We start from the raw sequence: 288,358 nt of genomic DNA, 5'->3' as shown, positions 1-288,358 counted from the left end.
CCATCCAGCGTGGAGGGCAGTCAGACATAGCCTGTGCCCTGAAGAGTTTATCATCTAAATAGACAGTGGTGGAAAAAGAATCTGAGGTGGCGGAGCCAGAAAGAGAACCCCCATCTTCTTCATCCCACCCTACTAGCCCATGCTTCCTCCTGGGTAGCCATCAAGCAAGTACAGCCAGGGCAACAGTGTGGACACATCCACATGGGCCCACCAAAGGGCCTCAGAACTAGGACAGCTGAGCAAGAGGCCATGGCAGGAGCAAGAGCAGTCTGTCAGAAGTACCACGCAGCTGGGAGTATCCCCTACATGGTAGCAATGCTGAGCAGACTGGAGAGAGTACCTGCCTTGGGGTCTCCTGGTTAGACCCTTGCTTGTGGCTTGGCTGGACCCTCAGGACTCACAGGGAATTATCTCAGATGACTTCTCAGGCTCAGCCTCTAAGGGTGAGAGAGGAGTTCAGCCTCCATGGCTCATTGCATCCCTGGCCTCCCTGCCTGGACAGACAGCTGGGGAGGCAGGCCATGCTGATTGTCATGGACGGGGCTTAGACCACTGCTGTCTTCAGTAGCATCCCCATCAGATTTGTGACCAGCATCTCAAGACAGTGAAAGAGGAAGCCATTCTCCCTCCACAGCACAGATTCCTGTCATGGATTTATTCCAAGCCCAGTGCATGCTGGGGCAGGACTTTGTGAAGTTACGATTGTGCTGTGTGGATGCCCATGCAGCACAGACATGGAGATACAGCTCCAAGCTATGGACCACTCTATCAAGGCAAGGTCCCTTGATTTAGGGAACTCCCAGTCACATAGCAATCCAACAGTGCTTTTCATATAGGTAGCCAAGGAGTCATCAGATGCTAACAATTTTCAATCACTTCTGTATTCTGCCCTGTGATGTTGAAGTAAAGGCACCTGAGGCATCCATGCCCCCACCAGGAAGGAGTGTATGCTGCTGAAAATATAATCACCTGAGATTCAGAACTGTCTTTGCATGTGCTTAGTCTGGGAGAGCTTTAGTCAGCTGAGAAGCCTTCCATTTATTTGGGCTTCTAGCAAAATCATAGAATCATAGAATCATAGAATTCAAGATCAGAAGGGACCAACATGATCATCTAGTCTGACCTCCTGCAAGATGCAGGCCACATAAGCCGATCCCCCCACTCCTTTAGCAAGCGACCCCTGCCCCATGCTTCGGAGGAAGGCGAAAAACCTCCATGGCCACAGCCAATCTACCCTGGAGGAAAATTCCTTCCCGACCCCAAATATGGCGGTCAGCTGAACCCCGAGCATGCGGGCAAGACTCTCCAGCCATACCCTCTGGAAAAAGGTTAAGAATATCATATCATTGACCCATGTACTATTTACAAGTGCGGCACTTAATTAACCTATTGACTAAGCCCGGTATCCTATCATACCATCTCCTCCATAAACTTATCTAGCTTAATCTTAAAGTCATGGAGGTCCTTCGCCCCCACTGTTTCCCTCGGTAGGCTGTTCCAGTATTGCACTCCCCTGATAGTTAGAAACCTTCGTCTAATTTCAAGCCTAAATTTCCTGACTGACAATTTATATCCGTTTGTCCTCGTGTCCACATTAGCACTGAGCTGAAATAATTCCTCTCCTTCCCTGGTATTTATCCCTCTGATATATTTAAAGAGTGCAATCATATCTCCTCTTATCCTTCTTTTGGTTAGGGAAAACAAACCGAGCTCCTCAAGTCTCCTTTCATACGACAGGCCTTCCATTCCTCGGACCATTCTAGTGGCCCTTCTTTGTACCCGTTCCAGTTTGAATTCATCCTTCTTAAACATGGGAGACCAAAACTGCACACAATACTCCAGATGAGGTCTCACCAACGCCTTATATAACGGGACTAGCACCTCCTTATCCCTACTAGAAATACCTCGCCTAATGCATCCCAAGACCGCATTTGCTTTTTTAACGGCGACATCACATTGCCTGCTCATAGTCATCCTACGATCAACCAGGACTCCTAGGTCCTTCTCCTCCTCCGTTACTTGCAACTGGTGCGTCCCTAGCTTATAACTAAAATTCTTGTTAGTCATCCCTAAATGCATAACCTTACACTTCTCACTATTGAATTTCATCCTGTTACTAATACTCCAATTTACAAGGTCATCCAAATCTCCCTGGAGGATATCCCGATCCTTTTCCGAATTGGCAATACCTCCCAACTTGGTGTCGTCCGCAGACTTTATCAGCCCACTCCTACTCTTGGTTCCCAGGTCAGCAATAAATAGATTGAATAAAATCGGACCCAAAACCGAACCTTGAGGAACTCCACTGGTAACCCCCCTCCAACCCGACAGTTCCCCCTTCAATACTACCCTCTGCAGTCTCCCCTTTAACCAGCTCCTTATCCACCTCTGGATTTTCATTTCAATCCCCATCTTTTCCAATTTAACCAGTAATTCCTCATGCGGTACCGTATCAAACGCCTTACTGAAATCCAGATATATTAGATCCACCGCATTTCCCTTGTCTAAAAGATCTGTTACTTTCTCAAAGAAGGAGATCAGGTTGGTTTGGCACGATCTACCTTTCATAAATCCATGCTGTAAACTATCCCAGTTGCCATCGGCCTCCTGCTCCGTAACCACTCTCTCTTTTAAAAAATTTTCCATGACTTTGCATACTACAGATGTTAAACTAACAGGCCTGTAGTTACCCGGGTCACTTTTTTTCCCCTTCTTGAATATAGGAACTACATTAGCTAATCTCCAGTCTAACGGTACAATCCCCGAATTTAGAGATTTATTAAAAATCATCGCTAACGGGCTAGCAATATCACTCGCCAATTCCCTTAATATTCTAGGGTGAAGATTATCCGGACCCCCCGATTTACTTCCGTTAAGCTGTTCAAGTTTGGTTTCCACCTCCGATACCGTAATGTCTACCCCCATATCCTCATTCCCATCGGTCCCTCTATCACTATTCCTTAGCCCTTCATTAGCCTCATTGAAGACCGAGGCAAAATATTCGTTCAGATATTGTGCCATTCCAAGATTATCCCTAATCTCCACTCCGTTTAAAGTTTTAAGCGGTCCCACTTCTTCTTTCTTGGTTTTCTTCCTATTTATATGGCTAAAAAACCTTTTGCTATTGGTTTTAATCCCCTTCGCTAGGTCCATCTCCACCCATCGCTTTGCCTTTCTCACTGCTTCCCTACACCCTCTGACCTCAATAAGGTAGGTTTCTTTGCTGATCCCTCCCATTTTCCACTCCTGGTACGCTTTCTGTTTTTTCTTAATGACCCCTCTGAGACGCTTGCTCATCCAGCTCGGTCTAAAACTGCTACCTACGAGCCGTTTTCCCTTTCTCGGGATACATGCCTCTGACATCTCCTGCAACTTCAACCTGAAGTAACCCCAGGCGTCATCTGCCTTTAGATCCCTAAATATGTTATTCCAGTCCACTTCCCTAACTAGTCGCCTTAGTTTAGTAAAGTTAGCCCTTTTAAAATCGTAAACCCTAGTCTCAGATGCAATATTGATTATCCTCTCATTTATTTTGAAACGAATTAGCTCATGATCACTCGAGCCAAGGTTGTCCCCTACAACTATTTCCTCAACAAGGTCCTCGTTACTCACCAAAACCAGATCTAAAATGGCATCCCCCCTCGTCGGTTCAGCAACCACTTGATGAAGGAATTCATCAGCTATCACGTCTAGGAAAAGCTGAGCCCTGTTATTATTACTAGCATTTGTTTCCCAATCAATATCCGGGAAGTTAAAATCCCCCATGATCAAGCAGTTCCTATTAGTGTTTACCTCCTTAAAAACATTAAAGAGCTCTCTATCCGTCTCCAGGCTAGATCCCGGCGGTCTATAGCACACCCCAATCACTATCCCGGGTGAGGCTCTAGTAGTTTTCTTCCCCAATGTGACCATTGCCCAGACAGACTCCGTATTATCCATTGCATTGCTAGTTATTTCATTACATTTCACCTCATTATTAATATACAATGCTACTCCCCCACCTTTACCTTTGCATCGGTCTTTCCTAAACAGCACATACCCTTCCATACCTGTACTCCAGTCATGGCTACCGTTCCACCATGTTTCGGTTATTCCTACGATATCCGGTTTCAATTCTCGGACCAAGAGCTCCAGTTCCTCCATTTTATTACCTAAGCTTCTCGCATTGGTGAACAAACATCCTAATTTTTGCTGTTGGGCTCCTCTCACTCTTTTCACCCAACTCGATAGGGACACAGTACTACCAGCATGACCTGTAGATCTAGTATCCGTCCCCCCCCTCTTCCTTACACCTGCCTGTCCCCCTCTGGCTATATCTGTTGTTATCTTGTTGTTCTCACTCCCAATGTATAAATTTGGCGTGGAGAGCACCAGGACCTCTCCCAACCGTCTCCCCTCAGTGTCTAGTTTAAAGCTCTTTTAATCAGATGAGCCAGCCTCCCTCCTAGAAGTCTACTTCCTTCCCTACTTAGGTGGAGCCCATCCCGTGAGAACAGTTGTCTGTCCCCAAAAGCCTCCCAGTGCCCATACATCCCAAAGCCCTCCTTGTAACACCACTCCCTCAGCCAACTGTTAATTGTCACGATTCTCTCACCCCTTTGGCGCCCTTCCCTAGGGAAAGGTAGGATCCCACTGAAGATCACCTGAGCCTCAATTTCCTTGAGTGTCTTACCCAACCTGGCATAGTCTCCCTTGATCCTGTCTAGCGAGAATCTAGCAGTGTCATTCGTTCCCACATGAAGGATGACCAAAGGGTTCTTACCTGCTCCTCTTAGGATCCTTTTCAACCTCAGGTCCACATCCCGTATTTTAGCGCCCGGTAGACAGCACACCCTTCTGTTCTCCGGATCGGCCCTGGTCACAGGCCTGTCCAACCTTCTCAGTATGGAATCCCCAATCACGTAGACCTGCCTTTGCCTGGGGATAGTGCGGTCCTCTAACCTATCCCCCGTCCCCTCTCGTCGCACGCTCCTTCCATTCCTATCATCCCTTGTGGTTTCCCTTAAGCCATCCTGTAACCTCCCTGGGCCCAAACTTGGTGCTGTCTCCATAGACTCCTCCCCTCTTTCTATGGGACTGGCCGCTCGTCTCTTTTTCCTTGGCCTCCCACGGTCAACTACCACCTGCTGTACCCCTTCCTCATTCTCCAGACCTTCAAACCTGTTCCTTAGCTCTATTTCCCCCTCACTGGCTCTCCTTTTCCTCGGTCTGCTTCTCACGGTCACATGCTTCCACCGCCCATCGTCCTCATCTGGCGGTCCCCCCTCGTTGGCCTTAGCCCCTGCTTCCCCCTGTGCCCCTGGGCGTTCCCGTTCAGTTACTGCTTGCCATTGCTCCATCAGCTGCTCGAACCCCCTTCTATTCTCTATCAGGGTTTCTACCTGCAGCTCTAGGCCCTGGATCTTTTCCTCCAGCAGCTCTATTAGGCGGCACTTCATGCATATATAGTACTGCTCTGGGTCCCCCGCTAGAACCAGGTACATACCGCAGCTGCTGCATGCTCTCATCCTCGGTGTATCCTCCGTGGCTTGGCTCATGGCTGCTGCTGTCCCGGCCTCGCTTGGTGCTTGTACCTAGGGAAACAGAGGGGACACGGCGCGGCCCCCTTCCACCTCCCCCTGCAAACTCCCCTGTTAGCAGCCCTGTTTGCTGCCTCCTGTGCCGCTGCTCGCAGCTGTGCCGCTGCCTGGCTGGGCGGCCGCTTTTATAGGCCCCTCCTAGCCTGGCTCCACCCCCTAATCAGGGCTCAGCCAATCCAGGCTCGGCTGCCCCTTCAGCAGTCTGCCCCTCCGGGCCTCTACAGAGAGAGACAAACACTACACAAACAGACGCAAAGACACTCACCTGCTCCTCCAATGGGAACTCCCACTCAAACTCCCCTGTTAGCAGCCCTGTTTGCTGCCTCCTGTGCCGCTGCTCGCAGCTGTGCCGCTGCCCGGACACCTAGATTTGCACATCAAACACAGCAACCTAACCCCTGGAATCATATAGCAACTGAAGCCAGCAGGCAGCTTAATAACATATTTTGCAACTTTAGGAGTACAACTTATAAATTTTGGAAGAGCTGCTGCCGCCAGTGAAATAGATCAATGGCTTTAAGTAGCATTGTCAGACTGCAGACAAAATCAAGTTTGTCAGCAATTTGCAAACATTAGTCTGATGCTGCTGCACTTCCACCAGCCTCCAACTTAAGTCCACATGATTTCCCAGCTCAGCTCCACAACCCTGGTTGTTGGAGAGGGAGGTTAATAAATCAACTCTTGCAATATCTTTGACTGTGTGGTGTACAAGTCTACATATTTGCACACACTATGCTGCATCTACAATCAAGAGGATGATGGTCCCATCAATGATGATGACACCAGCTTGGACTTCCTTCCATTGCTAGCTGTTCTCTCGCCAAGCTTGTCGAATCTGCCTGTCGAATTGGCAACAGCAGGGAAGATGTTTGACAAGAGGATGTTCAAGCTTCTCAGTAACAATTAGTACTTATGATTAAACCTTGTGGGATCAAAGAGCCAGATCATGGCTCATCCAGCCTGCTGGCACATGGGAAAAAGGAGGGGTATGATAGAGTGCTGGGAACCAACAGCTGAGCCAGCACTCTGAGCACTTAAACACCAGTTAATTCCCCAACCCTGGGTGGTCCTGACTGTGCCTAATAAGCAGATTAGAATGGGCTGGGGAGGACTAAAGATCTAATAAGCCCATCACTGCAGAGGGTAGAAGAAGGCACCAGAAGGAAGTGCTGGGGGCAGAGATAGGCTTGTAGAGCCAGAACCAAGAAGGATCTCTGGGTGGAGGGATCTCTTCCCTCTCCTTGGCAGAGGGCTGAGGAGAAACCTGACGCTGTAAACCCCTGGTCCCCAAACTGTGGGGCTCCCCTTTAGGAGGGCACAGAGAAATGTTTGGGGTGGCCCAGTGGGGCCTGGGCAAATCTCTGTGGGGGGAGAGAAAGGACTGCCACCCAGCCAGCTCTGGCCCCAGTCACAGCTCCACTCCACCTCCAGCCCAGTTCTGGCTGCAGCTCCACTCCACCCCCTGCTCTGCCCCAGCCCAGCTCTGCACTCATTCCCTCTCTGCCCCCAGCCCAGCTACTCCTCAGTCCCCCATTCTGCCCCCAGCTCTGCCATCAGCCCAAGCTCTTCTGCTGAGCCAACTGCAGTAATGGAGAGAGGCACAGAGAGATTCCATTACCGGTAAGGGGGGGCATGACACCACTGCTGTAAACCATGTGGTGTATGGAGCAGGAAGGTGGTGGAAAGAGCAATGTAAATAAACTACGTGGTGGCATTTAACACCTGCAGGTCTCCAAATAGTCTGTAGACAGAGCAGAGGACAGGAGTGGCACCTCACCCTGTCACAATAGGCAAGTTGCCCTTTTGTTCCCAAGCACTGGCTACTCTTGCCAACTTCAGCATGAGAGGAGAAGCAGGCCTGGCAAAGTAAGCAGGCTGGACATGAGTGAAACCTTGGCTGCAAGGCATCACTCAGAGGAACTGCGCAAGCCCATTGGGTTACACACACTGTGCAGGGCAGTTTGCTCCCTCTCCAGAGCAGCAGGGTGCCTGGGAAAGAAACTGTGATTCTTGGTTTTCCCAGCAAAGCCAGGCCTGAGCCCAAAGAAGTTAGAGGGAGAGAGAACCTATGAGATCAGCTAGTCAATCCACCAGCCAGCACATGACTGGTCTCTACTGCCCACTACTGCTGCGTTCAGTCTAGTTTTAAATAGAGAAAATAACTACAATTATCTGTCTATATTGGAGCTGGGCAGAGGATGGACACTCCATTTTGTGAAGGAGTTTGAGATTTTGAAATCTGGCTTCATTCCAGATAGGAACAAAAGTCGGTCATTTCAAAAACTGTCCATGAATGAAAACTCCAGCAACAATTTCCTTTTGGGTGGTTCGAAACATTTCATTTGGATTTTGACTTTTTTAAAATGTTGCATTATGTTATTATATCATATAAGAAAAATATAATGTAAAATTAATACATTTGAAATGGAAAATGGAAAACCAAAATGTTGCATTCTGACAATGGGATGTTAGAACTTAGGTTTTTCCCCGGTTTTCTTTCAAAATGAAGTTTTGGCAAAACTGATCCAATTTCATGAAGTGTTTCAATTTTGATGGAACAGCATGTTCTGATGCAATATGGTTCCATCCAAATGTCTCTGACCAGCTCCAATCTATATATATCCCATCATCCAAAGATCTCCAAAGGCTTTGCAAACACTCATTCCGAGTGTTGTGCAAACACAATGTTCCGAAGATTCAGAGCAGGCTACACAGCGGGGACAGAAGGCCAGCGAGGATAATTGGCGGCATGTGACTTCCAGAAGAGGAAAGAGTACCAGAAATGTCCATGTATCAGAAACACAGATGCAGGTGAGCAACCGTTTTCATGTTCTCTCCGCAGGTACTAGTGCAGAGAGTGGAGTGGATGATACATCTGAGGGAACAGAGCAGAAGGAGACTCCACTGATTGGAAGGCATGAGATGCACCGTCCTAGGGATGGGGGTTCCACGACCACCACTCCCAAGAGGAGGAGGAGGAGGGTGGTGGTGGTCGGGGACTCTCTCCTCAGGGGGACTGAGTCATCTATCTGCCGCCATGACCAGGAAAACCGAGAGGTGTGCTGCTTGCCAGGGGCTAGGATTCATGATGTGACGGAGAGACTGCCGAGACTCATCAAGCCCTCAGATCGCTACCCCTTCCTGCTTCTCCATGTGGGCACCAATGATAATGCCAAGAATGACCTTGAGTGTATCACTGCAGACTACGTGGCTCTGGGAAGAAGGATAAAGGAGTTTGAGGCGCAAGTGGTGTTCTCGTCTATCCTCCCTGTGGCAGGAAAAGGCCAGGGTAGAGACCGTCGAATTGTGGAAATCAACGAATGGCTACGCAGATGGTGTTGGAGAGAAGGGTTTGGATTCTTTGACCATGGGATGGTCTTCCAAGAAGAAGGATTGCTAGGCAGAGACAGGCTCCACCTCACGAAGAGAGGGAAGAGCATCTTTGCAAGCAGGTTGGCTAACCTAGTGAGGAGGGCTTTAAACTAGGTTCACCGGGGGAAGGAGACCAAAGCCCCGAGGTAAGTGGAGAAGTGGGATATCGGGAGAAAGCACAAGTAGGTGAGTGCAAGAGGGGAGGGCTCCTGCCTCATACTGGGACAGCAGGACGATCAGTGAGTTATCTTACATGCCTATACACAAATGCAAGAAGCCTGGGGAACAAGCAGGGAGAACTAGAAGTCCTGGCATAGTCAAGGAATTATGATGTAATTGGAATAACAGAGACTTGGTGGGATAACTCACATGATTGGAGTACTGTCATGGATGGATATAAACTGTTCAGGAAGGATAGGCAGGGCAGAAAAGGTGGGGGAGTTGCGTTGTATGTAAGAGAGCAGTATGACTGCTCAGAGCTCCAGTATGAAACTGCAGAAAAACCTGAGAGTCTCTGGATTAAATTTAGAAGTATGAACAACAAGGGTAATGTCGTGGTGGGAGTCTGCTACAGACCACCAGACCAGGGGGATGAGATGGACGAACCTTTCTTCCAGCAACTAACAGAAGTTGCTAGATCACAGGCCCTGGTTCTCATGGGTGACTTTATTCACCCCGATATCTGCTGGGAGAGCAATACAGCAGTGCACAGACAATCCAGGAAGTTTCTGGAAAGTGTAGGGGACAATTTCCTGGTGCAAGTGCTAGAGGAACCAACTAGGGGAAAAGCTCTTCTTGACCTGCTGCTCACAAACAGGGAAGAAATAGTAGAGGAAGCAATAGTGGATGGGAACCTGGGAGGCAGTGACCATGAGATGGTCGAGTTCAGGATCCTGACACAAGGAAGAAAGGAAAGCAGTAGAACAGAGACCCTGGACTTCAGAAAAGCAGACTTCGACTCCCTCAGGGAACTGATGGGTAAGGTCCCCTGGGAGAATAACATGATGGGGAAAGGAGTTGAGGAAAGCTGGCTGTATTTTAAAGAATCCTTATTGAGGTTGCAGGAACAAACCATCCCGATGTGTAGGAAGAAAAGTAAATATGGCAGGCGACCAGCTTGGCTTAACAGTGAAATCCTTGTTCGTCTTAAACACAAAAAAACAGCTTACAAGAAGTGGAAGATTGGACAAATAACCAGGGAGGAGTATAAAAGTATTGTTCAGGCATGCAGGAGTGAAATTAGGAAGGCCAAATCACACTTGGAGTTGCAGCTAGCCGGAGATGTTAGGAGTAACAAGAAGGGTTTTTTCAGGTACGTTAGTAACAAGAAGAAAGTCAAGGAAAGTGTGGGCCCCTTGCTGAATGAGGGAGGGAACCTAGTGACAGAGGATGTGGAGAAAGCTAGTGTACTCAATGCTTTTTTTGCCTCTGTCTTCACAGACAAAGTCAGCTCCCAGAAGCTGCACTCTGCAGCACGGTATGGGGAGGAGGTGACCAGCTCTCTGTGGAGAAAGAAGTAGTTCGGGACTATTTAGAAAAGCTGGACAAGCACAAGTCCATGGGGCCGGATGCGCTGCATCCGAGGGTGCTAAAGGAGTTGGCCGATGAGATTGCAGAGCCATTGGCCATTATCTTTGAAAAATCATGGCGATCGGGGGAGGTCCCGGATGACTGGAAAAAAGCTAACGTAGTGCCCATCTTTAAAAAAGGGAAGAAAGAAGATCCAGGGAACTACAGGCCAGTCAGTCTCACCTCAGTCCCTGGAAAAATCATGGAACAGGTCCTCAAGGAATCAATTCTGAACCACTTAAAGGAAGGGAAAGTGATCAGGAACAGTCAGCATGGATTCACCAAGGGCAAATCATGCCTGACTAACCTGATTGCCTTCTATGATGAGATAACCGGCTCTGTGGATGAGGGGAAAGCAGTGGGTGTGCTATTTCTGGACTTTAGCAAAGCTGAAGGGTAAGTGACTGTCTGTAGTGTGTGTTTGTTTGTGTTTGGGGGTTACTTGCTGTGTGCTGAGCTTGTGTTTGTCAGTCTGTTTGTTTGTTTGGTTGTTTGAGGGACCGTGTGCTCTGGCTGGCAGTTGGAGGCAGGTTTGAAAGCTCGAAGCCTCTGGTAATTGGCTGAGCCTTAATCAGTGGGTGGGGCATTCACTCAGGCCAGGGCTTTATAAAGCCGTGCACAAGTGACCAGGGGCTGCTAACAGGGAGTTTCGCAAGGGACTTCTCCAGGTGAAGGAGGAGCTAAGACAGCATCTGTGGGGTAAGTGACTGTCTGTAGTGTGTGTTTGTTTGTGTTTGGGGGTTACTTGCTGTGTGCTGAGCTTGTGTTTGTCAGTCTGTTTGTTTGTTTGGTTGTTTGAGGGACCGTGTGCTCTGGCTGGCAGTTGGAGGCAGGTTTGAAAGCTCGAAGCCTCTGGTAATTGGCTGAGCCTTAATCAGTGGGCGGGGCATTCACTCAGGCCAGGGCTTTATAAAGCCGCGCACAAGCGACCAGGGAGCTTTGCGAACAGGGAGTTTCGCAAGGGAGTTCTCCAGGTGAAGGAGGAGCTAATACAGCATCTGTGGGGTAAGTGACTGTCTGTAGTGTGTGTTTGTTTGTGTTTGGGGGTTACTTGCTTTGTGTTTGGGGGTTACTTGCTTTATAAAGCCGCGCACAAGCAACCAGGGAGCTTTGTGACCAGGGGCTGCTAACAGGGAGTTTTGCAAGGGAGTTTAGAAGGGGAGTGGGAAGGGAGTGGGAGCCCCTCGCCAGCCCTAACCCCTTCCCCGTGGCCCCCCCTAAAACCTATAAACCGAACCACATTCCAAAACTACTTTCCGTAAACCACCCTTTCACTAACTAGGAGACAATGCAGGCAGAAGCCCAGCAGCAGAGTGGGGGCTATCCAGTTTATTGCTCTGACTGTCGCATGTATGATTACCTGCCCTGTGGGCGGGTGGCGTATGTGTGCAGTCGGTGCAAGGAGCTCCTGGCCCTCAGAGACCATGTACGGACTTTGGAGGCCAGGGTGGCGGAACTGGAGGAGCTGAGAGAGGCAGAGAGGTATGTTGATGAGGCTTTCCGGGACACTGTAGAATTGTCCCACCTCCGCTTAGACAGCTCCTGTGCTGTTGAGGAGGAAGAAGGGCCCAGGGAAGTAGAGCAGTCAATGGGAGCAGAGGGAAACCTTCCCGTAGTTGGGACCCTCCTTCCAGATGGTGCTGGGGTTGCTTCTCGCACTGAGGTTGCCTCTCCGGGGGAGGGAACTCCGGTTTCTAGGAAAAGGCAGGTGTTAGTAATGAGAGATTCGATTATTAGAAATGTAGATAGCTGGGTCTGTGATGACCGGGAGAACCGTATGGTGACTTGCCTGCCTGGTGCGAAGGTTGCGGATCTCTCGAGGCATCTAGATAGACTTATGTGTAGTGCTGGGGAGGGGCCAGTGGTCGTGGTACATGTAGGTACCAATGACATAGGGAAGGGTAGGAGAGATGTCCTGGAAGCCAAATTTAGGCTGCTAGGGAAGAGACTGAAATCCAGGACCTCTATGGTGGCATTTTCAGAAATGCTCCCAGTTCCACGCGCAGGGCCAGGTAGGCAGGCAGAGCTTCAGAGTCTCAATACGTGGATGAGACGATGGTGTAGAGAGGAGGGGTTCACGTTCATTAGGAACTGGGGAAACTTCTGGGATGGGAGGAGCCTATACAGGAGAGATGGGCTCCACCTAAACCAAAGTGGAACCAGACTGCTGGCACTAAACATTAAAAAGGTTGTAGAGCAGTTTTTAAACTAGGAGATGGGGGAAAGCCGACTGCTGCAGAGGAGCGTGTGGATCGGACACAGACTTCTCTTAGGGGAGAGTCTGATGATAGAGAATCTCCAGGTTATAGTCAGGAGCAGAGGAATGAGAAGTATAATGTAAGGGCCGGATCAGATGATAAACAGTCACATAAAAAAGAATCTGGCACATCAGAAAAAGGCAGGCTAATAAACAGGGACAAGTTTTTAAAGTGCTTGTACACAAATGCCAGAAGTCTAAATAATAAGATGGGTGAACTAGAGTGCCTTGTGATAAAGGAGGATATAGATACAATAGGCATCACAGAAACCTGGTGGACTGAGAGCAATCAATGGGACACAATCATTCCGGGGTACAAAATATATCGGAAAGACAGAACAGGCCGTGCAGGGGGAGGAGTGGCACTATATGTTAAAGAAAGTGTAGATTCAAATGAAGTAAAAATCTTAAGCGAATCCACAGGTTCCATAGAGTCTCTATGGATAGAAATTTCATGCTCTAGTAAAAATATAACAGTAGGGATCTATTATCGACCACCTGACCAGGACAGTAATAGTGATGATGAAATGCTAAGGGAAATTAGAGAGGCTATCAAAATTAAGAACCCAATAATAGTGGGGGATTTCAATTATCCCCATATTGACTGGGAACATTTCACTTCAGGACGAAATGCAGAGATAAAATTTCTCGATACTTTAAATGACTGCTTCATGGAGCAGCTGGTACGGGAACCCACAAGGGGAGAGGCGACTCTAGATTTAATCCTGAGTAGAGCGCAGGAGCTGGTCCAAGAGGTAACTATAGCAGGACCGCTTGGAAATAGTGACCATAATACAATAGCATTCAACATCCCTGTGGTGGGAAGAACATCTCAACTGCCCAACACTGTGGCCTTTAATTTCAAAAGGGGGAACTATACAAAAATGAGAGGGTTAGTTAGACAAAAGTTAAAAGGTACAGTGACTAAAGTGAAATCCCTGCAAGTTGCGTGGGCCCTTTTTAAAGGCACCATAATAGAGGCCCAACTTCAATGTATACCCCAAATTAAGAAACAGTAAAAGAACTAAAAAAGAGCCACTGTGGCTTAACAACCATGTAAAAGAAGCAGTGAGAGATAAAAAGACTTCCTTTAAAAAGTGGAAGTCAAATCCTAGTGAGGCAAATAGAAAGGAGCACAAACACTGCCAACTTAAGTGCAAGAGTGTAATAAGAAAAGCCAAAGAGGAGTTTGAAGAACGGCTAGCCAAAAACTCCAAAGGTAATAACAAAATGTTTTTTAAGTACATCAGAAGCAGGAAGCCTGCTAAACAACCAGTGGGGCCCCTTGACGATGAAAATACAAAAGGAGCGCTTAAAGATGATAGTCATTGCGGAGAAACTAAATGGGTTCTTTGCTTCAGTCTTCACGGCTGAGGATGTTAGGGAGATTGCCAAACCTGAGCTGGCTTTTGTAGGTGACAAATCTGAGGAACTGTCACAGATTGAAGTGTCACTAGAGGAGGTTTTGGAATTAATTGATAAACTCAACATTAACAAGTCACCGGGACCAGATGGCATTCACCCAAGAGTTCTGAAAGAACTCAAATGTGAAGTTGCGGAACTATTAACTAAGGTTTGTAACCTGTCCTTTAAATCGGCTTCGGGACCCAATGACTGGAAGTTAGCTAATGTAACGCCAATATTTAAAAAGGGCTCTAGGGGTGATCCCGGCAATTACAGACTGGTAAGTCTAACGTCGGTAGCGGGCAAATTAGTTGAAACAATAGTAAAGAATAAAATTGTCAGACACATTGAAAAACATAAACTCTTGAGCAATAGTCAACATGGTTTCTGTAAAGGGAAATCGTGTCTTACTAATCTATTAGAGTTCTTTGAAGGGGTCAACAAACATGTGGACAAGGGGGGATCCGGTGGACATAGTGTACTTAGATTTCCAGAAAGCCTTTGACAAGGTCCCTCACCAAAGGCTCTTACGTAAATTAAGCTGTCATGGGATAAAAGGAAAGGTCCTTTCATGGATTGAGAACTGGTTAAAGGACAGGGAACAAAGGGTAGGAATTAATGGTAAATTCTCAGAATGGAGAGGGGTAACTAGTGGTGTTCCCCAAGGGTCAGTCCTAGGACCAATCCTATTCAATTTATTCATAAATGATCTGGAGAAAGGGGTAAACAGTGAGGTGGCAAAGTTTGCAGATGATACTAAACTACTCAAGATAGTTAAGACCAAAGCAGATTGTGAAGAACTTCAAAAAGATCTCACAAAACTAAGCGATTGGGCAACAAAATGGCAAATGAAATTTAATGTGGATAAATGTAAAGTAATGCACATTGGAAAAAATAACCCCAACTATACATACAACATGATGGGGGCTAATTTAGCTACAACGAGTCAGGAAAAAGATCTTGGAGTCATCGTGGATAGTTCTCTGAAGATGTCCATGCAGTGTGCAGAGGCGGTCAAAAAAGCAAACAGGATGTTAGGAATCATTAAAAAGGGGATAGAGAATAAGACTGAGAATATATTATTGCCCTTATATAAATCCATGGTACGCCCACATCTCGAATACTGTGTACAGATGTGGTCTCCTCACCTCAAAAAAGATATTCTAGCACTAGAAAAGGTTCAGAAAAGAGCAACTAAAATGATTAGGGGTTTAGAGAGGGTCCCATATGAGGAAAGATTAAAGAGGCTAGGACTCTTCAGTTTGGAAAAGAGAAGACTAAGGGGGGACATGATAGAGGTATATAAAATCATGAGTGATGTTGAGAAAGTGGATAAGGAAAAGTTATTTACTTATTCCCATAATACAAGAACTAGGGGTCACCAAATGAAATTAATAGGCAGCAGGTTTAAAACAAATAAAAGGAAGTTCTTCTTCACGCAGCGCACAGTCAACTTGTGGAACTCCTTACCTGAGGAGGTTGTGAAGGCTAGGACTATACCAATGTTTAAAAGGGGACTGGATAAATTCATGGTGGCTAAGTCCATAAATGGCTATTAGCCAGGATGGGTAAGAATGGTGTCCCTAGCCTCTGTTTGTCAGATGGTGGAGATGGACGGCAGGAGAGAGATCACTTGATCATTGCCTGTTAGGTTCACTCCCTCAGGGGCACCTGGCATTGGCCACTGTCGGTAGACAGATACTGGGCTAGATGGACCTTTGGTCTGACCCGGTACGGCCTTTCTTATGTTCTTATGTTTTGATACAGTCTCCCACAGTATTCTTGCCAGCAAGTTAAAGAAGTATGGGCTGGATGAATGGACGGTAAGGTGGATAGAAAACTGGCTAGATGGTCGGGCTCAGCGGGTAGTGATCAATGTCTAGTTGGCAGCCGGTATCAAGTGGAGTGCCCCAAGGGTCGGTGCTGGGGCCGGTTTTGTTCAATATCTTCATTAACGATCTGGAGGATGGTGTGGACTGCACCCTTAGCAAGTTTGCAGATGACACTAAACTGGGAGGAGTGGTTGATACACTGGAGGGTAGGGATAGGATACAGAGGGACCTAGACAAATTAGAGGATTGGGCCAAAAGAAATATGATGAGGTTCAACAAGGACAAGTGTAGAGTCCTGCACTTAGGATGGAAGAATCCCATGCACTGCTACAGACTAGGGACCTAATGGCTGGGCAGCAGTTCTGCAGAAAAGGACCTAGGGGTTACAGTGGACGAAAAGCTGAATATGAGTCAACAGTGTGCCCTTGTTGCCAAGAAGGCTAATGGCATTTTGGGTTGTATAAGTAGGGGCACTTCCAGCAGATCGCGGGATGTGATCATTCCCCTCTATTCAGCACTGGTGAGGCCTCATTTGGAGTACTGTGTCCAGTTTTGGGCCCCACACTACAAGAAGGATGTGGATAAATTGGAGAGAGTCCAGCGGAGGGCAACAAAAATGATTAGGGGGCTGGAACACATGACTTATGAGGAGAGGCTGAGGGAACTGGGATTGTTTAGCCTGCAGAATAGAAGAATGAGGGGGGATTTGATAGCTGCTTTCAACTACCTGAAAGGGGGTTCCAAAGAGGATGGATCTAGACTGTTCTCAGTGGTAGAAGATGACAGAACAAGGAGTAATGGTCTCAAGTTGCAGACGGGGAGGTTTAGGTTGGACATTAGGAAAAACTTTTTCACTAGTAGGGTGGTGAAGAACTGGAATGGGTTACCTAGGGAGGTGGTGGAATCTCCTTCCTTAGAGGTTTTTAAGGTCAGGCTTGACAAAGCCCTGGCTGGGATGATTTAGTTGGGTTTGGTCCTGCTTTGAGCAGGGGGTTGGACTAGATGACCTCCTGAGGTCCCTTCCAACCCTGAGATTCTATGATTCTATGATTCAGTCTCCCAATGCCTTGTGAGCTTAGGTACCTGTAATCAGAACCATTTCACAGCAGGAGAAACAGAGGCCCATAGGAGTTAAAGGAATTGCCCTAGGTCACACAGTCCATCAATGGCTGAGCTGGGCATAGACCCCAGGAATCTTGATGCCAGACCCCTGTGTGACGTTGCACCCCATAATGCTTTATATAAAATATGCTTATGAGTGTAAATATGACATAACTGGAATATGTTTTATGCTAGATATGTCATGTAACATATCTTTGCAAAGGTTATGATCTACTGAATCTATTCATCCTATTTGTATGCATGTATCATTTTTATATCTGAAGTTATGAGCGTTGGCTCTATGCTTGTATTTAAAGTGTTTGCTGTAGGAAGCACATAAGGCGGATTTGGTCAACATAGTGTGAATGGGTTATTCAAGTAATTGGGAGTACTTTACTAACAATGGACTTTGGGAGATGCCAATCCACATCGGAGCTTTCCTGGGAATGTTCAAACTAACATGTAAACAATGGCATCGGCCTGCAAAAAGCGGAATCATTCATGGACATGTGACTTGCCCAGGTAGCTAGAGACCCCATCTTGTGGCTGTGATGTTACACAGAGAAAGACTATATAAGGCCCTGGAAACCCCTCCATTTTGTCTTCAGCTGGCTCAGAAGATAGCCTCTCCACTCCAAAGAGATACCTGAAAGAAACTGGAACAAAGGACAGTAACTACAGGGGTGTGACTGCTTGCTGGACCCAGACTAGGAAGGAGTCTAGTCTGTCAAAGAAGCTTATTGTAACATCTCTGAGGGTGAGATTTACCTACGTTTAGTTTCCTACTGTATTAGGCTTAGACTTGAGTGTTTATGTTTTATTTTGCTTGGTAATTCAATTTATTCTGTCTGTTATTACTTAGAACCACTTAAATCCTACTTTTTATATTTAATAAAATCACTTTTTGCTTATTAATTGACCCAGAGTACATAATTAATACCTGGGGGAGCAAACAGCTGTGCATATCTCTCTATCAGTGTTATAGAAGGCGAACAATTTATGAGTTTACCCTGTCTAGGCTTTATACAGTGTAAAATGGATTTATTTGAGGTTTGGATCCCATTGGGAACTGGGTAGCTGGGTGCTGGAGATGGGAGCACTCCTTAAGCTGTTTTCAGTCAAGCCTGCAGTTTTGTGGGGATGTGGTTCAGACCTGGGTCTGTATTTGTAGCAAGCTAGCGTGTCTGGCTCAACAAGGCATGGTACTGAAAGCCCAAGCTACCAGGGAAAACAGGCTCAGAGATAGTCCCAGCACATCAGGTGGCAGTCCCAAGGGGGTCTCTCTGACACAGCCAGTCACACCCTACTCTAACTAAATGGTTCAAGCAAGTGGATTTTCACCCCTTCCCTTCAGTAAGTAATGGATCTCACTGTTAGGGAATTTTCCTTTGTTTGATTTCACCCCCCCATTATTCCTATTTATACCTCAATGTACCATTGTGGTTCATCACAGTCCATTGCTCTCCTGTCATAAGGTCACTACACTGTTTCTAATACTTCTAGGATAATATCCACCATCTGTGCACCCAGTGTGGCTGTAGGCACTTGCCGTACCCTTTCCTTAATGGGGCCCAAGTAGCACAGCCTGTACTGATCCTGCACACAGCCATGCTCATTGCACCAGGGAGCCAGAGCTACAGAATGCTGGACACCTTCTTCTTACTATTTTTTAGTACTTGTATTACCATAGCACCTCGGAGCCTTGCTCATAGCCAGGATCCCATTGTGCTAGGCGTGGGCACCAGGTTTGTATAATTTTTGGTGGTGCCCAGAACAGGTCCAATCAGATCCGTCCTGTCCATAAGATGGACCAGGGCAACTGACCCAGGCCCTGTGCTTTGGGGGGCCCCATGCTTCAGAGGGACGCAGGGTCCAGAGTGGCCTGGGGAGTTAGTGGGGGCACTGGTGCTGGCAGCAGTGAGTGACCTGGCCCCAGCCCACCCCACTCTGCTCCGCCGGCTCCTGGTATCGCTCGGGGGAGGGGGCGGAAGCTGGAAAGAGATGGGGCGAGGGTTTGGGGAAAGGAGTAGAATGGGGGTGGAGCAGGGGTGGGAAGAGGCGGTGTGGGGACAGAGCAGTGGTGGGAAGAGGCCAGGCTTGGGGGAAGGGGTGGGGTGGGGCGGGGCAGAGCAGGGGTGGGAAGAGGTGGGGCAGAGGCTTGGGGGAAGGGGTGGAGTGGGGACGTGGGTGGAGCAGGGGCAGAAAGAGGTGGAGTGGGGCAGGCTGGGTCCACATTTCTCACTGCTGCCAGTGCCAGGCCCCCTGCTAACCCTCCTGGGTTGCCCTGGACCCCATGTCCCCTGAAGCATGAGGCCCACAAAAGCAGTGCTGTTTTTCTCTTACTTTTAACTTTTAGACACCCCGCCACCCACAGATCCCCCCCACTACCCAGCACCCCACACACAGCCCCACCCCAACTTCCCAGTGCCCCACACAGACCCCCCACTGCCCAGCACCCCTGTGGATGGGATGGCTCTGATTAAATATAAGCCCAAACACTGGTGGGGCCAGGCCCACATTCCTGAATATTGGTGGAACATGGGCACCACGGGCCCATTTAACTTGCCACCTGTGGTGCTAGGGGCTGTACAAACACAGAACACAGAGAAGGTCTAAGACCTCCCCTGGGGCAGAGAACTGCAATCTGGTGGGGGTGGAGCCCAGGGCAGCGCTGATTGGAATTGGTGGGTGGGGGGATTGCCCTTCCCTCTGTGCTTGTCAGCAGCTCCCAATCCCTACTCCCTGCAATCAACCTTGGATGCTCCTCCTCTGGCCGGACAGGCCAGTGGTTCCCTGCTCCTCTGCAGCTCCATCCTGAGGATGAGCATTCCACAGGCTCCCAGCCCAGCCAGCATCTCTGCTGTGGCTCTGAGAGGCTCCCAGAGGTGAGGTGAGGGCTGCTTATGGCTGGAGCCTGCAGTGCAGTCAGAGTAGGGATGACACCAGCTTGGCAGGGCTGTTGCAAGAAGGGCTGGCCCCACCCACTTGGGTGAAGAGCTGGGAGAGATGGGAACAAGGAGCAGAATGGAGCATCTGCTGATCCAATGAGAGTGGGCCTCTCCCTTTGCAGCCCAATGAGTTCCCTGAGCTCAGGTACATCTCCCTCCTTCTCAGAGTCCTGCAGCCAGGTGCCAATCCTCAGGGCATGACTGGCCACTGTTGGACCACTTGACACCAACATTTTGTGGGGGGATGGGTGACAGAAACCTTCCCTGCGCTTGAGAGCATCTACGGCCCTGCAAGAATTCAGGGTGCCTCTGCCAGGTTTGCCTCTCTGCACTGTCCTAGGGAAGTTGTGTCCCCTCTCCTTGCCACAGTTTCCCTAGCTGTAAAAATGAGGGACAGCAGTACAGCCCAACCTTGCAGAGGGGTCGCAGGGCTCATGGTGTGCAAAGCGCTCTGAGAGCTACAAGGCACACATCTCTGCGTGATACAAGGCTCTGCCGAGCCTTGGTGGGAGGGAGAAGGGAGAGGAGGGAAGTTTACAGCTCCAGTGGCCATAATGAAAAACAAACCTAAAACCGCACACGCCACTCCCCACCTGCAGCCCACCTCATTAATCTGCAGATCTGGCTTCTAAGCATGAGCTCCTGGCTGGCTGTGCTGCGGGGAGGGAGGGGGGAAGGCGGAAGCAGTCGTCTATGATGGCCTGATTTCCATCCCCTTAGCTTTGTTAGTGCTGTTTAAGCTCCTTGTGCTTACAAAACCCAATATTCTTTCCAGCCACGGAATACAAAGGCTCTTCCCTCCTCCCCCCGTTACCCTTGGCCTAATTAAATTCAAGACGATTTCTTTCTAGAAATAAAGAGGGGGAGGACGGGAGAGTGTTTGTGTTTTCCATTAATGCTGCCATGGAGCTGTTTGTTTTATGAATCCCTCTGCATCTGGCAGTCCCCGATAGCCACATTTGCATTGCACAGTGCTCATCCTGCTTACGAGCACCATTGCACCACTGTGTTCTGGGCTGATAGGGCGACGTGAGGGGGGGCATCCTTTCACAAAAGGAACGTGTGCGCCCAGCTTCCAAGTCAGCTATTAGGAGGCAGGAGCCAGCTAGGCCATCATGACATTTAGCGGAGCCCATAGTCGTTCCAGCGATGGACGCAGGGACAGTTTCATGGGCTTCAAAGGATAGACTCAACTACCAGAGAAATCACATGGGTTGGGGGCTGGGACTAGAACACTGCTCCCCCAACAAAGTCTTTACTACACCAAATGAGCTAAAGGAGAATCTGTTAGCAATAGTAGGTCAATGAGCCTGCATGGGCCAGCCACTAGAGGGCATGACACACAGACATAGGTACATACATAGTGTGATACAGCATGGCCAGAAGGCAGCAGGAGAGTGTTAGTAGGGAGCCTTATTCCCTGTAAGGGGAAGAAAGTTTGCTATAGATTAACTAGAGCACCTGAAGCCAATTAGAGCACCTGAAGCCAATTAGAGCACCAGCAGTCAGTCACACCATAAAAAACCCTGCTTCAATCAGACAGTGTGGGAGTTGGAGCAGAAAGGATTGGTATTGGAGCAGAGAACAGTTTGAAGAGAAAGCAGAGGAAAGTTTGGAGGAGTGCTGCGGTGGGCTAAGAAGTCCAAGACCCTAGGAAAGGGGCACCTAGCTTGTGCAGAGGGAGGGCAGGAAGCCCCCCCACAAGCTGAAGGGCAGGAGAGGGAAGTAGCCCAGGGGAAGGAACCGCCAGTTCAAGTGGTTCACCACTATCCTCAGGGCCCCTGGGCTGGGACCTGGAGTAGAGGGCGGGCCCAGGTCCCTCCCTCTCCACGTCCCTTCTCAAAGACACTAGTGGGGCAATTAATATTCCAATTCAGGGGGCAAGAAATGGTGCCCTGAACCCCCCCCCCAAAGAAGAGAGAGCGCGAGACCCATCATAATAGTGCCAGCAATTTGCCACAATAGTTGTAGTGGGGCTGTGTGGGGGTGCTGGGCAGTGGGGGGTCTGTGTGGGGCTCTGGGAAGTTGTGGTGAGGCTGTGTTGGGGGTGCTGGGTTGTGGGGGGGGTTTGTGGGTGGCAGGGTATCAAAAGTTAAGAGTAGGAGAAAAACAGCAGGTGTGTCCTTTGCAGATGTTCTGAGCAGGGCAGGGAGAAGAGCTGTTTGCTCTGGCGCATGAGGAGAATGCAGGATCATTACATTCAGAGGCAGCTCTGCCCTGTGGTCATATGAGCCCCATCTCCTTTCCTCCATCAATTATTCAGCCAGGTCTGAACAGTTCCTTCCAGCTGGAGAACCCTGACTGGTACTCACAAGTCAGTGTATATGGAGTGGGGGGCAGGTAAATACTCTGGGCAGACCCATGCTCTGGTGGAGTCCAGTGTTTCAGATTCTCTTTCCCTATGAATCCGGGGCTCAGATGAAGAATGAAGAATAGAGTTTGGTTTTCTATAGCCACCTCCAATGCTGCATGTATCTCTAAGCATCTGACAAAGCAGTGAGTCAGATACCGGGGCGTGACCACATTGAAAATACAGCAGAAAACCAGGTGCTCAGTGAATGCCCACAAGCAGCCCTGGGCACGTCAAACCTGTTTCTGTTGGAACTGGAAATATGTTGTTAGTAAGCAGGACTCTCCTTCTGCCTCTGAGACAATGCTGGGTTGACCCAAAGCCCCAGAATGATGCTAGGGGTGCTGGGCTGCTGGAGGAGCACTCACTGGGACTGAACATAAAATAGAGGACCTGAATAATAGAAATGTGGGGATGAAAGGGATCTCAAGAGGTCACCCAGTCCAGCCCCCTGCGCTGAGGCAGGTCCAAGTAAACCTAGACTGCCCCTGACAGGTGTTTGTCCAACCTGTTCTCAAACCTCCAATGACAGGGGTTTCACACCCTCCGTTGGGAGCCTGTTCCAGAGCTTAACTCACCTTTGAGTTAGAAAGGTTTTCCTAATGTCTAACCTAACTCTCCCTTGCTGCAGATTAAGCCCATTACTTCTTGCCCCACCTGACATGGGGAACAATTGATCACTGTCCCCTTTATAACAACCCCAAACACATTTGAAGACAGTTATCAGGTCCCCCTCAGTCTTATTATTTTCAAGACTAAACACGTCCAGTTTTTTCAACCTTTCCTCATAGGGCAAGTTTCCTAAACCTTTGTTCATTTTAGTTGCTCTGCTACAGACTCTCTTCCATTTGTCCACATATTTCCTTAGGGCGGTACTCAGAATTGGACACAATGCTCCAGCTGAGGCCTCTCCAGTACCAAGCAGAGCGGGACAATGACCTCCTGTATCTTCCTTACCCCACTCCTGTTCATACACCCATTAGACACAGTAGACATGTGCCTATGGATGCAGGCATTATAGGGGTGCCTAAAAATTCAAATTTTGCCGCTCCCTGGTCTTGGCAGGAAGCGGAGCCGGTTGAGGGGCAGATGGCCCCACACAGCCCTGCTGGAGTGCTCCATGCTCAGGCCGGCATATGGAGTCACCTCCCAGCAGGGCCAGTGAGTGCAGCTGGGGGGCAGTGCTTGGGAGAGTGGGTCTCTGGGCCGGTTTGTGGGGAGGCTCTGGGCAGTGAGGGGTGGGGGAGGTCTGTGTGTGTTGGGACACTGGGCATTGTGGGGTCTGTGTGGGACACGGGGAAGTTGTTTTGGGGCTGTGCGGGGGGTGCTGGGCAGTGGGGGGGTCTGTGTTGGGCACTAGGAACTTGTGGGGGGGTTGTGGGGGGGGTGCTGGGTAGTGGGGGTTCTGTGGGTGGTGGGGTGCCTAAAAGTTAAAAGTGGCGGGATAGGATAGGGTTAAGAGCTCCTGGCCACCAGAGGTGGTGAGTGTGTGTGTGTGGGGGGGGTCCTGAGCCTAGGGGCACCCAAGGTGTAAATCCAGCCCTATAAACACCCTGGAAGGATATTAGCCTTTTTTGCAACTGTTGAACAGATGGGGTCCCATTACAGGTCCCCTGGAGAGCTGGCATGTGGCTGGCAGACACCGCATGACATGGGGGGGATTCAGCTGGACAAACAGAGCATGTGACTTTTTCCTGTAAGGCCTCTGGTGATCCCATCTCTTCCCTGATGCTTTTTTCCTCCCAGCCTTTGTCAGTCTTGTCTATTTAGATTGTGAGCTCTGGAGCAGGAACTGTATCTGACTGCATGTATGTACATCACCTAGTGCAGTGGCTCCCATCACATGTAGGGCCTCTAGTGGCTACTGTAATCCTCCTCCTCCACTGCCAGAAGATGACCAGGACACCAGGTTTGGAAGCATTTTTGTCTCTGAGATCACAAAAGTACTTCAGAAATGCGCATACTGTTATGAGATGCATACAGGGCCGACTTTAGGCCGATTCGCCCAATTCCCCGGAATCAGGCCCCATGCCTAAGAGGGCCCCGCACCAGCGCCTTTTTAATTTTTACTCACCCAGTGGCGCTCCGGAGGGTCTTCAATGGCACTTCGGCGGCAGGCCCTTCACTCACTCTGTGTCTTCAGTGGTGGGTCCTTGAGTGCTGCCGAAGACCCGGAGCGAGTGAAGGACCCGCTGCTGAAGTGCCGCAGAAGACACGGAGCACCGCCGGGTGAGTACGAATAGGGCCCCGCACTTGCTAAAGCTGGCCCTGGATGCATAAAGAGAGGTATGTCAAACACGCCACTAAAAAGGTCTTTTCCTTTCAGCATCACCAACACTACACTCTGATGTCGCAGTACTGAGCCCTGTGCTGCTCTCACATGCAAAGCGAGCTGAAAGCAGCCAGATCTCCCATCCAGCCCTCTACAGACACACATTTTTACAAGCACATAAATGCAAGCACCCTTTGGAGCCCTCAAACAGCTGCAAAATCCCCACTCTCCACATTAAGTGGTTTTCTAATTAAAGCAGCATTTGAAAAAATTAAGAGCACTAAGAAAACTCTGCTTTCAGTATCCCATGTCCTGAAAGCAGCTTGAGCCATTAGCCATCTTCAAAATAAGCCACAGCAAAATGAAGCTTAATTTAACAGATTTTACCCCTCTGGCTTCCATGGATGCCAGATTGGAACAGTCCAAATATCTGAATGCAAAAGACCCTGTCAAGGCTGATTCCCCACTCTGGCACTTCGAGTGCAGAAGCTGGGGGCCCGCAAGGATTCTAAACATTAATACTGGCCACTCCAGGCTGGTATTAAACTTGCAAGGTCACAGCTTCTCTCTGACCTTGGATGGGTAGATGCAGCCACCACCCAAGTGCAAAACACTCCTTTGGACCCAGGAAGGTGCACTTGGGAATTCCTCCCTGTGGGGTACCCTCTCTCTCTCTCACACGTCCGTCCATCCAGGGAAGAGCTGAGAAAGAAAAACAAAGGAAATCAGCTGTTGTCACCAGCTAATTAAACAACATATGCACAAACCACTTAGAACACAAAAAAACCCAATTCTGTTCTTAAAAAAGGTAAATTTTATTAAAAACAAAAAGAAAGAAAATACATCTGGGACTTAGGTTATTGCTAGATTTAAAAAGAGCAAATATAATAATTAAGCATCAAGAATGGTTTTCTTGAAGTCCAGCTTAATGGTTACAAGCAAAACAAAAGCACCTGGGGTTAGCACAGAGGAGTCCACAAGCCAATAAGGGGAATAAAAAGCGATAAACCTAATCACATCTTCCTAGACATTCCTTGATCTACTTACATATCTGGGAGTTTCAAATAAGTAGTCTCTAGGTATGATCTGATGTTTTTTCATACCTGGCTTAAAGCTTCCTACAGTATAGTCCATCCCTGTTCCTGCTCTGCATCTCCTCTCTCCGGAGAACAACAGACAGACAGAAAAAGGGAAAGTTTTTTTCCCAATTTTAAACAGATCTAGTGCTCCCATTGGTTCTTTTGGTCAGGTGACCACTCCCTTCCTTTTACCTATGCCACTGCACACTTTGACCTTTGTGTCCACCCCATGTCCCATAGCACACACTGGTCCATGGGCCCCACATACATCCCATAGCAAACACTTCCCTATGGATCCCGTACACACCCCATATCACACACTGGTCTAATGGTCCTTCAATATATCCCATAGCACACATTAAACTGTGCGACCCCCCCCACAATCCCATAGCACACACTGACTTGTGGGACCCCCGCCACATCACATAGCACACCCTGCCCTGTGGGTACCCCAATACATCCCATACCACACATTGACCTGTGGGTGCCCACCAAATCCCATAACACACACTAACATATGGATCCCCCCACATCCCATAGCACATTCTGGCATATGGATCCCCTCCACACATTCCATAGCACACACCGGCCTTTGGGTCCCCCCAATATCCGCTAGCACACAATGACCTGTGGGTCTCCACCAAATCCTATAGCACAGATTGACCTGTGTGTGCCCCCACATCCCATAGCACACCCTGGCCTGTGGGTACCCCAATATATCCCACAGCACATATTGGCCCATATGTCCCCCCCCAACACACATCCATTAGCACACACTGACATATTGGTCCCCCTCATATCCTATAGCACACACTAGCCTATGAGTCCGTCCCCCCCCGTATCCCATAGCACACACTGGCCTCTGTGTCCCCCAGTACATCACTAAGGACACACTGGCTTATTGTTCCCGCAATACATCCCTTACCACACATTGACCTGTGGGTGATGCCCACATCCCATAGCACTCATAGGCCTGTGGGTCCCCAAATACATCCATAGCACACACAGGCCTATGGTCCCCCCTGCCCCCGCACATCCCATAGCGCACACTGACCTATGTGTCACCCACACATACCATAGCACATATTGGCTTATAGGTCCTCCCAACATCCCATAGTCCACACTGGCCTGTGGGTCCCCCAATAGGTTCCAGAGAACACACTGGAACTATGTGCCCGCCGACAGACACACACACACTGGCCTATGAGTCCCCCTCACATCCCATAGCACTCAATGACCTGTGGGTCCCCACCAAATCCCATAACACACACTGGCCTGTGGGTCCCCCAATACATCTCACAGCACACATTGGCCCTCGTGTTCCCCCCCCCGCCCACATCCCAGAGCACACATAGACCTGTGTGTCCCCGCAACATCTCATAGCACATTCTGGCCTGTGGGTCCCCCCACATCCCCCAATACATTCCATAGCACACACTGGCTTATGGATCCCCCCCACATCCCTAGCATACACTGCCCCATGGGTCCTTTCCACATACATAACAAACACTGGCCTATGGATCTTGCACACATCCCATATCACACACTGGGCTATGGGTCTCCCAATACATCCCATAGCACACATTGACATCTGTTTGCACCCCAAATCCCATAGGACACATTGGCATTTGGGTCCCCTAATATATCCCATACCACACACTGGCCCATGTGCCCCCCTCATCCCATAGCACACACTGATTTGTGGGTCCCCCAATACATCCCATAGCACACATTGACGTCTGTGTGCACCCCACATCCCATAGCACACACGAATATCCCATAGCACCTTCTGGCCTATGTGTGCCCTCCCCACATGACATAGCACACACTGGCCTATGGGTTCTTCCCACATCTCATAGAACACACTAGCTTATGGGCCCCCCAATACATCCCATAGCACACATTGACATCTGTGTGCACCCCACATCCCATAGCACACACTAATATCCCATAGCACTTCTGGACTATGTGTGCCCTCCCCACATCCCATAGCACACACTGGCCTATGGGTTCTTCCCACATCTCATAGAATACACTAGCTTATGGGCCCCCCAATACATCCCATAGCACACACTGGCCCATGTATTCCCCCACACATCCCATAGCATACGCTGACCAATGGGTCACCCACACATCCCATAGCACACATTGAGCTATGGGTCCCCAATACATCCCATAGCACACATTGACCTGTGGTTCCCCCGCAATAGCTCATAGCATACAGTGACCACCCAATATCCCATAACGAACACTGGCCTATGGTCTCCTCCCCATATACCATACCACACATGGCCTGTGGATCCCCCAATACATCACAATGCACACACTGGCTTATGGGTCCCTACCACATCCGATTGCAAACATTGGCCTGTGTGTCCCGCAATAGGTTCCAGAGAACACACTGGAACCATGAGTTCGTCCCCCCTCACCACACATACATCCCATAGCACATACTGGCCTATGAGTTCCCACCACATCTCATAGCACACACTGAAATGTGGGTGCCCTCCATATCCCATTCCAAACACTGGCTGATAGGTCCCCCCCACATCCCATAGCACTCAATGACCTGTGGGTCCCCACCAAATCCCATAACACACACTAACATATAGTTTCCCCCCACATCCCATAGCACACACTGGCCTGTGGGTCCCCCAATACATCACATAGCAGACACTGGCCTGTGGGTACCCCACATCCCACAACACACATTGGCCCATGTATTCTCTCCCACATCCCAGAGCACACATAGACTTGTGTGTCCCCGCAACATCCCATAGCACATTCTGGCCTGTGGGTCCCACCAGATCCGACAGCAACACTGGCCCATTGGTCCCTCCCATATCCAGTAGCACACACTGGCCTATGAGTCCCCAAAGACATCCCATAGCTCACACCGGCCTGTGTGTCCCCCACCACACTTCCCATAGCACAGATTGACCTGTGGGACCCCCCATATCCCATAGCAGACACTGACCTATGGGTCCCCACCATCCCATAGCACACACTGGTCTAATGGTCCCGCCCCCATCCACATGCTGACTTGTGGGTCCAACAATACACCCCATAGCACATACCATCCTATGGGTCTGCCCCACATCCCATAGAACACATTAACTTCTTCATTGCCCTCATGTCCCATAGTACACACTGACATATGGGTCCCCCCACCTCCCATAGCCGACACTGGCTCATTGGTCCCTCCCACATCCCATAGCACACACTGGCTTATGGGTCTAACCCACACCCCATAGCACACATTGACCTACAGGTCACCCACACATCGCATAGTACACACTGACGTATGAGTCCCCCATTACATTCAATAGCTCACACTGTCCTGTGGGTCCCCCCCGCCCACATCCCATAGTACACACTGGCCCATTGGTCTGTCCCATATCCCATAGCAAACACTGGCCTATGGGTCCTACACACATCCCTTGGGAAAACACTTGGGTCTATGGTCCCACACACACATCCCAGAGCACACATAGACCTGTGGATCCCCAGAACATTGACCTATGGGTCCCCCCAGATCCCATAGCACACACTGGCCTGTGGATCCCCCAAAAGATCCCTTAGCACACACTGGCCCATGTGTTCCCCACCACATCCAGTAGCACACATTAACCTGTGTGTTCCCCACCCACGTCCCATAGCACACATTGTCCTGTGGGTCCCCCAATACATCACATAGGACACACAGGTTTATGGGTCCCCCAATATATCCCATGGAACACAATGACCTGTGGGTGCCCCCCAGATCCAATAGCACACAATGACTTATGTGTTCCTCAAGACATCTCACAGTACACACTGACCAATAGGTCGCCAATATAGCCCATAGCACACATTGACCCTTAGGTCCCCCGCAATATCCCATAGCATACTGTGGCCTATCGGTCCCCCCAGATCCCATAGTACACACTGGCCTATGGATCCCCCCACCATATCCCACTGTGGTTCCTCCTCACATCCCATAGCACACTGACCTAAGTGTGACCCACACATCCCATTGCACACACTGATGTATGGGTTCTCCATTACATACTATACCAGGGGTCGGCAACCTTTCAGAAGTGGTGTGCCGAGTCTTTATTTATTCACTCTAACTTAAGGTTTCGCGTGCCAGTCATACATTTTAACCTTTTTTAGAAGGTCTCTTTCTAGAAGTCTATAATATATAACTAAACTATTGTTGTATGTAAAGTAAATAAGGTTTCAAAATGTTGAAGCTAAATTTAATTTTAAATAAAGCTTCAGCATTTAAAAAGCAAAGCCCCCTGGACCGGTGCCCAGGACCCAGGCACTGTGAGTGCCACTGAAAATCAGCTTGCGTGTCGCCTTCGGCACCTGTGTCATAGGTTGCCTACCCCTGTCCTATACCCTATACCACACACTTTCCTGTAGATCACAGATTCCATGGTACAAACAGACCTATGGGTCCCCCCCATCCCATAGTACACACTGACCTATGGGTTCCCCACACATCCCATACCACACACTGACCTAGGGGTTCCCCACACATCCCATAGTACACACTGGCCTATGTGTCATCCACACATCCCATAGCAGACACTGGCCTGTGGGTCACACACTCATGCCATGGCAGCTGAGATGTACTTTACATTAAGTTTCTCCTGTTCCCTGGGCTGACAATGTCACAATAAAGCCACTTTATACAGGGAAGACTCTGGTCAGAGGATTTCCCTCCAAGGGCCTCTTAATCTTGACAGCTTTGGGGCAGACTAAAGTGAGCAGCCTGACTGCATGATGGAGGACACGGATTGGTACTGAAGAGACTTCAGCTGGTTGGCTTCCGAGGTGACCACATGCAGCCAAACCAGCAACTTCTAGTCAATAGTTATAAAACTACTCAGATGAATGAATCATCGCTTTGTAAACACACACACACACACACACACACCCCTTAATGAGGACCCTTTTAAATAGCAGCCCCTTTTAAATAGCAGCAGCAGAGTGAGAATGGAAGGAATTCCTGAATGCATTAAAACACAAGCATGCATGGTAGCACTGCCCTGAGCTTGGTGCTGCTCTGTGCTGTGGGTTCCCACTGCTGAGTTGCTGCAGCAGCCGCCAGGGGCCAAAAGGCCAGCTTTGAAACAGACATTGAGTAATGACTTGTGTAAGGTCACACAAAAAGCATGCATTAGGATAGGGAACTGAAGCTGGATTTCCACACTCCTAAACTAGTGTCCAAAGTGCTGCGCCAGCCTTCAGCAGCAACTGGATTAGAAGTTCAGTTTTCACATTTTTAGAAAAGGAATTTTCTGGCCTCATGATTGCAGGGAAAGGTTGGAAAATCTAATTCCTAAAGTCTTAAAAGCCAAAGGTCGATTAAAAAACCCCAAGAGGTGTTATTTTTAAAATCTCATTATTTAAGCTAAATATATGATTTGTAAGAGGGGAAGCTGACTCATGATCTTTGCATGTTCAGAATTAGCAATGCTGCATTTTATATGCTCACTGCTCTTACACCATGCACAGAAGCAGCTGTTTTGACCTAGTGGATAGTGCGCTAGTGTGGGATATGGAAGACCTATGTTCTAATCTCAGCTCTCCTACTAGATGACCTAGGGCAAGTCAGTGCCTGTGTCTCAGATTCCCCTTATTCAAATGTAGCCCAAGGTCCTGTGTGCTTCAACAGCAGCCCTGGGAACACCAAGTGTGGACTACAAACTGAGGCATGTTGGGAGAACTTCCTGATTCCTGCCAGGATGTACCTTCTGCCCCACCCCCAGCAGGAGGTCTCAGCACTGACTGAGCTGGGAGCAGGTAGCAGGCAAGCAGAGAGGCAGCTGCTGGATTGTAATCCTGTTCTATGTTCTGTACAGAATAAAGCCTTGTTCCTAGTGGTTTGTTTGAGTGGGTCGGGTCTGAGGTGAACACACACTGACGCACAATGCAGAGCACACAAAGGAGCCTCAGGCCCTGTCTCCCAGAGCTCTCATGCAGGCTTCCCCTATCTTGAACAACCTCATACTGGGCCAGTGAACAGAAGAGGGGGTGACACAAATAATGATGCTGATCTCCTTCGTGAAGCACATTCAGGTATATCGGTGAAAGCCCTAGATAAGAGCTGAGTGTTAGTATTACTATATTTTATTCCATCAAACATAGAAGTCATTTTATAGACTTGGAAGAATTAGGTTTTTATTGATGAATGTTCATAAACGTTGATTTCACCATACACACACAAACCAATGAAGAAATAGTTCCATCAACAATACCAGACATGGGAGAGACAAGGTGGGTGAGGTAATATCTTTTATTTATTTATTCTGTTAGTGAGAGAGACAAACTTTTGAGCCACACAGAGCTCTTCTTTACCCACCTTGTCTCTCTCATATCCTGGGACGACTCAGCTACAACTACACTGCAATAACAGAAATATACATATAGGCAAAGTAAGAAAAATACTCCTGAGAACTTTAATTAGATTCAAAACTCACTGATATAAACTTTGGAATTAGTCTAGTTACAAATAGTACTGGGATTTTGTTCTCATTTTTGAACATGTTCAGATAATTTAAAAGTTTATTTTCCTGTTTAATTATTTTTACACAGATTTAAAGTTTATTCTGCAAATTTCCCTACATTTTATTGTTTGAACATTTGTATAATTATGGAATAATGGAGTACATGATTGCACTGAATTTCACAATGGTTTCAGTTGAGTTGACAAGATCGGTCTGGAAATATCATGGGAACAGACTCTTTCAGTTGCTTTATAAAACTTCCTGCTTCCAGGCCTGGAAATGAACAAGAATGGCTTTGCTGCTGAATTTTAGGCCATTGTGCTTCTGTTCCCAGCAGGAACCTGAAAATGCAAGAGGGCACCAAAAATATTAAAAAAAAAAAGTCACTGAGCATGTCTGAGCATCAAGAAAACAAAAGGTCGGGGGACGGTTTCAAGCTGAGTCGTGAGAAGAGTGACAAACAGAGTTTTGAGTTCCCTGGCCATTTTGAAATATATATTTTTAAAAATTGATCCGGTTTGGATCAAAATTAAAAATGTTCTGCAAATCAAAAACTCAGAATAAAAGTTGTTTCAAGGCTACATAGTTACATAGTTTGGGGAATTTAAAAATAAAATAAAATGAGCAAGTCAGTGAAATTTATACAAATTCACAAAACATTTTGGTGTTGCCGCAGCTGCATTTTTCACCAAAAAAACAGTTTTGTGTGGGAAATGTGACCCAGCTGCACTCTTGAGTGAGTCAGTGTGGTTCAAAGGGCAAGACATCAATGGAGGACCTAGCTGATCCGAATTCTAATCCCAGCTCAGGGACTGAGCTACTCTGTGGTCCTGGACAGCTCATATTGTCTCTATATCCTCTCCCACCTGTTTTCTGTCTTGTCTAAGGAAGCTCTTATGGGTAGGAACTATCTCTAGTGCTAGAGCCCAGTGCATAAGGGACTCCAGGTGCCACCATAACAATAAGGTCAGCGTGGGATTGAAAAAGACAGTAATAAAAATAGTATGAAAGATATGAGGTCGTAGACAGCAATCACAAATTAAATATGAAATAATAGCAAGTGCATTAATAATAACACCATAATAACAAGATATGGCAGCTGTCATCCCGACCCTTTTGCTGCTATGTTGTGCACCTCTCCTCCACTCGCACACCTTTCTAGGCCGCTATCCTGCAGTTGGGCTCCTGCACCCACCTGCAGGTGGATCCAATCACAGGATGGGGGCCCTAGAATGCCAGATCTTTGGGGCAGAGAACTGAGCCTTTTCTGCATGTCTGTACAGCACCTAGCACATGGCAGGCGCTGCTGCGAGCTAAAGAATACATTGAAGAAAAGAGAAGCTGTCTGTGCCAGAACACTCAAGCTGACACCTCAGCAGGGTTTGGTGCTGTATGACAGGCATGGACACACTATTAACTTACCCATGAGCGAATGTGTCTCCTGACTTCTGCAGAATGGGGCTGGATGAAGGCTATGGCATGAAACCCCAAACCAGCGTGTGAGGCCAAGCAGCACTGCCGACACACTTGCAGCTGACATGGAGACTTCAGGCCCAAACTGCTTCGGACATTGCCCTGCCAGTCTCACTCTGATCTGAAAGAGAACCTCTCTGGGGGACAGACACTGCGTGCTTACACTGTGGGCTATACGCAGGAAGGGGGTGGGGAGGAAGCTTCACATTGTACCGTGACACCTGCAACCTGAGTGGCATCTTTGGTCAGAGAAGGACCCTGGCCCCATCTAATTTGGTGGCAGCTTTGACACTGATTGCAGAGGGAGTGAGACCAGCCCAGTCACTAGGCAGGAGCTGTGTGAGTGCACTAGGACAGTGCCTAGAGGCACACCAGCTGTGATAAAAGGACTAAGGCTCAATAACCCCTACGTAACACCTGCACTGGGGGGCACAAACAACCCCCCTCCCATGCACCTAGCTGTGCAATGCTAGATTGTGGGTTTACCTCTCCCTCTTTGTAACCGCCTGATGTTGCATCGCACTCAAGCAGGAACAGAGCCCAAGCAGAGAGAGACAGCATGTGTGTGTATACATCCATCTTTATTCATTTCCCAGCATGCTCTTATATACAATATGGTAGACAATCAATTACTAATTGATTAATCAAATCAACACAGCTGCAGCTGTAACCCATAGGGTAATTATCCTACACACCTGTATCCTATTTACAATTAGCTGGCCAATGAGAACAAGCCCAAGGCCAGTCCTTCACACACAACTCCCAGCATAATCAGCTCAGTATCTCACATTCTAATCCCACAGCCTGATTCAATGGTGTGGAGGGAATGGGGGCTTGGGAAGGGAGTGAGGAAATCAGAGAGGCCCCAGGCCTGTGTGGTCTCTGCCGTCCCCACAGGGATGGGGGGCTTTGCCCTGCGTGCAGCTGCGGTCCACTTCTGGTCCCAGCTCTCCCTAAGAGTCAGCCCTGCTGCTGGTGAGAACAGGTATCCCCAACCCCGCTCCTACTGCTGGACTCTCAGCTAGGCAAGTGACCTCCATCCTGAAACAATGACACCAGCAGAGGCCAGGATGGGATCTGGGCTTAGCTGGGGGGCAGAAAGACTATCAATGGCAGGTGCAAAACCTGAGTGGCACTGTGACCTGGTGCATGATGTCACAACACCACTCATTGAAACTGGGCCCGGCCACCCCTCCAGGGGATGCTGGGCTAAATATCAGTGAGTGGCATCGCAACCCAGCACGCAGGTCACAGCTCCACTCAGGTGTGTCCTGACTTGGCACCCACACACCCCAGCTGAAGTCCTTGTGCTGGAACCTCTCCACAATGGGTTACTGGACTGGATGGAGCTTTCCCACTGCGGCAAATCCTACAGGGCAGGAATTTTTCAATGAAACATTTTTATCAGAAAATGCTGATTTGGTGAAATCGCAACTTTACATGGGGAAGGAAATAGAAAGTTCCATTTTCGAGTTCAAAATGAATTTTCATTTTGAAATTTAAGCTAATTTCTTTTGGCTTTTCAATTCATGAATATTTTTCAAGATTTTGACTTTTCTCACAATTCAGGCCAGGAAACATTTTTGAAATCCTGAGAATTCTCACAGGATGGTAAAACTGTTTCTGACCCAGCTCTAAATAGGAGAGTGATTTTTTGTTTTACAGTTATACAGTGAATCCTCTCTGCAAAATTTCTTGGGTAGATTTTCTGCACCATGCAAGAACTTCATGTTAACAATCACTTTCAAGAAAACTTTGATCATGTACCAAGGGGTGGAAGAATCAATGTCTGACATTACTCTGGAGGGTAAATCTCTTGGTGGTGTCAACAGCTTTTGCTTCTTAGGTTTTACGATCAGCAGGAATCATGACCTTCAGATTGAACTGACTAACAGAATCAGAAAAGCAGCTAAGAATTTTGGGATATTACAAAAAAGTGCATGGAATAACAACAAACTATCATTAAGATGAAGATGAAAATCTACAAGACTTGTATGCTGTCATCCCTTCTCTATGATTCAGAAACATGAACTCCATATGCTAGGCACATCAGGAGATTGAACAGCTTCCTCATGAGATGCCTGCATAAGATTCTGGAAATAAAGTGGGAAGACAAAATACTGAACACAGAAGTGCTGGAGCATGCAGGATTCACATATTTAGAAACCACTATGAAGAAGAGGAGGTTGTGATGGCTCAGCCATGTCAGGAGAATGGGAGGAGACAGTATTCCCAAGAATATTTAGTACAGGGAGAGTCGAGACGGCTCTTGAAAGCGGAGTTGCCTTTTATGGTGGTACCACAATATGCAAAAATGATATGAAGTTGTTCAACATCAATGTAGACAGCTGGGAGGAGCGCGCAGAATCCCGTCCAATCACTCAACATGAAGCGGCTGTGATCCAGAGGATGGAAGCAAAGCGAGAAAGAAGAAAGCAGTGTGCTGTAATCTTGAACTCCACTGCAGACAACACATGGATCTGTGAAACTGTTAACAAGCTGTGTTGCTGTGAAATTGGGCTTGTCAGCCATAAGGCATCTGACTAGACCTTTTACATGTGCACTGTGAGCCAGTGGATTGACTGTTTCTTATTATTATATAGGTCAAACCTCCTGTGTGAATTAAGCTATATTGGTATAAAGATGCCTTATCCTTATTCCTCTTCCCCTACAACCAGGGTAACTGCATCCACACTAGAGAGTTTGTATCACTTTGACCAGAGCAGCATAATTAAAGTGGTACAACTTTCGAATATAGACAAGTCCTCAGATAAAATCCTTTGACCTTTAGGCCTGGTCTACACTAGGACTTTAATTCGAATTTAGCCGCGTTAATTCGAATTAACCGCGCACCCGTCCACACCAGGAAGCCATTTAATTCGACATAGAGGGCTCTTTAGTTCGAATTCTGTACTCCTCCCCGACGAGGGGAGTAGCGCTAAATTCGACATGGCTATGTCGAATTAGGGTAGGTGTGGATGCAAATCAAACTTAGTAGCTCCGGGAGCTATCCCACACTGCACCACTCTGTTGACGCTCTGGAGAGCAGTCCGAGCTCGGATGCTCTGACCAGCCACACAGGAAAAGTCCCGGGAAAATTTGAATTCCTTTTCCTGTCTGGACAGTTAGAATCTCATTTCGTGGTTGGACATCGGGGCGAGCTCAGCAGCACCGGCAGCAATGCAGAGCTCTCCGGCAGAGGAGTTCATGTAATCTCTGAATAGAAAGAGGGACCCAGCATAGACTGACCGGGAAGTCTTGGATCTGATCAGTGTGTGGGGCGAGGAGTCTGTGCTTTCGGAGCTGCGCTCCAACAAACGGAATGCAAAGACCTATGGGAATGTCTCCAAAGCCATGAGAGACAGAGGATACAGGCGGGATGCAACGCAGCGCCGCGTGAAAATCAAGGACCCCAGACAAGGCTACCAAAAAATCAAAGCGGCAAACGGACGCTACGGAGCCTGCCACCACTGCCCCACCAGTGACCGTGGACTCTGACGATGGGACAGTGTCGACGGCCAGTTCCTCGGCGATGTTCGCGGATGGGGAAGATGAGGAAGGGTTTGTGGAGGACGAGGCAGGCGACAGCGCTTACAACGCTGGTTTCCCCGACAGCCAGGATCTCTTCAGCACCCTCACGGAGATCCCCCACCAACCCTCCCCGGCCGTTAACCTGGACCCTGAATCAGGGGAAGGAGCAGTCGGTAAGTGCTTTAAACATGTATATTTTTATTATTAATGGAACAGGAATCTGAAGTATGTGAAAAGGAGGTCTCTCTATATATGGGGATAGAACAGAAATCCTCCTGGGAGATCTCCACGAAGCTCTCCTGGAGGTAATCGAAAAGCCTCCGCAGGCGGTTCCTGGGGAGAGCTGCCTTATTGGGTGCTCCGTGGTAGCACACCTTTCCACGCCAGGCTTTCATGAGGTACTCAGGGAGCATTGCCTCCCCGAGCACGGCTGCATAGGCCCCTGGTTTGTGCTGGCTTTCACGCAGCATGCGCTCTCTATCTCCTTCAGTGACCCTCCTCATGGCGATCTCGCTCAGTGACTCCTGCATCTAATTAGGAAAATTACCGTAATGTTACACCTGGTCCAAAGTATTTTTAAAAAATCTCCGGACAGACGGCGTAGCAGAGAGTTGGCACGCTGCTGCGTGACAAGCGTAACGGAAAGCTAAAGAATCAAATGGACGCTCATGGGGGGGGGGAATGAGGACGCAAGCTATTCCACAGTTCCCGCTCTGTCCGAAAATCATTTGCATTCTTGGCTGAGCTCCAAATGCTTCTAGGGTCAAACACAGTGTCCGCGGTGGTTCAGGGCATAGCTCGTCAATGTACAGCCACCCCCCACCCCCAGAAGGAAAAGGGAAAGAAATCGTCTCTTGACTCTTGTAAATGTCACCTTATGTGTACTGAATGCTGCTGGTAGACGCGATGCTGCGGCACGCTACGGTAGCATCCTCGCCCCCCCTCCCCCGCCTCATGGGTGACTGACGGTGCAAAATGACTGGTACCTGTCCTCATCATCAGCCTTGCGGTAGATGGTGTAGTGCAATAGGACTGCTACCTGTCCTCGTCATCAGCCCATAAGTAGACGGCCTGCTAACTGTCTTCATCATAGCAACAAGGGGCTGAGCTCCAAGAAAAGATTCTGTACTGCCTTACCCTCATTTCATTTCCCTAACAAGTCACTGTTTCTTATTCCTGCATTCCTTATTACTTCAGCATACAAATGGGGGGACACTACAACGGTAGCCCAGGAAGGCTGGAGGAGGAGGGAAGCAACAGGTAGGGTTGTTGCAAGGGCACCCCCTGTGAATGGCACGCAGCTCGTCATTCCTGCGGGATCTGACACAGAGCGGCTGTGCTCTGTAGTTCTCTGATACACTGCAACCCTAGTACAGTTGCCCCATATTCTAGGCAGGACTGTTTCTATTTTTAGATACCATAAAGGAGGGATTGACTCGGGGAGTCATTCCCAGTTTTGTCTTTTGCGCCCCTGGCTGATCTCGGCCAGTGGCACCTATGACAGCAGCAGAAGGTGTAGTGCAATAGGACAGCTACCCATCATCACCTTGCCAATTTACATTGGCATGGTTGATGGTGCAATATGGCTGATAACCATCTCTGCTGTCATGCAAAAGCAAATGAATGCTGCTGTGTAGCACTGCTGAATCGCCTCTGTCCGCGGCATCTAGTACACATATGGTGACAGTGACAAGAGGCAAAACAGGCTCCATGGTTGCCACGCTATGGCGTATGCCAGGGCAATCCAGGGAAAATGGGCTCGAAATGATTGTCTGGCATTGCTTTCCCGGAGGAAGGAATGACTGACTACATTTACCCAAAACCACCCGCGACAATGAAATTTGCACCAACAGGCACTGGGATCTCAACCCAGAAGTGCAAGGGTTGGGGGACACTGTGATGAGGTGGAACAGGGGCAGAATTTATGCTTTCAGGATTGCCTGCTGCAGGAGTGCGGACGAGATAGGTGTTGTTCACAGACACAGACTAGACTGTGTTCATTGTTCGGAAAAATGTATCTTTGCAAGGAATTCACTACCTTTTTCCCATCACACAGCTTCGACTGTCTCCAGACCTGCCACAGCATCCCCCTCACAGAGGCTGGCAAAGATTAGGTGGCGAAAGAGAAAGACACGGGATGAGATGATCGCTGAAGTTATGGGGTGCTCCCGAGCCGAGGCGGACCAGCAGAGCCAGTGGAGGGAGACCCTCTCTCTGTACCAGCGCTCACACAGTGAACGGGAGGAGAGGTGGCGTGAGGAAGACAAGCAGGCAACTCAAACGCTGCTTGGACTAATGAGGGAGCAAACGGACACGCTCCGGCGCCTTGTGGATGTTCTGCAGGACCGCAGCCAGGAGGACAGAGCCCCCCTGCAGTGTATCTGCAACCGCCCTCCCCCGCCACAAAGTCCCATACCTCCCGTCACCCAAAGTAACCAGAAGGAGTGGCGCCAGGGGCCGTGAAAACTGTCACTGCACCCCAGCAGAGTGCTCAAGTACCCAAAAGCTCTCATACCCTAATTTTTGAGAATTCCTTCCCTTCCTGACTCACCCTAGCCCCAATCCCAGTTTCATCCCCTGACTATTTAATTATTTAATTATTAAAAATACTTTGCTGTTAATTACTGTTTCCGTCGTGGTTTTTTACACAACGCTGCGTTTGAAGGGGTGGGTGGGGAAGGGGGTAGGGTATTGCATAGGACAGTCACCTTTAGCAGGGTACAGAGACGGGGGCAGGATCAGCAGCAGGTCACACACAGTGCAGTCAGTAGGCACCCTGGTTGGTATGGGAGGTGGTTTGCAGGTTCTGTGTGGGTGGGGGGGTACGTGACTTTGTAGCGGAGGGTGGTTACAGATGTCATGCAACGGTCCCTGTCCTGGACCACAGAGCCATGCAGCAGAGGAATCTGTATCCGTCCTCCCCCGCCACAAGGCCACATAGCCCCCGCACACAGAGTCCCAAAAAGGAAGGATGGAAGGCTCTGTTGAAACAACCAGTCCGGCACTGCAGACCACTCTGGGAGCAGGAGCCTGTCATTCCTCGAGTTTAGAGGTGGTCTTTACATCACCGCACACCCTACCCAGCACAGTCTGCGTCCCAGTTTCAACCCTTTAAAACAAAGTCATCAATAAAGAAACCTTTGTAAAGTTACAGTGGAACATGTATTTTATTTTTAAACGTGTGTTGGAAGTGGGGGAAGCGGGGTGGACGGGGTATGTAACTGCAGATGCTAGTCAACAGTAACTTGGTAAAGAAACAGGGGCAGGTTCAGCTTCACTGTAAAGAAACTGAACAGTCACAGGTCACGCTGCTCGCTGGTACTTGAAGAGTTCCTTGTCACTGTGCAAGGCGCCTGCATAGGGCTTCACGAGCCAGGGCATTAGCGGGTAGGCTGGGTCCCCGAGGATCACTGTAGGCATCTGCACATCCCCAAGAGTTATTTTGTGGTCCGGGAAGAAACTACCTTCCTGCAGGTGTCTAAACAGAGCAGAGTTCCTGAAAACACGCGCGTCATGAACTTTGCCTGGCCACCCGACGTTGATGTTGGTAAAACGTCCCCCATGGTCCACCAGTGCTTGCAGCACCATTGAAAAGTAGCCCTATTTCTCAACAGCTGACTGTGGAAGAGGTGGACGATAAGGTGCGAGGAGTTGACAACGGCCATAACTGCAGCGGGCTCCATGCTCGCAGTGCTGTGGCGCCCGCGCTGTCACTGAGCAGAAAAGTGCACGAACAGATTGCCCGCAGGCGCTTTCGGGGAGGGAGGGAGGGCGTGATTGACGGTTCAATTATGACAGTTACCCAAAACCACCCTCGACACATTTTTTCCCCCAGCATGCATTGGGGGGAAATCCCAGAATTCCAATGGGTAGCGGGGAGTGCGGGAACTGTGGGATAGCTTCCCACAGTGCACCGCTTCCAAAGTCGACGCTGGCCCCGTTACTGTGGACTCACACAGTCGAATTAGTGTATTTATTGTGGATACACAACTTCGACTTCATAAGGTCAATTCCACAAATTCGAATTAAGTTGATTCGAAATAGTCTTGTAGTGTAGACATACCCCTAGAAATCAAGGCTGGGGATCTCATGAGAACATGGAGGGCTCACCAATGCTTTGCTAGGTAAGCTTCAAGCAGTATTCAGATTCCATTCTGGCCACAATGGAAATGCCACAAGGCCAAGCCAGGGCAGGAAGTGCACAAGGAGCCATCTATCCAAGAGCAATGAGCTGGGCCTTTGTTACCCCTGTCAGGAGGAGGTTGGGCCATGTGTCCCTGGGAGGAAAAGAGCAACTATTTTTCACGGGAAATGTGATATCTTCAGTGCAGGGACAAGAGTTTGGTTTTGTCCAAATTGCCGATAAAAATATTTCAGTTTGTTGATACAATCAAAAACATTTTTCTTATTTTTTTAACACATTTTAGGTAAAAAGAAAAACCACAAACCTTTAATTTTCAGTTTCTAGGTTTTCAACGAAACCTCCAACATTTTGTCAAATGAAATAATTCCACAAAAATGTTCACTTTGGATGAAAATCCATTTCTCACCGAAATTACTTTTCAGTGAACTAAATCTGCCTGGCCCCATCCCTGCCCATATGCTGGATTTCAGGCCGCATCCAGTAACATCGGCAGCCTTGTCATGCCCGTTAAAGCCAGTGGGGATTGTGCATGTGAACTGGTGAGCTGATGAAGACCTTGATGTTCGCTCCTGCCTGACTAGTCCTGTAGCCATTAGACTGTGCCCTGGAGGGGTAAAGCAGTCAACACTCTTGGGGTTGAATCCCCACCATATGCTCCTGGGTGCTCTCTCTTTCTTCCCTGTCTCCTCTCTCTCCCTTGACTGAACTCCTGCTGATTTTTCCCCATCAGAGCTTGTTGTTGTGAGCTGAGCTGCAAAGCCCCTGCTCCTGACCTCATTATTCTCCACCACCCACACAGCTGCCTGCCTGCCAGACTCTTCCACTTGCTGGGCTGTCTGCTAAAAGGGACTTGAGGTCTCTCCAGGGCCTCCAGAGGCAGCAGAATCAGCCAGGAGAGGAAGGAGGCTGGAGAGGGGTAGCTGGAGGTCTATAAAAGGCAACTGATTGAAGTATTTGGAGTGGCAGACAGAAGTGCTTGGATTCTCACATTTCCCCATGCAACAGAGCCTGATTATAGGGGGCAGTGCTCTGGAGATTATGCTTCAGCCCTGGGCACTGGCTCTCACTAGCAATTAATAGTAGAAACCATCCCACTAATTGGCAAGAGACTGGCAATGATGCTCCCAAATCCAGCCAGCCAACTGTGGAATCAAATGCAGCACCAGGGAAGGGAGGTCGGACATTGGTGACATAAGGGGGTGAATTAAGGTAGTGCCATGACTGGGATATCACTTCCAGAAGCCTGGGTTCACATGCCTGGTTTCTTAGCTTCCATTACCTCACCTAGGACGGCAGTTTCTAATCCCCCAAGCAGGAGAGCAAACTGAACAGCTTCTGTGTTTGCCAGCACAGTCACATCAGTGCTGGTATGATTATACTTTGCCATTGCTGCCAAGTTTCACACAGCTCCTTGTGTAACCTTTAATGCAAATAACATAATGAGCTCATTTGCATACATGCAGATATAAGCAGTCTGAATGAGCTCTCCCCTGACATCTAGTGGTGAGCTGTGGAAAAAGACTTCAGAAGCTAATCTCATTTGCATGGACACACCCATCATGCTTAGGTGCTCAGCATGATGGGATTGCTTGCCCAAACTATCACTTGTGGTTGGTTCCCCAGTCTTCTTGTTATTGGGGCAGGAGTAATAAAGGGTGGTTACCCTTGTGTGAACTGAGGGCAGCAGAACTGTACCTGGCATACCCTGATGGAAGGACTCAAAACCTAATGAGTTGAGGGTGTGTGTGTGTGTATGTGTGTATAAACGGCAGAGATGAAGTCACTGATATTTAAGTATTAGGCCTACTTTAAGATAGTGTGTCTATGGCAAGAGACTGCCCAGTGTGCACCAGCAGTAAGGTTCCCCCACTAACAACTGAAATCACTGAGACGTGTGTTAATGGGGGCCCCTAAAGACATCTTGGTGCACCTAGCAGGGCAGCTGGTGGAGTGGGCCAGAGAAGAGCCCTGCAGAGAGGTGCAATAATCAGCCGTTGAGGCAATGAGTGAGTGCCTAAGCAGCAGCACATGTAAAGTGCTTCCTTACCCCCGTCCCTTCCACAAAGTGGGAGGTGAACTCTGTGGATGAACCTCTGAACTCTGGGGCTGCACTGGCCAAGGACAGCAACTGTGAGTGGGGTGCAGAGAAAGGATGGGCACATTAAAGGGACTTTTGGGTTGCTGCACTTTAGATCCTGAGGGGAAAAGGACACTGCCCAACTTACTTGGGGGTGGGTCTTTTGCTCATGGTTTATGTTTATGAATCCTAGTTGTGGTGTTTTCCCAAAATAATGCTGAGTTACTTCCCTCCTTTTATTAAAAGTTTTTGCTGCACTCAGACTCTGTGCTTGCGAGAGGGGAAGTATTGCCTCTTAGAGGCACCCAGGGGGGTGGTGTGCAATTGTCCCAGGTCACTGGGTGGGGCTCAAGCTGGTTTTGTGTTGTATTGTTGAAAAGGAACCCCTAGATACTGAACCCAGCCCTTGTTGCTGCTGGCTCCACCTGGCAGAAGGGTTACACAAGTAATCTGCATGCACTTCAGTTTTATAAATAATGGTTCAGTCAGTGCTGGAAAAAGGATCAGATCAATAGTCCTGGTGAATGGAGGCTGGCTAATAATTTTGACTTTTTATCATAAAACCAAATATCCAAAACTGGAAAATAAATATTTGGAAATGCCGCTGCCATGTCTCATAGAAGTTGTAGTCCAGGTGGCTCCTGCTGCCATTCTTCTCTATGGGTTAGATTTCCCAGTCATACTATATCTCCCAGGATGCACCATGGCCAGGGATGCTTATGGTGAACCATTGAGGCTCAGCAAGAGAGGAGAGGTTGTGCATCATGGAAGATGTATCCTGGCCAGGGAGCCTAGCCCCTAGAAGAGAATGGGGGCATGAGGCACCCAAACCACAATTCCCATGAGGTACTGCAGTATCATTTCCAAAATGAAATGTTTGGTTTGGAGCCAACATTTCTGGAAATTGGGTTGAATTTTTTTGGTTTTTTACTTTTTGCCAAAAATTAAAATTTTCCACAGAAATAAAAAACATTTTCCAACCTCCAACCTTCTTTACCTTCTACGCAGAGTGCCCTGTTCGCATGCCTCAAACCTGAGCTGACGTGGATGAGGCCTTGCTGTAAGGGTAATTTCCATTTATATTGCACCTCACAGCCAAGGGTCTCAAAACACCTTACCAACATGTATTAAACTAGGTCTGGACAATAATTTTCCATCAAACCTGTTTTTCTATGAAAAATTGGCTTTTCCACTAGACATTTTTTCCCCAGAAAGTATCTGCTTTCTGTGGAAAATATCAGTTTTCTGTTGGAAAAACAAAGGCCCCAAAATCAAAATATTTCATTTCTGAAATGCTCCCACGGTGCCTCATGGGAGCTGTAGTTCAGTTGCCTCCCAGTCTCATTCTCCACTATGGGGCACTCCAGCTGAAGTAATCTCCCTTGATGCACTACAGTCATGGAATTATTGGAGTGTACCATCTCCCCACACCAGGAGGGAAGCCCATGCTTCATCATGGGAGAGTCCAACCAGGAAGCCTGACCTTCTATAGGTCTATATGAGAGAGTAAGGCATGCAAACTACAACTCCCATGAGACACTGCAGCAGAATCAAAATATTGTAATTTTGTTTTTTCACCAAATAGTCAAAATTTTCCATGGAAAAAACATTTGTTTTCCAACCAGGTCTATTAATTTCCTGGCAAGGCAAGATTGATAAGGAAAACTTATGAGCTCCACTGAGCCACAGACAGGCTAAGGCCAGCATTTTAATACCCTCCTGTCACACTTGGGTCCTGTACTTGTCAGTTTCTATCATGTACAATAAATAACATCCATTAAAAGGTCATCACCTCTCATAAGCTATTGGGTAACAGCATCCCGCTCTCAACATCACAGACCAGCCAATGATGGTTTGTCAAGATGATGTAGTGCTTGTATGATGTGTTTCATTGGCTGGGTGTGCTGCTAGATACTCTCCTGCTGGAGGCAGAGTTCTCTGGAAAGCTATAAGAGGAGCAGACTTGCTCATGTAGCTGAATTGATCTCTTTTAATAAGACAGATGTTATTGTTCCATCTTGCCCCCCAGACACTCAGAAATATCACCATTCCAGACACAGCAGTTTAGAAGATGAGCTGCTTGCAACAGGTTATTACTGGTGGAATTCAAGCCTGCAAAACTGTACTCTCGAGTCCAGCTTGGGCTTTCACTTCCTATGTTTTGCTCTCCCCCTGGGGTGGGAGAGTAGAATAACCTAGGCCATTGGAGTGAAGATGATCCTCTTTGCTTCTGAGAACCAAACTTTAGCTTTTCCTGCCTTTGGTGGTCCAGCTGTAAATATTGGGTGGGGGAGAGACCAGAGGCAAGGGGGCTGTTGATTGGTTTAATTATATAAGGTATCATATAACAAAAAGCAAAGACCCTTAGGTAGTGGCAGTACTCTTGTGACCACCACTGGCAGCATCTCTGATGTTGTTTATCCAGAGGAATGTCTGTATTCAAGCAAAGTTTGTAGTAGTGATGTGCTAACAGTGCACTGCTGCCCAGCACTCCTGTCACTGGGGTTAAAGTCCTCTTCCACCTCTGAGATGGATTCTCACAAATGCATGTACCCAGGTCTCTGGCTGAGAGGAGAACCAATGCCGCTCAGGATTGGTAGGAGAGAGTCAATGTGCCCTGATAGATGTGGGGGATATCCACGTGGCATTGCAGTCTTTTCCATTTGATCTATGCCACAACACCAACAGCACAGAGCATGCAGGATCTCTCTCTGTCAGGATGACGCAGCATCAGCTTCACATAGGGCCCCAGGACATTTGAGGTGTAGACAGGCGCACAACAGTAAAAGCAGCCAGCTAAACCTTGCATTTGGCAGCTGCAATATGGGAATTACATGTGTCAAATATTGTTGCCCTTTGGCCCGTATGGTTAGCCAATATTTGGGACATAGCTGAACTGTTTCCGTGTGGGGGAGAATTGAAGATACTAATCAGGTATTTCTTTGGTGTGATCCTGTTTATTTCCAAAGAATATCCACAAAGTTCTGTTTCCCTGAATACAGTAGGAACAACCACAGGTAGTTTCCTTAGCTCAGAAATCCAGGTCTGCCTTTCCAGCCAGTCCTGTACCCAAAAGAAGTGCTGTTTCTCAGCTTCCTCACAGGGCCACCCTCACAACTGCTTCTTCCACTTCTTCCTGGCTCTCTCGCACACAGACAGTCACAGCACTGAGACCAATCAATTCCCTAATCCCTGCATTTGCAACCAGTCCAGGGAAACTCCTCAGACTGCGTGACTTAGACCTGCGTAGGTTTCACCATGTGGCTGATTGCCTTTGGTGGTAGCTTCTATTGTCCAGCTATCTTGTTCTATAAATTGGTGTAATTGCACCTTCCACAGACACTCCTAGACTCATGACTGAGTTGTGAGACTCACACATTTGGATCCTATCTCATGTACTTCCATTTACCTCATGAAATCTCATGCCTGGATCCAGCCTAGTACAGAGGGGAGGCACCAGGCAGGAAGGGCTAAGGAGCTAGTTCCCACCACAGAGCCCATTGCTGCCACCACACATCACTCCCCATCCTGTGCATGACCCAGAAGAACAACCTCCAGGCTCTTACTCCCTCTGGGCTGGTGGCAGCAGGATCCAAACAGCAGGAGCAACACAGAGAAAGTGGACTGAGCCACTGGCTAGTCACCAGTGGTGTCTGGTAGTGATCGCGGCCTGATGTGGGGAGAGATGGGCTGGCTGGGGGGAGTAGGGGGCTGGAAAGGGAAGGGAGAGCAGGAGGCTGGAAAGGGGAGCATGGGGATGGGAAGGGGGGAGTAGGGGGCTGGGAAGGGGAGGGGGAAGCAGGGTGCTGGGAAGGGAGGGAGGAAGGGGAACAGGGGGCTGGGAAGGGGAGTGGGAGCAGGGAGATGTGAAGGGGGCTGGGAAGAGGAGGGGAAAGGGAAGGGGAGCAGGGGATTGGGAGGGACAGGGTGAGGAGGGGGCTGGGAAGGGGAGTGGGAGCAGGGGGCTAGGAGGAGGTTGGAGGCGGTTAGTGGGGGCTGCAGGGCTCCTCCACCCCCATAGCTAACACCCCTCATGCTGAGTGACGGGTGCCATGCCCAGGGTGGCATGTTCCCCCCACTGGTTGTCACCCCAGCTCTAGCACTCTTCTACCCCTCTCTCCTGGGCCCATGGAAGGCTTGTTTTAGATGGTCCAGTCAAACACCACCAGCTTTTGGGATAGGCTCTGTGCCTAAGCCAGAGACTCTGCGACCCCGTTCTTGCACAGCTGAAGCCCACTCTGCCTGTGGTGCTCTGCTCAGCCTGGATCACCGGCTCCCAAAGAAGCACTAGAGGCAGATTTGCCCTCTGTATTTATAAACATCTGCTCATTTTTAGGGAGTCATTTCTGTTTGTAGCTGGAAACGAAGCATTTTTGTGCATTGCTGATTAGTAGCAGGTTGTAGTTGCTGGGCAGTACTTGTAATGGGTATATTCATGGGTTACCCAGGTTTCTGGGACATCACATTTGTATTCAGAAAAATTCACTTAGCACAACTTTGCCAGTTTGAGAGGCCTGCCTCCATTTAGCCTGAAAGGAGAGGCTAGGAGCCCCTTCAGCTTTAATGAGATGTGGGGTCGCCTAGAGACCACGGCAGCATTAATAGCATCCAGCATAACCACACTGTTATTTATTGTTTGTATTTTGGTGGTACTCACAGGAACCAGTCAGAGAGCAGGGTGCTGGGCACTGTGCACAAATGCAGTAAAATGCTGGTCTCTGCCCCAGAGAGCTGACAGTCTAATGATATGCCAAGAGACAACAGGTTGACATCAGTATATGCAGGTGCCCATGGGAATTCAGACCTGGCATAGCCATTGAGTTCTCAGACCATTCCCTACCTGTTCTGGGGGAAGCAAGGGTAACAAGAAGGGTTTCTACAAGTGTCATGAATATAGGGGGAGGGGTAGCAACTTTTATGTATGCAGTAGCATAAAATCCCTCCTTGGCAGCTGTACTGGATTGCCTTACCCGTAAAGGGTTAAGCCGTTCAAATAACCTAGTTGGCACCTGACCAGAGGGACCAATGAGGAAAGAAGATACTTTCAAATCTGGGGGGGAAGGATTTGTATGTTGCTCTCTTTTGTTGTTCCCTCTCCAGATGGAAGGAGAAGCCAAGCAGGTACAATATCTCCTGAAAATATACCTGGAATAATCCATCTAAAACCACAGAAATTGTAAGTAGGGCAAGGAAATGCATTAGGCTATCTTTTGTTTTGGCTTGTGAATTTTTTTATGCTACAGAGGTAGTTTTATTCCTGTTTTTGTAACTGTGAAGCTGAGCCCAGAGGGGAGTCCTCTGTGTTTTAAACCTTTTATTACCCTGTAAAGTTACCTTCCATCCTGATTTTGTGGGTGTGATTCTTTTATTTTTTTTTCTTTATGAATAAAGTTCTTCTTTTAAGAACCTGATTGATTTCAGTGTCCTGAAGACAAAGTGTCTGGTCTGTGCTCACATTGCTAAGGCAACTGGTTGGTTTATTATTCTCAAGCCTCCCCAGGAAAGGGAGTGAAGGGGCTTGGGGGGATATTTTGTGGGGGATAGGGATTCCAAGTGACCCTTCCTTGAATTTTTGTGTAAATCACTTGGTGCTGGCAGGAATACCATCCAAGAACAAGGAAGGAAATTTGTGTCTTGGGGAAGTTTTAACCTAAGCTGGTAGAATATAAGCTTAGGGGGTCTTTCATGTGGGTCTCCACATCTGTACCCCAGAGTTCAGACAACAGGTATGTTAGCAACAAGAAAAAGGTCAGGGAAAGTGTAGGAGATTTACTGAATGGGGTAAGCAACCTAGTGACAGATGATGTGGAAAAAGCTGAAGTACTCAATGCTTTTTTTGCCTCGGTCTTCACAGACAAGATCAGCTCCCACACTTCTGTCCTGGGCAACACAGTATGGGGAGGAGGTCTGCAGACCTCTGTGGTGAAAGAACAGGTTAAGGAATATTTAGAAAAGCTGGACATGCACAAGTCCATGGGTCCAGATCTAATGCATCCGAGGGTACTGAGGAAATTCACTGATGTGATTGCAGAGCCATTGGCCATTATCTTTGAAAATTCGTGGGGATCAAGGGAGATCCCAGATGACCGTAAAAAGGCAAATGTAATGCCCATCTTTAAAAAAGTAAAGAAAGAGAACTTGGGGAACTACAGACCAGTCAGCTTCACTTCAGTCCCAGGCAAAATCATGGAGCAAGGAACCAATTTTGAAGCACTTGGAGGAGAGGAAGGTGATCAGGAACAGTCAACCATGGATTCACCAAGGGCAATTCATGCCTGACCAACCCGATTGCCATCTATGATGAAATAACTGGCTCTGTGGATATGGGGAAAGCAGTGGACGTGATATGTCTTGACTTTAGCAAAGCTTTTGATACAGTCTCCCACAGCATTCTTGCCAGGAACTTAAAAAAGTATGGATTGAATGAATGGACTATAAGGTGGATAGAAAGCTAGCTAGATTGTCGGGCTCAACAGGTAGTGATCAATGGCTCGATGTCTAGTTGGCAGCCAGTATCAAGTGGAGTGTCTTAGAGGTCGGTCCTGGGGCCGGTTTTGTTCAACATCTTTATGAATGATCTGGAGGATGGGATGGATTGCACCCTCAGCAAGTTCACAGATGACACTGAGCTGGGGGGAGAGGTAGATAAGCTGGAGGGCAGGGATAGGGTCCAGAGTGACCTAGACAAATTGGAGGATTGGGACAAAGGAAATCTGATGAGGTTCAACAAGAACAAGTGCAGAGTCCTGCACTTACAACGGAAGAATCCCAGGCACTGCTACAGGCTGGGGACTGACTGTTAAGCAGCAGTTCTGCAGAAAAGGACCTAGGGATTACAGGGGATGAGAAGCTGGATATAAGTCGACAGTGTGCCCTTTTTGCTAAGAAGGCCAATGACATATTGGGCTGCATTAGTAGGAGCATTGCCAGCAGATCAAGGGAAGTGATTATTCCCCTCTATTCGGCACTGGTGAGGCCACATCTGGAGTATTGTGTCAAGTTTTTGGGACCCCCACTACAGAAAGGATGTGGAGAAATTGGAGAGAGTCCAGCGGAGGGCAACGAAAATTATCAGGGGGCTGGGGTACATGACTTACGAGGAGAGGCTGAGGGAATTGGGCTTGTTTAGTCTGCAGAAGAGAAGAGTGAGGGGGGATTTGATAGCAGCCTTCAAATACCTGAAGGGGGGTTCCAAGGAGGATGGAGCTAGGCTTTTTCTCAGTGGTGGCAGATGACAGAACAAGGAGCAATGGCCTCAAGGTTCAGTGGGAGAAGTCTAGGTTGGATATTAGGAAAAATGATTTCAGTAGGAGGGTGGTGAAGCACTGGGATGATTTAGTTAAGCAGGCGGTTGGACTAGATGACTTCCTGAGGTCTCTTCCAATCCTAACCGTCTATGATTCTTCTATGATCTCAGAGGCGGGGGGCTGTGTGAATATCAGCCTCAACCAGTATTCGTGACCTTTCTGAGTAAAGCTTGATGGGAAATGGTTTTCCTATTCAGTGAATATTGTCAAGAGTTTGAAATTTTCTCCCACCTCAAATGAGGATGGAAAGTCAAAATCTCAAAAATATTCACAAATTGAAAACCCAATTCTCTTTTTCCAATTTGGGTCAATGGAAATGTTATGGTTCAATAATTTTGAAACGTGTTTTGACTGCAACATTTCTGAGATTTTGGAACAAGTCATTACGAACAGCCACAGGGAAACTGGAGTTTTTTTTCATTTTGACACTGCCTACAATAGCCTACCTGTGACTATTAGTAGCTAATATCCCCAGTGGCCAGTGATGGGACACTAGATGGGGAGTGCTCTGAAATACTACAGAGAATTCTTTCCTGGTGTTTGACTGGTAGGTCTCACACACTTTGTCAAGCTCTAACTGCTCACCATATTTGGGGTTAGGAATTATTTTTCCCCTGTGTCAGATTGGCAGGGACCCTTGGGGTTTTTCACCTTCTTCTGCGGCATGGGGCATGGGTCACTTGCAGGTTTAAACTTTTGTAAATGGTGGCTTCTCTGTAACTTTAACTCTTTAGATCATGATTTGAGGACTTCAGTAACTCAGCCAGAGGTTAGGGGTCTATTACAGGAGCGGGGGGGGGGGTGAGGTTCTGTGGCCTGCAATGTCCAGGAGGTCAGACTAGATCATCATGATGGTTCCTTCTGGCCTTAAAGTCTATGAGTCTACGAAACAGTGTAGAAATTTTTCCTTAACATTTTTTCAGCCCTCCACAAAATGTCACCACTGGTAGTTTATGTGGCCTTCTCCTCCAGGCCACTTCCATGAGGAGCAGCCTTCTTGGGTCCCTTCACCTCGCCATGCCTTTTTAAATCTCCTCTGGCCACATCTTTCTGGCCCAGTCCCTAGTGGTGCCTATGGAGGCCTCTCTCCCTTTGCTCTGACATCACTTGGCTCTGCCAGACATGCCATTTGTATGAAAAGCCCAGTCCAGAAGAGAGTCGCATTGTGTTTTACCAGTACAGGCTTTGAACTGAGGCCTCAGTGACTTGCAGGAAAGGCTGCAAAGGGGAAGGAGGAAGAAAGAGCAGATTTGTCAAACAAATTTATCTTGTGGGGGAAATTAACCCAGGAACAAACACAGTTGCCGGACTCCCTAGGGCTTGTGGGGATCTGGAGACTCCATTTTCATGACTCACAAATTGCAGTGCTACCAGGAATTGCTGTGACGCTGCATTCAGGACAACTGCTTGTGTTGTGCCTGACCTCTCCCCTTTCTGCATGAGACAGGCTTCGAAAATCGGTTGGAGGAAACATAGCTATAGATTGACAGCAGAAAAAGTCACTTTGCATGAGAGAGGGAAAATGATGATAATGTGTATGGCCTGTGAGTGAGTAGGGTAGGTGAGTGCATGGTGAGTGAGTGCAGGGCCGGTGAGTGAGTTGAGTAGGTGAGTGCATGGCCGGTAAGTGATTTGGGTAGGTGAGTGCATGGCAGGTGAATGAGTTGAGTAGGTGAGTGCATGGCGGGTGTGTGAGTTGGGTAGCTGAGTGCATGGCCGGTGAGTGAGTTGGTTATGTGAGTGCATGGCAAGTGAGTGAGTTGGGTAGAGGGGTACATGACCGGTGATTGAGTTGGCTAGATCAGAGCATGGGTGGTTATTGAGTTGGGAAGGCAAGTGCATGGCAGATGAGTGCTTGGGGCAGATGACTGCATGACAGGTTGGTGAGTTGGGTATGTCAGTACATGGAGGGTAAGTGAATTGGGTAGGTGAGTGGATGGCTGGTGAGTGAGTGGGTTTGGTGAGTGCATGGTGGGTGAGTGAGTTGGGTAAAGGGGTGCATGACCGGTGACTGAGTTAGCTAGATGTGTGCATGGGGGTTGAGTTGGGAAGACGACTGCATGGCGGATTAGTATGTTTGGTAGATGAGTGTATGACAGGTTAGTGAGCTGGGTAGGACAGTTCATGGGGGTGAGTGAGTTGGGTACGTCAGTGCATCAAGGGTAAATGAATTGGGTAGGTGAGTGGATGGTGGGTGTGTGAGTTGGGTAGGTGAGTGCATGGTGGGTGAGTGAGTGTACGTCTACACTACAAAATTAGGTCGATTTTATAGAAGTCGATTTTAGAAATCAATTTTATACAGTCTATTGCATATGTCCACACTAAGCTCATTAAGTCGGTGGATTGCGTCCTCACTACCATGGCTATCATCAACTTACGGAGTGGTGCACTGTGTGTAGGTATCCCACAGTTCCCGCAGTCTTCACCGCCCATTGGAATTCTGGGTTAAGCTCCCAATGCCTGATGGGGCAAAAACATTGTTGCAGGTGGTTTTGGGTACATGTTATCAGTCTCACCTCCCTCCATGAAAGCAACGGCTGACAATCGTTTCGCTTCTTTTTTCGCACCTTTTTACCACAGCAAGCGTGCAGCCCGCTCAGCTCAGCTCACCGACACTGCCACTGTTGTTTTCTGGGTGCTGCTGGCAGCAGATGGTGCAGTAGGTCTGCTAACCGTCGTCATACACCGCTTCTGCTGCAACTCTGCTCTGCTGCTATTGTCTCGATAGCGAATTTCTCCATGTGCTCCAGGGTACATATGTTCTTCCTCGGGAAATGTGCGTGGTGCTAACCGTCATCCTCCATTGCTTCCGCTGGAACTCTGTTCTCCTGCTCTCTTGGTGCCATGAATCCACCTCGCATGTCCTCTCGTCATTCTGTATAAATATCAATTCTCATGGCATCTGTTGTCATCCACCGATTCCACTGCAACTCTGCTTTCCTGCTGTCCTTCAGATGCCATACCATGGCAAGCATGGAGCCCGCTCAGCTGACCGGTGCTGTTGTGAGCATTGTAAACACCTCGCACATTATCCTGCCGTATGTGCAGAACCTGCAAAAGCAGGCAAGGAGGCAACGACAGTATGATCATGATAGTGATGAGGACATGGACACAGACTTTTCTCAAAGCACGGGCTCTGGCAATTTGGACATCCTGGTGGTAATGGGGCAGGTTCATGCCATGGAACAATGATTCTGGTCCTGGAAACAAGCACAGACTGGTGAGACCGCATAGTGTTGCAGGTCTGGGATGATTCCCAGTGGCTGCAAAACTTTTGCATGCGTCAGGGCATTTTCATGGAACTTTGTGACTTGCTTTCCCCAGCCCTGAAGCGCAAGAATACCAAGATGAGAGCAGCCCTTACAGTTCATGAGTGAGTGGCAATAGCCCTCTGGAAGCTTGCAACGCTAGTCAGCTAGTCAGTCGGGAATCAATTTGGAGTGGATAAATCTACTGTGGGGGCTGCTGTGATCCAAGTAGCCAACGCAATCACTGAGCAGCTGCTATCAAGGGTAGTGACTCTAGGAAATGTGCAGGTCATAATGGATAGCTTTGCTGCAATGGGGTTCCCTAACTGTAGTGGGGCAATAGACAGAACACATATCCCTTTCTTGGGACTGGGCCACCTTGGCAGCCAGTATATAAACCGCAAGGGGTACTTTTCAATGGTGCTGCAAGCACTGGTGGATCAGAAGGGACATTTCAGCAACATCAACATGGGATGGCCGGGAAAGGTGCATGACGCTCGCATCTTTAGGAACTCCGGTCTGTTTGAACAGCTGCAGGAAGGAACTTACTTCCCAGACCAGAAAATTACCATTGGGGATGTTGAAATGCCTATAGTTATCCTTGGGGACCCAGCCTACCCCTTAATGCCATGGCTCATGAAGCCATACACAGGCAGCCTGGACAGTAGTAAGGAGCAGTTCAACTATAGGCTGAGCAAGTACAGAATGGAGGTTGAATGTGCATTTGGACATTTAAAAGCTCTCTGGTGCAGTTTACTGACTTGGTTAGACCTCAGTGAAACCAGTATTCCCATTGTTATTGCTGCTTGCTGTGTGCTCCACAATATTTGTGAGAATAAGAGGGAGACGTTTATGGCAGGGTGGGAGGTTGAAGCAAATCACCTGGTGGCTGATTATGCACAGCCAGACACCAGGACGATTAGAAAAGCACAGTTTCATGACTGGCCAGGCTATGGTGTGACAGTTCTCTTTGTTTCTCCTTAATGAAAACCCTCCCCCTTGGTTGACTCTACTTCCCTGTAAGCCAACCAACCTTCCCCCTTCGATCACTGATTTCAGAGGCAATAAAGTCATTATTGTTTCCAAATCATGCATTCTTTATTAATTCATCACACAAATAGGGGTAAAACTTGCAAGGTAGCCCAGGAGGGGTGGGTGAGGAGGGAAGCAGTGGGTGGGGTGGTGGATGAGGGGAGGAGGGAAGGACAAGGCCACACTACAGTTCAAAACTTATTGAAGGCCAGCCTTCTGTTGCTTGGGCAATCCTCTGGGGTGGAGTGGCTGGGTGCCCGTAGCCTCCCCACCCCCCCATATTCTTGGGCATCTGGGTGAGGAGGATATGGAACTTGGGGAGGAGGGCAGGAGGTTATGTAGGGGTTACAGCAGCGATCTGTGCTCCTGCTGCCTTTCCTGAAGCTCCACCAGACACCTGAGCATGTCAGTTTGCTCCCCCATTAGCATCGGCATTGCATCCTGCCTCCTCTCAGAGTGCTCCTCCCTCCTCCCATCGCATTCATTTAACACTTTCCTGGACTCTGCCATTGTTTGCCTCCACACATTCTGCTGAGCTCTTTCAATGCGGGAGGACTGCATGAGCTCTGAGAACATCTCGTCGCGAGTGCATTTTTTTTGCCTTCTAATCTGCACTAGCCTCTGGGACAGAGATAATAGGGGGAGCATAGAAACATTTGCAGCTTTGGGAGGAAAAAGAGGGAGAGTAGTATCTACAAAGATACATTTTAGAGAACAAAGGGAAGACTATTTCACACTGAATCAAGTGATTCACATTACATAGCACATGGTCGCATTTTGCCTCTTATATTGAGTGTCTGCCGGTTTGGTGTGAGACATCACACACGCTCGGCTGGGCAACAGAATTTGGCTTGCAGGCAGCCATCATGAGGCAAAGGGTTTTGGCTTCTTCAACCTTCATAACATGTGGGAACAGTTTCAAACAGCAACGTCCTCCTTTCCCATACCAAGCAAAGTCCGTTAGGTTGGCCATTTAAAAGGAAGGGCTGCGGTTTTAGGGTGAATGTGCAGCACAATCCAACCCCCCATTCTCTGGGATGATCGCTTCACCTCCCACCACCACCACCACTTGGCTAGTATCAGGGAAGATGCCTATCAGCCAAACACAAACAGCTCAGCATGAACGGGCTTCCCCTCACTGCGTGGCTAACAGCGGGGATGATTTATTTTCAGCCAAAGGCAAACAGCCAAAGCCCGGGCCCATTTGCTGCAAGGTTTTGTTCTGCAATGAATCCAGACTACTTACTACTGGCTTGGTGTGGTAAATTAATCATTAAACATGCTTGCTTTCAAACCCTGTATTATATTTAGAAAGGTACACTCACCAGAGGTTCCTTCTCTGGCTTCATGGGCCAGGAGCCCACCTTGGGAGGGTTGGAAGGGTATTGGCTCCAGGGTGATGAACAGTTCCTGGCTGCCGGGGAGAAGGGATTCTCCGTTTGCCTGCTGTGCGCTATCCTCAGCCTCCTCCTCCTCTTCCTCATCTTCAATCTCCTCATCCCTGTTGCGTGAGACTCCCCCCTTTCAGGTGTCCATGGACAGTGGTGGGGTAGTGGTAGGGGCCACCCCTAGAATTGCATGCAGCTCATCATAGAACTGGCATGTATGGGGCTCTGACCCAGAGAGATCATTTGCATCCTTTCCTGTCTACCTGGCCAGTGCAACTGAGTTGAGAGTGGTATCCAGAGCAGTCACAATGGAGCACTCAGGGAGGCCAATACCGTCGAACTGCGTCCACACTACTCCAAATTCGACCCAGCAAGGTTGATTTTAGCGCTAAACCCCTTGCTGGGGAGGAGTACAGAAATTGATTTTAAGAGCCCTTTAAGTCAACAAAACAGGCTTGGTCATGTGGATGGGTGCAGGGTTAAATCGATATAACACTACTAAATTCAACCTAAACTCGTAGTGTAGACCAAGGCTGAGCTAGGTAGGTGAATGCATGGCTGGTGAGTGAGCTAGGTAGGGGTGAGTGCATAGCGGGTAAGTGAGTAGGATAGGTGAGTGAGTTGGATAGGTGTGTGTATGATGGGTGAGTGAGTTCGGTAGGTGAGTGCATGGCCGGTGAATGAATTGGGAAGGTGAGTTCATGGCCGGTGAGTGTGTTGGGTACCTGAGTGCATGGCGGGTGTGTGATCTCAGTAGGTGAGTGCATGGCTGGTGAGTGAGTTGGGTAGGTGTGTGTATGGCCGGTGAGTGAGTTAGGTAGGTGAGTGCATATCGGGTGAGTTGGGTAGGTGAGTGCATGGCCGGTGAGTGAGTTGGATAAAGGGGTGCATGATCGGTGACTGAGTTCTCTACATCAGTGCATGGGGGGTGATTGAGTTGGGAAGGCGAGCGCATGGCAGAGGAGTGTGTTGGGCAGATGAGTGCATAATGGGTGAGTGAGTTGGATAGTTCAGTACATGGAGGGTAACTGAATTGGGTAGGTGAGTGGTTGGCTAGTAAGTGAGGTGAGTGCGTGGCCGGTGAGTGTGTTGGGTAGGTGAGTGCATGACCGGTGATTGAACTGGATAGGTGAATGTATGTTGAGGAAGTGAGCTCGGCAGGTGAGTGCGTGGTTAGTGAGTGAGTTCAGTAGGTGAATGCATGAGGGGTGAGTGAGTTCAGTACGTGAGTGCATGGCGGGTGAGTGAATTGTGTAGGTGTGTGCATGGCCTTTGAGTGAGTTGGCTGGTAAGGGCATGACCGGTGAATGAGTTGAGTAGGTGAGTGCATGGCCGGTGAGTGGTGGGAATAGGTAGCTGAGTGGGTGGATATATAAATATTGTTAGGGGGCTTATTCCTTCACCCTCTCACTTCCCTGGTGCTTCTCGCGTGAACAGAGAGCAACAATACCCGAAGTCCAAAGGCACAAACAATTCGATGTTTATTGGGGTGAACTTCCAGCAAGCATGATTCCAGTTTCCTTCCTTAGTGTCCCCCTTCCCAGCTCTGACACCACAGAGCCTTGCCTGTGTCCCTGTTCCCATCCTCCCCTTTAGCAAGACATGATTTTAATTCCCCCCATCCCCAGTCCCTGTTCCCATTTCCCCCACCCTTCCTTCCTGATTGACTGCAGACTATATAGTAAAACTTGAATTCTGCTTAGCTATACCTTAACCAATCATTTTACTGAAATTTAACTAACCAATCCTAACATATTGTAACGTGGTTATTTAACCAATTATACCCCACCACCTTAATTGGTTTACACCCAACAAAATTAATTATACAGTAGACAGAAACAATTACAGAACCAGACAGAGACCATGCAAATAAACATACAAAACAATAGAGAAGTGAGGATTTCACAACTACATCTATACAGACATAAGGGTTTTCCAGCTGTGTCTATTGATAAGTGAGTTCATGCCAGACAGGATGCTATTAAACTAAGTTTCCTTTTACATCTTCTAGGCTCTACCCTTTCTCTGGAGGTAATAGGAATATCAAGACAGGATTGTATTCCTAATAGCCCAATAGCACCTTATTTCAATGTGACTAGTTTGGAATGTGAGGATGTGACCATACACTTCCCAGCTTATGGCTGCCTAACTACATCTTAGCTGAAGGCCTTAGCCTGTCACAGTAAGAGTAGGCCATTACACAGACAGTGATCTTGATTCTTTCTTTTATACCTCTATAACTAGCTAAGTGATAAGAATACACCTAAATTCTTAAAGTATAGGCCTTTGCAGACAGGCCTGAATGTCTATATCCTAACAAATATGTGGGTAAATGGATAGATGTGAGAAGGAATAAGTGGGCGGTCAGGTGGGTGGATGTGTGAGGGGGTAGGTTGGTGAGTGATGGGTGGTGCGTATGTGAGCATAGGGAGGGAAGGCTGGCAAGGAATGGTGGGGTGAAGTTACCGGACATGCACAGTAAGCAATGAGGCAGGTCAGCAATAAACTAGGAGGATGAAAATGCAAAGGAATGAGTTGATGGGTGAATGATCAATCTTTACCCAGTTTCCTAGGAGCTGCTACAGACTTGCAGTGGCACCAGGCTCTCCACAGAACTTTAGTACCCAGTTTCTCAAAGCTGCTAGACATGTCTAAGGCCTGTGTGTGTGTGGATGGGGGGGAGGGGATCGATCTAAGTTACGCAACTGATGTAGCTGAAGTCTACATACTTAGACCTACTCACCGCGGTGTCTTCACTGCAGTGAGTGGACTGCTGACGCTCCTCCGTCGACTCCGCCTGCTCCTCTCGCTCAACGAGAGAGTGCTTGGCGGTCGATTTATCGTGTCTAGACTAGACACGATAAATCAACCCCCACTGGATCGATCGCTGCCCATTGATCCATCGGGTAATGTAGACAAGCCCTAAGGCTAAGGAAGGCCTGGGGGGTGAGGGAGGAACATGGCAAAAGATCTGAGAGCGGATGAGTAGAGCTGTGTGGGAATATTTTGATAAGACTTTTTTTCCTTGGAAAATGCTGATTCTTTAGAACCAAACCTTTTTTTGCAGAATGGGTAGTTTCAACAAATCCATCATAGGGAAGTTTCTCAGGGCCAGGATGGGATATCTACTCCCAATTAGAGAACCAAGACCTGTTCTGTCCTGGTAGTTACACCTCTCTGCACAGTTGTAGGAGTCATAGCAGACCATGGCTCAAGTCCTTCCTCTGCCTAATAGTGTACAGGGATATCCTTCTGCCAAAGAACTCTAACCCCCAGCCTCCTAGCTAGTTTAGAGGGTCTCTCTGCTTTCCTTGAGGGGGAAAAAAAACATCAAAAGGTCTTGGTTCCATCTCAATGCAGCATGGGAATTTTTTTGAAATTGCAAAAAAATTATGGGACAGGAAAGCAATTTCCTGCCCAGTTCCAATTAAGAGGTGCTTCCAAAACATTACTCAGAGATCGCCTGTAGAAGCCTGCAGGGACCGGCATGCTCAGAGTATATGTAACTCTTATAGCTCTAGTGGCCAAGCTCTTCTGCCAGTTGCAGCAGTGTAAATCTGGAGCATTATCACCAGCTGTAGTGGAGTCCATCTGGATTTACACCAGAGTAACTGTGTGCATTGAAGGCAGAACAGTTGATCTCAGCACCACAGAGCAGATGGAAGCTGCAGAGAGGAATGGGAGAAATGAGTTTCCATCCTGTGTGTCAAGATTGGCATGGAAAGGACGTGATGAACTGTGTGCAGACCATGCACCAGCTAAAGGCCTGGCCCATCTCACTGCCCCTGGAGCAGGAAGGAAGCAAGGACCAAATTGGGACTCTCAGAGTCACAGCCTAGTTCCTGCCCCACTCCTGGGGGCCAGGAGCTGTACAATGCCCCTCAGTCCCCTTCCAATCTGGCCCAGGGTGGCTGTTGCACAAAGCTGGCTCTTGGAGGCCTATGGAAGAGGGTGTGGGTTCTAGGTGGGCTGTTGTCTGCATCACAGAAATAGTCCTTGGCATGCTGGTTGGCAGTCTGAGAAGAGTGTGGGGGAAGCTTGCATTGCCGTTCTCCCTGCTGTACCTGTCCTGTGAATAAACATATGTTTTCACTATGCCCTCTCATCAGCTTGAAACTCATGAGGCAGAACAAGAGACGTGGGATCCATGCAAGAAGCTGGCTGCCACAAGTCATGTCTGAGTTCTCGTGATGTCTATGACTTGTGACATTGTTACCATGACTCTTCTGTCCTGACTTTTCCCCAAGATGCACCATGACTAATCTGTAGCCCTGGGCATGCTGCAGTGAGCATGAAAAGTATGCCTGAGCAGTAAAGATACAGCAATTGCACTCAGTCCATCAAGCAGAAATATCTTACATGAATGCCGTATAGTTCCAAATTGCAGCCTATAAAAGAGCTTCCTTTCTGAGGGTTCTGCACTTTGGGGGTACACAAACAATCTGTGGCTACATCAGGGCAGAATGGGCCTGATCTAAAGCCCTTTGAAGTCATGGAAGTCTTTCCATTGCCTAGATTGGATTTTGGAGCAGGTCCCTTATAGAGCTGAGTGAATAACTGATAGTTTTGGTTCACTGGCACCTCTAAAAAATGTGGTCAGTTTGGGTCAAACTGAAAGTGAAGTTTCTTTGGAATTTTTGGTGAATCAAAAAACTTGGAAAAATTTCATTTCAGGTTGAACAGAACATTGTGTTTGACCCAAAATGAAATATCTAGTTTCAGGTATTTTCAACAAAAGCAAAGGAACTGTAGAGCCAGGTTCATAAAATCAAGGAGGAGATGGTATTCGCCCCACACATATTAGAAGCTTTAGCCCCGTGGTTAGGGCGCTCATCAGGGAGATGTGAAACCTAGATGCGAAGCTCTACTCCAGAACGGGGACTTAAACTAAGGTCTTTTTTATCTCATGCAAGTAGTCTAACCACCAAGCCATAGAGTAATCCAGACTGGAGGCTTCTCAGTCTGTCTCCAGTTGAAGATTTTCCACTTTGTATAACTAATAAATATTCATTGGCACAAGGACTGGAACCAGAACCCAGCTATCCTCCTCCCCTGCTGAGGACCCTAACCACTGAGCCCTAGAGTCATTTTTGTCTTTCTTTAACGACTATTCAAGGATTTTAAACAAAATGGAGAGAATATCCTACTGCCTGGTAGCTAGGACACTCCTGTAGGATATGGAAGACATGGCATTAAGTCCCTGCTTAAGCTCAAGACATTGTGCTTACTATCGTAATGAACCCTATCTTACTTTTGTATTGAATCTGAATGAAATTAGTCTAGGCATCTGATTTGAAAGTGCTTTCAAGTTGATTCCTCAAGGTGGTTGGAAACAATGAAAAGTTTCTCTTGCCAAAACATCCCAAACAGTAGCAAAGGGTTCTTTTTTTTTCTTTTTCTTTTTTTTTTGGAGGGGGGAGTGGGGGAGGGTAAGTTTAGGTTGTTTATGCAATGGAAAAACTCCACAACACCACCATCTCCTGATCTTTGCATGCTGCTTTGATCTTTACTTTGTAGTTGCCATAGTGATGGGTTTAAAAAAAAAACCCCAGCATAGGTGGAATGAATTATTGTATGTTGACAACACACTATATCTGTTACTACATTATACATAGATAACCCTGTCTACACACACCTTGTATTTATAGGAACCACCATTACAATGTATATGTTCTGAAATGTTATATATATAATGTTGTATATATATATATACAATTTACATCAGTATTATGTTGAATTATATCTATATGCTTAAGCATAATACTTTATATAAGTATGATGGGGTGGATAGTCCACCTTAGTTCGGAGAGAGTCAACTGGAGCTGAAAAGGCTCAGTTAGGGCACCTGGGTGCACTGCAGGGTGGGCCAGGCCTAATTAAAGATGAGTCACAGGAGCTGGGTGATTACTATAAAGAGAAGAGTAGAAGCAAACTATATGGAGGATGGGATGGGATTTGATTTTACAATTTTTCTCTTGGCAATGGAGTATGAAGAGGCCTAGGGGAAGAGAGATGTCCTCTCCTGAGAAGTTGCTCTGGTGAAAGATCAGGTGGGATGCAGGCTCTAGGGTTGCCAACTTTCTAATCGCACAAAATTGAACATCCTTGCCCTGCCCCCTTCTCTGCCCCTTCCCTGAGGCTCCGCCCCTACCCTGCCCATTCTCTGAGCCCCCCTCCCCCCACTCACTCCATCCTCCTCCCTCCATCGCTCACTGTCACCCACCCACCCTCACTCACTTTCACTGGGCTAGGGCAGTGGGTTGGAGTGTGGGAGGGGGTGAGGGCTCCAGCTGGGGGTGTGGGCTCTGGGGTGAGGTGATAAATCAAGGGTTGAGGGTCTGGGAGAGGGCTCAGGGCAGGGGCAGGGGTTCGGGATGCAGGCTCCAGTCAGGCAGCACTTACCTCAAGTGTCTCCCCAAAGCGGCTGGCATGTCTGGCTCCCAGGCTGAGGGGCCAGGCAGCTCTGCACTGGCTCTGCAGCTCCCGTTGGCGGGGAACCATGGCCAATGGGAGCTGCGGAGCTAGCGCTCAGGGCAGGAGCAGTGCACGGAGCCCCTGTGGCCACCCTTGTGCTTAGAAGCTGGACATGCCAGCCACTTCTGGGAGCCACGTGGAGCCAGGGCAGGCAGGGAGCCTGCCTTAGCCCTGTTGCGCTGCTGACCAGACTTTTAGCGGCCCAGTCGGCGGTGCTGACTGGAGCTGACAGGGTCCCTTTTTGACTGGGGATTCCGGTTGAAAACTGGATGCCTGGCAACCCTAGCAGTTTCGGGTGATGAGGAGCCCTGATAAAAGGTCAGGATCTGGTTTTCCAGGGAGAGAATCCTGGGAGGCACTTAGCTGAGGAATGGAGCAGGGGAACTTAAGAGGAAGGAAAGGTCAAGCTGGAGGAGGGCAGAAGTCTGTATAAATATATATATTTTTGGTGAAAGAAGGGTGAATGTAGAGAGGCTGTGGTGCTTGGGTGAATTACAGGGGCCTAGTGGGCCCAGGAATGGGCTGTGGGAGATGCCTGCGGACATTGTTGAGATAGGAAGAAGTCCAGGGAGGTAGCAGGAGGTGGGTCTGAGTAGATCCACCTGGCCTGCTCACCACAGGACAGGCCTACATCAGGGCCACCCAGAATGGGGGGCAAGTGGGGCAATTTGCCCCAAGCCCTGGGCCCTGCAGGGGCCCCCATGAGAATATAGTATTCTATAGTATTGCAACTTTTTTGTATGGAAGGGGCCCCCAAAATTGCTTTGCCCCAGGCTCCCTGAATCCTCTGTGCGGCCCTGGCCTACACTTGCAGTGGTGTGTAGACTACAGACACGGCATACCCAGCTAGCACAGGTATAAAAACAGTGTATATCGGGTAGGCAACCTATGGCACGTGTGCCGAAGGTGGGACGCGAGCTGATTTTCAGTGGCACTCACACTGCCCAGGTCCTGGCGACCAGTCCCGGGAGCTCTGCATTTTAATTTAATTTTAAATGAAGCTTCTTAAACATTTTAAAAACCTTAATTAGTTTAGTTATATATTATAGACTTATAGAAAGAGATCTTCTAAAAACATTAAAATGTATTACTGGCACACGAAACCTTAAATTAGAGTGAGTAAATGAAGACTTGGTAAACCACTTCTCAAAGGTTGCCAACCCCTGGTGTAGATGGTGAGGCATGGCTTAGGTAAGGACAGAAGAGAGCCCCATACACCTGAATCCTAGGGTATATATCCTATATGACTCTTTGCACACCCAAGCAGTGCCTCCCATATTATTTTTAGCAGTACAGTGTCCTCTGTCAGAGTCTTTTGCTGAGCTGTGTAGTTACATGAAGACTTGATGTAAGGATGTTGGATTTCTCTTTGTTGGAATCTGTCACTCCAGAAGGGATGGGGTGGGAGGGAGCATATGTAACCTGGCTGAGGGCTGAGCAGCAAGATGACTGCTACAGAGCTGGATTGCTGCATGAGCAGAGCCTGCTATTGCTATGCCATGTCCTGCCATGAGGGGGTGCACCAGTGGTGAGTCCACATTTCTACAACACAATTTATATATTGTACCTATATATACATGTGCTGACACCTATTTACATAGACCAAATTATGTATTAGTATATTGCCTTATGAGAGGAATGTCTATCTGCAGCCTCCATTCCAGCCCACACAAGGGGCTGTGTGTAGCTGCAGGCAAAAACCAGACTGTAACTCTGAGAATCCCAGCCTGGACTCTGCTTCCCTTCTCTCCAGGGGGCAATGTGCTGGGCTAGCCCTCTGCCTGCAGTGTTTCACGTCCACATCTATGGCAGCTCCAGTGTGTGGTTGGTGCATGGGTAGAAGATCTAAGGCTCCCCTCTCTGCTCACCACTTGCCAACTAAGGTTGCCACCAGTGTTCCCTCTAATTTTTCCCACCCATGTGTGGAATGAATTTTCTTATGTGCACCAATATAGAGGTGATGTGTGACACAACACCTTCATATTGGTGCACATAACAAAATTCATGTGGCACGGTGGGGCCAAGGGGTTTGAAGTGCAGGAGGGGGCTCAGGGCTGGGGCAGAAGGTTGGCGTGCGGTGGGGTGAGAGCTCCAGCTGGGGGATCTGGGTGGGGATGGGGGGCTCAGGGCTGGGTCAGAGGGTTGGGGTGCGGGAGGGTGAGAGCTCTGGCTGCAGGCTCTGGGGTGGGGTCGGGGATGAGTGGATCGGGGTGCAGGAGGGGGCTCAGAGCTGGGGCAGAAGGTTGTGGTGCAGGGGGTGAGGGAACTGAGGGATCTGGCTGGGGTGTGGGCTCTGGGGTGGTGTTGGGGATGAGGGGATTGAGGTGCAGCAGGGGGCTCTGGACTGGGGCAGGGGGGTAGAGTGGGGGGTGTGTGCAGGCTCTAGGGTGGGACCAAGGATGAGGGGTTTGGAGTGCGGGAGGAGGCTCAGGGCTAGGGAAGAGGGCTGGGGTGTGGGGGGGGGGTTGAGGTCTCTGGTTGGGGGTGTGGGCTGTGGGGTGGGGCTGGGGATGAGGGGTTTGAGGTGCAGGCTGATCCTCTCCCCAGCCATGGCAGCTCTGGTGGGCCTGGGCCGGGGGAGGGGCTCCTCTCCCTGGCTGTGACAGCTCTGGTGGGGCTGGGTGGGACCAGGGGGGGCTCCTCTCCCCAGCAGATCCAGAGGGGCTGGGCCGGACCGGGAGACCTGCGTGGCCCTAAATACTTTGCTGTGCAGCTGCGCAGCTTACAGGGAACCCAGGTTGCCACCTCTCTGGATTTTACCCAGACAGTCTGGTTTTTGGCTTCTGTGTTTGGGTGCCATTTAGGATTGCCAGGTGCCTGGTTTTTGACCAAAAAAGTCTGGTTGAAAAGGGGACCTGGTAACTTTAAATGGCACCTGAACCAAAAGTCTGATTATTGCAGAGTGGGGGGAGGTGCTGAGTCATTAATCCGCACCACCCCCTGCTCAGCCAGGCCCGATTCCTACCTGCAGGCAGGCTCCTTGAGATGATCCAGTGAGTGATGGTGGGGAGAAGAGTGAGTGAGGGGGGTGGGGATTTGGGAGAAGAGGCAGGGCAGAGGGTGGGGTCTCAGGGGTCCAGTTACCAGCAATTAGAAAGGTGGCAACCCTACTGCCTACCTACATGGAAAGGGGGGTGACAGTCAAGCAGTGGCTCTATCTTCCCCTGTGTGGGCTCTGGGGATGTAGCTGGACCATGCAGTGTGGCTACACGACTGAGACCAAAGGGACTGACCCAAATCCTGTGAAAGTCCATGGGGATCTTTCCGCTGACCCTAGTGGGCTTTGGGCCAGGCTGCTAGCCACATCCCTGAGGACACTTGTAAGTTGCCAGGCCTCTACTGACATATTTTTAATTCGTCTGCCACCAAAATGCTGTTGCTTCCTCCTCCACCCCCACAGAAATGGACTTTCTTGCAAAATGACTCTGGTCTGGAGCATGGGATGGGCCATGTTTAGTTCTAGGCCAGTGATTGGTTCAGGAGATATTGGACTTCAAAGCATGAGGACTAGATCCTCATCTGGTATAAATCAGCAAAGTCAATGGGTGAAATTCTACGCTCGCCGGGATCCTTTCTGACCTTGGTACCAATGAAATCCTGACTTCGCTTATGTCAACGGCAGTCTCCCCATTAACTTCAGAGGGACTGGGTTTCACCCTAATGACTAGTGGGAACGGGGACTCCTCCTTTTCTGAATAGGGGTGTTTGTTTTTAGCCATAGCATGATCCAAGAAACCGAAACTTAAAGCCATGGCACTGTGGCCCCAAACTGTTGTTAAACATCATTCGCTGAGATCTTAAGCCACTTTTGCACATCACTGATTCTGAGCTGCCATCCTAGACCAGTCCCACCACCCCTGTGTAGCTCTGTCTGTGTGCCTACTCCCATCCTAGATTCATACTGGTGTCTGTCCTCTAGCCACCACCTCACCCCATAAAGAAATCCCAAATCAAGGCTAAACCCCACAAAGATCTAAAGATGGGCTTGGGAGGAATGTCTTATAAAGCAGCCTCCAATTTTAGCAGCCACTGTCGCCCCTCTTCTTCTCACCCCTCCCCTGCCACTCTCTGCTCCTTTGCTTCCTCCTTATTTATAAAGCTAGGTCTCATCAGGAACTAAGATGAGCCTAGCAAGTCTTCTAAAGTGTGTGAGATGAAATGAAGCACAGATCAAAGAGAGGAGCTCTGTGCATCCCAGCTCTGGCTGCAACCAGGGCCATGCAGACACTTCCCTGTGATGTTTTGAAGTGCAAGGGGTTGGCCTTCCTATGCCTAGAGATCCAACTTTGGCTGATCATCAGACACTCACACTGCCTCTCCCCATCCTGCTCCCCAGAAACTGTTACAGCTATAGTGTCACTCCCCAGGAGAGAGAGGTGAAGAAGAAGGAATCTCTGATGGGGGCCTGGTGGGAATCCCATCCGGTCTCCTGCATTGGTGGTCATGGCATGTAGCCTTATGGGTATAGGAAGATGCGGGGGTGGCCTTCCTAAGAGTCTGATCCTGCCCCTCTGCAGGATTCTGTGTATGTAAAGAAAGAAGAAATGGGCAGGGTGGGGGGTGCAAGAGAACCTAATTGTGCAGCTGCCAAGATAGTCTTGCCTAGTAGTAAGAGTGAGGCCTAGGAGGGAGAGCACCTAGTTCAGCATTATTTGTTATTGAGTGTGAGTGCCTTGAAGTAGGGAGCTTCCAGTCACATGGGACATGCTAGTAACTTGTTCAATGTTGGACTGCATAGAGCTTTCAGACTGATAGCTATGCAGTCAATGCACCTTAAAGACTGGCTATTCTGGACATAGAGTTGAAGAGCTAGATCTTCATCTGGCCTAACTCTAGTGAAATCAGTAGAGCTAAACTGACTTACGCCAGCCAAGGATCTGGCTAAGAGACCGGTCAGCTGCTATTATAATCAGAACAGAGTCTGGAACAGGCATGCTCTCGCTATACTGACTTGATTTATTTTTGTAGTTCATTATTTACCTGCTGTTTTTACTCTAATACAATTAAAATAGTTGGCCAGTTCCTTAGCTGGTGTAGATTGGTACAGCTTCATGGAAGTCAGTGCTGTTTTAATAATTTACACCAGCTGGTCCTTTGTAGTTAAATCTAAAAGCACAGTTGGGTTTTGCAAGAAATAACAAATAGGTTATTAAAAGTGAGCAAGTTTGAACTGCTCCTGTTCCTAGATTACCTCAGCTTTGAATCTTGCTCTTCCTATTTACCTCCTGCTGAGATATGGACTCAGAGCAACTTCCCGGCCTATCAAGTTTTCTATAAAAGGAACAAGAATATTATATTGCATGATATGATTACCATCCTTTTCCCATCTCTGGGCAATTGAAAATTTCATTCTGGCATTCACGTTTCAAGACTGAATAAATATGCCAACTTGGCAATTTCTGCTGGTAGCCAGGGAGCCTAAGAATCTGATCATTGTGCGGGTTTTCATTTGTTTGCAGAATGTGTGTTCTCATATCATTATCAAATAAGAAGCCTGGCTGTTTTGTTTGATTTTTTTCATGGAGGTTATTGAACTGATGAGGATTCCTAGGGTGAATGGAAATTGATACATGATCTGCAATTGGCAATGGTAATAATGCTACTTGGCACTAATTATAGTACCTGGCATCTGAGCTTCTCCAAGGGTGTGGCAATTAATCATCACAGCAGCTTTAGGAAGGAGCCCAAAAGGTAATGTGGCTACTCAAGGCCACACAATAATTTAGTGGCAGTGAGGGGAATGGAACCCAGGAGTCTTCATTCATAGTACCATGGTCTAACTGCCAAGCAAAATTTCCTGTATAGTTTAGTATTTTTCTTACAGCGTGAGATATAATAAAACATAGGCCAGATTCGGCATTTATTTATGCTGCTGTAAAACAAGAACATCCTCGTTGTTTTTGTGGATACAGACTAACACAGCTACCCCTCTGATACTTGTAAAACAAGAGTCACTCCACTTTTTAACGATTGTTTCTAGCACAGTAACACAAGCTGAGAGCAGGGTCCCAATGTGCTAGGAGCTGTACATACACACTGTAAGATGGGCCCCGCTTCTGCAGTGTTTACAACCTGAACAGACAATACAGACAAAGGAAGGGTTAGCATTAAAGTTGGTTGGCAATATTTCAACAAAATATTTTTTTGGTCAGAAAATACTGACTTGCCAAAAATGTTTCTTGGGCCCAGGATGGGATTTAGGGTTACCAGGTGTCTGGTTTTCTATCGGAACACTTGGTCAAAAAGGGACCCTCCCCAGTCCGGTGAAAAAGAGCAAGTGAGTGAGGGTGGGGAATTTCTGACCACAGGTTCATGGGTCAACCACAGAAGTGTCCTGGCAATAAACTGACGTACATAACAGGAACATGATATACATCTAAGGCTAGCCTGCTTGCTGACTCATATCCAGCTTTTCATCCACTTTAATCCTCAGTCCTTTTCTGCAGAACTATTGCTTAGCCAGTCATTCTGCAGCCTGTAGTGGTGCATGGGATTCTTTCTTCCTAAGGGCAGGACTCTGCACTTGTCCTTGTTGAACCTCATCAGATTTCTTTTGGCCCAATCCTCCAATTGGTCTAGGTCACTATGGACCCTATCCCTACTCTCCAGCATATCTACCTCTCCCCCGAGTGTAATGTATCTGCAAACTTGCTAAGGGTGCAATTCATACCATCATCCGGATCATTAATAAAGATGTTGAACAAAACCGGACCCAGGGCTGACCCCTGGAGCACTCCACTTGATACCGGCTGCCAACTAGACATCGAGCTGTTGATCACTACCCATTGAGCCTGACAATCTAACCAGCTTTCTATCCACCTTATAGTCCATTCATCCAATCCATACGTCTTTAACTTGCTGGCAAGAATACTGTGGGACACTGTATCAAAAGCTTTGCTAAAGTCAAGATATATCCACTGCTTTCCCCATATCCACAGAGCCTGTTATCTCATCACAGAAGGCAATCAGGTTGGTCAGGTATAACTTGCCCTTGGTGAATCCATGCTGACTGTTCCTGATCACCTTCCTCTTCTCCAAGTGCTTCAAAATGGATTCCTTGAGAACCTGCTCCCTGATTTTGCCTGGGACTGAAATGAGGCTGTAGTTCCTCGGGTTCTATTTCTTCCCTTTTTAAAATATGGGCACTATTTTTGCCTTTTTTCCTATCATCTGGGACCTCCCGCGATCACCACAAATTTTCAGTTTTCAAAGATAATGGCCAATGGCTCTGCAATCACCTCAGCCAACTCCCTCAGCACCCTTGGGTGCATTAGATCTGGACCCATGGACTTGTGCATGTCCAGCTTTTCTAAATAGTCCTTAACCTGTTCTTTCACCACGGAGGGCTGTTCACCTCCTCCCCAAACTGTGTTGCCCAGTGGAGCTGTCTGGGAGCTGACCTTGTCTGTGAAGACTGAGGCAAAAAAAGCATTGAGTACTTCAGCTTTTTCCACATCATCTGTCACCATGTTGCCTCTCCCATTCAGTAAGGCTCCCACACTTTCCCTGGCCTTCTTCTTTTTGCTAACATACCTGTAGAAACCCTTCTTGTTACCCTTCACATCCCTTGCTAGCTGCAACTCCAATCGTGCCTTGGCCTTCCTGATTACACCCCTGCATGCTCAAGCAATATTTTTATACTCCTCCCTAGTCATCTGTCCAAATTCCAACTTCTTGTAAGCTTCTTTTGAGTTTAAGCTAACCAAAGATTTCACTGTTAAGCAAAGCTGGTCGCCTGTCATATTTGCTATCTTTTCTGCACATTGGGATGGTTTATACCTGTGCCTTCAATAAGCTTCTTTAAAATTCAGCCAGCTCTCCTGGACTCCTTTCCCCCTCATATTAGTATCCCAGGGGATCCTGCCCATCAGTTCCCTAAGGGAGTCTAAATCTGCTTTTCTGAAGTCCAAGGTCCATATTTTGCTACTCTCCTTTCTTCCTTTTGTCAGGATCCTGAACTCAACCATCTCATGGTCATTGCTGCCTAGGTTGCCACCCACTTCTACTTCCTCTACCAATTCTTCCCTGGTTGTAAGCAGCAGGTCAAGAGGAGCACAGCCCCTAGTTGTGCTTGTCCCAGGAAGTTGTCCCCAACACTCTCCAAAAACTTCCTGGATTGTCTGTGCATTGCTGTATTGCTCTCCCAGCAGATGTCAGGGTGATTGAAGTCCCACATTAGAACCAGGGCCTGTGATGGCATGGTATGGTATTGCCATCCTAACTTCTGCACTGCTGCTGGCGAGGCATCGCCTTCAGAGGTGGGCACCTGCCACCTGGCCAACAGCCGCTGTTCTCCAGCTGCCCAGCTCTGAAGGCAGTGCAGAAATAAGGGTGGCAATATTGTGATTCCCCTAAAATAACCTTGCAGCTCTCCCTGCAACTCCCTTTGGGGTCAGGACCCCCAATTTGAGAAACACTGGTCTCCCCCATGAAATCTGCCCCAAGAAGGTGTGGCAGGGAGCTGCTCAGATAGGTTTCTCCCATGGCAGAGGGTGTTCTCCATTGGTTGGTAGCCATGACTGACCTCCCATTAGCCTAGTGCAAAGGATCTGAACTTTGGAGTGGTGACACTCCTACTCTTCCTATATTAATGAATGGGAGGGGGGATTCCTGATTAGATTTGGAGGAGGCATCCTGCTTGAAATCCACCGGCCTAGTGCATCAGATAATGCTGTGAGTTCAGTGAATGAGCTAAGCAGATGAGCAGCCGATTAGACCAGAATATCCAGAGGTAGAATAAACAAGAGTCTTGGTATGCCTCCTTTGGGGCATAAGCCAGCCCGTAACTCTTGGGCTTAGGAGGAGCTTTCCCTGGGGGCAGGTTATCCCAGCACAAGATGCTTCAGAGTTATGGGCTAATGAACTTTGCAGGTCCCTTGGATGATCCAGCCTAGCAATTGCTATGAAAGCAGCAGAACAGCAATGTTTTCTAGATCCCATTGCTATAGGATGTGAGCAGCTCACAGTCTTCCCCCCTGTGAGGTAGGATAGGGCCGTGATCTCCATGTCACACAGGGAGAACAGACACACTGAGGCTAAGGGATGTAAATTCCAGCTCGATATGACATACTGACATTGGCTCTGGTCAAGCTGGTGTGCAGCAGTGGGAGGGGCTGGATGCCCTGAGTACACACTAGGGATGGGCCTGGGTCAGCTAGCCTCTCCCACTGCTCTGGCCAGCATGGCTACCCTGCAGCTTGGGTGGGTCTATCTCTTCAACCTGGGAGTTACGTCCCCAGCTCAAAGTGTAGCTGTCCCTGTGAGACTTGGCCAGGCAGGAGAGGGTTGATTGAGTGATATCATTCCCTGGCTGTCATGCCACAATTCGCTACTCTGGTCAGGTAACCTCAGTTGCACAAAGAAACTTGGTCACATGGGGAAAGAACTGAATCCTCACCTCCAAAGTGCCACGCTAGTGCCCTATCCACTACCTCCATGTCCCCCTCCCCTCACCCAACCTGTCTTCCCCCTCCCTCCTCCCCCTGCCCAGCTGTGTGACATGGCTAGGAAGTGACCATGCCTGTGATGATGGGCTGTCCAAGTACCATGCATTTTGCACAGTGGTTGGGGACCCTCTGGGCTGGCAGCAGGGAACTCCAGAATCATTGCCCAATTGAGATCAGACCCACAAGAGTGCCAGCTGTCCCTTGATCCCACTCAACCATGTGTGGGAAGGATCATAGTCTTGCTTTGCTGCTGACCATGGGCTAATGGCTTAGCCTAAGATTTTCAGTGACACACAGAGGCCTGGATGCAGCTCTTAACTTCCAGGACGATTGTGTCTCTCAGTCCCCTGTGGAAATCTTAGCCTTGCTCTTGTGCCTCAGCCTCCTCTCTATAGAACAGGTGTGGCAGTGCCCACCTCACAGGGCTAATATCTCTAAGTGCATCATTCCCTGCCCCCCAGGCATATGTACAGTGCCATTACTGAAAGGTAAGGAAAGCAGTGTACTTGGTAGTGGAACAGGCAGCTTGTTCCCAAGCCTTTCTTCCTGAAGCTGGATCTGCTTCACAGGAGTCTGTCATTTCCATGTATCTATTGATATGGTTTGGCGCCTGAAGAAAACCTCTTCCCAGGAGATCGCCCCAGCAGCCGCCTTCCTTTCAAGCGTGCTCCTCATGACAGCTAAACTGACAAAGCCATATGCTACCTGTGCTCGGAGGGAGCTTTAATTGAGTTTGCAGCACGGATCAGTAATTGCTGATGAAATGGGCCAGATTGCTGGGGGTTGACCCCAGAAACCAGAGGGGAGCCCCAAGGGGAAACTGTTGAGAATAGAGGAAAACAGTGGCACATCTTCCCTGTGCCATGCTCTCAGTACATACCAGGAGAGAAATTCCAGATCGGGGAGGGCAAAATCCATTGGCCACTATAAGAAGGGGTCTCCTGCCCCAGAGAGCTTCCATCTTTGTGTTCAGAGATAATGTTCACAGCTCAAGTGCCATGTGACCAAGTTTCTATGTGCAGCTGAAGTCATCTGTCCTGGCCAGGGTATTGTATTATGAGTGACACAGAATGAAAGTGCTCAGTTCTCCCTCTCCTGCTGCTGGAGGGGGGAAACCATTGCCAGGGCTGGTGTATATAAACTCTTGAGAAGGAAGATTTTAGCACATCTCATCCCATATAAGCCTGCAGAGAGGTCCACAGCAACCAGTTTAAAAGGGAAAAAGACCTAAACTGTGGTTTAGACTAAAGAGGAGGCAAGGTTTGCTGTTTTTTTCCACAGTACCAGCAAGTGTCAACAGTTGCCCTTGTTGCCAAGAAGGCTAACGGCATTTTGGGCTGTATAAGTAGGGGCATTGCCAGCAGATCAAGGGACGTGATCATTCCCCTCTATTCGGCATTGGTGAGGCCTCATCTGGAGTACTGTGTCCGGTTTTGGGCCCCACACTATAAGAAGGATGTGGACAAATTGTAAAGAGTCCAGCGGAGGGCAACAAAAATTATTAGGGGGCTGGAGCACATGACTTATGAGGAGAGGCTGAGGGAACTGGAATTATTTAGTCTGCAGAAGAGAAGAATGAGGGGGGATTTGATAGCTGCTTTCAACTACCTGAAAGGGGGTTCCAAAGAGGATGGATCTAGACTGTTCTCAGTGGTACCTGATGACAGAACAAGGAGAAATGGTCTCAAGTTGCAGTGGGGGAGGTTTAGGTTGGATATTAAGAAAAACTTTTTCACTAGGAGGGTGGTGAAGCACTGGAATGGATTACCCAGGGAGGTGGTGGAATATCCTTCCTTAGGGGTTTTTAAGATCAGGCTTGAGAAAGCCCTGGCTGGGATAATTTAGTTGGGGTTGGTCCTGCTTTGAGCAGGGGGTTGGACTAGATGACCTCCTGAGGTCCGTTCCTACCCTGGTATTCTATGATTCTAGTAACATCAGAGGGTTTATTCCTACTGTCACTGGTATAAGTGGCATCAGTCCAACACATCAAACTCCCAACTCTGTTTCTTGTCACATTACAACATTTTTTCAGTCTGTCTCTGTGGAGTTACTCCTGATTTACACCTGAGCTGACATGATCCTGGGCTATAAATACCTGCACAAAGAGGAGGTACTGTTTACTAGCAGACTCCTCAAGCTATGAAAAAGGCAGATCCAGATCTGATGGCTGGAAGTTGATGGCTGCAAAGTACTAACTGGAAAGAAGGGGTATGTTTGAGATAGCAAAGGCAATTAACCACTGGAACAGATTACCATGGGTGTAGGGATTTCTCCATCACTTGGAGTCTGTACATCAAGACGTGGATGTCTTTCTGAAAGATACACTCTAGCTCAACCACACAGTCTTAGACTAGATGTGAAGTTCTCTGGCCAGTGCTATGCAGAAGGTCAGACTAGATGATCACTATTGTCCCTCTGGCTGTGGAATATATGCTGTAAATGAGAGGGGGGCAGTCAAGCTCTCAGCATCTAACTTTGCTTGTGGAAATGTCCTAGAACATCTCATGAAGTATCCGGTGGCGTGATTCATAATAGTTTCTTTCAAGTGCTTTTATCTTTCCTTCATGGTTTTAAATGCTCCTTTAATTAGGCACGTAGACAATTTCTCTCAAGATAAATCTTTCTTGGTGATTAGCTGCTTATGACACTTAGACTTTGACTCTTTGATTTGATCTCAATTCATTTTTAATACATTTTGCACTTATATGCACAATTATCTTTGTTTAGTGCCATTATATTTTTACCATCATTATCTTTCATGCCCTATTAATGTGGTTTTGTATGGTTTTAGATATGCTTGCAGAATGAGTTCTACATGTGTATTAAATTAACAAGCACAGAACTCGGTTTTATGGCGCTCTTCAGTTGTTGTTGTCTTTGGGTGAAATTTACCTCTATGCACCCGATGACATAGGCACCACTGAAGCCCTTTCAATGTCCATTTGGAACTAGACTGAGATCAATTTAACTCGGTTATCAAATAGCTGTGAGATGGCATTAGCTACTTTCAGCTACAAGCGAGTCAGATGCAACGTATAAATGTGATGCTCTAACAAAAATCCTGAGCCATCCATCCTCTGAATATTCCTATTGATGAGATTTCATGGTGGCATTAAAAAGGCAGTGAGAGCTAATGTGCAGGCACTTTCACAGTCCCCAGACACATCCTGGGAACTAAGGACCACATCCTCAGCTGGCGTAAATCAGAATAATTCTATTGTAGGGATTCTCAAACTTCATTGCACCGCAACCCCCTTCTGATAACAAAGTTACTACATGACCCTGGGGACGGGTAGGAAAGCCCGAGCCCCACCACTCCGGGTGGAGTGAGAGGGACCGCGGCCCGAGCCCCACAGCCCTTGGTGGGGGTATAGCTTGGGCTTCAGCTTCAGCCCTGGGCCCCAACAAGTCTAATACTGATCCTGGTCACCCCATTAAAATGGGGTCCCGACCCACAGTTTGAGGACCGCTGGTCTATTGGAGTCTCACGTACAATGCCCACTTCACTGCGTCGTAGCCACTGGCATATGCCCCAGTCACCTGGCAATAATTTTCAGTCTCTTGCCACCTGCTTTGAGCCCATGGCTGTACTAAAAGTAAAAGCTTTCTTCTCCCACTTCCTCTCCCCAGAGATGTACAGCCACTTGCTGTTTCTCTCTTGTTTAGATTAAATTTCTTATCACTGCTAATCTGGGGCCAGAGAAGATTTTACAGCTATCACTGTGCTGCACATCCTGGGCAGTCCCTCGCCCCATCACCCCCAACGCTTCTGCCAGGGAGCAGGGTTGAGGCTTGGGGCACCCATTTTTCCAGGACCACCCAATTGGCCAGGGCCCCTGGGCATAGGCCCTGTTGGCCCAGTGGCCAATCCACCACTGACCCTAGGCACTCAGAACTTCCCAGTAGGGAGTAAATTCAAGTCCTTGTTCTATAGAAGCACAGACCCTTGCCACTTTAGCTAAAGGAGAATCTTTGCTAACTGCTGACAATATAGGGACTCTGATACACATATGAGAAGTTCATCCACTAGAGGGCAGTGTTACACATCTACCGGTCTATACAACCAAGTCACTGGAGTGTTTTAAAGATGTGGTGCTCTTGAAAATAGGGAGTGAGGCCGCGGACAAGTTGCAAAGTGGAGAAGGGGACAGTACCACACTCCCTTTCCCTATAGCACCAGAGTCTAACTGACCCTGTGTGGAGTCACTCTAGCAGCATCCTGGAATGAGGACAGCCACACATCTGAAGTCCTAGACCTTAAGTATGGGGGCTTATTAGCAAGATCTAAAACCTCCCTTGAAAACCTATAATCCATACATTTTGGAATCTCTTCCATGGTTGGCTGTCAAAGCAAGAAGGTGGAATGGGAGAGTCTGTCTTGCTGCATGGATGCAAGGCAGCTAGTAATGTCAGGCACCAGGCTAATGGGTAGAGGCAGGAGAGACCCAGAGATGGGAGGGGAATGTCGCTTACTTTCTCAAACAAAAACAACCTGCATCAAAGGAGCCATGATTTAAAGAGAGAATTTAAAAGGCTGTACAGTGATACCAGTAATTATAGCACATAGCTTTGAAGCTTTTGTTCTCTCGTCTGATGTGAGATGCTGGGGGCACAGGGACTGGGCTGTGACGGGCTCAGTTTCACCATTCTCCTAGGGTTAGCTAAATAGCGTTATGGGGAAGCTGTCATTCGACAGCATAGCCCCATTGATCCAGCAGTAAACAGCTGCTGGGCTCTCGGATTTGGATTGTTAATGACACGTGGAGTTGTTTGCGGGCATTAGGGACCGTGTGCTTTTTTTAAGAGCTATTAACTGATTTTTCTTCCACTGTTCTTTCACTTCCCACTGGGGGATGGCAGTGGGAGGATGGAGCCCTGGAGCTAATTCACTCTAGGACGCATTAATGACTTACTGGGATAGCCAGCTGTTTACATTTGTTCCCTCCTCCCCAACAGCTGCACCAATGTTTCATACCCCCCATCCCTCTGTCTGTTTAAACTCCACTTGTAAGAGCCCAGTGAGCTCATAGAATCATAGAAGATTAGGGTAGGAAGAGACCTCAGGAGGTCATCTAGTCCAATGCCCTGTTCAAAGCAGGACCATCACCAACTAAATCATCCCAGCCAGGGCTTTGTCAAGCCAGGCCTTAAAAACCTCTAAGGCTAGAAGCAGCAAAGAGTCTTGTGGCACCATCCGACGAAGTGAGTATTCACCCACGAAAGCTCATGCTCCAAAACGTCTGTTAGTCTATAAGGTGCCACAAGACTCTTTGCTGCTTTTACAGATCCAGACTAACACGGCTACCCCTCTGATATCTAAGGCTAGAGATTCCCTACCTCCCTAGGTAACCCATTCCAGTGCTCCACCACCCTCTTATTGAAATGGTGTTTCCTAATATCCAACATAGACCTCTCCCACTGCAACTTGAGACCATTACTCCTTGTTCTGTCATCTGCCACCACTGAGAACAGCCGAGTTCCATCCTCTTTGGAACTCCCCTTCAGGTAGTTGAAGGCTGCTATCAAATTCCACCTCACTCTTTTCTTCTGCAGACTAAATAACCCCAGTTCCCTCAGCCTCTCCTTGTAAGTCATGTGCCCCAGCACCCAAATAATTTTCATTGCTCTCTGCTGGACTCTTTCCAATTTGTCCACATCCTTTCTGAGGGGTGTCCCAAAAACTGGATGCAATACTCCAGATGTTTTGTAGCAGCTTCCTCTCCTCCCATTTAGCAGGTGGACTTTGCCAACCAGGAGTGACATTGGTTTACACTTTTGGGCCATCAAGACTCTCAGCACCTAGTCCATGAATCCTTGACTACTTCTCCATCTAGTCACTAAATGCCTTTGTAGATTTGGGCCTAGGTTGCAACCTGGATTCAGCAAGCACGTGCCCTGCATGGTGGATAAAGAGACAATGGCTGCAGCCAGGGTGTGTTGAGAGCTCAGGGTGCAAGGAAAGCTCAAGCCACCATGGCCAAGAGCCTCAAAGGAATTAAGGAACAAAACTCCCAAGACTTAATGTGGATCTGGGCCCAGGAGTGTCTCCTAGCATCCTGGGGTACTGTTTTGCTGCAGAGAGATTTTGGCCTGGAGGGGAGTTTGAAGATTTGCTATCTGGAATTGGAGGTCCAGGGAAAATGCAGGATTGTAGAAATTAGAGATAGGAAATATACATTAGTCTGTCTTGCCCATCCTGCCCCCCACAACTGTCCAGTACAGAACTGGTCCCTACTGGTTCAGCATTGCCATTTCCTCATGAGTCTGTGATGGGAGCTCCACTCACTGCTAGACTGGCACCTCCTACTGGCACTCGGGGGAATAGCTCACAAGGTCAACATGCCACCTCAACCTCTCTTTCTGGGTCTGTAGCTTCCCTCTTGCTCCACGAGCTGCTGCTGCCTCTTCATGACTCAGCCCTCCGGCCAGGTTACTATTTGTATTTTCCCCTTCTGGGGTCTCAAAGTCTGTTTTCCTCATTCTAGGCAGTCACTGCCATTCCCACAGCCACTGCAGGGGAACCTGGCCCGCCCTCTACTCCCAGTTCCAGCTCAGGGACCCTTTAGCCAACAGCCAAGGCCTGTTCCCTTCCACCCCTCACTGCCTTTCCCTGAGCCTCTCTTACCATCTGCCACTCCCCTATTTCTGGGTTTGCCAGCCTCCTAACTCTCCCCTCCCAGGGAGAAACTGTGGGGTCCCTCTCCCTGTAGCCTCCAAGCACTCCTCCCCAGTCATGCCCTGGCAGAAGGGACTTCCCAGCACCCCCTTCTTGTCCTTATAAACCCAGCCCAGCTCTTCCTCCTCAGCTGGCCTCCCTCTGACATTCAGGGCATTGCTTAGTCACCTGCCTCCTCTCAGCTGTGGCCTGTTGGGTTAATTAACCCCCTTGTTAATCTTCCTTAACCATTTCAGGGCAAGTGTGGGGCTGACCTCCCATCACAGTCTCATGATATGTGGTGTTAAACCCTCAGCTCCTGGAATTACATGAAAAATCTCAGTTTTCATATACAAAACAGTAAGTTTCTAGCTCTTGTGATTGCAGAAAAAAAGCTGGCAAACATAGCCTCTAGAGGCTCAAAACCCAGAAGGCCAGCTAAAAGCAGCCTGCATTTTAAAGATCTCATGATTTTGGAGAGTGCAGCACATGACTCCTGACCTTTGAATGCTCAAGGCTGGCAGTGCTGTTGCACCTGCTACCCAGCAAGAGGGACTTGGCAGTGCCTCTTAATGCTGGGTTAGGGTCCGCTGCATTCCCCAGACTGTCCATTGCATCTCTCCATTACAGAACCCTGCACTGGTGCAGGACCCATCCCTCCTTGTCGCTTGTGCTCTTCACATCCCTATAGATGGTTGTTTTAAGAGAAAATATGAGCATTGCATAAGAGAAAATGAAGATTTCCTGGACAGATGTCAGGATATACTTCTACACGTACAACACTCTGAAGAATCAGAGCAGGCTGCGCAGCAGGGAGAGAAGGGCGGTGAAGAAATTTGAAAGCATGTGACCTCCAGAAGAAAAGGAGCGTCCATGTATCAGCAATACAGATAGTAACTATTTTCATGTTCTCTCCTCAGATACTAATGCGGAGAGTGGACTAGATGATATATCTGAGGGAAGGGAGCAGAAGTAGATGCCACCAATTGGAAGGCATGAGATGCACTCTCATGCCTGGGAATGAGGGTTCCATGACCACAACTCCCAAGAGAAGGAAATGGGTGGTGGTGGTCAGGGACTCTCTCTTCAGGGGGACTGAATCATCTATCTGCCATCCTGACTGGGAAAACTGAAAAGTGTGCTGCTTACCAGGAGCTAGGATTCACTATGTGATGGAGAGACTGCCGAGACTCATCAAGCCCTCAGCTCGCTACCCTTTCCTGCTTCTCCACGTGGGCACCAATGATACTGCCAAAAATAACCTTGAGCAGATCACTGCAGACTACGTGGCTCTGGGAAAAAGGATAAAGGAGTTTGAAGCGCAAGTGGTGTTTTCGTCCATCCTCCCTGTGGAAGGAAAAGGCCTGGGTAGAGACTGTTGAATACTGGAAGTCAACAAATGGCTACACAGGTGGTGTTGGAGAGAAGGCTTTGGATTCTTTGACCACAGGATGGTGTTCCAAGAAGGAGGAGTGCTAGGAAGAGATGGGCTCCACTTAATGAAGAGAGGGAAGAGCATCTTTGCAAGCAGGCTGGCTGGCTATCCTAGTGAGGAGGGCTTTAAACAAGATTCACCAGGGGAAGGAGACTAAAGCCCTGAGATAAGTGGGATGCCGGGAGGAAGCACAAGCAGGAGAGCGCAAGAGGGGAGGACTCCTGCCTCATATTGAGAAATCAGGATGATCAGCAAGTGCTATACACAAATGCAAGAAGCCTGGGAAACAAGCAGGGAGAACTGGAAGTCATGGCACAGTCAAGGAATTATAATGTGATTGTAATAACAGAGACCTGGTGGGATAAATCACATGACTGGAGTACTGTCATGGATGGATATAAACTGTTCAGGAAGGACTGGCAGGGCAGAAAAGGTGGGGGAGTTGCGTTGTATGTAAGAGAGCAGTATGACTGCTCAGAGCTCTAGCATGAAACTGGAGAAAAGCCTGAGAGTCTCTGGATTAAGTTTATAAGTGTGAGCAACAAGGGTGATGTCGTGGTGGGAGTCTGCTATAGACCACCAGACCAGGGGGATGAGGCTTTCTTCCGGCAACTAGCAGAAGTTACTAGATCATAGGCCCTGGTTCTCATAGGGGACTTCAATCACCCCGATATCTGCTGGGAGAGCAATACAGCGGTGCACAGACAATCCAGGAAGTTTTTGGAAAGTGTAGGGAACAATTTCCAGGTGCAAATGCTGGAGGAACCAACTTGGGTCAGAGCTCTTCTTGACCTGCTGCTCACAAACAGGGAACAATTAGTAGGGGAAGCAAAAGTGGATGGGAACCTGGGAGGCAATGACCATGAGATGGTCGAGTTCAGGATCCTGACACAAGGAAGAAAGGAAAGCAGCAAAATATGTACCCTGGACTTCAGAAAAGCAGACTTTGACTCCCTCAGGGAACGGATAGGCAGGATCCCCTGGGAGAATAACATGAGGGGCAAATTTGTCCAGGAGAGCTGGCTGTATTTTAAAGAATCCTTATTGAGGTTGCAGGAACAAACCATCCCGATCTGTAGAAAGAACAGTAAATATGGCAGGCGACCAGCTTGGCTTAACCCTGAAATCTTTGCTGATCTTAAATGCAAAAAAGAAGCTTACAAGTAGTGGAAGACTGGACAAATGACCAGGGAGGAGTATAAAAATATTGCTCATGCATGCAGGTGTGAAATCAGGAAGGCCAAATCACACTTGGCATTGCAGCTAGCAAAGATGTTAAGAGAAACAAGAAGGGTTTCCTTCAGGTATGTTAGCAACAAGTAGAAAGTCAAGGAAAGTGTGGGCCCCTTACTGAATGCGGGAGACAACCCAGTGACAGATGATGTGGAAATAGCTGAAGTACTCAATGCTTTTTTTGCCTCGGTCTTCACAAACAAGGTCAGCTCCCAGACTGCTCCACTGGCAGCACAGCATGGGGAGGTGACCAGCCCTCTGTGGAGAAGGAAGTGGTTTAGAACTATTTAGAAAAGCTGGACGACCACAACTTAGTCCATGGGGCCGGATGCACTTCATTCGAGGGTGCTAAAGGAGTCAGCGGACGTGATTGCAGAGCCATTGGCCATTATCTGTGAAAACTCATGGCAATCAGGGGAGGTCCTGGATGACTGGAAAAAGGCAAATGTAGTGCCCATCTTTAAAAAAGGGAAGGAGGAGGATCCGGGGAACTACAGGCCAGTCAGCCTCACCTCAGTCCCTGGAAAAATCATGGAGCAGGTCCTCAAGGAATCATAGAATCATAGAATCTCAGGGTTGGAAGGGACCTCAGGAGGTCATCTAGTCCAACCCCCTGCTCAAAGCAGGACCAAACCCAACTAAATCATCCCAGCCAGGGCTTTGTCAAGCCTGACCTTAAAAACCTCTAAGGAAGGAGATTCCACTACCTCCCTAGGTAACCCATTCCAGTTCTTCACCACCCTACTAGTGAAAAAGTTTTTCCTAATATACAGCCTAAACCTCCCCCTCTGCAACTTGAGACCATTACTCCTTGTTCTGTCATCTTCTACCACTGAGAACAGTCTAGATCCATCCTCTTTGGAACCCCCTTTCAGGTAGTTGAAAGCAGCTATCAAATCCCCCTTCATTCTTCTCTTCTGCAGACTAAACAATCCCAGTTCCCTCAGCCTCTCCTAATAAGTCATGTGCTCCAGCCCCCTAATCATTTTTGTTGCCCTCCGCTGGACTCTCTCCAATTTATCCACATCCTTCTTGTAGTGTGGGGCCCAAAACTGGACACAGTACTCCAAATGAGGCCTCACCAGTGCCTCACCAGTGCCAGCAATGCCCCTCTGCTATGTACATCGGCCAAACTGGACAGTCTCCATGTAAAAGGATAAATGGACACAAGTCAGAGATTAGGAATGGCAATATACAAAAACCTGTAGGGCAACAATTCAACCTCCCTGGACACACAGTAGCAGATTTAAAGGTATCCATCCTACAGCAAAAAAAAACTTCAGGACCAGACTTCAAAGAGAAACCACTGAGCTTCAGTTCATTTGCAAATTTGACACCATCAGCTCAGGATTAAACAAAGACTGTGAATGGCTAGCCAACTACAAAAGCAGTTTCTCCTCCCTTGGTGTTCACACCTCAACTGCTAGAAGAGGGCCTCATCCTCCCTGATTGAACTAACCTCATTATCTTTAGACTGATTCTTGCTGCATATTTATACCTGCCTCTGGAAATTTCCATTACATGCATCTGATGAAGTGGGTATTCACCCACAAAAGCTTATGCTCCAATACATCTGTTAGTCTATAAGGTGCCACAGGACTCTTTGTTGCTTTTTACAGATCCAGACTAACACGGCTACCCCTCTGATACTTAATATCAAAGGAAGTGTACTGGTGAGTCTTCTAAGCTCAAGTGCAAAGGCTGTGGAGTTGCATCCTCAAAACAGAACTGCAGAGGTACACCGGCCTGAGGAGGTGGTTCCTCACATGAAGGTAACATTTGAAGAGAATGGAAATGAGCTGTGCGTAATAAGGAGGGAGAAGGGGGGCAAGTTACCTTTCCTCAAGAAAGATGTGGTGGGAGACTGCCAGTTCCACTTCAAGTGTCACTCAAAGGGATGATTCCTGTGCAGGTGGCTAACTTAAGGGTGTTGCCAGAGAAGCATCAAGAAGTCTTTTCTAAGGATGAGGTGACCAATTTCGATGACTGAGTCAAAGATGCCCATGACAGGCCAAAGACAGCTGGCAAAGTTGCTCTCAATACAACTAAAGACACAACCTAAAGTAGGGAAAGGACTTATGATCACAAGTCCAGTGGGACTGTCATCAGACCTGGTAACTGTGCACCAGTTCGTAACCACAGACGCCGGAGACATAATAAAATACAGGACAAGTGGGAGTTAAATCCCCACACTGGAGTCACTTGCAACAATCTCAAGCTGTCAGTTTACACTATCCAGCCTGAATGAGGAGGTGCTGAGAGAGTAGTGCATAGGGACCAGCTAAAACATCGCACTCTTAGTCCAGTCAGGGATCATAAGAGGCATAGATTAGCACACCCCGAGAAAACTGAAACCAATTGGGGGATGGTTCTATTCCCAGAAACCAAATACCAAGGGGAACAGAGTGGGACAAACCCAAACCCTAATGAGAAAGGACAGATCCCTCAGATTGTCCTGGTGATATGTGGGGACAGGGGAATAGAAACTATGGGTAATGAACCATAAGTCTTAAGAAGGTCCCAGAGAACTACTAAGGGTGTACTACCTGTTAAACTTAGAGATGATTATGTTATTGGTTCTATGTAGTGTTTTAATGAACATCATCATGTATAGTATAAAGAAGCAGACATGGAAAGTTCAATATGTTAAATGTTCTTTTGTTAATTGTTAATTTTTTTTATATGACATGATGTTGGTATATGTTAAAAAGGGGTCCAGATGTACTAGTGTGAATATTGTGGCTATGGCAAAATTTTAGCAAGGGGGAATATAAGGAGACTGTTGGTCCCTTACTAAAACTCAGTGGGACTTTTTGGTTGACTAGCTCCCAATACCAAAAGTAAGGGGAAAGGTCAATGGGAAATCAAGACCCTGAGACTGACAGTCCCCGGGAACAATGGGGAGAGGCCAATGCTCCAGGTCAGCCTGATTGACAGGGTGGGCAGGCTAATGAGGGAGTCAGGAGGCCAGGGGTGTCCCATCCTCCTTGTGAGCTGGAATTGCCAGGCTCAGACAGAGTGGGACTGAACTAAGGAGAGAGCAGGAGCCTGAGCTGAACCAGGGAGCAGGGCCATGCCAGCCAGAGAGAATCAGAGAAGCGGAGCAGGTCAGTGCTGGGAGCAGAGCCACAGAAGCAGCCCAGGGACCAGCCCAGTGCTGGGAGGAGAACTGCATCACTCAGAGCCAGAGAAGCAGCCCAGGTGTCTGGAGACCAGGTCCAGCTCTAGGCACCAGCACTCCAAGCATGTGCTTGGGGTGGCACTTTCCAAGGGGTGGCACTCTGGCTCCTTTTTTTTTTTTTTTAACTTGGGGTGCAAAAAGCCAGGAGCCGACCCTGAGTGGAGGTGAGCTGCGGCGGTGGGGGGACACAGGAAGTAACCCTGCCGGGGTGGGGGGGCAGAGAAACTGCTCCCTCCCTAGCTCACCTCCGCTCCACTGCCACCTACTCCCCTGAGCATGCCGCTGCTCTGCTTCTCTCCCCTCCCTCCCAGGCTTGCTGCATGAATCAGCTGTTTTGCAGCAAGCCTGGGAGGGAGTGGGGAGAAGCGGAGCAGCAGCAGTGCACTCAGAAGAACAGGCAGAGCAGAGGTGAGCTGCGGTGGTGGGGGGCGTGGGGAGGGCCGCAGGAAGTAACCCTGGAGGGGACAGAGGAACTGTTCCCTCCCCAGCTCACCTCCGCCTCCTCCCCCGAGCGCACCGCCGCTCCACTTCTCCTCTTGCCTGGGAGGGAGAGATAGGAGGGAAAATTGACCCCCACTAGATCGATCACTCTGGAGGTAAGTGTAGACATGCCCTCAGGCGCTGTAGATCACAGTGTTGTTCCTGGGGATTTCCCCCACACCCACCCATCCCAGGTGCCTCAAAGTTAGGCCCCATGATGCTCAGGTATGTCTGCACAATAAAAGGCCTGCAGCACAGCCCTGGCTGGCCTGGGTCAGCTTACTCAGGCTCTGGGGCTAGAGCTTTGGGCTTGGGCTGGAGCCAGGGGCACTGGAACAGCAGGGAACCAGGAGACCATGGCCCCACCACTTTTTATCAGCTGCAAGGGCGAGCAATGGGGGGTTGAGGTGGAAGCAGGGCCTCAGGCGAAGAAGTGGCGTGGGGGTGGGGTCTCAGGGAGGAGTGGCATTGGGAAGGGCCTTGGGGACAAGGGGTGGCATGGGGGGCAGGGCCATAGTTCATGCACTGGTGCCCCCCCCACACACTTTTAGGAAGCTTTTGCCGCTCCTGCCTGGAGTCTGAGTTCTGAGACCCTACATGGGATGAGGGTCCCAGAATCCAGGCTCCAGCCCAAGCCTGAACCTCTACAGTGCTATTGCTAGCTCCGTGAGCCTTAGTCAGCTGACTTGGGCTCAGACTCAGTGCGTGGGGTTTTATGGCAGTGTAGACATGCCCTCCGTGTAGCTATGCCTAAGTCCCTCCATCAGTACCACCCTGTGATGCTGGGGGCATAGACAGAAAGGTAAAAGGAGAGAGAGCCATCATGCCAAAGACACTTTTTTGTGTCCCCCTCTTCGCCCACAGCCAGGCAGATCACCCAGAGTCGTTTTAACCACTTAGCTGGAGTCCCACATTAAGCAAGTGAATATTCCTTGTACACCCTAGAGCCAGGGCTCAGTTAGGGCCTCTGCCACTCTGTAGCCAACAGCTTTACTAGCCAAGCTAAAGCAGGAGCTGGGACAGGGCTGGAGGAGAGGTTGTCATGCTTTCCTCAGTAGTGAAGCTCAGCCATGTGTACAAACCTACATCCTTTTTTATTAAAGTGGGTATGGGGGTGGGGGGAGAGCCTGGACAACCTCTCTGCTTCCATGACTTTCCAAAAGCCAGAGTGCCAATGGGGGGGGGAGAGATAGCCAGGCCCCCCAGTTCTAAGCCCTTGTCGAAGAAAAACTCAGTTCTCGCTTTTTGTTTGGGTGCAGCAAAATCAAATACTTTATTATTTCTCCAGTAATTACAATGGAGGGAAAGAGTGCCATAGGACACAGGGTCACCCCAGTCCTGGACAGGTCTCTCAACTGGTAAACAATTACATCAAGCCTTTATACCTTTGTTACAGACAATTTCTAGCAATCATGGAGACAGTAAAAAGCAACAAATACATTTTGTTTATGCATAGCAGAAAGGCTTATCTTATTTGTCTCACTCCTAAGAAAAGCAAGCCTGCATTTTGGTTAGTGATTGCAAGGTCGTAATAACTTTGTACACAGTTCTTGTCCTGTCGCCTCGCACTATCTTTGCTCCTACAAGTCTCACGTCATTAGGGTTACAGTATGGCCTGACTCTTGCTAACTGACTGACATGCATTAAAATCCCCTTCAAATCCTTATTGAAGCTTTCCCTGCTTCCACACCCTCATATCACTGCTCCCATCTCCACTTTAATCCATGATGTTACTCCAACAGGATATGAAACTGCTGGAGGGAAGAGGGTGGCAAGATACCACAGACATGACACGGTTTTCTTTCATTACTCATGATTAAACACTAATATTATCTCCCAACAGGGCAGGCCTACTGAGGGGGGTGGAGAAATAAATAACTCTGGGGAAACAAAAATCTCACCTTTCAGCTGAATCCTGCTGTTTATATTGCCCCAAAGATCTCTTCCAGGCTGACAGACGCCCACCATGCTGAGCTGAGGGCATTGCTTAATGTAGGAGACATTTAGCAACAAGGTGAAGCATGACAGGGAAAGCCAAGCCCAGCATTGCCAACTCTTGAGTCTCATGATATTTGGTGTTTTCCTTAAGGCCCCAACTCCAGGAATCATGGAATTATGCACAAATTTCACTTTTCATTTACTAAAGTAAGGCTGGGTGTGGTAGGGCAACAACTCAACAGTGCACAGGGCTGGCTCCAGGCACCAGCCGAGCAAGCTCGTGCTTGGGGCGGCAGATTCCAAGGGGCGGCATTCGCCGCTTCGGCCACCCCCGCAGGTTTTTTTCTTTTTTCTTTTTGGTTCGCTGCTCTGGCTGCCCTGTAGGGGGCAGCAGTGCAGAGGAGAGGAGCGCCCTGCTGGGAGCGGTGCCAGGTCTGTAGCAAGCGCGGCAGGGCAGCCGGAGTCCTTCCCAGCCTGCCCACCGGAGCGGTGCGGAGCCCTCGTGGCAGGCGGCGTAGTGAGCGCCCCGCTGAAGGAAGCCCTGGCTGCCCCCCTTCTCTCTCTCCCTCTCGCTGCCCGGGGCACATCTGCAGGGCCGGGAGTCCCCCTGCACCCGCGCTCTGGCCAGCCCACAGGTTTGTTTCCCCCGCCTCACTTCGCTGCTCCGTCCGGCCTGCAAGTTTGTTTGCCCCCCTCCCCCCCACTTCACGGCTTCGTTCAGCCCACAGATTTGTTTGTCCCCCCCACCCCTTCGCTGCTCCAGCCGCTCGCAGGTTTGTTTGTCCCCCCCGCACCCTTCATTGCTCCGGCCAGCCTGCAGGTTTGTTTGTTCCCCTCTTCGCTACTCCAGCCGGCCCGCAGGTTTGTTTGTCCCCTCCTCCCCCCCCTTCGCTGCTCCAGCCGGCCCACAGGTTTGTTTGTGTCCTCCCCTTCGCTGCTCCAGCCGCTCGCAGGTTTGTTTGTCCCCCCCGCACCCTTCATTGCTCCGGCCAGCCTGCAGGTTTGTTTGTTCCCCTCTTCGCTGCTCAGGCCGGCCCACAGGTTTGTTTGTGTCCTCCCCTTCGCTGCTCCAGCCGGCCCGCAGGTTTGTTTGTCCCCACCTCCCCCCCCCCCCCCCGCTTCGCTGCTCTAGCCGGCCCACAGGTGTTTTTTTGCTTGGGGCGGCAAAAAAAGCCAGAGCTGGCCCTGCCAGTGCAGCACCTCCTGCTGGTTGTCTAGGGAATTTGCTCTTTTCCAGCTCCAGAGCACCCTCTGCCAGCTGATGTCTCACCTGATGCTGGCCCTAAGTCCCTCCCAGACCTCAGTGCCCTTTGCCCAGGAGTTCTGCTCACTACATTACCCCCTCACTCTGGGTCCTTCCCTCTCAATGAAGCTAGAGAGAGTCTTCTCTTGAGCACCTGGCTCCCAGCCCTTTTATAGGGCCAGCTGTGGCCTGATTGGGGTGTGGCCTCAGCTGTGGCTGCTTCCCCAATCAGCCTTTTCCCAGCCACAGCCTTCTCCAGGGCTGCTTTTAACCCCTCTGGGCAGGAGTGGGATTCATAAAGGAATTCAGGTGCTCAACTCCCACTGATTTCAATGAACCTTGGTAGTTGTACAGAGAAGCTGGAAAAAGCAACCAGAAAGCATCCTACGGGGCGGAAGCCCCAAAAGCAAATACAAAGAACAAAGTGTGTAATTATTTATTTTTATTCTCAATCTCACATTTTTAGGCAATCTCCAAGTGTTTGGGGCCCTGATTCCTGAATTTTGGAATGCTTGGGCTTGGCAATACTGCAAGGAGATAAGACAGGAGGGGAAAGCTGGGTTCAGTGTGGCCAAATCTCTTGATTTTGTCAGAAGTCTCATGATATCTGGTATTTTTCTTGGAGCCTAGCTCCAGAATTGTGTGGTTTCATAAGGATCTCCATTTCCCTTTTTTTAAAAAAGTAAGCCTCGTAGGTGTGGAGGAAGTTTGAAAACATGACTTGAGCAGAGACTGAAAGTTCAGAAACCAGTAAGCAAAGTAACACCCCTGCATTCTTTTATTTTCAGCCAGTCTCATGATTCTGGGAGCCTTTTGAATGGGTGAGGCTGCCAGTGCTGTGTGATCAGTGACTTCCCCTCCCAAAGGACAGTGCCTATGGGGGCTTCCTAACCTAGCATGTTGTCAAGTATCAGAGGGTAGCCGTGTTAGTCTGTATCCACAAAAACAACAAGGAGTCCGGTGGCACCTTAAAGCCTAACATTTATTTGGGCATAAGCTTTTGTAGGGTAAAAAAACCTCACTTCTTTAGCTGAATGGGCTAGCATGTTGACATCTTAGAGAAGAAAATGCTTAAGGGCAGGGAATCCTTCCATTGGAGAAGGGCCTCAGCACCCTCAAACTTTGTGGAAGTTCAGTTCAGCACCCAAATGTTGTGGCTGGCCCTATCAATATAAGGGATGAACCAAAACCCTGGATCCAGACATCGTTGGCTCTACCTTCCTGAGAAACCCATTACAAAATGCCGGTTCGTAGATGTTTTGGCAAACAACATGAAGGAAAAGGCAACTAGGGTCCTGTGACAGGGTATATCACACCGTCTGAGGCCCCGTGCTGGAGGCCTCATGACCCTGCTGCACCCTGCCTCAGAAAAGGGCAGTGGAGAGGGTCCTTCAAGCTGCCTATAGCAGCTGTGTGGGACACAGCCAATCAGGGCTTAGCAGGTCAGTATAAGAAGAACTGTAGGGCCAGAGTAAGTCCCAGTGCCTTGCTAGAGCTGGAGGAGCATGGATTGTGTGTGGCTGACTGAGGGAGCTGCAGGACCTTGGATGAGGTAGTGCTGCCAAAAGCCAGGGAGAGTGAGAAGGAGCCCTGAGCTGGTTGCAGGGACTCCATCAGGACAAGGCCCTGAGGTAAGGGTGAAGATGGTGTAGGGCTGTGGGGAAGTGGTCCAGGGAATTAGAGCAGCATCATGGCTTAGATAAAGAGTCACAATGGACAGCTGCTATCTACAGGATCCCTGGGCTGAGATCTGGAGTAGTGGCTGGGCCCAGGTTCTCCTCCAGTCCCCATTAGCCACTGGGGGTGTGGCCTGGACATTGAGGCATCCTCAGAGGGAGGGAACTGAACTGCAGTGGCCCGGCTGAAGAGCTGTGGCAAGAAAGGCCCTAAGAGGACAAAGACTTTGTCACCAGGGAGGGAGCCCTGGGGCAGTGCTCTATCCCAGAGCAGGGACAACTTATGGGAGACATTACAGAAGGTACTGAGACAGACTCCAGAACAGGTTTTGCTTTGCTTTCATCACACAGACAGAGTGTGTGTGATTTGGCTGGAGGGCTGAGTCACCAAAGACACACCACAGAGAGAGGGAGTGCAGGCACATACACTTGGCCAAGGGGGAGGATCTCATAAGAGGTGAGTGTACCCTGTTATAGACCCAAAAGTGGGAGGACCCTGGGGAAGGGTCAGAGAATGTGGAAGATGGCATGGCCTTCTGTCCAACAGTATCTTGCAGCATAGAAACCAGGGAACCATGAACTAGGCCACAATCCTTAGCACGTGGAAATGTCTTTAATATGACCTTTAAGCACTAGCCTGATTTCCCAGCAGTTGTTCAATAAGACAGGCTACTGGGAGAACTAGTTGGAAGAAATGCAATTGGAGAGAAGCGGAGAATGCCACCTAGATTAAAATGCAGAGAATCCTTGTTATCATTCCCCAGGGGTTGTACGTCCCCATGCTGATGCTCTGTATTAAAAAACAAAATTGCACTTATGGTCATACGAGATTCTGAGTTGCTTTGTAATGGAGCTGGTGGAGGTATTGGAAGAGTGTCAGACATATCTATCCAGCTGTATTTTTGCAGAGCACACACAGGGTCGGGAGTTGGATTGCCAGCTGGGGTAAATCTGCATAGCTACTTTGACTTCAGGGGAGCTGATATATATCAGCTGAGGGTCTGGCCGGCATGCCTTCATTATTATTCTCAGTGGAGTTTGGCCAGGTTGTAATTGTAGCATATCAGATCAGAAATGGCTCACTCCTATTTGAAAGTGATTTATTTTCTGCTGCCAGTCTGTCTCTGACCTTTTTCTCAGCCTTCCAGACAGTGACAACAAAATGCTCATGTGTGATAATTGGCTAATCCTTGAAGTGCTTATTGTTAAGTTAACAAGTGTACATAAAAAGCACATAATGGCTGAAACATATGGCATATTATTATTGCGTATGCGCACACACACACAAATGCACCATGCCAAGCACGGGGAGAGAAGGATCAACTTACTGCCAGGAAGGGAGCTATAACATGGCTTCTTGGGCCAGTGGACCCAGGCTAGACCCTCACCTGGTATAAAAGGACATGGCTCTACTGAAGTCCATAGAGTATGCATTTTGCACCAGCTCAGGATCTGGCCCTTTGTAATCTAGAACACCACTTTGGCATAACTGGTCACACATGGTAGCATGCATGCTACGATAGAATGTGATGGCTGCCATCTTGGCAAATACAGGTGATTGTACCAGGGCCTTCTAAAGCTGAACATATAACTTGTTACAGCCTAAGCCAGGGGTGGCCATCCTGTGGCTCCAGAGCCACATGTGCCTCTTCAGAAGTTAATATGCAGCTCCTTGTATAGGCACCGACTCCAGGGCTGGAGCTACAGGCGCCAACTTTCCAATGTGCTGGGGGATGCTCACTGCTCAACCCCTGGCTCTGCCACAGGCCCTGCCCCCACTCCACCCCTTCCCCTGAGTCTGCCATGCCCTCGCTCCTTCCCCTCCCTCCCAGAGCCTCCTGCATGCCATGAAACAGCTGATTGGGAGGGAAGGGGAGGTGCTGATCGGTGGGGCTGCTGACATATTACTGTGGCTCTTTGGCAATGTACATTGGTAAATTCTGGCTCCTTCTCAGGTTCAGGTTGGCCACCCCTGGCCTAAGCTAAAGAGATAACTTCCCCTATGGGGTAGGGGGAGGGGTGGAAGGGCTCTGACATGCTCACATCTTCTGTGGCTTGAGCACAGTGGGAGCTGAATAGCAGCCTGGACCAGATCCTCAAAGGTATTTAGGCACCCTTGTCCCATTGAAATCAATGGGAGTTAGAAGCCTGAATACCTTTGAGGATCTGGCCATCACTGACCAGAAAGAAACAATACAGGACTGTGCTAAGTTGATCTCATCAGTAATGCTGTAACCAGCCAGCTAGGTACAGATAGGGAGAACCATTGAGGAACCAAACTGTTGGGTATAAAAAAAAAAAGTTGGTGTTTAATATGTTCAATTATGTATTTTAATAATGTACTTTTGAAGTAATGTTAAGTAAATCACTGGCTTCAATAGAATTTAATATGGAGTATATGAACTATGACCCTTGGACTCCATCTTTGTAAGCAAACTTGTTTACAACTTAGACACTGGAGTCCTCTGGCTCAAACCAGACTGAGCCAGCTTTTCCCACCTTAGAGATTATATAAGATCTTGCTCAGAGCCTGCACAGGACTGTCCATTCCAGCAGCAGCGTGTGCACAGTTGGGTCTTCCTAATGCTCCAGAGCTAGAGAGTAGAGCACTATCTATCCCACAGCGAGGTTGAGGAAGGAGAGGCCTGTCATCACTTTCCCCACCACAGCGAACCGAATCCATCTTACCTGTGGAGAGTCCTGATGTCCATTATCCCAGAGAGTCTCCCCGCCTGCGAAAGTCCAACAGTCGCTGGGACTCCCCAGTAGTCCTCCTCGAGGGCTCTAAATCAGCCGGAGAGTAGATGGTCCTGGGCTTAGCATCTATATGCCTTCTCCACTGCACCTAAATGCTAAGAAAGGTTTCTGGATTGGGGTTTCTTTATTGTCTTCTGAATACCAAGGGAGGTTTTGTGGGTCTGAGCTTCAAGCTCCTAAAGCCAGTCACTGAATCACTGTATGTTTATGTTTTTCTTCCCCCCCCACCCACACATTTTTTCCCAGTTTTCTGTACCTTTACCCTTAATACACTTACCTTTGTTTGCACAATAGTACCTTGTCTTTTCTTCATTTTTATTATATCACCCAGGAAGGGAGGGACACCCTTATTGCAAGCTAAATCCATCGGTGACAGATATGGAAGGGAGTTGAGTCTGTTCTTCTGGGAAAAGGGGCTTTCCTTTTATCTCCCCTCTAACATTTCTAAAGTTTTCCTTTCTGAAGTGTTGCCTTATTCCTCTTGAGGCAACAAAACTCCCTAGTTTCTAGACTGACTGACACAGCCCATTTGAATGTAGCGGGTTCTTGAAAAGTTCTGTCCTGGAACAGGCAATGTGGTTGTAGCCAGAGTGTTCCCAGGCTGCCATCAAATGGGCTGTGGACTATATTCTTAAGGACTTTAAGCAGACTCTGAGGATGGCACCCCACTATGGAGGGCATCAATATTCTTGGCATGGATCCCTCTTGACTGCCTTTCTCCTTGCTTTGCCATCCATTGTCACAACACGTGCTCTTTTAACGTCCTTTATATGTGCATGGACTGTAATGTGTGTATTTCCTTAGGGAGCACTCGGGTGTTCAAGACACACAAGTTTGACCCTGTGGGCAGTCTGTGATAATGCTGAGAACGTGTTCGGAACATAGTAGCTGCCTCACAGAGATCCATCAAGGTATTGGATTTGGCTCGTTAGTGATGATAGGCTCGCACATAGCAACAGTCTGTTCAGAAGAATAGTGATTTTGCTGGATAATTACAATTCACTCATACTAAACTGTGATCTTTGAGAACTACCCAAAGCAAGTGTAAGAAAACCAAGTAGATTCCCATGAAAAAACTCCTAGAAGAACTTATAAGTTTTGTTTCCATAGGATTTTTTTAAAAAGTTTTCATTGGGGGGGAGGGAAATGAAGTTTTTGACAAATATTTTTCAGGTTGTGGTTGAATCTTTTTTTCACTTTTTTGTCGAAAGTGTGTGGGTTTTGGTTGATGACAACAAATTCTGAGGCTTTTTTGGATGAATTTTCAGATTTTTTTTTCCCCAATGAAAACACTTTAAAATAGCCATAAAAAATTTACATTTCTTGCAGAAATGTTTTGATTTTAAAAAGTTTCAGAGTAGCAGCCGTGTTAGTCTGTATCCGCAAAAAGAACAGGAGTACTTGTGGCACCTTAGAGACTAACAAATTTATTTCAGCATGAGCTTTCGTGAGCTACAGCTCATCCGAAGAAGTGAGCTGTAGCTCACGAAAGCTCATGCTGAAATAAATTTGTTAGTCTCTAAGGTGCCACAAGTACTCTTGATTTAAAAAGTTACTCTTCATAAAAAATGTTTTGAGTGAAAAATTTCAACCAGGTCTATAGCCACTTGCTCCCCAAGTACTGCCATTAACAACAAATAAGCTCTTCACACATAAGACAGCAGAGAATAGAACCCAGGCTCCCTGTCATTGAAAAAACAGCCTTCTACCACAGAAGATTCATGCTTAGATAATTAGCACTTGTAGTAAAGCTTTTATCTTTTCTGTGAATCACTCAGTAGGGGGTGTTGTGATCACACCCACCCACAAGCCAGTATGTTGCAGAAGTCATGCTGTGACACAGATGGCTGTGGCATTAAGAATATACTGGGAATAAATAGCAGAATGTATTACTATACTATATCAAGAATATGTACGAAAGACTCCTGCACTGGCTGAGGAGCAGAGCGGGTAGGTGGAAATAGCCTTATGGAACTTTTCCCATCTCTGATTTCTAGGATCGCTCACCATGAAATGAAAATCTGCCTGTTGTCTCTCAATAATTCAGTTGATATCGTAGGTTCAAAAGGGGAGGAAGTGCTTGGAAACTTGTGTAACCTACTAATGAGTGTATATCATTGGCTCACCATTGTGCGCAAGTGAAATAGGTTGTGAATCAGTTACAGCCCGTGCTATGTAGGTTTGGCTCTTTTGCTGGAACTATAGACACTCATATTATTAGCTCTAGAGGTCCCTGGTTCAGTCTCTGCTGTGTTGACCAAGCTGGTAGCTTATCACACTTTCTTGAAAGTTGACACAGTTGAAAAGTTTCTCCCTAAGGCAGGGAACATAAACTAACCTTTCTGGTGTTGTGTTCTCAGCCCATCCTTAACACTATTGCGTTCCTCTCCATGTGGACCCTGGAAATATAGCTGCCCTGCCCCTCCTTTTTTTCATATGTGACTAGTGCTTTCGGTGCCCAAACCTGAGGCACCTTAAAGGGGTCTGATTTTTTTCAGAGAATGGGTACTCAGTGCTTTGTAAACAATCAGCCTCGTTAAGACCTCTGAAATTGGGTATCTGAAACCAGACTTCCAGAATTGCTAATGATCAGATGTGGTCTGTATTTCATCTTGGGACTATTGAAAACAGAAAAGCATATGCAAGCCAGTAGCTCAAGGCTGAAGTGACCTCTTGACTAAGTAGGGTGTGTTCATCTACAATGACAGTACATTAGGGGCTTTGAATTAAATAGGAAGGCTCTTAGTCACTTAAATAGACATTGGATCAAGCCCTGACAGAACACAGAACTAGTGCTCCAAACCCAATCCCATGTGGCGGTCTAGGGTTATTGTTTCAGGTGATTATGCCTACAGAAGAATGGAGAGCTGAATACCCAGGCATAGCTCTATTTTTTAAAATTTTTGTTAATCCTACTCCAGTGGTTAGGTACTGCTGTGATAGCTGCTATCTAAATGCAAATTAGACCGAGAAATGAAAATGTGAATCCAATTGCAGGCCTACTTCATATACACAGTTACCGTGACTGCATGCACAATTGAGGCAATTGTGTGAGCAAATAACCAAGTCACACAGCTGCATATTTTGACTCAGGCACACATGGTTATGGTGGCTAAGTGAGCTGAGAGCACTGCTTGTTGTGCAAAAATATGCTTGTTACCTCAACCTCCAACTCATTCATCCAAACATCATATCTCATCATAAACCTAGAGGCAGATGCAAAGCCCCTTTAGGCCCCACCTGTGATTAATTAGCAGCCTCTAAGGCTTGGAATCTGGGGGCCTGCAGGCTATCACCTGATTTGACAAATCCGCATTTTTAGCTGGGAAAGTGCACTAGCCCGCATTTTAATGAACATTTGGGCCCTACTGCCCCTTCATCTTTTCATGACCTTTAAAAACAAAGCTCTCTCCAAACACACACTGATCCCATAATCGGCTCCTTACAGCCAAAATTCCTAACCCGGTTCATATCAGCCTAGCTTGGTGTCTGCCTAGACATAGCTCATTGCAGCATGATGACTCCGAGAATCAACACCTTCTGAAGAATACAGGTCCTAGTTGCTGGATCACCAAGAGTTAAAAATGCTTGTCAACTCTTTGTTTATCAGCAGCTTTTGAAACTGACTATGTTGTGAAATTAGAAAAAACCCAACAATCTCAGATTAAAACTACTGCCATCCTTCCTCCTCATTATTTTAAAATATGCATGCCTGTCGCAGTAGCGATAGAGAATGAGAACAGCAAGAGCGTGGAGGAGATCCTGCTTTCAGGGGGAATCAAAGCAATTTTTGTTCCACTGCAGCAAAGCACTTGATGGTTCATTATATCAGTGGGGCTATCAGGTGCACTCAATTATGCAGGATGAAAAATACATGCAATAAAGCATTTTCCTTCTCCTGGGCTTCTCATTTACTTGCAGCTCAGCAACAGGATATCTCTGCTAAACTAGGATGATGATGTTCAATTATCCTGATTTTACAGGATGCATTGTTTTCATAATTTATTATTTGTATTGTGGTAGCAACTAGAGACATGGACCACAAACCCCTTTTGCCAGCCTGGCACCTCAGCCCAAGTGTTTGAGGAAAATAAATGAAGATTGACCCGAGTGAAGAATTGATCTGTTCTTTTAACCTGATTCCTGTGCTCCTGATGCCAGCAGGATTCTTAATGCACTGGAAGCCACACAGAAAACAGATGCCATGGCCCACGATCAGACTGGTTCAGCCCTTTCTTCCGAAAGCATTGATCAAATCTGCAGACTTCTTCACTCTTGAAGAGTGAAGTTCCTCCTGGGTCAGGAAGCAGTTGAGTTAGTTCCTCTTGGATCAGGAAGCATATACAACCTAATCTCCACTACTAAACCCAATTAGCTGTGGAAGTTAGGAAAAGCACAGACATCTTAGTCTTCCAGGAAGAGCAAGAGTCAGGCTAACTCTTTTATTAAATAATACGAGACTTTAATGCAGGGCCTGGGCGAGTGGGGAGAAAAAAACTGAAGTTATTTTGACCTTGTATTACATAAGAATAGAACGCAGACTGTAGCAGAAAATTGCTAAAAAAAGTAAAATATCAGGAAGGAATATGTATAAACAAAAAGCAGCTGTTAATCATTACTGTATGTAACAAAAGGTATAAATGCTTGCCCTAATTGTTTATCTGGCGGAGACCTGCCTAGGGAGGGGAATCCCTGCCCGTGTGTATTCTCCTGTGCAATTGCTCATAATAATTCCACAATTTGGTGCTAGACTCAGATGGCAACGCCCGTCTGAGACAGCAACAACTACTATGGACTGTTCCCCTTCGAAGTAGGGGCATTTCCAGCAGATCGAGGGACAAGATCATTCCCCTCTATTCAGCACTGGTGAGGCCTCATTTGGAGTACTGTGTCCAGTTTTGGGCCCCACACTACAAGAAGGATGTGGATAAATTGGAGAGAGTCCAGCGGAGGGCAACAAAAATGATTAGGGGGCTGGAGCACATGACTTATGAGGAGAGGCTGAGGGAACTGAGATTGTTTAGCCTGCAGAAGAGAAGAATGAGGGGGGATTTGATAGCTGCTTTCAACTACCTGAAAGGGGGTTCCAAAGAGGATGGATCTAGACTGTTCTCAGTGGTAGAAGATGACAGAACAAGGAGTAATGGTCTCAAGTTGCAGAGGGGGAGGTTTAGGTTGGACATTAGGAAAAACTTTTTCACTAGTAGGGTGGTGAAGAACTGGAATGGGTTACCTAGGGAGGTGGTGGAATCTCCTTCCTTAGAGGCTTTTAAGGTCAGGCTTGACAAAGCCCTGGCTGGGATGATTTAGTTGGGTTTGGTCCTGCTTTGAGCAGGGGGTTGGACTAGATGACCTCCTGAGGTCCCTTCCAACCCTGAGATTCTATGATTCTATGAACCCCAAGGTGCCAATCAAGAGGTAAGAACATAAGAATGGCTGTACTGGGTCAGACCAAAGGTCCATCTAGCCCAGTATCTGTCTACCGACAGTGGCCAATGCCAGGTGCCCCAGAGGGAGTGAACCTAACAGGCAATGATCAAGTGATCTCTCTCCTGCCATCCATCTCCATCCTCTGACGAACAGAGGCTAGGGACACCATTCTTTACCCATCCTGGCTAATAGCCATTTATGGACTTAGCCACCATGAATTTATCCAGTCCCCTTTTAAACATTGTTATAGTCCTAGCCTTCACAACCTCCTCAGGTAAGGAGTTCCACAAGTTGACTGTGCGCTGCGTGAAGAAGAACTTCCTTTTATTTGTTTTAAACCTGCTGCCTATTAATTTCATTTGGTGACCCCTAGTTCTTGTATTATGGGAATAAGTAAATAACTTTTCCTTATCCACTTTCTCCACATCACTCATGATTTTATATACCTCTATCATATCCCCCCTTAGTCTCCTCTTTTCCAAGCTGAAGAGTCCTAGCCTCTTTAATCTTTCCTTGTATGGGACCCTCTCCAAACCCCTAATCATTTAAGGCCTTGTCTACACTACAAGACTATTTCGAATCTACTTAAGTCGAATTTGTGGATTCGACCTTATGAAGTCGAATTTGTGTATCCACAGTAAATACACTAATTCGAATTTCTGAGTCCACAGTAATGGGGCTGGCGTCGACTTTGGAAGCGGTGCACTGTGGGAAGCTATCCCACAGTTCCCGCAGTCCCCGCTGCCCATTGGAATGCTGGGTAGAGCTCCCAATGCCTCCTGGGGGAAAAATGTGTCGAGGGTGCTTTTGGGTAACTGTTGTCATTGAACCGTCAATCACGCCCTCCCTCCCTGAAAGCTCCGGCGGGAAATCTGTTCGCGCCCTTCTCTGGTTGGTTACAGCGCGGACGCCACAGCACTGCGAGCATGGAGCCCGCTGCGATCATCGCTGCACTTATGGCCGTTGTCAACTCCTCGCACCTTATCGTCCACCTCTTCCACAGTCAGCTGCTGAGAAATCGGGCGAGGAGGCTCCGGCAGCGCGGTGAGGACAGGAATTCACAGAGTGGCGCAGACCTCTCACAAAGCAGGGTACGCCGCGGCGTGGAGATCATGGTGGCAATGGGTCACGTTCATGGTGTGGAACGGCGATTCTGGGCCCGGGAAACAAGCACGGACTGGTGGGACCGCATAGTGCTGCAGGTCTGGGATGAATCACAGTGGCTGCGAAACTTCAGGATGCGTAAGGGCACTTTCCTTGAACTCTGTGACTTGCTGTCCCCTGCCCTGAAGCGCCAGGACACCCGGATGCGAGCAGCCCTGAGTGTGCAGAAGCGAGTGGCCATAGCCCTCTGGAAACTTGCAACGCCAGACAGCTACCGGTCAGTAGCGAACCACTTTGGCGTGGGCAAATCTACCGTGGGGGTTGCTGTGATTGAAGTAGCCCACGCAATCGTTGAGCAACTTCTCTCAAAGGTAGTGACTCTCGGAAACGTCCAGGACATCATAGATGGCTTCGCCGCGATGGGATTCCCAAACTGCGGTGGGGCTATAGATGGGACTCACATCCCTATCCTGGCACCAGCCCACCAGGCCAGCGAGTACATTAACCGAAAGGGCTACTTTTCAATGGTGCTGCAAGCACTGGTAGACCATAGGGGACGTTTTACCAACATCTTCGTTGGGTGGGCGGGCAAGGTTCATGACGCGCGGTGTGTTCAGGAACTCTGGTCTGTTTAAACGCCTCCAGGCAGGTACTTTCTTCCCGGACCACAAAATAACGGTTGGGGATGTGCAGATGCCTACAGTGATCCTCGGGGACCCAGCCTACCCGCTAATGCCCTGGCTCATGAAGCCCTATACAGGCGCCTTGGACAGAGAGAAGGAACTCTTCAACTACCGGCTGAGCAAGTGCAGAATGGTGGTGGAGTGTGCTTTCGGACATCTCAAGGGGAGATGGTGGAGCTTATTGACTCGCTCGGACATCAGCGAAAAGAATATCCCCGTAGTTATTGCTGCTTGCTGTGTGCTACACAATCTCTGTGAGAGCAAGGGCGAGACCTTTTTGTCCGGATGGGAGGTTGAGGCAAATCGCCTGGCTGCAGTTTACGCTCAGCCAGACACCCGTGCCGAGAGAATATCCCAGCGGGAAGCGCTGTGTATCCGGGAGGCTTTGAAAGCAAGTTTCCTCGGAGAGCAGGGTAACCTATGACTCTCCACTTGCTTTCAAGAGAAACTGACCCTGGGCCTGTGTCTGTATGTGTCGATTTCGATCTGCGGTTACATACCCCGTTCTCCAAGTTTCCCCCACTTCCAAAGCACGTTTTAAAGCAAATTAATTGTTACACTCATTATTAATAAATCTTTGTTTTACTTTGCATTTCTGTTCAGGTGTTGAAACATGGACGCATACTGTGCTGGGCACGGTGTGCACTGATGTACAGACCGCTTGTTCCATAGAGGAATGACATCCTCCTGCTCCTACATAGGTCTCTGGGGTGCGGGACGGTTGCAAGTGGTTGTGCATGAAGGGGAGGGATTGCAGGAAGGGGTGGGTTTCCAGGAAGGGGCGAGTGGTGCCTTCTTTGGATAGGGGTTTGGATGACGGCAGTGGGCTGCGGGTTTGGGCGTAGGAAGGGGTGAGGGGTGTGGGGGAAGGGTGAGTATCTGTCCGTGGATGAGGGCTCTTGTTGGGGCTCAGGGCAGCGGAGAGGCTCGTTGCTACGGTGGAAGTGCATGGTAAGGGCAGCGTGCCTTAACATTAAGGGGGTGGCAGGCGCTAGGACCCTGGACAAGCATACACATCACAGAATGACCCGGGGCAGCATACACCACACAGAGTGACCCTGGTGCCTACTGACTGCAGTGTGTGTGTGCCCTGCAGTTGATCATGGCCCCAAGTCTGTACCCTGGTAATGTAGGCTATACCATGCAATTATAAATCCCCTCCCCCCCCATACACAAAAAAATCCTCTGACACGAAAGACGTGACCGAAACAGTGAATAACAGCAAACAGCTTTTAATAATCTAATACACAGTGTGGGGATGAAACTTGGATTTGGGACTGGGTGAGCCTGTAAGGGAAGCACTTCTACAAATTTATAGCGTGAGAGGTGTGTGGTACATTAGCGCTATGCAGTGGTGCAGTGACAGTTCTCACGGCCCCTACCGCCCCTCCGTCTTGTACTTTTGGGTGGGGGGGGCAGGACTTCTTGGCGGGGGAGGGCAGTTGCAGATACACTGCAGGGGTCTCTGTCCTCCTGCCTGCGGTCCTGCAGAACATCAACAAGGCGCCGGAGCGTGTCCGTTTGCTCCCTCCAGGGCCGCCCAGAGGGGGGGCGCAAAGGGGGCAATTTGCCCCTGGCCCCGGGCTCCGCAGGGGCCCCCAAGAGAAGAGCGGAGGCTCCCGCCTCCGCCCTCTCCTGGAGCCTCGGCGCATCAAGCGCCGAGACTCCGGCCGAGCCCCTGAGCCCCGCCCCGATCCGCGTGGTGAGGGGGCGGGGCTGGGAGCTCCAACGGGGCCTGAGCCCCGGCCCGCTCAGAGTGCCGTGGGGAGGGGGCGGGGCAGCTGCCTCCGCTCGGCGTGGAGCTCCCAGCCCCGCCCCCTCACCACGCGGCTCTGAGCGGGACGGAGCTCAGGCCCTGCCGGCGACGCGCTCGGTAAGAGGCCGGGGCCGGGGAGAAGCCGGGGCCGAGGCCGAGGCCGGGGCCGGGGCGGAGAAGCGGGGGCCGAGGGGGGAGGCCGGGGCCGGGCGGGGGGGAGAAGCGGGGGCCGGGGCCGGGGCCGGGCGGGGGGGAGAAGCGGGGGCCGGGGCCGGGGGGGGGAGAAGCTGCGGCCGGGGCCAGGAGGGGGGGGGGAGAAGCGGCGGCCGGGGCCGGGCGGGGGGAGGGGGGGAGAAGCGGGACCCGCCGCCGTCGAAGCGCAGCCCGGTCTTCGGCGGCGGGGGGCCCCTCTGGGCGGCCCTGGCTCCCTCATTAGCCCAAGCAGCATTTGAGTCGCCTGCTGGTCTTCCTGCCGCCACCTGTCCTCCCGTTCGATGTGTGTGCGATGCTGTTGACATAGGGTCTCCCTCCACTGTCTCTGCTCTGCCGCCTCGGCTCTGGAGCAGGCCATCAGTTCCGCGAACATCTCGTCCCTAGTCTTTTTCTTTCGCCGCCTAATCTGCGCCAGCCTCTGCGAGGGGGATGCCGGGGCAGTCCGGGAAAGAGCCGAAGCTGTGTGATGGGAAAAGTAACTGATTTCCTTGAACAGATACATGTTTGCGAACAGTGAACACAGTCTAGTCAGTTTCTCTGAACAAGACCATACAGGGCAACAAGTTTCACGAGATCTCAGGACAAATTCGAGATTTCGGAATACGCTCTCATTGGCTGCGGCATTGCACAGGAGAGCGGACAAGTGGGGAGAGACAGCTGAATCCGTCTAGCAGACAGTCCTGGTAAGCCTTACAGTACATTCTGCTTATCAGTTAAGGATAGCTGTGCCCTCCCGCTAAAGGCAATCTGGAAATCATATACTCTGACCCTTTTCCAGCCACTCCCACCAGTGCACGGGAAAGATCAATGTATGCTTTTCCTATGTGGCCTACAACACGTGGCTGTTAAGCGAGGGTCATTGTTATGCAAAGTAAAAGTCAACCATTCACAACAGTAACAATACACTAATTGCCCTAATTAGATGCAGCATTTCATGAACGAGATCACCCTGATGCGGGTCCCTCGGAGTCACAAAGAGCGGATGCTAAGGGAAGCCCTGCAGAGACCAGGACCATATGCGGCCATGCTTGTGGAGGCGATGATTCCCATCTACATAAGGATGTCCTGGCGCGGAAGAGTGTGCTTCCACGGAGCACCCAACAAGGCACCTCTCCCCAGGAACCTCCTGCGAATTCGCCGCGATGGGATTCCCAAACTGCGGTGGGGCTATAGATGGGACTCACATCCCTATCCTGGCACCAGCCCACCAGGCCAGCGAGTACATTAACCGAAAGGGCTACTTTTCAATGGTGCTGCAAGCACTGGTAGACCATAGGGGACGTTTTACCAACATCTTCGTTGGGTGGGCGGGCAAGGTTCATGACGCGCGTGTGTTCAGGAACTCTGGTCTGTTTAAACGCCTCCAGGCAGGTACTTTCTTCCCGGACCACAAAATAACGGTTGGGGATGTGCAGATGCCTACAGTGATCCTCGGGGACCCAGCCTACCCGCTAATGCCCTGGCTCATGAAGCCCTATACAGGCGCCTTGGACAGAGAGAAGGAACTCTTCAACTACCGGCTGAGCAAGTGCAGAATGGTGGTGGAGTGTGCTTTCGGACATCTCAAGGGGAGATGGTGGAGCTTATTGACTCGCTCGGACATCAGCGAAAAGAATATCCCCGTAGTTATTGCTGCTTGCTGTGTGCTACACAATCTCTGTGAGAGCAAGGGCGAGACCTTTTTGTCCGGATGGGAGGTTGAGGCAAATCGCCTGGCTGCAGTTTACGCTCAGCCAGACACCCGTGCCGAGAGAATATCCCAGCGGGAAGCGCTGTGTATCCGGGAGGCTTTGAAAGCAAGTTTCCTCGGAGAGCAGGGTAACCTATGACTCTCCACTTGCTTTCAAGAGAAACTGACCCTGGGCCTGTGTCTGTATGTGTCGATTTCGATCTGTGGTTACATACCCCGTTCTCCAAGTTTCCCCCACTTCCAAAGCACGTTTTAAAGCAAATTAATTGTTACACTCATTATTAATAAATCTTTGTTTTACTTTGCATTTCTGTTCAGGTGTTGAAACATGGACGCATACTGTGCTGGGCACGGTGTGCACTGATGTACAGACCGCTTGTTCCATAGAGGAATGACATCCTCCTGCTCCTACATAGGTCTCTGGGGTGCGGGACGGTTGCAAGTGGTTGTGCATGAAGGGGAGGGATTGCAGGAAGGGGTGGGTTTCCAGGAAGGGGCGAGTGGTGCCTTCTTTGGATAGGGGTTTGGATGACGGCAGTGGGCTGCGGGTTTGGGCGTAGGAAGGGGTGAGGGGTGTGGGGGAAGGGTGAGTATCTGTCCGTGGATGAGGGCTCTTGTTGGGGCTCAGGGCAGCGGAGAGGCTCGTTGCTACGGTGGAAGTGCATGGTAAGGGCAGCGTGCCTTAACATTAAGGGGGTGGCAGGCGCTAGGACCCTGGACAAGCATACACATCACAGAATGACCCGGGGCAGCATACACCACACAGAGTGACCCTGGTGCCTACTGACTGCAGTGTGTGTGTGCCCTGCAGTTGATCATGGCCCCAAGTCTGTACCCTGGTAATGTAGGCTATACCATGCAATTATAAATCCCCTCCCCCCCCATACACAAAAAAATCCTCTGACACGAAAGACGTGACCGAAACAGTGAATAACAGCAAACAGCTTTTAATAATCTAATACACAGTGGGGGGATGAAACTTGGATTTGGGACTGGGTGAGCCTGTAAGGGAAGCACTTCTACAAATTTATAGCGTGAGAGGTGTGTGGTACATTAGCGCTATGCAGTGGTGCAGTGACAGTTCTCACGGCCCCTACCGCCCCTCCGTCTTGTACTTTTGGGTGGGGGGGGCAGGACTTCTTGGCGGGGGAGGGCGGTTGCAGATACACTGCAGGGGGGCTCTGTCCTCCTGCCTGCGGTCCTGCAGAACATCAACAAGGCGCCGGAGCGTGTCCGTTTGCTCCCTCCAGGGCCGCCCAGAGGGGGGGGGCAAAGGGGGCAATTTGCCCCTGGCCCCGGGCTCCGCAGGGGCCCCCAAGAGAAGAGCGGAGGCTCCCGCCTCCGCCCTCTCCTGGAGCCTCGGCGCATCAAGCGCCGAGACTCCGGCCGAGCCCCTGAGCCCCGCCCCGATCCGCGTGGTGAGGGGGCGGGGCTGGGAGCTCCAACGGGGCCTGAGCCCCGGCCCGCTCAGAGTGCCGTGGGGAGGGGGCGGGGCAGCTGCCTCCGCTCGGCGTGGAGCTCCCAGCCCCGCCCCCTCACCACGCGGCTCTGAGCGGGACGGAGCTCAGGCCCTGCCGGCGACGCGCTCGGTAAGAGGCCGGGGCCGGGGAGAAGCCGGGGCCGAGGCCGAGGCCGGGGCCGGGGCGGAGAAGCGGGGGCCGAGGGGGGAGGCCGGGGCCGGGCGGGGGGGAGAAGCGGGGGCCGGGGCCGGGGGGGGGAGAAGCTGCGGCCGGGGCCAGGAGGGGGGGGGGAGAAGCGGCGGCCGGGGCCGGGCGGGGGGAGGGGGGGGAGAAGCGGGACCCGCCGCCGTCGAAGCGCAGCCCGGTCTTCGGCGGCGGGGGGCCCCTCTGGGCGGCCCTGGCTCCCTCATTAGCCCAAGCAGCATTTGAGTCGCCTGCTGGTCTTCCTGCCGCCACCTGTCCTCCCGTTCGATGTGTGTGCGATGCTGTTGACATAGGGTCTCCCTCCACTGTCTCTGCTCTGCCGCCTCGGCTCTGGAGCAGGCCATCAGTTCCGCGAACATCTCGTCCCTAGTCTTTTTCTTTCGCCGCCTAATCTGCGCCAGCCTCTGCGAGGGGGATGCCGGGGCAGTCCGGGAAAGAGCCGAAGCTGTGTGATGGGAAAAGTAACTGATTTCCTTGAACAGATACATGTTTGCGAACAGTGAACACAGTCTAGTCAGTTTCTCTGAACAAGACCATACAGGGCAACAAGTCTCACGAGATCTCAGGACAAATTCGAGATTTCGGAATACGCTCTCATTGGCTGCGGCATTGCACAGGAGAGCGGACAAGTGGGGAGAGACAGCTGAATCCGTCTAGCAGACAGTCCTGGTAAGCCTTACAGTACATTCTGCTTATCAGTTAATGGATAGCTGTGCCCTCCCGCTAAAGGCAATCTGGAAATCATATACTCTGACCCTTTTCCAGCCACTCCCGCCAGTGCACGGGAAAGATCAATGTATGCTTTTCCTATGTGGCCTACAACACGTGGCTGTTAAGCGAGGGTCATTGTTATGCAAAGTAAAAGTCAACCATTCACAACAGTAACAATACACTAATTGCCCTAATTAGATGCAGCATTTCATGAACGAGATCACCCTGATGCGGGTCCCTCGGAGTCACAAAGAGCGGATGCTAAGGGAAGCCCTGCAGAGACCAGGACCATATGCGGCCATGCTTGTGGAGGCGATGATTCCCATCTACATAAGGATGTCCTGGCGCGGAAGAGTGTGCTTCCACGGAGCACCCAACAAGGCACCTCTCCCCAGGAACCTCCTGCGGAGGCTTTTCGAGGACCTAAATGAGACCTTTCTTGAATTGTCCCTGGAGGATTATTGTTCAATCCCTATATGTGTGGACCTACTTTTCATATAGTTTTTCATTTAAAATTTTATATATAGTATTTCTATTTTTTATACCTGTTTTATAAAAAATAAATGTTTACATGTTTATAGCACTTACCGCCTGATCCTTCCCCTGATTCAGAGTCCGGGTTAACGGCCGGGGAGGGTTGGTAGGGGATCTCTGTGAGGGTGATGAAGAGATCCTGGCTGTCAGGGAAAGCAGTATTGTGTTCGCTGTCGCCTGCGCCGTCCTCCACAGACCCTTCCTCATCTTCCCCATCGGCGAACATCGAGGAGGAACTGTCCAGGTTCACTATGCCATCCACTGAGTCCACGGTCACTGGTGGGGCAGTGGTGGCAGACCCACCTAGAATGGCATGCAGTGCCTCGTAGAAGCGGCATGTCTGGGGCAGGGCTCCGGAGCGTCCGTTTGCCGCTCTGACTTTTTGGTAGCCTTGTCTCAGGTCCTTGATTTTCACGCGGCACTGCATTGCATCCCGGCTGTATCCTTTCTCTATCATTGCTTTGGAGACCTTCTCGAAGGTCTTTGCATTCCGCTTGCTGGAGCGCAGCTCCGACAGCACAGACTCCTCGCCCCACACACCGATCAGATCCAGGACTTCCCGGTCTGTCCATGCTGGGGACCTCTTTCTATTCTTGGATTGGCCGGACTCCTCTGCTGGAGAGCTCTGCATCGTTGCAGGTGCTGCGGAGCTCGCCCCGATGTCCAGCCAGGATGTCAGATTCAAAGTGCCCAGACAGGAAAATGAATTCAAATTTTCCCGGGTCATTTCCTGTGTGGCTGGTCAGAGAATCCAAGCTCCGACTGCTGTCCAGAGCGTCAACAGAGTGGTGCACTGTGGGATAGCTCCCGGAGCTACTAAGTTCGATTTGCATCCACACCTAGCCTAATTCGAGCTAGCCATGTCGAATTTAGCGTTACTCCACCTGTCGGGGTGGAGTACCGAATTCGAACTAAAGAGCCCTCTAGTTCGAATTAAATGGCTTCCTGGTGTGGACGGTTGAGCGGTTAGTTCGAATTAACGCTGCTAAATTCGAATTAAAGTCCTAGTGTAGACCAGGCCTTAGTTGCCCTTTTCTGAACCTTTTCTAGTGCTAGAATATCTTTTTTGAGGTGAGGAGACCACATCTGTACACAGTATTCGAGATGTGGGCGTACCATGGATTTATATAAGGGCAATAATATATTCTCAGTCTTATTCTCTATTCCCTTTTTAATTATTCCTAACATCCTGTTTGCTTTTTTGACCGCCTCTGCACACTGCGTGGACATCTTCAGAGAACTATCCACGATGACTCCAAGATCTTGTTCCTTACTCGTTGTAACTAAATTAGCCCCCATCATATTGTATGTATAGTTGGGGTTATTTTTTCCAATGTGCATTACTTTACATTTATCTACATTAAATTTCATTTGCCATTTTGTTGCCCAATCACTTAGTTTTGTGAGACCTTTTGAAATCTTCACTGGGGTGTTAGAGGAGGACTGCCTGTGGGGCCGTCTGTCCCTTTGGGGCTTACGTCATCCGAACTTATTGTTTTTGCAACAAGATCAGATGCAGAGCGGTTCTGAGGAATTTGTTGCCGCCCTCAATAAGGTTAATGCACCAGTGCTGATCTAGCGGAAAGGGCACTCCCCTGTGTGTCTGGAAAGGGAGGGGGGGCAGCCTAAATTCCCCCCACACCTCCAAAGGGCACCCCCTGCATACTACATGTATGTGCACTATGGCCCTAGGACCTGCAGGTATTTAGAAAATTGGAATTTTTACACGTGTGATAATCCATCTAAACAATTACTACTAGAAGGTACCTTTGATTTAAATAAAATCATATACCTCAGAGGAACCCTCTGACAAACAGTGGGAACAATTTGTCTATTGGTGGAAGGAAGCTACAACGAGACTCCATGAGTCCTGAGTGTGAAGTCTGAAGGACTCCCAGAAAAATTAAAGACTCAAGTGCGGAATTTAAAAACAAAATGTAAAGCATCCGGATGCCTCCCTACCCAAACCACTTCATCAACTCCTTCAGCTCCTTTATGTCCCCAATTAGTTAAGGTTGAAAGGGAGGAGGGCAAGAAATGGGTTAATTTGAAAATTCATCTTGACTTAAAAATAAAGAGAAAGCTGCTGTGCGTTCAAGGTCAAGAATCAACACAGTCTGCCTTGCTCTGCATGTCAAGCATCAAAAAACCCGGCTGGCTGTAAAAAATATAGACAAAGGCAACACAAGTTACAGGACTGAAATTACATTTGCAAAGGTTGGCTGCCCAGTGAGACCCAACAGTCTACCTTTGTGACCCTGGAGCCTGTGTGGTTTGGGGAGGCTGAAGAAGCCACAGGCAGCTGGCCTGGACTGGAATACTGAGCAAAGTTCTCTGAAAGGGATGCCCCAAGAGACCCCAGGGTGGGAAAAAACCCAAGAGCGGAAGCAAGTTGAAGATTTTTTTGCAGCATACCTCTGGACAACCTGTGCATAGGATAACCTCCTGTCCACTTCTCTCTCCCTTCTACTCCCAGCCCTGGCAGCATGTTTGTAGGTATTTAATAATAATAATAATAATTAAATTTAAAAAGGTTGCAGGTGGGTCTATCCCTGCTCGTAGCAGGACCAGGCAATAAAAGGAGTTGAGGGGAAAAGGAAAAAGATGTGTACCTAACAGCTTAAAAAAAATGAAACAGTCAAAACGCCAGTTGGCCATGTGTTCTGTCCAGGTGGTAAGCCTCACGGAGGACGACTCAGGTAGCCTTGGGAGTAAGAATGTTTAAGAACAGGACCAGGAGGGGTGGTGGGTTAGTTGAAAAGTCGACCCTCCTTGCTAAATTGGTAGTGGAACAAAGCCTGTGCCCATGGGAAGGAACGGTGCAGCAAGTAAAAAAGGATCGGGCCCCAACAAGCAGACAGGCAGGCAAAAAAATAAATAAATCAAAATAAACCAGTTGAAAGCCCTAAGGGGCATGGTAGCAGAACTAAAAAAAGGCAGTAAGTATAGGCATGGAGAATTTAAACCCCTGGAATAATCATTTAAATGTTAAAATCTAAGTTAATTGGGGTGTTTTAAAAAAATAAGCAAGTAATATGAAAAAAGAAGTAAAAGCAACTACAGAGTTAACAAAGGGAATTATCAGTTGCGTTTTGTAAAAACACTAAAAAATATTCTTGGTTTCTTTGCAGCCACTCTAAAAGAAAAACAGGCCCCTTTCCAAAGAAATGTCTGTAAATAAATCCAGGCAAAAAGACTATTTAATTACAATAATTTGGCTATAAACATTTTAGTCAAATTAAAAAAAACATATGGAATGTCTATTGGAATTTAACCACCCAAAATGTATAAAAGGAATGTAAAAAAAATGTATGGTGTATATTGTAAAAAAAAAATGCAAATATGCAATGCTACTTAATAAAAATCCTATTATGCTCCAAGGGGCTACAATAGGTGGTGGTAATTTAAAAAGGAAAACGTGGTTTTTAAAAACAAAAGTTAAAGGTAACAGGCAATCAAAACTCTGGTAAAAGTTAATTGTGTCCCTTTTAAGTAAAAGTTTTAACTTGTAAATGGCTCTGAATCTAAAAGCAAGCCAGAAAGCATCTGTGTGCTAATGCAAATTACCTAATTAAAAGGTAGACGCCACTAAAACCTAGCCTGCCCATAAAACAAACACACAAAAAACAGGGGTAATTCCTCCGTTTTGCCTGCAATCAGCAAGGGTATTTATATTACAAAAAAAATGTAGATATTTTAAACTGATCGCCCCAGAAGGGGTAGAAATGTTTTTGTCTTTTAGCTTTCTCTAATTTTCTAATGCTTTTCTTTAATTGAATTTTTGAAGAACAGAATGAAACTAGGGTTGGGCTGGGTTTGCAGAAAACCCAAATCAAAGGTATGGTTTGGATCTGGAATCCTTTTGAGCTGAGCCTTCAAAATTCAGCGCAGGTCATATAATCAGATAATAGCGCTGGCACACTATTTTATTTTTTTGACCGAAGATTTTTTCAGGAAATAAGGTTTTGTCAAAAGTGAAACTTGTCATGAAAAGTCTGAAAACATTCAGCAAATTTTGGAGTTTTTGATGGAATTTGGCATAGAAATTTCTTTGAAAATAAAAAGTAATTTCCATTTAAATTTTTGGTGGAGAAAAATAGTGTTTCATGACCAGCTATTCCTAGCATTGTCCCATCTCTATATGATACCAATGTTCTATCTTCCAAGACTCACGACAAGCTGGCACAGCAAGTGTGACCAGTGTCTGGTATGACTTTGGGCTCTGTATTGCCACACTGGCCAATCCAACTGCCAGTGTGGCACTAGAGAACTCAAGCCAGTGCTTGCTGGGGCAGGAGGATCTGAATTCTGATCACTGCTGCCATGAAGTTCCAAGGGGTCATGGATTTGCTGCAGTATAATGTGGTTAGAATGGCTCAGTTGACCTGTCTTCTCAGTCCTTCTTTCATACGTGTCTTCCTCTTCTTTCCAGACTAAATCAATATTGTCTTTTTAATTGTTACAGAATCTCCCTGCCCCATTCCTGGTGCCAAGACTAATTTTCATTGCCTTCTGATCCTGATATGCTCTTTTGTTGTCAGTTCCAGAGCTCACTGAAATAAATGGAAAGGCTCAATGGCTTTGAGACAGATCTTTAGAGAGGTAATCCAAATTGTGTATGTTGCTCAAAATGAGGACATACTGGAGAGGCCCAAAATGCTATAAAATTTTCCATACTATTGTCTACTCCCTTCAGCACACAGCCCTTTAGCCTTCTATTTGCTTGAGTGGCCTTTAAATCAGTGGTTCTCAAACTTTTGTACTGGTGACCCCTTTCACATAGCAAGCCTCTGAGTGCGACCCCCCCCAATAAATTAAAAACACTTTTATATATATATATTTAACACCATTATAAATGCTGGAGGCAAAGTGGGGTTTGGGGTGGAGGCTGACAGCTCGTGACCCCCATGTAATAATCTTGCAACCCCCTGAAGAGTCCCAACCCCTAGTTTGAGAACCCCTTCTCTAAATCAAGCCCACTTATGACAGGTGCAGTTTTAGGTCTGTTTGACTTTTACAGGCATCATAAACAGTCTAGGTGGCGTTGGTCTGGCTGTAGTTAACAGTGAGAGATGCACAGAGATAAATAAACCAGGGAAAGGTTTTTTCTGGCTCTGCTCGGGTGATACTCACTGCTGTGCAGAAGCCCAGAGCAGGCCAATGCACCATTCAAAAGAGAGTTTAAGTGGAGTGTAACTGGTGTCCAGGCCCTTTGTACCCTTGAAGCGTCTCTGTCTGGTGCAGCCACTCCTCCTCTCTGTGTGTCTGACCTAGGGAGGGATGGGTTTAGTTAAGGAGTCAGATGAATCTTCTCCCGAATTTTGACCCCCAAATGCTGAAGGTTTGAAAAAAGCTTGGTTAATGTCAGAGGGGTTTTTCCCTCTTTACTGCCTGCTTCTGCGCCGCTTGGTTCTGGCTGCAGTGATAAATGGAAAAGCCAAGATAACGTAAAGGCAGCTGTTCAAAGCAGATTTGCCACCTCACACGAATCAGAAAGCAATGGGGCTCTCTGGGCAATATCTGTCTTGTGAGATTTCCAGGCTGGGTGGGTTTTTTTGTTTTGTTTTTTGACTCTAGAGCCTCCAATGGAATTGCTTTGTCTGCTTAGCTGAACCATATCGGCCGCACATAGCCCTACTGGTGTAAAGCTGGATGAAGGTCACCGGCTTTAATGTCCCAAACCAAAACCACTGAATTAAAAAATACAAGATATGTGTGAACTGCAAACCTGAATCTAGATCCAAAGTTTCCAGATGGCCCTACTCTTGACAGTGGACCAGATCAAACATCAGATCAGCTACCGAGGTGAGGGGTGCATTTGAAATCAGATTACAGAAGAGGGGAGAAGCTTACACAACATCTATCTGCACTGGGCCTGCTCTCACCCATTCACCTTCTTAGGGTGGTGATTTGTGCGGGCAGTGGCAGTACCAGGCCCCAGTCATGGATTATATTCCAGTGTGCTGGGTGCTGTGCACACATACCAAGAAGACAGGCCCTGTGCCCATGTGGACAGTCTGAATGCATGCCGTCACTGAATACGCGGGCACTACACACCCAGCCTGGGAGGAGACGGAGAAGAGGAAGGTGAAATCCACCTCCAAGCCAGGTTCAACGCACAGAGCCACCATCAGATGCTGCTGCTGCTCCCACTGTCCTTCCCGCTGCCCCATCATTGCTGCTCCAGCAGCTGTGGCTCTTTCATGCTGCTCAATGGGGAACTGTCACGGGGCTGATACAGTTCCCCGTCGATCTGTGGGGGAGGGGTGAAGGGGCATTATGGTGCCATTGCTGAGTTTCGATGAAGGCCCCTGGCCTCGGGGCAGTATTGCCTAATGCTCAGCATCTACAAGGTGACCTTCTCAATCAGGACTACAAGGCCTACTGGCCAGAATCCATATAACTACCCTTTCTGTCAGGGCTGTGCGGCCCAGCAGCCAGAGTCAATAGGGTTGGTGAGGTGGGCTTCTACCCCAGGGTGGGCAGCAGCCAGAGTTGGGTACCTGGGCACTCCCTCTTCACGGGGTCCAAATCCAGGGCCCTACTAGTGGTGGGGTTGCCCACTACCAGCTCGGTGGGGATCCTGTTGAAACACACCAAGCTAGTCTCCGGTTCTACAACCTATTCCCTGCAAAGACAGACTTGTTTCTCTGTGGCTTGCTGTCTCGGGGACCCCACAGTCTCTCCTCCCTCTGTGGGGATCATCACTGGCTGGCTGACCTCCGCATCCCGAAGTGCAGGCGGTCCCTCAGCAGGAGCCTGCAACACACCTCCTTCCTCTCCAGCAGTCAGCCCAGACTGAGCTGAGCTGTTTCTTTCCATAGCCTGATTCCAGCTGGAGCATGCCCAGCAGAGCCGAGGGGGCGTGGCCTCCTCGGCCCAAAGAGAAGGATTAACCCCTGTGGCACCAGTGCAGGGTTGGTACACCCCATCATAGGAACTAAAGCTGCTAAAGCTGCATACCGTATTTTTCCGTGTATAAGACTATACTTTTTTCTAAAATCCTTAGCCTAAAAATTGAGGGTAGTCTTATACACGGAAGTAAGCCTCCTGTTCCCTGCCCTCTGACCCCCCCACCCCCTATCCACCCCCCCACCCTGGAACTCCCCTGCCCCCTTACCGCGCTGCCTGCACGTGGCTGGTGGCGCAACAGGCCATCCGCGGCTGGAGCTGGGAGCGCGGGGCCGGGCAGTGTCCGGAGCCGGGCATCCAGGTAGGTGGGGTCGCGGCCGCCGCAGTGCCCGGACCGCACTACCAGAGCCGGGCAGCCGGGGACACGGGGAGCCGGGAAGCCAGGGAGCCGGGCGGCTCCCCAGCCGCCCGCTCCCCGGCTCCCCGCGTCCCCGGCTGCCCGGCTCCGGTAGTGCGGTCCGGGCACTGCGGCGGCTGGGGACGTGGGGAGCCGGGCGGCTGGGGACGCGGGGGAGGCGGGGAGTCGCACGGCCGGGGAGGGACGCGGCAGGAGCCGGGCAGGACCGCCGCCGGAGACCAGCCGGGCGCACGGCCCTCCTCCTTCCCTCTACCCCTACCTCCGCGTCCTCTTCCTGGGCCTGAGCAGCAAAGTCAGGGGGGGGCAGCTGCAGTGCGGCTGGAGGGCAAAGAAAACAAAACAAAAAAACCTGGGGCATGGCCGGAGCGGCAAAGCAGGGGAGAAAAAAAACCCAAAACCTGAATTTGGGGTTAGAAAAGTGGGGGCGTCTTATACATGGGGGCGTCTTATACACGGAAAAATACGGGTAACTACAGCCCCACCTCAGGCCTGACCTACCACCCAGCCCTGCATGAGGCAGTCCTGGAGATGAGTTCCCTGGCTGGGGTGACCAGATAGAAAGTGTGAAAAATCAAGACAGTGGGGGTGGGGGGGAGGAGGGCTAATAGGTATCTATATAAGTAAAAGCCCTGAATATCAGGACTGTCCCTATAAAATTGGGACATCTGGTCACCCTATCCCTGGCCCATAGATGCTGACAAGTGGGTACCTCTATGTGCCTGCTTTGCCTGCCAGCTCCCAGCACTGCCCCTGCATGGACTTGAAGTGGTACAAAGTACCTGGACCATGCAGCTGCCCTATGTGCAAGGGGCCGATGTCACCCAAGAGAAGTGAAATGCATGGATTTGGGCCCTGATTCAGCAAAGCACCAAAGCATGTACTTACGTCCCATCAACTTCAGTGCACATGCTTATATGTAAGAGTGTTCTGCTGAGCTCGCTGGGGCAGAGACTGTCTTTTTGTTCTGTGCATGTATGCTATCTAGCGCAATGGGATGCTGATCCATGACTAGGGGCTGGTCCACACTAAGAAGGGGGGTCGAACTAGGGTACGCAAATTCAGCTACGTGAATAACGTAGCTGAATTCGAAGTACCCTAGTTCAACCTACTCACCCGTCCAGATGCGGCGGGGTCGAACTCCGCGGCTCCCCCGTCGACTCCACCACCGCCGTTTGCAGTGGTGGAGTACCGGAGTCGACCACGGCGCTTCCGGAGTTCGAACTATCGCATCTAGATCAGACGCGATAGTTTGAACTCCGTGAAGTCGAACTCACCGCGTCGATGGGGAAGGTAAGTGTAAACCTACCCTAGGACTCTGAGTCCCTACCTGTGCCTGTTCTTGGGGTATCCAAGACTGTGAATCACCTTGTTTCTTCCTGCCTTGAGCGAGAGGTAGCTTTGCCCAGGGTGTCTGGGTGTTAGCATCCTCCCATCACCAGCCTGCTAGCTACTCAAGCACTCTCCTTGGGGCTATGCCTGACCTGGCTTTGCGTTACAGGTTTATAATAGATGCACCCCAGTCCCTGAGCTCCTTTGAATTGATCCCCTGTGATATCCAGCCCCTGACATGGAATACTCACAGAAATCCCAGATCCTCTGCCCCCAAAGGAGGAATGTACCCCATTTCACTAGTTTTATCTTAAATCACTGCTCGGTAAAATCACACAGCACTTGTGAGTACTTGTAATAAAACAAAAGAAGGTTTATTTTAAAAGAAAACAGACATTCAACCAGAAATGAGAGAGAGAGAGAGAGAGAGAGAGAGAGAGATGGATACAAACGATTACAATACAAAACAAACTAATTAAACACAAACTAGGGCCTACATTTATTAATAGTTATCTTTCCTATCTTATAAAGTAGGTTTTCCACCCAGTGTTTAGTCTGTTGCACAGCTTCCTTCAGAGGAACCAGAATCCAAACTTCCATGAAAATTCAGTAGCTCTGCAAGATGTTTCCTTAGTGAATGGATCCAGAGTGCCTCTCTATTCTGTGTTATACTGAGACAACCTTTTGTCTCTATTCATAGGCAGGGCTATCCCCTGGGTTCATTGTTTACCTCCCAATGGCTTTGATTGCTCGCTGTTGTCTCTGATGATTTTCCGTTGATTGGTTTGGGATGGAACAAGGCTGGACAACTGAGCTTTGCATTAAATCACCAGCTAACTGGGGCATGGTGATAGCTCCCTCCTGTGTGACTTTACTCCAACACCATAAAGCAGACTTTCAATATAGTTACATTATTCTTTAAATATTACCTGTATGTGCTTCTTGCAATGATTGACTCTTGATAAGTTCCTAACTTTCTGTAAATAACTTACTTGTTATCTCTTTGGGATAACTAGCCAAAAAGACATGTTTGGTGTAGTGAGTTTGTCAGGGCTGAGACGAGAGTTGTTTGCAAAGAACAGGAGACCCTTTGCCAAAGGATCTCTGTGTCATGCTACCGAAATACATATAATAAACAATAACAAGGGGAGGGGGACCAAGTACATACTTATGTCCTTTGCTGAATCTAGGCTTCAGTCATCATTGGACCATGACAATTCCTTTCAAACATTTTCTAACATATCAAATAAATTTTCCATGCCATCAAATGCATTTTAGAGTGCTATGGATCTGCTGAGATACACAAGCATGATGGCAAATATTTCATTTTTCAGTAGGATTTTTTTCTTTCCCAACACTCTCCTCCCCACCCCCCTCCCAGCCCAATAGCCTCAAAGAAGGCACTGGAACTTCAAAAGAGCGACACTGAAGAAGTGAAAGACAGCACTTGCAAAAGCAACACCAGGAAAGATGCTCTATTACTCACTTACCAAGGTCTAAGGAGGTTCAGGTTACAGCGTACACTACCGAAAATTCCCAGAATGCGGGGCTAGAAGAAAGTGGGGCTCTAACCTTTCATTTCTGCCAGGTAATAGCTCCATATCCCCAAATATCATAGGAATAATAGAGCACTTTCTCTTTAAGGATCCAACCTATCCAGCAGGAAACAAGGGAATGGGAAGGTAAATAGTGGAGACCTCTGAGGATCTGTCCTGGGATCCGACTTGTTCAAAATGTTCATAAATGAGCTGGAAAATGGGGTGAAACATGAGGTGGCAAAATTTGCAGACGATACAAAATTACTCAAAATAGTTGTCACGGAGTGTGGGGGGAGTCAAGGCCCTGTACCCCCGGCTTCCTGCGATTCACCAAGACTCTCAATCAGCCAGTAAAACAGAAGGTTTATTTAGATGACAGGAACACAGTCCAAGACAGGCCTTGCAGGTACAGACAACAGGACCCCCTCAGTTAGGTCCATCTGGGGGGCCAGGGAGGCCAGAGCCGCATTGGGAGACCAGAGCCCCATCTGGGCTCCCCTCCATTCTCTCAGTCAGCTCCAAACTGAAACTCCCTCCAGCCATCTCACTCAGCCTCCCCCCGGCTCCTCCCCAACCCTTTGTCCAGCTTCCGGGGCATAGGTGTCACCTGGCCTCGAAACCCCCTTCCTGGGTTCTCATGTTACGTGCTCAGGAATCCTCCTTCACGGAAAGTCTCCCATCCCCAATGCAGACAGTACAAGCAAAACTCCCCTGCAACCTTCCCAGGCCAACACTCCCCACTCAGTATTCGAAGAACACATTAAGAACATTCCCAGTTTGTCACAATAGTTAAATCTAAAACTGACTGTGAAGCTTTACAAAGGGATCTCACAAAACTGTGACTGGCCAAACAGAATGTTAAGAACCATTAGGAAAGGAATAGATAAGAAGACAGAAAATCCATAGTATCCATGCCTTAAATACTGTGTGCAGTTCTGGTCGCTCCATCTCAAAACATGTATATTAGAATTTCCAAAATTGGAAAATGTGCAGACAAGGCAATGAAAATGATTAGAGGGATGGAACAATATCCATATAAGGATTAAAAAGACTGGGACTGTTCAACTAAGGCCTGGTCTACACTAAGAAGGGGGTTCGAATTAGGGTACGCAAATTCAGCTACGTGAATAGCGTAGCTGAATTCGAAGTACCCTAATTCGAACAACTCACCCGTCCAGAGGCGGCGGGGTCGAACTCCGCGGCTCCCCCGTCGACTCCGCCAACTCCTTCTGCCGAGGTGGAGTACCGGAGTCGACCGCGGCGCTTCCGGAGTTCGAACTATCGCGTCTAGATCAGACGCGATAGTTCGAACTCCAAAAAGTCGAACTCTCTGCGTCGAACCGGCAGGTAAGTGTAGACGTACCCTTAGAAAAGAAATGACTGAGGGGGGATATGATAGAGGTCTATAAAATCGTGACTGGTGTGGAGAATGTGATTAAGGAAGTGTTATTTACCCCTTCACATACCACAAGAACTAGAGGTCACCTAATGAAAGTAATAGGTGGCAGGTTTAAAACAAACAAAAGGCAGTACTTCTTCACACAATACACAGTCGACCTGTGGATCTCATTGCTAGGGGATGTTGTGCAGGCCAAAAGTGTAACTAGGATCAAAAAAGAATTTGACAAGTTCCTGGAGGATAGGTCCATCAGTGGCTATTGGCCAAGATTGTTAGGAATGCAACCCCCATGCTCCTGCTGTCCCTGGCCTCTGACTGCCAGAAGCTGGGACTGGAAGACAGGGGATGGATCACTTGATAATTGCCCTGTTCTGTTCCTTCCCTTTAAATCATCTGGCATTGGCCACTATGGCCATTCTTATGTTCTTAAGCGCCTGATCATTTATTTAATAACAATGACACATAGTTCTGATCTAGCATTTTTCATCAGGAGATCTCAAAGTGCTCTTCCAAGGAGGTCAGTATTATTATCCACCTTTTACAGATGAGAAAACTGAGGCACGGGTGGAATGACATGCCCAAGGTCATCCAGCATGGCAGTGCTGTGGAAAGAACCCATATCTTCTGAGTGCCAGTCCAGTGTGATAGCTACTCAGCAACATTGTCTCCATTTACTCTTATAATTGGATATTCTTGTTATTCAGATGAACAGACAATCCTTTTTTTTATCTCTTGAGCTCAATGATTTTTGTGGCAATGAGTGCCACAGGCTAATTGTTTATTTATTTATTTTTTTAGTTATTACCATTATTTTTACAGCAAGGTAAGTTAATTTGTCTCCATTCCATTCCAAAAGTAGCAGTGCCATAGTATCTGAGCTCCTCACAATCTTTCATCCACCTAAACCCGGTGAGGTTGGGACTTGCTATTATAGCTGGGTCACCAAGACACAGAGGGACAGATTTTTAAAGGTATGTAGGCACCTAACTCCCATTGATGGGAAATGATGGTAAGCAACCTCAGGAAGCCTTGCTGTTAAAGGGACAAGCGAATGGTTGTAATGCCCCGCCCCCATCCCGGTCATCTATAGTGGGTTAAAAAAACAACAACCACAGAACCTCTCTGCTATGCAGCAGGAATCACACTGTTTACCAAAGCAAAAGTGCTCTTCCAAACAAACCCATGATGAATGATGGAGTGTCTTGATTGCTGTTGTGCTGAGGAGCGGAGCAGCTGCTGGGTGGAAGAAGGGAGTGATTTACTATCCAAAGGATTCCTTTTGTATTATTATTAAAACACTGTGTCGCCCCTACCTTCCTGCAATGCCAGTGTATTAAAAAAGTGACAATTAGTCTTTAACAAAGTGACAATGAGACATGGCAACCGGAGAAATGTAATTTGAATTTCAATGCAACATCTGAGGAACATTGGGAAAGACGCACCCATGGCAGAGCTGTCAATCACTCAAATCACACGGCTGGGACAAACCAGCATCTCCCAGCTTGCGCTGTGTCTCTTTCAGCTGCTCCCCTCCATGCTTTGGAACCCAAATATAACTGTGGCCTCCAACCCCCCCATGGGATATTTGCTGCAAATGCCCTGCTTTCCCTGCCTCCCCAGCGCTCGCTCCATCCCGCAAATTAAACTATTTATCCTAATCTAACTCTTTCTTAAATACAAGCCCCAATTATCAGTCAGGCTTCTGATCTGGGAATGGAGCTCCCAGGACGCAACATGCTCCACATCCCCATTGTACATAAACAAAGAGCCAAACCAATGTAAACAATATCTCCCGTCCACCTGCACAAGCTTAGCAGTTTGCTTTGGTATGCAATATCCAAACGCACTGCTTGGGTCACATCTTGTGTAAATCACCATTGCTCCAGCGAAGTCAATAGCACCGCTGCTCGGTCGCCTGGTATAAATTGGCATATACGATGGGGTTCCCTGTAACAGCAGGGCCTGGACTCACTGACCCTGACTCAGCACCACTTCCAGTCCCATGTCCTACGTAACTCATCCTAGCTCTGGTGAGCTCAGTGTGCCAGATGCTGGCCTACACTGGGAGTAACTCTGCTGTCAGTGGAATGGGGCTCATTTATCCCAGCTGCGGATCTGGTCCATTGTCAGCAAGGCTCTGCTCCTATGTGGAGAAGGGTCGGGGCTGGCGCCAGGCACCAGCTCAGCAAGCAGGTGCCTGGGGCGGCCAAGGGGAAGGGGCTGCAGGTCGGGCTCTTCAATGGCAATTCGGAGGCGGGTCCCTCTCGGAGGGAAGGACCTGCCACCAAATTGCTGCTGAAGAAGAAAGTGGCGCAGTGGAACAGGCGCCGATCACGATCATGGCTCTTTTTTTTTTTGCCGCTTGGGTTGGCAAAAACCCTGGAACCGGCCCTGAGAAGGGTGCAGCAGTTGGAGGCGAAAGGGATTCATTAGCCTGATCTTCCAACAGACCCACCAGCTGGGGGCTTCCTAAGGCCACTCTACCCTCCCAGACCCAGAGGAGGAGCTCCTTCCTTCCACCACTGCCTGATGGTGCCTCCTGCCAAACAGAGGGCAGAGGCAAGAGCAACCCACTGGCCTGCCATCCGTGGCTGCGGGTGGGGAAGGAAGGACCTGCCATCCGTGGCTGCGGGTGGGGAAGGAAGGACCTGCTGCTCTCTCCTGTTCTCACCTGGGAGGGGGTTCTGGGGAGAGTGACCCAACCTAGCATCCAGAGGGGGGCAGGCCCCACAGCCCAAATGGCAGAAGCCCTGATTCCAAAGCAGGGAAATGCTGCACCCCATGAACCAGAGGCTCTGAGCAGCCGCTGTGCCCTTTATTGCAGGCTTATCCCATGCATAAACCTGGAGAAGACAGGTTTATTCCGCACTTTCCCCATGGAAAATAAACAGCTGTAATTACTGTGAGAAATTCAAGGCAGTTCCGCCCACTCCCTCCCTCCTCCTCTGCTCCCTACAGGAAGGACTGCGGTCCTGGGGTGAGCTAGAACTGCACCCTGCCCTGGAGACGCCCCACTAAGCCCCAGGGGAGCGCATCTGCCAAGCCAGCCTTAGCTCAGCAGCACTAATGAGAATTGCACCAGCGCCAACTGCAGCCCCGTGGGCTGCACTGTACTGCATGCGCTCAGCAGCACCTCACAGTTCATGAGGGGTTGGCTACAATTAGTCTAAAGGGGGCTGAGTCTTTAGTCTACATGCTTGTCCCATTACGAGCTGTGAGCATACGGCTGTATTCTTAAAATGCTGCCCTAGAGGGAGCTTTGGAAGCAGCCCTGGCTCACAGCACCTCCAAGCCAATGACAGAGACATCTAGCAAGGTGTGTATGCCAGAAAGGGGGTTATTTACTTGAGGAAGGGCAGCCAATGGCACTGCTACCCCCTTTCCCTGGGTCAGTGCACACATCCACTTTGGATATGCAACCCATTGTCAGAGGAGATTGGTGGGGGCATGTGCTGAATGTAAGCCCTGGCTTTTTCGAGCTGCTTCCAACCCACTTTCCTAAGCTCTAACCCTCTCAATACTCAGTGGAAAGTTCCCTGCTGCCAGTGCTTATATTACTGTGTATTTAACATTTTACTGGGGACACTCAGCTGAATTCAAACTCAGAGTGAACTGTCAGACAGAGAGAAATGCTGCTGGAGCATATGTAAATGCAGTAATGCAGGCAAACAAATGAATGATATCTTTATTAGCATCTTTATTTTAGTATAGGGTTTTTCTTCTTTCCTTTTGGTTTTACTTCAGTGAACCGTGACATTTTAGAGAGAATCCTGACAACCAAAGGAAAGTGCAGGCTGAATAAGCAGGCAAAGTTTCTGAATAGGGAGGGCTGAGACTGTGGAAGTCATTCCAAGGAATAAAGGCAGCTCAGGATGGGGGGGCAGGGAAGGCTGGAGTTGTGGTTAAGAGAGTGGACTGGCATTCTTGAGCTGTTCATTATTTCCCCACTTTGCCACAGACTTCCTGTAGCACTTTGAGCGAGTGGCTTAGACCCAAAGTTTGCAAAAGAATTTAGCACTCACAGTGGTGAACACTTTCAATATCTGGCCCTTAATCTCCCTGGTCCTCAGTTTCCCTTCTGTAAATGCGGTTACACTGATCTCCTACCCTTGATTTGCCTTGTCCCTGGCATTGCACTGTGATGTGTGTAGCTGGAGTCTCCCAGAGCCCCTTTTAAGGCATGCCCCATGAAGGATGATCTTTCATCATGTTTCGTATCAGATTTCTACATGGTTGCTTGATTCTTGTCTTTAAAACTATTTAAACAACCATTGAAAAGTGGTTGTTTAGCCCCCACATTTAGGCTTTGTAAAAGATGTTATATAGCTTATTATAGGAGCCCAAATACCACAGCCTTGGGCTAGCAGGAGAGACCTGGATGTGAAACAGACTAGAAACAGGATGTGAAATTAACCAGCCTAGTGTCCCTGCCCCAGCATGGTGACTCCTAAAAAGGAAACTGCCACTATCAGTGATGAAAACTACATTTGACTCTTAAAATTTGTTCACTTTCAAAAATTAAAGAGTTCTGGGTGTTCTTAGATACAATTCTGATAGACAGAGAGACCTACCTTACCTAGTCTTTAAATTAAGCCTAGGTGTCTCTCTAAAAGATATACTTAGCTCAACCATAAATTATGGGTTTATTGTAGAAATTACTGGGTGGAAATCTCTGGCCTGTGTCATGCAGGAGGTCATACTAAGATAAGAGTGGTCCCTTCTGGCTCTAAAATAAATAAATCTATATGCCTAGATAGCAAAATACTGTCGCTGGACGACCAGGTGGATAGATAGACTTTGGAAAACAAAATATAGGAGAGTTCCTTAGAAGGAACTGATTTACCACACAAATCAAGGCACAGAGGCTAATTGATAGCTTCCTGTTAGCTTCCTTTGGCAAGGCTTGAGTCTATAAACACACTGCAGACAGGCTCTCCCCGCCTCCACTCTACTCCTGCAGCTCTGTGTCCTCAAATGCCCTCAAGTGTCTGGGGCTGCTGCAATGAAAAACCTCCTCCCTGCCCCATTGGCAGAGGGCTTTTCTCAATGCCTCATGGCCTGAGGAAACACAGATGTACAATGACATATTTAAAAGCAAACTGACCTCTTTAGAAATGCAGGAGTGCTCCCAAACAGCCAGTGGCCGGGAGGAATGTCTGTGGGCCCAATCCTGAGAGTGTAGTGCACCCTACAGCAAAAGCAGAGAGCGCTCATCGCCTCACCGGATCAGGCCCTGAAAAACCATCAGGCCACAGGCACCTGACCAGCACCAGTATTCCCTCCCCACTTCGTCTTCAGTATCACACATGCTGCTTTTATGCAGTAACTGGCAGCACCAGCACCGTCCTGCTGGATAAGAATGAGGATCAAAGAAAAGGAGGCATTGAAGGCTGTCTGTTTGTCGCTCTAGGTACATGTTGCCTCCATCACCATAGCACCTGAGCGTAAGAAGCAAAGAAGAATGCCCTACCCAAGGGGTGGCTGCATTTCAGTGCTATGGGGTGGTGCTCATAGTAAACAAAAGCAGGACAAAACGTGCTAGCTCACCAGTGAGACATTACAGCCAGTCCATGCCTACTGGGGTATTGCGGCTGTCACTCTGGTGCAGGCCTCAGCCACACAGGGCTTCACACAGCTACAATGAAGGTGAAACTCAGATCCTGCTCCAAACGCACAGAGCCAGCCCTGACTATGGCAATTCCAGGCCCCAGGGCAGAACAGTCAATGGGACCCCAGGCCTGGCGTGGTGTCACCACATGGGCGCGGAGCTGGACCACATGCGGTGGCTGGTGCATGCATGCACAAGCCGCGGACATGCGGACACAATCCACCTGACATTTGGGCGCTGCTACAGCCGTGCTGGCTGGTGCTCAGCGAGTTGCTGCCAGCTGCGCTGCTGGTGTCCAGTGACCTAGACAAATTAGAGGGTAGGGATAGGATACAGAGGGACCTAGACAAATTAGAGGATTGGGCCAAAAGAAATATGATGAGGTTCAACAAGGACAAGTGCAGAGTCCTGCACTTAGGACGGAAGAATCCCATGCACTGTTACAGACTAGGGACCGAATGGCTGGGCAGCAGTTCTGCAGAAAAGGACCTAGGGGTTACGGTGGACGAAAAGCTGAATATGAGTCAACAGTGTGCCCTTGTTGCCAAGAAGGCTAATGGCATTTTGGGTTGTATAAGTAGGGGCATTTCCAGCAGATCGAGGGATGTGATCATTCCCCTCTACTCAGCACTGGTGAGGCCTCATTTGGAGTACTGTGTCCAGTTTTGGGCCCCACACTACAAGAAGGATGTGGATAAATTGGAGAGAGTCCAGCGGAGGGCAACAAAAATGATTAGGGGGCTGGAGCACATGACTTATGAGGAGAGGCTGAGGGAACTGGGATTGTTTAGTCTGCAGAAGAGAAGAATGAGGGGGGATTTGATAGCTGCTTTCAACTACCTGAAAGGGGGTTCCAAAGAGGATGGATCTAGACTGTTCTCAGTGGTAGAAGATGACAGAACAAGGAGTAATGGTCTCAAGTTGCAGAGGGGGAGGTTTAGGTTGGATATTAGGAAAAACTTTTTCACTAGTAGGGTGGTGAAGAACTGGAATGGGTTACCTAGGGAGGTGGTGGAATCTCCTTCCTTAGAGGTTTTTAAGGTCAGGCTTGACAAAGCTGGGATGATTTAGTTGGGTTTGGTCCTGCTTTGAGCAGGGGGTTGGACTAGATGACCTCCTGAGGTCCCTTCCAACCCTGAGATTCTATGATTCTATGACCTGCTGGATGTGCTGCTGGGCACGCTCTTCCAGCATGGCCAGGGCTTCCATATGTCCGCCCGTCTGCCTTTGCTGCTGCTGGTACCACCCCATGCGTGCCTAGGAGCCCTATGACCCATCCAAGCGATTTAAAAGGTCCCGGGGTTGTGGCAGCTTGGAGCATCAAGGCCCTTTTAAATCACCCGGGCCCCTTTGCCCCCTCTGTCGGCAGACCTGCACAGAGCTCTTCAGCTAAAAGGACTCTCTGCACTAACTCCATTTCACAGGCTTGATATTTGTTATTGTTACACATCAATGAGAGGATCCAGCATAGCAGGGACTTGAACCTGGCACTCACGCTGCCCTAACCACTAGCGTTTTTTGTCAGGAGATCTCCTGAGATCATCTTGAGCTTGTTTGCCTCTTGGAGTTGGTCCACTCTATAAATAATTGGTTATTCAGTGGGCCAGCACAACAGAGTGATTGAATCTGTAGCCTGGTGGTTAGGGAACTGATTTGCTCTGAAGCAGGCAGAGCAGGGATTTGAATACATACCTCTTCCATCCTGGGTGAGTGATATGGCTATTTTAGGCACATACTCTCTTGCTAGTTCTGAGCAGAAATTCCATCCTGGACCATAGAAACCTTCCTGAACAATGTTTTGTTGAAGCCAACACATTTTCACCAAAAGTTTAAGTTTAGCAAATGACAATTTTCCAAGAAAAAGAAGTTTCATTGAAAAATTCCCAGTCAACTCTAACAGCAGGCCCCATGACACACAGTTGAGCAGTTCTGACTCTGTCCATTAGAGGGCACACACTAACCAGAGTATAGATGCTAAGACTAATATTGGGACTTTCTCTCTTTAGGACCAGCTCTCCTGTTAGGGCAGTAGTGCAGAACAATGACACGCAATGCTTGTGTCCGTTTCTGTGCACTAGTAAGCACCATCCTGGGGGTTTTCCACAGGAAATAAAGGCTGGCAAGGATGGAGAGCGTGAGTGGAGTGATTGTTGTGTGTTAAAGTTACCATCAGTGTGCATGCCTGCTGCGTGAATGGGGCTGTACTGTCATTGGGGGAGTATCATTTTAAAGGTGGACCCAGCTTTCTCACATAGGTCCTGTACAGAACTCTGCTGGTGCACCTCAGTCCTGACCCACAGAACCCCCTGGTATTCTAATCCTTGCCTCCTACCTCCCAACTCTACCAAAGCACCTCAGTCCTGACCCATAGCACCTTTTGGTTTCTAATCCATGGTCCCCACACAGCTCTGCTGAAGCACCTTACCCTGAACTGCAGCCCTCCTGCTATTCCAGTCCTGCTGGTGCATCTTGATCCTGCAGTATCTCTGGTGCTCCATCCCCAGATCCTGCACACAGCTCTTCTAACGCACAATTGCTCTGACTACTGATGTGCCATTCCCCTTTTCTTCCGGTCTCCTCCCTCCATCACTCCCAACATAGTAATTCAACTTGTGGGCCCTTCACACAGATGTGTCAATAAACCCCTGCTCCAATTTATAAGCCTGCTCTTCCCCCCTGGAACACAGACTGCCCCCCACTATTTGGCAATACTGCTGAATGGATTATTCAAGGAACTAAACTGAGACTCACCCCAATTCAATACACTTGTTGTTGCCCAAGGAAGCACTGAAGCCAGGCCTCCAAAAGTGACAGGAATCCCTGGCCATCACACAGCATCTCCCATTCCAGAAAGAGATACATTGGACTGAGCTGCAATCCCCACCTGATGTGATATGCAGCAAGAAAAGGATGCAAACAAAGCAGCAGTAATTTATTCATGACTCTCTGATTGCTATTCCCCATGGCACTCTCTGTAATCAGAATAATTGATTTTGGCCTCTGCTGGTGGATCAGCTGAAAATTGGTCATTTTCTCAACCTTTCTAATTCCATAGCTGGGTGGAGACTGGGAAAGAAGCAGAAGAGCTGTGGTTTGTTTTGGGAGCGCTCTGGAGGAGGCTCCTAGGCCCCTCAAGGCAGCAACATTTGGAGAAGCAGAAACATTATCTCCTGTTGGATTGGCTACAAAGGCTTATCCCCACTCTGCCCAGTGAAAATGGGTGGCAGGAGAAACAGGCTGCTCAGAAAGGATCCTTAATCCTGCCCATGCTGGAGCAGGGGCAGTGGGAAGAGAAAGAATGAAAGCAGCCACAAGATCTTTGGTGCTCAAGGCTTGAGGAATTCCAGATGCAAAATTGCCTGTCCCCCTCCGCCCAATGCAGTGGGATATCCAGCCCCAAGGGATTGTGGGAGAAGAAGGTGTGGCTGCTCCTCAGTCCTTTGAGGGCTGAGTAAAGATGACATTAGTTCTGGACCTTCTTTGCCAGGCATGTGTTTGTTGCTGCCTGGGATTTGGTCCAAATATCTGAATGCAGGGGAGGCTGGGAAGCCCCTCTACCACCTACCCTGAAATATCAATGCTGCCTAGGGGATTTGGACACCCAGGCCCAGAGCCTCACACTGTCAGTGGGAGTTAGGCACCTAAATATCTTTGAAGGTCTGGACCCCTGTCCCCACTGGGCCCCCAAATCCCTTCAGTAACTTTGAAAATCTCCCATCAGTGGGGTGCATCTTCCTGGATTCCTGTCCCCAGCCCCACAACAGCTCCTTGTTTGGCACTGCATGTTGCTCACCCACTATTCACCCTGCTCATGGACCACGGGCTGCCAGGCAGCCAAGTCCCACTGGGCACATGACTAATACAAGCGCTTATACAGTGCCAGAGCTGTGCAAGGTGCTATAAAGATGAGGTTCCTACTCCAAGAGATTTCTAAATGGCCAAATCCTCAGCTGATGTAAATCAACAGAGCTCCATTGCCCTGGACTCAGGGATCCATTCCACTGGCCCAGGCCCTCACAACAAAAGCTCAGAAGCCCCAGGCAGCTACTCAGAATGGTTTTAGAGAGAGGATATTTCTTTCTTTTAACAACAGAAACAAAAATGAAACATTAACAAAGCACAAACTTGCATTTCCATGATGCCTGGTCTGGTGGTTAGGTCCCTCCTGTAGCATTTGGGGGAGCTGGGTTCAAATACCCACGTTGCCACTGACTTCCTGTGGGATGTTGGGTAAATCATGTAGCCTCTCTGTGCCTCAGTTCCCCATCTGTGACATGAGGATGACAGCCCTGTCTGTTGTAAGGATGACATATATTACAGACTGCAAAGTGCTTTGAGATCTATCCCTGAAAAGTACTATGTAAAGTATTGTTGTTATAGATTTATAGATTTCAAATCCAGAAGAGACCACTGTGATCATCTCTAGTCTGACCTCCTTATATAGCTCAGGTCAGAGAAATTCCCCAAAACAACCCCTAGCACAGACCTGTTAGAAGAACAGCCCATCTTGATTTGAAAATTGCAGTGATGGAGACCATGATCACCACGACCCTTGGTAAGATGTTCCAATGGTTCATTACTTACACCATTAAAATTTAAGTCTTATTTCCAGTCTGAATTTGTCTAGCTTCAACTTCCAGCCATTGGATGGTGTTAGACCTTCCTCTGCTAGATAGGAGAACTCATAATTCAATATTTGTTCCCCATGTAGATACTGGGATCAAGTCATTCCTTAACCTTCTCTTTGTTAAACTAAATAGATTGAGCTCCTCGGGTTGTTACTATGAGGCAGATTTTCTAATCCTTTAGTCATTCTCATGGCTCTTCTCTGAACCCTCTCCAATTTATCAACATCCTTCTTGAGTTGTGGGCACCAGAACTGGACCAAGGATTCCAGCAGTGGTCGCACCAGTATCAAGTACAGAGATAAAATAACCTCTCTGCTCCTATTCCAGATTCCCGTTAATGTACCCCATGATCATATTAGCCCTTCATTCAATAGGACCCCAGGCCTCTTTGCTCATGATATAAGTATGAATTACCCTTCTGCCCCTGTGAAATGCAATCCAGCAGCTCCACCACACAACAGCTTAGGGCAGTGTGTGAAGAAGAATCCTTTACTCTGACGAGTGCAGGGGAAGTTTCGAGAACCCCAATTATTACAAAAGCTGGCGTTTACCTAGGACATTGGGGCTAATGTTCTTGCAGATGGTGACATCAGATCTTTAATGACCATGCGTGGTTCAGTTCAGAGGGTTTAACTAATGCATTTCAACTAAATGACAGCACATCTCTGTCCCCTGACAAAATGCTTGCCTATTGATCCAGAGAGAACAGTGTTGGCCAGTGAATCACTAACACCATCTTCTATCTTCCATTTCCTTTAAAGGTCTCCAATCCTCAGACCAGCTAAGCCCAATGCTGCTTCACTTAGGAGACCCAGGAATTGCATAGCCCGTAGTGGCATAGTTGCTTAAATCAAAATGTCTTTTCCTCCAACCTGGAGTACAGAGTGGATCTTTGCAGCTCCTATGCCAGAGAAGAGGCATCATGTTCTAGATCAGGGGTCGGCAACCTTGGGCACACGGCCCATCAGGGTAATCCTCTGGCAAGCCATGAGACATTTGTTTACATTGACCATCTGCAGGCATGGCCCCCCGCAGCTCCCAATGGCAGTTTGCCGTTCTCGGCCAATGGGAGCTCTGGGAAGCAGTGGTCAGCAAGTCCCTTCGGCCTGCACATGGGAGTTGCAGGGGGTCGTGCCTGTGGATGGTCAACGTAAACAAAATGTCTCACAGCCCGCCAGCGGATTACCCTGATGGGCCGCGTGCCCAAGGTTGCTGACTCCTGCTCTAGATGAAAGAGCAGATTGCTGTTTCTAATTGCCTTTCCCTGCTTAGAGATGTGCTAAAGCAGGGGTCGGCAACCTACGGCACGCATGTCAACGGTGGCATGCGAGCCGATTTTTAATGGCACGTCAAGGTCCCAGCCACCGGCCCCACTCAACCCGCTGCTGGCCTGGGTGAAGGGAACCCCAGGCCGATAGCAGGCTGAGTGGAGCCAGCGGCTGAGACCCCGGCTGACAGGAGCTGGCGGCCGGAACTCCAGACCTGCAATGGGCTGAGCCGCTCAGCCTGCTGCTGCTCTGGGGTCCTGGCCACCGGCCCCTTGCCAGCCGGTGTCCTGGCTGCCGGGACCCCAGCTGGCAAGGGGCCAGCAGCTGGAACCTAGAAGTGAAAGTAAGGTGGAGAATGCACGCTCGGAGCCAGTCGATGCTGGGGTGCTCCGCTGCGGTTGGCACGGACCAAGCAGCAGGCAGTCAGGCAAGTGAAAGGGGCCGGCGGGAGGCACGGTGGAGGTTTCCGTGTCCCAGCCTGTCCTGCTGCCCCTCTCTCGCCACTGTGGCTGGATACCAGGGCACTGCAGGCACGTGCTGTCCCTGCAGCATGCACAGCTGTGGCCCCTCGGGGGGAAGAGGAAGGGAGTGGCAGGCCAGGGGGTCTTCTGCTGCTGCCCCCCATTAGCTTGCAGATGCAGTGCCCCCACACAGCTGGCCCACAGCTCCCTTGGCAGGAACAGGAACAGTGTGGGTCAGGGACCCATCCACCATCCAGGTAACCTGGCTGCAACTGGGACTGACCCAGGCCAGCCCCAAGCCCCTGCCCCCCCAGGACTTCCCTCCTTCACACACACCCCAACCTCCTGCCCTGAGCCCCTCATGCCACCCAACCCTGACTCCTGCGCCTCCATGCTCCCAGCCCTGACTCCTACATCATCCACATCCCGACCCCCTGCCCTGAGCCCCCGTTCCTCAACCCCCTGCCCTGAGTGCTCCCCGCCACACACCCACACATCCCCAGCCCCTGAGCTCCTCCCACCAAGGGGGGTTGCAATATGACAGTACCTGTAAGAAATTTAAGTTACTTTCACCCCTGCTGGAACCCCAGACCAGCCGCGGACTGAGTGGAGCCAGCGGTGGGCTGAGCGGCTCATCCTGCTGCTGGTCTGGGGTTCCAGCCGCCAGCCCCGCTCAGCCCACTGCCAGCCTGGGGTACCGGCAGCCAGCCCAGGGCTCTGCTCCTGGCCTCGACCCAGCGCTCTTCAGTCACCCCCTGCTGTAGCCCACATTGGAAAACTCAGCAAGGAAAAGTGAGGGCGAGGATCACACTAAACTGATAAGATCTGCATTTTAATTTTATTTTAAATGAAGCTTCTTAAATATTTTAAAAATCTTATTTACTTTAAATACAACAATAGTTTATTTATATAATATAGATTTATAGAGTGAGAGCTTCTAAAAACGTTAAAATGTATTACCGGCACGCAAAACCTTAAATTACAGTGAACTTGGCACACCACTTCTGAAAGGTTGCCTACCCCTATGCTAGAGCATTATCTAAACAAGACTCAGCATCTAGGAAACATTACACTGTAACTGCTGCTCTGGTAAAAAAAAATAACACAACAAATCCCAGAACAGGGAGTTCTTCCAACAATCTGCCTTTCTGTACCATGGAAAATAATCATAGCCCATATGGAAAACCATATGGCTATTTTCCAGGTGTTTCATGTGGCATGAAATCTATGGAATAAATTATCTGTTTTCTTCCCCCCAAAGCACAAATTATCCTCTCTCAACATGATACATTTCAGGATTTCCTCTCGTTAGAAAATGTCATGCTAAATATCATGAACACCGGCCAATGTTATCTCTGAGTTCCATTCAGAACCCCAGCAATTCTCTCTTTTTCTTTAAAGTGGTAGGTGAGAGCTGGGATGGAAAAGAGGAGCAATATGTTGCAGATAGTTCTGAGGCTGGCATGTGACATTAAAAGGCAATGAGATTTTCAGTGCAGTTTAGCTAAGGTATTTGTACAGCCCCCATGACTGCAGTACCTGAGCATCTCACCATATCGAACGTCGTTAACCTCACAACCTCCCTTTGGGGCAACGCAGGTCTAATGTCCCCATTGTACAGATGGGTAACTGAGGCACAGGGCAATTCAGTGACCTGCTCCACAGGAAATGAGTGAAGGAGCAAGGGTGTCCAGAGGCGCGAGTCCTAACCACTGGGCCATACTTCCTCTCTAGAAGGGTCTGATCCACAGCAGAATTTTGTTAAATCCCTTAGCCAGCTTCACAATCTAACCCAGGCCAACACAGGAGCAAATCCCTTAGGCCCTTCTTCTTCTCCCATTCTCATTTTAACCAGCAAAGAGCATGACTAGGAGGGAAACAATCCTGTCTGAGATGTGCTGGGTTGTAATTTCATGTATATAGTTATGAGGCTGAAAAACAAGCCCAGGCAAAAACTCTCCAGAAGCAGAGGGGCAGTTCACACCTCATCAGGACATGTATGGGACAAACCCAGCCCAGCCTCACAGGAACAAAAGACACTGGCCTAGGCAACAACAAAGGATTTGTTGGACTCTCGAGTGAGTCACCCCGCCTTCCTTCGGTCACATTGGGACTGTGATGAGGTAATGCTCACCTAACTCTGATGTGGGGGGGAGCAAAGCCAAGAGGAAAGAAAGGACATGATAAAAGGAAGAGACGTTTGTCATGCTCTTCCTCTCTCTTCCACCTCCATCTACAGACATCACCACCAAACAACTGAAGCACTGACCAAAGGGGAGAGCCTGGCTGAAGGGCAACCTGTGGTGAGAAGCATCTAAATTTGTAATGGCATTGAATGTGTTAAGATCAACTTAGAATGCATTTTGCTTTTATTTCATTTAACCAAATCTGACTTGTTGCGTTTTGACTTATAATCACTTAATATCTACCTTTGTAGTTAATAAATCTATCTATTTGTTTATTCTACCTGAAGCAGTGTGTTTGGTTTGAAGCGTATCAGAGACTTCCCTTGGGATAACATATCAATTTTTTTGTTAAATTGACAAACTCATATAAGCTTGCAGCATCCAGTGGGCATAACTAGACACTGCAAGATGGAGGTTTCTAGGGTTGCACAATCCACGGAGCAGCTTACATGCCAGAGGCTGTGTGTGAACAGCCCAGCAGTGGGGGTTCTCACAGCAGTGCAGGGTAAGGCTGGCTCCCAGAGTCAAGGATTGGAGTATCCTGGCAGATCACCAGTCCAGATAGCACCAGAGGGGAACGTCAGAGTTGGGGTGTGGGCTGCATTCACTTCTGCTTGTAAAGTGCTTAGGATTCCAGGCAGTAGGCACTAGAGCAGGGCAAGGTGGTGTGGGTAGCAGCATTGCAGTAGGGAAGCCATAGGGTCTAGGGGATGGAGTGCCAGAGACCTGGATTCTGTTCCTGGCTGTGCTGGTGACCTTGGGCAAGTTAAGTAATTTCACTTCTTTTTCTCCTCCCCACCCTTTGTCTGTCTTGTCTATTAGACTGCAAATTCTTTGGTGCAGAGACTGTCTGCTACCGTGAGTCTGTTCAGCACCCAGCACAACAGGGTCCAGATCATGGTAGGGGGTCACCAGATGCTATTAGAATGCAAATACCAATAGAAGTAATGGCACAAAAAGGTCATGGAAGCACTGGCCCAAGGAATGGGACCATCCCAACTGTTTGGGGTTCAAATGGTTGGTAGAGATGCATTTAGGGGGCCTGAGCTCTGGTTTCTTAGGCCTTGTTTAGACTAGGATTTAAGGTGTGATGTTAGCAAACACACTTTCAAAGTCTAGTGTAGACAAGGCAATGCTGTCTTTGACATGTGTTTACCTGGTCCTCTTAAAGCATACAGGGAACTTGGGCTTCAATTTGATCAACTTATCAGGCAGGAACACTGCCATAATTTTCCTAAGGAGGGGAGCCAGGTCTGGGGGTCCCAGGGGCCAGAGCCCAGGAGCAGCCATCACCCCTGCTCCAGGTCATGCTTGTCACTGACCGCTTCAATCGCTGTTTCTTTCCCATCTCCAAGGCTAACCCCAGGTGAGAGAGACTGGCTCAGACCTCTCCTTCTCTCCCAGCAGAGAGACTGGGAATTTGTGGTAATGCCTATGGCCAAGGGCAGGGGGCTGAGACCCCCTGATTCTCCTCCCAGTTTCCCCCTATTAGCAAGGGCTAAAGCCTACACCACCGTTGTCTACACTTGATGAGTTAACACAGGCTGACATCGCCCCTTAGATCCCAGTCTACACAGTGCCTATATGTGTCTGGTCTCAGGATCTGCCCCAACAAAGATGACTCGCCAAATTCCCTGAGCCACAATTCTTTCTCTGCACCAGTGTGTGGGAAGAACCACAGGCTAGACCAGTGAGCTTCATCCTGGGGCAAGACAGAGCATGAGCAAGAGTGTCTGAATCAGGCCCCACACATGTAACTAGGACAGAATTGACCCCCTATGGCCGATAGGTTTAGAAGAGCTCAAACATTTCTTGCCTATTGGGAGAACACCTGTTTTTTAAAAAATACTACACAACAGGCCACATAAAAGATGGGTGATATGGGACTGGGCTGTATATTTAATTAAACTGGGAATTAAAGGATTTTTAATAAGAAAGGAATAAAAGTGGCTCTAGCTTTCTGCCAAGCTATTGCCAATGCCTTGACACTCAGAGATAAATTAGCCGTTTTGATTCATTTTAAGGAGGTGGTAGGGGGGAAAGACCATATGCAAATTGACCAATATGATGAGAACCATAACAGGATGAGGGAAGAGGCATAGTATGAAATGCCAGGAGGAGGAAGTGATATGGATTATGGATTTTAATAACACTCGGTGCACTTGCAATTTCTGCCTCAGGCTCTCATCACTCAGTACCAGCCTGAAGAGATAGAGTGTGTCTCTAGGCACTGCCATGAGCAGAGGGCGATAAGATGCACCACTTCAGAAGCAGTCGCAGGATGTAGGGTGATGAAGAGACACCTTCCCGCCTTAAGTCACAATCACCTCCATGCTCTGCCCAAGAAGGAAGTGATTTTTTGCTGGCCTGTACTAGCCAAAAAATGATGATGCTCCACCTCAGCTCAGGTGCTGGCCAGTACATTGTTGGGTTTCACCCATTCCTGTCCTCCACTCCTCTGCCTTCCCCTTCCCACCCACTTCCTGCCACCTATCCACTACAGCTAGTTGCAAGGTTTCCATCTTTTTTTTTCATGTGAGAAAAAAAAACATGATGGACATTTTTTCAGGGGAAAAAAGGTTTCGCCCAAAACCCTGAGCTTTTTATTGACAATGAATGTTTTGCAGCTCTCACAAATTGGGAGGGTGTCATTTTTTTTGGGGGGGGGGGTCATTTTTTCAATAACATCCAATATTTTTTTGTGGGAAAACATGTCCTTTTCTGACCAGCTCTGTTCTCAGGGGCAGGGAGATCAGTAATTTGCTCCTGGGCTAGAGCATAAATCGCTGGGCTAAATGCAGGACTCATTGGGTGAGGTTTTCCAGCCTGTGTTATGCAAGAGCTCAGACAAGATGCTCACAATAGACCCATTTGGAGTTAAAATCTAGGACTCTCTGCATTGCCATAATGTGTACACAAACTATGCCCATATTACATATTAAAAGAAATTTATGTTAAAATGACATTATTTAGGTTGCACAGTCAAGCCCTCAAAAGTTAGGAAATGCATAAAGTTAGGATTTACGGTTGTTCATGCAACCTTAATTCTGCCTTCTTGTGTGTCCATCCCCAGCACTGAATGAGGCAGGGCCCTGTGGAAAAAAATAGTTTATAAGCATGTAATTAAAGGCATAATGCAAACACACAAGGGGGCTGCATAAAGGTTGCACTAGCAACCGTAAATCTGGCATTTCTTAAACCTCAATAATGTCCTTTTAATGGTAGTTTTTTACATGTAAGTTCCTAGATTGTTTCAAAAGGGAACAACACATTCTGTTATGGAAAATTGCAACAACAACCTCCCCATTGTACACTGACAACAGGGTTTAACCCATGAGCCTTCAGCACATCCCTTTATCTTCATAGAACTAAGTACAACAGCTGGCAGGAGAAGAGTTTTATACCTGCCAGGGATAGATTACTGAATCCGGGGTGGCCAGGGGCAGGGAATGCAGGCTGGACTCACTTTCTCTCTTATCTGCCTGCCCTGGGGTAGGGGGAGCTCTGGACTCACGTGGTGCTCACAGGGTATCAGGGGCCTAGCTACAGCAGAGCACTCTCCTACCCAGGGGCGGCTCTAGGAATCCTGCTGCCCCAAGCAGGGCGGCTCGCCGCGGGGCGCGCTCTGGCGGTCACTGGTCCTGCGGCTCCGGGGGACCTCTTGCAGAGGTGCCTGCGGAGGTTCCGCTGGTCCCACGGCTGGTGGAGCATCCGCTGGCATGCCTGCGGGAGGTCCACCCAAGCCGCGGGACCAGCGAACCCTCCGCAGTCATGCCTGCGGGAGGTCCACTGGTCCCGTGGCTCCGGTGGACCTCCCGCAGGCATGACTGCGGAAGGTCTGCCGGAGCCGGCTGCCGCCCTGCCGGCAAAATGCCACCCCAAGCGCATGCTTGGCGCGCTGGGGTCTGGAGCCAGCCCTGCTGCTACCAGCACACTGGGTGCAGCTGATCCTATCAGAGGTTACCTGATTGGCTGCATTTCCGGATATGAGGAGGGGCAGAGCAAACTACTATTTAACTCAGCAACATTAGCTCAGCTCACTGGTTGCTCAACACATTCGCTGCCCGCAGCTGCGCTTGGTCCTGCTTCCTGTGCCTGCTCCTGCCCACATGCTTCCCTTCTCCATCCTCAACACCACTGGCTCTGACTCCAGCTCTGCTTCCTGACCAAGTCTCCAGCTCACCCACTGGTGCTGGCATTGAGCTTCTGATCCCCAGTTCTGACCCTCAGTTTTGTTCTTGACTCCCACACCCAGGTGTCCCATGGCCCTGATCCTTGACTTCGGCTCAGCTTGGCTCTAACCTGCAAGCCATGACTCCGACTATTAGGCCTGACCAGCCATGTCATAGAATCATAGAATCATAGAAGATTAGGGTTGGAAGAGCCCTCAGGAGGTCATATAGTCCAACCCCCTGCTCAAAGCAGGACCAACCCAAATTAAATCATCCCAGCCAGAGCTCTGTCAAGCCGGGCCTTAAAAACCTCTAAGAATGGAGATTCCACCACCTCCCTAGGGAACCCATTCTAGTGCTTCACCACTCTCCTAGTGAAATAGTGTTTCCTAATATCTAACCTAGACCTCCCCCACTGCAATTTGAGACCATTGCTCCTTGCTCTGTCATCTGCCACCACTGAGAACAGTCTAACTCCATCCTCTTTGGAACCCCCTTTCAGGTAGTTGAAGGCTGCTATCAAATCCCCCCTCACTCTTTTCTTCTGAAGAAAAATAAGCTAAATAAGCCCAGTTCCCTCAGCCTCTCCTCATAAGTCATGTGCCCCAGCCCTACATCTCTGTCATGTTCTTGGCAGTTTGAGCAGCTCGAGAAAGAAAGACTGAAGCATAGGCTCGGCTGTGAGGTTGAACTGCATGAAGGCATCTCTCTTCCTGATGGAGGAGGCAGACACCTTGTAGAGGCTGCAGACCCAGATGGCAGCCCTGCAATCTCATTAGCTGGGACTCAGGTCCCTTAGGAGCTCTGCTCTCCTGCTCTGGCAGCTGGCGTTACAATAGGGCTGCAAACCATCTTCATGCTTCCGCTGCCACTCTGCTCTCCTGCTCTCCTGCAGATCATAGAATCATAGAATCTCAGGGTTGGAAGGGACCTCAGGAGGTCATCTAGTCCAACCCCCTGCTCGAAGCAGGACCAAACCCAACTAAATCATCCCAACTATGCTCATGCCATACTACGGCAAGCATGGAGCCCGCTCAGATCACCACGGCAGTTATGAGCACTGTAAACACCTTGCGCATTATCCTGCAGTATATGCAGCACCAGAACCTGCAAAAGCAGGTGAGGAGGCGACGGCAGTGCGGTGACGAGAGTGATGAGGACATGAACACAGACTTCTCTCAAAGCACGGGCCATGGCAATTTGGACACCATGGTGGTAATGGGGCAGGTTCATGCCATGGAACGCCGATTCTGGGCCCGGGAAACAAGCACAGACTGGTGGGACCGCATAATGTTGCAGGTCTGGGATGATTCCCAGTGGCTGCGAAACTTTCACATGCATTAGGGCACTTTCATGGAACTTTGTGACTTGCTTTCCCCTGCCCTGAAGTGCCAGAATACCAAGATGAGAGCAGCCCTTACAGTTCACAAGTGAGTGGCGACAGCCCTCTTGAAGCTTGCAACGCCAGACAGCTACCGGTCAGTCGGGAATCAATTTGGAGTGGGCAAATCTACTGTGGGGGCTGCTGGATCGAAGTAGCCAACGCTATCACTGAGCTGCTGCTATCAAGGGTAGTGACTCTGGGAAATGTGCAGGTCACTGTGGATGGCTTTGCTCCAATGGGATTCCCACACTGTGGTGGGGCAATAGATGGAACACATATCCCTATCTTGGGACCAGAGCACCAAGGCAGCCAGTATATAAACTGCAAGGGGTACTTTTCAACGTGCTGCAAGCACTGGTGGATCACAAGGGACGTTTCACCAACATCAATGAGGGATGGCCGGGAAAGGTACATGACGCTCGCATCTTCAGGAACTCTGGTCTGTCTGAACGGCTGCAGCAAGGGACTTACTTTCCAGACCAGAAAATAACTGTTGGGGATGTTGAAATGTCTATAGTTATCCTTGGGGATCCAGCCTAACCCTTAATGCCATGGCTCATGAAGCTGTACACAGGCAGCCTGACAGTAGTCAGGAGTTGTTCAACTATAGGCTGAGCAAGTGCAGAATGGTGGTAGAATATGCATTTGGAGATTTAAACTCTCTGGCGTAGTTTACTGACTCGGTTATACCTCAGTGAAACCAATATTCCCATTGTTATTACTGCTTGCTGCGTTCTCCACAATATCTGTGAGAGTAAGGGGGAGATGTTTTTGAAGGAGTGGGAGGTTGAGGCAAATCGCCTGGCCACTGATTACACACAGCCTGACACCAGGGCGGTTAGAAGAGCACAGCAGGGCGCGCTGCGCATCAGAGAAGCTTTGAAAACTAGTTTCATGACCAGTCAGGCTACGGTGTGAAAGTTCTATTTGTTTCTCCTTGATGAAAACCCGCCCCCTTGGTTCACTCTACTTCCCTGTAAGCGAACTGCCTTCCCCTCCCCACTTCGATCACTGCTTGCAGAGGCAATAAAGTCATTGTTGTTTCAAATTCATGCATTTTTTATTAATTAGTCGCAGAAATAGGGGTATAACTGCCAAGGTAGCACTGGATGGGTGGTGGAGGAGGGAAGCACCAGGTGTGGTGGTGGGGGAGGGAAGGAGGGCAGTACAGGGCCACACTGCACTTCAAAACTTATTGAATGCCAGCCTTCTGTTGCTTGGGCAGTCCTCTGGGGTGGAGTGGTTGGGTGCCCGGAGCCCCCACCCCCGCATTCTTGGGTGTGAGGAGGCTATGGAACTTGGGGAGAGGGCAATTGGTTACACAGGGGCTGCAGCGGCAGTCTGTGCTCCTGCTGCCTTTCCTGCACCTCAACCATATGCCGGAGCATAACAGTTTGATCCTCCAGTAGCCTCAGCATTGCCTCCTGCCTCCTCTCATCATGCTGCCGCCACTGCTCCTCTTGCTCCCGCCACCTCTCCTCTTGATCCCACCACCTCTCATCTCATGCATCCCTCCTGTCCTCGTGTTCATTTTGTGCTTTCCTGGACTCTGACATTGTCTGCCTCCTCACATTCTTTTGGGCTCTTTCAGTGCAGGAGGACTGCATGAGCTCAGAGAACATTTCATTGCAAGTACGTTTTTTTCGCCTTCTTATCTGCTCTAGCCTCTGGGATGGAGATGATACGGGGAACGTTGAAACATTTGCAGCTGTGGGAGGAAAACAAGGGAGAGTTGTGTTGACCATTTAAAATGAGTTGGCCATTTAAAAGGAGGGGCTAAGGTTTTTGGGTTAATGTGCAGCACAAACCCAGCTAAACCCCCCCTCACACCCAATTTTCTGGGATGATCGCCTTCCCCCCCCCACACTGCGGGCTAAGAGCGGGGATGATTTCTTTTCAGCCACAGGCACACAGCTCAGCGGGAACGGCCACCTCTGAATGTCCCCTTAATAAAATTCCCCTATTTCAACCAAGTGACCATGGCTCAGAAGTGGAAATCCTCCTGCTTGCCTGGTACTGTATCTAAAGCGGCCCAGGTCCTCCCTTACTTTTCATTTTAACTTCTCCTGGTGGGATCCACATACCTCCCCTGATAGGCTTCAGATAAAGAGATGCACTGTCCTTTCATTCCACCCAGTTCCTTCTTTGGGGGCTGCCAGGCGAGATCACACCAGCATCCCTAAGCCAGACTGGGGAAGTCTTCTGAGGGTGATATCTGGTCCAAAGCTGCCTCCTCCTTGGGCATATTTGTTCCCCACTCACAGTGCCACTCCCTTCTAGCAGCCAGCTCTCCATCCACAGCAAGCTGCAGCGCATGGGGTCTCAGCTTCTCCACTCCCTCCCCCTCCCTTTCCTGTTGATAGCAGCCAAGGGAATGCTGGGAAATGTAGTTTCTTCCCTGCTCTAGGGCAGGCTCTCTAGGCAGGGAGCTGTCTAAGGAACTACAGCTCCCAGGACCCTGTGGTTCTCAGCTCCCATGGATCCCTGCTGCTCCGGGGCTCACTCTCAGAGCCTCCACTTGTGCAGCACTGTGGCCTGGTCTACACTGGGGGGGGGTGTCGAACTAAGGTACGCAAGTTCAGCTACGCGAATAGATGAGACGCGATATATCGAACTCCGAGAAGTCGATCGCTACCCGCTGACCCGGGCGGGTAGTATGGACGTACCCTATGAGAGGGGAGGAAGTGAGTGTTATGGGCCCCTTCTGAGCTTGCGCCCGGTGCTATGGTGCCATTGGCACCATGGTAAATCCAGTACTGTAACTAGCACAGGGAGTGGATAAATCAAATCTTTGAGCAATACCGTTGATGCTTCCCTAACTACCACCAAGAGGACTGGGTCACGCTCCTGCCATATGCAGAATTTGCTTACCTCCATCCAACACAATCCATTTTATGCTAGTTGTGTTTTTCATTCTCATCTCACCCTGCAGACTCACAAGTTCCCGCTGCAACAGACCTTGTTACCCACCTTCACCAGGAACGCATGGAGCATTTAGAAGCCACCAAGGAAACATGTAAATGTTATGCTGACCAAAGCCGCCAAGTTGCACTTATACTTAGAGTGGGGGATAAGGTCTGGCTGTCCACTGAATGTCTCAAATCCTCCCGGGCATCTGCCAGATTAGGCTATTAATACTGGGTCCATCTGAGATCACTGAACAAGTCAGCATGGTAGCATTCTGATTCCCAAACATTTTCTGAGCAATGGACACAGGAGAAGGAAAATAGCCATTTTAACAGCTTATATTTCAGCAGAAGCTGAATGGAAATTCATGGGACAAAGGAAAGGCACTTCCATAGCTGAGGGGCCTTTTTCCCTCTGAATATCAAAGGCCTGCTGCAAAAATGGAGGTGCGAGAACATCTCAAAGAAACACATTTATAATGGAAAGTGTCGGACAACCTACATTCAGTGGTCTCTGCCAGCTCTCCCTATTATAAATGCATTTCTGAAGGCACCCATAGCACCACAGCCACTAGGCTCCATAGGTTAAAATTTCCAGCCGTGCTGTTTCAGAAGGACTGAGTCCTTCCCCCTCCCTGTCATTAAGCTGCTTACTTATAGAGAAAATCCAAAGCAAAATTAAAATGGCATCAGAAAGTAAGACGACAATTATTTTGTGCCAGAAAATCCTCTTGGCATTTCTACTTGATATGTCAGAGGGAGACCGAGTCGGGGGTGTCTGTCTACCTGACTGAGTAGTTTATGGGGATTTAGTTCAATTACAAACAAATTATGTACAGCTCTACCAAGAGTTTTTGTGAAATCGAACCATAAACTCAAATGTAAAGGCATTTTGGAACTAGAGAGGTTGGCTCAGATCTTGAGCGGTGACCAATCTGGAATCATATAAGTTAGGAAGAAAGGGAGGTCGAAGGTCAGATTTCAGACACCTTTGCGCTCTGCTGATTTTGGGGCCGTGTAAGAGCCAGTTCACTACGTAAAATAGAGCAGTCTCAAGACTGCTCTAGTTTATACCAATTGCCAATGCCCACCCCCCGCAAAGGTTGTTCCAGGAGTCTGGGGTCTGGAGAAACCCTGGCCAAACACTCTTTCCCTGGCCATGTGCATAGGAGGGGTATAGCTGCTGAAGCAGTTCTGTGCCCTCTGAGGATTCCTCTATGCATGTCAAATCCTCAGCCATTTATGGCTGCCTTGCATTGCCAAAGAGGCAGAAAGCAGCCGGAGCAGGACCCAGGACCTGGCCCAATGAGCTACTAAATTGTAAGAGTGTAAATCAGAGTGGAACTAGTTCCCTCGCTCACAGAATCAGCGCAGGGCCAGCAGAGACCAGTTATCTCATCTCACTGCACTGGGCAGCCTCATGGTCCACTGTCCCCAATTGCTTTTGCTAGCTCCTTCTCAGCTCCCTGCAGTGGCAGAGCCCCATTTGCACCCCTAGGGGCTGCCGTTTCATTGCCCAATTGCACTGTTAGGATTTTGTACTGATGCTTCAACTCTTCCTTCTCTAGCTTTAGGCCCTTGCTCCTTGCCCTGCCATCTTCTCAGACTGTGAATAATTCCCTTCCTTCATGTCAACTGCTACCTCGAAGGCATTTCCAGTTCAGCCTTTGATCACGTTTCCCCAAGCTGTCTCTTTTTTTAGACTCTGTACCATTTGGTCCTGTAGTCTCTCCTCATGTGTTTGATAATCCACTCCTCATGTGTCATGTCAGCTGTATTTTTTCTAGTTCTCCTCTCAATCCTTCCTAAACCATGGGGACAGGAACGGCATGCAATGCTTTAATAACATTCCCCATTCATATAGCACTTTTCACCCCAAAGCCCTTCACGATCTATAGACACACAGCGCTGGTGAAATGCAGGGCATGAACCAGACAAATAGGACATTTCACAACTGTGGAGTCAGTTAGGCCAAAGACAACAGGCCAAACCCTACTCCATGCCATGAAACTCATTTACATCCACAAAGAGCACATAGGAACTCAACTGTCCTCTGAAAAAACAACCCACTAAATGATACTGTAGTGGGTTTATCTGCCTGGTAAGGATGAAACCTCTGCTGGGATTCTAATTAGCACCCACAGAGCACTCAACACCACAAACCCAGAATGAACCAATTTCCCTCTACTCATCGCAGACTGAGGCCCTGGTGCTCTCACTGTAAGTGTGAATCTTATCTATCTGGCCTGACCTCACCTACAGAGGGGCAGTAGGGCAGAGGCTTGAGAATATGGGGACTTGCCACAGCAGTGTCACGCGAATCTTTTGCTCAATGTAGGCTGGAATCCTCTGAATCCTGGATTCAAATGAATCCGGCACCAAAAAGCAAAATATTGATGAATCCAATAAGTTACAAGGAGTTTTAACTCAAAAACATGCCTCACTGGCCAGTTTCCAAAGCTTCCACCCCAAAGTTATGTCAGACCAGTCTTGCTTGAAACTCGCCATAGGTTCACCCAAATCCTGGCCCTGTGCATGCTTGAAACTCAGCTATAGATAGTGTCATAGGTCAGAGCAACTGCACCTGAATTTCCCCCTTGTGGTTCACCAAGAGCATCCACTGTAGGCTCCCAGCTCCTCAGTAATCATCTCTCTTGGGCAGAGATTCACATCCCTCTTCCTTCCGGGTTGCTTTCCAGGTTGCACAGCTCTCTGCCTACACTGTGATATCCCCAGCAAGCCAGATGGCCTAAACAGGCCAGCATCTGCTCTTTCCTTTATCTCTAGAGTCTATGAGTGTAATGGCCACAGTTATAAGTTATCCCACAGCTCTTTCTAAGCAAGCACATTTATTCTTAAGGTGAAAGCATTGCAGAGGAAACATAGTAAAAATAATAAAAGAACCTATGCATGCTAAAAAGCTGACCACAGGCCAACGCAACTCCAGTGTTGGACTCTGGTAGGTGCTAGTCCTTCAAAATCCACAACCATAGGTGCGGCAACTAGGGGTGTGGGGCTGCAGCACTCCCAGCCGATGCCCTGGGTTCCACACCTGACCTTGCGCTGCTGGCCCCAAGCCCAGGACTCCACTCCTAGCCTCCTTCCTAGGGTCCCAGGCCCACGGCCACCCCCAGCTGTGGCCCCAGCCTCGGCCCTCTTACTGCTGTCCGTGTCCCCCCCTCCCAGAGCCATGGCCCCACTCCCAGCTCCAGCTCTGGGAGCTAGGGAGTGTTTTGACAGGGGTAAGGGTGGGCATGAGGTAAAAAGTTTGGGGACCACTGCTGTACAGTTTTCTTAGCTGGCTTTCAGTACTCCCACTATGAAAAGTGTTCCAGCACCACTACCCACCCTTGGGTTTTCCCCGTGATTACAAGTTTACAGTTGTCTCAGAGTCAGAACCAGAGCCACCAGGAATAGTTCAGTCTTGGGTCTTTGATCTTGGCCTCATGTAACAGTGCCCAGCAGTTAATGGCCCTCTGCTCAGGGCACAGCTTCCCAAAGGCTGGGTTTTGACATAACCGGAGGTGAGGGTTTGACATTCTCCGCCCCCAGATATTCCCCAGGAAAAGCAAGTCACACTTTTGTTTTGAAAGTCTATTCTTGTCTGGCCCATTGTTCATCACAGTCCTCTGAGCCCCCAGGCCTCACCTCTGTCACCTCACCCCCCTCAAGAGGTTACGTACAACCCTGGCAGTCACAGGGGAGCTGCTCTCTGTGGATGGACTGAGCCCAACACCCGTGGACTGGAGCAGATGAGCCCAACCCAGCTAACTAAAGAGGGCTGGGATTCCCCTGGGTCTCTAAAACGCTGCTAGTAGGCAGCTGAGGGGGAAGGATGGAGACAAGTTGGGCCCTGGTCAGCAAAGATCACAGAGGAGTGGAGCTAACTTCTGTGGTAAGTACCAGGAGCAAGGTGGGGTTTCAGAGGAGCAGCCCTGTGGCTGCTGCTCCAAGAGGGGAGCAGAGCTGGCTGAGGCTAGGGAGCTTCCAGGAGCTGGAGTGTCAGAGACCCCTGGGAGGGATGGCCCTGAGACCGGGGGTGGGGGGGAATGGGCAGGTACTGACTTCAGACTGCACTCTGCTTGTTGTTTAACCTTGTCATAAAAGAATAACCCTCCTTAACTAGTCCTGGGCGTGGCAGTACATGTTTGGAGCTGGGGTGCAACAGCGGCCAACCCCCGACACCTTCATATAATACAACAGACCCCAAAGAGGCTTTAACTTGATTCAGTGAGGTCTCCCAAGGACACGGTAGGAAATTGCTGTGTCTGTCACAGCTAGTCCACATATAGCTCAGCTCCCACTTGTCTGATGCTTGACCCCGGACATGCCCAGCGCCCAGGCTCCCCACATACACAGTCCCAAGAATGGCATCAACAGGGCCCGCGCACAACTGAGCCATGACGCTCAGGATCCCAACACTTGCTCATAGACTCACCCAATACTCAGCCCCACACTTGCCAAAACTCGAGTTTTGCTGAGCTCAGGATACTTGCCGTATGTCTCAGGGGCTGCTCTAACTAACACCCTGCTTCCTGGGGCCCTGGCAAGCCACCACTAATGCTCCAGCCACAGCCATGACTCAATCCTGGCCGGCCCAACCCTCCCACTCCCTGTCTCTCTTGGCCCCCTAGATGAGGAGAGTGAACAGAGCTGAGGCAGGGCTGCTCTGGCACCTCTGTGCTTGTCAAGGGGGTATTTTCCACACCCTGCAAATCCCCTTATTTCACTGGAGAATCTGACTCTGTGTATCCCCATGAGGATGATCCAAGTTTTGGTCCCAAGCTCCCCATGGCAGCAAGGGGCAATGCCCACATCACTGGCTTGTGCCCCCACTGGCTAAGCCAGCGGTAGTGCTTACAGCTTCGGACAGGGACATGCATTGAATGGAAAGAGGGACCAGCCAGAATGATGTCTGACTGAGACTCCAAAAGGAAGAGGGATGGGAGCCAAGAGACCCCCCCAGAAACAGCTGTTGCCTCAGGAGGAGCTGCAGGCTTCCACAGCCCCTTTGACCCCCAACAGCCCCCAGGCTGCCCCAGAATGTCAGGGTCTCAGTAAATGACGGACTAGCACCCCAAAAGCTGTCAGGGCCCTTTGGTTCTCTAGCCTTGGCTGTAATTGTGCACATGCTTCCAGCGCTGCCCTTCGTTCGAGTCCATTCAGCAGCGTGACAGGAATATCCAGAGAACAAGCTTCTGATTAGCAACACTCCTGTCAGGCCCAATTACATCTTCACAGAGCTTGACAGCAGCATTTGTGAAATCTCCCTGCACACACCACAGACCCCCTCCCTTCCCCTGGCAGGATCCTACAGAGTCTTGGACTAATTGCTCCAGGCAGGTGGCATCTTTATTTTGCTCATGGGGGTACTTCACCTGAAGGCATTCAGGATGTGGCAGGATGGGATTTTGGGATCTCCAGTGGGTCCCTCCATCCACTCCCACTTCCCCCAGGGAGCCTGCCAGAGGCACCTGGGGATTTGATTCACTCACAAGTGCCCATGAGTGAGAGGATGAGATCAGGAAGAAGTCACCCCAGGGCTGTCCATGAACCCAGCGAGAGTCAACAGCCATGGAGGGAGGAGAGAGAAACCAGGGGTGAGAGGGAGGATTATGAGCCTTGCACAGCTCATTGGTTTCCTGCAGGCTTTCAGAAAAGGGAGTCCCCCCAGGCACATGAGTTGAGCCAATCTAATTTCCACTGCAGCGTTTACCTGGAGCCACGGAGCTGCTGCAGAGACCCACGTGACAGGACAAAAGCACAGAGGGAAGGTTGGGAGCCAGATCTGGAGCCAGACCTGAAGTTCCCCAATGATTGGTTTGGGTCCAGGGTTTTGTGGCTAAGTCCACTTCTTTCCCAGATCCAGCACCACCTACAGGAGAGGCTTGTAGGTCTGAGAGACGAGGAAGTGGGGCTGTGGGATGACAGGACTGTTCTGCATTCATTCTCACATCCTCCGTTGGCTCATGCCCTGGCACATACATCATCAGATGCATACACACATTCACATGCTCTGCCCATACTCTGCATGCTCATGGCTTTATAGGGTCCACTCAGAGCAGGAGAGTAACATCAGCTACACAACATGAGCACAGGTGGAGCGATCTGGATGTGTTTGTGGGTCCCGGTCACACTTTATTTTAAGCTTCTGTTTAAAGAGCGGTAATAGATGTTTTAATGCCTGACTAATCAATTGTTATAGATGGTTGTTGGTCAACAGCCGTGGCTCTTAATCAGCTATAAGCCCTTCTACTAATGTGCTTATAACCAGTGGTGAGCTCCAGCCGGTTCGCAGCGGTTCGCGCGAACCGGTTGTTAAATTTAGAAGCCTTTTTAGAACCGGTTGTTCCAGGACAACCGATTCTAAAAAGCTTTTAAATTTAACAAAGGCTCGGGCAGCTGTCTGCCCGGCCCCGGCCCCAGCTCACCTCCCCGTCTCCCCTGAACGCTCCGCCCTCCTTCTCCTCCCCTTCCCCTGCTTCCCGCAAATCAAATGTTCGCGGGAAGCCTGAAAAAAGGAGCAGGCAGGGAAGCCGGGCGTGTGGGGGAGGGGGCGGGACGGCTCCTCCTGGCCCTGGCTGAGCACCCCAGCCCGGTCCCAGCACCCCCGGCTCGGGCTGGTCCCGCCTGTGCGGCTCGGACCTGGCCCAGCTCGGGCACCGCGGCTGTGGCTCCGGCTCCGGTCTCGGTGCCGGCCCGGGGCCGGGGAGTCGGGCCCCATGGCTCCGGCTCCGGTCCCGGTGCCGGCCCGGGCCGGGGAGTCGGGCCCCGCGGCTGCGGCTCCGGTCCCGGTGTCGGCCCGGCCCGGGGAGTCGGGCCCCGTGGCTGCGGCTCCGACCCTGGCCCCGACCCCGGCAGGGGTAAGAGGCCAGGGCCAGGGCCGGGACTGGGATGGGGGAGGAGGGGTTGGATCAGGCAGAGGTTCTGGGGGGGCAGACAGGGGATGGGGAAGGGGGGGTTGGGTAGGTGCCGCGTGGGAGATCCTGGGGTCTGTTGGGATGGTGGTGGATGGAGTCGGGGCAGTCAGGGGACAGGGAGCGGGGCAAGTTTGGCAGGGGGTGGGGTCCTGGGGGGGAATTAGGGTTGGGGGTCTTGGGAAGGAGTGGTCAGGGGACAAGGAGCAGGGCAGGGGGGGTTATGGGTTGTGGTTTCTGAGGGGGGGCAGGACGTGGGTGGGGGGTGTACTCACTGGGCGGTTCCCTACTGGGTCTTCGGTGGTGGGTCCTTCAGCTGCCGGAGCCGTGCCGCCAAAGACCCAGTAGGGAACCGGTTCCTAAGATTTTGGCAGCTCATCACTGCTTATAACCATCTGTAACATGTGAAACTCGTATCTGTAACATGCTTATAACATCTATTAACCCTTTAGAAGCTGTCTATAAACCAAACTTTAATATAAAATGTGAACTGAACAGTGAGCTTGTCAAACCTTCCCCTATGTGCTTTTACTGATAAGGGGTAGAATTTTCCCTAGCCAGCAATTTGGATTAGTTCTAGAGTAATGATCATCCTTTGTGTGCCTCAGCACCATTCATCGGAGGATCTGAAAGCCAGAGACTTTCACAAACACTGCTGACATTCCAGAACTGTGCCTTTGGAGGTTTACAGATGGGCAGTGCTTCTCAAAAGCCTGCATTACAACAGAAGAAAGCTTTGGGATCCCTCCCCTTGCCTTGTCTTAAAGAAAAAGGGGGGCTCATGACCCCCCCCAGAACCCTGTTTTTGACTCCCAGATAGAGAGAACCCATGCAGAGAGGTAAGCGATTTGCTCCAACTCATAGAACAAGCCAGTGACAGCACAGGGAATAGAATTCAGGATTTCTGCCTCCCAGTCCTCTGCTCCAGTCACTACATACCACTACTACCCCTTACAAAATAGATGTTTGCACCATTTATCTCTAGAAACATGGCAAGTTACAATGCAACATTCTTCTGCACTGCATCCTTCATGTAAACTGGTTCCCAAAACACTCTGTGGCCTTAACTACTCCAAGAGAGCAGATAGCTTATGGCATGAATTACAACAAGCAGACATTCTAGAATGAATAAATAGCATTCAGTCATATGATCAATAACAGCTGCAGAGAGGTGTAAAGACAAGGCAGAAAAGATCTCCTTTCATTTGAGTTTTACAATGAGATTGAGTAAGCTTGGGTGCTCAGTTGTGCTTGGGCACTCAAAATCAGGGGACTTGTCTGGAAATATGGCTGAGTTACTAGGCAAAACATTATTGTCTTCTTATTCTTTGTGTCACAGAAGGACATAGAGGCTCCAGCTGAGATCAGGGCCCCATGGTGCTAGGTGCTGTACACACATATAGTGGGAGGCAGTTCCTGCCCCTAAGGGCTCACAGACTTCTTCTTCTCCTGTCCTTATCACAACTAGATGTTTTTCCAGAACCACGCACAAGCAGTGGCTCTTTCCATCACTGCTGCAAGGTCCTCCTTCATACAGGTATCCCCAAGGAGTCAGCAAATAAGCAAGTGCTCCACGGTCTGCACTTCACTGCACTCACATGTATTTGTGTCATTACACTAGCCCCATTTGATCATGTTAGTCTTTGATCCACCAGTTTGCATGTGCAGGTGGTCCAGGCATCGCCACGTTGACCAGTCTGTTTTGGCCCTCCAGAAAGGTCCTCCTGGGGTTCCAGAGCTATTTCAGTGCGTCCGACTGCATGCAGTCTTTCATTCTGTAACCTCAGTCATGCCTTGCCAGCTGTCATATCCAAAGGCACAGAACTGATTGTAAAACTCTTTTGTGCTGTAAGGCGTTTGATTACTCCTGTGTGACCATAATGGATGCGTTGGGTCTTCCATCTGCCGTGATCTTTCCCTTTGGCTTGCTACCTTCCTTCTGAGATCAGGTGGTGCAGTGCCAGCCAGGAAGTACAGGCTATCCTTTGGTGATGGCTTTAGACAGATTCTTATTACACGACAGCTGTCATTTAGAACAGGGTCTAGTTTCTTAGCGTGGAGGGATCATTCCCACACTGGACATGCATACTCCACTGTAGAGTAGCACAAGGCAATAGCAGTGATTCACAAAGTAGATGGATTGGCTCCCCACTTTGAGGTGACCAACTTTTGGAGCATGTTGTTGCAGATGTAACAGTAGCAGTGTTCACATCGTGGCCCCTGTCAGATTCTTATGCATCTGTGAATTCTGCTTGTCACTAACAATTTCAAATGAATATCATGCTTACAGGCTAAATAGAGACATTGAAAGAGTGGGAGGGGAAACCAAGGCACAGAGGGGTGCCTTGTGCAGAGCTGAGGATAGAACTGAGTTCATCTAAGCCCCAAACCAGTTCCCTACTGTAAACCCCAGTGGGGCTCAAACCTGGGCCTGCCAAGCTGTGAACCACTCTATGCTGCCACCCAGCAGCAGCCATACCCAGTTTTCACTTCACTACTCATGACCTGCTGTGGACATAGACCACAGGAAGTCCTGCCTCAAGAGGCCTGACAGGCAGCAGCCTCATGGCTCCTGATTGGTTCCCTGACCTATATAAATCCAAGGGGTGTTCCAGAAAGCATCCACTCAATGGTGTGCATCTCTTGTAGCTGTCATGACCATTCCTGCTCTTGAACTCCTGGCTTTAATCTCAGCTTGATTCAGACCTCACTTCCTGACTCAGATTCTGATCCTTGGTATTGACCATGGCATGGAACTTGACTATGAAATACTCTCAGCCTCAAGTTTGATCCTCCTCTGACTTTTGGTCCTGACTGCCCTTGTCACCCACTAGAGCATATTGCTTCTCAAAATGCCATTCCTCAAACCACAGAGCAATACAGCAGCTGAGTGAGGACTAGAACCCAGCGATCCCATCTCCCAACCCTATGCAATACCCCTAGACAACACTCTCCTTGGTAATGCTGATTTGTGACAAGTCTTCAAACACTAGGGAAGTTCCAGGCAGGGGCGGCTCTACAAATTTGGCCACCCCAAGCAGTCATGCCCGGGAGGCGCCCCCGAGCTGCGGGAGCAGCGGACCTCCCGCGGGCATGACTGCGGAGGGTCCGCTGGTCGCGCGGCTCGGCTGGACCTCCCGCAGCTGCGGGCGGTTCGCTGGTCCGGCGGCTCCGGTTGAGCTGCCGCAGGCATGCCTGCAGGAGGTCCAGCCGAGCCACGGGACCAGCGAACCGTCCGCAGTCATGCCTGTGGCAGGTCCGCTGCTCCCGGGGCTCCGGTGGACCTCCCGCAGGCATGACTGCGGCAGGTCCGCCGGCCCAGCCTGCCGCCCCCCCGGGAAAGGGCCGCCCCAGGCGGGTGCTTGCCCCGCTGGGCTCTGGAGCCGGCCCTGGTTCCAGGAAGCTGGAAGAAAGCTCATGTGGGGCCAGTATTTAAAAATGGTAATTGGGATGAGCCAGGTAATTGTAGGCCTGCTAGCCTGTCATGGATCCCGGGCAGGATAATGGAGCAGCTGATGTGGGACTTTATTAATAAAGTATTAAAAGAAGGTAATACAATTAATGATAATCAACATGTATTTGTGGAAAATAGATCCTGCCAAACTAACTTCATATCTTTTTGTGATGAGATTACAAGCTGGCTGATAAAGGTAATAGTCTTGATGTCATGAATTTAGATTTCTGTAAGGTGTGTGATTTGGTACTGTGTGACATTTTGATTAAAAAACAAGAATGACATAAAGTTAACATGGCATACATTTACTGATAGGTCTCAAAATGTCATTGTAAATGAGGAATCATCCTCGATTGGGTGTGTTTCTAGTGGGATCCCACAAGGACTGGAGTTTGGCCTTATGCTATTTAACATTTGTTATCAATGACGTGGAACAAAACAAAACATTTTTACTGACAAAGTTTGCAGATGACCCAAACATTGGGGGAGGTAAATAAAGAGGATAGGTCACTAATACAGAGTGAGCTAAATCACTTGGTAAGCTAGGTATGAGAAGCAAACTGCATTTTAATATGGCTAAATGTAACTGTATGCGTCTAAGGTCAAAGCATGTAGGCCATATGTACATGATGGAGGACTCTATCCTGGGAAACAGTGACTGAAAAAGATTTGGGGATTGTGGTGAACAATCAGCTCAACATGAACCCCAGTGTGATGCAATGGCTAAATGGGCTGATGTGATCCTTGGATGCATAAACAGGGATTGTGAGTAGGAGCAGAGAGGTGTTTAGTGGCATGACTGTTGCTGGAATCCTGTGCCCAGTTCTGGTGTCACCAACTCAAGAAGGATGTTGATACATTGGAGAGGGTTCAGAGAAGAGCCACAAGAATGATTAAAAGATCAGAAAACATGCCTTATGGTGACAGACTCAAGGATCTTAAGGTATTTATTTTAACAAAGAGACATTTAAGGGGTGACTTGGTCAGTCTACAGGTATTTAATAATGGGCTCTTCAGTCTAGCAGACAAAGGTCTAACATGATCCAATGGCTAGAAGCTGAAGTTAGACAAATTCAGACAATACATTTTAACAGCGAAGGCAATTAACCATTGGAACAGCTTCCCAAAGGTCATGGGGGATTCTCTGTTACTGATAACTGTTAAATAAAGATGGGTTGTTTTTTCTAGAAGATCTGCTCTGGGAATTATTTTGGGTGAATTCTGAGGCTTCTGTTACACTAGAGGTCAGACTAGATGAAGACTGTGACGTTATTGACATGAACTGTGACCGTATGGATCATTGTTGCAACCAAGGTCCTATAGTTGCACTAAATCTTGTACAAAGGAGGTCAAGTAAGGTGTCTATCGAAAGCTGTAATTTGCTGGTTATGATTATGCTGTCTGTATGTGTGTATCATTTTTGTATTTGAAGTTATGAATACTGGCTATGTACTTGTATCTCAATGTGCTTGATTTTAAGTAGCCTCAGTGAAGCATTTGGTCAGCTTCTTGAGAAAGTAACATGTAAACAATGGTGTCGGCCTGCAAAAAGCTAAATCATTCATGGACATGTGATTTGCCCAGGTGGCTACAAACTCCATCTTGTTGCCGTGACTTTGCACAGAAGAACAAAGGTGTTTCCGCCCACAAAAAAGAGAATATAAAAGGCCCTAGAAGCCATTTTGTCTTCAGCTGGCTCAAAAGATGGCCTCTCCACTCCATAGAGATGCCTGAAGTAAGCTGGAACAAAGGACAGTAACTATGGGGGTGTGAGTGATTGCTGGACCCAGACCATAAACTACAATGTTGTTCTGAAAAGGATTGGGCCCAGACCAGAAAGGAGTCTAGTTTGTGAAAGAAGCTTATTGGGACATCTCTGAGGGTGAGATTTATCTGTATTCAGTGTGATACAGCATGACCAGAGGGCAGCAGGAGAGTGTTAGCAGGGAGCCTTATTCCCTGCAAGGGGAGGAAGGTTTGCTATAGATTAACTAGAGCACCTGAAGCCAATTAGAGCACCAGCAGTCAGTCACATGATATAAACCCCTGCTTCAGTCAGATGGGGGGGTTGGAGCAGGAAGGTTTGGTTGGAGCAGAGAGCAGTTTGAAGGAGTTGAAGCAGAGAACAATTTTGAAGAGAGACAAAAGGAAAGTTTGGAAGAGTGCTGCGGTGGGCTGAGAAGTCCAAAAAACCCTAGGTAAGGGGCACCTGGCTTGTGTAGAAGGAAGGCAAGAAGCCCCTCCACAAGCTGAAGGGCAGGAGAGGGAAGTAGCCCAGGGGAAGGAACCACCAGTTCAAGTGGTTCACCACTAACCTCAGGGCCCCTGGGTTGGGACCTGGAGAAGAGGGCAGGCCCAGGTCCCTCCCTCTCCACTCCACTCCTCAAGGACACTAGTGGGGTAATTAAAAATACCGGTTCAGAGGCAAGCAATGGTGCCCTGAACCTTCCCCAAAGAAGAGAAAGCGTGAGACCCAGCATAACAGTACTGGCAATTTGCCACATCAGTTTCCTACTGTATTAGGCTTAGACTTGCATCTTTTTATTTTGTTTGGTAACTTACTTTGTTCTGTCTGTTATTACTTGGGACCATTTAAATCCTACTTTTTATACTTAATAAAATCACTTTTTGCTTATTAATTAACCCAGAGTAAGTGATTAATACCTGGGGGAGCAAACAGCTGTGCATCTCTCTCTATCAGTATTATAGTGGGTGGACAATTTATGAGTTTACCCTGTATAAGCTTTATACAGAGTAAAACAGATTTATTTGGGGTTTGGATCCCATTGGGAGCTGGGTGTCTGGGTGCTAGAGACAGGAGCACTTGCTAAGCCATTTTCAGTTGTCTGTAGCTTTGGGGGCATGGGTCAGACCCTTGGTCTGTGTTGTAGCAAATTAGTGTATCTGGCTCAACAAGACAGGGTTCCGGAGGCCCAAACTGGCAGAAAAAATGGGCTCAGAGGTAGTCTCAGCACATCAGGAGACAGTCCCAAGGGGGTCTCTGTGACCGAACTCATCACAATCATAATGGTTCCTTCTGGCCTTAGGGGAGAGAGGGCCAGTTATACTCAGCCTAATCTTACCAGTTGCAAAGCTGTGGGGTGTGTTTTTAATGAAGAGAGAGAGACTGTGGATATGAATGTGTTTAGAGAGGGTTTTTTTCATCTCCTTAAAAAAGAAACAAAAAACTCCCAACAAAAGCCAAGTGAATTTGAAGCCAAATTTCTGTCAAGGAAAATAAAATTCCTCTCCCAGGCCCTCAGCGAATCTCACCCCAGGGCAGAATTTCATAGCTGAGTTATAGTCCATGGGCCCCTTAATATACAGGTTATGTGCCTAGCAGAAGTGATGCCAGGATGATCACACAAATCCTAGAAGAGGAGAGCTTGGGGGAAAGGGAAGCAGCCTCCACCAAAGCTAAGGTGGCAGGTGGGGCTGGAAGCTATGGAGGATGTCTTGGATTGGATCCAGAGAGCCTAACCCAAGCCCTGGGCCTTGGCTGTAAGGAGCTGAATGAAAAGGATGAGATTTTCCCCTCATAGCACCCTAGATCGGCAGCGCAGGACAAAGAAAAGAGCTTGTTTATAGAGGAGGTTAGTGCTGGCTAATGTTTTTCTCCTCCTGGCATCTCGACGCAGTGTACTGGGACCTATCTCTCCACCTGCCCCGCTGCATCTGCTTTCTGACATTTCATCGTTCTTGTTTTATTGTTCTTCAGGTACTGGAGCTAGAGCGCAGAGTCCTGTGCCTTTAAGGCTCAGCAGGCAGCAGGGAATGCTGGGAGAGGCACTGAACACAGAGATGTTAGGGTGGGAGGTCACAAGGGAGCTCCTTGCTGGAGGTGATATGAGTGAGCAGTTAAGCAGACATTGCAAGAAAGTCGGCTGTGTGCCTCCTCTGTGTGTGCTATTGATGGAGAATGTTGGATTTGACACTCACCATCCACAAACCAAACAGCCAGATAAGGATTAGATTTTTCCTATCTACAGCCCCTTCCCTCTGAAGATCTCATGACACTTTTAAATCAGAATCAAATAAGCCCCAATGTGACAAATACCTATGTCCCCATTGACAGGGCAAGGCATTGCAGAATATGCTGCAGGGAACAACATACGCCTACCGAAGACTGGAAGGGGGCTAATAAGTCTTCTTTGTAACTAGGAGACTTTTCCTTCTCTGGCAAGTCTCATTTCTATGATGAATGGTTTCCCTGCATTTTCCAATGTGCAGAGAGAATTTCAAAGTCTTATTCAGCTCTGAATCTAACCTGACATCATGCAGCCAGACTCTCAAGACATAGATCTGATATGCTTCCTTCTCCAAACTGGGGTGCAAATGTGCACAGAGGGCATCTAAGGGATTTGCGAATCTGTTGGCTCATTGCACCGAGACTCAGCTGTACCAATGGCCTCCTGCCCCAAATGGCCCTGGTGAGGGAAAAGCACCTTAGGATATCTTTTTTGAAGCCGCTTAGGAGCCAGATGATTCCATGGAGAGGAAAGTGGATTGCAAATAAAGCAAACTTAGAACTTATTTTTCTGTTTCCTGCTTGGTGCTGGGGGCAGGTGTGTTAAGCACATAGAGCTGGGGCAACTTTGATTTTCATTTTGGTCTGCTCTTCACCTTAAATAGATTACTGACTAAATGTATCCCTGATGCAGCTCAGCTGGCAAATTTATTATTTATCAAGGCTTTGACTAAGATTAGAGCCCCAGTGTGCCAGGCGCTGCACATGCACCTAGTGAGAGGTAGTCCCTGCTGTGAAGAACTGACAAAGGGTCTCAGTGCTTCCTGCGTTTCCTTTCATCTCCTTGCTATGTTTGGCCCAAGAGCTAATGCCCCTTCCATGGGGGAAAGTTGAAAGGCACATGGACATGTGGAATATTCACCAGGGTACATCAGCAGCCCAGCAGTTCAGTGCTTCAGTTCAGAAAAAGCTGTTGCTCCTGGGATCCCCAGCTGGGTTCAGCACATGCTGTAGGAAGGACTAGCTCAGCTGCTTAGCTCAGGTTGGGTTTTCATGAGGGAGTTAGGGACCCAGATCCCATTGAATTCAACAAGAGTTGTGTGCTGGCCTCCTTTAGCTGCCTTTGAAAATCCAGCACCAAGGAAAAATGTGCCTAAGGCAGTTAGGTGCCTCTGTCGCTTTTGGAGATGGGACTTCTGCTCCCAACTTTCTTTGTCATCTGTGGAAATCTCAGCCTGGACCTCTAGCTGCAGTAGGACAGACCTCTCCAAAGATGGCCGATGCAGGATATTGCCCTGGGACACAATCCCACCCCGCCATTTTCTTCAATCTACCCCTTGGCCTCTTGACTCGCACTCCCCTTCCCCTCACTCCAACCTTTCCTTCACTCCTCTCTCTCCCTCTTAACCCAGTCCCCCTTTCAAATCCCTTCCCCTCTCTCCTCCACACCAGTAATAATTTCTCCCTTCCCTCTCCTGGTTCCCAGCCAATGGGAGCATGGAGCTGGTGCACGGGGTGGGGGCAGCGCGTGGAGTCCCCCACCTAGGAGCTGGACCTTCTGTCCACTTCCGGGGCACAGCACGGAGCCAGGGCAGGTAGGGAGCCTGCCTTAGCTCCACAGCACTGCCAACCAGACTTTTAACAGCCCGGTCGGTGGTGCTAACGGGAGCCACCAGGATCCCTTTTTGACCAGGTGTTCTGGACTGGACACCTGATCACCTTACGGAAAATGTGTGACTGGGGCTCATCTCTCAGACCCCTGCCTGTTAACCAGACCCTGCCCAGCATAACACAGGCCGCGCTGTGACTAGGGTCCAAGTCCCATCATTTTGCAGTGTGGACAAAGCTCAAGCCATAGACCCAAATCAGAAGGTCTGACAGTACAGTATAGAATCAGGGGAGGGCTGGCTCAGTGGTTTGAGCATTGGCCTGTTAAATCCAGAGTTGTGAATTCCCTCCTTGAGGAGGCCAAAAATCTGTCTAGGGATTGGTCCTGCTTTGAGTAGGGGATTGGACTAGATGACCTCCTGAGGTCCCTTCCACCTCTGATATTCCATTATATTTATTAGCATGGCTGGAGGGTAAGAGAGAGCCTTGTCCTTCTCCAGAAAGATCAAGGGAATGTGGCTGTTTCTCCTTAAGATACATCCTTCTGCTGAAGATGCTATTTGAGATTATTTCTATTTAGTGCCACTGCAGCTGTTGTACCTCGCTGAGCTGTTAAACCTCAAATAAAACATTTTTTTTATAAGACAACATTTAATTAGCCACCTGTGCAATAAGGTCCCTTTCTAAATCTACAGAAGAGGAATAGAGAGAGGGACTATAGGCCCCAGGGGCCTGGGAATAGGACATAGAATCAGAAGATTAGGGTTGGAAGAGACCTCAGAAGGTCATCTAGTCCAACCCCCTGCTCAAAGCAGGACCAACCAACCCCAACTAAATCATCCCAGCCAGGGCTTTGTCAAGCCAGGCCTTAAAAACCTCTAAGGATGGAGATTCCACCACCTCCTGAGGTAACCCATTCCAGTGCTTCACCATCCTCCTAGTGAAATAGTGTTTCCTAATATCCAACCCAGACTTCCCCCACTGCAACTTGATACCATTGCTCCCTGTTCTGTCATCTGCCACCACTGAGAACAGCCAAGCTCCATCCTCTTTGGAACCCCCCTTCAGGTAATAGAAGGCTGCTATCAAATCCCCCCTCACTCTTTTCTTCTGCAGACTAAATAAGCCCAGTTCCCTCAGTAAGTCATGTGCCTCAGCCCCTAATCATTTTCGTTGCCCTCCCCTGAACTCTCTACAATTTGTCCACATTCTTTCAGGGTGCGGGGGGACTGGATGCAGTACTTCAGATGTGGCCTCACCAGTGCCGAACAGAGGGGAATAATCTCTTCCCTCAATCTGCTGGCAAGGCTCCCACTAATGCAGCCCAGTATGCCTTTGGCCTTCTTGGCAACGAGGGCACACTTCTGACTCATATCCAGCTTCTCGTCCACTGTAATCCCCAAGTCCTTTTCTGCAGAATTTCCACTTAGCCAGTCGGTCCCCACCCTGTAGCAGCACCTGGGATTCTTCCGTTGTAAGTGCAGGACTCTGCATTTGTCCTTTTTGAACCTCATCAGATTTCTTTTGGCCCAATCCTCCAATTTGTCTAGGACACTCTGGACCCTATCCCTACCCTCCAGCATATCTACCTCTCCCCCAAGCTTAGTGTCATCTGTGAACTTGCTGAGGGTGCAATTCATCCCATCATCCAGATAATTAAGAAAGATGTTGAACAAAACCGGCCCCAGGGGCACTCTGCTTGATACTGGCTTCCAGCTAGACATCGAGCCATTGATCACTACCCATTGAGCCCGACAATCTAGCCATCTTTCTATCCACCTTATAGTCCATTCATCCAATCCATACTTCTTTAACTTGCTGGTAAGAATACTGTAGGAGACCATATCAAAAGCTTTGCTAAAGTCAAGATATATCATATCCACCACTTTCCCCATATCCACAGAGCCAGTTATCTCATCATAGAAGGCAATCAGGTTGGTCATGCATGACTTGCCCTTGGTGAATCCATGCTGACCAGTGATGAGCTCCCAAAATCCTAATAACCGGTTCCCTACTGGGTCCTCCACGGCATTTTCACTCACTCCAGGTTTTCGGCGGCATTTCGGCGGCAGGTCCTTCACCTGGAGCGAGTGAAGACCTCCATCCAAGCCACCGAAGTGCTGCCGAAAACGCGGTAGGGAACCACACAGTGAGTACAAGCCCCACTTGCCTGTGTCTCCCCTCCCATCCGACCCCACCCAACCGACGTCCTGCCCCCGACTGCCCCCGCTCACAACCCATCAATCCCCCTTGCTCCTTATCGCCTGACCATCCCCTCCCGAGACCAGGAGTGAAAGTAAGTCCAGTGACTTCCTGGTACGCTGGGGCCAGCTCTGGCCCCCAGAAGGGGCGGGGCCTAGGGCAGAAGGGGCGGGGCTGTGGGAGTCAGAGCCAGCCCCGGCCCACCCTGTAAGGTAAGTGCCCCCCCACCGGGGTAGCAGCAGCAGCCTGGGACTCCGGGGGCTATTTAAAGGGCCCGGAGCTCCCCTGCTTCTTCAGCCCCAGCCCGTAAATAGCCGCCGGAGCCCTGGGGAAGCGGCTGGGCTCCCGTGGCTATTTAAAGGACCGGGGTGGCAGAGGCAGCTGGAGCTCTGGACCCTTTAAATATACCCTGGAGCCCTCTGCTACCCCTGGGCTCCGGAGGCTATTTAAAGAGCCCGGGGCTCCCCTGCTTCTACAGCCCCGGCCCTTTAAATAGCCACCGAAGCCCATCCCCTACCCAACTCACCCCGCTCCCTGTCCCCTGACTCCCCCGACCCCATCCACCATCACCTGGAAAGACCCCCAGAATTCTCATGCCTACCCAACCCCTCCATTCCCCATCCCCTGACCGCCCCCCCAGAACTGCCACCGCCTCCAACCGCTCCCTGCCCCTTATCCAAACCCTCCTCCCAGCCCCGGCCCAGCCCCCTTACCATGCTGCTCAAAGCGGCAGGAGCTGCAGAGCTGCCCAGCGTGTTGGCGCCAGTGGCGTGGCGTGCTGGGGCTCTGCGGGGGGCTGGGGGAGCCTCCCCATCTGGGAGCTCAGGCGGGCTGGACACGACGGTCCCGTGGGCTGGATGTGGCCCACGGACTGGAGTTTGCTCACCTACCAGCCCCTTTAATAACCAGTTCTACACCAGCTTCTAAATTTAACAACTGGTTCTTGCAAACCAGTGCAAACCGGCTCCAGCTCACCTCTGATGCTGACTGTTCCTGATCACCTTCCTCTCTTCCAAGTGCTTCAAAATGGATTCCTTGAGCACCTGTTCCCTGATTTTTCCAGAGACTGAGGTGAGGGAGGTAGTTCCCCCGATTCCTTCTACCTTTTTTAAAGATGGGCATTATATTTGCCTTTTTCCAATCGTCTGGGACCTCCCCTGATTGCCACAAATGTTCAGAGATAATGGCCAATGACTCTGCAATCACATCAGCACCCTCAGATGCATCAGATCTGGACCCATCGACTTATTGTCCTTAACCTGTTCTTTCACTACTGAGGGCTGCTCACTTCCTCCCCATACTGTGTTGCCCAGAGCTGCAGTCTGGGATCTGACCCTGTCTGTGAAGACCGAGGCAAAAAAAGCAATGAGTACTTCAGCTTTTTCCACATCATCTGTCACCATGTTGCCTCCCCAATTCAGTAAGGCTCCCACACTTTCCCTGACCTTCTTCTTTTTGCTAACATACTTGTAGACACCCTTCTTGTTACCCTTCACATCCCTTGCTAGCTCCAACTCCAATTGTGCTTTGGCCTTCCTGCTTAAACCCCTGCATGCTCAAGCAATATTTTTATACTCCTCCCTAGTCATCTGTCCAAATTTCCACTTCTTGTAAGCTTCCTTTTTGTGTTTAAGCTCACCGAAGATTTCTCTGTTAAGCCAAGCTGGTCGCCTGCCATATTTGCTATTCTTTCTGCACATTGAGATGGTTTTTTCCTGCACCCTCAATAAGATTTCTTTAAAATACAGCCAGCTCTCCTGGACGCCTTTCCCTCTCATATTTGCCTCACAGGGGATCCTGCCTATCAGTTCCCTAAGGGAGTCAAAATCTGCTTTTCTGAAGTCTACGTCCATATTCTGCTACTCTCCTTTCTTCCTTTTGTCAGGATCCTGAACTCGACCACCTCATGGTCACTACTGCCCAGGTTGTCACCCACTTCTACTTCCCCTACCAATTCTTCCCTGTTTGTGATCAGCAGGTCAAGAGGAGCATGGCCCCTAGCTGGTTCCTCCAGCACTTGCACCAGGAAGTTGTCCCCAACACTCCAAAAACTTCCTGAATTGTCTGTACACTGCTGTATTGCTCTCCCATCAGGTGTCAGGGTGATTGAAGTCCCCCATGAGAACCAGGGCCTGTGATCTAGCAACTTCTGTTAGTTGCTGGAAGAAAGCTTCATCTACCTCATCCTCCACAGTCTAGCAGGAAGGAAGGATAGTTCAGCAGTTTGAGCATTAGCTTGCTAAACCCAATGTTGTGAGTTCAATCTTAAAGAGGGCCATTTAAGGATCTGGGGCAAAAGTCTGTCTTGGGATTGGTCCTGCTTTGAGTAGGGGGTTAGACTAGATGACCTCCTGAGGTCCCTTCCAACCCTGATATTCTATAGCTGACATCAACCTTGTTGTTTTCACCTCTAAACTTAAACACAAAGACTCTCAACAGGCTTTTCTCCAGTTTCATACTGGAGCTCTGAGCAATCATACTGCTCTTCTACATACAGTGCAACCTTTTCTTCCCTTCCTGAATGGTTTATACCCATCCATGACAGGGCTCCAGTCATGTGAGTTACCCCACCAAGTCTCTCTTCTTCCAATCACATCATAGTTCCTTGACTGTGCCAGGAGTTCCAATTCTTCCTTCTTATTTCCTAGGTTTCTTGAGTTCTTGTACAGGCACCTCAGATAACTAGCCAATTGCCCTACTTTCTCTGTATGAATCAGGATGCCTCCCCTGTTGCACCCTCCTTGTGTTTCCTCCCAGTATCCCACTTCCCCACTTACCTCTGGGCTTAGGTCACCGTCCCCAGGTGAACCTAGTTTAAAGCCCTCCTCACTAGATTAGCAGGCCTGCCTGGGAAGATGCTCTTCCCTCTCTTCTTTAGGTGGATCCAATCTCTTCCTAGAAATCCTTCTTCCTGGAACAACATTCCATGGTCAAAGAATCCAAAGCCCTTTCTCCAACACCACCTGCATAACCACACATTTACCTCCACAATTTGATGGTCCCTACCTGGCCCTTTTACTTCAACAAGGAGGATAGATGAGAACATAACTTGCACCTGAAACTCCTTTATCCTTCTTCCCAGAGCCACATAGTCTGCAGTGACCTGCTCAAGGTCATTCTTGGCAGTATCATTGGTGCCCACATGGAGAAGAAGGAAGGGGTAGCGGTCCAAGGGCTTGATCAGTCTTGGCAGACATTCCATCACATCCTGAATTCTAGCTCCAGGTAAGCAGCACACTTCTCGAGTCTCCTGGTCTGGATGGCAGATCTATGATTCCATCCCCCTTAGGAGGGAGTCCCCGACCACTCCCATCCATCTCCTTCTCTTGGGTGTGGTGGCTGTGGAACCCACATCCCTAGGACAATGCATTCCAGACCCTGGTCGATGGGGTCTCCTTCTGATCCCTTCCCTCAGATAAGTCTTCCAAACCATTCTCCACCACAGTGTCTGTGCAGAGAGCCTGAAAACAGTTACTTGCCTCTATCTGCATTGGGGGTACATGGGTTCTCTTCGTTCTTCTTCTCGCGGTCACATGCTGCCAATTTTCTTCCGCATTCTGCACTGCCCTTTCTGATTCTTAAGCATGCTGTGCCTGCAGTACCAAATGCTGACTTCTACACAGAAAGTCTTCATTTTCTCTGATGCAATGCAGGGTTGATACTTGGGTCTCTAGTCCTTTAACCTTCTTGTCCAATATGGAGATCAACTTGCACTTTGTACAGACGAAGTTGCTTCTGTCCTCTGGGAGATAGACAAACATGGCATATCCTGTGCAGGTCACAACAGCTGATTGCTCACTATCCATAATGTACTCTCTCTAAGAGCCTTTTCCAATGTGGTACTTGGAGCTGTTCCCCTCTCACCTGCTGGTTCAAGGGCAGCCGAGGCTGGAAGTCTCTTTCTCTCTGCTTGGGGTACCGTGGTCTATGTGAAATGGGTCAACGCATCTTAGCCAAGCTCCCTGATCCAAAACCCACTGGAAAGACTCTCCCTGCCTCCAGTAGGCTTTAGATCAGGCCTCTGCACCAGGAAAACCACCACAGGCAGGGGCGCTTTGTGGTAGTCTCAGCAGAGTGGCCCAGAGGGGGATTGAACCATGGAGACTGAGCTCCTCTTCCCCCATAGTCCTTCCAGTTCAGAGTGGAGGCCCCCTGGCAGGACAGTGGGTGGAAGACTGGTCACCACTGCCTGTTGTGAGTGAAATATGGTTCTGTGCCAGCTGTCAGTGTCAGTACCAGGCCCATGTGTAATCTGATGATGAGTGTGTGGGATGGGGTTCTTTTCTATGGCCAGCTCACAGAAGATGTGAGTCCGGTACAGCCAGGTGGGGCATTTTTAGCTCAAGCAGCTCATGCTTTTAGCTATGGATGTCCCCAGTTCAATCCCTGGTGCATCAGCTAAAATGGCAGCCATCACATGTGCATCATTAAGACCACTTAACCTGAGGGCACAGGGCCTTTCACTAGCACTATGCACGGGGTAAATTTCACTGACAATAAATAGGACTCCAGTTTCCAAGACGACTGTCAATCTGGCACCTGGTGCAGCAGTAAATTAACATAAAATGAGAATTGAGTCTGTAGAATTTCATAATATACACTTTTGCATGACAAAACCCTAAGAGTACTGTTCTTATTATAGCTATTATTAAAAATCAGAGTGCCCCTAAGTTTATCCAGCCTGCAATATAAACTGATCCTTTTCAATTTGTCATTGTTTAGGTGTTTTAATGAGGTGGGGGGTGGAGATCATGAGGAAAGGAAGATGGTGCATTAATCCTCCTCATCTTCCCCCTCCCCAGCAAAATGAAGGTGAAACTAAAATAGCAAACAAATAAATAAACAATACAATGCAATTTTAGGCTCCAGTTTTACATAATTCCAATGACTCCAGCAGGACACCTAACAGTACTGAAGTTAAGTACATGCCCAGGTGTTAGCAGGATTGGGGCCTTATTTGGTTTAGTGCAGCAGTTCTCAAACTGTGGATCAGGACCTCAGAGTGTCACCAGAGCCAGCATTATACTTGATGGGATCCAGGGCTGAAGCTGAAGCCCAAGCTCCACCCCCACTTGAGGCGGCGGGGCTCAGGTTCCGCCCCGCTCCCAGGGTTATATAGTAACTTTATTGTCAGAAGGGAATCATGGTTCAATGAAGTTTGAGAATCCCTGGTTTAGTGTCTCTCATTATTATTATGTAGGTGAATAGCAGATGCACCTAGTAGCCCAAAACATGGACTGGGACCCCTGTCGCGTTAGGTGCTGTACAAGTTGTACCTAACCTGCTTCTTCTGAAAAGTTGCTTCTTAGGTGAGTTGGTTTTTATTTTTTTCAAATATTGTCAAAACATTGCATGTGAAAATTTAAAAAAAAATTGGGAAATTTTGTTGTTTGTTTTGTATTTTTTTAATCTTCGAAAGATCACAATTTCCAAAAATAATTAAAAGGGGAACATTTTTTTAGACTGTTTTCTGAATTCTCCCTCTTTGTTTTTTGACTCTTCAGTTTGCTAATATAGCCATAAAGTTAAATTATACAGGGCACAGCAAAGGTGGAGAGAAATGAAGAGACACAGAGGATACAGATAGGGCAGTGCTGCCAGAAGCTGGGGAGAGTGAGAAGGAGTCCTGAGGTGGTTGCTGGCACTCCATTAGAACAAGGCCTTGAGGTAAGGGTGAAGATGGCACAGGACAATGGGGAAGGGGCCCAGGGAATTTGAGAAGCCATGTGACATAGCAGCTGTCTTCTGTGTCCCTTTATCTACAGGGTCCCTGGGCTGGGACCTGGAGTAATGGATGGGCCTGGGTGTCCCCCAGCCCCTATTAGCAACTGGGGGAAGTGGCCTGGATATTGAGGCACCTTGGAGGGGGAACTGAACTATAGTGACCCAGCTGGAAAGCTGTAGCCAGGAAGCCCAAGAGGGTGAAGACATTGTCTCCAGGGAGGAAGCCCTGGGGCACTACTCTATCCCAGAACAGGGACAACCAGAGTGTGGGCACACACAATTGGCCAACGGGGCTCTCACAAAAGGTGAGTGCACCCCTGCTACAGATCCAAATTGTGATTCAAAAATGGAGACCAGCTTCTGGATGTAGGTGGCTTGTTCAAGCTTACGCAACCCATGGCAAAGATAGAAATAGAGCCCACCTCTGCTAACATCTGGTCATGTGGCTTCATTACAAGACAGTCTTATTTTTGTGCTTCCAAGTCCTTTTCCTGAAGGTAGGAGTGGGAATACCACTGGGTCCAGATTACAGTAGGAGGGCAATGGGGAAGAATGCAAAGGAAAGGCTAGTGTAAGTATGCAAGAGCTGTCTGGAATGTGCCAAGTGTTACATATCCTTTGGTATGTCTACACTGCAAAGAAAAATCTGTAGCACAGTCTCAGAGCCTGGGTCAACTGATTCCAGCTCACAGGGCTCAGACTAGGAAGCTAAAAATAGCAATGTAGATGTTCCCACTGGGGTGGGAGCTGGGACTTTGAAACCTGGGGAGTGGCGTGGGTCTCACAGCCCAGACTCCCTCCTGAGCAAGAATGTCTACATTGCCCCACAAGTTTGAGTCAATTGTCCTGGGTTCTGAGCCTCAGTGCCAAGAGTTTTTCTCTGCAGTGTAGACATCCTAAGGCTGTAGGGCAGAATGAAATGAAATCATAGTGTAACAGTATTTAGATTATAAAGTCTTTGAAGCAGGACCATCTTTTTGTTGTGTTTGTATAGCACCTCGCACAATAGGGTCCTGGTCCATGACCAGGTGTTACAAATTATAAATAACAAATAAGAAGTAATTTTATCTGGGAAATAGTAAGTGATCCTGTCATTAAAACCTGTGCCTGGAATTTTAAAAGTTAGGTGCCCAGTTTCCATTGAGTTAATTCCTTTAGATTGCTTTGAAATTCTCAGCATGTGTTACAAAGGGTACAATTAAGGGTATACATGCAACCTTAACATTAAGATTTTGTGACAAGTGTTAAACTGTGCAACCTTGACACTATCTCCATGTAGTTTCATCAAGAGTATTAGACGGGGGACATAAACAGAAAACCATATGTGTTAGAATTGTGTAGATGAAGGAAAAGTGAAAATGCTGAACTCTGTAATCAGAAATAAACTGCATAATTAATAATATGTCCTCTCTAGCACCTTTCATCCTGGAGGAGCTCAGCATGATCTGAGAATATTAATGAATTAAGCCTCACAACACCATTATTGGGTAGGTAAATAGTGTTTCTCATTGTGCTGCAGGCTTTGTCTAAGGTAAATCAATTACAGTAACATACAGGCAAACTTTAAAGGGCCAGTTTGTGATCTCTTTATTCCCATTGGTGAGCAGTTACTCACAGTAATAGTCCTATTGAAGTCAATGAGTTTACTTGCCTAACTGTTACCAAGGGGAGTCTATAAGGTTCAACTAGGTTCACATCAGCACTCCAAAATGTGGATGTTTATCTGCGGTATCCCAGCCTCCTGAGGAACTCCTTTTGCTCAAAATGGACTCATTACTTGTTTCGGGGGGGACAATTCACATTTATTATTGACATTTGTCATTGTTGTGTTCCCAGTAAAACCCAGATTTTTGTCAACAATGTTGATAGTGATTTACACATTTTCAATTGAAAATTTTGGTAAAAATGTGAAATTTTGCAGAAAGTGGGGGAAAAATGATGTGGCCAATATTTCGCAAAAACTTTTGCTTGAGAGACATTTTTTTTTGTCTTTTTAGTGCAAAAAAAGACCAGTCCTGCATCTTTGTCTGTAAGTCAGGCTGTTCTCATGAGATCTCCAACACTTTCTCATAGCATTTTGGTCCTTCTGTTTGCTCAAGGTTGAAAGCAGAGCAGGGGCATGTCAAAATGAAAAATGATGGGGGAGGCTTTTTCCCAGTTCACTTTAGACTTGGGTTGAGTTTTGAGCCATGCCTTATTTAAAGCAAACATCCTGGGCCATCCCCACTTAGGGTTCAGATTAAAATAGACTTCTTGTTACCCAAGCTTCAACTCTGTGATGGAATCCCTCCTTACCCAGAGGGTGAAAGGCTCAGGGAGGACATGAAAAGCCCATTAACCCCACCTGGACAGTGGGCCAGAAGTAATGAAAGCTGCAACCCTACTAGGGAAGAGCTGGCAGTGTTATAAAGAGAGGGAGCTTGGAGCAGAAGGGTGGCAGGGAGAGAGGAAAGAACTCTGCAGTCAGTTCCTTGGTAACAGAGTGGCAAGACCCAGGGTGGATTTGATTTAAATCAATTTGATTTAAATCACTAGTCAGGAAGACTCAATGTAATCATGGATTTCTACATAAAAGTGCATTCTCATTGGTTGTTATAACCTTAATATATATTCTTTACAACTCAGATGTAGGTTTCCTCTTTAGAAGGTACACACCATACATTTTTAAATGATTTATTTTGAAAACTTTTCAGATTAGTTTTACAACTATATCAGAAAATGAATGATTGTTTGGTTATTTCATTTACCAAAGGTAACTGAAGCAGATAGTTCACCTTCCAGTGACTTCATAAATATCTCCAATTCAACAGGTTAATCATTAATATTTGGAGGATTTTCTTGCCATGCTGTATTAGGTGAACATCACCAGAAGACATTTAAATTGTTTTTTAACTAAAACAACAACATTATGTATTCTGGATTGTCATCTTCAACAGCAAACCTATACAATTATAACAAAACAAGCATTTGAATTTAAACATTGAAGTTTTTAAAAAATTTTTTTTAACTAAAACAGTTAAATGAAATGTTAGCCAGGTCAACATGAGAAACTTAAAATATTTGGCTTCTGCAGCTAACTCAGTCATCTTCACCTTCATTTTCCTGTTTGTTCATAATCTGGAAAAGAAAAACAAGCTTTCCTGTTTTTTCAGGTCCCAAATTTGGAATGAATTAGTCCAAAGGAAGAAACTATTCTTTCTACACCAGCAGAAGAAGCTACTGCTGTTAAAAGTGAGATTATCACTTCAATAGTCTCTGAATCCAAATGCTTAAATTACTTCCTCCAGGTCACTGGTGTGACTTTCTTTAAAACATCAGCAAATATATATTTCTGGAATGGTGCACCCTTAGCTCTGAAGTTTATTATAGTTGGCATTATGGAGGGATGATTGCTGGATGTCCATGTCATAGCCAACTCCTCTTCTTCAGCAGTTAAGGTTTGACCCTGGTACCAAGTATTGAGAATCATTGCAAGAAAATGAGCTGGAGATAGTGCTTGTCCCATTTGTTTTTTTAATGCTTGTAATTTAACTCTGTCATTGCATATTTCTCTTTTTAAGATCTCACTCAGTTCCTTCCAAATTTCAACAGTGTCAGCAATAAAACAGCTAATTCCCTGCATTTTGTTCAAGGCTACAGAAATAGGCTTCAGCAGGTGTTCAACATTTCTCTTAAATTCAATGTTGAGAACTTTGGCTGTGACAGTGCCATCTATTTTTTTTCACAATTTTGTTCACAAACTGTCATCCAATTAGGCCAGTTTTTGATATAGTGCTCAAACAGTCCACTACTGAGTTCCATCACACTCTTGTGGCAGAGTTAGTTTGGTTCCTCCCACTTTTTTCAGAGCAGCTGCTGCAAAGTGGTTGTTGAAATTGAAAAATACTTCAATAACATTAGCCTTTATTTCTGGAACACTGAAGTCTTTAGCTAGGAAGTGCATCAAATGAGCACTGCAACTGTATGCTGTTAGCTTGGGACTCTCTTCTGAATAATTTCTTATCTTGGATACATTTGCAGCATTGTCTGTGACCAAGCTGCATACTAGACATTTGAATTTTTTCAGTTTGTTATAGCTTTTACTGCTACTTCTTGTAAGTATTCTGTGTGTGCATTTCCTGATGTATCAATTGTTTCTGTAAGGAAGACATTCCCTTCTTCTTTTGTCTCACAGGCACATACAACAGGATCATTGTGGACAATGCTCCACCCATCAAGACTCAGGTTAACAATTTTACCCTCTAAACCTTTTGCACACTGCTCAATTTCTTTCAAACACTTTATCCAGCAATTTGCCTGTGACATCTTCTCTTAGTGGACTGTATCCTGGTCTTAATGACTGGGAACCCACACTTCATTAACATGGTTCAATCATGGAAAGGAGAGTTTATTGCATAAACAAACCAGGCAATCTTTTAATCAATTACCACTTTTTGTAATCTGCTGGTTCTTATCACAAACTTATCTATGGCTGTTTCTGGATCATGGAGTTTTTTCTTTTTGCTACAGGTGATATAATGTGGCTATCTGTGACAAAACATGATGTGACTGAAGCACTATCATTGGCAGATAACTCTGCAACTATAGAAAATCATGGTGATCTTGATGGTGGATAGTCTTCAGAATCCTGTATGTTGAAGATGGATTCTCCTAAACAAAATAAGTCAATGAAATTCTTTATTCCCATACTACTCATTTAGTATTACACATTGTATTCACTGACACTCGGTACTACTTTTGAGCCCTGGTCTACACTAAGGTCGGGGGTCGAACTAGGGTACGCGAATTCAGCTACGTGAATAACGTAGCTAAATTCGAACTACCCTAGTTTGACTTACTTACCCGTCCAGACGCCGCGGAAGCGAACTCCGCGGCTCCAAGGTCGACTCCGGCAACTCCTCCTGCCGCGGTGGAGTACCGGAGTTCGAACTAGCGCTTCCGGGGTTCGAACTATCGCGTCTAGATCAGACGCGATAGTTCAAACTACGAGCAGTCGAACTCACCGCGTCGACCCAGCAGGTAAGTGTAAACGTGGCCTGAAAGGTGAAATTGTAAAAGGAAGATCTGCCTATTTCAGCTATTTTTTTAAATCACAACTGCATCTAAAATGATGATACCATAGAGTAACAAATATATTTTTTGCTCAAACATGAGAATTCGAGAATAGTCCAGAAAAGACAGGCAGTCCTTAAGAAAAAAGCATGAACTAAAGTTTACCAACCTGAAGATCCTACATGTTCCTTTCATCTTCAACACAGCTTCCTCCTGAGGAGGAACACTTCTTATAATGTTGTTTCAGGCAACCAGGCCTTCCATTTCTTTGTTGCACTGTTTGCATTTTGCACGTATACCTGTCTTACCTACAGGTAGAGGAAGTTCATTAAAATATTCCCAAACTGGGTCTCTTTTGCAGCCTGCTGTCACTGTAGGTTTTTCCCTTCTAGTGAGAGAATGGTATGGTAGATCTCAAATCAATGAAGGCTACACTCAGAAAGACCTCAAGACTTGGAATATGCTGTTCAAACAGTTTCACTTTTGTTTCTACTGCCTGTCCCTCCCTTCTCACATTTATCTCCACACTTCTCCTTGTCCAGATCTATTCTGCCCCCAACAATCTTCTATTCATTGAACTTTTTGAAACTTTGCACTCTTAGAGAGAGGTAAAGGATTGACTCCTCGTGTACAAATTTGCAGAGGGACAATAGGGTTGAGATCTGTTATTTCTCACCTCTATATATTTAAAAACATTTTGCTGCTCTCGGGAGGCACAAATTCACAGTTTGAGAACTGCAAAACTAAGCATCTCTGATGGTACCTTCTAGACTGAGCACTGAGTCCCAGTGGGTAGATAGAAAGATTAACCTAAATGTATACAGAAGCCCCTGGAACCTCATAAGATTGGGTCCCTAATCCATTTACAAAACTTTTCTTAAATATTATATTATAGTTCAAAGATATCTCATCATGGAATAGGGATTATTAATTATATAGTATGAGACAATATATTCATGTATCTTAATTAAAACTATTTTTAGAGAATTAAAAGCAGCAAAGAGTCTTGTGGCACCTTATAGACTAACAGATGTTTGGGAGCATGAGCTTTCGTGGGTGAATACCCACTTCGTTGGATGCATGAGACTAACACGGCTACCCCTCTGATACTTTTAGAGAAGTGTTTTCCTCAAAGCATTTTATCAAAAAATCCAATGTTTTTATTTATTTATTTATTTTAATCATTGATTTTTATCCACTCTGGCTAGACCTGTGGAGAACAGGGAATTTTCTGAAGCATAAGGAGAAAGCCTGGGGTAGGGGGAAGATACTAGGAAGGCACAAGATTGGAGCAAGCTCCTGCAGTTGGCCCTGACACACTAGGGCAGGAACTGATCTCTTAGGAGGAGCCCTAGGAGGGTTGCTCATTACAGAGAGCCCAGGAAAGGGCTGAGGGAAAGGCCTGAAGAAAGGCTAACAGTAGGAAGGAGTCCAGGGGGCAGCAACAAGGTGTCTCCATCCTAGGGTCACTGTACTGAACCCAGTGTAGAGGGAGGGCATGGATTTCCTGCCTGCCACTGGGGAGTGGGGCATGAGGCCCTTGACATAAAGGGATAAAGATGATTTAAATGCTGAGAAAAGGGAGTACAGGACCTAGAGCCATGTAAGGGGGCTGGATTCTGCTGGACTCCATTACCCTGGTATAACAAAAATGCTCAGTCATAGGTGCCAAATCCATTGGTGCTCTGGGGCTGGAGCACCCACAGGGGGAAAAAATGGTGGGTGCTGAGCACCCACTGGCAGCCCCTCCCAATCAGCACCTTCCCTTCCCCCAGCTTCTCCCATCCATTCACAGCCCTTCTAATCAGCTCCTCCCCCTCCCTCCTGCTGCACAGCTATCAGCTGTTCTGTGGTATGCAGGAGGCACTGGGGGAGGGAGGAATGGGGGTGGGAGGAGGGGTCAGGAAAAGGGTGGGGGCTTGGGGAAGGGGTTGGGAGGGGGCAGGGGGCAGGGCCCAGGGCAGAGCAGGGGTTGAGCAACCCCCCAGGAACCAAAAAAGTCAGCACCTATGCAGACAGCTGTAAACAGAGGTAAATCATATGGGACTGGAGCAGCTATCCTCAGGGCATGTGAAAGAGGAAAGAGCTGCTACGCCATGCCCAGCCACATGGGTATGCACCAGCAGTGAGTCCGCTTCTCTACAAACATATTGTCTTCTATGTCATTCAATCTCTAATTTTGATTCTTCATTTAAAAACCGCTGGGACCATGTCATGTGTATTTAAAATAGCAGTCACACAATTTCCTCCCTCTCCATGTTAAGTGCATCATTAGAAGGCACTCAGGACACCATGGTGAACTTCAATAATAGAACTGGTATTTGTTTCATAAGAAAAAGCTTGAATGAAATGATAACTTTCACTTTGTTTGAAATTGTTGCCGGCCCAAAGGACCCGAGGAGGGGCAACAGCGGGGTTCGTTGCCCGGTGTGCATCGCACTAATTAACACACCAGGGTGGAGAAGCAAACCAAGTTTTTTTGAGCTCAAAAAAAGGTGCAAGGGAGAAATTACAATCTCAAATCCTACACACCCGCATGCAGGCGGGGTCCCAGCATTTATACCCCCCTTGTTTTTCCCCCTTCCTCCCTCCCCCTTGCAACAGTTACACTTAACACTATAATGTAGCTTGTTAGAACTGTTTTCATTCGCATATTTATCTATGGCCTTCACAGCACAGACGCATGCAGACTTTCCTCCCCCTTCTCCCCCGTCTTACTGCCACTTTTTGCAGTTTCGAGCTATCCTGCAGCTGCAAGCTAAGAAAGCTGACAGTTACACATTTTGCTTGCTGTTTATTAGCATCTTAGGCTGGTTAAAGTTTACAGCATGGAAGAACTTTGGTTCACTCAGGCCCAGAGTCACAACTTTGGTTTACTTAGGCCTAGGGACACCAACAACTCCCCCCTTTGAGAATACTCAACAAACTTTTGGCTGAGTTTTCTCAAACTTTGAAGACAAAAAGCAATGAAGCTCTGCAGAAATATTTACAACTGCTCTTTTGAGCTTAGTCACACCCAACCCAGGAATGAATGCATGGACAAAAGAGTGGAATCTTGTTCATTTAACAACTAAGGGATCGGGGCACTGACTATAAATCAGGTAGGTATACCAAGTGGTTTAATTTCCCAGATGTCTCGGTGAATAATTTAGTCCCATATGCATCCTCCCCATGGACCCGGCAGGATTCGGTATGTGGGAGCCCACACCCACCCTAACCGGTCCATATGCTTGGAAGGAGCACTGTGAATGTCCACACTTTCATCCAGAAAGTGTCCAAGTATGTCTCCATGACCACAGATCAGATGGTACTCCTGATGCGTCTGTAAGGGCAGTGGGCCAAGTCTGGTGCTCAGGATCACTTGGAATGGCCATCAGCTGGTCATTCAGGAAATCCTGAATTTTTAAACATACTAGATCCCACTGCAATGCCTTCCCAGCCTCAGTGATATTCAATACCATTTCTGTCAGTAACTTCTGGGTCATAGAACTAATGGTGGAAATGACATATAACTCACCAATTTTAGCCTGTACTTAAGATAGCTGAGCTTCAAAAATAAAGCTAGTGGCCTTTTCTAGTTGGCCCAATTTCTTATCATGTTCTTGGCTTTTAAGAATATTCCAAATGGCTGCTACACTATTGGCCCTAGCCCACAGGGATCTGGTTAATTTTCCCTTCTTTCCAGAGGAAATAACCCAGGCTTTTTGTTGTGCTAATCTAATGGCAGCCCCTTGTAACCAATTTGGGTATGCAGAAGTGATCTGAAAACTGGATAAGGACAATGTAATTTAAAATCCAATTAGGGAGGGCAATACATACTGAAGGATTTATCCAAAACACAGGGTGCAGCCTGTAGAATAAACCCCAAAATCCAATCAATACCACATTCCCAAGCATGGGTCCCACAAAAAAAATGTTCTGCCAGTGTATAATTCTTTGTTTCTTCACCAGGGTCAGTTCTCAATGTCCTTTTTAGTCAGGAATTCCTGGACTTTGGCAATTTCAGTGGAGTGAGAGTTCCATTTTCTTTCCCAAAACAGTTGTGGTTCAGCATTCTACAGGGGAGAGGTTACCAGCACATTACCCTGTAATGGTTTTTTTGATTCTTCTAGAAAAGTTCAAAGGCACAGTAGGTCTGTCAGTGGACAAGGGAGAGGTTAGCTAGCACTTCACCTTGTCCTTTTTCCCTGCTGTTCAGAAGGCACAGTGGAGCTAGAAGGAGAAATAGGCTAATCATCAGTAGGAGAATTCTCCTGATGTGGAGGGGTCTTTTTGCAGTGAGAATCATGGGTCCAGGCAGTCAGTCTTTGGCACTTCACAGCGGTGTTGGTAGTCAGCAGGACTTAATAAGGGCCTTTCCAGCATGGAGCCAAAGCAGTCTTTCATTGGTGGACTTTTACATTGATCCAGTCTCCTGGTTCCAAGGAGTGACAGGGCTGCTAGGGTCTTTGGGTAACGTTTCTTTACCTGTGAGAAAAGAAATCTAACACATTTCATTAGTGCCTGGCAGTGATTTACAGATTTCATAGCTGCGTGGGCAAATTTAAGTCCCCCCCTTTTTCTGGTTATCAGCCAAGTTTTAACTGTGAGCAGTGTCCTTGAATGGGGCCAGTGCCTTATCCTTAGACTGAGCATGTTAGCTATTTTTTTTCTCAGTTAACTCGTTCTTTTTCCTTTTCCCATTTTTGGCTTTTTTTTTAACCTTCAAAGGAAACTTTTACTTTTAACTTATACACCTTTTGTTAACAATGAACACATACACATTGCTGTTATACAGTACATTAGTCTTATCTAATGTATGCCACATATACCCTTTCACTAAAATAACCTTATTACAGAGCTTTGGAACAACAAGCCAGGACAAGCACACCCACTTTGAAAAGTTCACTCAATATAACCTCTAGTCCAATAGCTTCCCACCATCCCCAGCCCTCTGGCTAGAAATTTGAGGTAGCCAGAAGGATCCCCTGTACAATATGGGGAGTGGGTTAACTTTTCATGTCCTTGCTTCCAAAGACTGTTGGTATGCAAATTTTAATAACAATTGTCAATTAAAAGATTTGGCCAATGTAGTTTCTTTCTCTTACTTAAGAAAATGTATTAGACTTTAGTATATCACATTTTTCTGATGTATCCAAACACTTTGTATTCTAAGTGGAACAAAACAAGTATCTGCATTCCAATCCAACCCTTCCGCTTGATTTCAAACCAGACCATCCCATGAAAATATTAAACACAACAATTCTGGCCATGAGACAAACACCACAAGACAGAACATAGAACACAAAACATAATTTTTATTGTGCCAGTAAATCATGGTACGCTGAATGCTGTTCAGCTGGCATTAGTTTTCTTTGATTATCTGAAAGACAAAAACAGAGGTCTACTCCTTCTGGGCAGTCAATCATCGCTTAAAATATACAAATACCCTTGTTGATTTTAGGTAAAAAAGGGGAATTACCCCATATTTGCTTGTATGTGTTTCATAGGCAGCCCAGGTTTCAGTGGCTTCTACCTTATCAGTTAGATAATTTGCATTAATACAGATGCTTTCTGGCTTGCTTTTTACTTTTAACTCCTGCTTTTAAACACTGAAAGAAAACATCACCACTTATAGTGCCCTTAGACCTTAATAAAATTTCAATTACATAGCACTGTATACATTCTTCAGCTAATTCAACAAAATTGTTCATAGCCAAATGATTGCAATCTAATAATTTCTTTGCCTGAATTTATTTACAAACATTTTAAAAACACCAAGAACTTTCCTTTTTAGCATTTTTACAAAGTTTAACTGCTGTTCCCTTCAGCAACTACAGAGTTAACTTTTCACTTTCCCTTAAATTACTTGCTTTTTCCTTAAATCACTTGCTTGTCTTCCAACAGCCACTTACCAATTCAAATCACCATTTCAAATATCCTCCTGAGTATTTGAAATCCCCATGCTTATACTTACTTACTCCTTTCTTCCACTACACCCTTAAAAGTTTCCAACCTGTTTTTCAATCTCTCTGTCTGTTGCCTGCCTGCCTGGTCCCGATCCTGCTTTTCTTGCTGAACTGTCCCTTCCATGGGCACCAACTTGTTCCACTACCAGTTTAGCTAGGAGGGTGGGCTTCTCAACTAGCCCCCACCCTTCTGGTCTTTTCCCTAAAACATTTTTACTCACAAGACTACTCGAGTCCTCCCCTGTGAGGCTTGCCACCTGGGCAAAAATACATGGCCAGTGGGTAAAGGCCATTTACTTAACATATAATCCAAACCCCTTTAGGGGGTTTACCCAGAGACCCACCCATTTGTCTGCTGACACTTAAACAGAAAAGAAAATTACGCAGAGAGCAGAGGGAATTACAGTCTAAGCCAGATTTTTCCACTTCTATTACATTGTCCATTACAGGGGACAGGACAGAAGGATCTCAATACAACCTCAGAGCTTCATCGCACACATGGCTTCCACCCTGAGGAATTACGAACGAGAAGTTCAGTTCCGCCCACACACCTAACACCCAAATGAACAGAGCAGAAAAACAACAGTAACTGGTTGAACAGAACAGAACCAGAACCAGAAAGTGTTTCCTTATTCTATTAGGGCTCACCTTTAATCATGCAATTTTTAACATATAACACCAACAATACCAAACAAAGCAAACATAAAATAACAAGGGTAAAACAGATAGATTCTGTGTAAATTCTGCAGGGCTCCCCCATTCTTAATTGCTCACCAAACTGTGACAAAATTTCTGTTACCAATTTATCCCTCATGTCAGGTGATCAGGCTGACACTGCAGGACGGTGGGGGAGGATAGAGAAAACACACCATATAACCAAATTTTAAAGCTTCCTTTAAAACAATAAAACAACAATGGAGAGTGTTGGGAACGCTCCCACATCACTCAGGAAAAATATGAATGCCCCAAGCCTTAAGCCACTTTAATACTCACACATGTCTAGACTGGCCACGTCTGTGTATAACGTTCAGAGAAGGGGAATAGGTGGATGGGAGATTATCCTGTATACAGCTTGTCCAGAATTTCCAACATACTTCCGCTCTTGGGAGGGCTGTTCTTTTACACCCTGGAATCTCCTGCAGTGTCTTTTTCAGAGATTCCAGTCCAGGTCAGCTGCCTGTGGCTTCTCCAGTGTCACCAAGCCACACCGGCTCCGGGGTTGCAAAGACTGTTGGATCTTTGTCCAGTTTTGGGCCCCACACTACAAGAAGGATGTGGATAAATTGGAGAGAGTCCAGCGGAGGGCAACAAAAATTATTAGGGGGCTGGAGCACATGACTTATGAGGAGAGGCTGAGGGAACTGGGATTGTTTAGCCTGCAGAAGAGAAGAATGAGGGGGGATTTGATAGTTGCTTTCAACTATCTGAAAGGGGGTTCCAAAGAGGATGGATCTAGACTGTTCTCAGTGGTAGAAGATGATAGAACAAGGAGTAATGGTCTCAAGTTGCAGAGGGGGAGGTTTAGGCTGGATATTAGGAAAAACTTTTTCACTAGTAGGGTGGTGAAGAACTGGAATGGGTTACCTAGGGAGGTAGTGGAATCTCCTTCCTTAGAGGTTTTTAAGGTCAGGCTTGACAAAGCCCTGGCTGGGATGATTTAGTTGGGTTTGGTCCTGCTTTGAGCAGGGGGTTGGACTAGATGACCTCCTGAGGTCCCTTCCAACCCTGAGATTCTATGATTCTATGATCTCACTGGGCAGTTAAGCTTTGCAAATGCAATCTCAGTTCTGTAACTTGTACTGCCTTTGGTTTGCCTCTGTATCTATTTTTCCACAGCCAGCTGGGGCCGAAAGCAGTTTTTCTTTGTACTTAGCATAGTCTGCGTTGATTCTTGACCTTGAAAGCAGAGCAACTTTCTCTTTATCTCTGGGCCAAGCTGAATTTCAAATTAACCCGTTCCTAGACAAATTGCTCACACTGTGTCAGAGGCTTTTCTTTGGTGATTAAAAGCTCCTCTGAGATGTATGATCTTATTTAGATTGAAGGTACCTTCTAATGGGCATTGTTTAGATGGATCTTCACACGTGTGAAGATTCCAATTCTCTAAATACCTGCAGGTTTTAGGACCATAATGTACGTACATGTAATATGCTGGGGTACCCTTAGGGGGTGAGGTGGAATGTTTAGACTGTCCCTCCCCCATTTTCCACTTACACACACAGAGAGGGTGCCCTGTCTGCGCTAGCGGCTCATAAACTAAGGATGTCTCCCTACAGGGCACTCACACAGGAGAGACTAACGAGGAGGACTATGACTCTCCTACACCTCCCTTCAGCAAAGAGCGTCGGCTAGTCTCTGGGAGACTGCGCCGCTTACTCTAATTGCATCCAGTGAGATGATCAGACTGTCAGTAGCCCACATGGAAAGGAAAGGGGAGGGAAGATGGGTTCACACACTCCTAGACCCAGGTAGCTTCCTCGCCGGACGATGCCAGGCCGAGTCAGCCCACCGTGGGTCGGATCTCCTAAAGATCCACTAGTTACCGGGCTTGCGTTAGAGTAGTCCTGGTCACGAGCTTTCGCTTCACAGGGTACTCTGGGCATCTTCCAGTAACAGTCACTCACACTGGTATATACACACACACACACAGGCCATTATTTCCTATTACCACGATGCATCTTATCATGCTGCACAGTCAATAAGTTCAGATGGCATGAGCCCAACAGAGACAGACGTCCCCGCGGACAGTCCTCCTCCCAGTGCAGCTCTGGGGCATATGATGAGGGATTTTTATAAGAGCTCTCCATACAAACTAGAAAGCATTCTAAGGGCATACACCTTGCCCTACCGGCCGTACCCTGTCCTTGCCCCATACCACGGGCTTGCCCTTGACCCATTATAGGACGCTCTATCATCTAATGGGAATTACAACGGCTGTGTAGCCCTGAGGATTAATCTGTTGGTCTGTATAAAATGTCTTTTTGATAAAAGTGTGTAGGCTGCATAGATTAATAGAATTTGCAATAGCTGTAAACGCAAGATACCTAGAAGCTTCTAAACCAGACATCCTGGCCTATTTCCTCTGTGATGCTGAAAGCAACCTTTAAGACCCTTACTCAGAAAAGTGATAATAGGAAACAAACCTACGCAAATCGTCTAGGGACTTTCTGAATATCTGCTAACCTTTCACCTAGTTAGGTGCAAAAGGACCTAACAAGTACACCACAAGATACGTAGATAGTTGTCATTAATACGTATACAAAGGTCAGCCTATGAAAACAGGTACCCTCACCTTTCCATGGGGAAAGCCAAATTTGGGCGTAAGAGGAAGGATTTCTCCCTATAAAAGGTGTGATAATCTACCATTAGGGCAGGCGATACACCCATCCTTCTATTCTCATCGCCTCACCCTGCCTACACCTACGAAAGCTGTCAACTAATGATAAGTCGTAGTGTTCTGTCCTTTCACAGCTGTAAGTATGAAATAATTCTTAATTTCTACTTCACCTCTAAAGCATCTATGCTAAGAAGAGTTTAATTCATAACCAGTTTCTTTATAACTATACTTCCTCTAGCAGAGGTGTGAAATTCACTCTAGTACTATTTGCTGCAAAGTGCATTAGATATCATATCATATCATATCTCTTAAAGAACTGTGATATTTTGTAACTTTGTAATCAAACTGCTTTTAACATTTTACATTTACTTCTTGTTTTATTGGTTTTAAATAAAAGGTCTTGTTTGACTAAACTTTGTCTCGGTCCTAATTCCTGTTATACCCCAATCTCCTTGTATTAAATTCTGTGAAGCCTGATTCAAGACGAACTTTTATCTTCTGATCACACATATTGGCGAGCCATACCCATATTATTAATATCTATTAATTATTACTAACACTCTTAATTAATTATAAAATTAATTATTACATACAACCAAATTAAGTGGATAAATTCCACTGTCCCTACTAACCCTCCCCAAATCAGGCAACAGACTGGCGAGCCAGCCAGGAGGAGATTTGAGGAGTGTGACAGGAATCCAGAGATATTTCTGGACCCTTTGGAGAATTTTTCTTTGAAACGTAAGTAAATAGTTAACTTCAGTACACTCTGGAACTCTTAAACCAGAGACACCTTCCTGTGATTATTGTTGCTGGCAGTACACCCAGTATTTCCGTTTTGTATTGTGGTTATACATCCGAAAGGTTTTTACTTTCACTTTTGCCTAAAGGATTTTAACTGTATTAGCTAACTGAATATTGAAGTAATATTGTTTTAAAAGTGATATATGTGCACAGAAAGGGGTTTTTATATGTTGAAGAAGTTAATGAATGGTACCGAATAAAATAATAGCAGCCGCATCTGGATCCGATGACCCACACTAGTGGTGGCGGGGAGTTAATAAAGCAAGGTATTCATAGCTGCCAGAAAGGCCGCAATCAGTCAGAACTTGAATAGTTCAAAGATACCTTATCTTAGTCCCATTAACTCTTCCGGACTGCACCTCTGATCCGTCTGCCTCAGTATTCCCCCAATATTTGGCAGGTCCCGACAGAGGGGAAAGACCTCTCGATCTGCTATAAGCCATCGAGAGAAGAGAGAAGAGAGTATCCCCGCTCCCTCTATTTACTTGGGACTTTTATGATACAGTGCTTAAACCGGTGTTAAGGGGTTATATTCCTGTTGTTTCTGTAAAAGGGACGCCTTTTTGTGTATCAGAAGTAAATCAACAGAGGATAGATTCTAGTGAATATACTAGACTATACTAGATTCTAGTGAATATACTAGGAAAAGAAAGAGATGAATTCTCTATTTCGTAGTAAGAGTGTTAAAAGTGAAGATAGAACTGGAGTGGAGTGTGTTGGAATTTCTAGCAGTTTAGCTTTGGAAAACTTTGCTAGGAAATATATTCAGGAACATGGTGGAGGTTTGGAGCAGCTGAGAAATAGTGGAATGATTTCTGAGCAGAGAAACCCGTGGGGTTTTGTGACTAATGTATTTGAGGATGAAACAGAGCAGAAAAAGAAAAGAGCTAAGGTGGTGAAGGGAATAGCTGTTGAATGCTTGCTTGTAGCTTGTAGTTCATTGGGAAAGAAATTGGATAAAAAGATGGAGTTACTCAGGGAAATTCAGCAGATGCTGATAGCCTATAGAGTAGACCGCGGTCGGCTGTTGGAAAAGATTAAAGAACTAGAAAAGGGAGAAAATATAGCAGAGGAGGTTGAAGAATTGATTCCCATCCCTATTGGTATGGTGGAACCAACAGAGGTAGAAAATCCTATTGGACCAGTGACTAGAAGTAAAACAAGAGAATTAGCTCAAGCAAACACAGTACCTTCAGAAGCAGGGTTGCAGATTGAATCTGTAGCGTCAGAAGAGGAAATTGGCAGTGCAGAGAAAACTGACAGTCTGCCGATAAGAGACGGAAGTTCTGAAGTGACAGTTCAGGAGGCGGAGACAAGTGTCACAGTCAGTGAAGCAGTTAGTGACACAAACAGAGAAGCAGAGAAAGAGGAAAAGATTTCTGCTTCTGTAGAGACAGCTTCTGTGAGTGTACCTTTAGAATCGGTCATTGTTCAAGGGTTAGAAGAGGCTGTATCACAGGTAACACAGGTAGCTAATGCATGTGATGTAGTGATCTCTAAGTTACAAAGAGAGCTACAACAACAAGCAGGGAATAGAATTCCTGCTCCTCCACCCAATGTTACATTAGCACCATATAGAGTAGAAAATCCAGTCCCTTTGGGTGGACATTTATTGGCATTCGGGCAATCAACATTGCCTAGACCCCAGGAATTTCGTGGGTCCTCTACACCCCCGTGGTATATGCTGGTATCACCTAGTATATCGGTAGAACGCCCTACCACGCCAGACTTTAGTGGACTAAGGGATGTCCTGCGTCAGTGTGGAGACACTTTGAATGTAAGCCATAGACATTTAATGGAAAATTATCCTAGATACCCAGGATTATCTCCAGTGGAAAGTTTTGATGGTTCAGACGAGGAAAATGTGAATCCAGGTAGAAGGAGGCAAGGAATAGAAATTGTAGATTTAAGCTCAGATGAAAGTTCAGATGAAAGCTCAGATTCAGATCCAGAAGAAGGAACTGCAGGTTCCAATTCTGATTGTCCTGTAGCAGTTGTTACAGATATTAATACCTTAGACCTGGTAGCTAATCAAGTAGGAATGATGGAGGATTCTTCAGTTGCTATGCATGCACAACGTGTGCAGGAGACAGCAAAAGTGTTTGGCTTACCAAGGGAAGATTGGGTTAAAATCTTACAACTCACAGTGAATCGAGCATTGTGGAGTACTTTGCCACTTAAGTTTAGGGTAGGAGAGAAAAGTTTTCAAGAGACAGTAGCCCTATTGGAACATAATCAGCACCCAGGGCAAGCTGGAGTAGCAATTCTGTCTAACTTAAAGCAGAAACCTAATGAAACTCCACATCAGTTTCATTTGCGGTTAAGTGCAGCTTGGCGGAGTCATATCAAAGAAGAAACAGATGAACTGCCATATATCAGTCTGCTTGTTAATAATTCCCTTCCTCAGTTAAGAGAAATGGTTAATATGCATATCACTGATGATATTTCTTTAAAAAGAACATTAGCCTTACTGGCTAAAGCACATGCACAGGGAGGCTCTAAATTAGGTCGGCGTGGAGCCCCGGTTGCAGTACTTCAGGAACCACAAACTAATCCTACGGTGAGGATTGAGGGACCTCAACCTCAGCCAGGATTAGGACGAGGAGTTCCTAAATTCCCTAAGTATCAACGTTGGCAAAATGACCCTAACCCACGTAATAACCCTGGACCTTCGAGTGGCCAGGCCCCTCGACAGGGTTATGCGTTTGGATCCTATGCAGGAGCCCGGGATCGTGTTCCTTTCTTTTCAGATGCTGCACAGAACAGTTCACGTCTGCAGAGACCCAAATCACCGCCTTTGCACAAAACTGAGGACTCAGTTGTGAAAATGTTTAAAACAGTGCAACAGACGCTTGAAGCTCAACGACGGGCTATCCGAGAACTTCATGCCCGTGTGAATGAGCTGATGATGATGGAAGGCCAAGGCTCAGCGACCTTGAACCGTCCAGTGGCCTCCGTCGATCCATCCCCTTTTCCCCAGTGGACAGCCACTCCTCCAGAATTGGCTGCCTCTGAGGAGATAGAGGAGGAACCCCTTGATTATCTGACAGCATATGCTGCATGACTGCAAACAACCCCGAGTGTAGTCATAACCCCTTTAGGCAGAGATACAAGTGGAAGACCCACAATATCTGCAGTGATAGAGGGACTAGACAGGAATCTTATTATAGATACTGGAGCAGCAATCAGTATTCTCCATGTCGAGGATCCTAGATCCTCTCCTCTATCATCAGGATGTACCAAGACACTTGCAACCTTTGCAAGTAATCAGGTTACTACCACACTTTCTACACCCCTTGAAGTACAGATAGGTCACCTAAGAAAGAATCATACTTTTGCATTAATGAAGTTAGCAGACCCAAAGAATTCCTTATTGGGAACTGATTTCTTATACAAACAGGGATGTGTTCTTGATTTGTGTAACCAATTATTGTGTCTTTCAGTAGAACAGGAAAAGGATGACTCTCCAGTAGTCATACCTGAGTGTGGCATGGTATCTCCAGTGGAGGACTTTGAACCTGAAGGGTATGATTTGGACGAAATAGTGGCTAAACATGCAGACCAACCTGAGTTACAGGCATTACTGTACAAACATGCAGATGCCTTTGCTAAACACAAACATGACTGTGGATGCATGGCCGTCACTATTGTTGTGGAAGGAGGAGAAATTTCAGCCCAAAAACAGTATCCATACCCAGAACAAGCAAATCCATACAGAGAAAAGACTATTAAGTCTTTGTTGACACAGGGAGTACTACAAAAATGTACTTCCACTGCAAATTCACCCAAATGTCCTATAGCTGCAACTAAATTGGTACAACCCAATATACCAGATCTAAAAGATATGCAAAAATTGGATAAGGACATAATAAAAGTAATTCTAGAGCTTTCCAAAATAGACAAAGAGGGATCACTAACAATAGACCCTTTGTACAAACGACATGAACAGCAGTTACAAGTCGTAGATGGAGTTCTCATGTATACAGGAGGTCCTTTCCCTGTGTGGGTAGTTCCAGCTCACCTACGGAGGGAAATGATGTACATGGTCCATGACACTCCTACAGGAGGACATCAGGGAGTGGACAAAACTGTACAACGTCTTGCATCTGTAGGATGGTGGCCACTTCTTAGGATGGATGTGCAACAATATTGTGAAAATTGTCTGGCATGTGCCCAAGCTAATCCTACTCCATCCAAAAGAAATGCGCCACTAAGATCCCAGGTGTATGAAGGTCCGTGGATGGCTTTGCAGATTGACTTTGTAGGTCCTTTGCCAAGGACCCAAAGAGGTAACCAATATTTATTGGTGATTATCGATCCTTTCTCAAAGTGGATAGAGGCATTTCCTCTTAAAGCCAATACTGCAAAAGCCACTGCCAAGGTCTTGGTAGAACAAGTCTTCTCTCGCTGGGGGATCCCTGCAAAGGTAGAATCAGACCAGGGATCACATTTTACAGGACAGTTCTTTAGGGATTGTCTTAAATTGATGGGAGTCCCGCAGAGACTACACATCCCATACAGGCCACAGTCATCTGGGATGGTGGAACGAACCAATCGGACTATAAAAGTGATGTTGAGGAAACTGGTTGATGCCAATGGACGTAACTGGGACACCCTCATGCCTTTAATTTTAATGGCATTAAGGGCGACACCGGCTGCATCTACTGATAAAACACCTTTTGAAGTGATGACAGGCCGAACAATGAGATTACCAGAACATTTAATTTGGCAAGCTAGTGGCACTCAATTAGAGGGAATAAAAATGGATACCTACCTGCAAAATCTGCAAAAACATTTAAATCACATTCACTTGCAGGTAGCTGCTAAATTGGGAAAATCCAGACGTAAGGCAAAGGCTTACTTTGACAAAAGCCAGAGAGAGAATACTTGGGAGGTAGGAGACCAAGTAATGTTATTGTCATATAAGTCACCAGAACATGGGTTGTGTAATCGATGGATTGGACCTTTCCAAATCATTGATAAACTCAGTTCAGCAGTATATAAGATCAGAGTAACAGGAGGAAAGCATAATAGAGACAAGATTTATCATGCTAACCAGTTAAAGCTGTATCGATCGTCCAGGTCGCAGAAGCAACTTCCTCCTCAGGACTTAAGTGATCAGACGAAATCGCAACAATTGGAGCCCAGCAGTTTGCAACCATGAAATTGACATTGACATTTTTGACTTATTACACCCTTATTGTTGCTCTAAGGGTAGGACTATGCCAAAATCTTAAGTCTGAAACCGAACTATTGCAACCCCAGGAAACCAGACGACCAGATGGTATTCAGTTGTCTGAGCCCAAGCAACAAAACATACCAACAAAGAAGGAACGGACTATTATACTTAATCCAGAACTGGTCAATAACCCGATTCAACAGGTTAAGGGAATTCGGGGGGGAGGATGTTACTTTTGAATATCAATTAGTAGAAGTAACTGCACTACCCTCTAGTGGTTGGAAAAAGATGTGTTAATTGCTTTTAAAGTTAATTGCTTTAAACAATGATCAGAAAAGAGATCAGCATTTGGGGAAAGAAATTATATGTTCTGCATATGGGGAATATGTTGTAAGCACAATTACTGATGCATTGCGATCCTTAAAATTAGGAGAAGTCCCTGACTTAATTAAGGATGAACAACTAATGAGTTGGTATTGTCCTAAATGTTTTCAGAAGCTGGAAAAGGAAAGATCCACTTGTTTGGATACATGCCAGCATTTGTCAGTGGGTGCTATGAGAGAGATAGGATCTGTGACACCTCACCCCAACCGAGACAGTTGTTCTCTTACAAAAGAGTGTATAATGGCACGATCTTTGTATGTTTCATTCACGGTCTCGTTACCAGTGTTTGACCCAGACAGAGATGTGTACAAGCAATTGGCTGCTATCCATTCTATAGGTCACCTCGAAGATGACATCTACAGGGAACGCGTTAATGCACCTCCCCTGGTAGTCTATCACACTCCAACTCAGACTTGGAAGGTACCACAGATGGTCTGTTGTTCTGAAAAAGGACCCCAGTATATCTGTAGGTGTAATGTGTTTGAAACAGACACTGTTTTGTGTGGACTACAGGGAGAGAAAGCACAGAATTCATCATCGTCATGCCTGGTGAGGCTGACCACATGGAAGACTCCGATGGAGAGGGTGACCTATGCTGGAAGGAACCAATTTTGCGTGGTTACCAACCAAAAGAGGTACCAGTATGGTCCCTTGGAGTGTCCTGTCACAGAGCCAAATTTCTGTTTTACCCCAAAGCAACCCACGGTAATAGGAAATCAAGTTATTTCCCCTATTCCTATTTTTGAGAACATTACCATTATTCAGTCTAACCCTGATTACCAGAATTTAACTATTCAAAGTATACCTACTTTTCTGGCTTATATTCCACCATTAGGGTTGCAACTGAAATCCTTTATGACTCGTAAAGAGACCCACCTCATTCAAATTACTAACAATATGGATGAAGCCCAACAAGTTATTACCCAATTAATGAATGAAGAGAATGAGTCTGCAACAACTTCTAAAGAAAAATTCGGATTAGAAGTATGGATAATTATCCAAGGAATTGGGATTGTGATTAATTTCCTTATGTTAGGTTATATGCTGTATAAACGCAACAAACCCAAGCCAAAAACTAGGCAGAGACCTAGACAGACACCCAGACAATCACCTAAACAAATGCACAGACGAGCACCATCTGGGGATAAAGATGAATATATATATATGGTGCCCATTCCTGATACCTACCAAAATTTGCCCAGGTATGAAACTAAAAAGGGCCCCACAGATGTTAAGTCCTAGGTGACGGGGTTTCTTTATGTAAACCACCCCGTCAAAGGGGGGCGTGTAGCCCTGAGGATTAATCTGTTGGTCTGTATAAAATGTCTTTTTGATAAAAGTGTGTAGGCTGCATAGATTAATAGAATTTGCAATAGCTGTAAACGCAAGATACCTAGAAGCTTCTAAACCAGACATCCTGGCCTATTTCCTCTGTGATGCTGAAAGCAACCTTTAAGACCCTTACTCAGAAAAGTGATAATAGGAAACAAACCTACGCAAATCGTCTAGGGACTTTCTGAATATCTGCTAACCTTTCACCTAGTTAGGTGCAAAAGGACCTAACAAGTACACCACAAGATACGTAGATAGTTGTCATTAATACGTATACAAAGGTCAGCCTATGAAAACAGGTACCCTCACCTTTCCATGGGGAAAGACAAATTTGGGCGTAAGAGGAAGGAGTTCTCCCTATAAAAGGTGTGATAATCCACCATTAGGGCAGGCGATACACCCATCCTTCTATTCTCATCGCCTCACCCTGCCTACACCTACGAAAGCTGTCAACTAATGATAAGTCGTAGTGTTCTGTCCTTTCACAGCTGTAAGTATGAAATAATTCTTAATTTCTACTTCACCTCTAAAGCATCTATGCTAAGAAGAGTTTAATTCATAACCAGTTTCTTTATAACTATACTTCCTCTAGCAGAGGTGTGAAATTCACTCTAGTACTATTTGCTGCAAAGTGCATTAGATATCATATCATATCATATCTCTTAAAGAACTGTGATATTTTGTAACTTTGTAATCAAACTGCTTTTAACATTTTACATTTACTTCTTGTTTTATTGGTTTTAAATAAAAGGTCTTGTTTGACTAAACTTTGTCTCGGTCCTAATTCCTGTTATACCCCAATCTCCTTGTATTAAATTCTGTGAAGCCTGATTCAAGACGAACTTTTATCTTCTGATCACACATATTGGCGAGCCATACCCATATTATTAATATCTATTAATTATTACTAACACTCTTAATTAATTATAAAATTAATTATTACATACAACCAAATTAAGTGGATAAATTCCACTGTCCCTACTAACCCTCCCCAAATCAGGCAACAGACTGGCGAGCCAGCCAGGAGGAGATTTGAGGAGTGTGACAGGAATCCAGAGATATTTCTGGACCCTTTGGAGAATTTTTCTTTGAAACGTAAGTAAATAGTTAACTTCAGTACACTCTGGAACTCTTAAACCAGAGACACCTTCCTGTGATTATTGTTGCTGGCAGTACACCCAGTATTTCCGTTTTGTATTGTGGTTATACATCCGAAAGGTTTTTACTTTCACTTTTGCCTAAAGGATTTTAACTGTATTAGCTAACTGAATATTGAAGTAATATTGTTTTAAAAGTGATATATGTGCACAGAAAGGGGTTTTTATATGTTGAAGAAGTTAATGAATGGTACCGAATAAAATAATAGCAGCCGCATCTGGATCCGATGACCCACACTAGTGGTGGCGGGGAGTTAATAAAGCAAGGTATTCATAGCTGCCAGAAAGGCCGCAATCAGTCAGAACTTGAATAGTTCAAAGATACCTTATCTTAGTCCCATTAACTCTTCCGGACTGCACCTCTGATCCGTCTGCCTCAGTATTAAGTGGATAAATTCCACTGTCCCTACTAACCCTCCCCAAATCAGGCAACAGCTGGGCGTCCCCAACCTCAGGCAAAAGTCCACACCACTGGACTGTTCCTACCTTATCCACAGGACCGGTTCCTCATCGTCGCCTGCAACAGCTTCTCCACTATCCGAGTGCATTGCACCGTTGTGTCCTCCAAGGTCAGCCTGATGCGTCTCTGCTGAGGCCCCCGGTAAAGGCACCGGTGCGCGCTGGGCGTCGGCTGTGACCGTCGTCCACCGGCCATCGGAGGAGTCTGGGCAAGGCACAATTTTGCCTCGAGCCCACCCAGGGACGCCAAAACTGTTGCCGGTCCAAAGGGCCCGAGGAGGGGCAACAGCGGGGTTCGTTGCCCGGTGTGCATCGCACTAATTAACACACCAGGGTGGAGAAGCAAACCAAGTTTTTTTGAGCTCAAAAAAAGGTGCAAGGGAGAAATTACAATCTCAAATCCTGCACACCCGCACGCAGGCGGGGTCCCAGCATTTATACCCCCTTTGTTTTTCCCCCTTCCTCCCTCCCCCTTGCAACAGTTACACTTAACACTATAATGTAGCTTGTTAGAACTGTTCTCATTCGCATATTTATCTATGGCCTTCACAGCACAGACGCATGCAGACTTTCCTCCCCCTTCTCCCCCGTCTTACTGCCGCTTTTTGCTGTTTCGAGCTATCCTGCAGCTACAAGCTAAGAAAGCTGACAGTTACACATTTTGCTTGCTGTTTATTAGCATCTTAGGCTGGTTAAAGTTTACAGCATGGAAGAACTTTGGTTCACTCAGGCCCAGAGTCACAACTTTGGTTTACTTAGGCCTAGGGACATCAACAAAATCATCTGTGGAATCTTGAAGTTTTTCAATGAAGCAACGCCCCAGAAACTCAGGGTTTGAAAATAGAAAGTGGGAGCTTCAGTTATTTCACTTACTCTTGCTCTTTTTCCCTTCTTCCCCAAAGGATGAGAGGAAGCAAAAAGGAACAGAAGAAGGAGGGAGGAAAAAGTCAAGTGAAAAACTAACTTTTTCATGTTTCAATTAAAAAGAGCATTCTGAAACATTTTTTCTGCAAAAACTTTAATTGAAAAAGCCATATTTCATGAAAAACATTTAGATGAAAATGTTTCTATCATCTCTATTCTACGTCTGTATATTTAGTAAAGACAATATTCAGATATGTACAGCCATGGCTCAGGTTTGTGATCCCATCTGCTTTGGAAGGTTAGTGGATAGACCTTGAATTACAAGACCAGGGTTCTATTCCTAGTTCTGCCCTTGGCCTGCTTGGTGACCATGAGCAACACTACACTATGTCTCAGTTTCCCCATCTGTAAAATGGGTATAATGAGTCTGACCTCCTTTGTAAAGCACTTTGTGAGCTAGGTATTATCTATCAGAGGGTTCTGGGTGCTAGGTGACAAATCTACATCTCGCGCTGATGGTGGAGAGAAGGATTGAAATGCAGGGGCAGTCTCAGCATAGCTCTAGAAGGCACACATCCAGAATTACCATATGGCACCACAGTGCCCTGACTGGCAGTCTCTGGACCAGGACCAAGGTTTGCATGGGTGTCCTGCTAGGTCAGAGATGAGAGAGCAGAAGGGATGCTTGTAGCAGGGCTGCCCATGCTATATCCCTGCTGTGGAGAAAGAGATTGCAAAAAAATCTGTCTCTAGGGTTGTGACCAGCTCCAAATTCACTCTTCAAAAGGAAAGGATGTCTGTTAGTCCTGGCTTCAGTACTAAGCAATCTGCAGCAGGTCACAGCAAGATGACTCATGCCAGCTCAGTGAGTACATGTGGGCAGAGAAGTTCAGGAATTGCATGAAAGAGAATTCACATCAGCTTCCCATAAAGAAGGGCAGCAGGAACAGCTTGCAAACCCTTCCTTGTGGCAAGGGAGAGATCACTTGGCTGATGTCCTACAGGCATGACATGCAGAAAGGCACGGGAAGGGGAGGATTTACACAGAACTGGTCATGGCTAGCAAATTTGCAGTGAGATTCCTAAAATGACAATGTTCTAGATAAAGAAGAAACTGGGGACTCCAGCTAGTGCACACCTGCTGGCGAGGTGACGTTGTGAGCCATTCAACAAGAGCAGATGCTGGAGAAGATGGTGTCTCCGCTCAGGTCCACAAACAGCTCAGAAACCTTGTTGGTAAAACACCTGCTGCAGTTTATTTACAGTATCAGTTCCCACCAACCCTTGTGCTCTGTGTAGCCTCATCCCTCTGGGGCTAGGAAGCCCTCTGCTCTTGTATCAGGAGCTATCTGCTTTCTCCCCTCCTTTCCCCATGTCCTTCTCGTGTCTTTTGTATCATCTGCCTACTGACCTAATTAGCCTCTCAGTTCTCCTCAGCCCATGAATTAAGCCAGGTCTACACTACGTTGCTCAGGGGAGTGAAAAACGACAAAGTTCAACCTACCTAAGTCCCCGTGTAGACAGTGCTATATTGACAGGAGAGCTTCTCCCACCCACATAGCTACCACCTCTCAGGGAGGTGTATTAACTACGCCAACAGGAGACGCTCTCATATTGGCATAGTAGCATCTTCACCAAAATGCTACAGCGGTGCACCAATGCAGCTGCACCATAGTAGCACTGTACGCAGCTCTTCTTAGAGGTCTGCTTTGCAGTAATTAATTAGAACTGCAGTGACTAGGGTGCTGGCTCAGCAGCTGTTGCCCAGCACTCTGTCAAAGTGTCCTAGTGGTTATAGCAATAGACCAGTTATCAGGACACCTGGTTTCTATTCTACTAACTTGCTCTATAAGCAAATCACTTACCATTTCAGTTTTCCCATCTGTCAAATAGGGCTAATGATCATAGACATGCAGGACTGGAACTGGTCTCAAGAGATCATCTACTCCATCCCACCATACTGAGACAGGACCAAACATACCTAGAACATCCCTAGAAGAGGTTTGTCTAACCTGCTTGTCAAAGCCTCCAGTGGTGAGGATTCCCCAGCCTCCCTAGGTAACATGTTCTGGTTCATCTCTGAAACCACAAATGCACTGTGTACATTTATGGTCCCCATTGACATACCATCTGAGTACCTCATAGTCATTAACATACTCGTCTTCACAACAGCCCACAACAGGAGGGAAAGGCCACCATCTTCATTTCCTAGGGGACTCTGAAGCACAGAAGTACTAAAAGACTTATACATGCTGGAAGTCAGTGGTAGTGCAGGGTATGGAACCCAGCATTCTTGAGGCCTAGGCTTGGGGCCTAAACAGAGGACCAGCCTATCTCTTATACAACAAAGTGTTATTGCGCTCAATGGACAGAAGGGGTGCCTGCTTTCCCTGGCAATTCTTGAAGTTGCATCTGTAACCTCCACTAAAATGCTTTTTGGTATTTCCAACCATTCTGCTCAGCAGTGTGAATTCTAGCAAATGCCCATTGTGGTACTGTAGCCTGAGATTTCTCCAGTGACCCTCCAGTTCAATACAGCCAACAGGGGGTTATAAATATCATAACATCTGACACCTCCTAACTGCTCAACACTGTCTGACCAATGAGCGGCCATTGGGAGATCCATCAGGACCCACGAGTGGTCACACTAACCCAGAGCTCCCACAGTCCTTGGGATCACACTGAGCAGGGCTGGCCAGAAAATAAGGATGTGAAAAATGTCAAGGTTTCAGAATGTGTTCATTTCAAAGTAGAATAAAAACTCAACCTTTCAAAACTTCTTGTGAAAAAGCACACAGAAAAGAGCCACCCCTGCCCACTGAAGAGCCACTAGCATGCTGGTTAAGATGTACAGCTGGGGTATAGGAAAACCAGGGTCAAGTCACTGCTTGGTCTGATTCAGAGCATGGACTTGAATGTGGATTTTCCAAATTACACGAGTGCCCTAACCACCAGCATTTTTTGCCGCCCCAAGCAAAAAAAATGTTGGCTGCCCCCCATCCCAGCCCTGGGCTCCTCATCACACCCCCCTGCTGCCCCAGCCCTGGGCTCTCCCCTCCTCACCCACACCCCCTGCTGCCCCAGCTCTGGGTTCCCCCCTTCCCTCCCACCATTGCCCCCCACACACACCTTCTGCTGCCCCAGCCCTGGGCTCTCCCCCCTGCACCTGCACCCTCCTTCCGTCGCAGCCCTGGGTCACTGGTAACTTGCTCCCAGGGCGGGTCATTCAGCAGGAATTTTGGATGTGCACAGAACACAGACAGGATTGGTTCCCATATGGTTACAGAACTGCAGTAAAGTGGAACAATTTTCAGCTTGTGTGACTGGAGGATATCTGGATGCATATTATAAGACTGTCCTTCATAAATGAGGAAAAGTTGAGGTGCCTTTATTATTCTTTTGTTCCACTCTTTCTTTCTATGGGGAACTTGCCAATGCAATATCACTGTCTTCCTTTTAAACAAACAAACAAAAAAAAAGGCAATGTCTGTTGAAAATAACAATTCCAGTCCTAATAACCACTGGGAAGCATTTCTTGCTCAATTTTATCCTACTTTTTCTACAGCAAGTTACAGTGGATCAGTATATTTGATTTGGGAGAAATGAAGTAACAGCTGCCCAAATTGAACTTGAGCACTCCTGAATTTTGAGGTGTTCAAATCTGGAAGGCAGGTGCTGGGTGGGGGAGGGCTGTGGCTCTGCGGGGGAGCATGGAAGCATGTATGCAGCAGCGTGTCTGGTGCTGTGCGGAGCCAGACACGCTGGTCTGAGTGGCATGGTAAGGAGACTGGGGGGTTGGAGAAGGGGTAGGAGGTTCCAGGGGGGCAGTCAAGAGACAGGGAGCAGTGGGGGTTGGATGGGGCAGAGGTTCGGGGGGGGCAGTCGGGCAGGGAGAAGGGGGAGTTAGATGGGTCGGGGGGGCAATCAGGGGACAGGCAGCGGTTGGATAGGCAGGGGAGTCCCAGAGGTTTGTCAGGGGACAGGTAGGGGGTGGGGTCCTGGGGGGCAGTTAGGGGCAGGGGTCCCAGGAGGGGGCAATCAGGGACAAGGAGCAGCAGTGCTTAGATAGGGGGTGGGGTCCTGGGAGGCAGTTAGGGGCAGGGGTCCCGGGAGGGTGTGATCAGGGGACAGGGAGCGGGGGGGGCGTTGGATGCGTTGGGGTTTCAGTGGGGGGCAATCGGAGGGAGTGGATGGTGGCAGGGTGGGGCTACCCTCCCTCCCCGTGGAGCATCCTATTTTTTGAATGTTAAAATATGGTACCCTACCCGTCACAGTGCAGCTCTCCATTCACAGCAATCTGCAGCATGAGGTCTCAGCTCCCTCCCTACCTCCCCCTCTTTCCTGTTGGTAGTGGCCAGGGGAAGGCTGGGCAATGTAGTTCTTTCCCTGCTCCAGGGCTGGCTCTATAGGCAGGGAGCTAACCAAGGAACTACAGCTCCCAGGGCCCCCTGTTGGTTCTCCTCTCCCATGCTGGATCCCTGCCACCCCTGCAAATGGGCTGCCCCAAGCGCATGCTTGCTTTGCTGGTGCGTAGAGCCACCCCTGCTAACCACTGAGCTATTGGCTATGTGGGGGGTCTCTGACCAGAAATTCCATCCTGGATCTAAGAAACAATCTGTTTCAAAACCAGTATGTTTCCATCAAAAGCTTGATGGAAAAAAGCAATGACAAATTGTCATTTTCTGATTAAAATTGTTCAAACAAACCATTCCTTCCTAGTCCTGAGCTCAAAGGCAAACGTAAAGATATTACTCCAGCTACTGTAATGAAGCAAATCCAGATTGGCCATGCTGCCTTCATTTAGAACAGGAGACTGGGTCAGATGACATTCACGTGAAGTGATCACATGAAATCTTTCTCTCACTAGAAAGAGTTCACCATGAGTTTCCATGGGACATTTAAAATCTTAATCCATATTTTGGGGGTATTTTTTCATCTCCTTCCTTGTTTTAACTGCCGTGGCTCATGAGTTCTTCTAGCCAGCACCCCTGGTAAAAGCTAGAGACGCTTCCTCATTAAAACTTAAGTTATCAAGTTCAGTCCCCAAGAAAAAATGAAGGGAAAAAAATACCACTGATTTCCGCAACATCAAAGTCTTTTTGAAGATCAGGCAACAGAGAAATGATGGAATCACTGCCTCTTGAGTCTTTTTTTTTCAATCATAAATGGTCAGTAAACTCTAGTACTGTTGGAGAAGCAGCAGTTGAGAGATTTGATTTCTTAGCTCAAATAAGAACCCTTCCTGAGTGTCTCAATACAGATGCAAAAACTGAATAGGCCACTGGACAGCTGATTTCCTTCTCAACCCTGTGTAAGTGGCCCTACTAGGTCAAGTTTGTGAGCTAAGGCTCAGTGAAAGTATTGGGGATTCATTTGCAATTTTGTTTTGCCTCTTTTCACTTGAACCCAACATGTAGCTTTTTTGTGAAATTTTGCAATGGTAATTTGACTGCTAAAGCATGTGAAATCATGATGTATTTTCATGTTTCCAAAAACTGGGTCCAAGTTGATGGGAAATTGATTTCAATTGAGCTCATGTGCAAAGCAAAGTCTCCCACAAAAGTCCATCAGTGTGGATGAGGCAACTAAATATGAAAACAGTCCCATTTCTAGCATTTTGAATGCCATCACAAAAAATTGGCACAACTACAGTTGTGGCACATTTGCAGTGGGGGGCAGTCTTGCACTGATATCTCTGCTCCATATACCTGCTCTGGGGAGACAGAGGCCTTCAGTTTCCAGGGCTGTCTTTCTCCAGCACTAAATCCATTATAGAGAAAATTTTATGGATTGCTTCTACTTCTCGTTCCTCATTGCAGCAAATACATTAACCTACATGTGTTCCTAGCACAAGGAAGAAAGAGCTGATTTCCCCCAGTTCTCCCTGCAGTGAGATTCTGGCTGGAGACCTGGTAGTATCGGTATATTGGCCAACAAGGAAGAAATGATTGGCCAAGCAATGCGCGCCCATCTCAATGGCATTTCTGTTTGCCTGTCTGTAACGTGATAACCTTTGAAAACCACCTCCGAGCAATTCCAAAGAGCCAGGGAATGTTTTGGGCACCAGTGGGCAAAAACCTACTGACTGCATGAAATTAGAAATGCCTGATTTGCACTCAAATCACCATTTAGTGACTCAGGATGAATGACTGAGGTGTGACCTCCCGGAGGCCTACAGAAGGGAGGCAGAGTCACCTTGGATAGTGGGGTGAGAGTGTGACCTTAGGATTAGGGTCATGGTGAGGTTTAGGGCTAGAAGGCCCCTTGCCCCCCAGTCCAGTCCAGCCCCCCCCCCAGCTGAGCCTGTTGCCACCACTCTGGCTTCCCCTGCCCCAGACCCACTACTCTGCTTTGAACCCTACTGATTGTGGTGAAAATTGGAAAACTAGAAAAGCCTGATTTTACTGGCCATCAGTCTGTTCCAGTTTTCTGATTCTCACCAACGTCAATAAGGTTCTGACCAATGTAGGTGGACGAGGGGCCCAGCTGTGTGTCTAGCTTGGCCTATATAAGTAGCAAAGAGCATGAGCCTCTAGTATCCCATCTTTATGGGAAATTATGATGAGCTCACCAGCATGATGCACAGTGATGACTGCTGTAGAGGAAGCAAAATCATCAGATGAACTTCATTGAGTGGACTAGAGAGAGCAACAAATCTGATGGAAGGTTTGGAACTCATGGGCCTCGTTCTTTGACTCTAGCCAGCAAAATGCAAGGGGGTTTTGACTTCACTATTATTTGTTGAATTATAGTGATAACTATACAAGGAGGGCTAAACCAATATAACATACATTATTAAAGGCTAATACCTAAGGTAAAAAGGAAAACGGAGAGAGAGAGAAGGGGATCTCACTGCTCCCTGAAGCTTGAACTGGTCGGGGTTCCCAGGTGATAGTGGTAGCTCAGGGTCCTGAGGGGAGGAGACAGGCAGCGCCCCCAGCACAATCAGTCAGGAGAGGGAGTCTCAGTGGAACTGATGCAGAGCTTGGGTCTATGCATCAGAATACTTACTTGTATCACAGAGCCGCTAGGGACTCATGGTCACATGAAGTGTCATTTTGATGGGCAGCTGAAATCCCAGGACACGGTGCTGCTGAATCTGTACAAGCGCGTCTTCCCTAAATGGACTTATGACCCGCATGTGCCGGAGCCGGTACCATGGGTGAGAAACGAACAGCAGCTCCCTGTGCAGGAGGTGGAGATGGAATAACCCTCCAGGCCTAGCATGTCTGCTGTGGTTTGCACCTCCTGCACCCCACATGGGTGCTTGGCTGTTCCAAGCCTCGTGAGAAGTAGGGAGAACTGCCCTGGACTTGTTAGTGTGGTGCCTTTCCTGGGGTTTGTGTCCAGCATTCACGCTTGCTGCAGCAGCATTAGATCTGGCTCACAACTGTCTATGCCCTGGGCCTCCAATGTCAGTTTATTTTAATGGTAAATATATCTTCACCTCAAAAAAAACCAACTATAGGTAGGGGTTTTTGTAGAGAAACATCAATGGTTCAAGGGAGAACACTAGATTTGTTTATGGGTAAACTGATGACTCAAGGGTTTTCTTTAGGCTAGACAATAGGAGCTGATCACTCTTGGCTATAGGTGGTGTTTTCTTCCAGGGAGCTCACAATGCAACTAGGCTGCTTCAGTATTTTGGATATCAATCAAGGATTCATTACTAGAATTGATCTGATAACTGCTGAGCGGGGTGTGGGCAGGCATATGTTCATTAACATCTGGAGCAGAGATTCCCATGATGCATTGCTTCCCTGCTTTTTCTGGTCCCAGAGTTCAGTGCAGTTCTCTGTTCTTCATTCTGTATGCTAATCCCTGTCCCATCTTTCATGCAGATGAAGCTAGGGGAGTTGTCTCTGCTCTCCATTCTGTATGCAAATGCAAAACTTGTCACCCTTGTCAGGAGGGGTCTAGGTGTGTCTTCCAACGCCCTTCACTGCTCTCTGCAAGCCTTTTTTCTGATTGGTCTTGGTTCAAGCAGAGACCAGGTGTTGGATTGTTTTGCATAAGAGTGTGGGAAACTGACATGCAAGTCTCAAGGATGAGGCTCGTTCTTATCTGCTGGGAGGCAATAACAGAATAATAAATTAAAGGGTTGGCCAGGATGTTAAATAGCCAATGAAGTTACAGCTGTGCTTGTTTGTACCTTATTAACCAATTAGCAATTGCTTGATTGCTTGCTTTAAGTGTATAAAGATGTATGCTGGAGAGAAATAAAATGACTCTGCTTTAAATCATATTGATGGTCGAGCTCTGTCCACGCACGCCTGCGCTGCAACAAATGGTGACCCCGACGTGATTCGTATCGAATGAAAGTGTCGGTGGCCTGACCCAGGCGGAGAAGCCCTGAGCCCAGAGGCGAACGGCCAGGAGCCTGAGCCCAGAGGCGGGGAGTGCTTATCCGACGTGACTCGTATCGAGTGATGATAGTGTCGGGAGCTTGAGCCCAGAGGCGAACGGCCAGGAGCCTGAGCCCAGAGGCGGGCGGCTGGGAGCCGCGGCGGGGAGTGCTTGAGAAGCCCCCGGATTCCGACGTGATTCGTATCGAGTGATGATAGTGTCGGGAGCCTGAGCCCAGAGGCGAACGGCCAGGAGCCTGAGCCCAGAGGCGGGCGGCTGGGAGCCGCAGGGGAGAGTGCCGGAGAAGCCCCCGGGTGTCCAACAGAGACGCGGTGAGCGGCTGGGAGCCGCAGGGGAGAGTGCCGGAGAAGCCCCCGGGCGTCCAACAGAGACGCGGTGAGCGGCTGGGAGCCGCAGCGGGGAGTGCCGGAGAAGCCCGCGAGCGTCCGAAAAGAGAGGCGCACCCAAGCTCAGATATGAGTACCGCTGTATCAGCTGAAGAAAAGATAACATAGAAGTTTTATTTGCACATTATGAACCGACAAAGGGAAAAGATCTTCCCTGCTGCACTGATTCACTTATTAAGAAGAGAGGGGGAGTTGTGGAGGCTCCTCCTGACCGGCCTTCGGGCACAGGACGAGGAGGTGCTCCGCTGGAAGCGAGCCCTGGACGGGAAGATGTTGGAGTGCACGGCGCAGGCAGAGGCTTGTGCCGTGGCCCCGGAGGTCGTTTGGACCTACAAGCAAGCAAGTTGTTCTGACAGAAGCCCGGAGAAGGCATCCTACGCTGGCTGGTTTGAGCCTGGGACAGTGCCGGGAAAACCATTGTGCTTCTCCGGTATGAGCAGCAATAGCTGACACAGGATTCACAGATTAAAAGAAGCCAAGCAGAGAAGGAAAAGGAACAGCATGAGTTAACAAGGCAAGAAAGCTCATTCCTTTTTTTTTTGGCCCAGCCAAGGACATTGCTTGCAACTAAGACTTGGCGAACGGCCAAGAGAAAGGGGGGGGCTTGACTGTGCCCAGGCCGCTGGAATAGCTGTAAAATTCGGCCTGGCATTACCGGAATGTGTTAGATTTCTTTTCTTATGGGTAAAGAAACGCTACAAAAAGACTGACTGCTTGGACCCATGATTTTTACTGCAGAAAGACCCCTCCACATCAGAAGAATTTTTCTACTGATGATTGGCCTATGTAATTTTTTAGTCCTATTGTGCTTCTGAACAGCATGGCAAAAGGACAAGGTAATGTGCTGGTTGAACCTCTCCCTTGTCCACGGACAAATCTATTGTGCCTTTGAATTTTTCTAAAAGAAGCAAAATCATTACAGGGTGATGTACTCATCATCTCTTCCCTGTAGAATGCTAAATTACATCTGTTTTGGGAAAGAAGAAAAAAAACACTCACTCCACTGACATTGCCAAAGTCCAGGAATTCCTGACCAGAAAAGACATTGAGAACTGACCCTGGTGAAGACACAAAGAATTACACACTGGCAGGACGAAATTTGTGGGACTTATGTTTGGAACTGTGGTATTAATTGAATTTTGGGGTTTATTCTACAGGCTGCGCCCTGTGTTTTGGATAAATCCTTCAGTATGTATAGCCCACCCTAATTGGATTGTAAATGATATGTCCTTATTTTATTGAGGCTGAGAAAGCATTGCCGTGGGTGCTAGTATGTTTGAATTTTTGACTGGCCAGCTGATGGCCATTCGGAGTGATTTTGAGCACCAGGATAGCCCACTGCCCTTACAAATATATTAGGAGTACCATTTAATTTGGAGTTGTAAAAATATATTTAGACACTGTTTAAGTAAAAGTGTAAATATTTGCAGTGCCCCTCCCCAGCATGTAAACCGGTTGAGTTGGGGGGTGAGGGCTTTTACATACCGAACCCTGCTGGGTTCATGGGGAGGATGATTGTGGAATTAATTGCCCCAGCTTTTTAGAGTTTAATTGTTTTTTGTTTTTCAAGTTTGAGAAAACTCAGCCAAAGGGTTTGTTGAGTATTCTCAAGGGGGGAGTTGTGTGTTATTTAGGCATAAATTTAGGTAATTTGGGAGAATGGCTTTGAATTTATGTGATCCTAAGAATTTTTATGTAAAGTGCCTTTGTTAGTCTATTTAGATTTTTTGTTAATTTTGTGTTATGTGCTGATTATTGGCCGTTGTAGATTGCTTGATATTAGATGTGGCCTATATTATAATAGACAGCGTATTTGGAGAGGAAAACAGGATCGGGCCCAAGCGGACAGGCAACAGATAAGGCTTGGAAAGCTGGCTGAAAAACTCTTGAGGGCGTAGCGAGACTAAAAGTTTAACTCTATGGTTGCCAGAGGGAATAAAGGTTGAATTTTGTAAAAATGCTTAGAGAAAAGTTTTTGGTGTTTTGAAATGTTTGTAAATAAATTTAGGCAAGAAATTAGTTTACAATTGTTTGGCCATGAATATTTTGTTGCATTAGTTGAAGATTGTATATTGTGCTATGTAATTGTAATTGTATTAGGCTAAGGGCATATAAGTGGTGATGTTTTTTTTTAGTGTTTAAAATTAGAAGCTAATAGTAAGAAATTTTAAGCTGTGATTAGCTTTGAATTTTAGGAGTAAGCTAGGAAGCAATTGTATTAATGTAAATCATTTATTTGATGAAGTAATTTTTTTGTTTTGCCTGCTAGCTATATAGGGTTTTGGTATATTTTAAGTAATGATTAATTGCCCAGTAGGGGTAGTTTTGTTTTTGTTTTTTAGATATTAAAGAAAATTGGTGTTAGCTGTATAGCATTTAATGTACCATGTAATTATTTATGAATTGCATGGTTATGGATAAGCCTTATAGATTGAGGAAGTATTATTTGGCTTTTAGTTTTGTTTTGTTTAATTGGTTATTGTTATTTTTTTATGTGTTTTTGGAATAGAGGGGAGAATTTCCCTATGCTGCCTTGGTGGAAAATTACAGCTGCGTGATTACGAGAACAGAGGGATGAGATAATGTTGTTATGAGAAAGTAGGGAACTGCCAGAGCGAGGCAAAGGCCAGGTGGCCTAACTGGATCAGATACGGTGCATGGGAAATGGGAAGACAGTAAGCCAGGTGGATTCCGGCGAAGTGGGTCCGGCCTTGGCTGATTTTGGCGCAGAGTGCCATAAATACAATGGCCTTCTGCTTGCTGCCCCATGTTGCTGCAGTGGAAGCCCTTATTGGAAACCTGCTTTGTGGGTGTTTGCACATTGGCAGAACCCTCCTGGCCCCTTGGGCCACTTGTGTTACCTGGAGGAGGGATGTATAGGTAAAAGTAGGGCACTGCGGAAGATATTGTTATGGTTTAGTTAGGCAGCTGGTGTTTAGATTTGCTTTTAGTTTTGCTGTGTAATAGATTGTAGTAATGTGATGCTATAAGTTGAAAATGTTTTGCTGTGCCTTCCTTTTTTTTATTATGAGAAAAGTGGGGAAGTGTTGGATTGTTTTGCATAAGAGTGTGGGAAACTGACATGCAAGTCTCAAGGATGAGGCTCGTTCTTATCTGCTGGGAGGCAATAACAGAATAATAAATTAAAGGGTTGGCCAGGATGTTAAATAGCCAATGAAGTTACAGCTGTGCTTGTTTGTACCTTATTAACCAATTAGCAATTGCTTGATTGCTTGCTTTAAGTGTATAAAGATGTATGCTGGAGAGAAATAAAATGACTCTGCTTTAAATCATATTGATGGTCGAGCTCTGTCCACGCACGCCTGCGCTGCAACAACCAGGGGGATGGGGGGTGTCCCTCATGAGTCAGACAGGACAGACACTGGGCCCTGGTTCCCCCAAAACACAGAGCTGACTGGTATCAGAGAACAGTTTCAAAACTGGGGTATATTGGGCTTGTATAACAACATCCCCATCTGGGTTCAGTGGAGGAATTGAACCTACTATCTGACTATAGAACAGCATTAACCCTATGGCATGAGCTAAACAACTGGCTCTATCAGCCTGGAGGCAGTAGTGCTCATAAACCACAATGGCCACTAGCCAGCCACAGAAAACCACACTGTGTTAGGGTGGGTTATCCTTCACCCCCTCGGCTGCAGCTAAAATGAATAGATGAGGAATTGCCCACACAGTGGGGCAATGTGCTCTCCGGGAGTAAGATTTCAAAAGTGCACTAATATGCTGCATGTGAATTGGTCTGTGTAGACCCTGCTGGTGTGCACTGAAGGATCCCTAGTGTGCTTTGACATAGGACTGTTTCCCTATTGCACTTCAGTGAAGTGCACTGAACTTGTAATGCACACCAGCAGGGTCTACACACACCAATTGAGCAGCATGTTTGTGAGCTTTAGAACTCCCACTGCTGGAGACCACATTGCCCCACCACATAACCAAGCCCTTAGTGTTCAGACTACTCAGCTCCCCCATCCCCTACCATTCCCATTGTTCTCTGTCTGAAGGACGCTGGGGAACACACACAGCTTCTTCCCTGATCACCAATCTTCCAGTGACTGCAGCCGCAGCCTCTCACGTCAGCACCTGTAATCATTCTCTATTAATTGTAAACGTACATTCATTAACGTCAGGCTTTGGGTATTTTTCCTTTCACCTCCTCCTTTGCTTTGGCAGGTTATATAATTACTCCCAGATTTGCTAATGTGGAGCTGTGGATGATTTATTAAGGGAAAGTTGACAGTTAATGACAAAATAAACTCTGCAGCTGTATTCTTTCTTCCCTTTGTTAGTGGGGAAGATGAAAAAGCAACAGACAGGAAGAGCAATAAACAAAGCCGCAATTACATGGCCAAAACCAATTAATTACATTAATGAGTTAATGTGATTGTTAAGATGTGGTTTAAGAGCTGAGAATGGTTTGGTGGCAGACCAGAGCAGCCTCGTTGTTTTGACCACCAGCTGCTAGCAGACGTGTTTTGCTCCTTGATCTGTACAGATCCAAGGTCCTATGAACCATAGAGAGAACTGCATTCTTAGAAAATGGTCATGGCAAAAGCATTGCATGGTTGGTGGGTCTTGCTCACATGCTCTGATTGTCAGACCTGGGGTCAGGAAAGAATTTTTTGCCTTCCTGTGCAGCATAGGGCGTGGATCAACTGCTGGAATTATCTGGGCATGGCCAGTGCTGGCCAGTCCATCCCTAGGGGAGTGCGGTGCGGGGTGGAAGTAACATCACTTCTGGAATTCACTGTGCCGGGGGCGGGTAGGGGAGGCGGTGTCTCCCCAAACAGCCAGGTGTGGCCCCGCCCATACTTCGCCTCCCCAGGACACTGCTTTGGCAGCACTGCTGGACTCCAGAGGGTTGGGGCCACGCTGCCCACATTCCTGGGGCTGGGGAAGACGCAACAGTGATACCCTCCCGGCAGGGCTGGCCTTACCATGAGGTGAACTGAGGTGGCCACCTCAGGTGCCAGACTGTGGGGGGGTGCCACTAGGACCCAGAGTGTAGAAAATTGTGTCTGCTGCTGGTGCATATGTATTCTTTCTGCTCTAGATGCACAGAGATGGTGGAGTGCTGTGCTGGAGGAAGGAGGGCACAAGAGACATAACAGGCAGGCAGGAGAAAAGGTGAGAGGGAATAACAGAAAGCAGCAGGAGCTGCAGGGAGAGAGAAGAGGAGGAGCCTCTTATGTACCTCTCTAGCACCCCCAGGAGCCTGGACTGATTAACACCAGCTTCTCAGGGAGCTTCCTGTTTCCTGCTGCTTCCCTGAACCCACTTGAGGAGAACAGGCAGTCAACTGAAGTAGTAGGAGCCAGTTAGGCCCTTAAGACACTGATATCTTCCCTCACTCAGGCCCTGCTATCAGCCTGCTTATTCCCTTCAACTGAGTGTTGAGAGCTACTATAGCTGGTACAGAACAGCAGTAATGAGTGAAAGAAGAAAATGCCCCTCTGGGGCAGCATTCAGAAAAAGAAAAAAAGCAAAGGAAGCTTATCTATCTAAGCAGGAGGGAGCTCTCCTGAGATATATAGACACAAATAGTCACAGTGAGCCCTCCGGCCCCAGGGAAGATGTGAGTGGTGAGGAGATACCTGATCTTCCAGTTAGTCAGAGTGCAGGTGATCTGGCAGCTACTGCAGCATCCATGTCTCCATCTCAAATGGATGTAACCATGCACATTCCTGAAGAAAAGTGTAGATCAGAGAAGAGTGTGCTGGAGGTGCAAGAAACAGCTGCTGCTCAGTTCCTTAAGTCTAGATGATCCAGGACTGTGGACCCACTTGAGCAGTAGCCTGAGGGACTTCCTTGGGCCACAGCAAGTGAAAAACTTCATGTTCCCCAAAGACAATGAAAATAGAAGTTTCCATCCAACACATTACTGGTGTGAAATCCCCGATGGTGATAAAGTGGAGAGGCCATGGCTTATGTACTCAGAAACCCAGAATGCTGCACCTGTTTTTGTTGCAAACTCTTCCAGACTAATGTTCCAGCCACGTTGGGTTCTACAGGAACAAAGGACTGGAAAAATCTGGCTAGAAATCTGGCATGCCATGAGAAGGCAGCAAATGACCAGAGAGCATGAGGTGAGACTAAAGTTAAAGGCCACCATAGATGATCAGCATCAAGAGAAGATTGCATCAGAGTCTCTTTACTGGCAAAATGTTCTGAAAAGGCTCATTGCCATTGTGAGAATGTTTGCTACCCAAAACCTAGCACTGCGTGGCACTTCAGATCAGCTGTATGTGCCAAACAATGGAAACTTCCTTAAAATTGTGGAGCTGATGGCTGAGTTTGATGCTGTAGTCCAGGAGCATCTAGGACAGTGGTTCTCAAACTGGGGCCACCACTTGTGTAGGGAAAGCCCCTGGCAGGCCAGGCTGGCTTGTTTACCTGCCCCGTCCACAGGTCTGGCCGATCGCGGCTCCCACTGGCCGCAGTTTGCTGCTCCAGGCCAATGGGAGCTGCTGAAAGTGGCGCGGGCCGAGGGCCACCACAGAAAGAACAGAGGAGTGCAGACATGGATCCGAGAGTTAAACCCTCAAGCTGTTTTTGTTCCATGCAGTTTTCATTCATTGAACTTGGTGGTCAGTGATGCAGCATCAGCTTCTAGTGAGGCTGCTGAATTTTTTAATGTAATTCAAAGCATCTATGTATTTTTCTCTGCATCAACTCATCAATGGCAATTTTTGAAGCAACATCTCGGAACAGCCTCTCTGACACTTAAACCACTGAGTGCCACACAATGGGAAAGTCGAGTGGAGGAAATAAAGCCTATCAAACACCAAATTGGGAAGTTAGATGATGCCATAGTTTCCATTATGGAGGATAATGCTATGATAGGAACTGTTCATGGAAGAATAGTGGCAGAGAGAAATGGAATCACATACATAACTTCAAATTTCTGTGTGGCTTAGTGTTGTGGTATGACATACTGTTTGAAATAAATGTTGCAAGCAAGAGACTCCAAGGTATTGACCTTGATATATCTGGAGCAATGGAACAACGGGACAAAGCAAAGTCATACCTACAGTATTACCGGTCAGATGAGGGATTTCAAAACATTCTGAAGAGTGCAAAGAAGTTGGCAGAGGAATTTCACACTGAAGCTATTTTCCCATCCATTCAAGAATACAAGAGTCACCGAAGAAGACGACATTTTGATTACAAGCACAAGATAATCCCATAAGAGACCCCAAACAACAATTCAAAGTTGAATTCTTTAACCTGGTGCTAGATTGTGCAATATGGTCAGTTGAAGAACGTTTCATGCAGCTCAAGGAATACAGAATATATTTGGGATGTTATATGATATTCCAAAACTCCTCACGATACCTGAAGAAGACCTACACCAACGATGCAGGGCACTAGAGACAGTGTTGACTCATGATGACATGTGCAATATTGATGCGAGTGATTTAGATGATGAACTGAAAGCCCTTTCAAGATGCATTTCAGCAGGATCAACTCCAAAGGCTCTTCTGGAATATATGTGCACAAATAAGATGACCACCCTCTTTCCAAATGCTTTTGTTGCTCTGCACATACTTCTAACACTTCCTGTAACAGTTGCCAGTGGAGAACCCAGCTTCTCCAAGGTGAAGTTAATAAAAACACATCTACGCTCCATAATGACACAGGAGAGGCTGGTCGGCCTTGCAGCCATCTCAATAGAGCATGAGCTGGCCCAGACTGTGGACCTTCAGCAGGAAGCAGTTCAAATCTTTGCAACCAAGAAGGCATGGAAAGCACCACTTTGATTATTCAAACAGATAAAAATGCCAGTGTTTACTATGCAGAGAAGAAAAGTTACATTTGCTGTTCAGGCATTTGAAAGTTAAGTGCGACTTAACATTTTTGAACAAGGCATGTTAAGTTGTTAGTTCTCCTTTACTGGGGTAGTAGCAGAGCAGTACCATGAGAGGAGTAGAACAGGAAGAAGGCAGAATTGAGACCTTTCAAAGTTTTGGCCCAAGCGAGGGGGCAGGGGGGCATCATTTGAGCTCCCCGCCTCAGGTGCCAAAATGTTGTGGGCTGGCCCTGCCTCCCGGCACTCCGGGTCATGCACTCTCCCTCAGGTGGAAGGGCTGGGGCAGCCTACTCCAGCTAGCAGGTGACCAAAGCGCGGAGCCCAGAGGGGTCGCCCCGATTTGCCATTCCCTAGGGATGTCTCTGAGTGCTGGAGTCCTAAAGAAAGAAGTGACAGAACTCCAGAGGTGGTGGAAGCTTGCTCTGAATGTGGGGGCTGAGGTGCATAATGGGGAGCAATCGGAGGGAGCAGAAGTGAAGCGGGAGACAGTGGGGGGAGTTGGAAGAATGATTGGGGGATCTGGGGGAGGCCCAGGGGAGTAGAGCTTGGCCCACCTCTACCTCCCTGTTACCTGTGCCTGGTGGAAAGGGCAGGGAGTGGTGCATAGGGAGTGTGGGTCTTGGACAGACTTTGCTCCATCTCCTCGATGTGCTGCTGTGCTCACAGGTCACGGAAGTGGGGAAACAATCTGCACCAGGTATGAGATTAGCTTTGTGGGAGGAGGGGAAAGTAGACTGTTACTTGTCTGAGTCAGTCTGGTTCCTCTGCTCCCCTTAATTAGACAGTGTGACAAAGCTACTCACTGGGAAGTGCTGTAGATGTACATTCCACTTAAGAAGCAATGGTCTCTACCAGTCTACAGGGAGTCATGCAAAGAAAGGCCACACAGGACAACAATTCCAAGGTCAGAGATCATGAGGCAGCCATCCAGTTAATGAGTCTGTGGCAAACTAGTGGCTTTCTGTGGATTCAGCCTAAGCCTGATGAAACCAATGGCAAGACTATTGTTGGCTTCAATGGACTTGGGCTCGAGCCCTAATAGTACAGCATGGAAAGAGCAGGTTTGGGTTTTGTAATTCTGTATTATTAGTGTATAAATTAACATCCTGAGTCAGCAAAGCACTTAACAGAACTTGAGCACTTGCTCACAGTTAAATGAATGCCTAACGGGTCTGCTGAATAGGGATGGATTTAAATACGTGCTTAAGTTAAGTCCCTACTTAGGTGCCATGTTGAACCAGAACACAACAGAGTTAAGGGGGCTTCATATCTGTAGAGTGAGCTGCCCGGGGGAGTTGGAGTCTATCCCTGCCTGTTCCACAAACTTCCGGTGTGTTGCTGGGGAAGTTACTTACTGTCATATTCTTGGGTGCAATCCAGACTGGTAAGGGGTTGTGCCACCATCTACCCTGTAACCCTGGGTGCCTTAAATGCTGCTCTGCTGCTGGGGCTTGCAGCTGGACACCACTAGCGAGCAGACAAGCATGCAGTCCCCTGAGCCTCTGTGATGCTTTGCAGTTCTGGTTCTGTGCTCTGATCCCAGCAGCCTGCCTACAGCTCACCAGCCCTGCTCAAGCCTCTATCGCCCAGTTACCTGATGCATGAGTGATGCCAACACACTCCCAGTCCCAAATTTCCCCAAACCCACCTGCCCTGATGTGTCCAGTCCTCTCCTGGGACCAGGGGCGGCTCTAGGTTTTTGGCCGCCCCAAGCAGTCATGCCCGGGAGGCGCCCCCGAGCCGCGGGAGCAGCGGACCTCCCGCGGGCATGACTGCAGAGGGTCCACTGGTCGCGCGGCTCGGCTGGACCTCCCGCAGCTGCGGGCGGTTCGCAGATCCGGCGGCTCCGGTTGAGCTGCCGCGGTCATGCCTGCGGGAGGTCCAGCCGAGCCGCGGGACCAGTGAACCGTCCGCAGTCATGCCAGCGGGAGGTCCGCTGCTCCCGGGGCTCCAGTGGACCTCCCGCAGGCATGACTGCGGCAGGTCCCCCGGCCCAGCCTGCCGCCCCCCCGGGAAAGGGCCGCCCCAGGCAGGTGCTTGCCCCGCTGGGCTCTGGAGCCGGCCCTGCCTGGGACGCTTGTAGAAGTTCCAAATTTGTAGATCCCTTTAAAGAAACAGTTTACTAGCAGCTTGCCACCTTACTGGAATTAACATACACTCTAGGGCAGTGGTTTCCAAACTGGGGTTCGTGAACCCCTGGGGGTTTGTGAAACGTTACAGGGGGTTCTCGGGGGGGGGGAAATTCCCTAATGGCGGACAGAGCTGTCCCTAGGGGCCCCGGGCAGCACGGGGCCAGCAGCCCAGAGCCCCTAGACTTCCAGTACCTAAGCAGCTCAAAGCAAGCGTATCTATCACACTGAGGAGAGTTAAACTTCAAGACTCCTTATAAGAAATGGAAAGGGAGATGAATATTTTTTGCTCTTTTTAAAATTAAATAGGCAGCTGGTATTATTGTTTTTAAAATTATTATGAAGAACAAATTTAAGCTTTGTTGTAACGTGTGTTGTTTGCCTGGACTGCTCAAGACCTGAATGCTTGTGTAGGAGGAACTCTTTTGAGTTGGCTTCTTAAATACTTTCATGCTGTTTCACATCTGATACTCCTTGATGAAACATAGGAGCCTTATCTTATAACAGGCTTATTCAAAGTGTTACAAGCTACGAAAGTGAAATCTTGGAAGAGTGTTGCTGTTTTCATAATGTAATAAAAATACTGTAATGATAAATAATAATAAATAGTGTGTAATAAGCATGTCATAAAACAAATTTTGTATTTCCAAGATCACTGCTTTTATAATTTATACTCAGGCAAAGGAGAAAATCCCTGGAAATATTCATTTTTAAGAGGGGGTTTGCGAGACTTGACATGCTAGTGAAAGGGGTTCACAGGCTGTTAAAGTTTGGGAACCACTGCTCTAGGGGATGAAAGCACTGGACTGGTTTATAGTAAAAAGTAAAACACTGATGGGGTGTTCATCCCACACTTGCCCAGAAAGGATTAATGACAACTAAGAAGGGGGCTAATTAACCTAATAGGCCACAGGTGAGGGGAATCCGGTGGTCAAGTAAGCCCCTGATGGAGTGAGGGAGCCCAGTTGAGGAGGAACATACTGGGCTGGGATGATAAAGACAGGAAATTAGAAGCCAAAGTGGTGGCTAGGAAAATCTGTGCAGTCACACTCTGGGAGAAGGTAGGTGTGTTTGGGTTGGCAAACTGGGAGGGAGCCAGGAAGGTGGGAAAGGCAGCGAGGACTTCGCTGTTGGCTAGAGAGTCCCTGAGCCGGAACCTGGAGTAAAGGGCAGGCTAGGTTCCCTTCTAGCTGCTGCGGGAGTGGCACTATGTGGCAGTGACTGGGAAGACTGTCTAGGGCTGCTGGCAAGGAAAGACATTAATACCCTGGAAGGGGGAAACACAGACAGTGACCTGGCTGGAGGGCTGAGTCATGAAGGAGCAGCAGCAGCTTGTGGTGCCAGAGCAGGGCAGATGGGCTGAGACGGCATGACAGCGTGCAACCGCAGGAAGGGGCATGGACTTGGAGAGCTAGTCCCCAGAGTGACCAGTAAGAAGCACCAGCCTAGTGGAGAGTGGATCACTCTGTCACAAACACATTTACTAAACCAGCGTCATAGACTAAGTGACACCAAGTAGGGCATATAGGGTAGAAATGGCTACAAATGAAATAAACTCCTAAGACTAACAATTTCAGCCAGTTATAATCTTTGCCTAAGCAGGCTTGTCACTTATAATGAATTTCCAGAGACTTCAACCCGCTTGTCTGCAGGCCCCATCATTCTGTGATCCCAGGAGCTCTGGCCTCTTTAGTCCTGTAAGTGATGGATAACTTAGGGGTTCTCTGCCCCTCCCTTGTCTCTCTTGAAGCTCAAGACCTACTTCAAGAGGCAGGAAGGCTGATAACTAGGCTGGCCAGACACAGGCCTGTGTGATCTGGTCTTGCTGACTCCCTACCTAACTGGTGAGCTTTGGTGGCTCTGTTTTCCGCATTGGTAAATTGTGATCCCATTGTCCCTGGTCAGCCCTGCTGCCTTTGTATTCAAGAGCTGGGCTCACCAGTTCTCTACTTCCTTCCAATACAGACTTTAAATAATAAGGTCAGAGAACATCCATGACTCCACCTGCAGCGTTAATGCATACATTTCACATTTGTTTTCCAATGATATATGACATAGCACCGTTCAGATACAGATCATGAGACCCAAGTATTGGGGTTCACTGGTCAAGCCGGCTGAAACTCACTGCATAGCATAATGGGCGGCGCCAATCAGCTTAGGCACCACAAGCCTGGAAGGCGGGAGAAGTGAAGCAGCCACGGCGTGCTCAGGGAGGAGGCGGAGCAGGGGTGATCTGCCGTGGGGGGGTGCCTCAGGGTGAAGGGGGGGAGCTGCCGTGGGGGGGGGGACACCTCAGGGTTGGGGCTCGGGGATGGGGGAGGGCGCAAGGTGGAAGTTTCACCTAGGGCGCGAAACATCCTTGCACTGGCCCTGCCTGTAGCACCCACTCCTAGTCCAAACCTGCATCCACTTGCATCTCTGCCAATGCACCCCAGTCCTAACCCACAGAACCCTCTGCTGTTCCAGCCCTGCCCTGAAAGGTTAAGCAAGTCATGTCAGTCTTATCTGATACACCTCAGTCCTTACTTGCAGTGATCCCTGCTATTCAAGCCCTGCTCTTCATTCCACTGTCTTTCTACAACTTTGCCACAATCCAGATGTGTAGATCTCCTGTGATTCCAGTCCTACAGCTTCCCACCACTCCACCAATGCAGCTCACTCCTAAGCCATAGTGGCACTCTCTGCTATTCTAGTCCTGGATCCACCAGTTCTACCAATGCATCCCCATCCTGAGCTGCAGGGCCTTCCCCCGCCCATTATGCTATGCAGTGAGTTTCAGCCGGCTTGACCAGTGAACCCCAATATTTGGGTCTCATGATCTGTATCTGAACGGTGCTATGTCATATATCATTGGAAAACAAATGTGAAATGTATGCATTAATACTGCAGGTGGAGTCATGGATGTTCTCTGACCTTATTATTTAAAGTCTGTATTGGAAGGAAGTAGAGAACTGGTGAGCCCAGCTCTTGAATACAAAGGCAGCAGGGCTGACCAGGGACAATGGGATCACAATTTACCAATGCGGAAAACAGAGCCACCAAAGCTCACCAGTTAGGTAGGGAGTCAGCAAGACCAGATCACACAGGCCTGTGTCTGGCCAGCCTAGTTATCAGCCTTCCTGCCTCTTGAAGTAGGTCTTGAGCTTCGAAAGAGACATTTTCCAAAGGGTTACTGGGCTGTAAAGGGAGGGGCAGAGAACCCCTAAGTTATCCATCACTTACAGGACTAAAGAGGCCAGAGCTCCTGGGATCACAGAATGATGGGGCCTTCAGCCAAGCGGGTTGAAGTCTCTGGAAATTCATTATAAGTGACAAGCCTGCTTAGGCAAAGATTATAACTGGCTGAAATTGTTAGTCTTAGGAGTTTATTTCGTTTGTAGCCATTTCTACCTGGGGCGGGGAGTTCCCCTGCGTGCTGCCCCCCACCCCTTACTTGCTGCAGGTGGCCCTCCCCGTGCTCCCCTGCCCCAGCTCCCTCCCGGCGGCGACCGGGGCAGCCAAAGATCTGGCCGCCGCAATTGCTGCTGAAGAAAATGTCGCCCCCCGAATCCTAGCGCCCTAGGCGACTGCCTAGGTCACCTAAATGATTGCACTGGCCCTGGCTACAGGATTGGAAAGGCTGTGTGTGGGGAGCTCAGGGCTGGAATAGCAGGGAAGGCCTGAAAGGCATGGGCAGAACTGACTGGTAGGCAAACCTGCAGGCTTCTCCTTTGTGCTAGCTCAGTCTAGTATATCCCTACAGGCCAGGGACACGTGAAGCCCCCATTTTAGCAAGGCACTATCCCTGCCAACCCTCTCACCCAGCACCAATGCTGAGCCAGCGCCAGGGCTGCTTGGCCACTTGTCAACTCTTTTTTCTTCTTTTTGTCACTGGGCTAAAGCTCATTTGATTCTATTAATGGAGGTTTTCACACTGAGCCTGGGATTTAAATTGGCAAACTCAGGTTTGATGCAGTGCATTGTCAGAGCCTCTTATGCCCATAATGAGACAGTGATGAATGGGCCTTTGTTACCTATTCTGCAGTAGCAGCCGCTGGAGCCAGCACATACTAATGCTATCCACATGAAAGCCGAGGAGGAGGAGGTGGCTGGAGGAAGAGGAAACCCAGGTACTGGCATGAGCAGCTGTTAGCCATGAAGGCTCCAGCCCAATATAATTACTGACTTAATTACTCATGAAAAACTACAGTAAAAGGACATGAGTAAGGCTGCAAAGTCAAGGAAATGCCAGGATTTAGGGTTTCTTTTTTTTTATAGAACTGGAAGGGACCCTGAAAGGTCATCAAGTCCAGCCCCCTGCCTTCACTAGTAGGACCAAGTACTGATTTTGCCCCAGATCCCTAAGTGGCCCCCTCAAGGAATGAGCTCATAACCTTGGGTCTAACCAACACTCAAACCACTGAGCTATCCCTCCCCCGATCTCAATGGGCTCCCCTGTAGATATGCATTATGTTACTGTGATGGGAAGCAGCATAGCCTAGTGGGTAAGCCACTGGATTAAAACGCAGGAAATGTGTCCTCCATTTCTGGCTCTGCCACTGGCCTCCTGGGTAGGCCATTTCCTCATCTGTAAAATGGAGCTAGCCACCTGGTTGATACAGCACTTTGCAATCTACGGATGAAAGCTGCTATAAGAGCTGAGTGGTGTTATTATCTTAGTTCCCCAGGTGGAGAAAATGAGTCAAATCAGATGCCAGGCAGTCCTGTGGCCCTGTGGGCTGCAGATGAGATGCAGGCTTGTGAAAAGCCAGACAGGGAGCAGGAGGACTCCTGGGAGAGCAGCCTGGCGAGTTAGTGATCTGTAGAGGGCAGGGAGAGACTGAATAGAGGCTGTAAGACTCTTTAGGGACTGAAGACAGACCCTCAGGGTGGGGACACGGTGGCCAGCTGGAGATTGGGGCAAAGACTTTTTCTGTTTGGTGCCTGATACCCCAGACTTTGACTTGACTTTGATACCCCAGAAGGGGTGGATTAGTTCTTTTATGGCCAATGGGCCACATCACTGCAGAAACTAATCCAGGCAGAAGGACTAAACTCTGTGAAAGGGAAACTGAGGCAGCATCTAGCCCTGAACCAGACCAAGTTGGTGGTGTTGCTACACCTGGCAATAAAGGATCGACCATGGGACACTCCACATGTGTTTGGGTATCATTGGGATAACCCACCCCCGGTCTGAGAGGGGCTGTGAAGTGCTGTGCACTCACACACAGATGCACACATTAGCATAGCTATGCAGCATGGGAGGGATTTGGAAGGTCGGACTCTTTTTCAGGCTCCAATTCCACACCCAAGGCAGCGATCTCGCAGCCTGATGCTAGCTCTGTTCCAACACCAGCAAAATAAGTTCCAACACCCAGCATAAGCTTTTCATCCAGCAACTGGCATCTGCCGCCACCTTAGTGCATTTGTTTAATCTCCTGCAGATGCCTCTGTGTTCTTCTAAGAGAATAGAAAATCGGGGAACTTTTGAAGTTGTCTCCCTGCAGCTTAGTAAATTCTTATTTAAATGCTTTGAGTTCTAAGCTTGGCTTTCTCAGCAGGGACAGATGGTCCCTGACAACAGATCATTACCCTGATCTACAGTGGACCCAACCAGAATCCAACATCCCTGAGGGCTGGGAAAGCGCAAGTCCAGATCCTGACCCAAGTCTTGTGTGCGTGGCCCAGGGTGATGCTGACAATAGGCCACTGACTCAGCCAATGAATAGGCCAATAACGAGCCACCAACTTATCCAGAACCCTCAGCCTTCAGCTGCAAGAGCACAGGCCTCCCACCCTGGAGGTGAAGGAGCTTGCCCATAGTCAGAGCTAGCAGTAGGTCCCTTGTCCTCACAGTGGGCCAGCCACTACCTTGCCCACAAAGCTGGCATACGACACCAGAAGAGACAGGTGCATTCATCCCTGGTTTCCTGGCTTCCATGGTGATCAATGCCAGATGCTTCAGAAGATGCGAAACTCCCATGCTGTTCCCAACCAGGTAGTACCACACTGTGAGGGGAAGTGGCCTCTCCCTGCCTGAAAATAAGCCTGTCTCCTGAAGCATGAGGACTCAAGGCTCCTAAGGACAGACCCCTGGGCCTAGCCAAGCCGTGTTCAGCAAAGGTCTCGAGGGGATGCAGGAAAAGGTGACTTGTCACTCTAGGCCACTCTGTCAGGCCTGGGCTCACCCCCAGCCCACAGGTGCTGTAAGTTAAGCTAGTGCTGATGGCCCTATTGGAGACTGCTGGAGGGGGAGACCATGCTCCCTCCCACCCTCTAAACACCCCTCCCCCAGTGGAGCAGGAGTTGTATAGATTGGAAGGGGTCCCCTTACAAAGAGCTCTGGAAAGAATCTGAGCCCTGCTGCTATGGGGCAAGAACCAACCTTTATTGTGGGGCAAGGAGGGAAACTTCCCTGGCAGCAGGTTGGTCCCTAACTGCTTGCTGCAGGGGATCTTCCTCTGAAGCGGCTCATGCCAGCCACGGTCAGAGACAGGACAGGACAGGACAAGGCCAGATGGACCTTGAGGCTGAACAAGTCTGGCAAATCCCATGTAGCAGCCAGGCTTGGGACTGATAGGCCAGGTGCTCTAAGAGGCACATTTTGGCCTCCTGTGCCCCCACCCCACCCCCACGGTGCTGTACATGGAGGCCAGAGAAGGAGGGGGACAGAGGCGTTTTGCTCGATGACCCCGTAGCTATACTTTGTCCACATGGAAATGAGCCAAATCTGCCCAGCTTTGTCAAGGAGAAAGCCCTGACAGCTGGAATATCAGTGACAATCTCGCCTTCCTGGTGGAGTCGGTAAAAACGCCATGAGGCCTTTGGCTGAATCCAGCATTCCCTGTAATCTGCTTGGATCCAGCACATGGTTCCTTATTATCCTTTATTGCTTTCCATGTCTAGGCACACGAGGCGTTTTACAGCCACACACTGCCTGCTTCCAGGAACATGAAACCTAATTTGGATGGAAACAAGGGCAATTAAAGGATAAGGTACAGGCAGGGCAGGAGAGGAAATGGGATGGGAGCAAAGGTGGGCTCTGAAGGGGAAGGAGAGAAAATCCAGGCATATGTGGAAAGAGCACAGGCCTGAGAACTTTTTCACATTCTAATATATCTTTTTTGAGATGGAAACTGGAGCATTAAGGAGAGAGGGTGGAAGGGAGGGTCCCACGGAGGCTGCAGCAGGATTCAAGCAGGCACCTGAAGGTGGTCCTCATATCACAGGTTAGGACCCTAACCACTGAGCTCTTCCGTTCTTTGGCTTGTCATGAAAACTATCAAAAGGGCTCTGGTTCTTTTCCCACCCCGTGTTAACACAGAGAAGGTGGAGGCTCTCCACAGAGCAGCCAGTGTCTTGCTTTACCACTGAGTCACAATGTATTAACCTCAGGCCTGACAGTGATGTCTGCAGTGTCTCAGGTTCCCAGGGGACAGGTCTCACAGCTGAACCTTTATCTGCAGCAGTGCTTGTTGACTCAGGAATGTATCAACCCAAATTAGCTGTGTTAGTGCAAAGGCAGGAGTGGATACAGTGGTAGGGGAGGGATTTGAACTCAAATTAATCAGAACAGATGAAACTTGGCTAGGAATAGGAAGGGAAAAGTGGAAAGAAAACAGTCCCCTGGAGAAGACCTGCTAGAGATTTAGATGCCGGATGCTAATAGGTTCCTAAACACTGGCGTCTCACTGCTACCTGCCATGGAGTCAGGCATGTGTGGTCTGTGCTAATTGGGGCTGGAATCCAAAGGATGCAGGGCTGGCTTTAAAAAGAGATGTTCACTGACAGCAGCTCTGTTGCAAGGGCTGGTCTTGGGAAGTGAAAGTTCAAGCCCCTAGATAGATCCACATTAGCAAAAGGCCCAAGGAACAAATCAATGAGTAACTTGCAGCGAGACATAAACTGGTGCACTAGCCCTGCAATCTAAGAAACAGGTATTTACATTCTGTCTGCAAGAGCTACATTCCCCCAGCAATTTCAACTGGAAAGGTTATTCTTCCTTTCTTCTCCTTAATAGTGTTGCTAGTGTGCAATAGCTGCCCTGTCTCACCCCAGAGGTGGCTGCATTTCTGTGTTGGTTTTGTCATATGAAAAGGGCAAATTCTGCTGCCATATGCAGCCCCTACTGCCATCACATTGAAGGTTGCTTGGGTGTAACAGGAAGAAGATTTCCCAGGAATGAGGTATGGGAAAGAAAGGCTTCCTGCCTTTTCATCACCCCAAAGACAGGAAGGAGGCAGAGAAAGAGAGTGCTAATACTGAGCCCCAGACAAGACACTGTGTTAAGCATGAGAGCTCACACCCAGGGTCCAAATCCTTACAAGAGCATTGTGATGAGTAAAGAAGCAGCCATCTAGCTGCAGCAAAATTAGAGTTAAGATGAAACTTACAAGAAATGTGATGGTTTGAAAGTCGGAAAATTCAGCAGCACCCGAACTACCTTAACTCAGCTCAAGTAGAGCTGCCCCAAGAGTATCAGAAACTCAGCCTACCTTGTCCAACCAGATCACACTGGAATGTCTTAAAAGAAAAGAAAAAAAGCCTGACTCTTCATGGTCTGATGGCTGCTGCCAGTCCCTCTGTAGGTCATTAGCAGGCCAGAGAAATAAAATCACTTCCAAATTCCTGAGTCAACAACTAGCTTCCTCAGGGCAATCCTTCCTCAATTCTCAGTGAGGGCCCAATTCTGGATGGTGCTGTGTGTGCTCATTGCTTTGGAGGAGATTCTAAGCCACTCAGAGGCACATCAGCTATGGATCCCTTTGCCATCCATCCATCCAAGCGTCATTGGGCAGAGATCTAATGTAATCCAGTGCACGGCATGCGATGTGTCCCTCTCTGTTCCAGCTTCCAGCTCTGGGACCTGGACAGGCTCCTGCTTTCAGCCATGGAGGTCCCCGGTTGTGACCAACACAACAGCTGTCACTCTGGTATGTCCATAGCCAAATCTGCTGGACCTAGCCCATGAAATGATAGCACATACATAGCCAGAGCAATGGTTACAAAGGCAGTAAGGGTGATGTTTTCAAGTCTGGGCTCCATATTTGCACAGCTAATGAAGGGTTATGAGATAATGAGCAACCATAGCTCCTGCTGAAGTCAGTGAAAGGTGGTTAAACCCCTGGCCCAGATTGTAGTGTAGATGGAGCATAAACATGTTTTTAAACATGTCTCTGCTCAGCTCCTAGATCTTGTGGCATGGAATTCAGTGGGAGCTGCGTTAGGCAGTAAGCCTTAGACTTCAAAATGAGCTATTTTGATTTTAGGTGCAATTATGTCCTTTTAAAGTTGACTCTGGTGTTTAGTTAGGGCCTGTTCCTGCTCCCACTGAACCCAGATTTTCCACTTCCCTGTGGCTTGCTTGGTCATTTGTGACAGTGCAAAGTGTGTATGACCCCACTCTTCTGATTTCGTAGTGTTTCACGCCCCCTTGGCATGCGAATAAGTAATGACCTAAGGTGCAGGTCACTGGAGAATTTGTCCTATTGGCTTCAATGGGAACAGGATCAGGCCCTTCAACAGCTTTTCTTGCTTGCAAGCATTCCAGCTCCCTTTCAGTTGACCTCCATTGCTCTGTGCTCAGTCAGAGCTTTGAGCAGGGCTGGCCAGAAGGAGGGGGAAGTGGGGCAATTTGCCCCGGGCCCCGCAGGGGCCCTGCGAGCCCTGGCCCGGCTGCGGTCCGGGTCTTCGGCAGCATTTCAGTGGCGAAGGGCCCTTCAGTGCTGCTGAAGATGTGGAGCGACTGAAGGGTCCCCCGCCGCCGAAATGCCGCCGAAGACCCAGACCGCCGCCGGGTGAGTACAAGCGCCACAGCTCCCCCGCTTTGCCCCAGACCCCTTGAATCCTCTGGGCGGCCCTGGCTTTGAGGATATCACAGTAACCGTGAGAGCAGGCTCAAGTAGCTTCTGATGATCTTAGACTGCTGACGTCTGTGTGTGCTTATCTAGGATTAGTCAATGCTTCTGTGTGTTGCAGATCTGAAGGCTGTAGTGGAAGTTGGCCATGAAAAATGTGTTGATTACAAACCACACAGCATCTCCCCATGCTGCCTTGCAGCTTGGCTTATTGTGACTGTCTGTCTACAAGAGATGCTCCAAGAAACAGCTTGGATTGAACAGATCAGCACAGACATTCTGTTCCTTTCGTTCTTCGCTCGCCTTGGCAGACTCAGAAGAGCCTAACTAAGGATCCCTGATGATCCTTAAGAACATCACTGGGGGCTGATCATCCTTTTAGTCCCATTGGGTGGCTGATGATCTGTTTTTAGCTCATGGGGCTGAACCAGCCTTCGGTGGTTTTCAGGGCCTATGGGGAAGGCTTGAGTGGCTGTGAAAGAGCATCCTAAATTTTACAGTGGGGAAAGTTGGGGGCTTCTCTACAAACCTCCAAAGGTGGAGCTTTTCCAGTGTGAACCTTCTAAGATCAGCAAGAGAATGATTTATCTCCCACAGGAGGGCTGCAGGTTGGGAGTGGAATCCTGCACTGATGTACAGCTGCTCCTTGTTGCCCCATTCTTCCCCCTCTGCAGGCCTCATGTGATCCTCAAGAAAGGATTCCCTTTCCTGTGTGCTTTGTAAATTCTGCAGGAGTGAGGCTCTTCTTCTTGCAGTCTCAGGAGGGGTGCAAGAGTGAGTCTTCACTCTTGCAGATGTCAGGGAGGGGGAAATACCTCCTTAGGTCTCTCTAGTCCCACTTTAGGACCATTTAAAATAAAAACAAGCAAAGGAAATTCCCAAACAAAAAACTTTGTGAAGGTGATGTTAAAGTTGAGAATGCATACCCGGGTAAAACTTCTGGCAAGAAAGTTGGAGTTAGTTAAAAAACAGCCAATAAAAATCCAATATATTTGGTATTCAGGTTAAACTTACAACCAATTGTCACAAGGGTGAAATGCCTGCAAACTGCATGAAGACTATTTAAAAACATCATCATAGAGGTTCAAATTAAATGTATACCCCCAATAAAAGAGTAAGGGGACCAAGAGAACAGTATGGCTAAACAGCAAAGTAAAAGAGGCAGATAGAGGCAAAAAGCATCCTTTAAAAATTGGAGGTCAGATCCTACTGAGGAAAATAGAAAGGAACATAAACTCTGGCAAGTCAGGTGTAAAAGAATAATAAAGTAGGCCAAGAATGATTTTGAAAAACAACAAAAAAAAAAAGACACAAAAATTATCAGCAAAAACATTTTTAAATACACCTGAAGCAAGAAGTTTCCCAAACCATGTGTGGGGCCACCAGATATTTGAGGCGCTAAAGGAGCACTCAAGGAAGACATGGCCATTGTGGAGAAGTTAAAATAGTTCTTTGCATAGGTCTTCACTGCAGAGGATTTGGAGGAGATCCCCACACCTGAGCCATTCTTTTTAGGTGAGAAATCTGAGGAACTGCCCCAGACTGAGATATCAGTAGAGGTGGTTTGGGAACAAATTGATAAATTAAACAGCAATAAGTCACCAGGACCAGATGTTATTCATCCAAGGGTTCTGAAGGAACTCAGATATGAAATTGCAGAACTATTAACTTAACGCTTAAATCAGCCACTGTACCAGATGACTGGAGGGGAGCTACTGTAACACCTTTTTTTAAAAAAAGGCTCCAGAGGAGATGCTGGCAATTACAGACTGGTAAGCCTAACTTCAGTACTAGGCAAATTGGTTGTAACTATAGTAAAGAACAAAATTATCAGACATATAGATGAAAACGCTATGTTGAGGAAGAGTCAACATGGCTTTTGTACAGGATAATCATGCTTCACCAATCTATTAGAATCCTTTGAGGACATCAACAAGCATTTGCACAAGGGTAATCCAGCTGATATAGTGTACTTGGACCTTCAGAAAGCCTTTGAAAAGGTCCCTCACCAAAGGCTGTTAAGCAAAGTAAGCAGTCATGGGGTAAGAGGGAAGGTCCTCTCATGGATCAGTGACTGATTAAATGACAGGAAACAAAGGATAGGAATAAATAGTCAGTTTTCACAATGGACAGAGGTGACTTGGTGGTGTGGGGGTTCCTCTGGGGTTCTGTACTGGGACTAGTTCTGTTCAACAGATTATAAGGGCCCAGGGAGGAGCTGGGTCAGACACTCTGTCTGTCTGTCTGTCTCTCTCTCTCTCTCGAAGAAGAAGAAGAACCTAGCTGCCTGAAGGAGAAAAGGTACCTGGAGTGGAGCAGGGCTGGGGAAAGGCCAGAGGAGCTGGGCAGGTCCAGCCTGGCAACTCCCCAGGCTGAGGCCTTGCTAAAGGCCTGTGCAGGTACTGGGGCTGGGAGGTGCAGCCCAGAGTTAGGCAGAGGCAACTGGTCCAACCTCCTTGCTAATGATGAGTAGCCATGACAGACTGCAGTTTGCCTCAGTGAGCGGGGGCTAGATGATGACTGGCAGTAGCCACTGAGGCAAGGTGGATGAGAGGGTTGGGGGTTCCCCTGGGAGGGGAGACCCAGAGCATGGGGGTACTGCTGGGGCAGAACCCCAAGGTAAAGGGCACCAGGGTCCGGGAGGGACACAGGGCCAGTGGCAGGCGAGACACTGGCCAGCAGAGGGAGCTCCAGGCTGGACAAGAGCTAATTCCCAGGATGACCAGCAGGAGGTGCCACAGCAGCAAGTCTTTGCTTCTCTACAACAGTGTTTCCCCAGCTGTGTTCCGTGGAACACTGGTGTTCCGCACGATGTGAATAGGTGTTCCGTGAAAGAATCATAATTTTAAAAAAGGGTCTTTAATTTTTTTTTATTTTAAATTTGGCATATTTGAAGCATAGTTTACAGCTCTTTTTGAATGACTATAATTTAACATAAAACTCTTTTTCCAGTTATTGATAGATCTCGAATTGAATATCATGGCGTAAAGAGAATGTGACGCAGAAGCATGTTGACGTCTACCCCTTTTGGGCACGTTTCAGTTAGTGACATCGTACCTCTTCCGCTCAAGGCTGCACGAACTGCAGTGGTATGCACACACCATTCTGTTTACGCCATGTTGAATATAACATATTCAAACCTGTGGGTCTTTACCATGTGTGCGATAAGCACAACTAAACTATCTTCACTAGAAACAATATAAATATTTGTGACAAACAAAATTTGACAAAAATCAGTATTTCTAAATATTGTTACTAAATCTAATCACCATGGATTTGTGGCTAAAAGAAGGAACTTTGAAACAAAAAGCAAGTTCTTCTGGTACTCCAACTGTGGCAGAAATAAACAAGCAAAATATTGTGACACTTCAAAGTGAGGATGAACAATCGCAGTCTTTTGTTGCCGAAAAATCTGTTAGTAGTAGTGAGTTATCCAAGGTGAAAGAATTTCCACTGAAGTATATAAAAAACCAAGAAGAAGCAGGTGTTAAAAGACCGAAACAAAAGTATGATGAAAGTTATTTGTCTTTCGGTTTTACATGTGTTGGAAATAAAGATGTTCCTGATGTGCAGTGTGTCGTGTGCAACAAGATACCAGCAACAGTTCATTGGCTCCTGCTAAACTTCATAGGCATTTGGAAACCAAGCATGCTGAATACAAAGACAAAGATAGAAGTTTTTTCAAGAGGAAGTGTGACTCACTTGGAAATTGTAAACTTTTGATTATTAAAATTGCTAAAGCAGGCAACAAAAGTTCAACAGAGGCATCTGATCGAGTAAGTTATCGTATAGCGCTTGCCAGAGAAGCTCACACTATTGGAGAAACGCTTATCAAGCCTTGCGCAAAAGATATTGTAACGTGCATGTTGAGCGAGCAGTCTGGTAAAAAAATTGATGCTGTACATTTGTCAAATAATACTGTTGCACACCGTATTAAAGATCTTGCCGATGACATAGAAAAAGAGCTAGTTTGCCAACTGAAAATTTGCCATGAGTATTCATTGCAGCTAGATGAGTCCATTGATGTTTCAGGACTTGCTGTGCTACTAGTATTTGTCCGATACAGATTTAATAATATTGAAGAGGACCTGCTCATATGTGAATCTCTGCAGAGCAACACAACTGGAGAAGAAAAATTCAACTGCATCAACAATTTTATCAGAAAGTATGAAATTAGTTGGGGAAAATGTATTGATGTATGTACTGACGGTGCTTGGACAATGATTGGGAAGATGAAGGGAGCTGTAACGTAAATCATAAGTGTGGCACCAGAAAGCACTAAGAGCCATTGTGTTCTACACAGACAAGCACTTGCAGTTAAAAAAATACCAGCATATCTGAAAATTGTGCTCGATGAAGCAGTACAAGTTATCAATTTTGTCAAATCTCGACCACTTCAATGCAGGTTATTTAAAATTTTGTGTGAGGAAATGGGTAGTCAGCACAAAGCGCTTCTTTTTGAGCTTCGTAGTGAACTACTGGTATTCTTCACTTCAGATAATTCAGGACAAAAATTTAATGACTGTCTGACAAATTCCTCATAGCTAATGAGACTTGCGTATCTTGCAGATATTTTTGCAAAATTAAATGAAATTAATCTGTTGCTGCAAGGAAAGAATGTGACCATTTTTACTACAATGGATAAAATTTCGTCCTTAAAAAAGAAACTGGAATTCTGGGCATCTGTAGAACAGAATAACTTTGACTGCTTCCCTACAGTACATGAATTTCTGACTGAAATAAATTCTACAGTCCATGAAGAAGTTTCCAGCACCATTTTACAGCACTTACGTGACTTGCAGGCCTCTTTATTAGAATATTTTCCTACAATTACTGATGAGAATGCTTGGGTTCGAAATCCGTTTGTAATTACAGCCAAACCAATCGGCTTTACTGCGCACGATTATGAAAGCCTAATTGACTTAATTTCTCACTCTGATTTGAAACAAAAGTTTAAGGATCTTCCACTGAATAATTTTTGGAGCAGCCTAATAGAAGAATACCGTAAAGTGGCTAAACATGCAGTTAGATTTCTCCTTCTTTTTGCTACAACTTATTTGTGTGAGACGGGATTTTCATATTATACTGCAACAAAAACCAAATATAGGACTAGACTTGATGCTGTGCCTGACATGAGGATTCAACTTTCCAGCATTATTCCTAATATTAAGCGAATTTGTGATAGAAAAACACAGAAACACCAATCCCATTAAATCCAAATTTGTATTTCTGTTTATAAAAATAGATTTTCCTAGTAAAAATCTAATTTGTTTGGTGTTTGTGTATATATAAAAACAGTTTTTTTAAAGTAGAACACTGTTTTTAATTTTGACTCTTGCACTTGATTTTTGTACTACTTTATACGCGCTTTCCAGTTAGAAATTGTTAGTTCGAGTTTTTTTAAATTTGTATTTTTGCTTTGTTTTATAAAATAAAATATATTTGAGATATAATAATAAATAATAAAATAATGCAATTTTTTAATTTGAAAATACAAAATAATATTATAAGTGTTCCGTAATAGGCTAAAAAGTGTTCCATGGCCAAAAAAGTTTAGGAAACACTGCTCTACAAGATTCATAAATGATCTGGAAAAAGGGGTAAACAATGAGGTAGCAGAGTGCAGATGATGCAAAATTACTCAAGACAGTTTAGTCCAAAGCTGGCTGTGAAGAGTTATAAGGGGATCTCAGTAAACTGGGTGACTGGGCAACAAAATGGTAGATAAGATTCAATGTTGATAAATGCAAAGTAATGCACATTGGAAAACATAATCCCAACTAAATGATGGGTCTAAATTAGCTGTTACCATTAGAGGAAGATCTTGGAGTCATTGTGGCTAGTTCTCTGAAAACATCTGCTCAGTGTGCAGCAGCAGTCAAAAAAGCTAACAGTGTTAGGAACCATTCGGAAAAGGATAGATAGTAAAAAGGGAAATACCATAATGCCACTATATAAATCCATGGTACACCCACACCTTGAGTACTGTGTGCAGTTCTGGTTGTTCTGTCTCAAAAAAGATTTATTAGAATGGGGAAAAGTCCAGAGAAGGACAACAAAAATGATGAGGAGAGATTAAAAAAACTGGGACTGTTCATCTTATAAAAGACATGACTGAGGAGGATATGACAGAGGTCTATAAAATCATGAATGGTATAGAGACAATGAATAGGGAAATGTTATTTATCCCTTCACATAACACAAGAATCAGGGGTCACCCAATGAAATTAATAGGCAGAGAGTTTAAAACAAACAATGTAAAGTACAGCATACAGTCAACCTGTGGAACTCATTGCCAGAGGATGTTGTGATGGCAAAAAGTGAATTAGATTAATTCATGGAGGATAGGTTCATCAATGACTATTAGTCAAGAAGGTCAGGGATCAACTCCATGCTCTGGGTTCCCCTAAACTTCCAACTGTCAGAATCTGGGAGTGGATGACAGGGGATAGCTCATTCAATAATTGCCCTTTTCTGTTCATTCCCTCTGAAGCACCAGGATACTGATTATATGGACCACTGGGGTGACCCACTATGGCTGTTCTAATGTTCTTAAAGTTAACCATTTGCAAGTATGGAATTTCACCCAAACTACCTAACCTCTGCCTCTGTAGACATACCAGCCAGCCTCCATCTTCCTTTGTTTATGGAGCATTAAAGATGTGCACTACAGACAACTGGAATTGTGATTTGTCCCTGGCATGACTGTCTCTGACATTAAGCACGGTGCTGCCACAGGGATAAGGATGAGGAGAAGCATTACCTGCTGCATGGAGGGGGCTGGGTTAATTAGACAATGTATGGAAAGTTCTAATAAGGAAGGACATTAGTCTAAATGAGCATGAGCGTGCTTTTCCCATTGAGCCTGAGGGGCTGAAGAGAAGTTCACATTGTGAAGCTCTCAGTAGCACTTCCCAGTGTCACTTTGCCCTCCAGAGCTGGACCTAACACGTCTCTCGTCTTAATTAAACACTTCTCTCCCTGCCACCCTATTTTGCTTAAAAAATACATTTCCTGTTAGATGGAGATAAGTTTGTAGCCGAAAGTTAGAAATTGCTTCCGTTGCTTTGGTATGAACGAAGGGCATAATTTACCAGATGCCTGCAAGGTTGTTAATTAAGCAGAGAAGCAAGGGCCTAGCAATTAAAGACAAATTTGCGGACACTTTAGATGGCGAAGCCCCTTCCCCACTAGCTGCCCGGCCGGCATCTTCCTTTGGTTATTTACTCCAATGTTGTGTGTTCTCACCATGTACTCCATTGAATACCCCACGATCCATCACACACCACAGAGCAAGGGTCCGGTCCTGCAGGCACTCACTCACAGGCCTAACTGCATCACATTGGCTTCTATGGAACGCTGCATGTGAGTGGAATTAGGCTTCCCCACTCAGCTGACCTGGAGGGACCCACTCTAGGGATGAGAACTGAGTTCAGTCCCTCTGATCCAGTCAGTGCTTGGCCTCTTTGTAGCAGCTTCCCAACAAATGCCCTTTTTAACAGTGGGAGCAGAACTGAGACTCATTTCAGATGAGCCCTGAACAGCCATCAGATGGCAATACCTTCCAGTCCTACCAACCCAGCCTGGTGTCGATATGAAAATGGCCAGGGGATGTACCGGCCATCGCTTTTTCAGATGTCCAGCAGCAATCTTCTCCCAGAGAATGGTTATTAATAGTATTATGGTAGAACTTAGAGACTCCAGTGAGGTTGGAGCCCCATTGTGCTAGGTGCTGTACAAACACTGTGAGAGAGGGTTCATTGTACAGATGGGGAACCGAGGCACAGCAAGGCTAAGTGATTTGCCCAAGGTCAGCCAGGAAGTCAGTGGCAGAGACAGAAATTGAACCCAGGTCTGAGTTCCAGGCCAGTGCCTTAACCACAAGATCGTCCCCCTCATGCAGTGATCTGTGCATCTCAAGTGGGATTTTCAACCATGCTCAGCCTTGGCCTACCTCTGCTCACACTGACATCCATGGGACCAGCTATGGTCCATGCTGGGAGAACTGATGACAACAGGAGCTGAGTGAAGCCAATGCTTATGGCCTGTGAACATCCCACCTGTGATTGGGTGTATCAACCCACACTGATTAACCATGGGTTCCCAGGAGCCTGCATCCTGTCAGGCCACTGGCTAGCATCTGGAGGGATATTAGGTATAAATAGTGATCAAACCCAGCTGGGGAGGAGCTGAGCCTTCATAAAAGAAGGGGCAGAGGGCAGTGGAAGGAAGGCCATGGAGGAGAGCCAGGAGAGAGGTAGCTGGGAGTTTTCTCTCTTGGGCTAACAGCAGAGAGAAGCCTGGGAGGCCATGCTCTGAAATAAGAGCCAGAAAGCACTTTTCAGGTATCTGGCTGAGCCCCAGCAAGAACAAGGAGGGTAGGGGTCCTGGGAAGGAAGGCCGGGAAGCTGATGGTGTGAGTACCCCATTGTGCTAGGCACTATACAACCACAGCAAGAGACAGCCCATGCCCCAAAGAGCCTGCAATCTGAACAGATAAGACAGACAAGAGCTGAGTGGAAAGAGAGGCACAGAAAATGACTTGCCCAAGGTCATTCAGTAGGTCGGTGGCAGAGCTAGGAATAGAGTCATAGATTTTAAGGCCAGATGGGACCATTATGCTCATCTAGTCTGACTTTCTGTATAACACAGGCCAGACCCCCTTACCCATTCAGTCCTGCATCCAGCCCTTAACCTCTGCTTGAGCTACAGCATCTCTTTTAGAAAGATCCTGTCCTGATTTAAAGTCTTCTAGTAATGGAGTATCCACCACGTTCCCTAGGGAATTTGTTCCAAAGGTTAATTACACTCACTGTTGAAAATGTGCCCCTTACTTCTAGCCTGATTTTGTCTATTTTCAGTATCCAGTCACTGGATCTCATTACGCTTTTTCTGCTAAAGAGCAGGTTAGTATCAGAAATCTCTTCCCTCTGTAGGTATCTGTAGACCGTGATCAAGTCACCTCTTAAACTTCTCTTGGATCAACTAAATAGACTGAGTATCTTGAGTCTGACTATAAAGCAAGCTTTCCAGATCTCAAATCCAATTTTTCAACATCCTTTCTAAAGTGTGGATACCAGAACTGGACATAGCCTCTTGTAATGGTCTCACCAATGCCATATACAGATATTCTTCTTTCTGCTTTTTCTTGCTGGTTCAACCAAAGATCGCACTCATCTTCTTAGCTACAGCATCTCACTAGGTTATCTACCATGACCTCTTAAGTCCTTTTCAATGTCACTGCTTTCCAATGTACATTAGCGCAGCCCACTCCCCCCATCTTGTAAGTGTGAACTATAATCTTGGTTCCTGCTGTATGAACTTTAATTTGGCTGTGGTAAAATGCATGTTATGCAAATAAACCAACCTTACCACGCATGCCAGAGCACTCTGTATAACAGACCTGTCCCCATCATTATTTACCATGCCAATTTTTCTGTCCTCTGCACATTTTGCCAGCAATTGTGTTATATTTCCTTCCAGATCCTTGACAAAGATATTGAATTATATAGGATCATGTAATAGCATAGTGAGGACCACAGCAGAAACACCCCTCACTGGGTGAGAAGCCCACATTTCTGGTTAGTTTTTGATATCCATCAGTTAATCAGTTTTTAATTCTTTGGCGTGGGCTGCACTGAGTTTGTAAAGTGCTACAGTTTTATCAGGATGTCGTGTGGAACAAAATCAGATGCCTTCCAGAAGCTGGTGTGTGTTATGTCAACACAGTTGCCTTTATCAACCAAACTTGTGATCTTAAGAAAAAATGGTATCTAGTGTGTTTGACAAGTACAGAACTAGAGTTGGTTGGAAAAAGTTTCCACAGAACATTTTCTATCAGAAAATGCAGTTTGGTCAAAAATGAAATAATGGGAATGTGCCGACTTCTACACATTTTTGACAGAAACAGATTGAATCAAATCATTTCCACTCACTCATTTTGTTTTGATATTGTTGAAATGGTTCACTCCAATAAAGTTAAAACACATCATTATGATCAGGTAAAATGATTTGCTTCAACTTTATTGTTCCATTTCATTTTGATTTTATATATTTTTATATTATAATTAGTGTAAAATATTATATTACCATTTTAGATATATTATAAATGCTTCATCCTTATTGAAATTAAACATTTCAATATCTTTCAACTGAATTTTTTCAGACTTTCTATTCAGGGAAACATTTTGAAGTGGAAACTTTTCCTTCTGGTTCCGAATGAAAACACATTTTCAAATGTCAGAATTTCCCACATAACAGGATTTTCTGCCTAGGTCTAAATAAGTCCCATCTCTCTTGGGACTCCCCGCCACTGCCCAAGCCACCATTATATGTTGCCTCTCATATAATGAATGGACCACATTCTGAAGCACTTTGGAAAAAGAATAAGCAGCAGCTCCTATTGACTCAAGGGAAGTTTTGCTTCATTGCGACCTAATAGTGAAATTCACGCTCAGAACAGACTTCGGGATTTGGCTCAATGTGAGAATGGATCAAGCTCTATGGCCCATTTGCCCTTTCTGAGGAGATGGAGAGTAAGGGTGAGAGGGATTCCATAGATTTCTATACGTTGCTTTGTGTCTGCATCATAATTTTCAAGATTGGGTTTACAGAAGGCACAGGTTTCCTGGCTGGTGACCTAAGCTAAAGACACATTCTATTTGCCTCTCAAAGAAGAGGCAAGTCCATGCAGGTGGCATTTATATTGGGCAATGCTTTTGTTGTATTTTTGGTTCTTTAATTGTGATAATGGATATTTGATCTTTAAATGGAAGGTTGTATGCCAGTCTGGTGCAGCCCACCTGGCTCCTAGAAGCTAACACAGTGATCCTTCTATGTTGCAAATCTTGAGAGATGAGGAATGAAAAGCTTTGGTGTCAGCAACACTGTAAGCTGGCCAAATAATTGTAATCCCCCTTGGGTGGGTCAGCTGTGGGTCCTGATCCTGAAACCTCTAGAACTACAGCAAGGAGTACTGCCTCCTTAGCCAAAGGACGAGGGAGGAGTATAAAAGTATTGTTCAGGCATGCAGGTGTGAAATCAGGAAGGCCAAATCACACTTGGAGTTGCAGCTAGCCGGAGATGTTAGGAGTAACAAGAAGGGTTTCTTTAGGTATGTTAGCAACAGGAAGAAAGTCAAGGAAAGTGTGGGCCCCTTGCTGAATGAGGGAGGGAACCTAGTGACAGAGGATGTGGAGAAAGCTAGTGTACTCAATGCTTTTTTTGCCTCTGTCTTCACAGACAAGGTCAGCTCCCAGACAACTGCACTCTGCAGCACGGTATGGGGAGGAGGTGACCAGCTCTCTGTGGAGAAAGAAGTAGTTCGGGGCTATTTAGGAAAGCTGGACGAGCACAAGTCCATGGGGCCGGATGCGCTGCATCCGAGGGTGCTAAAGGAGCTGGCCGATGAGATTGCAGAGCCATTGGCCATTATCTTTGAAAAATCATGGCGATCGGGGGAGGTCCCGGATGACTGGAAAAAAGCTAATGTAGTGCCCATCTTTAAAAAAGGGAAGAAGGAAGATCCAGGGAACTACAGGCCAGTCAGTCTCACCTCAGTCCCTGGAAAAATCATGGAGCAGGCCCTCAAGGAATCAATCCTGAACCACTTAAAGGAGGGGAAAGTGATCAGGAACAGTCAGCATGGATTCACCAAGGGCAAGTCATGCCTGACTAACCTAATTGCCTTCTATGACGAGATAACCGGCTCTGTGGATGAGGGGAAAGCAGTGGATGTACTATTTCTGGATTTTAGCAAAGCTTTTGATACAGTCTCCCACAGTATTCTTGCCAGCAAGTTAAAGAAGTCTGGGCTGGATGAATGGACGGTAAGGTGGATAGAAAACTGGCTAGATGGTCGGGCTCAACGGGTAGTGATCAATGGTTCCATGTCTAGATGGCAGCCGGTATCAAGTGGAGTGCCCCAAGGGTCGGTGCTGGGGCCGGTTTTGTTCAATATCTTCATTAACGATCTGGAGGATGGTGTGGACTGCACCCTTAGCAAGTTTGCAGATGACACTAAACTGGGAGGAGTTGTTGATACGCTGGAGGGTAGGGATAGGATACAGAGGGACCTAGACAAATTAGAGGATTGGGCCAAAAGAAATATGATGAGGTTCAACAAGGACAAGTGCAGAGTCCTGCACTTAGGACGGAAGAATCCCATGAACTGCTACAGACTAGGGACCGAATGGCTGGGTAGCAGTTCTGCAGAAAAGGACCTAGGGGTTACGGTGGACGAAAAGCTGAATATGAGTCAACAGTGTGCCCTTGTTGCCAAGAAGGCTAATGGCATTTTGGGTTGTATAAGTAGGGGCATTTCCAGCAGATCAAGGGATGTGATCATCCCCCTCTACTCAGCACTGGTGAGGCCTCATTTGGAGTACTGTGTCCAGTTTTGGGCCCCACACTACAAGAAGGATGTGGATAAATTGGAGAGAGTCCAGCGGAGGGCAACAAAAATGATTAGGGGGCTGGAGCACATGACTTATGAGGAGAGGCTGAGGGAACTGGGATTGTTTAGTCTGCAGAAGAGAAGAATGAGGGGGGATTTGATAGCTGCTTTCAACTACCTGAAAGGGGGTTCCAAAGAGGATGGATCTAGACTGTTCTCAGTGGTAGAAGATGACAGAACAAGGAGTAATGGTCTCAAGTTGCAGAGGGGGAGGTTTAGGTTGGATATTAGGAAAAACTTTTTCACTAGTAGGGTGGTGAAGAACTGGAATGGGTTACCTAGGGAGGTAGTGGAATCTCCTTCCTTAGAGGTTTTTAAGGTCAGGCTTGACAAAGCCCTGGCTGGGATGATTTAGTTGGGTTTGGTCCTGCTTTGAGCAGGGGGTTGGACTAGATGACCTCCTGAGGTCCCTTCCAACCCTGAGATTCTATGATTCTATGATTCTATGACTAAACCCCTTAGGTCTGGGGCAGTAATGGCCTCATAAATCTCTATATGTGGGACAGGCCTGGAAGAGGACAAAAAGTCCCACTGGTTTTAATGTGGGTTGCACAGTCACATTCTGACACCACGCCTCAGCTGGCTTTGCAGGCAGGGATCCTTTCAGCCTCTCAGTTCTTCCTTTGGTATGTACAGCAGGTGTGACCTGAACTCTCAGTGTTCTCTGCACCACAGAGGTGGCCGATGAGTCTTGACAGAGCAGAACACATATTCCCAAAGGCTGCCCTGCCCTGTGGCAAACCCTGGCCCAGCAACGCCTTTGATTTTGGCAGTTTGTTCCTTTGATTTGTGGGATACACAGTGATAAAAAGGGGCTGGGGAGGGGAGAGGCAGGAAACAAAGAGAGAGAAAGAGTTTGGAAGGGAAAACTGCAGGAGGCACAACCGAGGCTACAGTCCACACAAAGTATGCCAGCCCTTGAGAGATGGTGCAATGTGGTGGATACCCCACGCAGATGAGGGAAGGGATAATGTGGGTTTGAGAGGCTTTACACACCTGGTTGCACCTGGAATGAGTCCCAGCTGGGGAAGGAGCTGGGTGGTTAGTGGAAAGGCAGGGAACCCAGAGTAGGAGGAAAGTGGCAGTGAGAAAGGAGAGGCATGAGGGTGCTTCAGTCCTTGTCTTGTAAGGAGAGTGTGGAGTGCTGGTCAGGGTCAAGGCAGAAGCTCGAGTGGAGGATTTGCCTGAACAGAGAGCCTGGCAAGTGGTCGGGACATATGGGGCTTAGCTGCTGGGGTGGAGCAGAGTCTAGTGGTGAGTGCTGATAAAAAGGCAGGCTCTGGACTGCCAGGGATAGCTGGAGCCCTGGGAGGTGTCCATCTAGAAATGGAGCACGGGAAATTTCAGAGGAATGGAAGGTGTAGCCTGTGGCGGACAGAATCTGGGTTGGGGGTTTCCTGGGGATTCCAGGGGGAGTCCTGTGATTCCTGGCCCTGAAAGAGGGGTGACTTTAGAGAGACTGTGGGAGAGCCCTGCTGGCAAGCTAGGGGAGGAAGGAGTCTAAGAAGGCAGCAACGAAGAGCCTGATGGAGCAGCTCTTGGCTGCTGGTTGTAGGATCAGTGGACTGGACCTCAGTGTAGTGGGAGGGACTGGGCTCCCTCCCCTCACTGGGCAGGTGGTGTGAGGCCCCTGACATAAGGGGATCAGGACAGTGTAATGCCCTGAGAGGCGGGTGTGAGGACCTCGGGGCCCAGAGCTGGGGCCAAAGAGCAGGCGTAAGGAAAGGGAATGCTGTTTGTTAGACTCTGTTACCCTGGATGGGGTGGGACCAAAGTGCAACCTGGCCAAAGGGCTGCCTTATGAGAAGAGGCAGATTACCATGGGACTGGAATGACCATCAACATGGGGTGCTAGAGAGGAACGAGCTGCTGCACCATGCCCAGCCAGTGGTGAGTACACCCTCCTACAAGTGGGAGTTTTATGTATGCTGGGGTACTAATGCTTTGCCACTCTAAGGACCACATGGGCAACATGCGACCTCCCACATGGCCACACTGGGATGGCACATACTGCATTAGTCATGTACTGACACAGGACTGGAAAGGTTTGGGGACTGGGGGGTCAGAGAGTGGTTGTACCTGTATCTCCTCTGAGATTTGCTTGTTCTTGTATCTCCTCTGAGCAGCTGGGCTATTTCTCCTCCCCTGCCCTCTGGCCCCTCTTGTAAATAATGTATCAACCCAGCAGAACTGCTGCCTGCTCATCCCAGCTTGAAATCTGCAGTCAGCTTTATGTGTGTGTGTGTGTGTGTGTGTGTTGGGGGGAGGCTGAGGCATTGAGATAGGAGCAGGGGCCGAGAGTTCCTTCTCCCGACCACGTGCTCTTCACCATCAGAGAAGGCAGTGGAGCCAGGAAGCTGCGCTAGCTGCAGCACCCAGTTCAGGGACAGATCTGCCCACGGGGAAGCCTGTTAGCATCAGACTCATAGCCCAGGAATTATGGGGGTTTGAGAACGTAATAACGGCCACACTGGGTCAGACCAGTGATCCATCCAGCTCAGTATCCTGTCTTCCAACAGTGGCCAATTGCCAGGTGCTTCAGAGGGAATGAACAGAACAGGACAATTTATCAAGTGATCCATCCCATCATCCACTCCCAGCTTCTGGCAGTTGGAGGTTTAGGGGCACCCAGAGCATAGAGTTGGTCCCTGACCTTCTTGACTAATAGCCATTGATGGACCTATCTAATTATTTTTTTAATCCAGTTATACTTTTTGCCTTCACAACATCCCCTGTCAATGAGTTCCACAGGTTGACTATATGTTGTGTGAAGAAGTACTTCCTTTTGTTTGTTTTAAACCGTCTGCCTATTAATTTCATTGGGTCACCTCTAGTTCTTGTGTTATGTGAAGGGGTAAATAACACTTCCTTATTTACTTTCTCCAGACCATTCATGATTTTATAGACCTCTTTCATGCCCTGCCTTAGTCGCCTCTTTAAGATGAACAGTGCCAGTCTTTTTAATCTCTCTTCATATGGAACCCTTATTCATTTTTGTTGCCTTCTCTCCCCTACCCCCATTCTAATACCTTTTTGAAACTGAGGTGACCAGAACTGCACACAGTATTCAAGATGTGGGTACCATGGATTTATATAGTGGCATTATAATATTTTCTGTTTTACTATCTATTCCTTTCCTAATGGTTCCTAACATTCTGTTCACTTTTTTGACTGCCGCTGCACACTGAGGCCTGGTCTACACTAGGAGTTTATGTCGAATTTAGCAGCGTTAATTTGAATTAACCCTGCACCTGTCCACACAACGAAGCTATTTAGTTCGACCTAGAGGTCTCTTTAGTTCGATTTCTGTACTCCTCCCCGACGAGGGGAGTAGCTCTAAATTCGACATGGCCATGTTGAATTAGGCTAGGTGTGGATGGAATTCGACGCTAGTAGCTCCGGGAGCTATCCCACAGTGCACCACTCTGTTGACGCTCTGGACAGCAGTCCGAGCTCGGATGCTCTGACCAGCCACACAGAAAAAGACCCGGGGAAATTTGAATTCCTTTTCCTGTCTGGCCAGTTTGAATCTCATTTCCTGTTTGGACATTGGGGCGAGCTCAGCAGCACTGGCAGCGATGCAGAGCTCTCCAGCAGAGGAGTCCATGCAATCTCAGAATAGAAAGAGGGCCCCAGCATGGACTGACCGGGAAGTCTTGGATCTGATCGCTGTGTGGGGCAATGAGTCTGTGCTTTCGGAGCTGCGCTCCAAAAAATGGAATGCAAAGACCTACGAGAAGGTCTCCAAAGCCATGGCAGACAGAGGATACAGCCGGGATACAACGCAGTGCCGCGTGAAAATCAAGGACCTGAGACAAGGCTACCAAAAAATCAAAGCGGCAAACGGACGCTCCGGAGCCCAGCCCCAGACATGCCGCTTCTATGAGGCACTGCATGCCATTCTCGGTGGGTCTGCCACCACTGCCCCACCAGTGAGCGTGGACTCTGACGATGGGATAGTGTCGATGGGCAGTTCCTCGGCGATGTTCGCGGACGGGGAAGATGAGGAAGGGTTTGAGGAGGACGAGGCAGGCGACAGCGCTTACAGCGCTGATTTCCCCGACAGCCAGGATCTCTTCATCACCCTCACGGAGATCCCCTACCAACCCTCCCCGGCCGTTAACCCGGACCCTGAATCAGGGGAAGGATCAGTCAGGAAGTGCTATAAACATGTAAACATTTATTTTTGAAAGAACAGGAATGTTAACTATGTGAAAAGAAGGTCAATGTATATGGGGATAGAACAGAAATCCTCTTGGGAGATCTCCACGAAGCTCCACGAAGGTAATCGAAAAGCCTACACATGAGGTTCCTGGGGAGAGCTGCCTTATTGGGTGCTCCGTGGTAGCACACTTTTCCGCGCCAGGCTGTCATCAGGTATGCTGGAAGCATTGCCTCCACGAGCATGGCAGCATAGGCCCCTGGTTTGTGCTGGCTTTCATGCAGCATGTGCTCTCTATCTGCCTCAGTGACCCTTCTCAGGGTGATCTCGCTCGGCGACTCCTGCATTTAATTAGGGGATTTAGTGTAATGTTAGTATTGGGAATGCTTCACTTTTCCTTTGCATAACAATAAGCGTTGGTTTACAGCCACGTGGTGGAGGCTGCAGAGGGGCAGCATACAGGGATCTTTCCCGGGGACAGCCGTGAGGGGGTGGAACAGGGGCAGAGTTTATGCTTTCCGGATTGCCTGCAGCAGGAGGGCACTGCTATACATTAAGTTTTAAGTATCAGAGGGGTAGCCGTGTTAGTCTGGATCTGTAAAAGCAACAAAGAATCCTGTGGCACCTTATAGACTAACAGACATTTTGCAGCATGAGCTTTCGTGGGTGAATACCCACTTCTTCAGATGCAAGTGGTGGAAATTTCCAGGGGCAGGTTTATATATGCAAGCAAGAAGCAAGCTAGAGATAACGAGGTTAGATCAATCAGGGAGGATGGGGCCCTGTTCTAGCAGTTGAGGTGTGAAAACCAAGGGAGGAGAAACTGGTTCTGTAATTGGCAAGCCATTCACAGTCTTTGTTTAATCCTGAGCTGATGGTGTCAAATTTGCAGATGAACTGGAGCTCAGCAGTTTCTCTTTGAAGTCTGGTCCTGAAGTTTTTTTGCTGCAGGATGGCCACCTTAAGATCTGCTATTGTGTGGCCAGGGAGGTTGAAGTGTTCTCCTACAGGTTTTTGTATATTGCCATTCCTAATATCTGATTTGTGTCCATTTATCCTTTTCCTTAGAGACTGTCCAGTTTGGCCGATGTACATAGCAGAGGGGCACTGCTGGCATATGATGGCATATATTACATTGGTGGACGTGCAGGTGAATGAACCAGTGATGGTGTGGCTGATCTGGTTAGGTCCTGTGATGGTGTTGCTGGTGTAGATATGTGGGCAGAGTTGGCATCGAGGTTTGTTGCATGGGTTGGTTCCTGAGCTAGAGTTACTATGGTGCGGTGTGCAGTTACTGGTGAGAATATGCTTCAGGTTGGCAGGTTGTCTGTGGGCGAGGACTGGCCTGCCACCCAAGGCCTGTGAAAGTGTGGGATCATTCTCCAGGATGGGTTGTAGATCCCTGATGATGCGCTGGAGGGGTTTGAGCTGGGGACTGTATGTGATGGCCAGTGGAGTCCTGTTGGTTTCTTTCTTGGGTTTGTCTTGCAGTAGGAGGCTTCTGGGTACACGTCTGGCTCTGTTGATCTGTCTCCTTATTTCCTCGTGCGGGTACTGTAGTTTTGAGAATGCTTGGTGGAGATTTTGTAGGTGTTGGTCTCTGTCTGTGGGGTTAGAGCAGATGCGGTTGTACCTCAGTGCTTGGCTGTAGACAATGGATCTTGTGGTGTGCCCGGGATGGAAGCTGGAGGCATGAAGGTAGGCGTAGCGGTCGGTAGGTTTTCGGTATAGGGTGGTGTTAATGTGACCATCAATTATTTGCACCGTAGTGTCTAGGAAGTGGACCTCCCGTGTAGATTGGTCCAGGCTGAGGTTGATGGTGGGGTGGAAGCTGTTGAAATCGTGGTGGAATTTTTCCAGAGTCTCCTTCCCATGGGTCCAGATGATGAAGATGTCATCAATGTAGCGTAGGTAGAGAAGGGGCGTGAGTGGACGGGAGCTGAGGAAGCGTTGTTCCAGGTCAGCCATAAAAATATTGGCATATTGTGGGGCCATGCGGGTGCCCATAGCGGTGCCACTGATCTGGAGATATATATTGTCATCAAATTTGAAATAGTTGTGTCTGAGGATAAAGGCACAGAGCTCAGCAACCAGTTGTGCTGTGGCATCATCAGGGATACTGTTCCTGACAGCTTGTATTCCATCAGCGTGTGGGATGTTGGTGTAGAGAGCCTCTACATCCATGGTGGCCAGGATGGTGTTTTCTGGAAGTTCACCAATGCATTGTAGTTTCCTCAGGAAATCAGTGGTGTCACGGAGATAGCTGGGCGTGCTGGTGGCATAGGGTCTGAGTAGAGAGTCCACATATCCAGACAGTCCTTCAGTGAGAGTTCCAATGCCCGAGATGATGGGGCGTCCAGGATTTCCAGGTTTGTGGATTTTGGGCAGTAGATAGAATAGCCCTGGTCGGGGCTCTAAGGGTATGTAGACTTGTTCCGGTGTTAGTGTAGGGAGTGTCTTGAGTAGATGGTTCAGTTCCTTAGTGTATTCCTCAGTGGGATCTGAGGGAAGTGGCCTGTAGAATTTGGTGTTGGAGAGTTGTCTGGCGGCCTCCTTTTGGTAGTCAGACCTGTTCATGATGACAACAGCACCTCCTTTATCAGCCTCTTTGATTATAATGTCAGGATGGTTTCTGAGGCTGTGGATGGCATTGCGTTCTGCACGACTTAGGTTATGAGGCAAGCGATGTTGTTTTTCCACAATTTCTGCCTGTGCACGTCGGCGGAAGCATTCAATGTATAGGTCCAGACTGTCATTTCGACCCTCAGGAGGAGTCCATGTGGAGTTCTTCTTTTTGTGCTGTTGGTGGGAGGGTAACTGTGTATCAGTGCGCTGTTCAGTGTTGTCCTGAAAGTATTCTTTGAGTCGGAGACGGCGAAAGTAGGCTTCCAGATCGCCGCAGAACTGTATCATGTTGGTGGGGGTGGCAGGGCAAAAAGAGAGTCCCCGAGATAGGACAGACGTTTCTTCTGGGCTGAGTGTGTGGTTGGATAGATTGACGATATTGCTGGGTGGGTTAGGGGTACCACGGTTGTGGCCCCATGTGGCAGGTAGGAGTTTAGACAGCTTACAGTCCTTTTTCCTTTGTAGAGAGGTGAAGTGAGTGATGTAGATCTCCTGTCTTATTTTAGTGAAGTCCGTTTGTATGGAAGTTTGGTTATTGATGAGAGTCTCCAGGTTGGAGAGCTCTTTTTTGATGTTTTCCTGTTTGCTGTATAGGAGGCTGATCAGGTGGTTCCTCAGTTTCTTTGATAGAGTATGGCATAATCTCTCACTGTGGTCCGTGTAGTATGTAGATAGCAGTGGATTTTTTACCTTTAGTCCATTTGGTATGATGTCCATCCGTTTGCATTTGGAAAGGAAGATGATGTCTGTCTGTATTTGTGCAAGTTTCTTCATGAGGTTGATGGATTTCCACTCCATACGGCTAAATGCAGTGCCTTGCATGGTGTCAAGTATCAGAGGGGTAGCCGTGTTAGTCTGGATCTGTAAAAGCAACAAAGAATCCTGTGGCACCTTATAGACTAACAGACGTTTTGCAGCATGAGCTTTCGTGGGTGAATACCCACTTCTTCAGATGCAAGTGGTGGAAATTTCCAGGGGCAGGTTTATATATGCAAGCAAGAAGCAAGCTAGAGATAACGAGGTTAGATCAATCAGGGAGGATGGGGCCCTGTTCTAGCAGTTGAGGTGTGAAAACCAAGGGAGGAGAAACTGGTTCTGTAATTGGCAAGCCATTCACAGTCTTTGTTTAATCCTTTGTTTTTATGGCTGACCTGGAACAACGCTTCCTCAGCTCCCGTCCACTCACGCCCCTTCTCTACCTACGCTACATTGATGACATCTTCATCATCTGGACCCATGGGAAGGAGACTCTGGAAAAATTCCACCACGATTTCAACAGCTTCCACCCCACCATCAACCTCAGCCTGGACCAATCTACACGGGAGGTCCACTTCCTAGACACTACGGTGCAAATAATTGATGGTCACATTAACACCACCCTATACCGAAAACCTACCGACCGCTACGCCTACCTTCATGCCTCCAGCTTCCATCCCGGGCACACCACAAGATCCATTGTCTACAGCCAAGCACTGAGGTACAACCGCATCTGCTCTAACCCCACAGACAGAGACCAACACCTACAAAATCTCCACCAAGCATTCTCAAAACTACAGTACCCGCACGAGGAAATAAGGAGACAGATCAACAGAGCCAGACGTGTACCCAGAAGCCTCCTACTGCAAGACAAACCCAAGAAAGAAACCAACAGGACTCCACTGGCCATCACATACAGTCCCCAGCTCAAACCCCTCCAGCGCATCATCAGGGATCTACAACCCATCCTGGAGAATGATCCCACACTTTCACAGGCCTTGGGTGGCAGGCCAGTCCTCGCCCACAGACAACCTGCCAACCTGAAGCATATTCTCACCAGTAACTGCACACCGCACCATAGTAACTCTAGCTCAGGAACCAACCCATGCAACAAACCTCGATGCCAACTCTGCCCACATATCTACACCAGCAACACCATCACAGGACCTAACCAGATCAGCCACACCATCACTGGTTCATTCACCTGCACGTCCACCAATGTAATATATGCCATCATATGCCAGCAGTGCCCCTCTGCTATGTACATCGGCCAAACTGGACAGTCTCTAAGGAAAAGGATAAATGGACACAAATCAGATATTAGGAATGGCAATATACAAAAACCTGTAGGAGAACACTTCAACCTCCCTGGCCACACAATAGCAGATCTTAAGGTGGCCATCCTGCAGCAAAAAAACTTCAGGACCAGACTTCAAAGAGAAACTGCTGAGCTCCAGTTCATCTGCAAATTTGACACCATCAGCTCAGGATTAAACAAAGACTGTGAATGGCTTGCCAATTACAGAACCAGTTTCTCCTCCCTTGGTTTTCACACCTCAACTGCTAGAACAGGGCCCCATCCTCCCTGATTGATCTAACCTCGTTATCTCTAGCTTGCTTCTTGCTTGCATATATAAACCTGCCCCTGGAAATTTCCACCACTTGCATCTGAAGAAGTGGGTATTCACCCACGAAAGCTCATGCTGCAAAACGTCTGTTAGTCTATAAGGTGCCACAGAATTCTTTGTTGCTATTAAGTTTTAAGCAGCCTAAAGTCTACGGCTTACCATGCCTGGCTGCTCCACGGATTCTGCTGTCCTGAACCGCTTGTCTGATCTCCAGTGCAAGACCCCAGGCAATGAAAGTGAAGGCCGAAAATTCGAACTTGTCCTGAGTGCGCATGATATAGGTGCTGTGCATGGTCTTGTTCACAGAGACAGACTAGACTGTGTTCATTGTTCGCAAAAATGTATCTTTGCAAGGAATTCACTCCCTTTTTCCCATCACACAGCTGCGACTGTCTCCCGACCTGCCCCAGCATCCCCCTCACAGAGGCTGGCAAAGATTAGGCGGCGAAAGAAAAAGACACGGGACGAGATGTTCGCTGAATTTATGGGCTGCTCCCGAGCCGAGGTGGCCCAGCAGAGCCAGTGGAGGGAGAACCTCTCTCAGTACCAGCGCTCACACAGGGAACGGGAGGAGAGGTGGCGTGAGGAAGACAAGCAGGCGACTCAAACGCTGCTTGGACTAATGAGGGAGCAAACGGACACGCTCCGGTGCCTTGTGGATTTTCTGCAGGACCGCAGGCAGGAGGACAGAGCCCCCATGCAGTGTATCTGCAACCGCCCTCCCCCGCCACAAAGTCCCATACCCCCCTCACCCAAAATAACAAGAAGGAGGGGCGCCAGGGGCCATGAAAACTGTCACTCCACTCCAGCAGAGTGCTCAATTACCGAAAAGCTCTCATTCCCTAAATTTTGAGAAGTCCTTCCCTTCCTGACTCACCCAAGCCCCAATCCCAGTTTCATCCCCTAACTGTTTAGTTGATTATTAAAAATACTTTGCTGTTAATTACTGTTTCCGTCATGTTTTTGTACAGAAGACTGTGTTTGAAGGGGGGGGCAAGGGGGTTGGTAATTGCATAGGACAGTCACCTTTACCAGGATACAGAAACGGGGGCAGGATCAGCAGCAGGTCACACACACAGTGCAGTCAGTAGGTACCCTGGTCGGTATGAGAGGTGGTTTCCATGATCTGTGTGGGTGGGGGGTATGTGACTTTGTAGCGGGGGAGGGCGGTTACAGATCTTCTGCAGCGGTCCTTGTCCTGGACCAGAGAACCACGCAGCAGGGGAATCTGTAACCGTCCTCCCCCACCGCAAGGTCACATAGCCCCCGCACACAGAGTCCCAAAAAGGCGGGATGGCAGGCTCCGTTGAAACAACCAGTCCGGCACTGCGGACCGCTCTAGGAGCAGGAGCCTGTCATTCCTCGAGTTTAGAAGTGGTCTTTACATCACTACACACCCTACCCAGCACAGTCTGCATCCCAGTTTCAACCCTTTAACGCAAAGTCATTAATAAAGAAAACGTTGTTAAGTAACAATGAAACATGGATTTTATTTTTACACGCGTGTTGGAAGGGGGGAAACAGGGTGAACGGGGTATGTAACTGCAGAGGATAGTCAACAGTAACTGGGTAAAGAAACAGGGGCAGGTTCAGCTTCTCTGTAAAGAAACTGAATAGTCACAGGTCACACTGCTCGCTGAGGAACCTAGCTTTCAAAGCCTCCCGGATGTACAGCGCTTCCCGCTGGGCTCTTCTAATTGCACGGCTGTCTGGCTGAGTGTAATCAGCAGCCAGGCGATTTGCCTCAACCTCCCATCCCGCCATAAAGGTCTCCCCCTTGCTCTCACAGAGATTGTGGAGCACACAGCAAGCTGCAATAACAATGGGGATATTGGTTTCGCTGAGATCCGAGCAAGTCAGTAAGCTCCTCCATCTCCCCTTGAGATGTCCGAAAGCACACTCCACCACCATTCTGCACTTGCTCAGCCGGTAGTTGAAGAGTTCCTTGTCACTGTCCAAGGCGCCTGTATAGGGCTTCATGAGGCAGGGCATTAGCGGGTAGGCTGGGTCCCCGAGGATCACTGTAGGCATCTGCACATCCGCAACAGTTATTTTGTGGTCCAGGAAGAAAGTACCTTCCTGCAGGTGTCTAAACAGACCAGAGATCCTAAAAACATGCACATCATGAACCTGGCCCAGCCATCCGACGTTGATGTTGGTAAAACGTCCCCTATGGTCCACCAGTGCTTGCAGCACCATTGAAAAGTAGGCCTTTTGGTTAATATACTGGCTGGCCTGGTGGGCCGGTGCCAGGATAGGGATGTGAGTTTCATCTATAGCCCCACCGCAGTTTGGGAATCCCATCGCGAAGAAGCCATCTATGACGACCTGGACGTTTCCCAGGGTCACTACCTTTGAGAGCAGTAGCTCAACAATTGCGTGGGCTACTTGCATCACAGCAACCCCCATGGTAGATTTGCCCACGCCAAAGTGGTTCGCTACTGACTGGTAGCTGTCTGGTGTTGCAAGTTTCCAGAGGGCTATGGCCACTCGCTTCTGCACAGTCAGGGCTGCTCGCATCTGGGTGTCCTTGCGCTTCAGGGCAGGGGACAACAAGTCACACAGTTCAAGGAAAGTGCCCTTACGCATGCGAAAGTTTCGCAGCCACTGTGATTCATCCCAGACCTGCAGCACTATGCGGTCCCACCAGTCCGTGCTTGTTTCCCGGGCCCAGAATCACCATTCCACAGCATGAACATGACCCATTGCCACCATGATCTCCACGGCACGGGATCCCGTGCTTTCTGAGAGGTCTGTGCCACTCTGACACTTCATGTCCTCACCGTGCTGCCGGAGCCTCCTCGCCCGATTTCTCAGCAGCTGACTGTGGAAGAGGTGGACGATAAGGTGTGAGGAGTTGACAACGGCCATAAATGCAGTGATGATCGCAGCAGGCTCCATGCTTGCAGTGCTGTGGCGTCCGCACTGTCACTCACCAGAAAAGTGCGCGAACTGATTGCCCGCCAGCGGGAGTGACGGTTGAATGACGACAGTTACCCAAGACCACCCTCGACACATTTTTTCCCCCAGCAGGCATTGGGGGCTCTACCCAGAATTCCAATGGGCAGCGGGGACTGCGGGAACTGTGGGCAGCTGCCCACAGTGCACCGCTTCCAATGTCGACGCTTGCCCCGTTAGTGTGGACTCACAAAGTCGAATTAGTGTCCTCAGTGTGGATACACACATTCGAATTTGTAAGGTCGATTCCACAAATTCGAGTTAAGTTGAATCGAACTACTCTTGTAGTGTAGACATACGCTGAGTAGCTGTTTTCAGAAAACTATCCACAATGATGCCAAGATCTTTCTTAAGTGGTAACAGCTAATTTAGACCCCATCATTTAATATGTATAATTGGGATTATGTTTTCCAATGTGCAATACTTTGCATTTATCAACATTGAATTTCAGCTGCCATTTTGTTGCCCAGTCACCCAGTTTTGTGAGATCCCTTTGTAACTCTTCACAGTCTGCTTTGGACTTAACTATGTTGAGTAATTTTGCATCATTTGCAATCTTTTTCACCTCACTGTTTACCCCTTTAGCCAAATCATTTATGAATATGTCAAACACCACTGGTCCCAGTATAAATCCTTGGGTGACACGTTATTTACCTGTCTCAGTTGTGAAAACTGACAATTTATTCCTACCCTTTGTTTCTTGTCTTTTAACCAGTTACTGATCCATGAGAGGACCTTCATTCTTATCCCATGACTGCTTGCTTTGTTTAAGAGCCTTTGAGGGACCTTGTCAAAGGCTTTCTGAAAGTTCAAGTACACTGTATCTTCTGAATCACCCTTGTCCACATTCTCATTGACACTTCAAAGAATTCTAGTATATTGATGAGGCATGATTTCCCTTTACAGAAGCTGTGTTGTCTCTTCCCCAACATATCATGTTCATCTATGTGTCTGATACTAAGGTAAAAAACGGAATTTTCAATCTGTTTGCCCAGTACTGAAGTTAGGCTTACTGGCCTGGAATTGCCAGGGTCACCTCTGAAGCCTTTTAAAAAATTGGTGTCACATAAGCTACCCTTCACTCATCTGGTACAGTGGCTGATTTAATCAATAGATTACAGACCACAATTAGTAGTTCTGCAGTTTCACATTTGAGTTCCTTCAGAACTCTTGGGCGAATCCCATCTGGTCCGGTGACTTATTATTGTTTAGTTTATCAATTTGTTCTAAAACCACATCTAATGACACCTCACTCTGGGACAGTTGCTCAGATTTGTCACCTAAAAAGAATGTCTCAAATGTGGGAATCTCCCTCAGATCCTCTGCAGTGAAGAGTGATGCAAATAATTCATTTAGCTTCTCTGCAATGGCCTGGTCTTCCTTGAGTGCTCCTGTAACATCTCAACTGTCCGATAATATCTCTGCATCATGTCCTGACGTGACATATTGGAATCAATAGGGGGACAGTTGAAATCCTCCATTACACTGGTCTACAATTTTTGAGACGCCGTCTGCTTCAGAGATAAAATGTGCCATTTATTATGTATTTTGATGTGCTGAATTCAAATATGACAATTAAAACAACTGATTGGCTACTGTTTCTAAGTTATTTAAGTTTTTACATTTTATGTCTATGTATATTGTGTAGATAGTAGAGTTTTTTAATCATAAATTGTAAACCTAGGTCTTTTCATGTGTTTATGGTTGCTTTACATGATAATATTTCACCTGTCCTGTTTATGTAACACTTTAAAAATCAGCAAAAGGGTTATATAAATAAAAATGTTTATGAAACAAAAGGCAAAAAACTATTATGTACATAGTTTAGTCCTATTCAGTGTCTACTCGGCGCTTCTTGGCTTGTCTCTTGTATTCATTAAATGGAGCATCTCTTGTCACTGTCCAGCAATAGTCTGCAAGCATTGATGGGCTCCATTTGCCCTGATAGTGTTTCTCCATTGTTGCAATGTCCTGGTGAAATCGCTCGCCCTGCTCGTCGCTCACTGCTCCGCAGTTCGGTGGGAAAAAATCTAGATGAGAGTGCAAAAAATGTATCTTTAGTGACATGTTGCAACCAAGGCTTTTGTATGCATTGAGGAGGTTTTCCACCAACAACCTGTAGTTGTCTGCCTTGTTGTTTCCGAGAAAATTTATTGCCATTAACTGGAAGGCTTTCCATGCCGTCTTTTCCTTGCCACGCAGTGCATGGTCAAATGCATCATCTCGAAGAAGTTCACGAATCTGAGGACCAACAAAGACACCTTCCTTTATCTTAGCTTCACTTAACCTTGGAAATTTTCCACGGAGGTACTTGAAAGCTGCTTGTGTTTTGTCAATGGCCTTGACAAAGTTCTTCATCAGACCCAGCTTGATATGTAAGGGTGGTAACAAAATCTTCCTTGATTCAACAAGTGGTGGATGCTGAACACTTTTCCTCCCAGGCTCCAATGACTGTCGGAGTGGCCAATCTTTCTTGATGTAGTGGGAATCTCTTGCACGACTATCCCATTCGCAGAGAAAACAGCAGTATCCAGTCTGCAGACCAAGCAAGAGAGCAACAACCTTCAAATCGCCACAAAGCTGCCACTGATGTTGGTCATAGTTTATGCACCTCAAAAGTTGTTTCATGTTGTCATAGGTTTCCTTCATATGGACTGCATGACCAACTGGAATTGATGGCAAAACATTGCCATTATGCAGTAAAACAGCTTTAAGACTCGTCTTCGATGAATCAATGTACAGTCTCCACTCATCTGGATCGTGAACGATGTTGAGGGCTGCCATCACACCATCGATGTTGTTGCAGGCTACAAGATCACCTTCCCTGAAGAAGAATGGGACAAGATCCTTTTGACGGTCACGGAGCATGGAAACCTTAACATCACCTGCCAGGAGATTCCACTGCTGTAGTCTGGAGCCCAACAGCTCTGCCTTACTCTTGGGTAGTTCCAAATCCCTGACAAGGTCATTCAGTTCACCTTGTGTTATGAGGTGTGGTTCAGAGGAGGAGGATGGGAGAAAATGTGGGTCCTGTGACATTGATGGTTCAGGACCGGAAGTTTCATCCTCTTCCTCTTCCTCGTCTGACTCAAGTGAGAATGATTCTGGTGCATCAGGAACCGGCAGTCCTTCTCCGTGGGGTACTGGGCGTATAGCTGATGAAATGTTAGGATAATGCACAGTCCACTTTTTCTTCTTTGACACACCTTTCCCAACTGGAGGCACCATGCAGAAGTAACAATTGCTGGTATGATCTGTTGGCTCTCTCCAAATCATTGGCACCGCAAAAGGCATAGATTTCCTTTTCCTGTTCAACCACTGGCGAAGATTTGTTGCACAAGTGTTGCAGCCCACCTCTTGTCCTGATCTCCAATTTTGCAGCCAAAATAAAGGTGATAGGCTTTCTTAACCATAGTGGTTATACTGCGCTTTTGTGATGCAAAAGTCACTTCACCACAAACATAGCAGAAGTTATCTGCACTGTTCACACAAGTACGAGGCATCTCTGCTCACTTTGGCTAAACAGAAATGTGTCCCTTTGCAAAATCAAACACTGACAAATAAGAGAGCACGACACTGTATGATTTCTAGAGCTGATATAGGGCAATTTGTTCAGCAGAGTGATGTAAGCTTCGTTATGATTGCATCATCCATGACTTCTAGGAATAACATGATGCAATTCATATCATGTATGACTCAATACCAGCTTCAGATTGAATCATTCATTGTTTTGCCTAAAAAGCAAGTACTGTCCAAACCCAGTCATAGATTTAGTCATAGATCGAGTCAAAGATGTATTTTAGTCATTTCTGGTTTAAATTGAGATCCCTTCCCTTTATAACTCACTTATCCTCCACCATTCCCAAGTCAAGGGTCGTATATACTGACCCAATAGCATAACTTGAAAACTAGAGCCAATCAACAATTTTAAGCATCATTTTCGTTCTCAGTGACCCAGAATTAGTAAAGTTTGACTACATTTATTTCAGAAGCATTTTGGCTGTAGAGCAGTGAATTATTATTGGGTTTGCTGTTTCTGTAGCCTCTCCAATCTCTCCCTGAGCATTTCACAATCAGTTGGTGAGATAAACAAGCAAATATTTGATGACCCTTCAGCAGGGCTGGCTCCAGGGGTTTTGCCGCCCCAAGCAGCCCCTCCCACCCCACCAAAAAAAGCCATGATTGTGGGAGGTCCTTCGCTCTGAGCGGGAGTGAGGGACCCTCCACCGAATTGCTGCCGAACACCTGAAAATGCCGCCCTGCTCCGGAGTTGCCGCCCCAAGCACCTGCTTGATAAGCTGGTGCCTGGAGCTGGCCCTGCCCTTCAGATCCAGTGCCTCACCTGGCTGATATGGTTCTTGGCCTGTCTTTCTCCTGTTGTGCTCCTAGTTCTAGGGGAGCTCTCCACATCTGGGCACTGAACCTCCATAGGGAGACACAGTGCTCACTCAGCTCCCAGATGCTGGTCCCAGGATGCACTGGGTTCAGTGGGACACTGGAATGGATGCAGCCCCTGCTTGGTGTGCTCCAAAGTCCATCTCAGTCCCCCTCTGGCTGCATGTTCAAATGATGGAGATCCCTTTATGACCACATCCTGCTTAGCTGTGCCAAGGGCCCACACCCTGCAAGCTCTCCCAAGGCAGCTGCTCTGCGCTGAGCCTATCCAGCTGCTGTGCAGCTAAATTGGATCGTCATTAGATTACCGCCTGGGCTAATTAATCAATCCCATTGTTGTGAAGATGAATGGCACTTCTGCAACACACACAGCTTCCATAAAAACACTCATGGAGTGACTGGAAACATTTCCCTGTGTCAGTGTTTGTTATTGCCTCTAATGGGAATCTCACCCTTTTATTTGCTGTGGACAGAGGGAATCCAGCTCCCAACTCTTGGGGTCTAGAGCAGCAACAGAGGGACCCTTGTACAACCAGCAGGGTGCCTGTGCTGATTATCTCAGGAGTCAGATGTTCCTTTGACTGGAGGAGGGGAGACAGTTCCCTTTGGCAAATCACTTAGAGGTGGGTCAGGCATGTTACCTAGCAGCTCTGTGTTCTTGGGGAACCAGGGCACAGTACCCAGCCTGTCTGACTCATGAAAGACCTGCACCCCCGCAGCTTCTGCTTGAACCAAATCTGCATCAGAAGAAAAACTTACAAAAAGCAATGAAAAGGCAGTGGGAGACACACCTAAACCCCTGGGATAAGGATGACAGGATTAAGGAAACTCCCCAGCTCCATTTGCATCGAAGATGGGACAAGGAGGCATCCCATTAGCATACAGAATGGAGAACAGAGATTCCAAGGCAAGAACAGCACAGAACTCTGGGACCAGAAAAGCAGGGAAGCACTGCATGATGGGGGATCTCTGCTCCAGATGTTAATGAACCCACATTTGCACACACCCAGCTCAGTAGTTATCAGACCAATTCTAGTAATAAATCCAAAATAGTGAAGCTGCCTAATTGCATTGTGAGCTCCCTCCAAGGAACACCGCCCATAGCAGGAATGATCAGCTCCCATGTCTAGTTTGAACAAAACAACTTTGGTATTCTCCCTAGTTTACACATAAACAAATCTAGTCTTCTCCCTTGAACCATTGTTGTTTCTCTACAAAAACCCTTATCCATGCTCAAGTAAGTGTTCTGATGCCTGGATCCAAAATCTGCATCAGTTCCACTGGGACTTCATCTTCTCCTAACTGATCATGCTGGGGGCTCTGCCTGACTCCAACACTCTAGACTCTCAGCTACCACCACCACCTGGGACCCCTGATTGATTCAAGCTTCATGGGGTGGTGAGAACCCAGCTCTCTCTCCCTAGGTATAGCCTTCTGACCCTGACTTTTGTGATCAGTTATAGTTTTGTAAACCTGACTTTTATAATCAAATTTAAGTTAGGTTTAATATTATGTATGAGGTGCTGGGTGGCAGGGAGGGATTGCTCAGTGGTTTGAGCATTAGTTTGCTAAACCCAGGGTTGAGAGTTCAATCCTTGAGAGGGCCATTTGGGGCTTGGTCCTGCTTTGAGCAGCAGGTTGGACTAGATGATCTCCTGAGGTCCCTTCCAACCCTGATATTCTGTGTTTATAACTCTTGTTTGTTTGCATTGGTTATTACCTGGCAATAAATAACTTTCATGATTAAGCTGGTTGCTTCTCTCCACCCTCCCACCCCCCCGTGGGTGTTTTTTGGTTTCCTCATTCACTCTGCAGCAACACTCCCCATACCTAAGCTAAAAGACCCCTGCAGGGCCCAAAAATACTGTGGAGTTTGCTCATCAAGTGGAGTTATTACCAGAACAATTGTAATGTGAAAATTGGGATAGAGACGTGCTGAAACTGGGACATATGAGGGTGGCAGCTTGCAAGTGCTGCTTGACCCAGCCTGCTCAGTCATGCGCTTTCTCGTGCTCTCTCTCTCTCTCTGTTCGTCTGATTCTGGAGCTGGAAGAATCCAGCCCTGGGGAACCTAGGTCCTGCAGGATAGCTCCATTGGGAGTGAACTTGCAGCAGGGAGAAGTAGAGCTCCGTATGAGAACACAAGTGACACAAACAGTACATTGATAGAATTACAGACCCCCACACACACCCAGAAGAGTAACCCTAATAAATGAGCATACCCCAAAGTAACAGGCAAATCTGGTAACAGGCAGGAGAGGGTGGTCAATCCTGCTCAATGGACTCTGGACACCTCTTGAAATAGACCCTAATAGTTTGCCCAGTTGCAGAAGGGTTGGTGTCTTGAATGGAGAATGAAGCTTGTCTACACTTGAAATGCTACAACAGCACAGAGTATAGCTACTGCCTGCACTCATGTTCTCCCATTGGTGTAGCTAATCCAACTCCAAGAGGTGGTAGCAAGGTTGACAGAAGAACACTTCCATCGACCTAGCACTATCTACATCAGGGGTTAGGTCAGTTTAACTATGTTGCTCAGGGGCACGGCAACATAGCTGGGTCGACATAATTCTTTAGACTCTAAAGTTTAGAGCATTAATTTGGCAGTTGGGTCTGAGTCCTTCCTCTGAGCTTGACCAGATTACTGGGGCTGAGATCCTCAAAGGTATTTAAGAACTTAACTCTCATTGAAATCAAGATGAGTAGGTGCATAAATGCCTTTTTGAGGTCTGGGCCTTTGTCTCTCTGCCTCAGTTTTCCCTTGTACAGTGGGGATACTAGCTCTGCCCTGCCGCTTGGGGTGTTGTGAAGACAGATGCATTGATGATTGGAGGGCCTCTACATGAGTACTGAGTGAGATGGGTGTATACCATGTTTCGGCCCTTTTAGTGTTTGAAAACTGAAATAAAACAACAGTTTGATTCAAAACAAAGCTGCCCATTTTGTGGGGGGGACCCCAAAAGTCCAGTTTCAAACCAAGTGAACCCTTCTTTTTGTTTTGTTTGAAATGTTGTCCTGGAAAATATTTACCATTTGTTTGGCCCTAATTGGGTCCCACTGAGCAAAAGACAAGCGCAACATAGGCTATGTCAACACTGCAGACAGAGTCGCATTTGAGCTCCCCAGGTTGCATCTCTGCATTAGATGCCTCTGCATCATGACAACAGACTTTTATCACATAACATTAATAGTCCCCCTACACCTACCCTGTCCTCAGAGCACGCACAACCCAAGTTAGCATCACATATCAAATAACATTGCAGCTGCAGGAGACATACCCAGGCTGGTGTTACTCTAGCTAGTACAGCTAAAAATAGCAGTGAGGTGCAGTGGCATGGACCTGGCTCAGGCTAGGAATGCAAATTCATGTACTTTGAGTCCCAGCTGGGTTTGTACAGCCCATGCTGCCATGTCTTCACTGCTGTTTTTAGCTGCATTAGCTAAATTAAAGCTAGCACAGGAATGTCTAGTTGGCAGCCAGAATCAAGCGGAGTACCTCAGGGGTCGGTCCTGGGGCCGGTTTTGTTTAACGTTTTTATTAATGATCTGGATGATGGGATGGATTGCCTCCTCAGCAAGTTCGCAGATGACATTAAGCTGGGGGGAGAGGTAGATATGTTGGAGGGTAGGGATAGGGTCCAGAGTGACCTAGACAAATAGGAGGATTGGACCAAAAGAAATCTGATGAGGTTCAACAAGGACAAGTGCGGACTCCTGCACTTAGGATGGAAGAATCCCATGCACTGCTACAGGCTGGGGACTGACTGACTAAGCAGCTGTTCTGCAGAAAAGGACCTAGGGGTTACAGCGGATGAGAAGCTGGATATGAGTCAGCAGTGTGTCCTTGTTGCCAAGAAGGCTAACAGCATATTGGGCTGCATTAGTAGGCGCCTTACCAACAGATCGAGGGAAGTGATTATTCCCCTCTATTCGGCGCTGGTGAGGCAACATCTGGAGCATTGTGTCCAGTTCCGCCCCGCCACCCCCCTGAAAGGATGTGGACAAATTGGAGAGAGTCCAGCGTAGGGCAATGAAAATGATTAGGGGGCTGGAACACATGACTTACGAGGAGAGATGAGGAAACTGGGCTTGTTTAGTCTTCAAATTAGAAGAGTGAGGGGGTATTTGATAGCAGCCTTCAACTACCTGAAGGGAGGTTCCAAAGGGAATGGAGCTAGGCTGTTCTCAGTAGTGGCAGATGAGAGAGCATGAAGCAATAGTTTCAAGTTGCAGTGGGGGAGATCTAGGTTGGATATTAGGAAACACTATTTCACTAGGAGGGTGGTGAAGCATTGGAATGGGTTACCTAGGGAGTTGGTGGAATCTCCATCCTTAGAGATTTTTAAGGCCCGGCTTGACAAAGCCCTGGCTGGGATGATTTAATTGGGGTGGGTCCTGCTTTGAGCAGGGGATTGGACTAGATGACCTCCTGAGGTTTCTTCCAACCCTAATCTTCTATGATTCTATGTCCTATCCAACCCTGATTGGGGTCAAATCTCCGATTGTTGTGTAGACATGACAGAAGTATGCCTGCATCTACCTGCACCTGGGAGCAGGTGTCAGATGCCAAACACAGTGTTGCTAACTACCAATAACTGCAGTTTTTCTGAGGGGATGTTTTTGCTGTCAGGAAATGACCCTTCCTTCAGGAATGTGTCAATTTCAATGAAGTTTTGGGGCGGGGGGGAATGAAACCAAGCATTTCTATGAGGTCTTTATTGGAACACTTTGATTTTTCATTTTGAAATGACTTTTTGTTTCCCAATTAGTTTTGTTGTCTGTTTATATTCTAAACTAGACTGCAAATTTTATTAGCTTTTTATCAAAATGGATTTTTTCCAAAATTTAATTTTATAGGAAATTTTTAAAACGTTCATTTTTGTTCTGATCTGGAACAAACATGTCAAAAATCAACATTTTTTCCCAAAATGAATTCTGAGTTTTAACCATCTGTAATGGCAATATTTAATGTGGCTTTTTAAAGCCTCAGCTCCTGGAGTCATGTGATTTCTGTTAACCAGAATAAGTTTTTAGCCCTCCTTGTTGTGGGGGGGGGGGAAGGCTGGAAAATCTGAACCCTGAAGGTTTAGAAGAACCTAAAATGTATTTGGCTTAAAAATCATCAGATATATTTTTTAAACCTGATTTTGGGGTAGGGTGCTGATGACTCTTCTTTTTGTTTGGTTTTTTTTAAACATGTGGGACTGACAATACTGGACATGCTGCTCACTATCAAATGGGAGCATCCTTTGGGGACTAGGAGAGAGCTAGGGAGCCAGTTTAGGCTGAGGTCTATATTGTGTTGTTGATTTTCAGTGAGCAAATTTCCTGGAATGGAATGAGTTTGGATGCTAACTTGGGGTGTGCGTGCTCTGAGGACAGGGTAGGTGTAGGGGACTATGCCTTTTACAGACCCAGCAGTGGTACATGCTAGACAGTGAGTGCTCTAGATCGATATGTCAGGCAGCCTGCACCCTCGGGGAGGGTGTGATAAAAGTCTGTTGTCATGATGCAGAGGCATCTAATGCAGAGATGCAACCTGGGGAGCTCAAGCAGAGACTTGGCCCATTCAGGTGGGCTACAGATACTGGTTCATCAGCCAGCCTGCTGGCACAGGAAGTCCTTGGAAACCAAAACAGGATTTTCCCAGACCACATGAGTCACCCACAAAATGGTGTGGCAGCTGGGTGCATTTGTCTTCCCGATGCTGGCGTCCTGTTTTTTCTTGGCGCATGAGGCAGCTGTGAGGTGTAAACACTTGTGTCAAGTGAGGGATGGAGCAGCTGTCGAAGGTTTTAGTCCACAGAAACAGTAACCTGCCTATTGCTCAACTCTTCACACTCTGGAGTATGGAGTTGAGTCTGCCAGGATTAGCTGGGGATCCAAAGATCCCAGGCTTTTAGGGCTATCTGATCCCATGGGAGTGGGCAGGACAAAGAAACTGAAGCTAAGCTTGTAGAGTTTCTTGGTGGCCCTCTGCTCAGGTGGGCAGGTTTTTGTGGGACTATGAGTAGGAATCACAGCCTTAGCAGGCTGATCCACAGGGAAGACAGATCTCAGGGCCACGGAGGGGAGATCCCTCCACACTGATCCCCTGCTGTGACACACATGCCCATTGGTGCCAGCTAGGGTGACCAGGTGTCTGGTTTTCAATCAGGACACCAGGTCGAAAAGGGACCCTGGGGACTCTGGTCAGCACCGCCGACCGGGCCGTTAAAAGTCCGGTCGGCAGGGCTGCAGTGCTAAGTCAGGGTAGTCCCTATCTGGCCTGGGACACCACGCTGTGCCCTGGAAGCAGCCAGCAGGTCTGGCTCCTAGGCAGGAGAACCACAGGGATCCATGCACTGCCCCTGCCCCGAGTACCAGCCCCGCACTCCTATTGGCGGTGCCTGTGGGCAAGAGCAGCGTGTGGAGCCTCCTGCCCCCACCCCCCGCTTACTAGCGCCGGACCTTCTGGCCACTTCTGGTGCACATGCAACGTGGTGTCAGGAGAGGCAGGCAGCCTGCCTTAGCCCCGACCCCCCCGCTGCGCCGCTGATTGGGAGCCAGTGATGTAAGCCAGAGCTCCAACCCTCTGCCCCAGCTCTCAGCCCCCCAAACCTGGAACCCCCTCCTGCACCTCAAAGCCCTCATCCCTGGCCCCACCCCAGAGCCTGCCCCCCCAGCCCAGAACCCTCACACACCCCTGCACCCGACCCCCCTGCTGCAGTCCTGAGCCCCACCCAACCCAGAGCCCCCTTCTGTACCCCAAACCCCTCATCCTTGGTCCCACCCCATAGCTCACACCCGCAGCCCAGAGCCTGCACCCCAACCCTCTGCCGCAGCCCAGAGCCCCCTCCCACACCTTGAACCCCTCATCCCCGGCCTCACCCACTCCTGCACCCCAACCCCCTGCCTCAACCCACAGCCTCCTCCCACACTCTGAATCCCTCGGCCCCATCCCCCAGCCTGGAGCCCCCTCCTGTACCCCAGAGCCCACAACCCCAGCCCAGAGCCCATACCACCTCCCACACCCCAAGCTCCTGTCCCAGCCCGGTGAAAGTGAGTGAGGGTAGGGGAGAGCGAGTCACCGAGAGAGGGGAAAGTAGTGAGTGGGGAGCGGGGCCTCAGGAAAGGGGTGGGGGTAGGGTATTTGGTTTTGTGCAATTAGAAAGTTGGCAAGCCTAGTGCTAGCTGGCCAAGGGGCCACAGTTCTGTAACTCCTAACAAGCCTGAAAAACTCACTACACCTAGCACCCTGCTTTCATAGTATTTATCTTTGTTGGTGATGTCATGTGAGGTCTCTAATAAAACCTTATATTCTACTGATCCTCAAACCATTGCAAGCTGTATGCAGGGAGGGTATTTAAGTAGATGTATAGACAAGACATTTTGAAGCCTGTTTCCAAGGCAGAGCTGACAGGTGGGCTTTGGTTCAGGCAAAGAACATTGATTCACCTGTTGGCCAAGTACATTAAGCATTGTAAACCACCCCAAGGGGACCCGCACTTACACAGAGGCACATTTGGTCAGATTTCTGTTGCATCCGTGTCCACACTTTACACACTCCTGCAATCAGCTTTGTACAAAGTACACCTTGTCAAATGTCCTATAAAAACTCAGCATTTGCTGATTCATAATACCATGGCAAAATACAGCATTATTTGTGATGTTACAAACATACACTGAGATTAGGACTAAAAGTATGTTTGCCAGAGAAGTCTGGGGAATGGCCGAACCAGTTCCTCAGAGACAAAGCCCAAGCTGTGCCTCAGCTATGTGTAAACAAGGCTGATGGGCCATTTACCTGCTAAGGAGAGGGGACGGGGAAAAAATCAATATCTTAACAAGGAAATGGTACGGAGCTTCCTTCCACACGGCCTGCCTGTCACTATACTCCCAGTTGGAAATGCTTCTCAAAGAGGGAACAGGACTATAAAAAGAAGGGGCATTCCCTCCTCCTCCTTCTCTCTCTGTCCACTGATTCACTTCACAAGAACAGACAAAGGCAACAGCCATTAACCAGAAGAAGGGGTCCTGGTCTAAGGAGTTTGGCCGGTAAGACTGCTGAGAGCATGTGGTGAGAAATTTTGCTTTGAATTTAACATAGTTTGTTCAGTTAGGCACTTGTATTTTATCTTGTAACCATTTCTGACTTTTGTGCCTTGTTACTTGTACTCACTTAAAATCTCTCTTTGTAGTTAATACACTTGTTTTATCTAAACCAGTGTGTTTGTTAGGGAAACTCCATTTGGGGTAACAAGACATGTGTGTATCATTTCAATTAATAAAATGATGGACTGCATATGAGCTTGTATTGTCCAGGAGAGGGCTGGGCAGTACAAGATGTACTTTGATGGGGGCAAATCTAGGACTGGGGGAGTGTTGGGGTCACCCTGCAGTATGACTAAGGCTGGTGAGAGCCATAGTGTGGCTGGCTGGCTGCAGCACACTTAGACATAGCTGGGAGTGACTTGCATGCTGGAGGCTGTTTGTGAGCAGTCCAGACTGGAGGTTACAGCAACAAAGCAGTGTAAAGGGCACCCCAGGTTAGAGGGCAGGGATGACACAGCTACTCACAAGCAGGGGCAGCTCCAGGCACCAGCATGCCAAGTGCGTGCTTGGGGCGACAAGCCTGGGGGGGCGCTCTGCCGGTTGCCGCGAGGGCCGCAGGCAGGTTGCCTTCGGCGGCATGCCTGCGGAGGGTCCGCTGGTCCCGCGGCTTCAGCGGACCTCCCGCAGGCCTGCCGCCGAATCCGCGGGACCGGGGTCCTCCTGCAGGTGCGCCGCCGAAGGCAGCCTGCCTGCTGTGTTTGCCCCTGCTCACTAGTCTGGATTGTGCCCTGGCTATGTCACAAGAACACAGTGAAAAAATAACCTACCCAGGAGGGTTAGCCTGGCTGTGTGCAAAAACAATCCCACAAGGCAGGGGGTTAAACAGAAGACTCCTTCACTGAGGAAGTAAAAAGTGCCATGCTTTTTTCTATTCATAACTGGGGGCTCCCTGGCCTTGTTGGGAGATAAATTGTATAACGTTAACAGGCTAACAACCTTGTCTGAAGTTGAGTCTCCAGGAAGCATGTTACACTTGATTTTATATGGAACCATTTCTGTCTCCATTATTGTCTTTACTCCTTAGCTCTGAAATCGTAGCCTCTGATAATAAACCTGTGCTTGTTTTTACTATACATACATCTTAGTGCTGTAATGTTGCATTGGAGCTGATCCTCAGCTGAAGCAACAAGAGGTGTGTGCACTGTTCCTTTGGGGACTTCTTACCTGGTTATTTCTGTGAGCATCCTGTGGTTCAGGACTGAACTCTGCAGGGGAAGGCTTCAGGGGAGCTCAGGGATTGGAATGCATCTATTGTTGACCTGCCAGGCAAAGTAAGGGCTGACACAGCTCTGAGCAGAGTTCACAGACTGATGGGGTCAGGGAGCTCATATCCACTTAAGCACCAGAATGTGATCCATTCTCAGGGTTCCCACCTGGCAGCATGGTCTCTTCAGGGGTGGTGGTGGTGTTCCCATTAACTAGCTCCCTTGGAGTTGTAGGACTGAAGCCCTTCCTGCACCCATGCATGGAGGGAAATCGCTATGGCACTACAGCAGAGGAGCTTCTGTGGGGTGCAGGGAAGGGGGAGCAATGCTGTGATATTGAGGCTTCCCCACCAGCTGGCTCTCAGGTGTCACCTCTCTCAAAGCAGAGGGTGTTCATAGACTTTAAGGTCAGAAGGGACCATCATGATCATCTAGTCTGATCTCTGGCACATCGCAGGCCACACAACCTCTCCCCCCCCATGCTCCCCCTCATAACCAATTAGTTACTGAAGTCCTCACATGATGACTTAATGACTTCAAGTTACAGAGAATCCACCATTTATACTTGCTCAAACCTGCAAGTGACCCATGCCACATGCTGCAGAGGAAGACAAAAAGCCCACAAGGTCTCTGCCAATTTGACTTGGGGCAAAATTCCCTCCAGACTCTAAATTTGGTCAGTTTGACCTAGAGCAGGTAGGTGAGATGCCCAGCCAGACACCTGGGAAAGAATTCACTTTAGTAACTCAGAACCCTTCCCATCTAGTGTGACATCTCTGACCATTTGGGGATATTTGCTACTGGCAGTTGCTGATGGGCCACATGCCATTGTAGGCAATCTCATCATACCATCCCCTCCATAAAATTATCAAGCTCAGTCTTGAAGACAGTGAGGTTCCTTGCCCCCACTACTCCCATTGGCAAGCTGTTCCAGAATTTTGTTTCACTGATGGTTAGGAACCTTCATGTAGTTTCAAGCCTAAACTTGCTGATGTCCAGTTTATATCCATTTGTTCTTGTGCCAACATTGGCCCTTAATTTAAATACCAGGGAGGGAGAGGAGTTATTTACCCCTGTGATGTATTTATAGAGAGCAATCAGATCTCCCCTCAGCCTTTGTTTGGTTAGGCTAAACAAGCCAAATTCTTCGAGTCCTCTCTCGTAAGGCAGGTTCTTCTTTCTTCTGATTATCCTCTGGGCCCTTCTCTGTCCTGTTCCCTGTTCTGAATTAATCTTTTTTAAACATGCAATATCAGAACTGCGCACAGTAGTCCAGATGAGGTCTCACCAGTGCCTTGTATAATAGCAATAACACTTCCCTGTCTCTACTGGAAATTCCTCGCCTGATGCAACCTAGGATTGCATTAGCCTTTTCCATGGCTACATCTCATTGGCATCTCAGCCATCCTATGATCAACCAATACACTCAGGTCTTTCTCCTCCGCTGTCACTTCCAACTGGTAAGGCCCCAGTTTATAGCAGAAAGTCTTATTTTATTCCCTAAATGCATGACTTTGCACTATTAACTCTCATCCCTTTTCTATGACTCCAGTTTTCAAAGTCATCCAGATCTTTTTGTGCAATATCCCAGTCTTCCTCCATACCTCCCAACTCTATGTCATGAGCAAATTTTATTAGCACACTCCTACTTTTTGTGCAAAGGTCATGAATGAAAATGTTAAATAAGATTGGTCCCAAGACCAATCCCTGAGGAACATCGCTAGTAACCTCCCTCCAGCCTGACCGTTCACCTTTCAATATGACCTGTTGTAGTCTCCTCTTTAAGTGGTTCTTTATCCACCTTTCAGCTCTCAGATTAATTGCCATATTTTCCAACTTAACTAATAATTTCCCACATGGAATTGAATCAAATGCCTTCCTGAAATCCAGGTAGATTAGATCTCTGCATTTCCTTTGTCTAACAAATCAGTTATCCTCTCAAAGAAAGAGATCAGGTTGGTCTGACACAATCAACCCTTTGTAAAACCATGTTGTATTTTATCCCAATTACTGTTTACCTCTATGTCTTTAACTACTTTATCTTTCAACATTTGTTCCACTAAGCAATTCTCTGACCATTAGCTAATACAAGGGATTATGTCTGCTCTTCTCTGGGCCCAGCCAGAAGAGGGTGACATCATCACACACAGATGAGCAGTTCATATTCCATCCAGTAGAGGGAAGTAGCATGCAGACACAGCAGGCAGGCAGTACAGGTGTCATTGGAAAAATGGATTTTGAGGGGGAAATGGCCTTTTTCCCCAAGGGAACATTTCCCCAGAAAACGTTCATTTTTTTAACCAAAAACCAACACACACACACAACCACTTTCTCTCCATTTTTCCTCCCACCCTTTTCCAATAGCAAACTACACCAAAGGCGGGAGGGGGGAACACACCAGGAGAAATGGAGAAAAAGGAAAAGAAAAATAAAAAATAGGAAATTTCCATCAAAACTTAAAAAAAAATTCCTAAACTCCCCCTGCCTCTTTCCCACACCCGGAAACTCCCTTACCATTTCTTGCAGCCACTGTCCCTTTGTAAAGAATACCACCTGTGGTGCTTTTCTGGGGCGGGGGTGTGTGTCAGCCTAGCCACTGTAACTAACATTCCACCGACAGAGAGATTCATAATCCACCCTTTTTTCATCCACCATCTTACACTCCAGACAGACATAGTTCACTTTAACCCTAGTAAAGGATGTTCCATGCATCAGGAGGGAGAGGCATGACTGGGAACCATGCTCCATTGGTACCTAGACAGGGGAAGGAGAGAGAATGAGCAGCAGGCATTTAGGATGCTCTTTATTAGGATGATTACAGTAGCATAGCAGGGCCCCACTGTGCTGGGTGTTGCACATAGACCCATAGATTGTAATGTCAGAAGGGCCCATCATGATCATCTAGCCCTGGTCTACACTACAGGGTTAGGTCAAATTTAGCTGCATTAGGTCAATCTTAATATGAATGCGTCCACACAACCAACCCCATTCCGCCGACTTAAAGGGCTCTTAAAATCGACTTCTGTACTCCTCCCCAGCGAGGGGAGTAGCGCTAAAATTGACCTTGCTGGGTCAAATATGGGGTAGTGTGGAAGCAAATCGATGTTATTGGTCTCCAGGAGCTATCCCAGAGTGCTCCAATGTGACCGCTCTGGACAGCACTTTGAACTCCAATGCCCTAGCCAGGTACCCAGGAAAAGCCCCGGGAACTTTTGAATTTCATTTCCTGTGACAAACTCAGCAGCACTTAGCAGCACAGGTGACCATGCAGTCCCCCCAGAATTGTAGAGCGTAGAATGTTTCTACTCTCCCCTCTATCATCTCCGTCCCTGAGGTTATCACAGATTAGAAGGTGAGAAAAATGCACTAAGGATGACATGTTTTCCAAACTCATGCAGTCCACCTGCACTGATAGGGCACAGCTTAATGCATGGAGGCATTCAGTGGCAGAGGCCAGAAAAGAATTAAGTGAGTGCGAAGAGCAGAGGCAGGACATGATGCTGAGGCTAATGAGGGAGCAAACGGACATAATGAAGCATCTGTTGGAGCTGCAGGAAATCCAACTAGAGCACAGACCCCCGTGGCATCCACGGTATAACCGCCTACCCTCCTCCCCATGTTCCATAGCCTCCTCACCCAAATGCCCAAGAACATGAGGGGGAGGGGAGGCTCCGGGCACCCAGCCACTCCACTCCAGAGGATGGCCAAAGCAACAGAAGGCTGTCATTCAAACAGTTTGATTTTTAGTGTGGCTACAATAAGCAATGTGGCCTTGTCCTTCCCTCCTCCCCCACCCCACCTGGGCTACCTTGTCTGTTATCTCATATTTTTAATTAATAAAGAAAGAATGCATGGTTTCAAAACAATAGTTACTTTATTTTGAAGGGAGGGAGGGTGGTTGGCTTACAGGGAATTAAAATCAACAAAGGGGGTGGGTTTGCATCAAAGAGAGAAACACACAACTGTCACACTGATGCCTGGCCAGTCATGAAACTGGTTTTCAAAGCCTCTCTGATGCACAGCGTGCCTTGCTGTGCTCTTCTAATCACCCTGGTGTCTGGCTGCTCAAAATCGGACACCAGGCGATTTGCCTCAACCTCCCACCCTGCCATAAAGGTCTCCCCCTTACTCTCACAGATATTATGGAGCACACAGCAAGCAACAATAACAATGGGAATGTTGGTTGCACTGAGGTCTGACCTAGTCAGCAAACATCACCAGAGAGCTTTTAAATGTTCAAAGGCACATTCTACCACCATTCTGCATTTGCTCAGCTTATAGTTGAACTGCTCCTTATGACTGTCCAAGCTTCATGAGCCATGGGAGCAAGGGGCAGGCTGGGGTAGATGCAACCACGCAGTGCTGCCGGCTGGGAGAGCAGCCTGAGGCAGAAGCTTCCAGCTCACATAATATTCCAGGCAGGACTGAATCTCCATGAGACAAAACTTAAAGAAGAGAATGACCTGGAGTCTCTGGCTCCCATTCAGTGCTCTAGGAGGATAGCCATATCTGTCCAGGCGCCCCTGATCGACCTCACTGAGGTCTGCCAGGAGCACCCAGGAGACATACAATGGCTATCAGTCCTACTGCACCATCTGCCACAAAGGCAAGAAACTGCTGCTGTGTAGCAATGCTGTACCATGTCTGCCAGCAGCACCCAGGAGACGTACGGTGACGGTGAGCTGAGCGGGCTCCATGCTTGCCATGGTATGGCATCTGCACGAGTAACCCAGAAAAAAAGGCGCAAAACGATTGTCTGCTGTTGCTTTCACGGAGGGAGGGGAGCCTGACGACATGTACCCAAAACCACCCGCGATAATGTTTTTGCCCCATCAGGCATTGGGAGCTTAACCCAGAATTCCAATGGGCAGCGGAGACTGTGGGAACTGTGGGATAGCTACCTACAGTGCACCGCTCTGTAAGTCGATGCTAGTCACAGTAGTGAGGATGCACTCGACCGACTTAATGTGCTTAGTGTGGACGTACACAATCGACTGTATAAAATCGGTTTCTAAAAATTGACTTCTATAAAATCGACCTAATTTCATAGTGTAGACATACCTCTAGTCTGACCTCATGCCCTTTGCAGCCCACAGAACCTCACTCACCCACTCCTGTAACAGACCACTCACCTCTGGCTGAGGTACTGAAGTCCTCAGATCAGAGAGACTTGGGCAAGAGCCAGTCCCTGCCCTGAAGAGCTCAGACTCTCAGTAGACAAGGCAGAGCATGGGCAGGAGGAACCTGAGGAGAACTGACTTGGTGGCAGATACAGAGATTGGGAGCTGGGGGTCGTAGTTCTGGGCCCTGCCCACTATATCACGCTGCCTCCAGCAGGAGCCATGCAGGTGAAGGCCTTGCCATTGGTAGTCCCTGGGTGATGCTCACTCTCGTGCTGGAAGGCGATGCCAGGGGAGTGCTAGGCACAGACCTCTATGCAGTGGGGGCATCCTGGGTGCCTTACACACCTCTGTCCATGTCTGCAAGTTAAATAAACCACCAGCAGCACATGTGTGTTCAAGGAGAGACACCAACGTATGAGCCTCACCTCCTAGGCACAAGTCCTTCCCCACCCCTGGGAGCAGAGCAGGGACTAGCCCGCTGGGCCTGGGTCTCCAAACACATCAACCCCTTTTAGGGCCCCTCTGGGAGATGCTCTTCCTGTCTCCTAGTGCTTGGCTACTCAGCCTCTCCCAGGCGCTAGAAGGCAATGCTGCCTTGGCACATGCCCTAGGCCAGTATACTGCACCCTTCTCATTCCCCCCAGCCAGTGTTAAGTGTTATCCTCCCAAACCACTGGGCAGTGGCCAGGGCCGCCCAGACGGGGGGCAAGTGGGGCAATTTGCCCCAGGACCCGGGCTCCGCATGGGCCCCCACGAGAATGGCTGAGGCTCCCTCCCCGGCCCCGGCCCGACCCCGCCTCTGCCCCTCTCCTGGAGCCTCAGCGCATCCAGGAGTATCCCTGAACAGCGCCAGAGCAGGGGACAGGGAAGGGGCAGAGGTTGGGGGGGGCAGTCAGGGGACAGGGAACAGGGGTGGGGTCCTGGGGTGATGATTGGGGGGGTCTCTGGGGGATGGTGAGGGGACAAGGAGCAGGATGGGTTCAGGATTCTGAGGGAGGCGGGCAGTTGGGGGGCAGGAAGTGGGTGGGGGTCGGATGGGGGCAGGGCCAGGCTGTTTGGGAGTCACAGCCTTCCCTACCCTAAAGCTCATTCAGCAGTTTGAGGCTTGCAGAAGAGCCAAGCTGTTAGCTTTTCCATTAGGGCTACCATCCCTTTCACTTCTCAAATGCCAAATTATAGTCTATATTTAATTTCAGTGCCATAGGGAGATTCATGTCAGGGGAGGGTAGCTTCATTTAAAATTAGCCACTGGGGGAGGGATCACATGGGAAGATCAATATCCTACACCACCTACCTCCTTCCCAACCCTACCAAGGGAGACCCACCCCCTACATTCCCTGAGGCTTCAGAGAGGTTAATTCAGTGGTTCTCAAACTTTTGTACTGGTGACTCCTTTCACACAGCAAACCTCTGAGTGCGACCCCCCCCCCCCTTATAAATTAAAAACACTGTTTTATATATTTAACATTATTATAAATGCTGGAGGCAAAGTGGGGTTTGAGGTGGAGGCTGACAGCTTGCGACCCCCAGTAATAACCTCGTGACCCCCTGAGGGGTCCTGACCCCCAGTTTGAGAACCCCTAGGTTAATTTAATTTTAGCACCCTGTGTCCATTCACATGCATGTGCTAATTTGAGCATTTCAGTTTTCACAACATAGGCTCATCCCAGATTCTGGAACAAGCTCAAATGCTCAGTTCGTGGAGTATGTACATAAGCTATACTAAAGATAAACCCACAGTAACCGTCTCCAGTTTGTGAGGGACCCCATGGAGCCAATCTCTAGGAAACAGATACATTCATGGAGGTTAAGTCCATTAATGGCTATTATCCAAAATGGGTAACGAATGGTGTCCCTAGCCTCTGTTTGTCAGAGGGTGGAGATGGATGGCAGGAGAGAGATCGCTTGATCATTACCTGTTAGGTTCACTCCCTCTGGGGCACTTGGCATTGGTCATTGTCGCTAGACAGGATACTGGGCTGGATGGACTTTTGGTTTGACCCAGTATGGCTGTTCTTATGTTCTAACCTAAATGAACCCAAAGTTATGGAGACAGATATGAGTCAAGGAAGCCAGCAGAGTATCAGAAACCTGGAAAAATCTCTGACTGGATGGGTTCAGGCGTGTGGTCACAAGCTGAGGTGGTGCAAAAGTTTTGGATTTTTTTTAAGCAGAATTTTGTTATTGTTTCTTTAAACCATCAAACACAGCAAACAGCAAATATTTGGCCACATGCTTCTGAAACCCCAAACCATGTTCAGGTTTTGGCAGACTAATTTTAGCTTTTCAATTAAAAAAAAACACAACAAATTTTGAAGGAAAGCAGACATTGTCTGTGATTTTTTTCTGCTTTTTAAAAACCCCTAGTTTTAGATCCAAAAAAAGTTTTGACGGAAAATATTTGTCCAACTCTTTTAATGAGCTTTAGTGCCTTTTAGCACTAGCTGATGCTGAGAACCAGTGATACCTTGTAAAGAAGTTTTCTCAAAACTGGGTTTGTGCCGAGATGCGGAAGGTTTATTCTTCCCAGGACCGCCCGTTGGGGGGGGGGGCGGGTGTGAAGTAAGTGGGGCAATTTGCCCCGGGCCCTGCAGGGACTCCCATGAGAATATAGTATTGTATAGTATTGCATTTTTTTATGGAAGGGGCCCCCAAAATTGCTTTGCCCCAGGCCCCCTGAATCTTCTGGGCAGCCCTGGCAGTGGCAATCAATCTCCTTCTCACTCACACCTACCCTTCCCCCTCCCTTTTCACAGAATCGTAGAAGATTAGGGTTGGAAGAGACCTCCCGAGGTCATCTAGTCCAATCCCCTGCTCTCCCCAAGCTGCCGCATACCCACCCAGGATCTGCTAACGTTGAATAGGCTGCAGCACCCTTCCCTTGTCACACCCTACAAAAGGAATCTTGCACTAGCTGGATCTGTGGCTTTGGGACACTAAAGCTGCCCTGATGGAATGGAGAATCTGCCTCTCTCCACCTGCCCCCAGTGAATGCAACTGGGCTTTTACCCTCTCACTAGTGCTTTCTGACAATGCATTAGCTGTGTTCAGCTGGCTTCCACATGTTCCTTCTCTGGCATGGCCATTCGAATTCAGAATGAATTTTGCAGAAGGTAGCATAAAATCCGATCTATGCCAGCCTAATTACAGAATGCGCCAGCACCTGGTGTTCTGTGGCTGGGATGCTGACAAGGGTGAGTCTGTGGGGAAAGAATAATCAAAAGAATACAATTTGACTTAACATTTACCCCACCCATGCACCCTTGCCCCAGTGGGATTTATATGAGGAAAGCTAGTGAGGAGAGATGAAAGGCCTGTAATGAAAGGCGGCTGCTGAGAGCTAATGCAAAGGAGGATGGACAATGGCCAAGGAAAGAATGTGGCAGAAGTATTTGTCTTGCAGCCTTGACACCCCTGATTAAGGTGAACTAAGCAGGGTCTGGAATGGGCAGAACACAGAGGGGAGACCACAGTAGAAATCCAACAGCTGTTCTTCCCTCTGAACCAAGACTCCAGCATGGGGCTACATGACACTGTAGTTGTCTTTTGGGTGAGATGTAAATGCGAGCCCCACTGTGCCCTTGTGAACCTTATACATCCAATTCCAGAAGCATCTTTCTCAAGGATAGGTATGTTATCCCAAGCAAACTCAAGCATTCTACCAACTCCCCACCCTTCCATTTTTATCTGGATGTAGATACCTCCTCCCCATTCTGACCTCAACTATTGTGCACAGCTACACAGCTACCACATTCCACCCCAGAGGTGGCTGCATTTCAGCAGTGACTGAAGCCACTCTTGTTGCATGTGCTAATGGCTGCATATATAGTGGCAGCATGGTCTAGTAGTTAGGGGATGGGCCTGGGACATGGGAAGTGTGCTGCTGAGGTGCTGGATAACCTTGGGTAAGTCCAACCCTCAGTTTTCCCTCCCACTTTTTGTCTATTTAAATTGAAAGTTCTCTGAGGCAGAGACTGTTTCTTACCATGTGTCTGGACAGGGGCTTCTACAATGGGGCCCTCAGCTCAGCTGGGTCACTAGGCGGTACTGTATATAAGGAGCAACAACGAAACATCAGTTGCTAGGAAAGTACTGTGAAGTTATGTGCTGCAAAAGGTGCTATCAAAATATAAGATACTATTTAGAAATGCAAACTTTTTATACACCCCAATTCACTGACTGGTGATCAATGCTGGGTGTTGTTGTAGAGAATATTAACTACAATAATGACCTGGAATCATTAGAATACTAACAGCAACAGCCCCAGCTCTTATCTGGCGCTCTTCATCAGTAGACCTCAAAGCACTTTACCAAGGAGGTTTATAGATGGGGAAACTGAGGAACAGAGAAAGGAAACGACTTGCCCACAGCAGGTTAGTGGCTGAGCTAGAAATAGAGCCTGGGTCTCCTGAGCCATAGTCAGCGCTCTACCCACTAGGACATGCAAGGGCGGCAGGTTTGTAGAAATTTTGCTGGTGGACAGAACCCCCCGCCCTCCCCCCCCGCACGGGCTGCAAGGATGTGCTGCCAGCCACATGAAATGAGTGCGCAGGAAACCACATAGCCCTGCTGCGCTTCCGGGTGGCAGCGAGAGCCCCTGGGCTGTTTTAAATTGCCCGGGGGTGGCAAGCGGGGCCAGAGGATGCACGGGGTGGGGGGGACAGGTGGGAAACTTAGCTGAAGCTGGGCCCCCGGGCCAGGAATATTCCTGGGGCCCGGGCCCCAACAGCCCAGAGAACTCACCGCCCATGTCAAGAACTTGTTGGATAATCGGTGCCCTGCTGTCTTATTTTCCCAACAGATGTCTGGGTAGTTGAAGTCCCATATCACCACCAAGAACATAAGGTTGTTCTTATTTACTGACTTGTCCTAATTTGCTGAAAACTGCTACAGGACATAGCTAACTTCTACAGATAGGTTTCAGAGTAGCAGCCGTGTTAGTCTGTATCTGCAAAAAAAACAGGAGTACTTGTGGCACCTTAAAGACTAACAAATTTATTTTAGCATGAGCTTTCTACAGATAGCAGTTTCTTACACTATTGGGTGTGTGAAACTTCTGTCTGTAGGAATAAGCTACATCAGATAGCAGTTTTTAGCAACGTGGGACCTGTCACTGCTACAAGAAGCACATTCCTACAGAGAGCAGTTTCACAGAGGCTATCGTGTAAGAAACTGTTATCTGTAGGAATTTGCTACCTGTAGCAGTGTGCTCTCTCATGTAGCTAATTCCTACAGATAGCAGTTTCTTATACTATAGGGAGTGTGAAACTGCTATCTGTAGGAATTTGCTGTCTGATGTAGCTAATTCCTACAGAGAGCAGTTTCACTCATCCTATAGTGTAAAAAAACTGTTATCTGTAGGAATTTGCTACCTGTAGCAGGGAGAGGCAGTGAATTGTTACCATTAGCAATTACTGATACAAGTGGTTGTTCTTATGTGCTGACTTGTCCTAATTTGCTAAAACTTGACAGTGGTGTGGAATGGAAGTATAAAGTGTTCAACTTCCAAATGACCCAGCCTGGATTGGTTGTAGTGGAATGCGGGACATGTGGAGGATAATTTAAACTCTTCGTTTCCTTAGGGTGCACTTCAATATACGTCTATGCTAGTGTGATCTCTGACCATTACAGTTCAACTCAGCAGGCAGGCACAGGCAGCAATGCACTTGTCCTGTTGCCTTGACTGAGAGAGGTTTCTGATGAAAGGGAGGGTAGATTCCAGCAAGCTCCTGGGGTAATATCTCATTGGAGATGAAAGGGCTTGTTCAGAAAGAGATTTTGAAGTCTGTAGGGTAAAGATGAGCCAGATGGGTTTGTCTCCATGCAGCTATTTTTTATTCGCTGGGGGCTGGGTAGAAAGGAGAGAGAAATATTTTGGATTTCCTATTTCCCTTACTGAGGACCATCTATGCTTACCTGAAATTTTTCCTGGCAGAAGCAGTTCCTATCTATTTATTATAGGGTCCAAATTTGGCTGCCATCACACAGAGGCATTAGTGGTGGTGGAGGTGAGAAGAGGGCCAAAAAGTCCTTTCCTTCCCCCATGCATGTGGAAGCCATGATGTTGCTGCTGCCTAAATACCCTGATGGCAAACGGGTAGGGGCAGAAGGCACTGCCAGCTATGCTGAGCACCCCAGAGGAGCCATGCAGTGTGTAGAGTGTATGCTGCTACACCTATTCTGTACTGGTGAGGGCAACCCTCACTCTCCAGTGCTCCTGGTGGTCCCAGGGCTTCCCCTGGCTTACACCAGCACAAACACCCCTCCTACCACCACTGCTTGAAGATGCACCAACTTCTCCTCCTCCACCCCATTGCTCAAGCATTAGAGCCATAACTGAGCCTGCAGTTGGTAAAGTACTCGTGATCTCTATAAAACATGACAAAGGATGATTATAACTGTTGCTACTGAGGATCTCAAACTCAAACAGACCTTAGTAGGGAGGAAAGAGTTCTATTGAAAAGTTGATGTGGTGTTTTTGGTGAGGTGAATAGCTCTTTAGAGGTTCAGGCTTCTCACACAAACCAATGAGCCAGCGAAGCAGCCTAGCAAAATGAACAAACCGACCCTGCTATTTACATTAGGAGGATAACTGATGCTGAATCCTGCAGCTGACAGAATGTGCTATAAACAAGTATCACACAGAAGAAATATTTCACTGCAGTGTTTTCCACAGAAATTGAGATTAGGGGGTGTGTTCAAAATTACAGGGGTAGGGTGAGGACCGATGAGGTGTGAGACTGTTAGGGCGAAGGTGGGCTGTATGGCACCATAGTAAAAACCGATAAATGTTTCACGACCATTTTATTAGATTTAATTCATGTTTTTAAATCATCACACAAATTAAAGTTGGCTATGCAAGCCTACTATGAAGCACTACATCTACATCCTTCTTGGTTTCTTGTAATTTTGCACAACTCTGTTAATGAACTTCTCAAATGCAGTGCATTCATCTTTGGTGGCTTCTCATGTGTCAGAACCTTCTAGTCTTTCATGATATGCTCATAATCAGGAAGAAAGGGACTTCTTTCAGAACACAAAATTCTATTCAATGAGGAAAAAGAATGCTCAACTGTAGCTGTTGTGACTGGGAATAGAAAGAGATGAATTCCTACTTCATTCATCCCAGAAAACATAGCACAAAAATTGGGTCGAACCACTAGTGATGATAAAGAAGTTGAAATCAAATCTACATTTGTTCATCGTATGATATTCCACTCTGTGTTCAAATTATCTATTCTATCCTGATCACATGGCAGCCCCATTGCTGGTAGTGCCTCACTCCACTCAATTATCGGTGTTTTATAAGACAGGCATCTGTAAAATCTACGTAGGGGTTGATGGAATCCAAAAGCTCTTGTTGTAGAGATGTAAGAATCAAGTCCGTGTACTTTACTTTTTCAAATGGCTTAACAAACACTTCTTGTCTTCTTCATTTAAGGAGTTAATATAAGTGCCCTCATTAGTCAGCTTCTGAACTGAGGTCTTTGCTTCTTCCAGTACATTTTCAATGGCTATCTCTCTGATTAATCCAAGTGTAGCTTCCAGTGCTGGACAGAGATCTACTACTGTTGTAACAGATGCCTGGATGGCATTGTATAATGACCCACGTGGTTTCAACAGCAAACTTACAAAAGAATGGCGATTGTGTTCTCTGAACTTAGTAGCAAAAGTAGTCCACCAGCCTCACTACTTAGATCTGTCCCATCTCGGTAGATACTTTCCAAAGCTGCTAATAATGGTTGCAGTAATTTTAAGACAACAGCCAAGGATCATTCATTAGAAAGCCAGTGGATTTTTCCAGGTTGGACTAATTTGAACTTCTGTCCCAATGTTTCTTCTATATTTTCCAAGATGTTCAGTCCTTTTGTACTCTTGCTGAAAAAGAGCATAATGACGACATTTAAAATATAGCTTTTTTAAGCTAGCCTTTTTAAGATTCTGCAGGTTGTACTAGTGCTAGTTGGAGTAGATGGCCTCTGCAGTGTGTATTGGAGAGATTAGAGTTACACTTTTCTCTGAGCAAAGCTTGTACTCCACTATGTCTTCCAGAGAAGTTTGCAGCTCCATCAAATGCACAAGCAGCCATCTGCTTGGGGATCAATTGACAAGCATTTAACTCTTCTAAGATGTGGGTTGTCAGAGATGCAACCAATGTGTCTTCTATAACCTGAACATCTAGAAATTCATCTACTGACTTATCACCGATATCAAGATAACATAGGCAGTGACTTACTACTTGATACCCATTTGCATTAAGTGCCTATACACAAATGCAAGAAGCCTGGGGAACAAGCAGGGAGAACTAGAAGTCCTGGCACAGTCAGGGAATTATGATGTAATTGGAATAACAGAGACTTGGTGGGATAACTCACATGATTGGAGTACTGTCATGGATGGATATAAACTGTTCAGGAAGGACAGGCAGGGCAGAAAAGGTGGGGGAGTTGCGTTGTACGTAAGAGAGCAGTATGACTGCTCAGAGCTCCAGTATGAAACTGCAGAAAAACCTGAGTGTCTCTGGATTAAATTTAGAAGTATGAACAACAAGGGTAATGTCGTGGTGGGAGTCTGCTACAGACCACCGGACCAGGAGGATGAAGTGGACGAGGCTTTCTTCCAGCAACTAACAGAAGTTGCTGGATCACAGGCCCTGGTTCTCATGGGTGACTTTAATCACCCCGCTATCTGCTGGGAGAGCAATACAGCAGTGCACAGACAATCTAGGAAGTTTCTGGAAAGTGTAGGGGACAATTTCCTGGTGCAAGTGCTGGAGGAACCAAGTAGGGGAAAAGCTCTTCTTGACCTGCTGCTCACAAACAGGGAAGAAATAGTAGAGGAAGCAATAGTGGATGGGAACCTGGGAGGCAGTGACCATGAGATGGTCGAGTTCAGGATCCTGACACAAGGAAAAAGGGAAAGCAGTAGAACAGAGACCCTGGACTTCAGAAAAGCAGACTTCGACTCCCTCAGGGAACTGATGGGCAAGGTCCCCTGGGAGAATAACATGACGGGGAAAGGAGTCGAGGAAAGCTGGCTGTATTTCAAAGAAACCTTATTGAGGTTGCAGGAACAAACCATCCCGATGTGTAGGAAGAAAAGTAAATATGGCAGGCGACCAGCTTGGCTTAACAGTGAAATCCTTGCTCGTCTTAAACACAAAAGAACAGCTTACAAGAAGTGGAAGATTGGACAAATAACCAGGGAGGAGTATAAAAGTATTGTTCAGGCATGCAGGTGTGAAATCAGGAAGGCCAAATCACACTTGGAGTTGCAGCTAGCCGGAGATGTTAGGAGTAACAAGAAGGGTTTCTTTAGGTTTGTTAGCAACAGGAAGAAAGTCAAGGAAAGTGTGGGCCCCTTGCTGAATGAGGGAGGGAACCTAGTGACAGAGGATGTGGAGAAAGCTAGTGTACTCAATGCTTTTTTTGCCTCTGTCTTCACAGACAAGGTCAGCTCCCAGACAGCTGCACTCTGCAGCACGGTATGGGGAGGAGGTGACCAGCTCTCTGTGGAGAAAGAAGTAGTTCGGGGCTATTTAGGAAAGCTGGACGAGCACAAGTCCATGGGGCCGGATGCGCTGCATCCGAGGGTGCTAAAGGAGTTGGCCGATGAGATTGCAGAGCCATTGGCCATTATCTTTGAAAAATCATGGCGATCAGGGGAGGTCCCGGATGACTGGAAAAAAGCTAATGTAGTGCCCATCTTTAAAAAAGGGAAGAAGGAAGATCCAGGGAACTACAGGCCAGTCAGTCTCACCTCAGTCCCTGGAAAAATCATGGAACAGGTCCTCAAGGAATCAATCCTGAACCACTTAACGGAGGGGAAAGTGATCAGGAACAGTCAGCATGGATTCACCAAGGGCAAGTCATGCCTGACTAACCTAATTGCCTTCTATGACGAGATAACCGGCTCTGTGGATGAGGGGAAAGCAGTGGATGTGCTATTTCTGGACTTTAGCAAAGCTTTTGATACAGTCTCCCACAGTATTCTTGCCAGCAAGTTAAAGAAGTATGGGCTGGATGAATGGACGGTAAGGTGGATAGAAAACTGGCTAGATGGTCGGGCTCAACGGGTAGTGATCAATGGTTCCATGTCTAGTTGGCAGCCGGTATCAAGTGGAGTGCCCCAAGGGTCGGTGCTGGGGCCGGTTTTATTCAATATCTTCATTAACGATCTGGAGGATGGTCTGGACTGCACCCTTAGCAAGTTTGCAGATGACACTAAACTGGGAGGAGTGGTTGATACGCTGGAGGGTAGGAATAGGATACAGAGGGACCTAGAGAAATTAGAGGATTGGGCCAAAAGAAATATGATGAGGTTCAACAAGGACAAGTGCAGAGTCCTGCACTTAGGACGGAAGAATCCCATGCACTGCTACAGACTAGGGACCGAATGGCTAGGCAGCAGTTCTGCAGAAAAGGACCTAGGGGTTACGGTGGATGAAAAGCTGAATATGAGTCAACAGTGTGCCCTTGTTGCCAAGAAGGCTAATGGCATTTTGGGTTGTATAAATAGGGGCATTTCCAGCAGATCGAGGGATGTGATCATTCCCCTCTACTCAGCACTGGTGAGGCCTCATTTGGAGTACTGTGTCCAGTTTTGGGCCCCACACTACAAGAAGGATGTGGATAAATTGGAGAGAGTCCAGCGGAGGGCAACAAAAATGATTAGGGGGCTGGAGCACATGACTTATGAGGAGAGGCTGAGGGAACTGAGATTGTTTAGCCTGCAGAAGAGAAGGATGAGGGGGGATTTGATGGCTGCTTTCAACTACCTGAAAGGGGGTTCCAAAGAGGATGGATCTAGACTGTTCTCAGTGTTAGAAGATGATAGAACAAGGAGTAATGGTCTCAAGTTGCAGAGGGGGAGGTTTAGGCTGGATATTAGGAAAAACTTTTTCACTAGTAGGGTGGTGAAGAACTGGAATGGGTTACCTAGGGAGGTAGTGGAATCTCCTTCCTTAGAGGTTTTTAAGGTCAGGCTTGACAAAGCCCTGGCTGGGATGATTTAGTTGGGTTTTGTCCTGCTTTGAGCAGGGGGTTGGACTAGATGACCTCCTGAGGTCCCTTCCAACCCTGAGATTCTATGATTCTATGATTCTATGATCAGTGCATTCATCAGCCATGTGTGCTCATTTTCTGAATGCAGTGAGAGAGTTCTTCACTTTTTCAACTGCTGAGTCTTTCACTGTTACACTGCATGCTTCTAACCAGCGGAGTCAGTTGAGTTTCTTGCAGAAAGATAGCGAGCATTTTCTGGTCTTGGTCAGAACCAGTGTCCAACTTCCAGATTAACAAATGACAACCCACTTAACATTGGCCTCCAGTTTGTAGTGTATGGTATCTCTTGCTTAAAGAGAAAGTATATGGTGACAGCCATGTTTGTTCGCATAAACTGTGTTGTGTCTTAACAGCCTCTGGAAGTGGAGCAGGCAGGCAGGAAGCCACCTTAGCCCCATTGCGCTGCCGGTGGTGGCAGCGGGGGCCCCAGGCCCTTTTAAATTGCCCAGGTGTGGCAAGTGGGGCCGGGGGGGGGAAGGGGGCAGCAAGCAGGGCCAGGGTAGAGACCCGGTCCCAAACTTTGGTGGAGCTGGGCCCCTGTGCTCTCATATTAGTGGAGCATGGGCACCATGGGCCCATACAACTCGCTGCCCCTGAGGACATACTGCCTCCCTGACTATTGTCTTGACAGAATAATTAAGATTGCTCCAAACTCTGTTATTAACATGGCCACACGTTTCTGAAATATTCACCCTTTTAAGTGGAATTTTTCCATCCTTGGTTCTTTCTTGCAGTTGACTGTTTCTGGCAATGTTCAGCAAATTCCTTTGGCCATTATTTCTGAGTTATGGAAAGGTGAAAGCAATAAGCTTTTCCCAACTAGAAAACCTCCTAACCTGAGCAGAGCCCAGGGTAGCTGACATCTGGTGGGCGAAATGTATGTGCAGGGGCCTCCCTGTGGAATAGTATTTTGGCGTGGTTTGGAAAATACTGGTTTGATTTAATACGGGTGGTAAATTTGGAGCTTGTATGCAGGGCATGAGCAGTGAATGTTTTTTAAGGAGATGCAAACATATATAGATGTGATATACATACAGTGCATGGCAGATGCATACACCAGGATTCTTAGCAAAGATGAAACACAAGGGCATTAGCACTAGAAGAACAAGGATGCTTCCCCACTTGACCTGAAGGAGTAATTCTGTTAGCAGTAATAGCAGGTTGTTGTAGTTGCTGAACCAACCACTAGAGGGAGACACAACCACACCAAACAAGCCATTGTATACTGTAAGAGACAGCTGGTGGGCCTCTGCAACTGTCCTTTACATCAGAGAAGCCAAGTATGGAATATGCATTATTTATTCCAGTAAGGATTATGATAGCTCCTAGAGGTGCCAAGTGTGATCAGGGCCCCATTGTCTCTGGTCAGCACCCAGCACATAGCATGAGACATTATAAGCTCTGGGGCAGTGAAAGGCATTCTCCTGGTTGGAGAATTTTCCTATTTTGAAATTTTGGTTTTGCTGATTGATTCAGAATGAAAATGGGGAAAAAAATTAAATTCTCCATGCAGCGGAACTTGAGCTTGGGCCCCAGGCCAGTCTGCCTGGCAAGCTGTCCAGAGCTTTGGACCCTAAAAGCCCTGACCTTGCAGAAGAGCTGAAGTCTCCACTGAGGCCTCTATGCACTACTAGAATACAAATAACAATGATGATCCAGGTTTCTTCTTCCCTGGTAAGCATTTACTGCAGGAGGTCACATTACTGGCTCTGTCTATGGGAGGGAACAACTCATAGAATCATAGAAAATTAGGGTTGGAAGAGACCTCAGGAGGTCATCTAGTCCAACCCCCTGCTCAAAGCAGGACCAATCCCCAACTAAATCATCCCAGCCAGGGCTTTATCAAGCTGGGCCTTAAAAATCTCTACAGATGGAGATTCCACCACCTCCCTAGGTTACTCATTCCAGTGCTTCACCACCCTCATAGTGAAATAGTGTTTCCTAATATCCAACCTAGACCTCCCCCACTGCAACTTGAGACCATTGCTTCTTGTTCTGTCATCTGCCACCACTGAGAACAGCCTAGATCCATCCTCCTTGGAACCCCCCTTCAGGTAGTTGAAGGCTGCTATCAAATCCCTCCTCTTCTCTTCTGCAGATTGAATAACCCCAGTTCCCTCAGTAAGTCATGTGCCCCAGTCCCCTAATCATTTTCGTTACCCTCCGCTGAACTCTCTCCAATTTGTCCACACCCTTTCTATAGTGGGGGGACCAAAACTGGACGCAATACTCCAGATGTGGCCTCACCAGTGTCAAATAGAGGGGAATAATCATTTCCCTTGATCTGCTGGCAATGCTCCTACTAATGCTGCCCAATATGCTGTTAGCCTTCTTGGCAACAAGGGCACACTGCTGACTCATATCCAGCTTCTCATCCACTGTAATTCCCAAGTCCTTTTCTGCAGAACTGCTGTTTAGCCAGTCGGTTCCCAGCCTGTAGCAGTGCAGGGGATTCTTCTATCCTAAGTGCAGGAGTCTGCACTTGTCTCTGTTGAACCTCATCAGATTTCTTTTAGTCCAATCCTCCTATTTGTCTAGGTCACTCTGGACCCTATCCCTACCCTCCAACGTATCTACCTCTCCCTCCAGCTTAGTGTCATCCGCAAACTTGCTGAGGGTGCAATCCATCCCATTATCCCGATCATTAATGAAGATGTTGAACAAAACCAGCCCTAGGACCAACCCCTGGAGCACTCCACTTGATACTGGCTGCCAGCTAGACATTGAGCCATTGATTACTCCCCATTGAGCCTGGTGACCTAGCCAACTTTCTATCCTCCTTATAGTCCATTGCTCCAATCCATACTTCTTTAATTTGCTGGTGAGAATACTGCAGGAGACCATATCAAAAGCTTTGCTAAAGTCAAGGAATATCACATCCACCACTTTCCCCATATCCACAGAGGCTGTTATCTCATCATAGAAGGCAATCAGGTTGGTCAGGCATGACTTGCCAATGGTGAATCCATGTTGACTGTTCCTGATCATCTTCCTGTCCACCAAGTGCTTCAAAAGTCTTGAGCTGACACCCCAGCTTGGTCTTGCTGGGTTACATAGGTGTGTCATTTTCTGGATGAGATGAAAACTGAAACAATGGGAATTTGTCATGATCTCACTGGACTGTTTTTCTATCATGGTTTTTGCTCGAGTGTCCTGGCTGGATTGTAATTTAGGTGTGTTTTTCCCACTCACCTAATATAACTTCCCTCTTTGTTTTCGAGGGAATATGATTTTTTTTCATTTCCTGTCCTAAAATATTGTGAAGCATTGCAGTGTGCTGTTAAACACCTTCCACACTCCTCTTGGGAAGTGAGCCTTATGTCAGTAATTTGTACTTGGCTTAGAGAGACAAGGGGTGGGGGGAAGGAGAGGGAGGTGATATCTTTTATTAGAGCAGCTTCTGTTGGTGAGACAGACACACTTTTGAGCCACACAGAGCTCTTCTTTAAGTCTGGGAAACTAACTCAGAGCATCTCACCCACCTTTGGTCTCTAATGTCCTGGCACCAACTCGGCTACAACAACACTGCACACTTGACTTAGGGCTCATCTATACAGCACGGCAATGTGCACTAGAGGGGTATAATTTCTAAAGTGCACCGACGTGTTAATGCTCACTAAAGAACCTTTAGTTCACACCAGCATGGACTGCACAGACCAGTTAGTGTGCAACATGTTGATGTGCTTTAGAAATCACATCCCTCTGGGGTTCATTGCCGTGCTATGTAGACAAGCCCTTAGATTATTTAGGAATCAGTTGTCTGAAAGTTTCTTATTTTGCTCTCAAAAGAATGGCAAGGAAACCTAGCATCTCCTCTCTAAGGGTATGTCTACACTACAAGACTATTTCGAATCAACTTAATTCAAACTTGTGGAATCGACCTTATGAAGTCGAAGTTGTGTATCCACACTAAATACACTAGTTCGACTGTGTGAGTCCACAGTAACGGAGCCAGTGTCGACTTTGGAAGCGGTGCACTGTGGGAAGCTATCCCACAGTTCCCACACGCCCCGCTGCCCATTGGAATTCTGGGATTTCCCCCCAATGCATGCTGGGGGGAAAAATGTGTCGAGGGTGGTTTTGGGTAACTGTCATCATTGAACCGTCAATCACGCCCTCCCTGAAAGCGCCTGCGGGCAATCTGTTCGTGCACTTTTCTGCTCAGTGACAGCGCGGGCGCCACAGCACTTTGAGCACGGATCCCGCTGCAGTTATGGCCGTTGTCAACTCCTCACACCTTATCGTCCACCTCTTCCACAGTCAGCTGCTGAGAAATAGGGCTACTTTTCAATGGTGCTGCGAGCACTGGTGGACCATGGGGGACGTTTTACCAACATCAACGTTGGGTGGCCAGGCAAAGTTCATGACGTGCGTGTTTTCAGGAACTCTGGTCTGTTTAGACGCCTGCAGGAAGGTAGTTTCTTCCCGGACCACAAAATAAGTCTTGGGGATGTGCAGATGCCTATAGTGATTGTCGGGGACCCAGCCTACCCGCTAATGCCCTGGCTCGTGAAGCTCTGTGCAGGCGCCTTGCACAGCGACAAGGAACTCTTCAAGTACCAGCGAGCAGTGAGCAGCGTGACCTGTGACTGTTCAGTTTCTTTACAGAGAAGCTGAACCTGCCCCTGTTTCTTTACCAAGTTACTGTTGACTAGCATCTGCAGTTACATACCCCGCCCACCCCGCTTCCCCAACTTCCAACACACGTTTAAAAATAAAATACATGTTCCACTGTAACTTTACAAAGGTTTCTTTATTGATGACTTTGCGTTACAGGGTTGAAACTGGGACACGGACTGTGCTGGGTAGGGTGTGCAGTGATGTAAAGACCGCCTGTAAACTCGAGGAATGACAGGCTCCTGCTCCCAGAGCGGTCTGCAGTGCCGGACTGGATGTTTCAACGGAGCCTGCCATCCCTCCTTTTTGGGACTCTGTGTGCGGGGGCTATGTGGCCTTTTGGCGGGGGAGGATGGATACAGATTCCTCTGCTGCGTGGCTCTGTGGTCCAGGTCAGGGACCGTTGCATGAGATCTGTAACCTCCCTCCCCCGCTACAAAGTCACGTACCCCCCCCCCCACATAGAAACTGCAAACGACCTCCCATACCGACCAGGGTGCGTACTGACTGCAGTGTGTGTGTGACCTGCTGCTGATCCTGCCCCCATGTCTGTACCCTGGTAAAGGTGATTGTCCTGTCCAATTACCAACCCCCTTCCCCCCCTTCAAACACAGTCTCCTCTAAAAGAACATGACGGAAACAGTAATTAACAGAAAAGTATTTTTTATTATCAACTAGACAGTTAGGGGATGAAACTGGGATGGGGGCTTGGGTGAGGCGGGAAGGAAAGGACTTCTCAAAATTTAGGGTATGAGAGCTTTTGGGTACTTGAGCACTCTGCTGGGGTGCAGTGACAGTTTTCACGGCCTCTGGCGCCCCTCCTTCTGGTTATTTTGGGTGAGGGGGGTATGGGACTTTGTGGCGGGGGAGGGCGGTTGCAGATACACTGCAGGGGGGCTCTGTCCTCCTGCCTGTGGTCCTGCAGAACATGCACAAGGCGCCGGAGCATGTCCGTTTGCTCCCTCATTAGTCCAAGCAGCGTTTGAGTCGCCTGCTTGTCTTCCTCACGCCACCTCTCCTCCCGTTCGCTGTGTGAGCGCTGGTACAGAGAGAGGGTCTCCCTCCACTGGCTCTGCTGGTCCGCCTCGTCTCGGGAGCACCCCATAAGTTCAGCGAACATCTCGTCCCGTGTCTTTTTCTTTCGCCGCCTAATCTTTGCCAGCCTCTGTGAGGGGGATGCTGTGGCAGGTCTGGAGACAGTCGAAGCTGTGTGATGGGAAAAAGGGAGTGAATTCCTTGCAAAAATACATTTTTGCGAACAATGAACACAGTCTAGTCTGTCTCTCTGAATTCTGGATTGAGATCCCAGTGCCTGATGGGGCAAAAACCATTTTCGCGGGTGGTTCTGGGTAAATGTCGTCAGTCATCCCTTCCTCCGGGAAAGCTACAGCAGACAATCATTTCAAGCCCGTTTTCCCTGGATTGCCCTGGCAGACGCCACAGCGTGGAAACCATGGAGCCTGTTTTGCCTTTTGTGCCTGTCACCGTATGTGTACTAGATGCCGCTGACAGAGGCGGTCCAGCAGCGCTACACAGCAGCATGCTTTTGCTTTTGCATGACAGCAGAGATGGTTACCAGCCATACTGTACCATCTACCATACCATAAATTGGTAATAAGATGGTCATGGTTACCAGTCCTTTTGCACTGCACCATTTGCTGCTGTCATAAGTGCCCCTGGCTGCTCTTAGCCAGGGGCGCAAAAGCCAAAATTGGGAGTGACTCCCTGAGTCAATCCCTCCTTTTTGGTATCTAAAAATAGAATCAGTCCTGCCTAGAATATGGACAAGTGTACTAGAGAACCACTGTATCAGAGAACCAGAGAGCACAGCTGCTCTGTCTCAGATCCTGCATAGATTATGAGCTGTATGCTATTCACAGGGGGTGCTCCTGCAACAACCCCACCTGTTCATTCCATTCTTCCCCCAGCCTTCCTGGGCTACCATAGCATTGTCCCCACACTTGTGTGATGAAGTAATAAAGAATGCAGGAATAAGACACAGTGACTTGTTAGTGAGAAATGAGTGGAAGGCAACCTCCAGTTGCTATGATAGTCCAGATAGGACATTAAGGAGTGTGGAGGAGAGGAGCCCAGCATCCTGCTGCTAGTCCAGGGGCAATTGAATCTTTTCTTTACACATGAAGGGTGGGGGCTGATGAAGCTCAGCCCCCTGTTGCTATGATGAAGACGGTTACCAGCCATACTGCACCATCTACCATGAAAAATTAGGTTCACCTGACATTGGGGGACCTGACAGATGCTAGTCGGCATGGTTACTAGTCCTTTTGCACTGCCCCATGTGCCAATAGGCTGATGATGACGATGGATATCAGTCATATTGTACCGTCAGCCACCCATGGCGGGGGGGGGGGGAGCAAGGATATTGGTGTTGAGTGCTGCAGCATCACATCTATGTGCAGCATTCAGTAAAGATACGGTGACATGTAAAAGAGTCAACAGAGGATTGTTTTCCCTTTCACTTCTGGGGGGGGGGTGCGTAAATTGCCGAGCTATGCCCTGACCCACCGCGGACACTGTGTTTGACCCTAGAAGCATTTGGAGCTCAGCCAAGAATGCAAGTGCTTTTCGGAGACAGCAGGAACTGTGGGATACCTTGCGTCCTCAGTCCCCCCTCCCTCCATGAGCGTCCATTTGATTCTTTGGCTTTCCATTACGCTCGTCACGCAGCAGCGTGCTGAGTCTCTGCTATGCCGTCTGTCCGGAGATTTTTTAAAAATACTTTGGACCAGGCGTAACATTACAGTAATTCCCCTAATTAGATGCAGGAGTCTCCGAGCGAGATCACCCTGAGGACGGTCACTGAAGGAGATAGAGAGCGCATGCTGCATGAAAGCCAGCACAAACCAGGGGCCTATGCAGCCGTGCTCGGGGAGGCAATGCTCCCTGAGTACCTCATGAAAGCCTCGCGCGGAAAAGTGTGCTACCACGGAGCACCCAATAAGGCAGCTCTCCCCAGGAACCTCCTGCGGAGGCTTTTCGATTACCTCCAGGAGAGCTTCGTGGAGATCTCCCAGGAGGATTTCTGTTCTATCCCCATATATAGAGAGACCTCCTTTTCACATACTTCAGATTCCTGTTATATTAAGAATAAAAGTTTACATGGTTAAAGCACTTACCGACTGCTCCTTCCCCTGATTCAGGATCCGGGTTAATGGCCGGGGAGGGTTGGTAGGGGATCTCCGTGACGGTGATGAAGAGATCCTGGCTGTCGGGGAAACCAGCGTTGTAAGTGCTGTCGCCTGCCTCGTCCTCCACAAACCCTTCCTCATCTTCCCCGTCCGTGAACATCGCCGAGGAATGTCGACACTGTCCCATCTTCAGAGTCCATGGTCACTGGTGGGGCAGTGGTGGCAGGCTCCGTAGCGTCCGTTTGCCGCTTTGATTTTTTGGTAGCCTTGTCTGGGGTCCTTGATTTTCACGCGGCGCTGCGTTGCATCCCGGCTGTATTCTCTGTCTCTCATGGCTTTGGAGACCTTCTCGTAGGTCTTTGCATTCCGTTTTTTGGAGCGCAGCTCCGAAAGCACAGACTCCTCGCCCCACACACCGATCAGATCCAAGAGTTCCCGGTCAGTCTATGCTGGGGCCCTCTTTCTATTCAGAGATTACATGAACTCCTCTGCTGGAGAGCTCTGCATTGCTGCCGGTGCTGCTGAGCTCGCCCCGATGTCCAACCACGAAATGAGATTCTAACTGTCCAGACAGGAAAAGGAATTCAAATTTTCCCGGGACTTTTCCTGTGTGGCTGGTCAGAGCATCCAAGCTCGGACTGCTGTCCAGAGCGTCAACAGAGTGGTGCAGTGTGGGATAGCTCCCGGAGCTACTAAGTTCGATTTGCATCCACACCTAGCCTAATTCGACATAGCCATGTCGAATTTAGCGCTACTCCCCTCGTCGGGGTGGAGTACCGAATTCGAACTAAAGAGCCCTCTAGGTCGAATTAAATGGCTTCCTGGTGTGGACGGGTGCGCGGTTAATTCGAATTAACGCTGCTAAATTTGAATTAAAGTCCTAGTGTAGACCAGGCCTAAGTATAAACCTAGATCCTCCTGTATGTAGTGGAGGGCTGTTAAGGATACTTGAAAGCCACCAAGATATGACTAATGGCTCTTGGGGAAAAATGAAGTTGAATAAAACACTGAGTTGGAACGCTAGTGCTTTGTAAGTAGCTCCAGCAGGGAGAATTTATTTCCTGAGCAGACTGGAATTCTCTGGGGACACAGAAGGGGGAAAAAACCCCACAAAAACCCAGCAGTCATACAACCTTTTGAATAAACCAAGAGCTACTGCTTCTGCAGCTTCTAGTCTCCTAATAAACATTACATCTGTGAATCTTTTTTTTTACCCTTTACCGTGACATAATTAACGAGGATGAATTGTTGTTACAATAAAATGGATTGCACTGCAATTACTTTACATAATAAACTGGAGCTTCATAACTTCCTACTGACGGGCTGTGCGGCTCCAACTTGCTGAGCAGTTGATATGACGGTGAGGCTGCATTACTCAGGGAACCTTTTCTTGTAACATCTTGACAATAACAAGCGAGAGGTGGTGGCTGCCAAGCAGCCATGGCAGCCTGTTCCCTGGGCACCATCCACAGCATGCTGGCTATACCACAGCAACAAGCAGTGTCAGGTGTTGAAGGATGCTGTATTTACTGTGCTAGAGAATACAGGCCTCCACTCAGACAGTGGGTACAAGCATCCTTCATACAGTATGACCAATATGTCCCATCACCATTCACAGTCTGAGTGATGCTGTATAAAGATGGTTCACTATTAAACAAAAGCTGGAATACATAATGTGCATGATATGCAGCAATATTATATAACATACCTTCAGAGATTTAATAATTAACATTATAGCTATACATCATAGTATCCATATGATTGATTTATATATAATATAGAAATGTAGGACCGGAAAGGACCTTGAGAGGTCATCTAGTCCGGCCCCCTGTAGCCCAGTGGGCTACCTTGCCTCTGTTATAGTTACTGCTTTGCATTATATTCAGCAGTAATGCAAGAAACCCATAGGCCTGTATCCTGTAAGACATTAGCTTCAGCAAGTTAGCATAAGGCTTGAGGCATATGCACTTTGGACAGATAAACTTTGCACGGATGAACAGCCTGACAGAAAACCCCAAGTATTTGGGGAGCAGAAAATAGAGTTTAAGGGGAAGTTCTGACCACAGGTTCATGAGTCAACCACAGAAGTGTCCTGGCAACAAACTGACGTACATAACTGGTACATGAGATATATCTAAGGCCAGCCTGCTTGCTTGCCTAGATATCTTTTCTTATCAGTTTCTTATTTTCTTATGGGTTTGATTATTTGTTATATTATAATAGTTTTATAGATCTATATTTTAGTATATATTGGCTGTAATACAAGGGACCTGCAGGCCACATCCTATATGTTGAGCTAAGGCAGGGGTAGGCAACCTATGGCATGCGTGCCAAAGGCAGCATGGGGGCTGATTTTCAGTGGCACTCACACTGCCCGGGTCCTGGCCACCAGTCCGGGGGGCTCTGCATTTTAATTTAATTTTAAATGAAGCTTCTTAAACATTTTTAAAACCTTGTTTACTTTATATGCAACAATAGTTTAATTATGTAAGGGAAGAAATAGTAGAGGAAGCAATAGTGGATGGGAACCTGGGAGGCAGTGACCATGAGATGGTCGAGTTCAGGATCCTGACACAAGGAAGAAAGGAGAGCAGTAGAAAAGAGACTCTGGACTTCAGAAAAGCAGACTTCGACTCCCTCAGGGAACTGATGGGCAAGGTCCCCTGGGAGAATAACATAACGGGGGAAGAAGTCGAGGAAAGCTGGCTGTATTTCAAAGAAACCTTATTGAGGTTGCAGGAACAAACCATCCCGATGTGTAGGAAGAAAAGTAAATATGGCAGGTGACCAGCTTGGCTTAACAGTGAAATCCTTGCTCGTCTTAAACACAAAAGAACAGCTTACAAGAAGTGGAAGATTGGACAAATAACCAGGGAGGAGTATAAAAGTATTGTTCAGGCATGCAGGTGTGAAATCAGGAAGGCCAAATCACACTTGGAGTTGCAGCTAGCCGGAGATGTTAGGAGTAACAAGAAGGGTTTCTTTAAGTATGTTAGCAACAGGAAGAAAGTCAAGGAAAGTGTGGGCCCCTTGCTGAATGAGGGAGGGAACCTAGTGACAGAGGATGTGGAGAAAGCTAGTGTACTCAATGCTTTTTTTGCCTCTGTCTTCACAGACAAGGTCAGCTCCCAGACAGCTGCACTCTGCAGCACGGTATGGGGAGGAGGTGACCAGCTCTCTGTAGAGAAAGAAGTAGTTCGGGGCTATTTAGGAAGCTGGACGAGCACAAGTCCATGGGGCCGGATGCGCTGCATCCAAGGGTGCTAAAGGAGTTGGCCGATGAGATTGCAGAGCCATTGGCCATTATCTTTGAAAAATCATGGCGATCGGGGGAGGTCCCGGATGACTGGAAAAAAGCTAATGTAGTGCCCATCTTTAAAAAAGGGAAGAAGGAAGATCCAGGGAACTACAGGCCAGTCAGTTTCACCTCAGTCCCTGGAAAAATCATGGAACAGGTCCTCAAGGAATCAATCCTGAATAATTTAAAGGAGGGGAAAGTGATCAGGAACAGTCAGCATGGATTCACCAAGGGCAAGTCATGCCTGACTAACCTAATTGCCTTCTATGACGAGATAACCGGCTCTGTGGATGAGGGGAAAGCAGTGGATGTACTATTTCTGGACTTTAGCAAAGCTTTTGATACAGTCTCCCACAGTATTCTTGCCAGCAAGTTAAAGAAGTATGGGCTGGATGAATGGACGGTAAGGTGGATAGAAAACTGGCTAGATGGTCGGGCTCAACGGGTAGTGATCAATGGTTCCATGTCTAGTTGGCAGCCGGTATCAAGTGGAGTGCCCCAAGGGTCGGTGCTGGGGCCGGTTTTATTCAATATATGGCTGGAGTGGTTGATACGCTGGAGGGTAGGGATAGGATACAGAGGGACCTAGACAAATTAGAGGATTGGGCCAAAAGAAATATGATGAGGTTCAACAAGGACAAGTGCAGAGTCCTGCACTTAGGACGGAAGAATCCCATGCACTGCTACAGACTAGGGACCGAATGGCTGGGCAGCAGTTCTGCAGAAAAGGACCTAGGGGTTACGGTGGACGAAAAGCTGAATATGAGTCAACAGTGTGCCCTTGTTGCCAAGAAGGTTAATGGCATTTTGGGTTGTATAAGTAGGGGCATTTCCAGCAGGTCAAGGGATGTGATCATTCCCCTCTACTCAGCACTGGTGAGGCCTCATTTGGAGTACTGTGTCCAGTTTTGGGCCCCACACTACAAGAAGGATGTGGATAAATTGGAGAGAGTCCAGCGCAGGGCAACTAAAATGATTAGGGGGCTGGAGCACATGACTTATGAGGAGAGGCTGAGGGAACTGGGATTGTTTAGTCTGCAGAAGAGAAGAATGAGGGGGGATTTGATAGCTGCTTTCAACTACCTGAAAGGGGGTTCCAAAGAGGATGGATCTAGACTGTTCTCAGTGGTAGAAGATGACAGAACAAGGAGTAATGGTCTCAAGTTGCAGAGGGGGAGGTTTAGGCTGGATATTAGGAAAAACTTTTTCACTAGTAGGGTGGTGAAGAACTGGAATGGGTTACCTAGGGAGGTAGTGGAATCTCCTTCCTTAGAGGTTTTTAAGGTCAGGCTTGACAAAGCCCTGGCTGGGATGATTTAGTTGGGTTTGGTCCTGCTTTGAGCAGGGGGTTGGACTAGATGACCTCCTGAGGTCCCTTCCAACCCTGAGATTCTATGATTCTATGATTCTATGTAGTATAGACTTATAGAAAGAGACCTTCTAAAAACGTTAAAATGTATTATTGGCACGCAAAACCTTAAATTAGAGTGTATAAATGAAGACTTGGCACACCACTTCTGAAATGTTGCTGACCCCTTTGCTTAGGCAAAGTTAGCATAAATATGTTTAGGAACTTTTCCCTAGATCGATGGTGATGAGCTAAAGCATAAGGTCCATGTGTGGCTGCGACCTTTAGCATAGAGGCTGCGTTAAAGCAGGTTGGCATAGGGGCTTTCCTAAGTTCATATCCTTTTACGCTTAACAGGTACACCACAACTTGGAACTTGGAAAGAACTGAAATAACCAGTTAGGACAAAAATAACAAATGTGATACCTAACCACAAGAGGCCATGGAAACAAATCACTGTATATGATAATAAATTGAGATCATTGATGTATTAACCCAGGGGTCCCCAACGTGGTGCCATGGCGCCCGCGGGGGCATCTTAATGTGCCCACATCGTGGCCCCTGGGAGAGTACCTGCCAAAATGCCGCAGCGGCATTTTGGCGGGGACGCCTCTCGATGATGACGCTTGTCGCCGACAAGTGATGTCATCGAGAGGTGTCGCTCCCGAATTTTGGCAGCGATGCCTCTTGATGACTCCGCTTCCTGTTGACAAGTGACGTCATCGAGATGCGTCGCTCCTGAATTTCGGCGAGGATGCCTCTCGCTGACGCCGCTTGCCGTCGACAAGCGACGTCATCGAGAGGCGTTGCTTCCGAATTTCGGCGTGGACGCCTCTGGATGACGCCACTTGCCATCGACAAGTGATGTCATCGAGAGGTGTTGCTCCCAAATTTCGGCGGGGACGCCTCTCGATGACGTCGCTTGTCGACAGCAAGTGACATCATTGAGAGATTTCGGCAGGTGCTCCCCCGCTGCAGTGGTCCTTCGGCTGGTGCCCGCCAGCCAAAAAGGTTGGGGACTACTGTATTAACCTATAGGAAAAAGACAAAGCAGCACCAGTGTAACATACTCTAAAAGTGGCATCCCAGCCTAGGGGCGATAGCAGAGAGAGATGTAGTCCTTGGGAGGTACTAGAATGATGGCCACTGGTGATGATGGGGAAGGTGATGGTGCCAAGGAAGATGATGGCTAACATTTCAGGTTGTTCTGCAGGAGATGGTGTGAGTACATGGATGTGTAGATGGACATTCTGTAGTAACTCTAGCTACCTTACTGAGTTGGAGTGTTTGTGACTGTGCTAAATGTATTAATAAACTATATTTGTAAATATAAAAGAGTTCCCATAGAATGAGTGTTGCAACGATGGTTCCCAACTATATAATAATTTGAATAATACTGGGCCTGATCTTGGGGAAAGAACCTGGCAACCCACAAAGTGATAACTGAGGATTCTTAAGTAATCAATATAACAAATACATAATCTAAAGATCAGGCAACACCCCTGTGCTGAAGCAGGACTAAATATTATCTAGACCATCCCTGACAGGTATATATCTAACCTACTCTTTAAAATCTCCAATGACAGAGATTCCACAACCTCCCCAAGCAATTTGTGTCAGTGCTCAGGGCTGGCTTTATGACCCGCGGGGCCTGATTGGAATACTCAGCGGCGGTCCAGGGCTTTGGCAGTGCTTCGGCGGCAGGGGGTCCGCTTCGGGTCTTCCGTGGCACCGAAGAACCCCCTGCTGCCGAAATGCCGCCGAAGACCCCCAGAGCGAGGCCCTCTTTGGCGCGGGGCCCAATTCCAGGGAATCAGGGGAATCGGCCTAAAGACGGCCCTGTCAGTGCTTAGCCACTCTGAGAGTTAGGGAGTTTTTCCTAATGTCTAATATACACATATGAACACACACATACAAATATATGGACCAAATTCTCTGCTAATGTAAGGCTTCAATGGAGTTATACCAGCAGAGATTTTAGCCCTAGGTTAAAAAAATGTTAAGGTTTCATGGCAAAGCATTCCCAAGAAAGAAACATCAATGTCATAGTAACCAGGGGCAAGGTTGAAAGAATAACCTTAACCTTGCCCCTTTGTGTACATTCATTGCAATAGTTTTTCACTCCATGGATGGAGCGCATTTTGTTTCTCAGATAAACTGATACAATACCAATGTAATCCAATATTTCTACCATCTTTGTGACTCCTTTGTAGAATCTTGGGTTACTGTGTATAGGGCACATAGAAAGAGTACAGGCAAATGATTGATAGGTTAACATCCACAGAGCCGCAATGGAGTGCAGACACACCAGTGTGAATCGCATGCAGAGGGTGAATTTCTGCCTTGTGCAGAGGGACAGTTCTAGGCCCATACTCCATGTCAGCCTTCACAATAGGACACCGGCTGTACATAGGCAAGAGATGTCGAGTTGAAACTAGAGCTGGGAGAAAAAAGGATTTTTTGGTTTGCTCATGTCAGAAACTGGGATGTAGGTGGTGGGTCTGTTGGGGACGCACTTGGCATATACCAGGTAACTCAAGAGGATGGAAGGCCATGAGAGCCAATTAAGTCCTCTTGCTCTGAGCCATAGTGTACCAGCTCTCCTCCAGACTCCATGTTTGACCCCAAGTTGCCCTTGTTGGGTGGGGCTATTCCTACTCCTACTGTTACTAGGCAAACTTGGTCCTGGGCGGGAAACTGGATAGTCACTAGGCAGACTTAGCCTTGGGCAGGGACAGTGTGAGTGACAGATAATGTTGTAACATGTAACAGTTTTGGTTCTAGTATAAATAGTTAGGTAAGCTGTTTGTTTGGGGTGCTTGATCTGAGTCCTGCTTGGCTCCAGGCATCTATTTGTGATCACAAATAAAGTTCATTTACTTCTCCACCCTGGTGTGTTCTATTGGTTGCAAAGCACACCGGGCAACAGACCCAACCGTTGCCATCCTCAGGCACTGTGTGCCAGCAACAGTTTTTGGCGCCCAACATGGGGCTCGAAGCCAAATTGTGCCTTGCCCGGACTTCTCCAATGGCCAGCAGACGGCGGTCGCAGCTGATGCCCAGCGCGTACCGGTGCCTTTACCGGGGGCCTCATCAGAGACGCATCAGTCCGACCTCGGAGGACACAACGGTGCAACGTGATCGTATAGTGGAGAAGTAAAGGGGGGGTGGACGACGGTGGAGAACCGGTTCCGACCCCTAGACAAGGTAAGACCAGTCTGGTTTATTTACTTTCTGGTTCTCCTGGTCTATCTTGGTATTTGCCCGAGGCTGGGGACGCCCAGTCATTGTAATTCCCATTAGCTACTGGTTTATTAGCATATAATGGGTCAAAGGCATAGTGTGGGGCGGCAGGTACAGTGTACACCGCACACCGCTAGAATGCATTCTAAGGCATTGGAAGGTTTTTAGGTCAGACCCGCTCAGGAAAAATCAATTAAGAAAGTACTGTACAGTTGACTGGCCTCAATATCAACTAAAGGGCCAGGAGAGGTGGCCACCAGAAGGATCACTTAATTATAACACGATCCTCCAATTGCTTTTATTTTGTCAGAAAACTGGTAAATGGATGGAACATATGTACGCGCAGTTGTTCATGTTGTTAAGAAGCAGGTCGGATGTATTGTGTGTTTGT

The sequence above is a fragment of the Mauremys mutica genome, chromosome 11 (assembly GCF_020497125.1).
Source record: "Mauremys mutica isolate MM-2020 ecotype Southern chromosome 11, ASM2049712v1, whole genome shotgun sequence".
NCBI classification, from domain to species: Eukaryota; Metazoa; Chordata; order Testudines; family Geoemydidae; genus Mauremys; species Mauremys mutica.
Note: the sequence above shows the minus strand (reverse complement) of the source record.